At 43.0% G+C, this 288,358-nt stretch overlaps 5 protein-coding genes across 16 annotated transcripts in view; 3 read left to right on the forward strand and 2 right to left on the reverse strand.

Moving 5' to 3' along the window:
* The window catches only part of rpa2 (replication protein A2), a 13,782-nt gene extending 4,320 nt beyond the window's left edge, over positions 1-9,462 (forward strand). Inside the window, exons 3-9 of the mRNA XM_072246537.1 lie at positions 776-877; positions 2,472-2,585; positions 5,802-5,876; positions 7,023-7,133; positions 7,710-7,832; positions 8,448-8,542; positions 8,629-9,462. Coding sequence (XP_072102638.1) covers positions 776-877; positions 2,472-2,585; positions 5,802-5,876; positions 7,023-7,133; positions 7,710-7,832; positions 8,448-8,542; positions 8,629-8,713 — 705 coding nt within the window. The 3' untranslated portion in view covers positions 8,714-9,462. The remainder of the gene's footprint in view (positions 1-775; positions 878-2,471; positions 2,586-5,801; positions 5,877-7,022; positions 7,134-7,709; positions 7,833-8,447; positions 8,543-8,628) is intronic.
* Positions 9,463-14,554: 5,092 nt separating this feature from the next.
* On the reverse strand, positions 14,555-166,037 carry themis2 (thymocyte selection associated family member 2). 2 transcript variants are annotated; one of them, XM_072246901.1, is made up of 7 exons: positions 165,965-166,037; positions 83,639-83,779; positions 53,765-54,202; positions 37,246-38,354; positions 30,169-30,322; positions 20,656-20,877; positions 14,555-15,091 (listed from the first exon to the last, which is right to left on the reverse strand). In XM_072246901.1, exons 2-6 carry the CDS (start codon positions 83,679-83,681, stop codon positions 20,681-20,683), a joined length of 1,941 nt encoding a protein of 646 aa, XP_072103002.1. In that variant the 5' UTR covers positions 83,682-83,779; positions 165,965-166,037; the 3' UTR covers positions 14,555-15,091; positions 20,656-20,680. The 2 variants fall into 2 exon arrangements, with proteins under 2 accessions (XP_072103002.1, XP_072103001.1); XM_072246900.1 differs by lacking the exon at positions 165,965-166,037 and adding an exon at positions 93,481-93,690.
* A 37-nt stretch (positions 166,038-166,074) lies between these two features.
* Positions 166,075-229,123, forward strand: mecr (mitochondrial trans-2-enoyl-CoA reductase). Of its 2 annotated transcripts, none has more exons than XM_072246902.1 (10): positions 166,075-166,270; positions 178,405-178,502; positions 186,921-187,052; positions 190,173-190,316; positions 190,830-190,932; positions 201,416-201,518; positions 208,352-208,425; positions 211,847-211,907; positions 221,656-221,728; positions 228,072-229,123. In XM_072246902.1, exons 1-10 carry the CDS (start codon positions 166,113-166,115, stop codon positions 228,227-228,229), a joined length of 1,104 nt encoding a protein of 367 aa, XP_072103003.1. In that variant the 5' UTR covers positions 166,075-166,112; the 3' UTR covers positions 228,230-229,123. The 2 variants fall into 2 exon arrangements, with proteins under 2 accessions (XP_072103003.1, XP_072103004.1); XM_072246903.1 differs by having other exon boundaries at positions 166,243-166,293.
* Positions 229,124-234,104: 4,981 nt separating this feature from the next.
* LOC140190239 (putative transmembrane protein 244) lies at positions 234,105-264,860 on the reverse strand. Of its 7 annotated transcripts, none has more exons than XR_011883567.1 (12): positions 264,284-264,860; positions 263,222-263,436; positions 256,220-256,474; positions 255,590-255,746; positions 254,894-254,957; positions 251,869-252,117; positions 248,643-248,728; positions 242,226-242,299; positions 238,422-238,547; positions 236,976-237,020; positions 235,031-235,231; positions 234,767-234,853 (listed from the first exon to the last, which is right to left on the reverse strand). XR_011883567.1 is itself a non-coding variant. In XM_072246805.1 (11 exons), the coding sequence occupies exons 6-11, from the start codon at positions 251,899-251,901 to the stop codon at positions 234,762-234,764; spliced, it is 456 nt and encodes a 151-aa protein (XP_072102906.1). In that variant the 5' UTR covers positions 251,902-252,117; positions 254,894-254,957; positions 255,590-255,746; positions 257,437-257,786; positions 263,222-263,436; positions 264,284-264,860; the 3' UTR covers positions 234,105-234,761. The 7 variants fall into 7 exon arrangements, 1 of the variants encoding a protein (XP_072102906.1); XR_011883564.1 differs by lacking the exon at positions 256,220-256,474 and adding an exon at positions 257,562-257,786; XR_011883565.1 differs by lacking the exon at positions 256,220-256,474 and adding an exon at positions 257,562-257,786 and having other exon boundaries at positions 255,590-255,760.
* Positions 264,398-279,921, forward strand: LOC140190238 (uncharacterized). 4 transcript variants are annotated; one of them, XM_072246800.1, is made up of 6 exons: positions 264,398-264,607; positions 271,698-271,840; positions 272,765-272,877; positions 275,463-275,677; positions 276,908-276,994; positions 278,611-279,921. In XM_072246800.1, exons 1-6 carry the CDS (start codon positions 264,501-264,503, stop codon positions 279,425-279,427), a joined length of 1,482 nt encoding a protein of 493 aa, XP_072102901.1. In that variant the 5' UTR covers positions 264,398-264,500; the 3' UTR covers positions 279,428-279,921. The 4 variants fall into 4 exon arrangements, with proteins under 4 accessions (XP_072102901.1, XP_072102902.1, XP_072102903.1 ...); XM_072246801.1 differs by having other exon boundaries at positions 276,923-276,994; XM_072246802.1 differs by having other exon boundaries at positions 264,399-264,607; positions 276,926-276,994.
* The last annotated feature ends 8,437 nt before the right edge of the window (positions 279,922-288,358 follow it).

Raw genomic sequence — 288,358 nt, forward strand, 5'->3', positions numbered from 1 at the left:
GCTTGCAAATGACAACGGGCTGAAAAGTATGTTTGACATAACATCTCTGCTGGCATTCTGGATCAAAGTCAAGGCTAAGTATTTGACTGCTACTCTTGCCCGTTGGCAACCCTTCCCCCACCCCCCAGGTCTGCCAGTCTGCAAGAATATTGTCAATAATAAATCGGTCCTCATTGCAAAAAAGGTTGGGGACCCCTGGTATAGATGACATGCAAAACAGTTTTTCCACTATGTGACAATAAATTCAATTATTAGTGTCGCCTTTGAACATTTTTAATTAATACATTGTAACTTTGCCTTTAAGTTATTAAAAAAACATCTTGGAAAGAATAGCATTGTTACTTATTGATAATTTTAAGAGTTGCATATTTTTTAACTGCATCAAAATGGTTCACTTAAAACCAATTGTGGTTTGTATCATTTGACTGCAAGTGTGTCCTACGTAACAAAGGAATGTATCTTTGTAGTCTGACGATGCTGTCATTTTCCTGACTGAGCAAGAGGCAAATAAAATGCATGTTAGTAAAGCTATTTATGGCACACATTTATTAAGAGTATTTTTAAAATAGAAAAAAATGTTTTAAGGATAGGACATGATGACTAATCAAAAATATGATTTCAGTACTTAAAATCCATCAGACTAATTGTCTTCTTGGAGAACAATATAGGAATAGTCATGTCCTTTAACACTGTTACACTTTTTTCTTTCTCTAAACATGTTATAAAGGATCTGGTAAGCCATAGTTTCAAAGGGTTAACTTTGTTTTCACTCTAGAGATCCCGGACCCAGCAAATCGTTCCTTGTACAGTGTCACAGCTGATGTCTGCGTCACAAACAGAGGATATTTTCAGAATTGGAGAGGTGGAGTTGTCTCAGGTGAATGAGAACTTTAGGTCTTAAGTATGCGTGAATACACTACCTGTAGAGCAGGGGTTTCCAATCTGGGGTCTATGGACTCCTTGCTTAATGGTAAGGCTGCATGTCATAAGAAATGTTGGGAACCCCTGCTGTAGATTAATTTCAAACTAACATCAATTTATGGGTGAATATCTTTGTAGTTATAGTTTTTATTTTCTGCCCTAAAATTATTTATTTATTACATTTTCCAGCAGTATACAAGTACACAATAAATCTCTAAGATGACCAATATCCTGAAGTTTTGAAAGAGGTGGTAAATACTAGTTATCTTCCAAAATAGTATGGATTCTTGAATTGTTTCTGTGGACTGGATGGTACTAAGTGTCAATCTATTCACTGAACATCATTAGGGAAACTCTGGAATCTATTAATGGAACACATGGAAATGAATAACAGAATTAAGCAAAGTTGGCATGGATATGAAAGCAAAATAATTTTTGACTTATCTGTGAGGATGTGACTAGCAGAATGGATGATGAAGAGCCAGTGGATTTTGTATACTTGGACTTTTGGGTGGCTTTTAATAATGTTCAACAAAAGCTATTGGTAAGAAGGTTAGACCTTGGAAATGAAGGCAATATACTGACAGATTGAAAACTGGTTATTGAACAGAAAGCAAAAGATGGGAATAAAAGGTTCTTTCTTGGTTTCACGGGATTTGTCTATTGGGTAATACGGGGATTGATGTTTGCAGCCATAAAAAAAAGGTAATGTTAATCTGGTTTAGAAGTCATTTGATTGTTTAATGATTTGTAGATTTGAAATAAAAATGATGCTAGATATACAAATGTAATGCTCCATCTGTAGAATAAGAAAGAAAAAAAAGCATGGCAAGACAGCCACCTGGAAGTTGTCCTCTAAGCCACACACTGTCTTGTCTAGGAAATGTATTGCTGTTGTAAGGTCAAAAATCTTGCACCTGACAGAATTGTGTGTATCCCCAAATTTCAAGGCTTCCAGTAGTTTGAGAAAGGAGCTCATGGCCACTTTTTCAAGTAAATATTGACTTTGCCTGCAAAGCACATATCACTTGCACTAAGAAGTAACTTGTCATAATAATGCTAGTTACAAAAAGAGTTCAAACCTAGTGTGGAATTGAGAATTGGTGGCACGGAACCAAAAGCTCGCTGTCACTCCTGCAAACTGAATGCAGTCACCAAATCTATATCTGGTTTCTCTGATATTGAGGAGATTACAGGTGTTGCAGATAATTGCAAGTGTTGAGTAACCAGTGAGTATGTTTGTGTTGCACGGTTAGAGGAAATGCCCTACTAAAAGTTGGGTGGTAACAGAAACCTTAAAAGCAGTTGAGGGAATGGTAAAATTTATTTAAAAAATAATGTAAGGAAAGGATTTAACTTGTGACAACTTTATTGACAAAATTTTAGTTGAATGTTGCTAATTTTTATCTGGTGGAATGAGTAGCTCGTAATACAATTTAAAGGAAAAGAGAATGGCAGATGCTGGAAATCTGAAACACTGCGAGTTTTTCCTCTGCATCTGCTTTCTGAACTAAGTATTTGCAACTTTTTCTGTTTTTATGATTTTGCAGGTTACTGTGGTTGGCATAATCAAAGATTCAGAAAAAGCCCCAACAAATATCCTATACAAGTTGGATGACATGACGGGACCCCCCATGGATGTGAGACAATGGGTAGATACAGATGTAAGTTAACAAGCCACATAATGTACTCAATGTTGCATTTTTTAACTACCCTTTTAAATATAAAATCAAATAACTGGTGACCTTTGTTTCTTAAGATGTGTGTCAGTGTGCATACTATTAAAAGATGCCATGTCCAAATGTGCTGAATAATCTATTAAAAAGTTGAATCTGATAACCTCATGATGTAGGTAATTTAGCAGTTGTAAAATTCTGTTTATGATAAAATATAATAGTGCTTCTACTTTCATCTGTAACTTAGCTATTTCTCCTTTACAGTAATTAATCCTTTAGTGTTTGTGACAGAAAATTCTATATTGTACACACAGTGTTATTTTCTAACCTGCCCCTTGTCCATAAGCCATAGGAGCAGAATTAGGCCATTCGGCCCATCAAGTTTGCTCTGCCATTCTATCATGCTTATTTAATATGAAATTTCCCTTGCAATAAATAATGCTATTATTTTCTCAACTATCTACATGCCAGCTTTTTGAGAACAATACACTGATGCACCCAGTTCCTTCTGCATTTGGAATCTCAACGTTTGGATAATGGCCTGTAAATAGCACATAACCCCTTCATTTTAGAGACCCAGAATGGTAACCAAGGCACAGAACAATTACGGATTGATAATCGGCAACACCACATTCCATAAATAAAACATAAACTTAAAAGATGTCGTCTTAATATCGTTTAAATTTTGGCATACATATAACATTCTGGTACTTCTTTGTTATACTCTGTCTAGAGCCAAAATATCCAATCCCAGAAGTACTGATGGCTGGACTGTACTTATTGCACCATGTCTTTGCATAGCTGTGGCTTTACACATACCCCCTTTATTCCAGTCCAAGAGTTAAACAGCATGGAAACAGGCTCTTTGTCCCAACTGGTCCATACCAGCAAATATGGTCCATCCAGACTAGTCTCATTTGTCAACATTTGGCCCATAACCTAAATATTCAACTATTTCAGTAACTGCTTTAACTTTTCTTCTTTTATCGGCTCCCTGAACAACAAATACACATACTAAAGTGCCTCAATTTCACAGATAGCTCATAATTTGTAATTTCTTTTAGATTCATTCCATAATGTGATCTTGCTAGAACTTGTACAGGTTCACATTATTATGCCTATGTTCACAATTTAAATTTTGCGAATTCAATACCTTTGAATATCACCGCCCGTACTGACTGTTCAGATTGAATTGGCAATTCAACTTATTTTTAAGTACAGTTGATGAGTTGAATTAACAAGATTGAATCATATAATTGAGGTTTAACAGTTGAAAGAGTTAAGAATTTGAGCACTTGAGCACATGGGACAAGGTGGTAGGATGGGTATAAAATAGTAATTAGAAATAAGCAATGGAAGGAAGAACTTAAGAAATAAGCTTCTAGATTTCAAGCAATGCGAAATGAAAAATTTTCAGGCTGAACCTTTTTCAAGTCAGGAAATCTTTAAATGATGAGTAAACTGTAAAAAGCAGTTTCAACATTTACATTTGTAGCATCTGAAATGAACTTAAAGCTTCAAAAAGCTATGAAACAAAAATGTTACGCTGAGTGATTAAAATGCTTTGACAAAAGAATGGTTTAAAGTGTATCTTGAAATAAATAGCTGTTCCAAAATTATAAACTGAAGGAGGTTACAGACGGGGTGGCATTGGGAAGATTTTACAATCTTTTATTTTTTTTAAATTTGGGGGTGTGCTGTACCAGAAGCCAAGCAGGTTGTGATGTGAAGTTTGAATAAATTTCAGATTAGTGGCATATGCAATTTGGGAAGTGTTCTAGAGAGCCTTGTATAGTCCAGAGATAGCAGGGGAATGATTGAGGATTTCAGGAGCAGGTGAGCTGAGATGCATTGGAGAAGGAAGTGTGTACTGCTGATGAAAGAGCTGAAACAGGGTCCAGACAAGATAAAATATCCAAAATGCAAGCAGTCTGGATTAGCACTAATAATGGCTAGGGAGGGGATTAGAGCTGAAAATAAAAACCTCCAAATGCTGGAAGTGTGAAATTAAAAGAAAACTGGGAGGGTAGAGGAGTGTTTAAAATAACAGCAAGGCTGAGCAGTATCTGAGGAAAGAGTTAAGATTCAGAACTGGGAAAGAGTTTTTAAAAAATTCCATCAGAAATGGTGGGAGAGATTGAAAGCACAAAGGGAATATTTGTGATTGCAACCCTGCCCTCAATTTACAGCGATGAGTTGTAGGGGTTGTCTAGTCAGATGTGTTAATTGAGGCAGCTGGGTGGTAAGGGTGGAAGGACCAACATAGTTGCTTCAGTCTTCCCAGTATGGCCATTGATGTTAGACAATTGGTGCACAGGAAAGGTTAAGTGGTGGTGATGTAGCTGTGGTGATCTGTAGGCATAACTTTGAATGATTTTGCCAACAAGAGAGGAAAAGTCTAAGAATAGATCATTGCGGTCTTTAAAGATAATGATGTATGAGCAGAGGACAAATGTAAGGGGGTTGTGTGGAACTTTTGTAGTATACTGGATAGGCCATAACTGGAATATTGTTGCAATTCTGGTCAACACTCCAGAGGGGTTACGAATGACCTAGAGTATGTACAGGGAATATTCACTAGAATGGTTCCACAGATGAAGAATTTTGCCTATAAAGATGGACAAACACTACTTTTCTCATTGGAGGCAAAAAAGTAATTGAGAAACTTAATGTGTTTAAAATCAATATAATAGAGAAAAATAGAAGTTAACTCCTTGGATGCTTCAAAGATTTGAGATATGTTTGAAGAGATGGGAAGAAACTATGGGCTATGGAAAACCTTTTTTAAACATGTTTATAATCTCCAGGTGATGGAAAGAAAAACTTACAAAAGGACTTTCATTGATATTTAAGGGAAAAGTCATTTGTGGGGTCCCAAGGGGATGAAGTAATTTCACCCAATAGATCTGTGTGGAACCTGATGAAGGCAGTTCCACCCAACACAGACAATCGTGAAGTCATTTTCTAGAATTTAGTCAGTAACACATTTTAGTTAGCTGCTTTTTGCCAAATGCATAATATCTTTATTTGCTATTTGCTTTACGTGCATTTTGCTGTTGATCTAATGTGATGCCAATTTTCTTTCCCTTCAACTGCGTACGTTGCCATTTTAATTTTGTGTGCTGCTATTTTGTTTATATTTGCTCTCAGCTATGTTTGAAATTCTACTTCTGATTGTCTTCCCACTGATTTTGTTTAATGCAGGAAGCTGGCAGTGAGAATATCGTAGTTCCTCCAGGCACCTATGTAAAAGTAGCCGGGCATCTTCGATCGTTTCAGGTAATGCATAAAGGTGTAATCATTAATTGTAGAGCATCAGTAGATCTTTGTCCAATTTATATTTATTAAATTTGGTTAGTTTTGTATCCTGGGATATGTGGGTTTGAAAATTGTTGCTTTTGTTCTATGTTATTCTCATTATTCCTTCTGACTGCTGAATACTTAAGTAAGGAACTTGTATATTTTAACTGCAGTTATTGTAACAATGCTTAGCGTTTTTTCTTAAAATGGAAAATTTTATTTGTAGAATTATAGTTAGTCTGAATGTGCTTCTGAATAAATGAAACATTTGATAGTTTTTGTTTGTGGAAGAGAACTAAATTCTCTGAGAAAGAGAAACAGTATTTAAACAATGCTAATTCTGATGATCAGTTAGTCTTCGATTGTGGAGTTTGGACAAAAGCGATCCATTATTTACGCTAGAAGGATGAGGACAGGTCAGTAGAATTTCCTTTGCAAAGGAGGTATTGGGTGCCTCAGTGGGGTTAAAAGTGGAAAAAATCCTAAAGCTTAACGAGGTGTATCCCAGGTTGTTCTTGAAGGCAAGGGAGATTACCAAAGATCTGACAAAAAAATTTCAAATCCTCTTGGCATAAGTGCTAGATAACTAGAGGACAGCAGATATGGTACCTTTATTCTGGAAGAGAAGCCACAGGTCCTAACGTAACAGGAAAATTATTGGTGGAGAAAATACTTTATTTGGAGAGGCAGGAAATGTGTTTAGTCAGCATAGCTTTAAGAGGAGACACTTTCTAACTAATCATATTGGATACTTAAAGAGCAGTATTGGTTGTGAGGTTGATATAGCTAACATGGACCAGTTAACCTTTGATATGGTCATTCTTGGGAGACTGGTCCGCCAAAGTCAGAGGCAGCTTTTGTCATAACATTCAAGTATTTAGATGTGTGCTTAAAGCACAAGAGCGTAGAAGGCTGAATTCTGGAAAACAGTATTTATATAGTCAAGTTCTTGATAATTTGTATTGACTTGAAGTGCCTGTTTCTGTACTCAAAATTCCATTAGCCTTCTACTTGTAAAAAGTCTGTAATTGCTTTATAGTACATATTTTTTGATTTTGAGAACTGTTTGAGATCCTATGTAACTGTTCAACAGTGTTTTGATCCAGTGGCATTTATTCTTGGTAGAACAAGAAGAGCTTGGTAGCTTTTAAGATAATGCCTTTGGAAGACATGAATGAACTAACATCACATATGTTGGAGGTGGTGCAGGCCCATCTATTGCTGAACAAACCACAGGTGTGTACAAAATATTTATGAAACCTTGAGCTTTCTGTCATTATGTTCCTAATATTTAACTTTGTAATAGAGTGAGAAATTGTACTGCCCTTCATAATTGTTGACTTTTGAACTGTGGTTTCTATCTTGGGTAACCTGAACTGGAAAAATGTTTCATTAGGTGAATGGTCACGAGCCAAGAGATTAACCATCTGATGGGGATGAGAGGGAAAATAAATCAGCCATAATCGAATGACAGAGTCATTGCGAGATCATAAGTCATACTGTGCCATTTGATAGGCTGAATGGCCTAATTCTGTTCCTGTGTCTTACTTATTCCTAGTTGACTAATTCACTGTGGGGTGGAGGGCAATGTGGGTAAGACCTCTATTAGTTGAGTGAACATTAATTGATTTGATATGGATAAGGATAGGGGATTGGGTACTGAGGGAAAAAAATGGTCATTTATTTGCATGGATTCAAGTATTTGGGAGAGGGGGAATACTCAGGACAGTTGAAATTTATTCAGTTTTGAGTTTCAATACAATTTAAACCAAATAGTCACATGGTTGTAATCCTGCATATCTTTTTCTTTAGTCTGTCCCCGGAGGATCTTCTCTAGCTTTGCACAGTTCAGTGCGAAATGAAGCAGGTCCAGTTGGAATATATGCTGGTGCTAATGATGCACTGATGAATGGTCTAACAAGTCAACAAAGTCAGGTAAAACAAACTTGGCATGAACCTTGTCTAATAATAATCCATTTTGTCTCTTTAAATGTCTGTTCTTTAGACATCATCTATTCTTTTGCATCCACTTTAATTGACTTTTGTGTAAAGTTGCATTAAAATGGATCTCATCCAAATCTTAGTTTCCACCTCCTCCCCCCGTCCCCCCCCCCCCCACACTTCCTGGAATTATATTGCTTTACCATGATTTCCAGGTGAATTAAAGCCCATCTGGAAATTGTTCCAGTTCAATCATCCTCCTTTGCCTTGGTGTGTCTAATCTTTTGCTTGGTGTCATTTGTACACCCAGTGAGATCACAAGTCATCCTTTGCACATTTCCTCTCTTGCATGAATTAGATATTTTGGTTTCTACATCACCTTTGTGAAATACTTCAGTTCTGTTTACTGCAGCATACCCAACCCTGCCAATGTGCATTGTTATAGTGTGTGATACTAACAAACTCCAATGACGCTTTTAGTTGCTACACTGTCCTAATTATACTGTTGTTATACCAGACATTTTTTGAATTATCTTAAAGTTGGAAGTAAAATTTATTATTGAAAACTGATATGTATGTTTTTGTGCTGCCAAAATAATATTTCTTCAGGTACTGAATTTAATTCGAAATTGTCGGGAACAAGAGGGCATGAGCATTGACTATATGAAGAGAACACTGAAGAATATGAACATTGTTGCTATCAAGTTAGTGTCATTTTTGTTTTAGCAAAAATACTTACAATAAATTTATGTTAAACAAAGACTGATGGTTACAGTTTTATTTTAAACAGGCAAGCTGTGGAATTTCTGAGCAATGAAGGACACATTTACTCGACAGTGGATGAGGATCACTTCAGATCAACGGATGCTGAATAAATGTGAATCAAGCATGCTTTTAGTATTTGAGCTGTTCCAAAACCTGCAGAGGCTGTGTCTTGGATACTACACAGTGTGGGTAAACTTAAGTAGAATTTGAAAGAGGGAACAGTGATACCTCTAGGCATTTTGCTTGTTTTTTGTTGTGTAATTTCAATGCAACAGCTTGACCTTTCCAAACATCTCTTCTGTAATCCTGTAGCACAGTATCTGATACGTCGTTCCTCTTGAGGCCATAATAGAGGAAATTGTACTACTGCTACTGCTTGGATTTAAAATGGAGAATTTAAATGGTCTTAATGCCCAGTCTTATAAGCATTTATTTTTGTATAAATATGATCAGAAGAAACAAAATGTATTGATATAATTTAACTAGTTAGCTTAGGAACTTTTAATTTTTGCAAATGCCAAAAATTATGAATATCTGTTAAAATTGCCAGTTTTATGGGCTGTTTCACTTGCCCTTGTGCATCCAATTGGATAAAGTGTCCTAAGTATTAATTGCTAATAATTTATGTAGAGTATAAGTTGTCTCAAACATTGTTAAAAAAACAGGTTTGTAGCTTCATAACTTTTTTTGAATATGGACCTGAATTATATTTGTTTTTGCAGTCACAACATCAAAATCAAAACCCATGGATTAGAATTTAGTTTTTGTTCATCCATTATTTTCCTAGAATTTTTCTTTTCTTAACTGTATAAAGTCATTTAGAATTATAGAATAGATTTAAAAATATTGTCAGTTTAAGTGGTACATATGTATAATTTTTGTTAGAATAATAAAACAATAATTTTGCATTACATTATTACCTCTGCCTTTTATACCTTTTGGAATGGTGTTTAATTGAATAAAATTGAACAAAATGAAAGTTTTAAGGTATAGACAAGTGAAGGGATGGCTGCATTAATAGATATACTGGGGTTGCACAGTTGGAGTAACTTGAGTTTGTAGCTCAAGAAGTGGGAGAACAGGTACAAATGAAGGCTTTAGTATCAAGTGAGGTAAGATTGGAAACATAGGCAGTAATTTGCCGGTGAAGTAGGATGACGGTGATACGAGAATGTGACATTGACATTCAAAACTTTGTTTCAAGTAAGGTAGAGGCATTGTAAACATTTCTATTTCGGTCTGGGATGGTTAGTTTCCTTGGCAAATGTTCAAATTTTCTTTCTTTGGACCTAGTGGATCAGAAATGAGACCAGTGGCATGGAAAGTAGTCATAGTTATATAGTGAGGAAACTGGCTCCATTGGACTAAATAGTCTATGCCAACCATATTGCTGTCTGAGTTCATCCCTTTTGGTCTGCTTTTGCCACGTATTTCTTTAAACCTTTCCTAGCCTTATCATCTATTCAAATGTCTTTTAAGTGTTCTAATTATACATGCCTCTACCACTTCTTCTGGCAGCTTGTTCTATGTACCTACCACCCGTTGTGGAAAAAAACTTGTATTCTTTTAAATCTTTTCCCTCTTAGCTTCCATGCCCTTTAACTTTAGACTTCCCTATTATTTTGGGCATGGGGGAGTGTGGGGGAATGGTCTAAAATTCCTCCTCACCATTGTGCAAGTCTGATCAACCACTGCAGGAAACGTTTGGTGGAGGTTTTTGCTGCTGTGGACAGAGAGTAGGTACTCGGCGAAGCAGTCTCCCAATCCAGGTTGGGACTCTCTGATATTCAGGAGGCCACACCAGGAGCACTGGATACAGTAAGTGACCCCAACAGACACACAGGTAAAGTGTTGTCTCACCTAGAAGGACTGTTGGGGCCCTGAATGGTAGTGGGGGAGGAGGTGTAGGGGCAGGTGTTGCAGTTGTTCTGCTTGCAAGAATAAGTGCCAGCAGGGAGTTCAGTAGGGAAGGATGAATGGCCAAATGAGTGGCATAGGGAGAGATCCCTGTAGAAAGCGGGAAGTTTGGGGGGCACGGGGGTAGGGAAAGATAACTTGGTGGTGGGATTCTGTTGGAGATGGCGGAAGTTACAGAGAAGTATGTGCAGGAGGCGGAGGCTGGTGGGGTGGTACATGAGGACAAGAGGAACCTCATCCCTGATGGGGTGAGGACAGACTTGCGTGAAAGAGATGCGGTTGAGGGCACATTTGATGGAGGACCATATAACAACCCATGTGTTTCTTGCAATAGTCTGCGATATCTACAAATTTGTTCCTCTAAATCCTGTGGACTTGTTGGGTGGTCTATAATAAGCCCCATTAATGTGGTTATACCTTTCTTATTCTGTTGTTCCACCCATGAGAGCTCAGTAGACGAGTTCTCCAGTTTGCCCTGACTGAGCACTGCCATGGCATTTTCCCTGACTAGTAACGCCACCCTTCCCCCTTTAATCCCTTCCACTCTGTCATGTCTAAAACAACAGAACTCTGGAATATGGAGCTGCCCCTTTAACCAAGTCTCACTAATGGCTACAATATCATAATTCCATGTTTTGATCCATACCCTGAGCTCATCTGCCTTTCCTACAATATTTCTTGCTTTGAACTATACACAGTTCAGAATATTAGTCACACCATATGCTAACTTTTGATTCCTGACTTTCTTTGAGGTCTTAACATCTATCTCCACAACCACTCTACTATCTGTTCTGGCACTCTGGTTCTCATTCCTGCAACTCTAAACCTCTCCCTGTGCAGAATTAATAAATCTTCCTGCTAGGATATTAGATCCCTCCAGTTCAGGTGCAATCTGTCTCTGGCAGAGAGCCCAATGATCCAAAAATCTGATGCTCTCCCTCTTACACCAACTCCTCGACCACTTGTTAAATTGTATGACCTTTTTTCTGGCTTCACTAGCACATGGCATGGGTAGCAAACCTGAGATCACAACCCTATAGTTAGTTAGCACCTAACTCCCTGAACTCACTTTGCAAAACCTGATCCCTCTTCCTACCTATGTCATTGGCATCTATATGAACCACAACCTCTGTCTGCTCACCTTCCCACCTTAGAATGCTGAGGACTTCCAAGATGTCCTGGATCCTAGCACCCAGGAGGCAACACACCATCTGGGAATTTTAATCTTATCCACAGAACCAGCTTTCTATCCCCCTAACAAATCCCCTATCACCACAGCTCACTTCTCCCCACATCCCTTCGGAGACACAGTCAGGCTCAGTGTCAGAGACCTGAATGCTGTGACTTTCCTCTGCTAGGTCATTCACTCCCAATAGTATCCAAAGTGGTATACCTGTTGCTGAGGTGTATGGCCACAGGGGTACTCTGCACTGGCTGTTAACCTTTCTGCCCTTCCTGACTGTCCCCAGTCTCCTGTGTCCTACACCTTAGATGTAACTACCTCTTTCTATGTCCTATCACCCCCTCAGCCTCCCGAATGATCTGGAGTTCATCCAGTTCCAGCTTCAATTCTTTAATGTGAAGAGCTAGAAGCTGCAGCTGGATGCACTTCCTGCAGGTGAAACTGTCAGGGATGCTGGAGGTCTCCATCCCACAAGAGGAGCATTCCACTATCCAGCTTGACATCCCTGCTGTTCTAACTGTGCAAATATAAAGAAGGAAACAATAATTAAATGGAAAAATATATACCTGCAGCTTTTTTGCCTTCCCTCACTCAAGCCTTTCCTCGCTGAAGCCTCGAAGAGCTAAAGCCTCAATAACCACTCTAACACTGTCCACTCCAGCAAAGGCTGCTCCACTTGCCCACCTTATTTTGATTTGTTCTTGCCAGCGAATCCCAATTGCTGATTCGCCACTGCTCAAACACTAAACTGCTGTGAATTGATGCTTTATGTACTCAATATGCGAACCTGAGCGAGCCATGTCTTCTTAGGCTTCCGATTGCTGATTGGCTGCTGCTCATATATTCTTCATATTTTAAGGAATACAAAGCAACTGTTTGTTATTGCCAATTGTATGGTATACAACTTCATTAAAACTTGTAATTGTGGTCAGAGTACAACATAAAACTTTTCTTAAGTTATGGATTGCTGACTATTTAATACCAGCCATGCATATTTGTACTAAAATCTGAAGGATATCATCTTCACACGAAAAATAATCGCGCACAGCATAAAAATTATAAAGTATATTTACAAATTTCAGCTTTATCAAACCGTTAATAGGAAAGAGAAAGAAAAAGTACAAGGTTCCATTACAGTTAAACCAGTCCAATGTGCACAATGACCATTGGAGCTTGTACTGCAGTCATCGTTTATTCACCCGCTGGACCTACAGTCTGTGTGAAAACACATACCACATTCCGAATTTTGCTCGAAATCCATCTCGAACAAATGAGCCCTCTCTCCTCTTTCCTCTCTCTCACACGGGAGTATTGGTCCTTCCTCCTTGAAGCCATTCATCTGCACAAAGCACTTTGCCACGGGGACTCTTCTTGGGGACCTGAGGTGGAACGTGTTGCATTGGGCAGTACTGTACAACAGATTCTTGAGCAGGTTCACTGACTCCCCGTCCAGCTGTCCATTCTGTGGACAGGAGGAGTCAGTGTACCATGCGTACACGGAATGTGAGAGGTTGCAGCCACTCTTTGAGTTTATCAGGGAGCTGCTGCTGAAGTTCTGGCTGCACTAGTCTCACGCTCCTCATATACGGGCATCCAGTTTGGGAGGGGACAGGGTGTGAGGAGCATCTCCTGGTGGGCTTGGTCCTGGGTCTGGCCTAGGTGGCCATCACGGGTCTAGGCGATGGAAATTAAAGGGCATTTCCCGGGCCGACTGCATGCCCCTTTTCCGAGGATACGGTTGTGCCTTTGGAAAGGGAGCATGCGGTCACGGCGGGCACATTTGGGGACTTCCGTGAGTGGTGCCCCCACCCCAGGTATTGACTGTTCTATAGCTGGTGGTAACCATATTTTAATTTGAGTATACTTACTGTATTGTAAATATTGATTGTCTGGTACCTTGTGTATGAGTTGTAAATAAACTTTTATAGTTTTGTAAAAAAAAAAGTGGGGAATTCTTCCAACGGCATTCCTCCCCTCCGTCCTCTACAGCTCCTACCAGGAGATCTGCAAACCAGACCACTGTCTGTCACCAAACTCTCTCCGGCCCACTTTCTCACGCTTCCACCATCCGGATAGGAATGTTGTGTCATCCATAGTTGAACAACAAGGCATCTTATCTCTAGCCGAAACCAAAACATTCTACCAACAGGAGACACTGCTTTTGCAGAAAGCTGCTGAAATGAAATACCTACAGTATATCAGTAGAAATCTTAACCAGGGCATTACACATACATGTAAATACTTCCTGCTGGATTTCAGCAAAAACAAAATAAAATGTAAGAGAATGGTGATGGAAACTATTTCAAAACAGTTATCATGGACAAACGGGCAAAACTGAGCAGATGCATTACAAAATGCTCTGCCTTTGTCTTTTGAATGGATGGTGCAAGTCATCCCAGGGCAAGTACCATTCATGTTTCTTTTAACTATCTTTTAAGGATAATGATGTATTACAAAGTATTCCTCTGACTCATGCATTTTTCCATTGAGAAGAAAAATGACACAATTGCTTTCCTGTGTAAGTGTGCTGTTAGCAAGACAGAGCAGAAGTAAATTCTTATCTTCAACCAAGGACACCTTTCATCATACCCTGTGGGATAGAACAGACATAGTAGTTCATAACTAGGCATCCATGTAGTGCTATGGACTATCAAGAGCAGGAGATATTGATAGTACTGTGCAAAAGTCTTAGGCACCCTAGGGTTGTGGGACAGGTGGCAGAAGAGTGCCAGAGTGGTGGCACAGGTGCAGACACACCCAGATCTGAGATACTAGGCAAGGTTATTTGGTTCCAAACAACTGGTTTATTGATCATTATAGAATGTCTTTCCGGTGTTTCCCACTCCCTCCCTTCTCCCTAACCTTGATTCCCCTCTCCCTGCCCCCTTTCCCTCTCTCAATCCACAATGGAGACCCCTATCAGAAACAGGAATATCATCATTCACACGTCATGAAATTTGTTTTTTTTTTGTGGCAGCAGTACAGTGCAATACATAAAATCACTATAGTACTGTGCAAAAGTCTTAAGCTCTATAATATATATGCCTATGACTTTTATACAATATTGTGATAAACAATTTTAGTACTAACAATCAAGCTGGGGGATCAACCGCGAAGGGCATGACTGAAAACTTGATGGTAAAGATGCAAACCAGGATGAGATAAGCGTCCTTGTTTCATTGCCATCCATATTGTAACACAGAAATGTTGAAATGGATAAATTTTTACATTGTCAAAATATACATTTCTATAGCTCTGGAAGTGAAAGTTGTTTTCTTTACTTCATCTTCAAAAAAATGTCTTTCCAAATTATTATTTATCATACTTTGGGTTCAGTCATTTCAGTGCAGTTTCTTCAGAAGCTGTTCATCCTCCAGTCCTCAGGCATCTGCAAAGGAATAAAAGTAATTTTCCAGTTTTAAAGTGAACTATTTAAACGTTGACCCAGATTGCAAAATGTCATAAACACGATTTATAATTCTATTTGTCATTCTGATGTCAGCTGAAAGCTGTTGTGACATTGATTACATTTTGATTTATCTTTTGTCAACTTTAATTCTGATAAGAACTTTGGTAAGTCAGAGTGGATTTGGTGTTTTTGTATTTAGCCAGTAACATCATGAAGGTTCCTACCCACACTCCTCATGGACTGTTTGTTCCAATTCCATCTGGGAGGAGGCTACATAGCATTCATGCCAGAACTACCAGGCTCAAGAACAGTTACTTTTCCCAAGCAGTAAGGCTTATTAACACCTCCCTCCACAACCCCCCACCACCACTACTTTATCATTTCCTCTCAGTCACCTTAGGCACAGTGTCACTTCATGGACACACAATCAATATACATATATAAGCTATCTTATGTAATTATACAGTATTAATTGTGTTTTTACATTGCGTTTTTTTGTGCTCCAAAAGATCAGGAGTAAGAATTACTAAGTTCTCCTTTACACTTGTATACTGGAAATGACATTAAACGATCTTGAATCTTCACAAGATTTTGGTTCTTTGCGGGAATGGGACCTGGTCTCAGGGCCTCATGACTGGCCACTTTTTGATATCCCTAGGACACAGGGGCTGGAAGACTAGCGTGCCTTCAGGGTGCCAGATTTTCGTGGCTCTGGAGACAGGCCGATTCTAGGACGGTGCCCCCGACTGAAGCATTGTGGGAGAACACGGAATATTGGGAGCAGCAGGTTTGCTGCCGTGGGATGTGTGTCCAGAAATCTGAGCCTTTCTGGGGATGACTCTCTGAGTGCAGAGCTCAGAAAAAGCAACACAACAGACTTTTAACATTGTAAATCAGCAAGTTGCTTATTATGACGTCCCTCTCGTGAAATGGGGAGACTTCTTTTTCCCTTTGCTTAGACTGTGTATAGATAATGAAGTATCAGTGGGACATGTTGCATGTTAAGAGGAAAATGAGTAAATAGCTTCTAGTAGGAATTTATCAACAAAATTCATAGAAAGACATTATTACTTCTGAACATTTTATATTTGATAAAGAGGTGGGGAGAAAGAGTGGGGCTGTCAGTTTTAATTAAAAACCCATACCATGGCTGTTGATAATTTGGTTCTTCAGTTAAGGACATCTCCAATCCATGGCTAGTCTGACCTAGCTGTGACTTCTAGTTACCCTCTAAAGTGGAACAACTGGTCACTCATTTCAGGAAACCATTTCTGATCAACACCAAATCGTTGCCTTGCCAATGAAATTCATGTAGAATGAAAAATAAAAAATGATTAAATTACAAGGATGCTTTGGAAGTTGCTTAACTCAGGTAAATACTTAGGGAATTGCTGTTGTTCCTCTCCGCTCCTTGTACTGCATCAGATGGCAACCTGCCATTTCTTTAGCATTTGTCTGTCGTTTTTTTTAAAAATATGAGGCCCAGTTGCTAGCTCAACGCTCAACCCAGCATGGATGAAAAGCGTGCAAGGAGCTGGTCGGATTTGAACCCAGGACCACTCGCCTCGAAGTCTGGTGTGGATGCCACTACACCACCAGCCAGCTAATTATGGAATAAAAATAGTCCATTTTGGTGTGCTTTATAGGTCATAGTTTGGGAAATTTCTGTAGTCACAGAGATGCAGGTAATAGGTGATAATATCGATGACCTTGTACTATTCATGGAAAAGAAGGGAACACCTTTAAAATGCATGTTAAAATGCTTCCTGAATGAGGCAGCCACCAGCTTAATCAGCAAAGGTTCTAGATTTGCTTCGGAGAAGTATATTGATTGTAACAACAACAACAATGGTAATTTTGGATAGGCAGGATCACACAAACCTAAATGGATTTCTTATGGGTGGAACGGGAAGAGGTAAAATGAAGATAGCTTGGGAGCATATGGAGAATGATCATTAACCTATCGGATAAGGTGGAGATGAAACATGGAATGGTGCACTTATCCCATAAAATGACAAGCATGACTTGGATTTATGAGGGTTCTCCTTGGTTTGGAGAGTGGATAAAATTAATTTAAAAGTTGCTTAATATGAGAAAAGGTCAAACAGACACAAGGTGGTGATGCCGCAGGGAGCTGATTTGACCTGTCCAAGGAAGAAAACATTTTAGGATGTTCTCATGAGAGGGATGGGGGAGAAAGTAAAATTTAGCTTTTAGACGGACACAGTAATGAATATGGAGCAACAAACAATCTGCAGGATAAATTCAGTGGGTACAGTAGGGGGAGGGAATTGTCAATGTTTGAAACTCTATCAAGGCTCTTCTGATGCAGTTTTGACTCAACGTGTCAACAATTCCTTTCCTCAATACAAATGCCAGCTGACATCATATCTGCAATAATAAATATGTTAACTTCTGCTTCATATCATATAATGAAAGGCATCCAAATGGTTGTTGTGATGCGTCTAGCATGGTAGTGTTGTGGGTAGTGCTTGTCACTCACTTTCAGCTTCCACCGCTGGCTAGCTGTCTCACGAGGAGAGATGAGTGTGCAAGTCTCTCCCTGCCAGTACATAACCTCTCCAATAGCAAGCCTCATGTGGTGCCTCCTTGCTGGTGACAAACAGAAGCCGAGCTCCTTTCGGACTTGGGCTGAACTACAGGGGATGGGGAGGAAGTCTGGCCCCTGCACACGTGGCACACAGGCCCACCAGTGTGTGGATGCCCCTTGGTGAACCAGATTTCCCAGCTGTGGGTAAATAGCCCCACTGCCTCGTGGGCAGCCTCGGGAGAGACCAAGGCTACGGGTGTAAACCCAGACAGCAAATCCAGAGTGGAGACCCTAAGACGGCTGGACGTCATTGAACATCCTTCCGGCAGCTCCTGCAGCCAAACGTATTGCTTCATAAGTTATCCTTTGGACTACACTGGTGAGGCCGAGAGGGTGATCTTGACGACTGGCCGTCTCAGGATCTCCATACCTTCCTCCCAGGCTTGTGATGATCATCATCACCCATTGTCCTTCAAGACAGACGGATACCAACCACCACATCACTCTAACAAGAAAATTGCCAGCGAGATGGACCTTGGCGAAGGTGAGGTCAGCGTAGAACAGGTTGATATGCTGGGACATGTCAACGTTAAGGAAAGGGATGTGCTGGAGCTTTTGAAAAACAACATTGGGTTCAGATTTATTTATCACATGTACATTGAAATATACAGTGAAATACACCATCTGCATTGTCAATCAATGCACTGGAGGATGTGCTGGGGCAGCTTGCACGTATAGCCACACATTCTGTGCCAACATAGCATGTCCACAATGCTCCTGTGCTGTGTTGTACAGTTCTAAGTTCTAAATGCTTTAATATCCAGGTTTTCTATCAATGGGGGATCTTTCAATCTGCAATTATAACAGAATTCCAGTGTGACAAAAGGCAAATAAAATTTCTACTGTATAATTTTTAAAAAGCTGATTCAAAGATCGTATAATTTATACAACCTTGAGTTTTGTCTGCTTACAGGCAGCCACAAAGCAAGAAACCCAAAAGAACCCAATTTAAAAAATGAAAATAAAGACCATAACCAAATGCGCAGAGAAAAAGAAAAAAAATGTTGAGGGCATTTTGAATGAATTTTAATTTTAAAAATAGTGTAAACGAGAATTTTTCTCTTAATGTTATGAATCTGATAACATTGAATTTTGAAACTGAATAATTTCTATAATTACAGGAATATATCATAGCTTTGTAGTATTTCTCTAGAACTTCATTAAGCAATATGTGCAATAATGGTTTTATCAGCCAACAAAATAGCAACTTTCTAATTTCGATCATCGTTAATCAGTATTTCTTTGGACTAATTGATATTGGCTAATCTGTATGCATGCATTAACAATTTATTTTGCATCTAATGGGACTAAAATTGCATGCTAAAATTTTGCTGCTGCTAATCCCATAATATATTTGAATTTGATTTGAATTTCTTATTATGTACTTGGCACGAGTAAGAGGATGGTTAATATTCTATAGCTAATTTCATCTGATCTTTGTGACCATTTGGCGAATGGATTTTTAGTGAATTATGTGTGAGAGTTAAGATTTCTCTGTTTTTTTAAACTTCCTAATCCTAAACGGTGAAATTGAACCAGGTTGTTGGTGCTCTAATAGCATTATGCTAACCCCTGTGTTAACCACACTATGTCAAGGATAGAATTTAAGTTTTCATTCTATGCTTTCCCCATTCTCTGCCTATTCCTAACCCTACAAGTTTGAAATGTAGTACCTTATTACATCAAAGCTCTTTTGTTACCCTATTTTCAATGATACTCCTAATTTTCACCTGCAGGTACTAATACTTGTCAAAATTGAATTGACTCATGTGAAGTATTACCTTATTTTGACCGCACAAGTCAATGATGACTTTCAGTCAAACAATCAACACTTCTTTCCTTCTTCCAGCAAGTGGCTACCTTCTGCACATGGACTTCTGTAATTTTGCTAGGCTGCATTCACATGATCTCCCAACCTCCAAGAAGAGGGGATTTGAGTGCATTGGATCACTACTACCTGCAGGTTGCTAAGCCGATCCTCCTGACTTGGATACATATTACTATTTCTTCATTATCACTGGAACCCTGGAACGTTTTTTTTTCTCCCCTAGTCATATTTTTCAGCATTCCTAAGGGGTGGATCGCCACTACCTTCTCAAAATGGTCGATAAAAAGCCGGTCTTGCCAGCAGTGCCCTGATTCTGAAAAAGTGAATAGCATTAAAAAATAACAATGGCATGTACTTGTATGTATTTTTCTCTAGCCTCTGTAGCGTACAACCAAATTGCATGAAAATAGACCGTGCATTTTTGATTCAATATAGGTCTGCACCCCAGACATTGTGCATCCATGCTAAAGGTAGAAAGTGGTAACAACAATCAGATTATCGAACATTACTGGAGACAGAAAGATTTTGGCTCAACAACTATTTTTTGTCACAAATTATAGTAATATTGAAACAGCGAGCTACTGGTCTCCCTCTCTCATTGGTGCAGTAGCGATCTCTCTCTCCCTTGCTGGTGAGAGAGCCTGTCTGAGATACCAAAGTGTTGGGTTATGGACTGTAGTTCTTGAAGGACTCTAGATCAAAGCCCCTTTGAGGGGTTTTGGCTGTTCGCTGTTGCTTGCATGGTGGGAGGTGGTGGATGGTGCCTTTGCTGGTGTAAGTGCAGAGCGGAGGTGGAGGGAAAGGGGAAGGGTCAATACTTTTGCTGTTTATACGTGGGAGGGGAACTTCGGGGTTCTGATGTTTCTGTTATTCATTCTTTGGGGCTCTTTTCTGTTTCACAGAGGTCTTCGAAGAGCAAGAATTCCAGGTTATATACATTCTCTGATATTAAATTGAACCATTTGAAGTTACACAACCAAGCCTCTTTTGGCTTCCTCTACCAAATCAGATTGAATATTAGTTTGTTTCTTTCCCAATTACTGATAGCTCTATACATTCAAGTATTTATATATTGTATATTCAAATTATTCTTTATGCACTCACCCCTAGGTTGCTCATTTTTCAAAAGCTATGGTGTCCATATTCTCATTGCCTGTAGAGCTGCTACGCTGATTTCTTCTACCTGTTCATAGTCATGGTCATCATCAACGTCCAACTCTTCTGTCATTTCATTGGAAGGAATCTGTCTTGCTTTATATAAAGCCCTTGGAGCAACTTCGTCCAAACTTTCATAATCATGGCTAGATTTGCGACTTAATTTCTCTGCTGTTTCATTGGAAGGAACCGGATAACAAAGAGTTAGAGATTAGAACTTTAGACAATTGTACATAACACTGGACAAAGATTTTGCTTCCTGAATACTTTTGGGTGCACCTTATGGATTTTGGGAAGCTGATCATGAAAATCATCATGTAAGTTCCTCATCATGCACCATTTTTTGAAATCGCCTATATTTATAATTTAAATTCATCATTCAGGTCAGAATAACTGTTGCCAAGATAAGGAAGGCATTTTTGTTGGTCCACACATTGAACAGGTTATTAATGTTCGAAGAACTTATAGCGGGACTGGAGAAAATTGCAAGGAAGGCATTCAAGGCACTTCTTGAAAATTTTCTTGGCAGCTGCAGAGCACTAAACCATATGAAGCTGGTTGACAACATGCTTCAAGCATACAAAACCATGAAATGCAACATGTCACTAAAGATTCATTTTCTGCATTCCTGTTTAGATTTCTTTCTTGTGAATCTTGGCGTTGTCAGTGACGAGTGTGGTGAAAGGTTTCACCAGGACATTGCGGTCATGAAGAAACGGTATCAGGGCAACTGGAATCCATCAATGCTAGCTGATTATTGTTGGAGAATTAAGCAAGGCGCCTCAATCATAGAGTACAAATGAAAATCATCAACAAAACATGCTTAGCTTAGTTGAACTATTGTAAAACGTCAGCACTGTTATGCAATTAAACACATTACATTTGATAGAAGTTAATTTCTTGTTTCTCCAAATTCTTACATGATGCAGGTAGTCAGAAATTACATTTGTGTTCAGCTTCAAGGGGTCTATCATAAACAAAAAAAATTCTGAGGAAGCAAATTCAAAAAAAATTGCTGTCCAGTGTAATCAGAGTATCCTGAAAGACCATAAATTTTCTGCTAATTCCCGGTGTTAAATTACTTCCCTTATGCTTCCAAGCATAAAAGAGCAAGCTGCTGTACATGTTGTTCACATTTCTATGTGAAGATCATCTTGGCTGCAGTCGCAAATTTGCCTTCTGTTGGTTGGGACCTATGCTCTTTTAGTGTTTGAACAGCACGTCATGTCTATACTGTTTGCCATCTTAAAGAGTTCTGTGGGGGTAATTTCTTTCCAGTTCTGAAGGCTTAGGTTTCTCCATATTCTTCTGGCTTCTTCATTCCTGTATCTGATCACATAGTTATTATGTGCACTGTCTCCAATTACCTGTTATCTCCATGCAAGGCTCTAGCACTGCCATGAAGAGACATTGTGACTAGAATGTCAAGAATCGTTCCCTTTGATGCATATTCGGTATTAATAATAAGTACTTTACTGATCCCAAGTGGGAAATTTTATTACAATGTTTAAAAACACACTTAGCAGTGTGCTAATACTATAGTACACACTTAGCAGTGTACTAATACTATAGTACAGAATAATAATATACACGATAATCATTTACAAATGTGCAATAATGTACAAAATAATAAAACAGCAACTATTGTACTATGATGCATGTTCTCTTTCTGCAGGGAGATGAACTGTTGTATAAGCTTATTGCATTTGGTAGGAAAGATTTTCTGTAACAATCCTTGTGACAGCGGAGCTGAATAAGTTCAATTAAACCATATAATTGAACAGACCATTTGTTCTGATGGTTGGTTGTTACTCCACAGTGGTTTATGTTGACTCTACTAGGACCTCTTTTTGACTTCAAACAAAAACATTCTTCAAGTACATATCTCACTCATTTTTATTTCTTTCCAACTTGTTTACCTGGTTCAATTGGTCATATCATTTGCAGACTGAGCTTCCTCTGCATTCATAGCCCTCATTTATTGCTTCTTTTCTGGCCCAAGTATTTGGATTACATTCCTAACGTTTACCTTAAAAGCAAAAAGCTGCGAGAGATAATTGTAAGGGAATTGGCCCAATCAGGAATCAAACTCAGGTCACTGGTACTGCTGAGGATTGTGAGTAAACCCAATTGCAGAAACCACGATACAGGCACGAGTTGATGTGCAAATTCAAAAGCAAGCTTTACTTTCTTTTAGCCAAGGTGGGCAAAAGAGGCAACTAGTCCAACTCAAAAGTGCAGTGATCCAAACTCAAGTTCAATAATCCCAACAATAATTCTTTTGTTACTTTCAATTAAGGCCTTACTTAAAAGGTAAGCTGGGTCAAACAATGTTTTTGCCAAAACCTAATGAAATTGAAATTTTAATTCAAAAAGGGAAAATTAAAAAATTTATTTCTTGTATGTATAATTTGATTCAAGAACAGACAATTAAACAAGGAACCCATAAGTCAAAGCAAAAATGGGAAACAGATCTGAATATTAATATTGATGAAACAAATTGGTCAAGACTCTGTCTTGACAGTATGACAAATACAATAAATGTTCAACTTAGATTAGTACAACATAATTTTTTTTACACCAATTATATATTACACCACAAAAAATAAATAGATTAAATTCAAATCTATCCGATAAATGTTTTCGGTGTAATCAAGAAATTGGTACTTTTTTACATTCTACTTGGTCTTGTTTTAAAATTCAACCCTTTTGGATAAATTTAAGAGTCTTGTTGGAACAAATTACTGGAACTCAACTTCCACATAACCCTGTATTATTTCTATTAGGTGATATTGAAGGGATAAAGCCGAAACTTAAATTGAATAAATATCAGAAAGAATTTATAAAAATTGCATTGGCAGTAGCTAAGAAGACTATAGCAGTTACTTGGAAATCTGATTCGTATTTAAGTATGGATCGTTGGAATAATGAAATGGCTAGTTCTATTCCACTCGAAAAAATTACTTATAATTTAAGAGATAAATATGTAACATTTTTGAATATTTGGCGCCCTTATTTACAAAAGATAGGATGGCATATTTAAGTGCTCCGATAAAGACCTTGGTCCCTTGGGGAAAGTAACGAATAATTATACCAAATTTATTTTGAATCCCGTGGAGCATGTGGAAACCTTCCAACACCCAGGCAGTTCTTTTTTTTTTTCTCTTTTCTTTCTTTTTAGGTAGGACTATATATGGGGGGGGGAGGGTTAAGGGGAGGGGGGGAGGGTAGATTTTATCTTTTCATGTATTCTTTTTGAAAACTCAATAAAAATTATATTACAAAAAAAAGTTCAATAATCCAAGATCTTGATGCACAAATCGGATCCAGAAATGGCAGGCAGTAAGCAGAGATGAAAAAAAACACACAGTGTAAAGACTCTCCCCCCCCAAAAAAAAAACCTGGAGGCTCTTTCTACTTACAAAATCACACTTTAAGACAAAGCGAAGTATGGGAATAGGAGGCAGGGTTTAAATACACAGACATTAATTGGGAACATGGACAGTCAATGATCAATAACAAGAAAGTCCAATAACTTTTGAAAAAAAATCTGAGGGATCTAGGTCTGCCCCTGCTGGCCAACCCTGGAATAGATTGGAGTCCTAACAGACAATTATGTATTCATTAACTGCTAGAGCTTTGAGTCATAGAGTTATCCAGCATGGAAACAAACCCTTCGGCCCAACTCATCTGACTATGCCTGCCTGAGATAGTCCCATTTACTTGCTCATATCCCTCGTCTCAATCTTTCCTGCAACACACGTAAAAGTTGCTGGTGAACACAGCAGGCCAGGCAGCATCTCTAGGAAGAGGTACAGTCGATGTTTCGGGCTGAGAGAAGAGCTAGTAAGAGATTTGAAAGTGGGGAGGGGGAGGGGGAGATCCGAAATGATAGGAGAAGACAGGAGGGGGAGGGATGGAGCCAAGAGCTGGACAGGTGATTGGCAAAAGGGATATGAGAGGATCATGGGACAGGAGGCCCAGGGGGAAGGAAAAGGGGGAGGGGAAAACCCAGAGGATGGGCAAGGGGTATAGTGAGAGGGACAGAGGGAGAAAAAGGAGAGAGAGAGAAAAAGGAGAGAGAGAAAAAGAAAGTGTGTATATAAATAAATAAATAAATAAATAAATAACGGAAGGGGTACGAGGGGGAGGTGGGGCATTAGCGGAAGTTAGAGAAGTCAATGCTCATGCCATCAGGTTGGAGGCTACCCAGACGGAATATAAGGTGTTGTTCCTCCAACCTGAGTGTGGCTTCATCTTTACAGTAGAGAAGGCCGTGGATAGACGTATCAGAATGGGAATGGGACGTGGAATTAAAATGTGTGGCCACTGGGAGATCCTGCTTTCCAATCTTTCCTATCTGTTTACATGTCCAAATATCTTTTAAGCATTGTAATTGTACCTTCCTCTACTACTTCCTCTGGCAGCTCATTCTCCCTACTTAGGGTAAAAGACTGTAACCATTCACTTTTAACTACGTTATTCATGATTATCCCTTGTGGAAATATATCTGCAACCCTGAAGTCCTCAGGGATCTGTAATTTTTACAAAATCTAATGTGACAAAATGGAACCTGTGAGATCCTAGGGTGCTTTGCATGTCTGTGTGTGCTTTATGACAGGAGATGTGTGTGCTTTATGGTGGTTTGGGGGGGGTGTTCTGACAACAGAGTAAAACAGGACACAACTGCTAAAGAAACTTCAAAGCGCATATGTCAGGAACTAGAAAAGGATGCCGATGATGATGCAGATAATGGAGGAATGTTATGGAATGAAACAACCTAATTATTGTTCTCTGTTAAATGTATAGAAGTGCTCTGTTTAAGGCTGAAGCTATTCTCCAACAACACTGTATGGAGAGGCTTCCCTTGTAAGTAATATAATGTGCTTTAATTTGATCTATTCTGAATCTGTTGTAGTTTGTTACTGTATATTGGTAGACCTAGCTGAATATCAGGGGATAAAAATCCTAGTTTATCAAATCTCTTCTGTTAACTTCCCCCAACCCAGTCCCAGTAACATCCTAGTGAATCTTCTCTGCACCCTTTCCAGCTTAATGGCATCCTTCCCATAGCTAGAAGAACAAGATCGGCATGCAGTACTTCAAGTGTGGTCCCACCAATGTTGTGTCCCAACTCTTGTAGTCAGTGTTCTCTCTCATAAAGGCAAGCATGCCTAACACTGCCTTTCCTCGCCTTGTTTCTCTGTGTAGCACTTCTGAAGAATTATGTACTTGTACTCCTAGGTCACTCTGTTTTACAAGACATACTAAATAAGAATACAAAGGAGAGTAGGCAAGATAGAAAGTCAGGGTGAAAGATGATATATTTAAGGGGAATCTTAGGGGAAACTTCTTCACTTAGAGGGTGGTGCAAGTGTAGAACCAGCTACCAGTGGAAGTGGTAGATGCAGGTTCAATTATAAAATATAAGAGAAATTTGGACAGAGAGGCACAGAGGGCCATGGTGCAGGTAGATAGGACTAGGCAGATGATCAGCTGGTATAGGTTAGATCAGCTGGAAGGGCTTGTTTGATTTTTCAGATTTGTTTCGGATGACTCTAACTTAATCTTGAATTTTGGGCAAAGAAAATAACATTTATCATTTGTTATCAGGAATAGAAGTCAAAACTCCATCAGGGCAAGAGCCATTGAGAAGAACATCTTACCTGCAGATGGGGGAGTACGCAAGATGGAGGTTTAGGATGAAAGGTGATATATTTAAGGGAATATGAGGGAAAACTTCTTCACTTAGAGGGTAGTGCAAGTGTAGAATGAACTGCCAGCGAAGGTGATAGGTGCGGTTCAATTATAACATTTAAGAGAAATTTGGATAGAGGGGTACAGAGGGTCATGGTCCAGGCGCAGGTAGGTGGGATTAGGCAGAAGGCCAGCAGCCAGGAAATAAATCGGCCAGAAGGGCCTGTTACTATGCTGTTGTGCTCTATGTCTCTATGATAACTAATCTTGAAAACTGTCAGATTTGTCCTCAATTTGAATATTCAGATTACACTAAATTAAATTTAAGCATGAGTTTCAGGAAAGGAAATGCAAGTATTCACGGAAATGATAACATTTATCATTCGTTATTAGGAATAGAAGTCAAACTGCCATCAGGGCAAGAGCCATTGAAAAGAATATAAGATCATAACATATAGGAGCAGAATTAGGCAATTTGGCCCATTGAGTCTGCTCCACCATTTCATCTCATGAAGAACATGAAGAATTTTCCTCTCATGAAGAACATCTTACCTGCAGTTATATAGGAACTTCTGAGGATACTTAGCCAAGATGCTAGCACATAAGAGAATGTTTGGAGTTGCATTTACACAGTGCTTTTATTGAAGTTTGATCTTCCATAAAACACTGCAAACAATGAATGTTTTTAAAAGTATAGCGACTGTTACAGTGTAGGAACTGTAGCATCCAACTGAGATTGTGAAGTAGATTAACAGGCTATTTGCTTTTGGTTTTGTCTGAAGTCTAAACACTGCCCAGGGCTTTGGCATCGTTTCACTGAACTTTAAATTATACTTTTGATTTCTATTATTCATTTGAGAGTATAAGGGGAGTCTCAATATAACCTCTTGTCTGAAGATATCTTCAAAAGAGGAGCACTCTCAGTACCATCTTAGATTACATGATGGTATGAACCCATGATTTTGATCAAGATACAACTGTATTACTACAGAGGTAAATGTGATATTGTGTTCTCCGATATTGAATGAGATACATGTAAACCCTTCAGTGACTTGGAGATCTTGAGTGCTAATCTAACTGATAGGATTGAAAGTGAAAGAGCCTAATGTGTCACTCAATTTGATCAGCTAAGTGACAACGTGTTTTGAAAGTAGGAGGACATTTTGATCGGTCATTTATCCTGCCCTCCAAGAGGACCACAACCTCGTCGTAGGGTTTGGAGGCTTGTGTACCTCAGTGACCCGGAGAGCTATGTTGGCTGGAGTCAGGGCTCTATGCTTTGGCTCTTGGTAGGGTCACCCATGCCATACAGGTCAAAGGGTAGAAGCCAAGAGTGGTTCACCGGTCCTCCAGGTTCGGGGGTTCAGCTCAGGGTCAAGAACCCTGACTGGTCAAAAAAAACAAAGAGCAATGAAGAACCCTTCTATACAGATAGAGGATCTTCCCTGCTGCCCTAAATGCTAGTGGCGTAGCGAGCAGTAAGTTTATCCTGTGGTACTAACACAGGGACATGTATAACAGGTGGAAGTTCATATTTAGTCTGTGTAGAAATAGAATAGTGCGGTAGAATAGAATATGGTGGAAATTCTAAAATAACTGCTTGGAATTCTGGTTAGATTCCAGCATGGAGCTCTAAATTTAGCTGGACACATTCCTGCAGGAATGATGTTTTTAGCCTTCAAAGATATCAAAGGCCAAATATGTCAGCTGGAGCCAAAAAGAGAGTAAATTATGAGAATAATTTTCGGCAGTTTGGCCACCCCTTGAATAGAGACGATTAAGGACTGATTATGAAGTTTAGATCAGTGATAAGGTGTAATAGAAACCCAACAAGTAGGCAGTTCTTCCAAGAGAACATAATCTTTAAACTGGACTTAAGCCGTGCAGGGTAATCAGGAAGCATTTCTTTACAGGTCAGGCCAAGACCCTTCGGCAGGACTGGAGAGAAAATGATGAGGAGTAGATTTAAAAGGTGGGGGAGGGGAGAGAGAAACACGAGGTGGTACCGGGAGGGGTAGAGATGAAATAACAGCTGGGAGGTTGATTGGTGAGAGAGAGTCAGGGCTGGAGAAGGGGAGTCCGCTAGAAGGGAACAGAAGGCCATGGAAGAAAGAAAAGGGGGGAGGAGCACCAGAGGGAGGCAATGGGTGGACAAGGAGATAAAGTGAGAGAGGGCAAAGGGGATAGGAAATGGTGAAGGGAGGGGCCATTACTGGAAGCTTGAGAAATCGATGTTCATACTATCAGGTTGGAAGCTACCCAGACGGAATATAAGGTGTTGTTCATCCAACCCAAGTGTGGCCTCATCGCCACAGTAGAGGAGGATGTGGAATGAAGCAGACCCAGATGAAAAACAGAGCAGATACGTTCTCATTAAATGGCAGAGTAGTCTTATGGTTCTAAATGATTTAGTCGTCTTGCAATATTTATTGTTCTGGAAAATAATTGGTGACTGATGATTCTGAGCTTTGAGCACAGAGGGGCTCTGTTCATAAAAAATTAAAGAAACTGCTTGGCTGTACGTAGGTCATTCTAAGAACTGTTGAATAGGAAACAGGTCATGCTTATGTAGACTTCTTTTAATGATCAGTGGAAACAATTGGCACAGACAGAGTAGACAGTGAGAAACTTCTTTCCCAGGCAAGACCAGAGAGCATAGGGTGAGGAGTGCAAGATCTCTGCTTATTTCTGATCCTTAAGGTTCTTCCGGGAGCCAGGAATGTCGAGCAGCCTTAATTCCAAGATTACAGTTTACTTTAGAGTATAAACATACAAGTACGAAGCAAAATAAGAGAGCTGAGAAATGATGCTAAGAGGTGTATCGATGCAGACAAAGGAATAAAGAAGCTAAGATGGTGCCACTGGAAAATTCTATCATTGTTATAGAGAAGGCAAGTCATTCCTTAGATAGGAATAAACTAGTTAATAGGCTACATAATTAAAACAATTGCATCATGTGTGTAATGTGCTAATACTTAGCCAATGAAAAATGAGGAAGGTGTTAAACAAGAGAAAATGTGCTGATGCTGGAACACAAAGACAAAGACACATGCACATGCATACAAAATGATCAGGATGAAGAACCTCAGCTTGCAACTTCAACTGTTTACTCTTTTCAATAGGTGCTGTGTCTGGCCTACTGAGTACCTCCAGCATTCTGTCTGTGTGTTGTTAAGGTGACAAATCGTTAGTTTAGCTGCTATACCACTTTCTGCCAGTGAGTGCGAAAAATACATGAGTTTGTTAAAAAGTACAAACCATATAAAAAGCATTATCAGAAAACAAAAGTGGTTTCTAACAAGAGTAAGATGTTTAGAGGGTATCCGAGGAAGAATTTTTTTTCCATCCCCAGACTGGTTGGCATCTGGGATGCTTGGTGCGAGTGACGGAGGCAGAGACTCTCACATCACTGAAGCAACATCTGAATGCGTACTTGAATTGCCGAGACATAGTAGGCTGCAGATCAAATGCTGGTCAGTGAAATTGGTATAGGTAACTGGTGGACAGCATAGATATAGTGGGCTGAAAGGCTTGTTTCTGTGAAGTATGACTGACAAGTATGATACATTTGACAAAGTCATGATAAGCAGTGACTGGCACAAGTGACAATTAATCATTGCCATCACAAGCTAACAGAGAAATTTATCAACAAACTATTTATGCAGCCAGCAAACTGAATGAATCAGTTTGATATTAATTTGCTCTGCATAAAATCAGCCATCTTTTCCCAATTCAAACCAATAAAAGTATCACTTTTCAGCTTACCTTCAGGAAGTTCAGGAGTTTTCTTTTTTTCCCTTTTTTGGGCTTTTGTGTATTCATTAGGAGTAGCTTCTGCATGTTGCTTGGAAAGGAGTTTTCCTGATGGCAATGTCTTGCTCTTGGTGGCAGTGTTAGATTTTGGAGAGACATGTGTTCTCTTTAACAAAATAAAAGAGTCATTTTTTAGACATATTCATTGTTCTACACACTTTTCATCCCACATTGCACTGCATACCTCAAATTCCAAATCCTGGCTCACGTATACACCTACTGCTCCTCAAGTATCTGAACCCAAACCTGGTTTTTGGCTATGTATATATCTACACGCGGATAACTCAACCATGCTCCACACCTGTATATTTCAATGTCAACCACTTGTGAGTAAAGAGGGCAAGAGGTCCTGATTCATTTTTACCTACACATTCTTTCTTTGATTTGGATTATTCTATGGTGTTCAGAATCAGAATCAGGTTTAATATCACCGACGTATGTTGTGAAATTTGTTGTCTTTGCAGCAGCAGTACAATGCAATACATAATATTCGATAAAGACATGAATTACAATAAGTGTACATTTATATGTGTGTGGGCACGTGGCCAAGTGGTTAAGGCATTGGACTAGCGACCTGAAGGTCGTGAGTTCGAGCCCCAGCCGAGGCAAAGTGCTGTGTCCTTGAGCAAGGCACTTAATCACACATTGCTCTGCGGCGACACTGGTGCCAAGCTGTATGGGTCCTAATGCCCTTCCCTTGGGCAACATTGGTGTCGTGGAGAGGGGAGACTTGCAGCATGGGCAACTGCTGGTCTTCCATACAACCTTGCCCAAGCCTGCGCCCTGGAGAGTGAAGACTTTGCAGGCGCGGATCCATGGTCTCGCAAGACATTTATATGTGAAACATCCTGGTTTCCTTGGCTGTAAGGTCTAGGGAAGACACACTCTCCGATCTCACCAAACTCGTGAGATTAAGACGGCTCTCCCACCCCAAACGCCGGTTTCTGTGGATGCTGTGTAATTTGCTACCCTGTTACAAATTAGTGCCGTGAAATAACAGTCAACACACTGCATACGATTAAAGGAATTATATTTATGAATCTTATCTTAACTAAAGGGTTAGTAAAGAATAACAAAAAGGAAAGGGCCCATTCTAATCAAACAGTCAAATGTGCACAAGTTGGAGCTCATCTTGAACTTCTCCATCACTCACGCGCTGTATTCCGTCTTGGTAGCCTCCAACCTGATGGCATGAATATCCATTTCTCCTTCTGGTAAAAAAAATACTGTCCTCCACCCTTTTTCTATTCCCCACTCTGGCCTTTTATTTCTTCTCACCTGCCTATCACTTCCCCATTGCTCCCTTCGTACTCCCCTTTCTCCTAGGGAACACTGGGGGGGGGGGCTTCTTCACACAGAGAGTGGTGGGAGTATGGAATGAGCTGCCAGACGAGGTGGTAAATGCGGGTTCTTTTTTAACATTTAAGAATAAATTGGACAGATACATGGATGGGAGGTGTATGGAGGGATATGGTCCGTGTGCAGGTCAGTGGGACTAGGCAGAAAATGGTTCGGCACAGCCAAGAGGGGCCAAAAGGCCTGTTTCTGTGCTGTAGTTTTTCTATGGTTTCTATCTTCTGTTGGGGTATGAGGCAGCATTCCAGACTCAATTTGGAATTCTAGAACTTTAGATAACATGTTCATAAAGGACCCATTTCTATCAGCCATCTATTTCCCCCTGGTGTTCTGGGCATATCTCAGTATGCCTAAGCCACATAAACAACACATTACACAGCCATTGTCATTGCCATCTGTCACATGACTGAACTTTATCTGTCATGAACCCTTCCAACCAGCAAGGGGCGCCAGGTAGCAGCAGATCTTGACACACGTGAACGTCAATTACTTGACTTTATTAGAGTTGCTTAATGATGTTTCCACAACCAATGATCTCAATTTAAGGACTCTTTATCTCATGTTCTCGTTATTTACTGCTATATATTTGTATTTGCATAGTTTGTTGTCCTCTGCACTCTGGTTGATCTTTCATTATCCTGTTATAGTTACTATTCTGTGGATTTGCTGAGTATGCCCACAGATAAATGAATCTTCGTGTTGTATATGGTGACATATAGTTTTTGATAATAAAATTTACTTTGAACTTTAATGGCTACTTTTATCATTAAGCTAACACTGTGTTTTTTGTGTTGCTCACTCTCGTTCTTAAGTGATTACTTTTCAATTTCGACCCACACGGGTTTCCTGGGTTTTATGTTCTGCTTAAGGTTATTCTGGGCCAGTACTGATCGCTGACTCCTGGATTTGAGTTCTGTGTGCTCGAGTCCCAAGTAAGTGAGCTCCTAGTTTGATTCTTCCCTGTATTATTCTCCAAATAAATCTTCATTGTTAAGTTCTACTATCGGGTCCTGAGTTTATTCTGCACCTGGGTCTGCTCGTCCGCAGATCTTTGTTCCGCTCACACTTTCCTGCTAATTAGACTAAATTACTTCTCTCTTTCTCAGTTCTGATGAAGAGTCCCTCATCTGAAACACGAAATGCCGCCTAACCTGCTAAACTTTCCAATACTTCACACTTTCTGTTTTTGTATCAAGTTGGCTCAGGTTTTTTTAAAAATATCCTACCTCTATAAGCTAGCCTGCTGGGCAAATCCCATCACCCTACTGTTGACAAGATCTAACACTGATCAAAGCAACACACACAAAATGCTGGAGGAACTCAGCAGGACAGGCAGCATCTATGGATGTGAATAAACAGTCGACGTTTCGGGCCAAAACCCTTCATCGTGACTGATCAAGATGACCAAGGAGCTTAATGTATTTTGACACATCCAATTACAGGCATTCTTCCCCCTCCCCCATACACACTTTTTCCCCATCTTCTTATCTACTGAAAACTAACTTTCTCTCTCTCCCCCTCTCCCTCTCCAGAGCAGTTACAGCCTGGAGCGGATCAGACACCCTCAAACTGAATGGTACAGGAGTATTGAAAGGCTACTCCTACTTCTGTTTCACAAACAGGAGAAAATGTGCAGATGCTGGAAATCCGAGCGATGCACACAAAATGCTGGAGGAACTCAGCAGGCCAGGCAGTATCTATGGAAAAAACATTTCAGACAGAGACCCCTTGCCAGCACTGGAGGCAAAAAACGCTGAGGAGTAGATCTATTGTAGTTGTAAAATAGTTAAATTAAATAAGTAGTGTAACACTCACAACACGCTGGAGGAACTCAGCAGGTCGGGCAGCATCCGTGGAAACGATCAGTCAACGTTTTGGGCCGGAACCCTTCGTCAGGGTTCCGGCCTGAAACGTTGACTGATCGTTTCCACGGATGCTGTCTGACCTGCTGAGTTCCTCCAGCGTGTTGTGAGTGTTGCTTTGACCCCAGCATCTGCAGAGTATTTTGTGTTTTAAATAAGTAGCGTAAACATTAGAAATAAAAAAAGTAGTGAGTTAGTGTTCACGGGTTCAATGTCCACTCAGAAATCGGATGGCCGAGGCGAAGAAGCTGTCCCTGGATCATTTGAGTGTGTGCCTTATGGATTCTGTATCTCCTTCTTGATGTTAACAATGAGAAGAGGGCTTGTCTTGGGTGATGGGGATCCTTAATGATGGACGCCGCCTTTTTGAGGCACTGCTCCTTGAAGATGTCCTGGATACTACGGAGGTTATGATGGAGCTGACTAGGTTTACAATTCTCCGCAGCTTACTTTGACCCTGCGCAGTAGCACACCCCCTGTCCCCTGCATACCAGATTGTGATGCAGCCAGTTAGAACGCTCCCCGCGGTACATCTGTAGAAACAAGGCTGCAGAATGAAGGAGGATAAGATCTGCATAAAGAAGAAAGAGGGAGAGTAAATAAAGGACAATTGAAGAAGTGAGAGACAGAGGCATAACCTTGAAAGAGAGAAATGGGAATGCAGGAAGAAAGGCTAGATATTATTTTGCATGCCACTGATGAAACTGTTGCTGTCTAATCAAATACAAAAAAACTTGAGCCTCTGACGGCTATGCTGACGGAGGAGTGGTTAATAGTCACTTTGAGTAGCACAAACATTCACCAAAATAGTTTGTGGTCAGTCCTTTGTCCCGTAAGTTTCACAAGATGGAGAGACCTCTCTACCAAAGGAGGTGTAAGACACTCCTTCCCTCTGCTAGCCTGCAGGTCTCCCTCAGGTAAGGTGTAGCACCTGCTCAGCCCCCCGATCAGGGTCGCGTGACCATGGGAGCAAGTGGTGGATGGTCGTATGAGCAGCCGATGCACATCACAAGTCCTGGTTATGCGACCACTGACACCGGGCAGACAATCTCTGAAGAGTATTGATAATGGCTGGAGCGGGAGGGAGGGTGGTGTCACTCGACTTGTAAAGACACTGCCCAGAGAACGACAATGGCAAACCACTTCTGTAGAAAAATTTGCCAAGAACAATCACAGTCATGGAAAGGCCATGATCACCCACGTCATACGACACGGCGCATAATGATGATGTCATATGACATGGCACATAATGACGATGCTTCCATAGCTTTTTTAAAAGTAATCACCCTTTTTTGTAGTTTGAGTAGGATTTACCAACATAATTTACCTGCCTTTAAGAACAAAGGAAAATCTTTATACAGAATCTGAACCTTTCTCTTTGCCCTGTTCATCCTTTCAACTAAATCATCCTAGGCGCACACAATGTTTCTAGGTACCTCCAGTGAAATAAAGAAACCAAAAAAAACCACTCACAGACGTTAATAGGAATCAGTGAAACCTTAGTACAAAAGTGAAATTCAAAGGACACTGGAAACTAATTATCCTATTATAAGAAATTTACTGCGGGTATTAAGACCGTACATCAAGAAAGCAGCATCCAGCGCTAAAGATCCTCACCATCCGAGGCTTCCCCTCTTCTCATTATGACCAAAGAGGAGGTACAAGAGCCTGAAGACCCACATTCAACGATTCAGGAACAGCTTCTACCCCCACCCCTCATGAGGCTTCTGAGCAGTCCATGGATACTGCTGTGCTCTTCATTTTTAAGGCTTTACGTAATTTATCTTTGTGCACTGCTGCTCCAAAGCAACAGATTTCATGTCGTGCAAGGCAGTGGTGATAAATCTGATCCAGGTCCTAACCAGCAGCATCTTGAGATAAATTGAACCACAAAGACATTACAGACATTGTTAGACAGGCTCCGGTAACCAAGAATAAAAGTTGCACTACCATGGAGTTAGCAGCAGAGGGCGTAACTGTCTTAAGAAATCCATTACGTTTTGGCAAGTGAAATTGGTAATAAAGTGACCCTCTTGAACTTTGAGCCAAGCAAATATAAAGGGAAAAAATGGGCGTGGTTTCATACATCTTTGGTATGTTTAGCTGGAATCACATTCAATCCTAACCTCTCCTAAGGCACAATTTCACCAGAATTATTAAGCTTGAGCAATTTACATTAAAAATATTACTAGAGTTGTTTACAATCAAGAGAAAATCTGCAGACGCTGGAAATCCAAGTAACACGCACACACACACAATGCTGGAGGAACTCAGCAGGCCAGGCAGTGTCTATGGAAAAGAGTATAGTTGACGTTTTGGGCCCATCTGCACCAGAGAAAAGAAAAGCTTCAGTCCTGATGATGGGTCTTGGCCCGAAACGTCGACTATACTCTTTTCCATATATGCTGCCTGGCCTGCTGAGTTCCTCCAGTAGTTTGTGTGTATTGGGTGCTTTACATCCTGTTTCTTGTGTTAACTAACTTGTGATGTGTGGGAATACAGTCGAAGTTTCAGGCTGAGACCCTTCTTCAGGACTGGAGGAAGAGGGGAGAAGTCAGAATAAGAAGGCAGGAGGAGGGGAGGAAGAAGTACAAGGTAGCAGGTGATGGGTGAAACCGGGAGAGGGGGAGGTAGTGAAGTAAAGAGCTGGGAAATTGTTTGGCGAAAGAGATAAAGGGCTGGAGAAGGGGGGATCTGATAGGAAAAGACAGAAGACCATGGAAGAAAGGGAAGGGGGAGGAGCACCAGAGGGAGGTGATGAGCAGGTAAGGAGATAAGGAGCGAGAGGGAAAACGGGAATGGGGAATGGTGAAGGAGAGGGTGGGGACAATTACCAGAAGTTTGAGAAATCGATGTTCATGCCATCAGGTTGGAGGCTACCCAGATGGAATACAAGGTGTTGCTTCTCCAACCTGAATGTGGCCTTATCGCGGCAGTAGAGGAGGCCGTGGACTGACATGTCAGAATGGGACTGGGAACTAGAATTGAAATGGATGGTCAGCAGGAAATATTGCTTCTTGTGACGGATGGAGCGAAGCTGCACGACGAAGAGGTCTCCCAATTCATATTGTGTTGGCTAAACTGGAAGTACCGTTTGGGGCCCTGAATGGTAAAGAGAGAGAGAGGGGTACCTTTTCATAGACAATCATGGTAGGCAGCATTAGAGAGCATTGAAGTGTTGGAAGCAGAAGTGGGAGTAAGGAGAAAACTGTCTTTAATTAACATGCGCTCTTCCATTTTAAAGCCTTGTCTAATGGGCATCAAGATACTTTGAGATACAAGACCACCAACGGACTAGTGATAGCAAGATCTTGCACTGAATTTATCTCACAGAACTGCTGCCATCTTCGCCAATGACGCCTGTGGGCAAAAGTGCAGGATATGAAACCATCACTGCACTGATGATCAGAACTTTGGATGTCCCGTCGGAGACACTTGTGTGTTACAGGGAGGTGGCACAAGGGGGCCCTGGTGTGTGAAGGGCAACTGGAGTTCAGCGTGAAGTGTACCGCACCTCACACAGAAGGCTTCTCCCACTGAACAGTTGAAGTTGTTCTACGTACCATTACCAAAGGAAATAGTTTCTCTCCATTATTCATCAAAAACATCTCAGTTAGGTAACATTAGAATGATTGAAATCATGGCAGAGGAGGAAGCCATGTTTTGTATTCATGGAAATAAAAGCCAATCTTATTTCATAATTCCAGTGTCACCCTAGTGAACATATGCGGCCCCAAAGCTAATCTCTGCACTCTGATACACTGTATGGTGTGCTGAACACTGTTCTTGCTCTAAAATGCAAGGTTCTTACCTGAGGAAGCGAGGGTGGTTTGAGCTGATTGTTGTCCGGAAGAGGAGATTTAGGAGGATTTTTAACCGAGGTAGATGCTACTGAGGGAGTTCCTTTGCTAAGTCGTTTAGGAGGCCGAGGTGGAGGACGCTGAGTCGGAGTAAACCTTTTCAACAGGTCATAGTACATGAAGTTGGTTAGCTCTTCTACTGTGGCCACGCATTCGTAGCAGCAGTCTTCTCCGCCATAGCCTTCCAAGACTTGGACGGTCATAGTCACCCATTCTACTGGGATTGAGAAGCACTCAGAAGGATTGTCCAGAGAGCTGGCAATTAAAGTAGGCATCTCAATGATCTCCTCCAGTCTGATTGTTGGGAAGGATGTCAAGGTGTCATTCCGTAAGAAAGGATCTTTAGATGTGACCTTGACTTGTAAAGGGAGTTTGAATTTTTCAAATATTTCTGAGATTTTGTATTTCTTTGTGTCATGAATTTCTTCTACAAATCGACCCTCCAGGTAAAGGGGAAGCATTAGAAGCTGACCTGCATCCCCCTCCTCCTTCTCCTCCTCCTCATCCTCAGGGACCTTGCTGCACACAACCACATCCAATTTCTGAAGGACTCCATCAACGGCCATTTGCGAAGTACTCTTAAACATGATAACCAAGCGGTCCCCAACACAGAGAGAAGATAATTCATCTTCATTCCATGTGCAGTCCTTTGTAACCACGATGTGTAATGGGTCTTCTTGGGTTATGGCGTTGCTGAGATCAAATACAGTTGGAAACTCCCTTGGACGTCTTCTGAAAGTTCCCTTATAATGTTCAGAGATTAGAAAATGATGAGAAATCTTCTTGTGCACTGACGTCGCAAGAATTTGCTTCAACACCACTTTCTTGTAAATTATTATATTTTTGCCCTTTCTAAGTAGACTGAACCATTCAGCTTTGAAAGGAACCTGTTGGTCTGGGGCATCCAAAATCTCAGCGGTTATTGGAAACATGTCTTGAGGTTGGTTTGAAATATCAGTCAATGACAATGGTTTGATGAATGTAAGATCTTTCTGTTCCTCCGTGACGTCCCTCACGTCAACTTCCAAAGTTGAGGGTATTTTCACGGTCTCTTTTCTGACTGTAGAAAGATATTTATATAAATGAGTATCTTTTCAGATGGTATATGTAAACTTCAAACATCCTATGCATTAATCCATCAAAGATTCAAAGTACATTTATTATCAAAGAATGTATAAATTATACAACCTTGAGATTTGTTTGCTTATAATTTAGAACTCAGGTCCTCCAAACCCGGCAACATACTTCTAAATTTTCTCCTTATTCTTTCAACCTTATTTACAACTTCCTGTAGGTAGGTGACCAAAACTGCACACAATAGTCCAAATTAGATCTCACCAATGTCTTATACAACTTCAGCATAACATCCCATCTCCCATACTCAATACTTTGATTTATGGTCAATGTGCCAAAAGCTTTTTTAACGACCCCATCTATCTTTGATGCTACTTTCAACAAATATGGACCTATATTCTTAGATCCCCTTGTTCTACCACACTTGTCAGTGCCCTGCCTTTCACCGTATAAGACCTACCTCGGTTGGTCTTCCCAAGGTGCACGATAGCATTTCTTGCTGTCCACTACACCCCCCAATCTTGGTGTCATCTGCAAATCTGCTGATTCACAGAGCAAGGAATCTGAAGAACCCAATTTTTTTCAAAAAGAAGAAAGACCAAAAAGAGAAAAAGAAGAAGAAATTGGATGGCAGTGGGGAAGAGTCACATTGTAAAAAACATTCTAGGATGCAGGTTGGTGTATGCAAATAGAAATATATTATACTTCAGGAGAGACAAACTGGCCAATTCCTACAATGCCATAGCTCTGCAAAACCCAAGAGAAAAGAGGGGATTAACAGGTGAGCCCTTTCTTTATTTTTCACTACAAATTAAGAAAACAAACTTTCAAATGTGACATCAAATCAAAACGCTGTTGGCTTAGAGTCATAGAAAAGTACAAAACAGAAACAGGCCCTTTGGCCCATCTAGTCTGTGCAGAAACCATTTCATATTGACTTGCACCAGGACCATAGCCCTCCACACACCCATAGCCCTCCATACCTCTACTATCCATGTACCTATCCAAACTTCCCTTAACCATTGAAACTGAGCTCACATTCACCACTTGTGCTGGCAGCTTGTTCTACACTCTCATCACCATCTTTGTGAAGCAGTTCCTCCTCATGTTCCCCTTAAATTTTATACCTTCACCTTTAAACCATGACCTCTAGTAGTAGTTCCACCCAACCTCGGCGGAAAAAGCCCTCATAATTGTATATACCTCTATCAAATCTCAAATAAAGTACTTTATTTAAATGTTTCCTTACAACTAAAGTCCTCCAGACCTGGCAACATCCTTCTAAATGTCCTTACTCTTTCAACCTTACTTACATCTTTCCTGTTGGTAGGTGACCAAAACTGCATACGATACTCCAAATTAGGCCTCAACAATGTCTTATATAACTTCAACATAACACCCACAAACAAAATACATTGTGTGTGTGTTGCTTGGACTTCCAGCATCTGCAGATTTTTTCTTGTTTGTGATTCAATGTAACATCGCATCTTCTAGCCTTCATACTTTGATTTATGAAGGCCAATGTGCCAAAATATTTCTTAATGACCCTATCTACCTGTGATGCCACTTACAAAAAATTATGGACCTGTATTCCCAGGTCCCTTTGTTCTACCGCACTTGTCAGTGCCCTACAGTACAAGACCTATTCTGGTTGGTCCTACCAAAGCGCAGACATTACAGTTGTCTGCATTAAATTCCACCTGCCATTTTTCAGCCCATTTTCCCAGCTGGTCCAGATCCTGCTGCAAGCCAATGATAGCCTTCCTCGTCGTCCACCACACCCACAATCTTGGAGTCATCTGCAAATTTGCTGATCCAGTTCTAGTTTCCTCAAGAAAATATAAAAGATTCCACACCATTAGTTTGGAATAGAGAAGGAAGTTATCCCCATTGCCCTGGAAACTAAAAATTACTCGGAAAGATCATCTAGTCAGTAAGATGTTAGAGTTTGCTGTACACACTTTGCCTGCATTACAGTAGCTAATACACTCTAAGTGTTACATCTTGTGCTGCAAAGCAGTTTGGGATACCAGGAGACTAAAAAAATGGAACAGAAAGGTAGAACTCTCTCTGTTTAGCAACATTGGTTGGGAATAGATCAGTAGAGGTTAGTCCAATCACTTTACACTGCCAGCAATCGTCAATCAGGTTCAAACCCTGCCACTGTCTAGAAGGAGTCTGCTCCTTCCCTTCGTGAGCGCAAGGGTTTCCTCCCTCACTCCAGAGATGTCCAGGTAGTGTAAGTGGTAGTAAGTTTTGGGCCTGCTAGGTTGGCATGGAAACGTGACACACGCTTGCGGGCGGCCCCAGCACAAACCTCGCTGATTGGACTTGGTGCAAAACAGCGCATTTGACTGTATGTTTCAATATTTTGATGCACGTGAGACAAATAAAGCCAGTGTTTACTATTTTAGTGGTATTTACTTTCATTGTTAATATCTACCAAATGAAGGAAAAACTTTCAAATAATTTAGAAGAGTAGATTCATATACCATAGAAACATCTCCTTTGGCGCATTGATTCCACACCAACCACTGAGCTCACATTCACACCTTGATCTCATCCACTTGCGTGGCACCTACTCACACAACCTAGACGTCATTCTCCTCTGCCAGCTGAGCACTGTGGCTTCCAGTGTGTGAGAACACAAAGTCGTACTCTCACATAGGCTGCTCTTAAAGCACCTCACAAACCAGTAACTTCCACCATCAAGTAGGCATGGGCAGCAGGCACAGGAAGGACCTCACATCAGTCTCAGGTTATTCTCCAACTTTACCTACTTTGTCGACATGCAGCTGTTTGTCCAGTGTCTAAATCCTGGAATTCCATTCCCTTTATCACCCAGGGTCACCCTCACCAGATGAATTCAGTGAATCAAAGGAGTGAGATTGCCACTGCCTTCTCAAAGAAATTGGATATGGACAATTGCTAGCCTTGCCAGCAACATCCTCACCTTAGTAATTTATTTTCTTGAAAGAGCATAATTACTACAGTAGGATTAGCAGCTGATTGCCATTGGCTAACCTCACACAAGTGTCAGCATGGTGAAAATTTGCAGAACATATTTAATAAGGAAATTACAGTGAAATAAAGCCTTTTCTTAAATGCAAAAAAAAAGGTGCTTTTCCGTAGATTTAAGAAGTCTCAAAGCTCTCATGGGCGGCGGAGTGGAGTTACATCTCTACCAAAGGAGGTGTGAGGTGCTCCTTCCTTCCTCTAGCTGGCAGATCACCACGGGCAAGGTGTAGCACCTGCTTAGCCCCCTCCCCGCCCCCAATCAGGGTCACGCGAAGCCGTGGGAGCAGGTGGTGGATGGTCGTATGAGCAGCTGGTGTATATCACAAGTCCTGGTGATGCGACCACTGACGCCAGGCAGACAATCTCTGAAGAGTATTGATAATGACTGGGGTCACCCATCTTGTAAAGACACTGCCTAGAAGACGGCAATGGCAAACCACTTCTGTGGGAAAAATTTGCTAAGTACTGTCATGGTTATGGAGAGACCATGATCGCCTACGTCATATGAAACAGCGCACAATGAATGAACAAACAACACTCTCAATTCTTTTACATATAGAAAGCCAGTTGACCTCTTATTCTTTGAAAAGACAGTCATATTTGATCCAGCTTTCCCCTCTTCCATTGGTCATCCTGTTACCCATTATGAGACTATATTTTCAATTTAGTATTTGTACTTATTTTTGTCTTGCTCAACTTAGCAATTTATAGCTGAAAGGGTGAAATGGAGATTTTCGTCTTCATGGATGGTCAGATTATGTATTAAAATAAATCACAAACAAGAGAAAATATGAAATGCTGGAAACCCAAGCAACACACATAGAATGCTGGAGGAACTCAGCAGGCCAGGCAGCAACTATGGAAAAGAGTATAGTCGACGTTTTGGGCCAAAACCTTTCACCAGGATGAAGATATTAATTTATTCTGTATTGACAGACAATATCACTGCACACCACATTTCCAGGAATATTTATCCACATTTCCAGTCACCTGATTTTCAGTGGCCTTGTATATCACTTATCTGTGCTTTTTTGTAATTACAGGACTTTTCTCCTGGAGATACCGGGATTCCACTCTCTACCGAATACCATTTCATTGTTGCAGGTATAACTCTGCATATGCTTATATATTCACAAGTCATATGGTTGCATATCCTATAAAATCTATAATGTAGTGGAGCTGCTGCATTTCTCTATCAACATTTCAGGAAGCTGGGATTTTCCCACATGAGCGCAGGAGGGATTGAATGAGGTACAAGACCATAAGACATAGGAACAGAATTAGGCCATTCAGCCCATCAAATCCACTCTGCCATTTCATTATGGGTGATCCTGGATCCCACTCAACTCCATACACTTGCCCTCTCGCCATATTTCTTGATGCCCCGACCAATCAGGAATCTATCAACTTCTGCTTTAAATATACCCCCAAGACTTGGCCTTCACCACGGTCTGCAGCAGAGCATTCCACAGATTCATCACTCTTTGGCTAAAAAAAAATCCTCTTTACTTCTGTTCTAAAGGGTCACCCCTCAATTTTGAGGCTGTACCCTCTGGTTCTGGATACCCTCACCCGAGGAAACATCCTCTCCACATCCACCTTATCTAGTCCTTTCAACATTCAGTGGGTTTCAATGAGATCCCCACACATTCTTCTAAATTCCAGTGCGTACAGGCCCAAAGCTGCTAAACACTCCTCATATGTTAACTCCTTCATTCCCAGAATCATCCTCATGAACCTCCTCTGGACTCTCTCCAATGACAACACATCCTTTCTGAGATAAGAGACCCAAAACTGTTGACAATATCTCAGCATATCTAGAAGATTTGTGTGCAGCCTGCAAAACGTAGCCATGTGTCACCTGCGCCATCTCGAGATTGAGCGCCTGTCGTGATACTTCATAAATAGACAATAGGTGCAGGAGTAGGCCATTTGGCCCTTCGAGCCAGCACCGCCATTCACTGTGATCATGGCTGATCATCCACAATCAGTACCCTGTTTCTGCCTTCTCCTCATATCCCTTGATTCTGCTATCTTTAAGAGCTCTATCTAACTCTTTCTTGAAAGAATCCAGAGAATTGGCCTCCACTGCCTTCTGAGGCAGAGCATTCCACAGATCCACAACTCTCTGGGTGAAAAAGTTTTTCCTCAACTCCGTTCTAAATGGTCTACCCCTTATTCTTAAACTGTGGCCTCTGGTTCTGGACTCCCCCCAACATCGGGAACATGTTTCCTGCCTCTAGCGTGTTCAATCCCTTAATAATCTTATGTTTCACGGGAGTCTCTGCTTCTGAATTACTCTCTGGGTGAAAATATTCTTCCTTTTCTCGGGAGGATTCTTGACATGCTATGTAGACACGTCGACTAAAGAAGAGGCCATATCAGATCTCGTAGTGAGCAATGAAAGTGGTCAGACGACAGATCTCCAGGTGGGTGAGCATATCAGAGACAGCGACCACAATTCCCTGACCTTTACCATAGCCTTAGGCAATGGTATTAGCAGACAGTATGGGAAGGTATTTAATTGGGGGAGGGCAAATAATGGTGGCACCTCCTCCAAGACATGTTCCAGTAACTGTCAAAGAGAAAGTGAACTAAAGGAAGATTGACAGAGGCAGACGTCAATGCGCCCGTCCATTCTCCTATCCTTAGGTATCAAGATTCACGTGTGTTTGTAAGGAAGCCAAGCTATCTGACGACATGTTCGGAACCAATCAACTCAAATCAAATCAGCGCAGCTCTCCGGTGAAATGATATCGTATTTGTTAAATAGGGTACCGTGCACAATTCTGATTTGATAGAGACAGCTGTAAGAAGCACGGAGGAACATCTGGAGAAACTTCTGAAATCCTCGGTTTGCTGCCGCTGCTACTGTGTGATCGAGAATCTCTGGAGGGAAGGCCCCAAAATTCTCGGCTTTGCCTGCTGCCGGCATCCGGGGCTGGGGTGGAAGTGCTCGGCAGAGATGGTGCTTGGTGTCGGAGGCTCGAAGTTTTCAGACGACTCAGAGTCGGACTGTGGTTGGGCATGGCAGGGAGAGTTTTCTTCCTTCTCCTGTCTGCGTGAGATGTGGGACTTTTGAGAGACTTTGATATTTTTTTACCGTACCCATGGCCTGTTCTTCATCAAGTTATGGTATTGTTGCACTGTTGTAACTATATGTTATAATTATGTACTTATGGTCAGTTTTTCAGTCTTGGTCTGTCCTGTGTTTCTGTGATATCACACCGGAGGAATATTGTATCATTTCTTAATGCATGCATTACTAAATGACAATAAAAGAGGACTGTGTGTCCTCATAATCTTAAAAAAAATCCAGGTTTAATTGTCATTCAACCATCTATGAATACAGCCAAATGAAACAGCGTTTCTCTGGGGTCAAGGTGGAAAACATACACAGCACATTCAAAACAGCAAGTTAAAAAAAACACACACATGCAAAAAAAAACACATTTAGCCCAAGTTCCTGAGCAACATGCCCCGCAAATTGATGGTACAGTTCCCTGGCAGTGTGCAACGAATATACACATGCAATTCATCCTGTTGTTCCACCAATCGAACATGGGATGGCAGCAACAACGGGAAAGGCCAGCCTCCAACCGAGCATGGATACCACGCTCCATCTGGACCGCAGCAGCAGACACGCTCGCGGCTTGAGGCCAAGTCCTCACGGCAACTGTGGTCACACAGCTCCCTGGCTGTCTGTTGTTCCACCAAACAAGGGAAAGAAGCCTGTGGCTTCTTGCGTCATCAACATCCAACAGGGCCTCATGATCACAAGAGAAAGGATACTGACGGACTTTTACTGCTGCACCATTGAGAGCATACTCACCAACTGCATCTCAGCGTGGTATGGCAATTGTCCCGTATCGGACCACAAAGCACTCCAGTGTGTGGTGAAAACTGCCCAGTGGATTATTGGCACCCATTGAGAACATCTACCATAAACGCTGCCTGGGCAGGGCGAAAAGCATTATCAGGGATGCATCTCACCCTAACCATGGACTTTTTACTCTCCTCCCATCCGCTCCCGCACCAGCAGGCACAGGAAAAGCTTCTTCACTTAGGCTGTGACTGTACTGAACCTCTCATCACAGCACTAAGCAGTATTGCATCCATATTGTACTGTCTCAGTACTTTTATATTTGTGTGCTGTAGCACTTTTTTATTGCAGTTATTTTGTAAATAATACTATTCTTTGCATTTCTGGTCAGATGCTAACTGCATTTCATTGGCTTTGTATCTGCACTCAGCTCAATGACAATAAAGTTGAATCTAATCTAATCTAAAATGTCCAAGACAATTGCCCATGGTTACACTGCACGCCGCCTTTGCACACCAACGCCGATGCCTTCAAATAGCAGGCAGCAACATGTCCTGCAGCCGGGCTAGCTCTTCTAGACCCAGTCCAGCTCCACTATCACGCCGGCCAGCTCCTCCAGCACCCAGTCCAGCTACTCTGATCAACGAGTAGCTCACTGATGGAATAGATCTGCAGTGCTCAAACTTCTTGGAGTCCAGTGTTGTCTTGCTTTCCTAATAAAGATGTTCAAAAAGGGGAAAAAAACACACATTTGTTGCCCCCCCCCCCCCAGAGGCCGCTGCATCTGAACGGGCCGCTATGTGACCTGAGCAATGCAACAATGAGGAATCATTATCCAATGAAGACAAAAGAAGATAGGAAGTAAGAAGAGCTGCAGTAGAGACCACAATGGATCAATTCAATGTGATCACTGAGGTTCTGCAGTATGTTGGGGTGGGGGGGGGGTGGGTTGGACAAAAAAACTACTGCACAAACAATTGCTGGAAAAGCTATACTCCATGACGTGGCAGCATCTCTGACATTTAGAAACTATTCAATCAAATGATGAGAAAAGCATAGGAAGTTATTAAATAAATTAATGAAGTATTTGAAATTGCTGGAAACACTTAAAGAAATTAATAACATTCTGGTAAACATAATTAATTAAAAAAAAAAAGAACCTTACTGAAACTTGCCTTTCTTGCTCCCAATATACTGAAAGGGACCATGAGCATCACTACCACAGAGACTGGTAATGGGATCCATTACCATGGAGGGTTATTTCTAGGATGCTTACTACCAGATGGATCAGTACTGGGAATCTGACTAGCACATAAACGTACTCCTCCCCAGGGGAGGGGGAGGGATCTAACCAGAGTTTTATAGAGCTGCAACATTACCTCGTGGCTCTTGAATGCATTCTCCTGACTAATGAAGGATAACACTCCATATCCTCCTTAATCACCCTATCAACTTGCGCTGCGACTTATGGAATCAACAGATGAGAACCTTAAGATCGCTCCCTCTGTTCCTCCATGCTGCCAAGAATCCTACCATTAAGGATGGTATCCTTTCTTCAAGTTTGACATTCCAACAAAGCATATCACTTCACCTTTCTCAGGACTGAATTCTATCTGCCTCTTCTCAGACCAGCTCTGCATCCAATCAATGTCCCCTTTGTAACCTACAACAGCCTTTCACACCACCCACAACACCAACCTTCGTGTCACCTGCAAACTCACTAACCTACCCTTCCACTTCCTCATCCAAATCACAAAGAGCAGGCGTCCCTGAGGAACACACTGGTCACTGAACTCCAGGCAGGATACACTCCATCTATTGGCTTTCTGCGAACAAGCCAGTTCTGAACCACACGGCCAAGTTTCCCTGGATCCCGTGCCTCCTGGCCTTCTGAACGAGCCTGCCATGGGGAACCCTAGTCAAACGCCGTGTACACCACATCTACTGCTCTACCTTCAGTTTTGTCACATCCGTAAAGAATTCAGTTAGTGTTGTGACGTGTGACATGCTTCTCACAAAGCCATACAGACTACCCTTAATCAGACCATGCTTCTCCGGACGCTCATACTGTAAATCTTAACTCTATGAGTCCTCTCCGATAGTTTTCCCACCACAGGTGTAAGGATCACTGATCTATAACTCCTAGGGTTATTCCTACTACCTTTCTTGAACAAAGGTTTAAGAAGCCACCCTCCAATCTTATGGTGCTAGTCTTGTGGAAGTAAGGACACAAAGAATATTGCTGAAGACAGAGCCATCTCTTCCCATAGAAACTCGGGGTATATTTTGTCCAGCCATGGAGACTTATCTATAATTTTCTGAATGCAGAGCTAACACGTGCTACAGCCTTCATGCTTATCCATGTCTAAGGTAAGGACATGGTCAGCACAGCTTTATGGGCCGAGGGGCCTGCATTGAGCTGTAGGTTTTCTATGTCTCTTTAAGTGTAAGTGATTTCACTTGCTGGACTGCACTCTACCAAGGATTGGCACACCGTACTCTTCAAGCACAATTACTGGCCCTTTGTACTTCAGATTTCTAATTTCAATTTACATTTTGTCTCTAAACTTCCTTGCCAACTTCTTGGCAGTGATGTTACATGTCCAGCAGGAGCTCACTTCCATCTACAGTAACGAAGATCCATGTTGGGTACTTGGGCTCCTCTGCTCTGTTAACTTATTCCATATCCCTCTCTGCTTGGATTGTATGTATGACTTTATGACTCATTACATTTCCTCTAAGACATCTCCCTGAAACTGTGGTCAGCTTGTGCAACAGTGCAAGCGGACCTTTTTTTTTTGTTTAAGAAGAGTACTCTTCTGCTTGCTAATGGTCTTCCTCCTCCTGCAGGGATGCAAAATGAATCATCTCTTTTGTGCTTCTGGCAATTACTCCATTAAGCTAGGCATTCTATTTCAATTACTCTTGTTGCTTACCACAATATTTGCATCTGTTGTTGCTCTTTCTTTCTGTGCTTCGGTTGACTACAAGGACAGAATTGTGATATCAGCTCTCTGCTCTCTAGCTCATCAAGTCAGATTGTAGACCGTTGAGAGGTCTTACAGAATTTGACTAAGTCTGGTTCTCTTAATAGATGGCCCTTCAGTCCTGCATCTCAAATTCTACTAAAAAAAAACTTCCTTTATTTATCAGGGATCTCTGAAGCCTAAATTTTCATGTCAGTCAAGTACGGGCCAAATATTTTTCCTTTTGCCTAACTTCTCCTGGAAAACTTGAATCTATCCACCATTGCGGAGAGGGTTGCAATAATTCTTAAAGGTTTTGATAAGCTCTCTCAGCATTTCTTTGCCAGGTCTTGTTGTTCAGTAAGACCCCCCTCCCCATGTACCAACCAGGTAGCAACTGTATCACAAACTCGAGAAAACCTGGAAGTCCAAAGCAACACATACAAAATGCTGGAGGAACTCAGCAGGTCAGGCAGCATCTATGGAGATGAATAAACAGTCAACGTTTCGGACCGAGACCCTTCATCAGGACTGGAAAGGCGTCAGACTAGAAAGGTAAGGGAGAGGAGGAGGAAGTACAAGGTGGCAGGTTATAGGTGGAGCCGGGAGAGGTTTGCCAGCTTGATCAGCCCACGTCCTCCTCTACTGCCACTCAGGTTAGATTAGATTATGAGAACACTCAGTCCTCTTTTATCGTCATTTAGAAATGCATACATGCATTAAGAAATGATACAATGTTTCTCCAGAGTGATATCACAGAAAAACAGGACAAACCGAAGACTAACACTGACAGAACCACATAATTATAACATATAGTTACAGCAGTGCAAAGCAATACCATAATTTGATAAAGAACCAACCATGGGCACGGTAAAAAAAAGTCTCAAAGTCCCCCAGTCGATCGACTCCCAAGCCCCTGATAGCAGGCGGCAAAAGGGAGAAACTCCCTGCCATAAACCTCCAGGCACCGTCAACTTGCCGACGCCTTGGAAGCAGCCGACCACAGCCGACACAGTCCATTCGTCCGAAAACTTCGAGCTTCTGACCAGCCCCTCCGATACAGCCTCCCGAGCGTCATCCTCTGCCAAGCGCCTTCGATCTCGCCCCGGCTGCTGAAACAAGCAAAGCCAAGGATTTCGGGGCCTTCAGCTCCAGAGATTCCAGTTACCACACAGTAGCAGCGGCAGCGAAGCGGGTATTTCAGAAGTTTCTTCAGATGTTCCTCCGTACTCTCAGGTCTGTCTCCCATCAAATCAGAATTGTGCACGGTCCCCTACTTGACAGATTACAGATATTCATCACCAGAAAGGCCGCGTGCACTGCCGTTGCGCTGCCATCTTCTCCTCCTCGTTGGAGGAACAACACCTTATATTCCATCTGGGTAGCCTCCAACCAGATGGCATGAATATCACTTTCTCAAACTTTCAGTAATTGCCTCCCCCGCCCCTTCACCATTCTCGTTTCCCTCTCTCACCTCATCTCCTCACCATCACCTCTTTCTGGTTCTCCTCCCCCTTCCCTTTCTTCCATGGTCTTCTGTCCTATCCTGTCAGGTCTTTCCTTCACACCCTCCTCCCCTTCTCCCGTTTTCACCCATCATCTGCCACCTTGTACTTCTTCCTCCCCTCCCCCCACCTTCTTAGTCTGACTCTTTCCCCACTTCCTTTCCCGTCTTGGCCCAAAATATTTACTCTTCTCCATAGATGCTGACTGACCTGCTGAGTTCCTCCAGCATTTTGTGTGTGTAGCAACTGCATCAGTTTTGTTGCCTTCTCTTTGTTAGCCAATGCCCTCTCAGTATAGATAGAAAATTCCTGCCTCTTTTTTTCCATGAATCTGGCAAGTTGCATGCCCCAGAGTCCAGTTGCTGAGGACATTTTATCTGCTCCACCTACCAATATTCAAGCAGGTAATGTATCATCAACTGGGTAGAATCCAAGACTGTTGTTTCCAGTTCCAAGGCTTTGCCATGACCATATGCTACCTCAGTGGAGCTAGATTTGTTTAGTTCCATCATGCAACTGTCGCTCCCTACTTCTGCAAATTAAATGCAAGGTCTATCTTGTTGTGTACCGTTCAGCTTGCTCTCCTAATGTACAAAAACAAGCTACAACATATTCAGAGTGGATCACATTATTAATGTATTTATTAGCTCACTTGAAAGGGAAGGTATACTTCCAGCCAAGTTTCGTCTGGAAATATAGCTTCGATCTTATGTTTCAACCAAAGCACTTTTATACTTTAAAAAAAAACACCAAGAAAACAGTACTGCAGCATAAAAGCCAGGACCAACATGATCCAGGACAGCTTCTTCCACCAGGCCATCAGACTGATTCATTCACGCTGACTCAATTGTATTTCTAAGCTATATTGACTGTTCTGTTGTATATCTTACTGTACATACTATTTATTACAAATTACTACAATTTGCACATTGCACATCCAGACAGAGGCGTAACAAAGATTTTTACTCATTTATATGAGGGATGCAAGAAATAAAGTCAATTCAATAATTAGGTTGCTCCACTCTATAACATTACTTTCCTTTGTTATCTTTATCCTTATCTAGTTCTCACATTTGTTCTTTAGAAGCTCCATCCTATTGTCAAAACATCCACCTTGCCGTAAAACACCCATCTCCTGTCATAAGACACACATCTTAATGAAACATACACAGACCAAACCAGCAAAGCACCTTGGGATTTCTTAGGTTCCCTCTTGTTCACATTACATTTTACAAAAGTTACAAATTCATAAAGATTTCAGCGTTATAGATATATTTCCACAATCTCTTCCACTCCATATTTTATCACTCCAGTAGGTCTACATCGGATACATTCTCACTGTCTCTCCGCTCAGCTTTGGGTCACTTAGACAATAGCCATACCTACGTCAGGTTGCTGGTTATTGACTGACTATAGCTCAGTGTTCAACACAATCATATCCTCAGTTCTAATCAACAAACTCCAAATTCTAGGCCTTTGTACTATTGCGTATTTAATATTTCAATAATATTAGAGTAGTATTGTAAATATCTTGTTTCATAAGCACTTTTTGTTGTTTAAATAATTCATTATGGTTTATATACAAAAGTACATGCATGGTATATATTATACCTCGTCATACGTGCGTGCCTTACTAACGGTAAAGATCAAAGTTAGACTCGTGTTCCCAGCTTCCTTGTTTCCCTTTCAATTAGTTTTAATGCTTCAGGGTTACAAAACATAACAGTGACGATGTATTTTTAAAATTAACCCGAGACAATCAATAACCGACCTGTTGAAGTGCAGCGAGATGATTGGGTTTAAAAAAGCATGAGAAAAACAGTTGTGTGAAAAAAAAAACAGCACCGCAAATGATTTTTCAGGAACAGACAGGGACTGTCGAGTTAAGGTAAAAGACAGAAAATGAAAGAATTCATGGGTGACAATAATAATAATAAATGAAAAAGCAGAAATGGCTGGTTATAATCAGAAAGATTGAAGCATTTGATTACACAACAGATCACTGGATATTATATATGGAATAATGGAGTAGTATTTTAAAGCAAATGGAATAGCCAATGAGAAACAACAACTAATTTTGCTGCATGCATTGCATTTAAAAGCCTACAGTTTGCTTAGATGTTTGAATGCTCCAACCAAATCAGCTGAAATGAGCTTTACTGATATGGTAAAAGCAACGCAGGAGCATCTAGAACCGAAACCATTGTTGATTGCAGAACACTAAGGTTCATAAGCGGAATTAAAAGAAAGGGGAGTCCATTTAAGTGTGCATGGCTGAATTGAAGAGATTGTCTGAGCATTGTCAGTTCAGTGATGGGCTTAATGACGCACTGAGATACCATTTAGTTTGTGGAATCTTCCAAGAAAGCATTCAAAAATGGCTCCTAAGTGAAGCACAACTTACATTTATAAAAGCAGTTGAAATTGCTGTATTAATGGAAACAGCAGAGACGCAATTGAGTTGCAGTCAGGAATGAAAGTGAACGCGAACAAAATTGCAGCATCTAAACAAAAACCAGCCAAGCCGAACAAATTGTGTTACCGTTATAGCAGGGGCTCACATACACCAGACTAATGCAGATGTAAAGGTGAAACATACAGAAAAAACCTCCATAAGGACCACAACCTTGTCATTGGGTTTAGAGGCTTGCGTGCCTCAATGACCTGGAGAGCTATGTTGACTGGAGTCAGGGCTTTATGCTTTGGCTCTTGGTCGTTTCACCCATGCCTTTTTTTTTAAAGGAGGAGCAGGAGAAGATGGTGGCGTGACACAGCGTGCGCGGCCTCTCCGGTGAACGATATCTGTAATCTGTCAAGTAGGGGACCGTGCACAATTCTGATTTGATGGAGACAGACGTGAGAGCACGGAGGAACATCTGGAGAAACTTCTGAAATGCCCGCTTCGCTGCCGCTGCTACTGTGTGGTAACCGGAATCTCTGGAGCAGAAGGCCCCGAATCCTCGGCTTTGCTTGTTTCGGCGGCTGGGGTTAGGTTGAAGGCACCCGGCAGAGGATGGCGCTCGGGAGGCTGTATCGGAGGGGCTGGTTGGAGGCTCGAAGTTTTCGGAAGGATGGACTCGGTGTCGGCTGTGGTCGGCTGCTTTCAAGGCATCAGCAGTTGATGGTGTCTGGAGGTTTATGGCAGGGAGTTTCTCCCTTTTGCCGCCTGCTATCGGGGCCTCGGGAGTTGATCGGGACTTGAGACTTTTTTTTACCGTGCCCATGGTCTGTTCTTTATCAAATTATGGTATTGCTTTGCACTGTTGTAACTATATATTATAATTATATGGCTTTTGTCAGTTTTTTTAGTCTTGGTTTGTCTTGTGTTTCTGTGATATCATTCTGGAGGAACATTGTATCATTTCTTAATGCATGCATTACTAAATGACAATAAAAGAGGACAGTGTGTCCTCATAATCTACGTTTGTAATCTAAACTAATTTCTACTACAATCAATTGAAACACCTTGACAGCACACAGGTGATCTCCATTTAACTAATTATGTGACTTCTAAAACCAATTGGCTGCACCAGCAATGATTTAGTGAGTCATATTAAAGGGGGTGAATTCTTATACAATCAATTGTTTTGTATTTGTAATTAACTTAGATCACTTTGTAGCGATCTCTTTTCACTTTGACATGGAAGAGTCTTTTTCTGTTGATCAGTGTCAAAAAAAGTGAAATTAAATCCATTGTGATTCAATGTTGTAAAACAATAAGACACGAAAACCTCCAGGGTGGGGGAAAAGAGGTGCGAATAATCTTTGTAGGCACTGTATATACTTACTGTAATTCATTTTTTTCTATATTTATTATGTATTGCATTGTACTGATGCTGCAAAGTTAATAAATTTCACGACATATACTGGTGATATTAAACCTGAATCTGATTCCAGTTTTGACTGCAAATTTCTATCCAAGGGTTATAAATACATAAAGTAGATTATTTAATGAAAATTATATTTCCATTTTGTCTCATTTACAATACACCGGTGTTTATGCAATTATTGTATTGCAAAATTCATTTTATGATCTTGAAACTGTGTTAGAAGGAAATGAAAACTTGTGAGGTTGGTAACTTACGATTCATAATTGCTTGAATTTCATATACTGGTGAAATGATCAGTTCCCCATTAAGATGACTGGGTATGCAGGCTCCTCCAGTTTCAACTAATTTTACTCTCCTTGTTATTAGAGTCTTTGATTCAACGATTTCCTTGACTGTGTACAATTTGTCAATTTCACATTCAATAAACTGCCCTTTTAGCCTAAGTGGAAGCCAAACACAGTATTGCTCAGAACTGCTGTTGACGGTGCAATCCGCGTACATCTGTTCCTCATAGAGTGTTGTTGAAATGATTGTTACAGGATCTCCCTTCTGAACAACATAATGCTCAGTGACAATATCAGTCATGGACTGAAAAGTGATTACTTCTGAGCCACCTTGCTTAATTTCTCTTGACTTAATTATTTCTTCAATTGAGCTGAAAGGAAATTCTTCAGGAATAAGCTTGAAGCTCCCTGTGAAGAGAAAAAAGCTCAAAGTAAGTTTCATTATCAGAGTACATGCACGTCACCACATACAACCCAGAGTTTAATTTTTCTGCAGGCATACTCAGCAAATCTATAGAATAGTAACTATAACAAGATCAGTGAAAGATCAATTAGAAGACAACAAACTATGGCAATGCAAATATAAATAATGAGAACCTGAAATAACAAGATAAAGAGTCCTTAAAGTGAGATCATTGGTTGTGGGAACATCTCAATGGATGGGCCAGTGAGCGCAGTTATCCGCTTCTTCACCCCCCCCCCCCCCCAAAAGCCTGATGGTTGAGGGGTAGTTACTGTTCTTGAACCTGGTGGTGCGAGACCTGAGGCTCTTGTACCTTCTACCTGATGGCAACAGCGAGGAAAGAGCATAGCCTGGGTGGTGTGGATCTCTGGTGATGGATGTTGCTTACCTACGACAGCAATGATGTGTATGTACACTTCTGTGAGATTTTTGTTGTTCTACGATACAGTGTAGATTTGGATGCATCTTTAGAAGAGAGGTCACATTAGCACTGTGCAGACTTAGTCTTGACGAATCTCAACCAGCACTGGTTGTCTAACTGCAATGAATTCTGTTTTTGGCATTGGTCTGTTTCTAAATCTATCTTTGGAAAATAACTGACAGGAAGAAATGCAGTATGGATTGGAAGTGAAATATGAACTACCAGCGAAATTGATATTGAATTTGTTGAAATTAAAGAAGTTAAGGCACCATTTCCTTAAAACCATCACAGTGCAGTGAAGTTCGTATGAGGAACCAACTAAGCTAAAGATGCAAGCACTGTTTCCTGGTAAGCAGTACACAATCATTTTTCTAGTGAAATCCTATTTTTTTTGAGATACCTTTGTCAATACACTGAAAGTCAAAGTCCTAAATATCGAGAGGTCTCTACGACCAATAGTAATGTGCAGCTTATGAGTCTTCCATCTCCAAGGTCACCAGCTCAATGCTCTCAAGGGGGAGGTGGGGCATTAGCGGAAGTTAGAGAAGTCGATGTTCATGCCATCAGGTTGGAGGCTACCCAGACGGAATATAAGGTGTTGTTCCTCCAACCTGAGTGTGGCTTCACCTTTACAGTAGAGGAGGCCGTGGATAGACATGTCAGAATGGGAATGGGATGTGGAATTGAAATGTGTGGCCACTGGGAGATCCTGCTTTCTCTGGCGGACAGAGCGTAGGTGTTCAGCAAAGCGGTCTCCCAGTCTGCGTCGGGTCTCACCAATATATAAAAGGCCACATCGGGAGCACCGGACGCAGTATATCAGTGAGTCGGCTGGCATGAACATGGACTTCTCTAACTTCCACTAATGCCCCACCTCCCCCTCGTACCCCATCCGTTATTTATTTTTATACACACATTCTTTCTCTCACTCTCCTTTTTCTCCCTCTGTCCCTCTGACTATACCCCTTGCCCATCCTCTGGTTCTCCCCCCCACCCCCGTCTTTCTCCCCGGACCTCCTGTCCCATGATCCTCTCATATCCCCTTTGCCAATCACCTGTCCAGCTCTTGGCTCCATCCCTCCCCCTCCTGTCTTCTCCTATCATTTTGGATCTCCCCCTCCCACTTTCAAATCTTTTACTAACTCTTCCTTCAGTTAGTCCTGACGAAGGGTCTTGGCCTGAAATGTCGACTGTACCTCTTCCTAGAGATGCTGCCTGGCCTGCTGCGTTCACCAGCAACTTTGATGTGTGTTGCTTGTATTTTTTTTTTCCCTCTTGTACCTCACCAAAAATCACTCTAAGTGTACATACAAATAAATTTATTCGGGAGAGAGCACCTGTGACAGGTCGAGTTGTTGGGTGAACGATTAGTTGTTGTACTGCAGATCATGGTCTTTCTTGGGGGCTTTGCTATTGCGTGCTTGGTGGGTGGAGGGTGCAGAATCTTTTTATTGGGCTGAAGTAAGTGGGGGAGGGGTAGGTCCTTGCTCTTCTGCTGCTTGAGAGTGGAAGGGGGAAGTGTGGGGGAGTTTAGAGTTCTTAAGTTTTTGACTGTCACTCATTCTTAGGGGAAATTCTGTTTCGAGGATGTCTGTGAAGAACAAGAATTTCAGGTTGTATATTGTATACATTCTCTGATATTAAATGGAACTATTGAACTACTATATATTGCTGGGGTGGGGGAAGAAAACAATGCACATTCTAAAAACTTTAGAGCAACAAGTCATGATAAATAAAGAGGCAAAAAGCAGAACGAGGGAACAAACTGAAATAAAAGTACAGAGATTAACTTCAGGGCAGCTGAAAATTGAGAAAGAGTACATATTCAAGAGGAATGAACTTGAACGTGTCTTTTAATAAATGGTGGCTGACCCGTAGTTAACTCCTTAGATTTTATAGGAAGCTAGAGATGACATAATTGTACTGTAAATCTTTAATTTTATTCGATCTTCTTCACACTGAGCTGCATTCCTCGTCTCATTAAAACAGATGACATACTCACAGGCAACTCTATTCTGATAGGTATCTGGCTGAAGTCAAATGAAGTGTATTGCAACTCCTGGTGAGATAACATCTATAAGATTATAAGATACAGAAGCGGAATTAGGCCATTTGGCCCATCAAGTTTGCTCTGCCATTTCATCAAGGCTGATCCACTTCCTTCTCAGCCCTGATCTCTTGCCTTCTCCTCATATCCCTCGTGCCCAGATTAATCAAGAATCTATCAATCTCTGCCCTAAATATACTCAATGACCTGGCCTCCACAGCAGCCCGTGGCAATGAAATCCGCAGATTTCTCACTCACTGGCTAAAGAAATTCCTCATCTCCATTCTAAACAGAAGCCCCTCTATTCTGAGGCTGTGCCCTCTGGTCCTAGTCTTCCCCACCATAGGAAACATCCTCTCCACATCCACTCTACTGAGGCTCTTCTGTAGTTTTCAATAAGGTCACCCCTCATTCTTTTTGAATTCCAGTGAGTGCAGGCCCAGGGCCATCAAAAGCTCTTCATATGACAAGCCTTTCAATCCCAAGATCATTTTCCTGAACCTCTTTTGAACCCTCTCCAACGTCAGCACATCCTTTCTACGACAAGGGGCCCAAACCTGCTAACAATGCTCCAAGTGAGGCCTCACCAGTGCTTTATAAAGTCTCAACATTACATTCTTGAACTCATCCTCACAGCTTTCACTCCATCATCTTTTGGCCCACCTAGTCCATGCAGAAGCCATTTAAACTGTCTACTCCCATCAGCCTGCACCAGGACCTATCCAAACTTCTGTTAAACATTAAAATCAAGCATGCATGCATCTCATTCCACACTCTCACCAGCCTCAGAGTGAAGAAGTTTCCCCTCATGTTCCCCTTAAACTTTTCACCTTTCACCCTTAGCCCATGACCTCTCATTGTAGTCCCACCCAACCTCAGTGGAAAAAAGTGCTGGAAATCCAAACAAGACACACAAAATGCTGGAGAAACTCAGCAGGCCAGGCAGCAGGTATGGAAATTAATAAACAGTTGACAATTTGGGCTGAGGCCCTTTCATCAGGACTGGGGAAAAAGAAGATAAGAAGTTAAGAGAAAGAAACACAAGGTGAAACCAGGAGAGGGGGAGGGGTGAAGAGCTGGGAAGCTGGTAGGTGAAAGCGATGAAGGGTTGGAGAAGTGGGAATCTGATAGGAGAGGTCAGAAAGATGTGGAAGAAAGGGAAGGGGAGGAACGCCAGAGGGAGGTGATGGCCAGACAAGAGGAGGTGTGAGAGGAATAGGAATGGTGAGGGGAGGGCAATTAACAGATGTGTGAGAAATCAGTGTTCATGCCAAAATTTCTTGAATGTCCAGTAAATGCCCCCCTTCACCATTCCTGTTTCCCCCTCTCACCTCATCTCCTCACCTGCCCATCATCTCCTTCTGGTGCCCCACTCCCTGACCTGAGGAAGAAAATCCAGTCTCTGAAATTTGAGTATTTTTGAAGAGGTGACCAAGAAAATAGAAGAGGAAAGTTCAGACGAGGTGGTCTTCATGGAGGCCTTTAAAAAGGTCCCCAATGGTAGGATAGTCTGAAAAGTTAGATCACAGGCAAACTTTCGGATTTAAAAAATTGATTTGATGATACTAGACTGATAGTTATTGTGGAGGACTGATTTTCAGACTGGAGACCTGTGACCATTGGCACACTGCGGGGATCTGTGATCACTGTTGTTCGTAATTTATATTAATGACTTGGATGAGAATGTCACTGACATAGTTAGCAAATCTGCAGCTGACGTAGGTAGGAAAAGCGAGGGGGTCCTGAAGAGAGATATTAGGGACCTAGGTAGAAAGCTGAAAAACAGATTTCCAGGGTAGTATTCTCTAGATTGCTGCCTGTGCCAAGTGCCAGTGAAGGAAAGATTAGGATGATTTGGCATATAAATGTGTGGTGAGGAACTGGTGCAGGGAGCAAGGGTTCAAAGTTATGGATCATTGAGATCCCTTCTGGGGAACATACGAATTGTACAAAAGGGATGGGTTGAACCTGATCCAGAGGGGGACTAATATCCTTGTGTGCAGGTTTATTAGAGCTATTCAGGAGGGTTTAAACTAATTTGGCAGGGGTATGGGAACTGGAGTGATAGTGCTGAGGATGAGGTTTGCAGAGGTAGTGTGTAGTGAGACTGCTAGCAAGGAGAGACGATGATAGGGCAACTGGGTGAGTTGCAAGGTGAAAGTCAGACATCACAAAGCGTGACTACAGGACTGAAGGTGTTATATTTGAATGCATGTAATATACAGAATAAGTAAGATGAACTTGTACCACAGTTACAGATTGACAAGTATGATGTTGTGGGCGTCACTGAGAGAAGATTGTACCTGGGAGCTTAATGCTCAAGGATACACATTGTATCAGAAGGACAGGCAGGTTGGCAGAGAGGATGGTATGGGTCTGTTGGTTTAAAAACTAAAATCAAATTATTAGAAAAACGTTGTAATATTGATGTGACTTGGACACTGCTGTAGATTGAACCACATTTATTCAACAGACTTCCATTTTTTACTTCTTCAGGCACTCTGACGCTACAAATACTCGCACAATACATTACATCCCCCTTCAAGATTGTTTTTTCTTTTTACAATACTGTGAATTACCAGAACAATGCCTCTAGGTACGCCCCTCTTACAGTGCAACAACCATGACATAAACTAAAAAAAACTTACCTTCTTGTACTGTATTCTGCATTGTATCTTACAATACAAACAGCAGTGTATTTTCTTTTACTAACAGACTAATAAACCGCTTACTTCACACCTTGAAACTTATAACATGTGTGACTTTGCCTCAAACTGTGTGTGACTGTATGTCTCTGTACTTAGCTGGAAGTTTGACTTGTCTCCCAGACCGTGTGTGATACAACTGTGACTGTGCTTGTCCTTCATCCGTGTCAGTCTCTCGAGTGGCCTCTGTGTCTTTGCGGTCTGCATCACTCTTGGTGTCGTTTGTTTCCATGTCTGTATCTGTGGAAATGTCCTGTGCATCTGTACGTGGAAACTCCGTCTCGCCTATCTTCAGCAGATGCTTCCTGTTCCTCCTGTAGACTCCTACATCTGGCGTGCGAACTATGAAGGATCTTGGTTGCTGATGTCTGTTCACAACCACAGCTGGTTGCCAAGTGTCTCCTCTCCGATTTCTGACATTGTCACCTGTATGCAGATCTGGCAACTGTATTGTACGTCTGTCATAGTAGCTGTTTTGCTTTATTTGTTTGTACTTTTGCTTGTCATGTACTTGAGCATTACCTAGGAGTCAGTAGAGCTGTGGATGTCGGCAGTTTGGACTTCAGACAACGTCCCATCAACAGCTGCGCAGGAGAGAACCCCACATCCTCAATCGGTGTGTTGCGGTATTCAAGCAGAGCAATGTATGGGTCACCGTTGCTGCTTTGTGCCTTCTTGAGCATGTTCTTGACAGTTTATACAGTTCTCTCTGCTTGTCCATTAGACTGAACGTGCCCTGGACTGGAAGTAGCTTATTCCCAGCTTTCTGAGAACCCTCTGAATTCACCACTGGCATATTATGGACCATTGTCACTAATGACAATATCTGGAATACCATGTCTTGTGAATGTCGACTTCATTGCGGTAATGACGCCTCGACTGGACTTGTCACTTGGTGATCACTGGATATTTTGAATAGTAGTCCACACAAAGCAGATACTCTGCACCATTGTAGTGAAAGAGATCTGCTTTGGTTGTTCGTGGTTGTTCAATCTACAGCGGTACATCAATATTACATGGTGTCAGAAGTGGGATACCTCTGATGCAGAAGAAATCCCAAAGGGTAGACGCAGGAAACGATATCTCCCTATGGGCGTGTTGAAAGTGTATAATTTAGAACTTTCCGCATCCAGCTTGATCTGCCAGAAACCTTGATTTGCGCCTAATACTGAAAAGTATTTTGCATTAGGCATGCGGGAGACAACCTCTTTAACCGTGAGCAGTGGATAGTGCTCTCTTCTGATGGCTTGGTTGAGATCTTGTGGATCCATGCAAATCCTCATCTTTTTTCTGTGACCACTGTCACCACACTATTCACCTAGTTGGTCGGTTCTGTTTGTCCTGTTATGACTCCCATCTGTTCCATTCTGTGTAGCTCCTCCACTACTTGATCCCTGAGAGCTACTGGAATCTTTCTCGGGGCATGCATGACTGGTGCAGTAGCTGGATCAATCTGGATATGGTGTTTCCCTGGTAAACATCCTAATCCAGAAAACAAGTCATCAAAGTCTTTGAGAATGTCATTTTCTTTTTCAACACCATAGATTCACTTCACCAGGCCTAGCTTTGTGCATGTTGCTTTGCCCAGTATTTCTGGAACATGTTGCTGTACTATTTCAAACTCCATCTTGTGTTTTTGTCCTTTGTACACACAGGTGAGTGCTTTTTTTGCTCAATGGTGCCGTCTTGTGGCCGAAATATGCGACAACCTTGCAGGTGGATTTTCTCAGTCTTCCTCTGATGTCCAGTGAGTTGAATGTTTCTGCTGACATTACATGCAGTTTGCCCCAGTGTCAAGCTTAAATGTCACATTCCTCCTGTTTATTATCAGATCTCGAGTCCAATCATCTTCATCCTCCATCTCTGCATGGTCAATATTCTTGATGCATGCCTCCTGTTCCACTTCAACTGTGCCAATGAACATGTCACTGTTGCCCTCACTCTGTTCCACAGCATGCATTTTCCTTGCGTGCTCCTTCGATTTGCACATCTTTGCAAAGTGATTTCTTTTCTGGCATAACTTGCATGTCTGATCAAAGGCTGGACATCTTCTGTATCCATGTTTATAACCACATCTGTTGCAGTTAACTTCCTTTTGATCATCCTGTGGAGCTGGCTTTGTCCTACTCTTGTCAGTTTTCAGTTTTTATTTTGTGCACTTCAATCTCTTCATTGAGCACTTTAACCTGACTTGACGTGATCTCGCTAGCACGGCAAACATCAATCGCCTTTTCTAATGTAAGATCCGCCTCTCTCAATAGCCTGCCTTTCACTTGATCATCTCGTACGCCGCATACAATCCTGTCACGTATTAAAGAGTCATGCAGTTGTCTGAACTCAACAGTCTTTTACCTTGTTCTTCAAATCTGTTACATAGGCATCTATGGTCTCTATTGGTCCTTGAGCCCTTGTGAAAAACATGTGTCGGATGTACGGTGGGTTTTTTCTTGGTTCGCAGTAGTCTTGAAACTTTTTCTTCAACACTTCAATTTTATCTTGCTCATCATCTTGGAAGACAAACTTGTTGCAGACTTTTATTGCCTCTTCCCCGTCACATGCAGAAACGTAGCACATTGCACTTTCTCTGTCTTTTCAGCTACACCGCTAGCGGTGCAAAACAGCTCAGACTTCTGGATCCATATTTTCCAGTTCTCAGCAAGGTTACCTTGTAGGCTTAAACTTGACTGTGGCTGTAACTGTGAGATCTTTTACGTGTCTTCTCTTCCTTTTTTTTCCACGATTTCTTCTGACACCATGTAATATTGATGTGACACAGACACCGCTGTAGATTGAACAACGTTTATTCAATAGAGTTCCATTTTTACTTCTCTACATCCTGACGTCATATGCACTCTGATGCTACGAATACTCACACAATACATTACAGACGTGACATAGGGTCAGAAGGTGTTGAATCTTTGTGGAGAGAGCTAAGGAACTGCAAGGGTAAAAAGAGTCATGGGTTTACATATAGACCCCCAAAACAATAGTAAAGGTGTGGTCTACTAATTATAACAGGAGATAGAAAATGCATGCCAAATAGGCAATGCTACAACAGTTATGAGGGATTTTAATATGCAGGTAGGTTGGGAAAATCAGGCTGGTGCTGGATCCTAAGAGGGGAAATTTCTAGAATGCCTACGAGATGGCTTTGTAGAGCAGCTGGTAGTCAAGCCCACTAGGGGGATCAGCTATTCTGGATTGGCTGTTGTGCTAGCAATGGACCGGAATCACTTAGGGAGCGCAAGGTAATAGAACACTTAGGGGCCAGTGATCATGATATAATCATATTCACCCTGCAACTTGAGAAGGGGAAGCCAGGTCAGATGTATCAGTATTACAGTGGAGTAAAGGGAACCACAGAGGCATGAGAGAGCCGTTGGCTAGAATTGGTTGGAAAAGAATACTGGCAGGGTTGATGGCAGAGCAGCAATGGATGGAATTCAGAAGGTGAAGGATAAATATACATCCCCAACGAGGAAAAAATATTCTAAGGCGGGATGACACAACTGTGGCCAACAAGAGAAGTCAAAGCCAACATAAAAGCCAAAGAGAGGGTATATAATAAGGCAAAGATTAGTGAGAAGTTGGATAAGGAAACTTTTAAAAACCAACAGAAGGCAACTTAAAAAGTAAAGAAGGAAAAGGTGAAATACGAAGGTAAACTAGCCAATAATATTAAAGACGATGCCAAAAATTTCTTCAGATACATGAAGTGTAAAAGAGAGAGAGATGAAAGTGGATTTTAGACCCGGAAAACAAAGCTAGAGAGGTAGTAATGGGGGACAAAGAAATGGTGGATGAACTGAATAAGTATTTTCCTTCAGTCTTCACTGTGGAAGACACTAACAGTATGCCAGAAGTTCTAGAGTATCAGGGGCAGAAGAGTATGAAATTGCCATTACTAGAGAGAAGATTCTTGGGAAACTGAAAGGTCTGAAGGGAGATAAGTCACTTGGACCAGATGAATGACACCTCTGAACGATGTGGCTGAAGAGATTGCGGAGGCGTTAATAATGATCTTTCAAAAATCAATTGATTCTGACATAGTTCCAGAGGAATGGAAAATTGCAAATGTCACTCCACTCTTCAAAAAGGGAGGAAGGCAGAAGAAAGAAAATTTTGGGCCATTTACTCTGACGTCAGTGGTTGGGAAAATGTTGGAGTTGAGTGTTAAGAATGTGGCTTTGGGGTATTTGGAAGCACATGATAAAATAATCTGTAGTCAGCATGGTTTTCAAGGGAAAATCTTGCCTGGCATATCTGTTGGAACTCTTTGAAGAAATAGCAAGCAGGACAGACAAGGAGAATCAATGTGCTTGGATTTTCAGAAGACCTTTGACAAGGTGCCCCACATGAGGCTGCTTAACAAGTTAAGAGCCCATGGTATTACAGGAAAGATACTAGCATGAATAAAGCAGTGGCTGATTGGCAGGAGGCAAAGAGTGGGAATAAGGGGAGACTCTTCTGGTTGGCTGCCAGTGACTAGTAATGTTCCACAGGGGTCTATGTTGGGACTGCTTCTTTTACATTATATGTCAATTATTTGGATGACAGAAGTCATGGCTTTGTGGCCAGGTTTGCAGACAATATGAAGATAGGTGGAGAGGCAGGTAGTTTTGAGGAGGTAGAGGGGGTACAGAAGAACTTAGACATATTAAAGAAAATGGGCAAAGAAGTGGCAGGTGGAATACAGTGTTGGGAAGAGTGTGGTCATGCACTTTAGTAGAGGAAATAAAAGGGTTAATTATTTTCTAAACAGAAAAAAAATCAAAAATCAGAGGTGCAATGGGACTTGAGAGTCCTTATACAGGATTCCCGAAAAATTAATTTGCAGGTTGAATCAGTGGTGAGGAAGCTACATCCTAAATGTTAGCATTCATTGAGAGGACTAGAATACAAAAACAAGGATGTAATGTTGAGGCTTTATAAAGCACTGGTGAGGCCTCACTTGGAGTTTTGTAAGCAGTTTTGGACCCTTTCTTAAGGAAAGGATGAGCTGACATTAGAGGGTTCAAAGGAGGTTCACAAAAATAATTCCAGGATTGAATGGCTTGTCAAATGAGGAGCTTTTGATGGCTCTGGGCCCCTAGTATCTGGAATTCAGAAGAATGATGGGTGACTTCATTGAAACCTACTGAATGTTGAAAGGCCTTGATAGAGGAGACGTGGAGAGGATATTTCCTATGATGGAACAGTCTGAGAATAAAGCACACAGCCTCAGAATAGAAGGGCGTCCTTTGAGAAGGGAGATATGGAGGAATTTCTTTAGCCAGAGTGTGGTGATTCTGTGGAATTCATTGTCACAAACGGCTGTGGAGGCTAAGTCTTTGAGCATATTTAAGACAGAGGTTGATAGATTCTTGATTAGTCGGGGCATGAAGGGATATGGGGAGAAGGCAGGAGATTGGGGCCGAGAGGGAAAATGGATCAGCCATGATGAAATAGTACAGCAGACTTAATGAGCCAAATAGCCTAATTCTGCTCTTATATCTTATGGTCTATGACATTAAAATTGTTGGAAAAATGGACAGTGAAGATTATCTTAAATTACAGTGGGATCTTGATAAACTGGGTGAATGAACTGCTGAATGGCAAATTAAGTTTAGTTTGGATTTTTTTTGTTTCAAGGTCTTTCTGCATTTTTGTAAGACAAACTAAAGCAGGACTTGCATAGTAAATTTTACAACATTATTATGGAATAGAGAGACCTGAGGTTGCACGAACTTAGTTCCTTAAAAGTTGCAATGCAGGCTTTGCACGCTTGCCTCATCAGTCAGAATACAGAATACTATAGGGGTTTTTGCAGCCAAATAGGATGTTGGTGAGGCTATATTTGGAGTATTGCATACAGTGCTGGTCACCCTGCTACAGGAAGAATTTCATTAAGATGGAGAGGGTACAAAATAATTTCCAAGTATTTTACTGGGACCGGAAGGCTAGAGGTATAAGGATTGACTGGATGGGCTAGGACTGGAACATAGGAGACTAAGAGGTAACTTTATGGAGGTTTGTAAAAGTTAGAAGCTAAAGTCTTTTTCCACTGGGTAAGGTGGGTCCAAAATCAGATGGCACGAGTTTAACATGAGAGGAGAAAGATGTAAAAAAGACACGAGAACCAACTGGTCAATAAAAGGAAAGACCTGCAGAAAAAGTGATAGGGGTGGTACAATTGTAACTTTTAAAAGACATTTGGACAGATAGTATAACTGGGAAAAGTTTAGTGGGAAATGAGGCAAATGCAGGTAAATTGGACTAGCTCCTTTACGCAACTTGATCACCATGGAAACGTTGGGTTGAAGGGCTTGTATCTGAACTGTGTGTAGCTCCATGACTACGAACCTCCTCTAGACACTTTCCTAAGCCTCCACACCCTCCCTGTAATGAGGTAACCAGAACAGAACACCAAACTCCAAATAAGGCCTGATCCAAGTTTTATACAGGAGACTCAATGTGCCTTGCTGACTCATATATTCAATGCCGTGACTGATGAAGGGAAGCATGTCACGTGGCTTCTTTGCCACCCTATCTACTTGTGATACCACCTTCCGGGAACTATGGATTTGGACCCAAAACTCCTCTCTACATTTATGTTCCATTTACTGCCATTTACTATGCACATTCTCCTTTACATTTGCCCCCTCAAAGTGCAATATGTCACACTTGCCTGGATTATACATTATCTGCTATTTCTGTGTCCAGTTCTGGTCACCTCACTATAGGAAGGATGTGGAAGCATTGGAAAGGGTACAGAGGAGATTTACCACGATGCTGCCTGGTTTAGAGAGTATGCATTATGATCAGAGATTAAGGGAGCTAGGGTTTACTCTTTGGAGAGAAGGAGGATGAGAGGAGACATGATAGAGCTGTACAAGATAATAAGAGGAATAGATAGAGTGGATAGCCAGCGCCTCTTCCCCAGGGCACCACTGCTCAATACAAGTGGACACGGCTTTAAGGTAAGGGGTGGGAAGTTCAAGGGGGATATTAGAGGAAGGTTTTTTACTCAGAGAGTGGTTGGTGCATGGAATGCACTGCCTGAGTCAGTGGTGGAGGCAGATACACTAGTGAAGTTTAAGAGACTACTAGACAGGTATATGAAGGAATTTAAGGTGGGGGTTATATGGGAGGCAGGGTTTGATGGTCGGCACAACATTGTGGGCTGAAGGGCCTGTACTGTGCTGTACTATTCTATGTTCTATGTTCTATAACTACGCAAGATATCCTTTTGTACTCAGTGACAACCTTCTTCACTGTCCACATCTACACCAATTTATGTTGTATGCAAATTTATGCTAATCAATCATCTACATTTTTGTCCAAGTCACAGATGTCACTGGACAGCAAAGATTTTGCTTCCTGAATACTTTTGGCAGCACCTTATGGATTTTGGACTGCTGATCATGAAAAAAAGATCACCATGAAATTTCCTTATCATGCTCTATTTTTTTTTAAATCGCCTATATTTGTTATTTCAATTCGTAATTCAAGTCAGAATAACTGATGCCAAGACCAAGGAAGGCATTTTGGTTGGTCCACAAATCAAACAGGTCATCAATGGCAGGCAGTTTGAAGGACTTCTATGGGACTGGAGGGGTGGTGGAAGGGTGGGGTGGGGGGGGGGGAAAGAAAAAGAAAGAGGAAAAAAATTGCAAGGAAAGCATTCAAGATTGTTGCTGAAAATGTTCTTGGCAACTACAGAGCACCGAACTACGTGCAGCTGGTTGGCAACATGCTTCAAACTACAAAACCATGAAGTGCAACATGTCACTAAAGATTCATTTTACATTCCCCTTTAGACTTCTTCCCTGTAAGCCTTGGCGCTGTCAGTGACAAGCACGGTGAAAGGTTTCACCGGGACATTGCGGTCATGGAGAAACGGGATCAGGGGAACTGGAATCCATGAGTGTTGGCTGATTATTGTTGGGCACTTAAGCAAGAAGCCTCACGCACTGAGTAAAAACAAAAATCATCAACAAAACATTTTTAGCTCCCAGCACCTGATCCCTGTGGAATAGATTTCCAGTCAGAAGAGTATCCACTCCAAATTCTAATTCTACCTCATCTACCTGGCTCCATTTGCCTCACACCCCCCTCCTCACCCGATTTCACCTACTGCATGCCAGCCCCTACCTCACACATCCTAAACAAAAAGAATCGGGTTTAGTATCAGTGACATGTGTCATGAAATTTGTTGTAATGCAGCTACATTGCATTATATTATGTAATAATAAAAACATTAAATTACAGTAAGTAATTCACTTTTGCAGCCAATCTCTAGGCCTGAATGTGGATTGTAGATTAAATTTAAAATGCAGCCTTGTACAATAGTTCCTAGAGCTGTGGACTTCAGTTAACTGATAAACCAGACAATGCTGATTAACATTCATTTTGGGTGTCTGGAGGGAGGGAGGGAGGGAGGGAGGGAGTGAGTATATAAAGAAGGAGGTGTGAAAATTATATGTAATGCAAAGGAAGCATTGTAGATGCATTGTAACTATGAATTGTCCTTTGATCTTCAGCATACAAAATATCATTTAAGATTGGGTTGAACAGGCCTCTTCCTTCAGAGTGTCTCATTTTGTCGAATAAAAGACACAAGAACATAAGCAAGCCATCTGGCCCATCGAGCTAGCTCTGCTATTCAATAAGATCGTGGCTGATCTGGCCATGGACTCATCTCCACCTACCTGCTTTCCCAACCCCCCAGCCACCCCAAACCTTTAATTCCCCTTCTATGCAAAAATCTATCCAACCTTAGTCTTAAATATATTTACTGAGGTAGCCTCCACTGTTTCATTGGGCAGAGGATTCCACACATTCACCGCCCCCATTAAATTAAATAAGCAGTGCAAAGAGAGAGAGAGAGAAAAGTAGTGAGGTAGTGTTCAGGGGTTCAATCTCCATCCAGAAATCTGATGGCAGAGGGGAAGAAGTTGTCCCTGAACCATTGAGTGTATGCCTTCAGGCCTCTGTACCTCCTTCCTGATGGTAGCCATCAGAAGGGAGATTCTGGCCATCTCTTGCCTACATTCTCAATCACAATGCAGGGTCTTAACCTGGAACATTGGCTATTCCTCTGCTTCCACAGAGGCTGCCTGACCCACCAGGTTCTTCCAGCAGTTTGGTTTTGTCCAGATTGCAACATCTACAGTCTCTCAAATCTGCACCTTGCAGCTGTTTTCCTCTCTCTAAGAAGATGTAAACAATTCTATAAAGAGAAGGGACAGCAGCTGCAAGAGGCAGATTTGCCTATACATGGTAATGTATCTGCGCTTCTCTGAAAGGCTCTAAGCACTTTACAGCAGGAAAAAAAGAGAACATTTTGATCTGTGGTCACTGTTTTAAATAGGAAAAAATAGCAGCTAATCAGTCCCATCTAGACCCCATCACCCTGTTACCTGGTTCCGTTTATCATTTTTCATTCTTATCAGATTAAAGCACCTGCAGCCTCTTGTCACCTTCCAACATCTGTCATTATCTCCACCCCCCTCCTTGCCCAGAGAGGAAGCTCCTTCAAACAGTAATGTGATTATAATCTACAGTGTCAATAAAAAGTTTTCACCCTCTCCCCCTAGGAAGTTTTCATGTTTTATTGTTTTACAACATTGATTCACAGTGGATTTAATTTGGGTTTTTTTTGGACACTGGTCAACAGAAAAAGACTCTTGAGTCAAAGTGAAAACAGATCTCTACAAAATGATCTAAATAAATTATAAACATAAAACACAAAATAATTGATTGCACAAATATTCACCATATCTACAGTCAGTATTTAGTAGATGCACCCTTAGCAGCGATTACAGCTTTCAGTCTGTGTGGACAAGTCTCTTAAATCTGCACCTTGCAGCTGTCGTCCTCTCTCTAAGAAGATGCAAACAATTCTATGAAGAGAAGGGAGAGCAGTTGCAAGCAGCAGATTTGTCCCTTTGGTGCTTGCACATCTGGACACTGCAACTTTTCCCTGTTCTTCTTCACAAAACTGCTCAAGCTCAGTCAGATTGCAAGGGGATCGTGAGTGAACAGCCCTTTTCAAGTCCAGCCACAAATTCTGAATTGGATTGAGGTCTGGACTGACTTGGCCACTCCAGGATACTTACTTTGTTGTTTTTAAAAACCATTCTTGTGTAGCTTTGGCTTTATGCTTGGGGCTGGAAAACAAATCACCTCCGAAGTCACAGTTTTCTTGCAGACTGCTCCAGCCACATTTTCCTCCAGGATTTCCCTGTATTTTGCTGCATTCATTTTACCTTCTACCTTCACAAGCTTTCCAGGGCCTACTGCAGTGAATCATCCCCACAGCATGATGCAGCCACCACCATGCTTCACGGTAGGGATGGTGTGTTTTTGATGATGTGCGGTTTAAACATGCCGTTTAAATCTGATGGCCAAAAAGATCAAGTTTGGTTTCATCAGACCACAGAACCCTCTACCTGCTGACTTCAGAGTTTCCCACATGCCTTCTGGCAAATCCTAGTGGAGATTTTGTGTGAGTTTTTTTTTCCCAACTATGATTTTCTCTTTGCCACTCTCCCATAAAGCTGCAACAGTTGTTGTATACGTAGTCTCTCCCATCTTGGCCACTGAAGCTTGTAACTCCTCCAGAGTTGTCATATGTCTTCAGGTAGCCTCCCTCACTAGTCCCCTTCTTGCATGGTCACTCAGTTTTTGAGGATGGCCTGCTCTAGGCAGATTTACAGCTGCGCCATACTTTTTTTTCCATTTTTTGACCATTGACTCAACTGTACTCCAAGGGCTCCAGTCTAGTGAGCTGGAAATTTTCTTGGATCCATCTTCTGATCTTTTTGCAGAATTTCTTGGAGTGTTTTTTGTCTTCATGGTGTAGGTTTTGCTAGGATACTGGCTCACTAGCAGCTGGACCTTCTTCTGACTTTTAATGGCCGTTGGCAGTCCAACGTAAAGGTGCATTACTGCCACCAAATGCGCTGGAGTGTTGTGTAGAGAGCTGGGAATTAAAACCCCTATTAGTTCTTTATCAAACAAAAAATAAATTACCCCAAAGAGCCCTAAATATGTAAATAAAAGACAATATTGTGAATCGAATTAAAATCACTTCCATAACTTAAAGTTTTTAAATGAAAACTGTCAATGCCCAAAGCCAGTACTGCAGCCTGTATTTGCTTTCTTTCAACCTTGTATGCTTCACATTGTAAAAGAATATGTTCAACTGTTTCGTGACAACAAAACCCACACACCCCAGAATGATGTTTTCCAACAAGATACAAGGAATAATTAAGTATAGTATGCCCAATTCTAAGTTGAGTCAATATAATTCCTTCCCTTCTTGTTTTACCCCTTTCTCCTATCACTACAATAGTTTTATGTAATCTGTAAAGGTGTCTTCCCTTTTGCCCAATATTCCACAAGTCTTGCCATAATCCCCTAATTCTTAGCCCCACCGACCCCTTAAAAAAAAAGGAAATTGCCTTTTAAACTCACAAGAGAGCATAGGCCATCAACTTTTTACTGTTGATGTTTCTGTAGCAGGCAATTTCTTTTTTCTTGTTTTTTTTTTTTTACGAGGCCGAGTTGTTAGCTCGATGCTCAACCCAGCACGGATGGAAAGCGTGCACGGGAGCCGGCTGGATTCGAACTCCAGAGCCTTCGCTCCGAAGTCCGGCGCTGATGTCACTACGCCCCTTAGCTTCTGATTTACTAAGTGGAAGGTCAAACAATCAACCCGCTCATTCCCCTCCACACCTCTATGTGCAGGGACCCATAAGAAGCAGACATGAAGACCAATACTTTGAGTAGGAAATAAAGTTTGAAGAGCTTCCAGCAGTAAATCTGACCTACTACTAGAATGATCTATTTTTAAGACTAGTCAAAACTGAAAGAGAATCTGAACAAATTATAACTTTGCAAGGACAGATTTCCTCCACCCACTGTAAGCCCAAAATGATTGCAACCAGCTCTGTAGTATACACTGAAATAGTTAGTAAGAAGTTTCTTTATTGTTACCTGTAATTCAGGCACTAAAACAGCCACACCAACATTCCCTGTTAAATTATCTTTTCATCCATCAATAAAAATGGTTACATATCACAATAATTTTCCTTAACATATTGTTGAACCAACATACTCATGCATATCAGGATCCTTGTACTTCCTTAAATCATGCAATCTAAAATCAACTAAAGTCATTGTGGGAAAAAACCACACTGGGGTTACTGAAAAAGCTATAGTGGGACATATTGCGTAATCCAGCAAATCCATATTCCCAGCATGATAAGAACCCAGCCACCCAAAACTAAAAATACACATCTTGTGATGTTTCTAACAGTTTTACAATGCACTTTCAACAGGGTGATCATTCCTCTGGCCCCTCAAGTTAATCCAGTATGTTAACAGCAACTTCAACCTCTGCAACTGTAAGGGTAATTGTCCCATTTCAACCAGTAAAGCTGAAACAGAGACAACCTTACCACACCACAACACAGTCTTAAAGCCTGTGCTTGTATCACATCCAAACATTTTAAATTTGAAGATGAAGCTGATCGAGAAAACACACAACTATAATCAAGTACTGATCCAATTAAACAAATATAAATGATCAACAGAGATTTTCGCGTAGCACCCCAAGAATACCCACATAGACACCCAAGGATATTTGATGCCCCCGTGCATTTGTCACTAATCTTACTGATATGGAGCTTCCATGTCAGCTTATTATTCAGCCACGTGTCGAAAAATCTTACCATGGACACTTCTTCAACAGTTTGACTATATAATTTCAAATTTAGTGCAGGTCTATTGATTCTCTTTGTAAAACACACAACTTGTGTTTTAACTACTGAAAACTTAAAACCCACTCTAGTTGCCCAATGTTCAACGTTATTAAATGCTAATTGCATTCTATATATAGTTAAATTGAAATTTCTACCTCTGATCCACAAGGCTCTATCATCTGCAAAGTGATTTACCCACCCCAATACCCATCTCAGGGAAAATATCATTAATCATTATAGGTCAGGTCACTCGTCTGAGTGCTGCTGGTACCATGTAACCCAATACTACCTGTCGCATGGTTGGGTGGTCGGCGACTAAACTGGCTCCCCCACCAGGCTTGCCTGGTGAGGAGGGTGGCTAGACACCCTGCAGGATGAAAAACAAGACCTGTCAAAGGGCGGATGAACCCTCTCGTAGGGTCAACGGCCATCTAGCAAACACGTGCTGTGAAGTACGGAAAGGGCATCCCTTGCATCGAAGCTTGGTCTGGTCATTCACTGCAACAGAACTTCCCCCAGCCGTCTTGGACCCCACCACGCTGCTGAATCCGGGAGGGGATGTCGAGAGGGTGGGTCTGAACCTGGGCAACCCCCGACTCACCTAAAATCCACTCACGCACAAGCTGTTCCTTTCTGAGGAGTGGGGTACCACCCTACTAACTGACTGAAAGGAACCATCATGATCCTATGGGATGGATAGCCAGGGCTAATAAAGGGCTATAAATACTGCTTTGTGGGGTTCCATTCTCTATCTCGTAGAAGCCCGCAGAGAGAGTCTAAATAAAGGGCAAAGAAAAAGATATAGCCTTCTGCTCGCTTGTAATTTCTACCATTTAATCAGAAGACCCTCCCTCCATAACATATCTTATGCTTTTTCTATATCAAAAATACTGCTATTACAACTTCTTTATTTACCTGTACTTTCCCAATATCATCTTCCAAACACAAAACTGAATAGGCACGACTACTGCCATTTTCCATGAGAAGGGAGGATGGGCTAAACTCCAAATATGATTCAAAAACGTTAATATTATCTCAAGAGAGTTGTTGGCCCTTATGTTTAAGCATACAATAACATATAGCATCCTTTCCTGGAGCCTTCTGACCTGTTAATAGCTTTCTTAAATTCATATAAAGAAATCTCTACATCACTAATACTATCATTGCTACAGCTGACTTCCAACACTGTTTTCACTTAGAACCCTAACCCTACATTGTTTAACCTCTTCATTTACATTATCTTGATTATGAATTGCAGCAAATGACCAAGCCAGTAACTCAACCTCCTCTATTAATACACACAAAATGCTGGAGGAACTCAACAGGCCAGGCAGCATCTATGGAAAAAAGTACAGTTGGTAATATGGCCCAAATACATGTAACATCAGGTGGATTTGATAAATCAGAAACAAACTTCTTAAAGCCTTGACCATTAGAAATCAGGCTTCTGGCAGTCCACTGCCCATTATGTACTTCACAAGGAGGCTGAAATACAGATACCCCACCCATGAGAGCTTCAATTACATTTTCACACATAACACCAGATATACCCAGATACCTTTCAGCAGCTTTCATGATAATTTTCATTTTTTCAGTACAACTAGATGTTTGAGAAGTACAATTCACCTCATCCACTATAAACATCATAAACTTCATTTTATCAATTAGTAAGGTATCTTTAGTAAGAGAAGTATGATGCTGATATGTAGCCTCTGACTTCACGTTCTGTTCTCTGACTGGTAATACTTCATCAACCTTTGGTTTAACTTTTTACAAGGCCTCTGCATAAGATACACATAATTGTACTTTAACCTGTTGAACTTCAGCTGCCTTTTTAAGCACTTCACATCCTCTATAAGCTGCACTGTTTCCTCTGAAGTTACAATATTCAAACTTTACACCTTCACAATCCTCACACTTATATTCTCCACCACACTTACTACATCTTAGCTCCCCATGACATACTGCCACAACATGCCCAATCTCTGACATTTGTAACATCTAAGCAGAGGTGGAATATAAGCTCATACATTATAACTGACGTACCCCAAGCTAACCTTATCAGAGAGCTTCACTTAATCAAAACGTATCAATACAGATGAACTATCCATCTCTTCCCCATTTCTGACTACTTGCAATCTCTTTACCTCCTTAGCCTTTTCTATCGAAATTTCCACAGGAACACCCATTTTAACACCCCTACTACATCTGTTTTCATTAGGCAACATAGACACCACCTTTTTGCCAAGCAAAGTCTTCAACCATAATGCCTTCTCAAACTGTTTCTTATCCTTACAAAAATTAACACATCACCTCCTCTTAAGGCACGAGCGCAATCTATATTCCCTATGGCTGATTTTAACTCTGTAATTAATTTAATGTGATTGATAGGAAAAGGCTGTTCCAGGTCAAATTTAATTAAAACTTTGGAGTCTTCTTTCCTTTGTTCTTTTTCTCCAAGATATCCCTTCCTCTCCATCACTTGAAATCATTCCAATATTATGTTTCTTTCTGTTTTCCAGACCAACTTCCTTTCACCAACCCACACACACCCACTTGCAGTTCCCTTTCCAGATATTCCCACTTACGTGAACCTACACCATTTCCCAACATCCCCAAACCATTCACAGCCATCACCACCAACCACCACTCTGACTTCCCACCCGAGTTAGCAGTTGGACCTCCCCAATACAGTTGCATTTCTTACTACAATCAATTGAAACACCTTGCCTACACACAGGTGATCTCCATTTAACTAATTATGGGACTTCTAAAACCAATTGGCTGCACCAGTGATGATTTGGTGTGTCATATTAAAAGTGGGGGGGGGGCAAAGTAAGTACTTAATACAATAAATTATTTTGTGTTTTATATTTGTAATTAATTCAGCTCACTTTGTTGAGATCTGCTTTCACTTTGACACGAAAGAGAATTTTCCTGTTGATCAGTGTCAAAAAAGCCAAATTAAATCCACTGTGATTCAATGTTGTCGAACAAAAAAACATGAAAAATTCCAAGGGGTGGTGAATATTTTGTATAGGCACTGTAGATTTACAATTTTGATTTGGAGTGGGAGCAGGCCACTAAGAATCACTTCAAAATATTTGTATGCATGTATTTTTAAAATTTGTTAGTTTATCTATTATCTATCCATTAATCTATTTATTAATTTATCTATCCATCTATCTATCTATCTATTGTTCTATCCATTTATTTATTTATTGAGATATAACACTTTGAGTCGGTCCTTCTGGCCCTTCGAGTCACACCACTCAGCAGTCTACCGATTTATTCCTAGCCTAATCTCAGCTCCAACTTGAAACTCCTGCATGCTCTCCCTCTTCTGGTATGCATGCGGATTATGGACTTTGACAGCAGAACTGCAAAAGGAGACCCAGACAGTAGCAATGAGATGCTTCAGAAGGCTCCCCGGCATCTCCGAGGCAGACCATGTCTCAAACGACAAAGCACGAAGAACCATCACCCAACACGTGAGTCACCACGACCACAGTGAAGGAGAGGAAACTGAGATGGTACGGCCACATAACAAAATCAAGTGGACTCTCAAAGACTATTCTTCAGGGAACGATGCAGGGGAAAATAAAAAAAGGGCAGACAGAGGAAGAAATAGACAGACATCATTGAAGAGCAGACTGAAGAGAGCTTTGCCACAACCTAGGCACTCGCCCACAACCGTGGCAGATTGAGGCAAACTGGTGCAGTGTTCATCCCTTCAGCACCCCTACAACCCAGGCAGGTGTGGGATCCATAACGGTAACTGTAAATCAAAAGCACTTTACAATGACCAACTAACCTACCAACCGGTACGTCTTTGGGCTGTGGGAGGAAACCAGAGCACCCGGAGGAAACCCACACGATTATGGGGAGAACGTAGACTCCTTACTTGAAGTGGTGGGAACCGATCCGGGGTCGCCTGTACTGAAAGCATTGTGCTAACTACTACGCTACAGAGCCCCCCCTAAATACTGCTGCAGAAATTTCTACGCTCACCCAAGAGGGACAGTAGCTAGCATTGCTGTTGCAGAACTCCAGTGATTCTGGCTCAGTCTTGATGTTGAATGCTGTCTGAATGGAGGTTGAGTTTTCTCCCTCCTCACGTGGGCTTCCTTCGTGTGCTCTGTTTTCCTTCCACATCCCAAAGTTCTGTCAGCAGGTTAACTAACTATTATGAATTAGACCATAAGGCCATAAGATACAGGAGCAAAATTAGGCCATTTGGAGTCTGCTTCACCATTTCATCATGGCTGATCCATTTTCCCTCTCAGCCCCAGCCTGCTGCCTTCTCCCTGTATCCTTTCATGCTGTGACTAATCAAGAATCTATCAACCTCTGTCTTAAATGTACTCAATGACTTGGCCTCCACAGCCGCCTGTGGCAATGAATTCCACAGATTCACCGCTCCCTGACTAAAGAAATTACTCCTCATCTCCATTCTAAAAGGACAACCCTCAATTCTGAAGCTGGTCCCGGAGGATAAGTTAATGGCAAAAGAATCAAAAGGAAGTTGGTAGACATTTGAGAGAAAATATATCATAAGGCTACAGGGGGAATAGGACTGATGGAATTTCTCTGATTGGAGATGGCATGGACTTGATGGACTAAATAGTCTTCTTTGTCTTGTAATAAATAAGTAGATATTATGTCACATCCAGAGATTAGGTGGCTCCTAAACATGACCTGACAGCAGGCATAACATCCCTATAGCTAGTAATACAATGATATTGTAGGGTCCAAATTCCTGTTTCACCTCATTTCTAGAGGGCATATGCTATCATGAGAGGCTGGATAAAACTTGGGTTGTTTTCTCTGGAGTAGCCGAGACTGAGGGGAGATCTGGTAGAGGTTTGTAAGATTATGAGAGGCATAGGTAGGGTGGATAGAGAAGGTCTGTTTCCCAGGGTTGAAATGTCTAATGCCAGAGGGTATGCATTGATGATGAGAGGGGATAGGTTCAAAGGGGATATGAGGGACAAGATTCTTACTTAGAGAGTGGTGGATGTCTGGAATGCGCTGCCTAGCATGGTGGTAGATTATAATACATTAGAGTTTTTAATACATTAGAGTTTTTAAGAGATGTTTGGTGTTGGCACGTGGCCAAGTGGTTAAGGCGTTGGTCTAGTGGTCTGAAGGTTGCTAGTTCGAGCCTCAGCTGAGGCAGCATGTTGTGTCCTTGAGCAAGGCACTTAACCACACATTGCTCTGCGACGACACCGGTGCCAAGCTGTATGGGTCCTACTGCCCTTCCCTTGGACAACATCAGCAGCGTGGAGAGGGGAGACTTGCAGCATGGGCAACTGCCGGTCTTCCATACAACCTTGCCCAGGCCTGCGCCCTGGAAAACCTTCCAAGGCGCAAATCCATGGTCTCACGAGACTAACGGATGCCTTTAAAAGGATAGGCACATGGATGTAAGGAAGGTGGACAGATATGGACATTATGCAGGTAAGACGGATTAAGAATTTGGGTGTTTTTGATTTGCTTCTTAGCCGGTTCGGCACAATATTGCGGGCCAAAGGGCCTGTTCCTGTGCTATACTTTTCTATCTTCTATTTCTATTTCTAATTGAAATTGGCAGTAGAATAATAGCAACAAACTCCACTTGCTTGCTACTGGACTGAGGCCTACAACATGGTCCCAGCAAAGAATGAAGGATGGTATGGTCAGTTGTAACATAATGTAAGGCTCATGACCCGAGACACACAAATTGGTATACGTTCATTTGCCAAGATGCAAGTAATTTCTAAACACTGTCCATGGATTAATGCCAAAATCACAGCATGAGCGAAGTTAAAGAAAGAAAATTTAAGTATGGAAGAAAAAAATCCTGTAAGTCGTCATCCCGTATTTCAAACCTCAAATTTGACATTAAGTTTTTGGATGTCTTAAGTGGGTCACGTCTATTGTGTTATTTTGGGACATGGTGTTGTTGAGGATTTCCACAGGCTATGTGGAAGAAATGTTGGTGAGCAAGAGAGTTCTTCTATTGACCCTATGGTGTCAACGTTATACTTCTTGTTTCATTTTTGCACATCCTCTGACTGCCAAAAAAAACTCTGTTCTTTAAGCCTGCTGAAAAGTTTGGGCTTTCAGAACTTTCACTTGCCTGATATGTCGTACATACATGTCTGCTCTTTCACTAGATATCTCTGCTCCATCAGTAAAGTTAGAGAAAGTTATGAAGATGTGCCATCTTGTCCTTTGTTGTCCCTTTCCGCGCCTTGTGGCGCATTGAGTGGCAACCTTGCTGTTTCTTTAGCATTTTTTATTTGTTGTCGGGCATTTTACGGAAATAAACTAGAAACTCAAACATCTGATCTCAGCAGTTTTTTCCCTAAATTTACAGGGTATGCCATCCGATGGTGTAGTGCCATCAGCATGGACTTTGAGGCAAGTGGCCAAGGCTTCGAATCCGGCCAGCTCCCTGCACACTTTCCATCCATGTTGGCATGAGCAAGTCAGCCTCGTAAAAGCAGATAAAATGCTCAAGAAATGGCGACGTTGCCACCTGATGTGTCACAAGGCGCGGAAAGGAATAATGTAACATAGTTTAATGAAATAAACATATGTTGGGACATTAATACAAGTAACATCCGGATAATATACTTGTGTGTCAATATCAATGTCGTTTTACTGTAAATACCAACAGCAGCCTGTACAGACTTATTCTCATACCAGAACATTTATAAACTCAGTGGGTTATGTTCAGTAAATATAAACTGTTGGAAAAAACTCAGAAAATGTGTACCTCGAGGTAGTTGCTGGTTGGGTTGATGGAACGTTTGCAAATGGGTTGACAAGATTGGGGAGAAACTCAACCCAACCATATAAACTGGGTGGAGATGCGTATATCAAAATAACCAGCACGACTTTCTGTGGACAGAGAGTTGAAAGGCTACTAAAACCGGTAATATTCAAGAGTAATAGTTGTTCAGTGAACACACATAAACGTTGCTGGTGAACACAGCAGGCCGGGCAGCATCTCTAGGAAGAGGTACAGTCGACGTTTCGGGCCGAGACCCTTCGTCAGGACTAACTGAAAAAAGAGATAGTAAGAGATTTGAAAGTGGGAGGGGGACAGGGAGATCCGAAATGATGGGAGAAGACAGGAGGGGGAGGGATGGAGCCAAGAGCCGGACAGGTGATTGGCAAAAGGGATATGAGAGGGTCATGGGACAGGAGGCCCAGGGAGAAGGAAAAGGGGGAGGGGGAAGCCCAGAGGATGGGCAAGGAGTTATAGTGAGAGGGACAGAGGGAGAAAAAGGAGAGATATATATAATAATAAATAAATGTGGGCACGTGGCCAAATGGTTAAGGCATTCGACTAACGATCTGAAGGTTGTGAGTTCAAGCCCCAGCCGAGGCAGCGTGTTGTGTCTTTGAGCAAGGCACTTAATGGCACAGTGCTCTGCAACGACACTGGTGCCAAGCTGTATGGGTCCTAATGCCCTTCCCTTCTCCATCAGTGTCATGGAGAGGGGAGATTTGCAGCATGGGCAACTGCCGGTCTTCCATACAATCTTGCCCAGGCCTGTGCCCTGGAGAGTGAAGACTTTCCAGGCGCAGATCCATGGTCTCGCAAGACTAATGGATGCCTTTACTTTAATAAATAAATAACGGATGGGGTACGAGGGGGAGGTGGGGCATTAACGGAAGTTAGAGAAGTCAATGTTCATGCCATCAGGTTGGAGGCTACCCAGACGGAATATAAGGTGTTGTTCCTCCAACCTGAGTGTGGCTTCATCTTGACAGTAGAGGAGGCCGTGGATAGACATGTCAGAATGGGAATGGGACGTGGAATTAAAATGTGTGGCCACTGGGAGATCCTACTTTCTCTGGAGGACAGAGCATAGGTGTTCAGCAAAACGGACAGCTCTTAGCTCCATCTCTCCCCCTCCTGTCTTCTCCTATCATTTTGGATCTCCCCCTCCCCCTCCCACTTTCAAATCTCTTACTAGCTCTTCTTTCAGTTAGTCCTGATGAAGGGTCTCAGCCTGAAACGTCGACTGTACCTCTTCCTAGAGATGCTGCCTGACCTGCTGCATTCACCAGCGACTTTTATGTGTGTTGCTTGAATTTCCAGCATCTGCAGATTTCCTCATGGTTGTTCAGTGAGGTGGTTTAAAATTTGCAATTGTTTTAAAGAAAAAGGACTTAACTTGATTTGTAAATTAGTAAAATCAATGATGGGATATTGTTTTGTTCTTGAGATGCAGTCATCATTGTAAGAAAAGCAGTTATTAACTCACAATAAGATATGGACAGAGTGCTAAATACACGTGTGTGTGTGTGTGTGTGTGTGTGTGTGTGTTTGTTGAGTAATATTGACCAGGGTGGCAGGGATAATCGCCCCCTCTGTGTTGAGATGGAGTTTTAATATATACCTGACAGAGCAGAAGTTGTTTAACTCTTCATTTAAGTGATCCTATTGGTGTGACCATCCCTCAGTACAGGATTTTGATTCCTGGAGTGGGATTTGAATCCAGAAATTTTTGATTTGGAGGCACCTCATCAACCATCACTTAAAATACAGTTACTGAAAAGGCGTAATATCAATCAGGAACAGCAATATAGTAAAATTCTATACTTCAGCATGCTTCAGACAGATTAGCAAATCTTCTGGAGATGTTATTGTTAAAATACAACATTTTTAATTCACTTGTTAAAATGTTACACAGATTTATAACGAATTTCCCAGTGAGCTCATGAAAGTGTCTTGTATTCCTATTGGAAGTAATTCATCATCTTAAATTAAAGAGGACAAACTTTTGAGACATGCTTAACTGGTTAATCAAACCATCACAATGATCGTAGCATTGAAGATGACCAATAGATTTGTTCTGGGCTTTCTTTCTGTATCCATTCTTCCTTTCCCAATATTAAGTCAGAATACTTTTAAGTGATGCTCTAGTCTCTGCCTCATAGTCACCGTTAGTAAGATATTCTACATTACAGTATCCTTCTATGTGAAAAAGTAAATTCTAATTGTTGTAATTCTAATTGACTACCCCTGGCTACCGTGCTTCGTGTCTGCGAACTTTGTGACGATTTTCCCCTGCTAATATGGTCATGCACTTTGGTGGAAGAAATAAATGTGCAGACTATTATTTAGATGGGGAGAGAATTCAAAATGCAGGGATGCAAAGGGATTTGGGAGACCTTGTGCAGGATAACCTAAAGGTTAACCTCCAGGTTGAGTCGGTGTTGAAGAAGGCGAATATAATGTTGGCATTCATTTCTAGAGGTATAGAATATCAGAGCAGGGATGTGATGTTGAGGCTCTATAAGGCACTCGTGAGACCACACTTGGAGTATTGTGTGCAGTTTTGGGCTCCTTATTTTAGAACGGATATACAGTACTGACATTTGAGAGGGTTCAGAGAAGATTCACAAGAATGATTCCAGGAATGATAGGGTTACCATATGAGGAAGCTCTTCAGCTATATCCCCTGGAGTTCAGGAGAATGAGGGGGATCTCATAGAAACAGATTAAATATAGCAAAGTTATTTCCCATGGTAGGGGATTCTATGACAAGAGGGCACGACTTCAGGATTAAAGGACATTGTTTTAGAACTGAGATGCGGAGAAATTACTTTAGTCAGAGGATGGTGAATCTGTGGAATTTGTTGCCATGAGCGGCTGTGGAGGCCAAGTCATTGGGTGTACTTAAGGCCGAGATAGATAGGTTCTTGATTAGCCAGGGCATCAAAGGGTATGGGGAGAAAGCAGGGGAGTGGGAATGACTGGAAGAATTGGATCAGCCCATGATTGAATGGTGTAGCAGACCCGATGGGCCAAATAGCCTACTTCTGTTCCCATACCTTATGATCTTATAATATGATTAACAAAATACTGAGGCTATGGACCTACCCTGGGGATTTGGATGTCAGCACTCAGTTTGGTTTGGAATGCTGTTGTTGTTGCTCACTTCAATTGTCTGCATGATTTGTCTTTTTCCCCTCTTTCTCTGTGTATTGGGGGGGTGGGGGGGTTGGTCTTTATTTTTTTAAAATTGGGTTCTTCCGGGCTTCTTGCTTTGTGGCTGCCCGTAAGCAGACAAATCTCAAGGCTGTATAATTTATACATTCTTTGATAATTAAATGTACTTTGAATCTTATAATTGTTTGATGGATAGCTGTTTCACCTAGTCCTGGCAAATCAGCAAAACAACACAAGAGGGATTAATTATTCAAAACATTCTGAAATATTCAAACCAAAATTAGTGAGAGAGAGAGTGCCTATGGCATGTTGAACCATTGGGGTGAATGTGTTTCTTGATGGACTCCAGATCAAGCTCTCTTTGGGGGCTTTTCTATTGTTTGCTTGGTGGGTGGTGGCGGGGGAGGCTGATGCTTTCTGCTGGAATGAGTGGGGGAGGGATGGTTGATTCTTTGCTGCTGCCTTTGCGTGGGAGGGAGCTTTGGGGTTTGAACGTTTTTCTGCCATTCATTCTTTGGGGTTTTTCTTCTGTTTTGTGGATGTCTGTGAAGAGTAAGAATTTCAGGTTGTATACTGTATACATTCTCTGATATTAAATGGACCCACTGAACCATTAATGCTGTCCTGTTTGAGACATGTAAAATATAGTTATTGAAAAGGCTAAATATCAATCATGCATATTGAATCATAATACAGTAAAACTCTGATAATCCTGCATGCTTGGGACAGATAAACACATATTTGGAGATGTTATTAATATTAATACCACCTGTTTAATTCACTTTTTAAGATTTTACACACTATTCTAATAAATTTCCTAGGGTACCAGTCAAGTTCAAAGGGAACGGGAAATGGGACCTTTATCATTTGAAAGAGAATGTGGGAAACAGGGGCCCCAGCATATCAGACAGAAGCTTAGCAAACATGATTAGAGCAATGTACACAAAATGCTGGAGGAACTCAGCAGGTCAGGCAGCATCAATGGAAGGGAGTAAATAGCCGACATCTCCGGCCAAGATCCTGCTTTAGGACTGAGAAGGGGGTGGGCGGTGGGGGGAGGGGAAGGAGGATAGGTGAAGCCAGGGGTTGGGAAAGGTCAAGGGCTGGATATGAAAGAAACTGATAGGAGAGGAGAGTGGACCATAGGAGAAGGGGCAGGAGGAGGGGACACAGGGTGAAGTAATAGGCAGGTGAGAAGAAGTAAAAGATCAGAGTGAGGAATAGAGGAATGGTGGGGAGGGGAGGCTTTGTTCATTGGAAGGAGAAATCGATATTCATACCGTCAGGTTGAAGGCTACCCAGACAGAATATAAGGTGGTGTTCCTCCACCCTGAGGGTGGCTTCATCTCGGCATGAGAGGAGGCCAAGGACCAACATGTCGGGACGAAAACATTACCAGATGCCAAACGACCGGGATTTATGAATATTTGGATAGCGGATTATTAGAGTTTTACTCATAAAATGAAATAATCGTGCTGTCTTCTCATAAAGATAAAAGCACCTGAGTAGTTTAGTGGGAGGTTGAATTTGGATTTATCGCCCATTCTTTCACAGACAACTTTCTGCAGCTCGACGTGAATTATTTTAATAAACTCTCCTGTTGACAAACAGCATTCATTTCCTGATATTTCGTAGACTGATCCTGTGAAAGACAAACAACACTTTAAAAAACTTGTTGCATCTGAGTGAAACGAGTAACATTCCAGATTTCATGAGATGTACAAGCTGTTTTCCTCCCAAATTCGAAAAGCTCAAAGTCCAAAGTAAATTTTATTATCGAAGTACATATATGTCACTCTATATAACACTGAGATTCATTTTCCTGCGGGCATACTCAGTAAATCTATAGAATAGTATCTATAGCAGGATCAATGAAAGATCAACCAGAGTGTAGAAGACGACAAACTGAGCAAGTGCAAATATAAATAAATAATGAGAACGTGAGATAATGAGATAAAGAGTCCTTGAAAGTGAGATCATTGGTTGTGGGAACATATCGATGGATAGGCAAGTGATGGTAGTTATTCCCTTTGTTCAAGCCTAATTGTTGAGGGGTAGTAACTGTTCTTGAACTTGGTACTGTGAGCCCTGAGGCTCTTGTACCTGATGGCAGCATCAAGAAGAGAGCCTGGCCTGGGTGGTGGGGATTGCTGATGATGGATGCTGTTTTCCTATGACAGCGTTTCATGTAGATGTGCTCAGTGGTTGCAAGGGAGTGGTTGGGTGCTATACGGCAACTCCTTTGCTTTCATCTTCGGAAACAGCTCTATTTCCATCTTTAATATCTTTATTTTTCCCCTTGGGATTCTATTGAAGACCCTGACCTGGAGTTACGTGCTGACTTCGGTTCTTCGCGAGAATGGGACCCGTTCTCGGGGTTTCAGGATTTTTGGCCGTCGCTTGGCACGCCAAGGGTTCGGCCTGAGAGTCTGGCTCGTATTTGGAAGTCTAAGATCTCGGGGCTCTGGAGACGGGTGGATCGAGGGTCGGTGTCACGGCAGGAGACCCGTGTGTCGTCGGGGGAGCCGGAAAATCTACTGCTGTTGTGTGCTCGAAGGCCCGGGACCTTTGCGATCTTCAGGCACAGAGTTCGAAAAAAGACTTTTAAACATTGTAAGCGAGCGAGTTGTATGTTATGTTATGTCTCACCACTCACAGGGAAAATGGAGACACCTCCTTCTCCTTTCTTAAGGAGAGAAAGAATCTGTGGTATGTTGAACCCCAGATGAAACGTGAGGTCTTTGGGGTAACTGCAAGTCTGTGTCTTTGCTGTTGCCTTGCTCACGCTGTGTGCTTGTTGGCGGTGCTGATGCTTGCTTTTTTTTGCTGGTGGGGGGAGGGGGGATCGTTGCTCGCTGCCGCTTACGTGCAGGAGTAAGGGGTTGGGGGGGTACCTTGGGGTTCTCACATTTAACTGTCGTTCATTCTTTGGGGCACTTCTCTGTTTTTGTGGACGTTTGCGAAGAAAAAGCATTTCAGGATGTATATTGTGTACATTCCTCTGACATTAAATTGGATCTTTGAGCCTTTGATGTAGTTGGTCCTGGACAGAGACCCTCTATAGTAACATACAGAAATTTAAGTTACAAACTCTCTCCGTCTCTGATCCTCCAAAGAGGACTGGGTTACGGACCTCTGGTTTCCCTCTCCTGAAGTCTATAAACAGTACCTTGGTCTTGCTGACATTGAGTAAGAGGTTGTTGTTATGACACCATTCAGCCAGATTTTCATTCTCCCTCCTACATGCCGATTCATCACCACCTATGATTCGGCCCATGACAGTGGTGTCATTAGCAAACCTGGATATAGCATTGGAGCTGTGCTTAGCCACACAGTCATAAGTGTAAAGCGAGCAGAGCAGGGGGCTAAGGACACAGCCCTATAGTGCAGCTGTGCTGATGGAGACCATGGAGGAGTATGGTATGACTTCAGGGATGACAGAGTGTTGTGACTTCAGTTCCAAGCCAAAGTAGTGCCTCCACTCACATTGCACTATAAGTGGTTAAATCTGATTTTGAATGATATTGGACCAGCAATCCTTGCATAATCTTCAAATTCCACCTTGACCGATTTAAATCAAAGTAATGAAATGAAATAGTAACAGCAACCACTAAGGCATTGTTATTAATGTCATCTGATTACCACCCAAACTGGACCCCTACAGTTCACCTACCAACACAACCCATCGACAGATGACGCAATAGCCACTGCTCTACATTCTGTCCTTACACATCTGGAGAAGAGGGATTCTTATGTCAGAATGCCGCTCTTGGACTGCAGTTCAGCATTCAACACTATAGTTCCATCCAGGCTTGACAAGAAGCTCAGAGACCTCGGCCTTGACCCTGCCTTGTGCAGGTAGATCCTGGACTTCCTGTCGGATCGCCAGCAGGTTGTAAGACTGGGCTCCCTCACCTCCAACCCTCTGACTCTCAATACAGGAGCCCCTCAGGGCTGCGTACTGAGTCCCCTCCTTTACTCCCCGTATAACCATGACTGTATCACCACCCACAGCTCCAATCTGCTAATTAAATTTACCAATGACACTACACTGATTGGCCTTATCTCAAACAATAATGAGGTGGCCTACAGGGAAGAAGTCATCTCTCTAACATAGCGGTGTCAAGAAAACAACCTCTCCCTCAATGTCCCAAAAACAAAGGAGCTGGTTGTGGATTACAGGAGGAATGGAGATGGGCTAACCCCTATTGACATCAATGGATCTGGGGTTGAGAGGGTAAGCAGCTTCAAGTTCCTTGGCATTCACATTACCGAAGACCTCACGTGGTCTGTACATACCAGCTGTGTGGTGAAAAAGGCACAGCAGTGCCTCTTTCACCTCAGATGGTTAAAGAAGTTTGGTATGAGCCCCCAAATCCTAAGAACTTTCCACAGGGGCACAATTGCGAGCATCCTGACTGGCTGCATCACTGCCTGGTATGGAAACTGTACCTCCCTTAATCACAGGACTCTGCAGAGAGTGGTGTGGACAGTTAGCACATCTGTAGATGTGAACTTCCCATGATTTGGGACATTTACACAGACAGGTGTGTAAAAAAGGCCCGTAGGATCATTGGGGACCCAGGCCATCCTAGCCACAGTCTATTCCAGCTGCTACCATCTGGGAAGTGGTATTGCAGCATAAAAGCCAGGACCAACAGGCTCCAGGACAGTTTCTTCCACCAGGCCATCAGACTGATGAACTCGCGCTGATTTGAATGTACTCTGTATATATTGACTGTTCTATTTATTATAAATTATTATAAATTACTATGATTGCACAATGCACGTTTAGATGGAGACATGACATAAAGATTCTTACTCCTCATGTATGTGAAGGATGTAAGAAGTAAAGTCAATTCAATTCATTAGTATACTAATGATTTTCAAGGAAGGAAATCTATCATAAATTTGAGAAATTCTGCAGATGCTGGAAATCCAAAGCAACATGCACAAAATGTTGGAGGAACTCAGCAGGTCAGGCAGCATCCACGGAAATGAATAAACAGTTGGCATTTCTGGACAGTTTTAAGACAGATTTTTCCTTCTTCAGAAAGACTGTCATGCTCTACCCAACTTGATCTGTGACTCCTGAACCACCACTAGTTGAACTTTATTTGCCTTCCCAACTTGGAACAAGTGGAGGTGGACAAAATTATCGGCATTATCAGTGATGTCCACGTCTATGAGTTAAAATACTCTCCTGACTTTTTCATGAACTTAAATATATCATCTGAAGTAATAACCACTTCTTGATGTCACAAGCAAAAAGATCAACACTTCTAGAGGACAAAGAATTCTTTCAATTCAAAGAATTGAAAGCGTTGTGGTCTATCTGGGGTTTTGACAGTTTTTTTTCCCCTCTTAATGGTTTCATTTGGCTGGAGGGACTTTTACTGTGAAGCTGCTGCTTGGAATTTCATGCAAATTTGTGAAATTTGCATAAAATAATATGTACAATATTCCAATTACTGTGATTTTAAGTAGCTGAGGGAAGACGGGCATGGTGAGGGGTTTTATCACCAATGACGCACTCTACAGAAGCGGTTTGCCATAGCCTTCTTCTGGGTGGTGTCTTTACAAGATGGATGACTCCCAGCCACTCTCGATACTCTTCAGAGATTGTCTGCCTGGTGTCAGTGGTCGCATAACCAGGACTTGTGTCATCTGCACCAGCTGCTCATACAATCATCCACCACCTGCTCCCATGGTTTCAAGTGACCCTGATCTGGGGGCTAAGCAGGTGCCACATCTTTCCCAAGAGCAACCTGTAGGATAGTAGAGGGAAGGGGCGCCTTACACCTCCTTTGGTAGAGACGTATATCCACTCCGCCACCCTAACATTATACTGCTGCCGCAGAACAGCAGATTTCTCACCATAGAACCATAGAAACTACAGCACAGAAACAGGCCTTTTGGCCCTTCTTGGCTGTGCCGAACCATTTTCTGACTAGTCCCACTGACCTGCACACAGACCATATCCCTCCATACACCTCCCATCCGTGTATCTGTCCAATTTATTCTTAAATGTTAAAAAAGAACCCACATTTACCACCTCGTCTGGCAGCTCATTCCATACTCCCACCACTCTCTGTGTGAAGAAGCCCCCCCTAATGTTCCCTTTAAACATTTCCCCCCTCACCCTTAACCCATGTCCTCTGGTTTTTTTCTCCCCTTGCCTCAGTGGAAAAAGCCTGCTTGCATTCACTCTATCTATACCCATCATAATTTTATATACCTCTATCAAATCTCCCCTCATTCTTCTACGCTCCAGGGAATAAAGTCCTAACCTACTCAACCTTTCTCTGTAACTGAGTTTCTCAAGTCCCGGCAACATCCTTGTAAACCTTCTCTGCACTCTTTCAGCCTTATTTATATCCTTCCTGTAATTTGGTGACCAAAACTGAACACAATACTCCAGATTCGGCCTCACCAATGCCTTATACAACCTCATCATAACATTCCAGCTCTTATACTCAATACTTTGATTAATAAAGGCCAATGTACCAAAAGCTCTCTTTACGACCCTATCTACCTGTGACGCCACTTTTAGGGAATTTTGTATCTGTATTCCCAGATCCTTCTGTTCCACTGCACTCCTCAGTGCCTTACCATTAACCCTGTATGTTCTACGTTGGTTTGTCCTTCCAACATGCAATACCTCACACTTGTCTGTATTAAACTCCATCTGCCATTTTTCAGCCCATTTTTCCAGCTGGTCCAAGTCCCTCTGCAGGCTCTGAAAACCTTCCTCACTGTCTACTACACCTCCAATCTTTGTATCATCAGCAAACTTGCTGATCCAATTTACCACATTATCATCCAGATCATTGATATAGATGACAAATAACAATGGACCCAGCACTGATCCCTGTGCAACACCACTAGTCACAGGCCTCCACTCGGAGAAGCAATGCTCTACTACCACTCTTTGGCTTCTTCCATGGAGCCAATGTCTAATCCAATTTACCACCTCTCCATGTATACCTAGCAACTGAATTTTCCTAACTAACCTCCCATGCGGGACCTTGTCAAGGGCCTTACTGAAGTCCATGTAGACAATATCCACTGCCTTCCCTTCATCCACTTTCCTGGTAACCTCCTCGAAAAACTCCAATAGATTGGTCAAACATGACCTACCACGCACAAAGCCATGTTGACTCTCCCTAATAAGTCCCTGTTTATCCAAATGCTTGTAGATTCTGTCTCTTAGTACTCCCTCCAATAATTTACCTACTATCGATGTTAAACTTACTGGCTTATAATTTCCCGGATTACTTTTCGATCCTTTTTTAAACAACGGAACAACATGAGCCACTCTCCAATCCTCCAGCACCTCACCTGTAGACAGCGACATTTTAAATATTTCTGCCAGGGCCCCCGCGATTTCAACACTAGTCTCCTTCAAGGTCCAAGGGAACACCCTGTCAGGTCCCGGGGATTTATCCATTTTAATTTTCCTCGAGACAGCAAGGACCTCCTCCTTTTCGATCTGTACAGTTTCCATGATCTCACTACTTGTTTCCCTTAATTCCATAGACTTCATGCAAGTTTCCTTAGTAAATACAGACGCAAAAAACCTATTTAAGATCTCCCCCATTTCCTTTGGTTCCGCACATAGCCGACCAATCTGATCTTCAAGAGGACCAATTTTATCCCTTATAATTCTTTTGCTCTTAATATAACTGTAAAAGCTCTTTGGACCATATGGACTTGAAATGAAATCCCTCAAATTTTGAGGTGCAGGAGTGATCACATGAGCCATAGTTTTGATGTTGGGATGACAAGCCATTATGCCACTTAACAAACTAAAGCATTCAAAGGAACCAGGCTAATGAAACATTTAAATTCTATGGCTATTTTGACTTTGTGGTGTAATTGCGATCGGAACTAACTTCTGCTTTGTAATTACGTTTCTACTGGAACTAATAATTCATTTTCTCTACTCTTCACAAAAGAGGAACTAGGACTTGATTTTTTTTTGCTTACTAAACATAATTCCTACTTCCACCCAACTTGGAGATAAGGTGGATTAGTGAACGAGCTTATCATGGCTCCTCATGGTGTCGTTTGTTGCCCTTCTGCCTGAACTGTATTCCAGATCGTTTAAAGTCATTTCCAGCATGCAATTGAAAAGGAGAATGAAGCAATTGTCACTCCAGATCTCAAACATGAGAAAGGCTGCAGATGCTGGAAATCCAGAGCAACACACACACAAAACGCTAGAGGAACTCAGCAGATCAGGCAGCTGAATTTCTAAGGAAAAAAGTAAAACAATGAATGTTCTGGGCGGAAATCTTTCTTCAGGTCTGAGAGGGCTTGCTGAGTTCCTTCAGCATTTTGTGTGTGTTACTGTGGATTAGATGACTCACCATAAAAAAAACACAATAAGATAAAGAACACAATAATAATAATAAAAAAACACAATCAATATAAATACATAAGATAGCTTAGATGTCCATAATGTCGCACTAGGTCCAAGACTGTTTGTACTTTAGGTGACTGACAGGGAATGATAAAGTAGTGGTGGTTGGAGGTGTGGAGGGGTGGGTTAGTGGGTGGAGGAGTTGATCAGCCTTACTGCTTGTGGAAAGTAACTGTTTTTGAGTCTGGTGGTCCTGGCGTGGCGTCCTCCCTGACGGGAGTGGGACAAACAGGATGAGTGGGATCGCACGAAATGTTATGGTCATAAGGGGAAAGAAAAGCAGGTAATGAAAAGAGAATCAAAAGAAAACAAAAATGCGGGAAACAATCAGCAGGTCCAGCGATTGGTGGAAAAGAAACAATTAACATTTTATGTCCAAGTCCTTTCATCAGAACTGGAGAGAAACAAAGTTAGCTTTCGGTTTCAGAAAAAGTGAGGCCAGATAGGTAGAAGAAAGAGAATATCTCTGATAACTTGATCCCAAATTTATTAATCTATCTATTTCTCTATCTATGTATTTATTTATCAATCAACCTATTTATTTATTGATTGATTGGTTGATTATTGAGATCCAATGTGCCCTTCCAACCCTTCGAGCTGTGCTGCCCAGCAATCCCCCAGTTTAATTCAAGCCTAATGCCGGGACAATTTACAATGGCTAATTAACCTACCAACCGGATCGCCTTTGGACTGTGGGAGGAAACCAGAGCACCCAGAGGAGACCCATGCAGTCACGGGGAGAACGTACAAATTCCTTACAGGCAGCAGTGGGAATTGTACCCTGGTCTCATGCAGCGTGAAGCGTTGCAGTAACCACAACGTTACTGTGCCATACCCAAGTGAGTTAATGTAGCAAGTATAATGTTAATGTATAATGTTAGTAGCAAGGCCGTGCACAGCAAGCCGAACTTAGGTAAGGGCTCCTGTACTGAGAGTCCTCCAAGTGCTCAGAAATCTAAAGCATCTGTTTTCTACAGCCACCAATATTGTTTCTTTATATACTTGCTATAATTCTTCCATTTGACTGAATAATCACACAAACACCACTCATAGCTAAACTCGAGGAAATCTGCAGATGCTGGAATTTCAAGCAACACACATAAAAGTTGCTGTTGAACGCAGCAGGCCAGGCAGCATCTATTGGAAGAGGTACACTCGACGAAGGGCTAGTCCTGACGAAGGGTCTTGGCCCGAAACGTCGACTGTACCTCTTCCAATAGACGCTGCCTGGCCTGCTGCGTTCCACCAGCAACTTTTATGTGTGTTGCTCATAACTAAACTATTGGAATACATACTGTATCCAGTCGATAATAATGGGGTGGGTTAGCACATCGCTTTACAGGTCCAGTGGCCCGGTTCTATTATTGCTGCTAGATCAAAGTACTGGAGCTGCTTGCTGGCATTTGAAGGAACATTAGGACCCAGCACCTGAAGACTGAGGTGAAAGTAAGCCACCATGGTCTGGTAAGAAAGTGGCAGGGTAGCGTAGTGGTCAGCTCAATGGTTTACAGTACAGGCACACCCGGGTTCAATTCCTGCCACTGCCGGTAAAGAGTCCATAATTTCTCCCTGTGACCACCGGGCATCATAGAGTCATAGAGAAGTACAGGCCATTCGGCCCATCCAGTGCAGTGCTTCGGTTTCCTCCCATGGTCCAAAGACGTACCGGTTGGTTGGTTAATTGGTCATTGTAAATAGTCCTGCGATTAGGCTAGGGTTAAACTGGGGGATTGCTGGGCAGTGTGGATCAAACAGCTGGAAGGGCCTATTCCGGTCTGTATCCCAATAAATAAATCAATGGCAACTCAGAAATATTAGTGTGTGAGTGCACCAGGTAAAAAATTGAATTTATTTTTACCCCTCACCTTCAAGGTAAAAGCCAGTCACTAGCAGTGAAAGCCTTTTCCCGGCATCCAGGAGTGGATTGTGAAGTGTACCTTGTTGATGATGCTTACACAGCGAAGGGTATTGAAGAGACACAAGAAGTGATAAGGTGTGCGGTGGCTTTCACCTTGATGTGCTGGGTCCTTACGTCATCAGCATTCTCTCCGTAACACCAGGGAAGGAATTCTAGTACTCTGACTTAGTCGTAATACTAAAGTAACACCACGCGCCCACAGCAACACTTAACGATGCTGCAGCCTGCACAGACACCGGGACTTGCTGCAGATTCCACGTTTGAGAGGATAGAGAGTCATGTAAACACCTAATTCAAAAATGGCACAACAGTTTGACGTTCTCTCAGTACCTCAGCAGACGTTCCAGCCTATATGGTCTTGCTCAAACGTCTGGAATGGGTTTAGAGCCTTTAGCCTTCTGAAACCATGTGGCTAACACTGTAGCTTTGCACTTGATGGGGATAATATTTTATTTTTTTATTTACTGCCCGTTACACCGCTGGCATTTAGGACAGCAATGAAGGGTCCTCCATCTCCGGCGGTGTTCAGGGTTTCCTTCATCTTGTCAGTAGCTTCCTCTCGGTTTTCGCTACTGTCAGTCACACAAGTCCCAGGAATACCGACACACTCAGATGTAGAAGGATTCTTCATTGCTGTTTCCATAACAGTTTTGTTTGACCAGTCAGGGTTGTTAGCCCTGAGCTGAACCACCAAACTTTGAGGACCAGTGGACCACACTCTTAGTCTGACCTCTACCCTTCAATCTGTTTGGCATGAGTGACCCTACCAAGAGCCAAAGCATGACGCCCTGACTCCAGACAACATAGCCCTCCAGTTTATTGAGGCACGCAAGCCTCCAAGCCCAACAACAAGGCTGAGGTCCTCTTGAAGGATGTGGATAACAGGAGGAACAAAAATGTAGGAAAATCTAACAATACAATTAGGCTCAGACAGAGAGCTAGAAATCAGACTGAATACAAAACTGTGATTTCAAAAACTGAAAATGTGAACACAACATACCTTGAAAATAAACTCCAGAGTGGATCTCCAGAATTCTTGGAAGAGTGGAAAAGTCCAAAGAAGAAATATAGTCTTCTAAAGAGATGATTTCAGAATCTAAACGGTGAAATTCTGCCATTGTGCACTGATGGGTCGTTTGAACTACTGGGCTTCTGCAGTCATAACTACAAAGCTCAGCTCGCAATGAAATGAGTACAGAGGGCTCAGCTATTGCAGTTATAGTTTCAGAGAGAGAGAAAAAAGGGCACTTCTGGTTTGAATTCTGATGACTGCACGCCACAGAAATGACAGTATATCTGGCAAAGTTCCAACCCCACCCCCTAAAGAAAAGCTCAAACAGGAAGTAGCATTTGGTTGGAGTGACTCTAATGCACAGAGGGCTTTATAAATATTGGAACTGCAGAGGGGACTCGTCGTCTCTTCACACGATTTTATTTCCTCTCTTGAAGGCTGGGGTGCAGAACAAAAGTTGGAGATTGTCACAATGATGCCGAATGTATTTCGTGGAGATATGAATCAGAATCAGGTTTAATATCAGGCATATGTCAAGAAATTTGTTAACTTTACAGCAGCAGTACAATGAAATATATGATAAATAAATATAGAGAAAAAACTGAGTTATGTTAAGTATATCCACCTTGCTGACAATCAACACTGGTTTGCTGCTCTACTCTCTATATCCACATGACTGTGTGGCTAAGCATTGCTCAAATACCATCTATAAATTTGCTGACAATACAAACATTGTTGGTAGAATCTCAGGTGGTGACTAGAGGGCATACAGGAGTGGGACATGCCAACTAGTAGAGTGGTGATGCAGCAACAACCTGGCACTCAACATCAGTAAGACCAAAGAGCTGATTGTGGACTTCAGGAAGGGTAAGATGAAGGAGCACATACCAATCCTCATAGAGAGATCAGAAGTGGAGAGAGTAAGCAGTTTCAAGTTCCGGGGTGTCAAGATCTCTGAGGATCTAACCTGGCCCCAACATATCAATGTAGTTATGAAGAAGCCAAGGCAGTGGCTATTCTTCATTAGGAGTTTGAAGAGATTTGGCATGTCAACAAATACACTCAAAAACTTCTATAGATGTACCGTGGAGAGCATTCTGACAGGCTGCATCACTGTCTGGTATGGGGGGGCTACCGCACAGGACCAAAAGAAGCTGCAGAGGGATGTAAGTTTAGTCAGCTCCAACTTGGGTACCAGCCTACAACGTACCCAGGACATCTTCAAGGAGCGGTGTCTCAGAAAGGCAGCGTCCATTATTAAGCATCTCTAGGAAGAGGTGTAGTCGACGTTTTGGGCCGAGACCCATCGTCAGGACTAACTGAAGGAAGAGCTAGTAAGAGGACTTACTAGCTCTTCCTTCAGTTAGTCCTAACGAAGGGCCTCAGCCCAAAACGTCAACTGTACCTCTTCCTAGAGATGCTGCTTGGCCTGCTGCGTTCACCAGCAACTTTGATGTGTGTTGCTTGAATTTCCAGCATCTGCAGAATTCCTCGTGTGTCCATTATTAAGGACCTCCAGCACCCAGGGCATGCCCTTTTTTCACTGTTACCATCAGATAGGAGGTACAGAAGCCTGAAGGCACACACTCAGCGATTCAGGAACAGCTTCTTCCCCTCTGCCATCTGATTCCTAAATGGACATTGAACCCTTGGACACTACCTCACTTTCTTTAATACACAGTTTTTCTGTTTTTTGCACGCTTTTTAAAATCTATTCAATATATGTATACTGTAATTGATTTACTTATTTATTTATTACTATTATTTATTTTATTTTATTTTTTTTCTCTTCATTATGTATTGCATTGAAGTGCTGCTGCTAAGTTAACAAATTTCACATCACATGCTGGTGATAATAAACCTGATTCTGATTCTGATACATATGTCTATTAAATAATTGTTAAAATGAGCAGTACAAAAAAAAAAGAATTTCTAAAAAGTAGTGAGATAGTGTTTGTGGGTTCAATGCCCATTTGGAAATCAGATGGCAGAGGGGAAGAAGCTGTTGCTGAATAGTTGTGTGTGTGCCTTCAGGCTTCGGTACCTCCTTCCTGGTGGTAACAACAAGACGAGGGCACGTCCTGGGGATCCTTAGTGATGGATGCTGCCTTCCTAAGGCACCTCTCCTTGAAGATGTCTTGGATACTACAGAGGCTCGTACCCATGACGGAGCTGACTAATTTTACAAGTTTCTGCCACTTACTTTGATCCTGTGCCCCACGCCCCCATACCAGACGGTGATGCAGCCACAAATGAGAGAGAATCTGCAGATGCTGGAAATCCAAGCATCAGATAATGCTGGAGGAACACAGCAGGCCAGGCAGTATCTATGGAAAAAAGTAGACAACGTTATAGGCCGAGGCCCCTCGGCAGGACTGGGAAGACTTAAACTTCTTCAGGGCAGGCATCCCTGGAAGTGACTTTGCAGTGTAGTAGTCAAATCACAAACAAGAGAAAATCTGCAAATGCTGGAGGTCAGAGCAGCACACTGTGGTAAACCATGTATATAGGTTGTAACTGGGTTACCTGTCTGGACACGGCCCTCTGCTGACTGCTCCTGTGGCTCCTCCCACAGCCCCCTGAATAAAGGCAATTGTGCCACTGCTCCTCCCTCAGTCCAGGACAGACGCAGCATGGACGAGGACCCATTTTATTGTTAATAAAAGCCTTTCAGTATTTACTCTACTTCCAGTCTTTTGGAGTAATTGATAGTGCATCACACACACAAAATGCTAGAGGAACTCAGCAGGCCAGGCAGGCTATGGGAAAAAAGTACAGTCAACATTTAGGGTCGCAGTGATGCAGCCAGTCAGAGTGATCTCCATGGTACATTTGTAGAAGCTTTCAAGTGTCTTAGTTAACAAACCAAATCCACTCAAACTCTTCATGAAATTTCACCGCTGTCTTGCCTTCTTTATAGCTACATCGATATGTTGAAACCAGATTAGGTCCTCAAAGATATTGACACCAAGGAACTTGAAAATTGCTCCCTCTCCCCACTTCCGATCCCTCTATGAGGATTGGTTTGTGTTCCCTTGTTTTACCCTTTCTTAAGTCCACAATCAGCTCTTTGGTCTTACTGGCATCACTATTTCTATTAGCGTGAGTCAAGCATATGCACTTTAATCCATGCATTTTCTCAATTCTGATGGAGGAAACTGCAGATGCTGGTGCTCATTTCAACTTGCTGGTAATCTCTTTCTTGGTAGCCACAGTTATAGGTTTGAAAGGGTTGTTGGAATAACCCAAGCAGGTTATGTCGCTGGCTGGTGGTGTAGTGGCATCCATATCGGACTTCGAGGCCAGTTCCTGGGTTCGAATCCAGCCAGCTCCCTACACGCTTTCCATCCATGCTGGGTTGCGCATTGAGCCAGCAACTGGGCCTCATAAAAAAAAACAGAGGAACTCAAAAAGCAAGTAATAGCGGTTTACAAGTCAAAGATTACAAGATTTCCAAGATTTACAAGCTCACACTGATAGAATGGTAGTGCAAGAATTAGCATAATATTATATCGTAATGGCTGCACATTCACATCATCCAGATAAGAAATGATGGTAGTATTGTACAGGGTGTCTGCGATAGTAGGGTGTGGTAAACAGAGCTTAAACAGGGTTCTGGTAAACAGCTGTTAATAATATCCTAACAGGAAGTGGTCATCACTTCCCCCAGCCATAGGTTGACTCATTCTCGACCCTAACGCCGAGGTTAAGAATGACTTCATACAGTGTTCATTTGGAGCAGCACGTTGTCTTAGTCTATTACTAAAAGTGCTCCTCTGTTCAGCCAAGGTGACATGCAGAAGGTGAGAAACATTGTCCAGAATTGTCAGGATTTTCCACAGGGTCCATTGTTCTACCACAGCCGCCAGTGTGTCCAGTTTGACTCCAACAACAGAGACAGTCTTTCTAATCAGTTTATTGAACTTGTAAGCATCACCCATGTTGATGGCAATGCCCCAGCACACCACTGCATAGAAGATTGTACTGGTGACAACAGACTGGTGGAACATGTGAAGGAGAGGCCTGCATATTCCAAAGAGTCTCAGTTTTGTTAGGGAGTAGAGGTGACTCTGGCCTTTCTTGTACACAGCCTCTGTGTTGGTGCTTTGCTCAAGTCTGTCATCCAGGTGCACCCCCAGGTACTTGTAGGTCCTCACCACATCCGTGTCCTCACCATCAATAGTAACAGGGAGCAATGCAAGCTTAGTCTTCCTAAAGTCCATCACCATCTCCTTTGTCTTACTAATGTTGAACTGCAGATGATTCAGGTTGCACCATTTGACAAAGTCCTCCACCAGGGCCCTGTATTCATCCCTGTCCTCCCTTTATACACCCAATTATTGGTGAGTCATCTGAAAATTTCTGCAGTTGACATGACTCAGTGTTGTATCTAAAGTCTGAGGTACACAAGGTGAACAGGAAGGGGACTGAAACAGTCCCCTGGAGCCCCAGTGCTGTTTATAACCATGTCTGACACACAGCTCTGAAGCTGCACAAATTGTGGCCTGCCAGTCAGGTAGTCCGTTATCTAGGATACAATCGAAGTGCCATCCTGCATTGAATGGAGCTTTTCTCCCAGCAATGAGGGCTGTATGATATTGAAGGCACTTGAGAAATCAAAAACCATGATCCTCACAGACAAGAGAAAATCTGCAGATGATGGAAATCCGAGCAACACACACAAAATGCTGGAGGAACTCAGCAGGCCTGCAGCATCTATGGAAAAAAGTACAGTCGACTCTTCCACTTCCTTCAAACAAATGTCAAACTTGGCTTCTTCCCCTTCCTTCAAACAAAAGGGGTAGCCATGAGCACTCGCATGGGTCCCAGCTATGCCTGCCTGTTTTTCAGTTGCGTGGGACAGTCTGTGTTCTAAGCCTAAAATGGTGACCATCCCACACTTCTCCTGTGCTACATCAATGACTGCATCGGTGCTGCTTCCTGCACCCACACTGAACTCGTTGACTTCATCCACTCTGCCTCCAACTTCCACCCTGCCCTCAAATTCATGTGGTCCATTTCTGACACCTCCCTTCCCATTCTTTGATCTCATTATCTCTATCTCTGGAGACAGCTTACCCACTGATATCTATTATAAATCTACAGACTCTCACAGTTACCTAGACCAGGGGTCCCCAACCTTGGTTGCACTGTGGACCGGTTTCATATTGACAATATTCTTGCGGACCGGCCGACCAGGGTGGGGGGGGGAGGGGTGGTTGCCAACGGACAAGAGTAGCAGTCAAATACGTTGCGTTTACCCCAAAAAGACTACAATGACCATGAAGCCTTGCGCGGGCACCAGTGCGCATGCGTGACTTGCAGGTGCCGATTTTTTTTACAATTCGTTTTTGGCGATTCTGTTTGCGCCGGGGGAGGGTGTTAATCACGACCGGAATATAGGTGATAAGTGGCTAATACACTCAATTTTGTTTCTAAAAGGGTTTATCTAACGAATTTAATATTAAACACACAGCGCATATTTTCCTCGTGTGAATATAGTGATAAGTCAGTTATCAGGGGAGGGCAGGGGAGCTTGAAGTAAGTGTTGAACGAACTTCCAATAGAAGTGGCAGAAGCAGGTTCGATATTATCATTTAAAGTTAAATTGGATAGCTATATGGACAGGAAAGGAATGGAGGGTTATGGGCTGAGTGCAGGTCGGTGGGACGAGGTGAGAGTAGCGTTCGGCATGGACTAGAAGGGCAGAGATGGCCTGTTTCCGTGCTGTAATTGTTATATGGTTATATAAGTAAGTCAATAGCATCATAACATTTTAAGTAACGTTTGGATATTAAACACACAGCACATATTTTCCCCGTATGAACATATAAAATCATTGCAACACACCAATATCGCTGAATCAGTGGGAGCCCTGGGCTTGTTTTCCTGCAACAAGATGGTGCCATCAAGGGGTGATGGGAGGCAGCGATACTCAAATAGGTTCCTTATGTCCAGTCTATTCCGCAATTTAGTTTTTGTTACATTCATCGCAGAGATATGTTGGAAATGGAAGCAACGTTTTCAGTGCTTTTGTGGCTATCTCAGGATATTCACCCTTGACTTTGATCCAGAATGCCGGCAGAGATGTTATGTCAAACATACTTTTCAGCCCGCCGTCACTTCCAAGCTCGAGGAGTTGCTCTTCTTCCCGCGCTGACACGGATGATGCGTGCATAATGACTTCCCATGCGTTCAAGTTCCAACAGTGGGCGTGACGGGGAATGAGGAAAGTTGCAGCTGACTCATATCATTTCCTCGCAGCCCAGTAGCGTTTGCCTTGCGGCCCGGTGGTTGAGGACCGCTGACCTAGACTATACTTCTTCCCACCCTGTTACTTGTAAAAATTCCATCCCCTTCTCTCAATTCCTCTGTCTCTGCCGCATCTGCTCCCAGGATGAGGCTTTTTATTGTAGAACAAAGGAGCTGTCCTCCTTTTTTCAAAGAAAGGGGCTTCCCTTCCTCCATCATCAATGCTGCCCTCAACTGCATCTCTTCTCTTTCACACAAGTCTGCTCTTATCCCATACTCCCGCCACCCTACCAGGGATAGGGTTCCTCTTGTCCTCACCTACCACCCCACCAGCTTCCCCGTCCAGCACATAGTTCTCCGAAACTTCCACCACCTCCAACAGGATCCCACCACCAAGCACATCCTTCCCTTCCCCCCCACTTTCTGCTTTCTGCAGGGATCGCTCCCTACGTGACTCCCTTGTACATTCGTCCCTCCCCACTGATCTCTCTCCTGGCACTTATCCTTGCAAGCGGAACAAGCACTATACCTGCCCCTATAACTTCTCCCTCACTACCATTCAAAGCCCTAAACAGTCTTTCCAGCTGAGGTGACACTTCACCTGTGAGTCTGTTGGGGTCATATACTACGTTTGGTGCTCCAGGTGTGACCTCCTGTATAAAGGTGAGACTTGTCGTAGATTGGGAGAACTCTTCGCCGAGCACCTATGCTCTGTCCACCAGAAGTGCAGGATCTCCCAGTGGGCACCCACTTTAATTCCACTTCCCATTCCCATTCCAATATGTCCATCCATGGCTTCATCTACTGTCGTAATGAGGCCACACTTAGGTTGGAGGAACAATACCTTATATTCCATTTGGACAGCCTCCAACGTGATGGCATGAACATCGATTTCTCAAACTTCTAATAATGCCCCACTCCCCATCCCTTCTCCATTACCCATCTCTTTTACTTCTCTCACTTTATCTCCTTGATCGGCTGGTGGTGTAGTGGCATCAGCGCCGGACTTCGGGGCAAGAAGTTCGAGTTCGAATCTGGCCGGCTCCCTTGCATGCTGTCCATCCGTGCTTGGGTTGAGTGTCGAGCTAACAACTCGACCTCGTTAAAAAAAAAACCTGGAGAGGGATGGGCTATGACGATGAGCATACCAAAAAAGCTTGTCATGACGGTGCCCTGACGACACCACCAGGAGATAAGGGCGTGCGCGCACACACACACACACACACATTTACTTTATCTCCTTACCCAATTGCCTCCCCCTGGTGCTCCTCCCCCCTTTTCTTTCGTCCATGGCCTTCTGTCTCGTTCACAATCAACTTCCCAGCTCTTCCTTCCCCCACTAGGTTTCACCTGTCACCTGGTGTTTCTCTCTCCCCTCCCTCCACCTTTTAAATCTACTCCTCAGCCTTTTCTCTCCAGTCCTGCCGAAGGGTCTTGGCCTGAAACGTTGACTGTACTCTTTTCCTAGATGCTCTGTGGCCTGCTGAGTTCCTCCAGTATATTGTGTGTGTTACCAAGGTCCTCACAGTACTGCACCGCTTATCCAAATGGGAGTAGGCTCTGTTGAGCAGGTAGATGACAGCATCATGGACTCCAATGTGCTCCTGGTAGGCAAATTGCAGGGGACTGAGGGCTGATCTGACCAGGGATCAGAAGTGAGCCAGAACCAGGGTCTTCATGATGTGCGAGGTCTGGGCCACCGGATGGTAGTCATTCAATACTTTTGGCGACCCTTCTTGGGTACTGGAACAGCACGTGATGTCTTCCACGCCGTTGAGACTGTTCTTCGTGTCTCTCCACAACTCCCGTGTGCTACTCTGCCCAAGCTTGTTCTCCAGCTCTCTCCTGTGTTCCTTTCCAGGCTGAGACTCAGATTGAAAATGCGTCGGAGAAGTCCACACAGCTGCTCAGCACACTCCTTCGGGACCTTGCGGATCACACCATCAGGTCCCGGTCTGACTTTCCCCAGAGACCTTCGGGCTCGCTCAGTAGGGAAGGTGAGTCCATGATGACTGGGGGAGTTGGTGGAATGTGGGGGCTGGGTGAGGTGAAGATCGGGACAGTAGCAGTTGGTATGTGGAGTCGTGGATGGGAGGTGCAGGGGAATGAGGGTGTGTAGACAAAGGCAGCCGGTGCTGTTCATCCATGCGTTGAACTGGAGTGGGGCGGGGCTGGGGAGAGGGGGGAAAGGAAGGAAGGTGCTGGTGCTGAGGGAGCATTGGGTGCCTCGGCACCGGGCTGGTGTGCTGAGGGGGATGTCAATAGGAAGGCAATTGTCAAACCTATTGAAGAATTGGTTTAACTCATGCACAGCTGCATTCCAAGACTCTACAGCTAGGCTGATTGAAGCCAGTGATGTTCTTCATGCCTCTCCACACATCCCATGTGCTACTCTGCCCAAGCTTGCTCTCCTGCTCTCTTTAGCCACCCTGATCTTCTCCTTTATCTCCCTCTGCACATTTCAATTCCTCCCTGTCTCCTGATCTAAAAGCTCTCTGTTAGTGGTCGAAAAGAACCTTCAGATCACTGGTGACCCATGGTTTGTTGTTAGGGAACCAGTGAACAGTTCTTGATGGTGTTACAGTGCCCACACTGAACTTGATGTCGCCAGTGATGCAATCAGTAAGTCCGTTAATGTCCTCCCCATATGGTTCACAAAGCACATTCCAGTCGGCAACCTCAAAGCAGCCCTTCAAGGCCTCGAAGGCCTCTGGAGACCATTTCTTTAGTATCTTGGTGGTAACTAGCTGTTGCTGTACTTTGGGCTTATACAAGAGCATAAGGTGAACCAGGTTGTGATCTGATCTTCCAGTGGGGGGGAGAGCTGTGGAGGTGTATGCATCTTTAACATTTGTACAGAAGAGGTCCAGTGTTTTATTTTTTCTTGTATGACACTTGACAAACTGAAGGTGGGTAGGGTTGTCGAGAGCGAAACATGGTTGAAGACTCCCGATACTGCAATGAATGCATTGGGGTGTTGAGTCTGGAGTCTTGCGATGGCAGTGTGAATGATGTCAGCAACGGGACAGTGTCTGGGAGGGCGGACTGTAAACAAAGAGTAATGTGGCGTGGCTGAACTCGCGCGGTAGGTAATACGGACGCAAACTCACAGCGAGCAGCTCGAAGTCAGGACCGCAGATTTGTTCTTTCACAGAAGTGTGACCGAGATTACACCATCTGTTGTTCACAAGCACAGAATTCCAGCATCCATCTTATAGTCTTCCTTTGCCCGGCAATTCAAATACTCAATTATTCTACCCCGCCGTCCCTCTGATAATGACATAGTACAGAAAGAGCTGGAAAAGACTCCAGGTTTGATTGAGAATTGATTAATACCATTCACACCATGTAGATGTACTTATTGATTTATTGAGATATAGTGTGGAACAGGCCCTTCCAGCTCTCAATTTACGGTGACCACTTAACCTACCAACCAGTACGTCTTTGGACTGTGGGAGGAAACCAGAGCACCCGGAGGAAACCCACGCAGTCACAGGGAGAGTGTACAAACTCCTTAGACGCAGCGGTGGTCGCTGGTACTGTAAAGCGCTGTGCTCACCACTAAGCTACTGTGCCGCCCCAATGCCAGGCAATGCCTGTCTAATCCTCATTCATTTGTATTCAACAGCATTAGTCCCTCTGAATTCCTCACCTCTTACTGATGTCCAGAAGCTTAACCAGACCACTCAACTTAACCAGTTGATTGGTACCCCATCTGCCTTCAAAGTCAACCTCTTACCTCACTGCATAATGATCGCTGTTTTTGTACATCTTATTTTTAAGTTAACTTATTTTTTATTATTTCTTACTTCTCTTCTAATATTTGTGTATCTGTGCACTTGTAATGCTGCTGTGACATTGTAGTTTCCTTTGGGATCAATAAACTATCTGTCTAGCTATCTACCTAGATGAGAGCCCACTTGTCACTGGGGATGAAGTGGATTGAATGTCCTTTCAAATGCAGCATGACAATAACTCTATGGATCAGCGCACTGCACAACTATCAGCAAAATCTTCATTTTACGCCTTATGCTGAGCTAGCTGGAGATGACTTGGCCTTGAGACTGCCCTGTTGGAAACCACTTTTTTTTTTAAACCATACTTCTTATAAGACATGTACTTTTTAACAAACTTATCTATTTTTCACATTCACTGGCAGAAAGCGGTATAGCTAACGGTTTCTCACCTTTCTCATTTTTCATTGGATGAGTATTAGCTCATTACCCATGTGATGTAATTTTTAAAATTATGTACCCTACTAACTAATTTATCTTTACCCAAGAAACTTCTCTTATCTTATCTATAAAAGTGATAGAATTTTCAGAAGCACCATCTTTTATTCCATTATCTTACACCCGTTAATGTTAATTCCCCTCTTAGTATTGCTAAAAATACTCCATGAAGTCTGCATTCCAGTTCACAGTCCGGTCCATCGATCCGTATTCCAGGTTTTCCGGGTTTCCCTTGTCCTGTTGTGTGCCTTAATTCTGATTTTTGGCTGGCTACATAAATAGCTCCTGGGTTCAGCTTCATTTGCTGGACTGTTCCCTCCCCTACCTCTTCCTTCTGAAGCCCTGTCTGCAACCTCCGTCTGAAGCCTTACCTGCAACCTCGGCCTGCCTCCTCGCCTGTATCACTGTCAAGTTCTACACTGGAGCAAGACTAGAGCCTTGCTGTGTCTAGATAAGGAACTGTCTTTCGCAGTTCTCTGTGTCCACGCCTTCGCTAGATAGGTCTGGCTGTTTGCTGCTACCTTGAGTTGGAAACTATCCCTGTGTCCACACCTTCACTAGGTAGGTCTGACTGCTTGCCGCTACCTTGTGTTGGGAACCATCTCTTTGTTCCCTCGCCTCTGCTGGGTAGGTCTGGCCATTCACTGCTACCTTGAGTGGAGATCTGTCTCTCAGTGTTTTGTTTATGAGTCCCAGCCCTACGTCCTACTTCCTAGGAGGGGTCCTGACTCTGTGTAGAGCCCCGGCCCCAAGTCCTGTTCCCAAGGAGGGGTCCCGACTCTGTGTTCTATATTCCTGTTCTCTCACAACCAAGGCTCTGTGTTCCTGTTCTCTCATGACCAAGGCTCTGCATTCCTGTCCTCCTTGACCAAGTCAAGGCTTCGTGTTCTCGTCCTGTCCATGTGCCTCGCCCAGCCCAGGAGTACCTTGCCCAGCCTGGAGCTGGGGTTCCCTCGTCCTGTGCTGGGGTTCCCTTGTCCCGTCCAGGAGTCTCACGTCCAGTCCTGTTGCCACTCCTTGTCCTGTAGCCATGCCTTGTCCTAACCTAGATCTGGGGTCCGAGCCCGAGTCAAGACCCAGGTTCCGGGTCCCTGTCCAGTCTCTGGCTCAGAGTCCTTGTCCAGGTCCCACTTTCCTGGTCTAGTCCTAGCCCAGGCCCTGTATCCTAGCCTTGTTCAGAGCCTGTGTCTTGTCCAGCATCGTTTCTTCCCCACTTCCCTTGCTTGGTTGACACACCTAGTCCTGTTCCTAGTACTTCAGTGTCTGTGTCTTGCATTTGGGTCCACTCCCAGCACCCCCTGTTATGACAATTTCAGGTTTCTTGCTTTGTGGCTACCTGTAAGCAGACAAATCTCAAGATTGTATAATTTATACATTCTTTGATAATAAGTGTACTTTGAATCCATGAATCCTTATTACTTGTTTCCAGGCTATATATAAAATTGTAACAACATGCACCTCGCAACTAATCACCACTCACTTAGATAACTACAATATAGAAATATAGAAAACCTATAGCACAATACAGGCCCTTCGGCCTACAATGCTGTGCCGAACATGTACTTATTTAGAAATTACCTAGGGTTACCCATAGCCCTCTATTTTTCTAAGCTCTATGTACCTATCCAGGAGCCCCTTAAAATATCCTATTGTATCTGCCTCCACCACCATCGCCAGAAGCCCATTTCATGCATTCACCACTCTCTGTGTAAAAAAAACTCACCCCTGACATTTCCTCTGTACCTTCTTCCAAGCACCTTAAAACTGTGCCCTCTCGTGTTAGCCATTTCAGCGCTGGGAAAAAGCCTCTGACTATCCACACGATCAATGCCTCTCATCATCTTGTAAACCTCTATCAAGTCACCTCTCGTCCTCCATCGCTGCAAGGAAAAAAGGCCAAATTCACTCTACCTTTTCTCATAAGGCATGCTCCCTAATCCAGGCAACATCCTTGTAAATCTCCTCTGCACCCTTTCTATAGTTTCCACATCCTTCCTGTAGTGAGGTGACCAGAACTGAGCACAGTACTCCAAGTGGGGTCTGACCAGGGTCCTATATTGCTGTAACATTACCTCTCAGCTCTTGAACTCAATCTCACAGTTGATGAAGGCCAATACACCACATGCCTTCTTAACCACAGAGTCAACCTGCGCAGCAGCTTTGAGTGTCCTATGGACTCGGACCCCAAGATCCCTCTGATCCTCCACACTGCCAACAGTCTTACCATTAATACTATATTCTGCCTTCATATTTGACCTACCAAAATGAACCATCTCACACTTATCTGGGTTGAACTCTATCTGTCACTTCTCAGCCCAGTTTTACATCCTATTGATGTCCCGCTGCTACCTCTGACAGCCCTTCACACTATACACAACACCCCCAACCTTTGTGTTATCAGCAAATTTACTAGCCCATCCCTCCACTTCCTTATCCAGGTCACTTATAAAAACCATAAAGAGAAGGGGTCCCAGAACAGACCCCTGAGGCACACCACTGGTCACCGACTTCCATGCAGAATATGACCCCTCAGCAACCACTCTTTGCCTTCTGTGGGCAAGCCAATTCTGGATCCACAGAGCAAGGTCCTCTTGGTACCCATGCCTCTTTACTTTCTCAATAAGCCTGGCAAGGGGAACCTTATCAAATGCCTTGCTGAAATCCATATACACTACATCTACTGCTCTACCTTCGTCTATGTGTTTAGTCATAGCCTCAAAATATTCAATCAGGCTCATAAGGCACAACCTGCCTTTCACAAAGCCATGCTGACTATTCCTAATCATATTGTGCCTCTCCAAATGTTCATAAATCCTGCCTCTCAGGATCTTCTCCATCAGCTTAGCAACCAACTACTGAAATAAGAATATACTTACAGAAAGAATGCCATAAGGGTATGAAAGGATGTAAAGAACAACTGATAATCGATTCTGTAAATCTAAATGAAGCCCAGCAGAAAAGCAGCAATCTTCATGTTGTTACATTAACGCCCAAAAAGCATTCGGTTTTGTCCCACATACATGGTTAATAGAAACTCTTAATATATATATAAACTACACCCAATATTTGAGAAATTCCCACATCATCTGATGAAACATTGGCGTTCTGTAATTACCCTATCTATTAACACCCAAAAAGGAACAACCACCATTATCAAAATAAACTGATGCATTTTCCAGGGTGACAATTGAAGTCCACTATGGTTTTCTCTATCTTTAAAATGGCTCTCTAATTTACTGAATCGTCCATTATTAAAGACCTCCAGCACCCAGGGCATGCCCTTTTCCCACTGTTACCATCAGGTAGGAGATACAGAAGCCTGAAGGCACACACTCAGCGATTCAGGAACAGCTTCTTCCCCTCTGCCATCTGATTCTAAATGGACATTGAACCCTTGGACACTACCTCACTTTTAAATATATAGTATTTCTGTTTTTTGCACCATTTAAAATCTATTCAATATACGTATACTTTAATTAATTAATTAATTTTGTTTTTTTTCCCTTCTACATTATGTATTGCATTGAACTGCTGCTGCTAAGTTAACAAATTTCACGACATATGCCAGTGATAATAAAGCTGATTCTGATTCTGAAATAGGGTATCAACTAAACAAGTGATACTTTGACACCCCGTCTATACAGGGACGATTTAAAATTATACAATAAAATTACATTTGAAATTAAAAGATAAAGCAATTAATTCAAATAGTAGGGCTAGGAGCTGGTGGTAGACCTGAGGAGAGCTAAGGTACTGGTGACCCCTGTTTCCATCCAGGGGGTCAGTGTGGACATGGTGGAAGATTACAAATACCTGGGGATATGAATTGACAATAAACTGGACTGGACAAAGAACACTGAGGCTGTCTACAAGAAGGGTCAGAGCCGTCTCTATTTCCTGAGGAGACTGAGGTCCTTTAACATCTGCCGGACCATGCTGAGGATATTCTACGAGTCTGTGGTGGCCAGTGCTAAAATGTTTGCTGTTGTGTGCTGGGGCAGTAGGCTGAGGGTAGCAGACACCAACAGAATCAACAAATTCATTCGTAAGGCCAGTGATGTTGTGGGGATGGAACTGGACTCTCTGACGGTGGTGTCTGAAAAGGGGATGCTGTCCAAGTTGCATGCCATCTTGGACAATGTCTCCCATCCACTACATAATGTACTGGTTGGGCACAGGAGTACATTCAGCCAGAGACTCATTCCACCGAGATGCAACACAGAGCGTCATAGGAAGTCATTCCTGCCTGTAGCCATCAAACTTTACAACTCCTCCCTTGGAGGGTCAGATACCCTGAGCCAATAGGCTGGTCCTGGACTTATTTCCTGGCATAATTTACATATTACTATTTAACTATCTATGATTTTATTACTATTAATTATTTATGGTGCAACTGTAATGAAAACCAATTTCCCCCGGGATCAATAAAGTATGACTATGACTAATTTCAAATGATATAATCAAGAACTTTGGACTAGGTAATTGCAGAACATTGAACATAAAGAAAGGTGCCCGAGACAATAACTGTTTATTCCCATCCACAGGTGCTGGATGACCTGCTGAGCTCCTCCAGCACATAGTGTGCATTGCTCTAGATTCCAGCATCTGCAGCACCTCCTGTGTCTACGGTCAGGGTGTACATTGTCACAATTGTAATATCTTCAACTGGTATCATCCCAAAGCCACTACACAATAGCACTAAACAACTAGGCCTACAAAGCAATTCCCACGTAAATCTCCAGAAAGCCACAATACTAACACCACCGGAATTGTCCGTAAGTTCCTAGCACTTGAGAAATGAGTGTGCTTGGCTAAAACTTGTACCTCAGGTTTTAGCAGCTTGAGCTGAGAAACATTTTTTTAAAAATCATAATACTCAATACATCTATAGAATAATAACCACAACAGAATCAATGAGAGACCATCCAACTCACGTGTTCAAAGAGAGTGCAGAAGTAAAAAAAAATGTGCAAATGCAAAAAGAAGAAATAATATATAAATAAATAAACAATAAATATCGAGCACATGAGATGAAGTGTCCTTGAAAGTGAGCCCAGGGGTTGTGGGAAAAGTTCAGTGAGGGTGCGAGTGAAGTTATCCACTCTGGTTCAAGAGCCTGATAGTTGAGGGGTAGTACCTGTACATGAACCTAGTGGTGTGGATCCTTAGGCTCCTGTACCTTCCTCCTGATCGCAGAGGTGGAAGAATTCATGGCCTGGGTAGTGGGGGTACCTGATGATATATGCTGCTTTCATGTGACAGCACTCCACGTAGATGTACTCAGTTGTAGGGAGGGCTTTACCTCTGATGGGTTGAGCCACATCCATTACCTTTTGTAGGCTTTTTCATTCAAGGGCATTGGTGTTTTCATACCTGACCATGATGCAACCAGCCAATATACTTTCCACCACACATACTCCTAGCTTTTACATGGACAGATCTTTTGCAGTCTCACATGTTTCCATCTCTTCTTCTGCTGGACCCCAAACAGATCTGCAGGAAGTGGGGGAGTACAACTAAAGGAATTTCTGTCTGGCACTGTCATTGATGTTAACCGGACTCTTCACTTGGAGGCAATACATATTCAGAATATCCTCATTTCGAAAAAGACATCTTGTTTGCTTCAGGCTCAGACCCTGTATAACATAGACACAAGAAATTCTGCAGATGCTGGAAATCCACAGCAACTCACACAAAATGCTGGAGGAACTCAGCAGGTCAGGCAGTATCTATGGAAATAAATAAACAGTTGACATGTCGGGCTGAGACCCTTCTTCAGGACAGGAAAGGAAGGGGGAAGATGACAGACTCAAAAGGTGGAAGGAGGGGAAGGAGGATAGATGGAGGTGAGAGGTGAAGCCAGGTGGGTGGGAAAGGTCAAGGGTTGGAGAGGAAGGAATCTGATAGGAGAGTAGAGTGGACCATAGGAGAAAGGGAAGGTGAAAGGGACCCGGGGGAAGCAATAGGCAGCCATGAAGAGGTAAAAGATAAGAGTGGGGAATAGAAGAAGAGGGGAGGGAAGGATTTTTTTTAGTCTGTTACTAGCAATGTATCTGGGATCTGTAAGTGTACTGAATGCTAAACCGGACACTTTCACAAAAAGGACATGCCAACAACTGATTTCCAGGCCTAAGCTTTGAAGTTGGCTCCTTTCCATTGCTAACCTTTAATCATTGGAACACGTTCCAAAAGTGTTGTGAAGAGCGAAACTGATTAATGACCACATCCCACTTTCATGCTAATAATGTGTCTTTAATGTGGCAGGCATGAAGCCGTTTAAAAAAATGCACTTTTACATTTGAGCATCTCAAGTATTTATTTTCATTGACCGAAGCATGAGCATATACAGTGGTGCTCGAAAGTTTGTGAACCCTGTAGAACTTTCTCTATTTCTACATAAATATGACCTAAAATGTGATCAAATCTTCACATGTCCTAAAGCTAGATAAAGAGTACATAATTAAATAAATAACACAAAAACATTATACTTGTTCATTTATTTATTGAGAAAAATGATCCAATAATCCATGTATTTGTTGGAAAAAGTACGTGAGACTGCTTTCAGTACTGGCGTGGCTCCCTTGTACAGCAATAACTAAACGTTTCCAGTAACTGTTGATTAGTCCTGCACATCGACTTGGAGGAATTTTAGGCCATTCCTCCTTACACAACTGCTTCAACTCTGGGATGCTGGTGGGCTTCCTTGCACGAACTGCTTGTTTCAGGTCCTTCCACAACATTTCTATAGGATGAAGGTCAGGACTTTGACCTCGGCCATTCCAAAACATGAATTTTCTTCTTTTTAAACCATTCTGTTGTTGATTTACTCTTTTGTCTTTTGGATCATTGCCTTGTTGCATTATCCAACTTCTATTAAGTTTCAGGTGATGGACTGCTACCCTGACATACAATTTTGAATTCATTGATCCCTCAACGATTGCAAGCTGTCCAGGTACTGAGGTAGCAAGGCAGCCCTGAACCATGATGCTCCTTCCACCATGCTTCACAGCTGAGATGAGGTTTTGGTGTCGGTGTGCCGTGCCCTTTTTCCTCCAGACATAGTCATAGTTATAGTCATACTTTATTGATCCCGGGGGAAATTGGTTTTCGTTACAGTTGCACCATAAATAATAAATAGTAATAAAATCATAAATAGTTAAATAGTAATATGTAAATTATGCCAGGAAATAAGTCCAGGACCAGCCTACTGGCTCGGGGTGTCTGACCCTCCAAGGGAGGAGTTGTAAAGTTTGATGGCCACAGGCAGGAATGACTTCCTATGACGCTCTGTGTTGCATCTCGGTGGAATGAGTCTCTGGCTGAATGTACTCCTGTGCCCAACCAGTCCATTATCTATCCCAGCATGTGAAGACAGACTCCGGCGGATTGAGCGGACGAGACCAGCGGAAGGTCCAACGGTCAAGAAGGTGGTCTCTGCAAGCGTCGTGGAACGTGTAGAGCAGGACAAGACACAGAAGACGTCCTGGTCATCCACTGCGCCTAGTCCCATCTCCAGCCGTCTAGACTCTGTCTTGCCTCTGGATCCAGATGGGAATTGGGAAGAGAGAGTGAGGCTGACGCTGCGCAACTCTCCCTCACTTAAACCCAAATCACGCGCTAGTCTTGACACCATCATTATGGTGTCGAGGTCCTCTTCGACGTCAACGATGGACGAACAACAACAACAACAACATTATGTAGTGGATGGGAGACATTGTCCAAGATGGCATGTAACTTGGACAGCATCCTCTTTTCAGACACCACCGTCAGAGAGTCCATTTCCATCCCCACAACATCACTGGCCTTATGAATGAGTTTGTTGATTCTGTTGGTGTCTGCTACCCTCAGCCTGCTGCCCCAGTACACAACAGCAAACATGATCGCACTGGCCACCTCCGCATCGTCCGGCAGATGTTAAAGGACATCAGTCTCCTCAGGAAATAGAACGGCTCTGACCCTTCTTGTAGACAGCCTCAGTGTTCTTTGACCAGTCATCAATGTGCATTTCTGCCAAAAAGTTCAGCTTTTGTCTCATCTGTCCACAGAACATCGTCCCAGAAGCATCACAGATCATCCAGGTGGTCTTTTGCAGACTTGAGACATGCAGCAATGCTTCTTTTGGAGAGCAGTGGCTTCCTCCATGAACACCATTCTTGTTCAGTGTTTTTCTTATAGTGGACACATGAACTGAGATGTTAGCAAGTTCTAGAGCTTTTTGCAGGACTTTTGCTGTTACCCCTGGGTTCCTTTTCACCTCCTTCAGCATTGCACATTGCGCTCTTGGTGTGATCTTTACAGGATGCCCACTTCTGGGGAGAGTAGCAACAGTACTGAATTTCCTCCATTTGTAGACAGTTTCTCTAACTGTGGTCTAATGAACACTCATGTCTTTAGAAATACATTTGTAGCCTTTTCCAGCTTCATGCATCTCTGCAATTCTTCTTCTAAGGTCCTCTGAAAGTTGTTTTGATTGAGGCATGGTGCCCATAAACAGATCTTTCTTGAGAAGAGCAGGCTCTGTCAGTAACCTGACTTTTTGTGTCTTTTTTATAGGGCAGGGCCCCTCTACAACCCACACCTCCAATCTCATCTCATCGACTGGAACACCTGACTCCAAATAGCTTTTATAGAAGGCATAACCCCAGAGGTTCATGTACTTTTTCCAACAAATACATGTAATATTGGATCATTTTTCTCAATAAATAAATGAATAAATATAATGTTTTTTTGTTATTTATTTAATTGGGTTCTCTTTATCTAGTTTTAGGACTTATGTAAAGATCTGATCACATTTTAGGTTATACTTATGCAGAAATAGAGACATTCCTACAGGGTTCACAAACTTTCTATCACTACTGTATATAGAATTCCTCTCTGCATCTTGTGGCACATCAGGCAGCAACCTTGCCATTTCTCTGGCATTTTGTCTGTTTTTTTATGAGGCTGAGTTGCTAACTCAGCACGGATGGAAAGCATGCAAGGAACTGGCTGGATTTGAACCCCGGACCACTCACCTCGAAGTCCGGTGAGGATGCCACTACAAGATTTTGCACCATGTGTAATTGTGGCGGTTTCATAAAATATGCCGAGTTTGTAATGTATTTTTTTTTGATAAAATAGAAGCACAGATAGAATGGACAGCTAGTGCCTTTTTCCCAGGGCTAATACTAGTGGATATAACTTTAAAGTGTTTGGAGCCACGTACGGGGGGATACGTCAGAGGTATGTTTTTCACACGGAGAGTGCGAGGTGCATGGGGCGTGCTGTCAGGGTAATGTTAGAGGCAATTACATTAAGCATATTTAAGAGACTTAGATATGCACATGGTTGAAAGAAAAATGGAGGACTATGTGGGATAGAAGGGCTAGATTGATCTTGGAAAAGGTTAAAGCGTTGACAAAACATCATGGACCTGTACTGTGCTGTACTGTTCTATGTTCTATGAAACAGCAGTAACACAAACCATCATCAGATAACTCACGTCAGACACTAATTTAGCAAATAACTATACAGAAATACTAGTGCATTTCATAAGAGCCCTTTGACGTCATCTTCAGTGGGACATTGCAAGTAAGTATCTTTACTGACGCTTCCTGAAACAGAGGAAGCAAACCAAGCCTAGACAGCATGCCAACAGCTATTGTAATGGATGAGGCACCATCCGTATTTCAACCCCTTCTTCCAGGGAAGGCTTTTGAACTTTTGATATGAAATTCTCCACTCACGATCAGATCAAGCTACAGGAGAAACTGAAATGTAAAGTATCATCCTGTTGCAATAGCAGCTGTGGAATTAGTATCACTGAGCCAGCAGGGTAGTAAATTGAGGGACTGCTTCGTTGAGCACCTCCCCTCCATTCGCCACAAGCAGAACTTCCATGTGGCCAAGCGTTTGAATTCTGATTCGCATTCCTGTTCCAACATGGTCTCCTTTTGTGCAAAACGGTGACCCCGTTGCAAATTGGGGGACCGCTTCATTGAGCACTTCCACTCCATCCACCTGGAGCAGAAATTCCCAGTAGCCAAACGTTTTAATTCCAATCCCCTTTTCCATTCCCACATGTTGGTCCACAGCCTTCTCTTGTGTCGTGATGAGGCCACCCTTAAGGTGGAGCAGCAAACCTTGTATTCTATCTGGATAGCCTCCAACCTGATGGCATGAATATTGATTTCTCCTTCTGGTAAATGAATTTCCCCCGCCCCTTCCTCTATTCCCACTCTGACCTTTCACTTCTTCTCACCTACCTATTATTTCCCCCTGGGTTCCCTCCACGTTCCCTCACTCTCTTCTCCTATCAGATTCCTCCTTCACCAGTCCTTGGCCTTTCCCACCCATCTGGCTTCACCTATCACCTTCTAGTTACCCTCCTCCCCCTCCCCCCACCTTTTAATTTTGGCATCTTCCCCCTTCCTTCTCAGTCTTGGCCTGAAACGTCGACTGTATACTCTGTTTCCATGGATGCTGCCTGACCTGCTAAGTTCCTCCAGCATTTTGTGTGTGTTACTACAGTACTTCAGTTACTGGGCAAGTATTCAGAAACCTGGACTACTTTGCCCTGAAACATGTGTTCAACTTCCACCAAATTCAAATCGTCACACAAATGTGGAATGAAAATCGAATGCCGGTTCAAAGCTCAAAGTTCAAAGTAAGGTTCATTATCAGAGTACATCCATGCCACCATATACAACCCCGAGATTCTTTTTCTGTGGGCATACTTAGCAAACCTATCGCAGAAGAACAGAAAACTGTAAACAAGCTGTGCAAATACAGATATAAGTAAATAACAATAAATAACAAGCATGAAATAACAATATAACAGAGTCCTTAAATGAGTGTAGTTATCTCCTTTTGTTCAAGAGCCGGATGGTTGAGGGGTAGTAACTGTTCTTGAACCTGGTGGTGCCAGTCCTGAGGCATTTGTACCTTCTACCTGATGGCAGCAGTGAGAAAATAGCATTGCCTGGTATTACCTAGTGTCCATTATGCCACTAGTGTTGAGGGCAGCAATGAAGGTTCACCATTTCTGGCAGTGTTCAGGGCTTCCTTCATCATGTCAGTAGCTTCCTCCTGGTTTTCACTACTGTCAATCATGCAAGCTCTGAGTGGAGACTCAGGAATACCATCGCGCTCATTTGTAGATTCTTCATTGTTGCTTCCATAGCAATTTTGTTTTATCAATCAGGGTTGTTAGCCCTGAGCTGAACCCTTGTACCCTGAAGACTGGTGGACCACTCTTAATCTGGCATCTACACTTTGACCTTTTTGGCATGGGTGACACTACCAAAGCCGTAACATCATAAGATCATAAGACAAAGGAGTAGAAGTCGGCCATTCGGCCCATCGAGTCTGCTCCGCCATTTTATCATGAGCTGATCCATTCTCCCATTCTGTCCCACTCCCCCGCCTTCTCACCATAACCTTTGATGCCCTGGCTACTCAGATACCTATCAATCTCTGCCTTAAATACACCCAATGACTTGGCCTCCACTGCGGCCCGTGGCAACAAATTCCATAGATTCACCACCCTCTGGCTAAAAAAATTTCTTTGCATCTCTGTTCTGAATGGGTGCCCTTCAATCCTTAATTCATGCCCTCTTGTACTAGACTCCCCCACCATGGGAAACAATTTTGCCACATCCACTCTGTCCATGCCTTTCAATATTCAAAATGTTTCTATGAGGTCCCCCCTCATTCTTCTAAACTCCAAGGAATACAGTCCAAGAGCGGACAAACGATCCTCATATGTTAACCCTCTCGTTCCCAGAATCATTCTAGTGAATCTTCTCTGAACCCTCTCCAACATCAGCACATCCTTTCTTAAATAAGGAGCCCAAAACTGCCCACAGTACTCCAAGTGAGGTCTCATCAGCGCCTTATAGAGTCTCAACATCACATCCCTGCTCCTATACTCTATTCCTCTAGAAATGAATGCCAACATTGCATTCGCCTTCTTCACCACCGACTCAACCTGGAGGTTAACCTTAAAGGTATCCTGCACAAGGACTTCCAAGTCCCGTTGCATCTCAGAACTTTGAATTATCTCCCCAGTTAAATAATAGTCTGCCCATTTATTTCTTCTGCCAAAGTGCATAACCATACAATTTCCAACATTGTATTTCATTTGCCACTTCTTTGCCCATTCTCCCAATCTATCCAAGTCTCTCTGCCTACTCTGTTTCCTCAGCACTACCGGCCCCTCCACCTATCTTTGTATCATCAGCAAACTTAGCCACAAAGCCATCTATTCCATAATCCAAATCATTAATGGACAACGTAAAAAGAAGCGGCCCCAACACGGACCCCTGTGGAACACCACTGGTAACCGGCAGCCAACCAGAATAGGATCCCTTTATTTCCACTCTCTGTTTCCTGCCAATCAGCCAACGCTCTATCCACGTATGTAACTTGCCCGTAATTCCATGGGTTCTTAACTTGTTAAGCAGCCTCATGTGTGGCACCTTGTCAAAGGCCTTCTGAAAATCCAAATATACAACATCCACTGCATCTCCCTTGTCTAGCCTTCTTGTAATTTCCTCAAAAAATTGCAATAGGTTTGTCAGGCAGAATTTTCCTTTAAGGAAACCATGCTAAGTTCTACCTATCTTGTCATATGCCTCCAGGTACTCTGTAACCTCATCCTTGACAATCAACTCCAGCAACTTCCCAACCACCAATGTCAAGCTAACAGGTCTATAATTTCTTTTTTGCTTCCTTTCTCCCTTCTTAAATAGCGGAGTGACATTTGCAATCTTCCAGTCCTCCGGAACCATGCCAGAATCTATTGACTTCTGAAAGATCATTGCTAATGCCTCCGCAATCTCCACAGCTATTTCCTTCAGCCAAAGCATAAAGCCCTAACTCCAGCCAACATCGCTCTCCGGGTCATTGAGGCACAGAAGCCTCCAAATCACGACAGGATTGTGGCCCTTTTGAAGGAAAGCTGGTAATGTTAGCCATCAAGTTTGCATGTTGTTTAAATTACATTTGAATCTATTCCAGATACACATCCTGTACAGCTCTCTGATCTCACCAAAAACCATTGAGTTTAAAAAGCTGGATGAATAATAAATGGTAGTCTGGTTGGAAATCTTCAAACTCCAAGAAAGAATAAAAAAGAAGTTCTAAACCAGAGTATGGATAGTTTCCTGGCGTGATGCCTCTGGAATTTTACAGTAGAGACTGAGATCTTTATTTATTGAGAATAGGCCCTTCTAGCACTTTGAGCCTCACCGCCTAGCAATCCCCCCGATTTAACCCTAGCCTAATCACAGGACAACTTATAATGACCAATTAACCTAGCGATTGGCACATCTTTGGAGTGGGGTAGGAAACCGGAGCACCCAGAGGAAACCCACGTGGTCACAGGAAGAACAGACAAACTCCTTATAGACAGCTGTGGGAACTGAACCTGTGGCACTGGTACTGTAAAGTGTTGTGCTCGCCACTATGCTACTGTACCTCCCACAGTGTTCCTCCAAAAAAGAACTTTGAAAACATCCTTTGATATGTCTCACCATTTCGCATGAGACATGGAGGTCACAAACCGTGCTAAATTACAGTTGGTAGGGAAACATTGGACTGGTAGGAAATGCAATCGTCTTTATAGTTTTGCAAAATTGTAACAAAAGTAATGAACAGGAATTGTTGTGAAGAGTAAAACTGATTAATGACCGCACCCTATTTTATTTGAGATTTTCATGCCAACGCAGTCTTTTACTTGGTCTTGGAGGAAACTCCATGGCTAAAATGTGCAGAGCAAGATCCTGGGGTCTATAAAGAGCAAGAGTGCTACTATAACAGTCATGGCTTGTAAGGGAAAAAATAACAGACATTTGTTCCCGTGAGAGTGTGAATGACAGCTTCTCACTTCACCCATTTTCTGAAAAGCTTGCTTTGAATTCCTGTGCTAGATTTGTGGCGGTATGTGCCAACAGCCTGAAGGAATGACTCGTCCCAGGCATTGTCAGAGAGGAGAAATGGGCACTAAAGAGAGCAGCATTGATAAACAGAAGCATGACATGACAAAAGCAGTGACAAAGGACATGGGGCTGGCAAGTGACAATCAGCACTGATGCACCTCTGGGATGTGTGCTTAGCCCACTGCTCTACTCTCTCTACACCCATGACTGTGTGGCTAGGCACAGCTCAAATGCCATCCATAAATTTGCTGATGATACAACCATTGCTGGCATGATCTCGGATGGTGACGAGAGGGCAAACAGGAGCAGGATATACCAGCTAGTTGAGTGGTGTCACAGCAACAACCTTGCACTCATTGCCATTAAGACCAAAGAACTGATTGTGGACCAGAAAGGGTACGATGAGGCAACACACACCAGTCCTCATCGAGAGATCAGAGGTGGAGAGAGTGAGAAATTTCAAGTTCCTGGGTGTTAATATCTCTGAAGATCTAACCTGGTCCCAACATATCAATGCAGCTATAAAGAAGGCAAGACGGTGGCTATATTCATTAGGAGTTTGAGAGATTTCCTACGTCATCAATGACGTAGATTTCTATAGATGCACTGTGGCGAGTATTTTGACTGCTGCATCACTGTCTGGTCCTGCGGGGGGGCGGCAAGGGAGGTGGGTGGCTACTGCACAGGATTGAAGTAAGCTGCAGAGAGTTGTAAAATGAGTCATATCCATCATGGGTACTAGCCTACGTCGTATCCAAGACACCTTCAAGGAGCAGTGCTTCAAAAAGATGGCATAAATCATTAAGGGCCCCCATCACCAAGGACATGCCCTCTTCTCTGTTCTAACTTGAACTGGTAGCCTTAAAAGAACAATTCCAGAAATTAGGTCTGACCCATTTAACAGGGCAGGAACATTTGTTCTTAAATATTTTACCAACTGTGTCAGCATTTTGTGTGCCATAAAAATGGGGCAGCACGGTATCACAGAGATTAGCACAACACTTTACAGTACAGGTGGCTGGGTTCAATTCCTGCTGCTGCCAGTAAGGAGTTTGTACGTTCTCCCCGTGACTGCGTGGGTTTCCTCTGGATGCTCTGGTTTCCTCCCACAGTCTAAAGACGTACCAGTTGGTAGGTTAATTGGTCATTGTAAATTGTCCCATGATTGGGCTAGGGTTACAACCTGGGTATTGCTGGGCGGTGCGGCTCGAAGCCACCGAAGGGCCTACTCTGCACTGCATCTAAATAAATGAATAAAATTTATCCCTGCACCTCTCAAACTATATCCATTTTGGTTTTGAATGAAATCTCAGCTCTCTGGGGTAGAGAATTCTGAAGATTCAGCAGCCCCTGCATGAAGAAATTGCTGTTCATTTCTGTCCTATCCCTTACTTTGAGACTGTGATTCCTTGCTCTAAAATCCTCATCTACCCAGTTAAATAAAATAAACATTTTGTATTTTCAATAAACTTACTTTTCCTTCTTTTAATCTCTAAAGACATAGAGGCCAAGTCTACTCAACGTTTTCATCTATGTCAAATGTACATCTTCAGAACCGGCTTATTGAATCTTTACCCTACTGTCTCTACAGCAAGTACGTCCTTTCTGTGCAGGAAGATGAAAAGCCACGGTGGTGCACAATGCTTTTACTGCTTGGGGACTGGAGTTTGGAGTTCAGTTTTGCTGTCGCCTGTAAGGGGTCTGTACTGGAATGCATGGGTTTCCTCCGGGTGCTCCGGTTTCCTCCCACAGTCCAAAGACATAGCGGTTAGTAGGTTAATTGGTCATTGTAAATTGTCCCGTGATTAGGCTGGGGTTAAGTTGGTGGGTTGATGGTGGTGCAGCTCAAAGGACCAGAAGGGCCTATTCTACACTGTAGCTCTAAATTAAAAAAGATTAAATCGTACACATTAATCAATGGGTGGTCTGAGGAGAATCCTTAATAAATGTAGCAAAAACATTTTCTTTTGTAACTTCAAAACATTAAGCTAATTCAAAGGAAGACAAGGGAATCCAAAATGTGAGTCTAACTTCATGTGCTCGAGACCCATCTTTTCATAATTTAAGTCAATGATTTAGCCGGCGTGACAAAATGACACATGTCTAAGTTTGCTGACGGGTGTAAGATTAGTGAAGGCAGCGCAAAAAAGTCAGACAAGCTGAGTAGTCTACGGCCTACCAAATGGAGTACATTCTGGCAAGCTACCTGCTTTGGTTGAAAAAACAGAAATAGTGCTGTTTAGATGACAAAAGATTGAGAGGTGTTGATGTTTAAAAGGGACTTGAGGTGTCCTTGTTCATCAGAAGTCCCTTTGAATATCAACATCACTGAAGGAAAACATGTGAGTGAGGCTGGCCAACAATTAGGAAGGCAAGTGTACTGTATCTTTGCCTTTAATCCAAGTGGATTTGAGTTCAGGAGTAAAAAAATGTTCTCTAACTGATCACTGAGCCATGGCTGAAAGGTTATAGTTGGGAGTTTAATATCAAAGGATATACTTTGTATTGAAAGGACAGGCAGGAAGGCATAGGTGGTGGTGTAGCTCTGTTGGTAAGAGATGGAAGTACATCTTTAGAAAGAGGTGACATAGGGTCAGAGAATTTCAGATATTTGTGGGTGGAGTTAAGAAACTGCAAGGGTAAAAAAAAAATATGGGAATCATGTATAGCCCTCTAAATAGTAGCCAAGATGTGAGGCTGAGATTGCAAAGGGAGCTGGAAAGGGCATGTAATAAGGGCAATGTCATAATTGTAATGGGGACTTCAATATGCAAGGGGATTAGGGAAATCAGGTTGGTATCAGGTTGGTGTCAGATTGCAAGACAGGGAACTTGTTGAATATCTATGAGATAGATTTTTAGAGCAGCTTGTGCTCAAGCCTACTAGAGGAAAGTAAATTGGGTGTTGTGCAATAACCCAGATCTTATTAGTCAGCTTAACATAAAGGAATCCTTATGAGGCAGTGATCATAAAATAATTGAATCCGTACTGCAATTTGAGAGGAAGAAGCATAAGTCACATGTATCAGTGTCACAATGGAATAAAGGGAATTACAGAGGCATGAGAGAGGAGCTTGCCCGGGTGGACTGGAAGGGGTTACTGGTAGGGATGACGGCAGAACAGAGGTGGCTGAAGTTTCTGGGAATAGTTCACAAGGCACAGGACAGGTATCTCTCACAGAAGAATAAGTTCTCAAATGGCAGGGCTAGGCAACTGTGGCTGATAAGGCAAATTAAGGACTGCATAAAAGCCAAGTAAAGGGCATATAAGGTAGCAAAAGTGAATGGGAAGTTGGATGATTAGGAAGCCTTTAAAATCCAATGAAAGGAAACTAAAAAAGGTTATAAGAAGGAAAAGGATGAAATATGAAGGCAGACTAGCCAATAATATAAATCAGGATACTAAAAGTTTGATCAGTTATATAAAGAATAAAAGGGAAGAGTTGATAGTGGACCACTGGAAAATGATGCTGGTGAGGTAGTAATAGGGAATAAAGAAATGGCTGATGAACTTAATGGCCACTTTGCATTAACCTTCACTGTGGAAGACACTGGCAGTGTGGCAGAGGCCTGTGAGGTCAGGGAGCAGGAATGAATGCCATTGCCATTACAAAGGAAAAAGTACGAGGCAAACTCAAAGGTCTTAAGGTAGGTAAGTCACCTGGACCAGATGGTCTACATCCCAGAGTCCGGAAAGGGGTTACTGAAGAGATAATGGATGCATTGGTCATGACCTTTCAAGAATCATTTGATTCTGGCACAGTCCCTGAGGACTGGCCGATTGTAAATGCCACTCCATGCTTTAAGAAGGGAGGAAGACAAAAGAAAGGAAATTATAAGTCATTTAGCCGAACCTCAGTGGTTGGGAAAGTGTTGGAGTCCATTATTAAGGACAAGATTTCAGGGTATTTAGAGACCAATGATAAAATAAGTCAAAGCCAGCATGGTTTCTGTAAAGGGAAATCTTGCCTGACAAATCAGTTGGAATTCTTCAAAGAAGTAGCAAGCAGGGTGGACAAAGGAGAGGGAATGGATGTCATTTACTTAGATTTTCAGAAGGCATTTGATAAGGTGCCTTACTTGAGGCTGCTTAGTAAGATAAAGTCCTATAGCGCTACAGGAAAGATACTGGCATAGATAGCGGAATGGCTGACAGCAGGCAACAGCAAGTGGGAATAAAGGGAGCCTTTTCTCGTTGGCTGCCAGTGACTAGTTTTGTTCCTCAGAAGTCAGTATTGGGACTGCTACTTTTCACATTGTCAATGATTTAGATAGTGGAATTGGTGGCTTTGTGGCAAAATTTGCAGATGATACAAAGATAGGTGGAGGGGTAGGAAGAGCTGAGGAAACAACATGATTGCAACAGACTTAGACAAATTGGAAGAATGGACAAAAAAGTGGCAGATGGAATACAGTATTAGGAAATGTATACTAATGTATTTTGGTAAAAGAAACAATAGTGCAGACTATTATCTTAATGGGGAGAAAATTCAAACATCGGAGGTGCAAAGGGACTTAGGAGTCCTTGTGCAAGACTCCCAGAACGTTAATTCACAGGTTAAGTCTGTGCTAAAAAAGGCAAATGCAAAGATAGCATTTATTTCAAGGGGATTAGAATATAAAAGCAAGGAGATGATGCTGAGGCTTTATAAAACACTAGTCAGGTTGCACTTGGAGTATTGTCAACAGTTTTGGGCCCCTTATCTCAGAAAGGATGTATTGTCATTAGAGAGAGTCCAGCGGAGTTTCACAAGGATGATTCCAGGAATGAAGGAATTAACATATGAGGAGCGTTTGGCAGCTTTGAGCCTGTACTTACTGGAATTTAGAAGAATGTGTGGGGATCTCATTGAAATCTACCGAATGTTGAAAGGACTAGATAAGGTGGAGGTGGAGAGGATGTTTCCTCCGGTGGGGGTATCCAGAACTGGGATAGGGGAAGGGAGGGGGAGGGAATTACCCGAAGTTGGAGAATTCAATGTTCATATCCAGGGGCTGGAGACTACCCAGATGGTATATGAGGTGTTGCTCCTCCAACTTGAGTTTAGCCTCATTATGGCAGTAGAGGAGGCCATGTATGGACATATCTGAATGGGAACGTGAAGCAGAGTTGAAGTGGGTGGCAACCGGGAAATCCTGTCTGTTTTGGCGGACGGAGCGGAGGTGCTTGACGAAGCGGTCCTCCAATCTGCGTCGGGTTTCACTGATGTAGGGGAGGCCGCACCGGGAGCACCAGATGCAATAGATGACCCTAAAAGGCTCACAAGTGAAGTGTTGCCTCACCTGGAAGGCCTGTTTGGGGCCCTGAATGGTGGCAAGAGAGGAGGTGTAGGGACAGGTGTAGCACTTACGCTTACAGGGATAAGTGCCGGGTGGGAGATCCGTGGGGAGGGACGTGTGGATCAGGGAGTCGCGGAAGGACCGATCCCTGCGGAAAGTGGAGGGGTGGAGAGGGAAAGATGTGCTTAGTGGTGGGGTCCCGTTGAGCGTGGCGGAAGTTGTGGAGGCTAACATGCTGGATCCGGAGGCCGGTGGGGTGGTAGGTGAGGACAAGGGGAACTCTGTCTCTGTTGTGCTGGCAGGAGGATGGGGTGAGGGCCAAAGTGCGGGAAATGGAGGAGATGTGGGTGAGGGCATCATCATCTGCAGAGTATTTTGTGTTAGAGGAGAGAAGGAGCGCCTACACCTCCTTTGGTGAACTTTGATTTCAAGCATCTGTAGTGGAGGTCAATCGTGTACAGATATACTTTCAGTATCACGGGATAATGATGACAATTGCTGGTAACTTCATCATCATTATAACCACAAACTATGCAGTCCAGGAGATGAAGTGTAGGAAAACAACTGGGAAATATTGGCCTTCATAAATCAAAGTACTCAGTACAGGAGATGGGATGTTATGTTGAAATTGTATAAGACATTGGTGAGGCCTAATCTGGAGTATTGTGTGCAGTTTTGGTCACCTACCTACAGGAAAGAAGTCAATAATTTTGAAAGGATACAGGGAAAAATTACAAGGCTGTTGCCAGGTCTGGAGGACCTGAGTTATACGGAAAGATTGAATAGGTTAGGATTTTATTCTTTCAAACATAAAAGATTGAGGGAAGATTTGACAGAGGTAGACAACATTAGGAGGAGTATAGATAGGGCAATTGCAAGCAGACTTTTTCCACTGAGGTTGGGTGGGACTACAACTAGCAGTCATGGGTTAAAGGTGAAACGTGAAAAGCTTAAGGGGAATATGAGGGAAACTTCCTCACAGAGGGTCGTTAATGTAACCCTCAGGCTCGCCTGCTCGTGTTCGTCTAGGGGAATCAGCTTTCGGCCCCGCCAAACCGGGTATTCACGTTTGTGTGGATGCTGTATAATGCACCCCCAATTACAAACCCACAACGCAAAATATCAGACAGTACACCATATGCAATTAAATGATAGACTTTATGAATCTTAATCTGAATATAGGGTTAGTATGAAAATAAACAAAACGAAAACAAGGGCCCAAATTAAAGTCACAGTATCAGTTGGAGCTCACTCAGTAGGCATTCCTCCACCATCGATCTCCGCCGAACGTTGCCGACTCTCGGACCCTCGGATCCCAGTATATGCCGTCCGGTGGCCTACCAGCGCTCTCCGCACGCGTCTTTCCTCTTCCCTCTTCCTCTCTCCTTGACGAAAGCCCGCGAAAGCCTCAGCTCCCAGACACACAAGAAAGAATAACATTTCCCCCATTGGATAGTCACTGAATTCCAAAGTCCTGTTATCTCTAGTCATAACCCAAACATTTCTGCTGCAGAGAAACCATTACCTCAGCAGTTAACATTACAGAGGAGCCTTTACATTAGAGTGTGGAACAAACTGCCAGCACAAGTTGTGCAACTGAGCTTAATTTTGACGTTTAAGAGAAGTTTGAACCAGACATCCCACCTCTCCCGGAAGTTCCGGGAGTCTCCGGCATATTAATAGTGGCTCCCTGATGCCTGCAAATTATATACAATATCATGAAAATCAATTTTTTTGAGAGCGAGAGCGAGAGCGTGCAAGCGAGAGAGCAGGCAAGTGAGAGCGCGTGAGCGACCACGAGAGAGAGAGAGAGAGAGAGCGAGAGAGAGTGCACCATGGGAGAGTGTTCGAAAAAAAGAAAATATAAAAAGTACGTCACCCCAGACTACCCTAAAGTGTACCCCTGCCTAATAGGGGGTCAAAAATAATGACAGTGTTGCTCGCTGCACTGTTTGCAACAGTGACTTTTCTATTGCCCATAGTGAGTTAAGGCTGTAAATGACATGTTGAGGTGAGTTTAACAGGTGTCATTCGTTCATTAGTATAGTTAATGTTATTTAAACTAGCTGGCTAGCTGATAAGGAGCTACTCTATTGCAGACATCCCACCTCTCCCGGAAGTTCCGGGAGTCTCCCGCAAATTGATGGTGCTACCTCCCTGAAATGAGTTTTTGCAGAGTGGGATGTCTGAGATACATGGAAGGTTGCAGTATGGAGGGCTATGGTCCCAGTGCGGGTCGATGGGAGTAGGCAGTTTAAATGATTCTGCAGGGCCTGGATGGGCCGAAGGGCCTGTTTCTGAGCTGTATAACTCAATGACTCTGCAATAAGAAATTTCTATACACTTCATTTTAAATGACAAACCCCTCAATCTTTTAACTACAATCCTTCATTTGCAGCTCTCACTAGTGAAAACATCTCAACATCTACTCTGTCACGTCCCCTGATGAAACTACACAAGAGTATGGACACAGCCTTGTGGTGCATCGGGCAGCAACCATATAACTATATAACAATTACAGCACGGAAACAGGCCATCTCAGCCCTTCTAGTCCGTGCCGAACGCTTACTCTCACCTAGTCCCATCGACCTGCACTCAGCCCATAACCCTCCATTCCTTTCCTGTCCATATATCTGTCCAATTTAACTTTAAGTGACAATATCAAACCTGCCTCAACCACTTCTGCTAGAAGCTCGTTCCACACAGCTACCACTCCCTGAGTAAAGAAGTTCACCCGTGCCGTTTCTTTAGAAATTGTGTCTGTTTCTTATGAGGCCAAGTTGCTAGCTCAGCACTTAACTCAGCACGGATGGAAAGCATGCAAGGAGCCGGTCAGATTCGAACCCAGGACCACTCGCCTCGAAGTCTGGTGCAGATGCCACTACACCACCGGACTTCGAAGACACAGCCTCTCTTAACAGAATCTGAAATGAAAGCATTGGAAAGGCTGAAGATGGTGAACTCAGTGCATGTTCTGAAACTGCTGCTGGAGGGAAGATATTCCTGGAATTTACCTGGGCCTTCATTGAAAAATTGGAAACGTGTTAGAAGTCAAGTCCTGTGAAGACTGAGTAAGAGTGAAATGCAGAACTAAAGCAGCAGGCAAGTAGAAACTCAGTTGTTTGCAAAAGTTATTTGATCTGCATTCAGACTCTGTACTATAAGGACACAGCAGCATAGTGGTTAGTTATAACAATATTATAGCACCAACAACGGTGGTTTAATACTGCCACTGTCTGTAAGGAGTTTGTACATTCTCCCCATGACCAAAATCAGAATCAGGTTTAATATCACCTGCATGTATTGTTAAATGTGTTAACTTTGCAGCAGCAGTACAATGCAATACATAATAGTAGAGAAAAAAATCTGAGTTACAGTAAATATATATACTGTATATATAAGCACTGTGAACACCATGAACACTACCTCACTACATTTTTATTTCTATTTTTGCACTATTTAATTTAATTATATATATATTATAAAATAGTAAAATTAAATAAGTAGTGCAAAGATAGAAATAAAAAAGTAGTGAGGTAGTGTTCATGGGTTCAATGTCCATTCAGAAATCTGATGGCAGAGGGGAAGAAGCTGTTCCTGAATCGTTGAGTGTGTGCCTTCAGGGTCCTATACCTCCTCCCTGATGGTTACAATGAGAAGAGGGTTTTGTCTTGGGTGATGGGGATCCTTAATGATGGATGCCGCCTTTTTGAGGTATCGCTCCTTGAAGAGGTCCTGGACCCTATGGAGGCTAGTGTCCATGATGGAGATGAATAAGTTCAAAGTTCTGTGTTTCCTCCAGGTGCCCTAGTTTCCTCCAACTTTCCAAAATGTACAGGTTACTAGCTTTATTGGTCACCAAAACGTACAGGTTACTAGGTTTATTGGTCAATGGGTGTAATTGGGTGGTACAGGTTTATTGGGCCAGAAGAGCCTATTACAGTGCTGTATTTCAAAAACAGAAACTCCATAGTACACACAATTGAAAGGTATATTTATGAATCAGTTCATCTAGAACAGGGGTTCCCAACCTTTATTATGCCATAGACCATTAAGCAAGGGGTCCGTCAACTCCAGGTTGGGAACGCCTGACCTGGAATATGTGTTTGGCACCTTGGAAGGTAAGAAAGGAGGGAAGAAAATTGGGGTTTGGGGTTGATATTTGAATCTCATGCAATTGCATGGGGAGAGGTCAGGAATGGGTATTTGTGAAAGTGGATTTTCAGAAAACCTCTTTGGAATGCTGAGTGCAGAAGAGAGGAAGACATGCCTGATGATGGTATCACAATGGAAGTGTCTGGATTTACGAATTAAGCTCCACTGAATGTCGAGGTTGGTTAGAATTGGTAGGTGAGGACAAGGGCAAATCTATCTTGGTTCTGGGAGGAAGTCGAAGGGATGGATACACAAATGCAGGATTTGGAAAAGGACATGAGCTCCATTTTAACTTCAGTGGAAACAATCTACTGTTCAAGGTAAAGGGAAGCTCCAGTGTAGGAGATCAGTGTCACTATGGGAAGCCTGTGTCACTTGTAGCCTTTATCCAAAAAAGGAGATAGGAAAGCAGAGGGAGGGAGGTTAAGCAAAGTAAGAGATGAATCAGATGGAAAGGAGAGCAAGAGAGGAAACAATGCAAATATGGTGACATTTTCCAGTTCAGGGAAAGAGCAGGAGGCAGTACTGAAATCAATGTAGCTGAGCCAGAAGTGAGGTAGGAGATTTGAGTAAGACTGAAGCAGGCAATGCACATAACCCAGAGAGAGCCACAGCCAATCCTTTATTTGGAGTAAGTACATGGAGGTAAAGGAGAAGTTGCACAATAAGAGAACAAACTAAACTTTACATTGGAAGATAGTGGTGAACAGAGAACTGGTCAGGGCCCTATCCGAAATAGAAGCTTGCAGGTGCAGATGGAGATGTAGAGGGAACTGCTGTCCGTGGTGAAAATGTGACAAAAGATGCCAGAGAATTTTTAAATGAAAGCTCGATACCAGATTTCAAGTGACGAACAACTAATTTTAGCATAATATCATGGTGAGTCCACAAGTGTGGAACTTTGCAGAACAAGGAAGAAGCTTGTCTTTAACCAGCACCCTTCTTAGATGTCAAACACTTGACAGTCCATAGAATCTTTTCATGATTTGTGATACATCTCTGTGTTCATCTTGTTTAAGCAGCTGTGTTATCGCCTTTATTGCCTAGCACTGTAATCTTAGTCACGTAGATTTGCGACTTAATTAAAAAGGAAATACAGAATGTTCACAAGACCATTTTAGCAACACACAGATCTTTTAACCCTATATTCGGAATTTCCTTCCACAAAGAAACTGAAAATTAAAAATGGTAGCGGGCATCAGTGGTGTTGATGGGAAGAAGCTGGCAGCAAGAGAAAAAGAGGCAAGGTAAGAAGATTGGACCTCAGTGGGAGAAGGACTGGCTAAATGAATGGGTCACTTGTGGATGCTGGGGAAGAGATAGAAGCAAGTTAGAAAATGCTGCATCTGGAGCTTCTGGATCATGGATGCAGCCTGGACAGGCCCACTTGCTACTCAGGCCCCAACCAATCAGAATAAGGCTTATTATCCCTGACATATACCGTAATGTGAAATTTGTTGGTTTGTGGCAGCAGTATAGTGCAAAGAAACAAAAATCTATAAATTACAAATAAATAATGTAAAAATGGAATAAAGTGGGTTCATGGATTGTTCAGAAATCTGATGGCAGAGGGGAAGAAGACAAGCAAAAGGTTAATTTTTTTTTCAAAAAACAGTATTATGCTTGTTGGCAGATTTAATTTCAATGTTGTCTTTGGTTCCCGGAGTTAATTATGTTCTGTAAGTTCAGAATAGATATGAGTGACTGAATAGAGATTCAAAAATTCAAAGTACTTAAGCAATATACAACCCTGCGATTTGTCTTCCCACGGACATCCACGAAACAAAGAAAACCATGAAACCTATTCAAAGAAAAACATCAAACCCTCAACGCGCAAAGAACAAATTGTGCAAATAGCACCAGAACAAGGAGCAAAAAACACAGAATCCACAAGTCATCAAACAGTCCGGGAATATTCAGTTCAGTTCAATCCTGCACTGTGTAGTTCGCTGACTGCAGGTCGTAGCATCAGCCCACCCTGATCAAAATCGCACAAAACGGCAACTAAAAAAGAAGCAACCAGAAACAAGAAACACACCATAACGTGAACCACGGGATCCAATCCACACACCGTGTCGATTAAACCTTGCTCAAGACCCAGAACTCTGGCACCATCCTCCAACATCATTGAGCGAGAGTGAGAGAGAGAGAGAGGGGGAGAGAGAGAGACCACTCAGGCACCTTCCTCAGGCAGCAGTGAGCTAGAGCAAGAGAGATACTGGTCACTCACAGGATGTCAGTGCTGAACACACACACGCTCCCCCCCCCCACCCTTGATTTCAATCTTCCTCAATGCTTTAATAGGCGGGAGCGGTGAGAAATGAAGTTGATTGTGTGCTCATGCCATCTCCAGACTTCTTGGCCCCCAGGCCACAAACTTTACTCGAAACCTTACTGAACTCCCCCAGAGACAGCACAGCGCCAGATCGCTCAATCGGCCCGAAAACATGCCATCAAAATGTAGATCACAGGGTCCAATAGTAGCTGAATCACACTTGAAAGGAGAAGTGAAAGAAGCAGTTTCATGAACCGTCTGAAGGATGCCACTGTGGTTGTTTTGTTCGTTGGCGCCATCCCCTTCAGATCTTGGAACAAATATACCCAGATCTGAAGAAAGGGATAGAGCAAAGAAACTAAAAAACTTGATGTCACGTTGACAGTTGAAATGAAAATATAATAGACACTGAGAGGTTGGATGAAGGCAACCAAGTGGAGAAGGAATGTTAAAAAGAAGAAAAACCCTCAACAGTGTGGGTGAGGACTTATGCCTGAAGAAATAGTTACTAAGATGAGAATGGTCCAGTCAGAGCATTGAGTTTCAAAGTTGGGAGGTCATAGTGCAGATGTACAGAATGCTGTTGAGGGTGCACTTGGAGAACTGTGTTCAGTTTTGGTTGCCCTGCTATAGGAAAGTTATTAGCAATGTTCACTCTAACTTGTAATCACCGGTGTGTGCAAAAATCTTGTGCTGTGCAATTTTTTTGCCCAGTGATAACAACATGTGCGCACCGAATAATTTCTTCAATAAAAACAGTATAAATAAGCTAGTTCTACAATCTGCAGACAAATCATCACAAACTCCACGTTGTCAATACCACCCATGTCAGAAACTGGAAGAGGAAATGTGACTGTGTACAATCGTGAAATATACTTAACATGCCAATGAGGTAGAAGGTGACAACTTTTAATGCACATTTTAAATTTCTTTGTGCACTAGCAGCACACATGCACACCTTAGAGGGAACTTTGGTTATTAGTGAACTGGAAAGAGTGCAGAAAAGATTTACAAGGACATTGCCAGGACTTCAAAGTTCAAATTACTATCAGAGTACAGACATGTCACCATATGCTACCCTGAGATTCTTATTCTGCGGGCATACTTAGCAAATCCATAGATCAGTAATGGTGAACTATGAACTTCCTCTAGTGTCAAGGTGAGGCCACCCTCAGGATGGAGGAGCAACATGTTATATTCTTTCTGGGTGGCCTCCAGTCTGATGGCATGAATATCGATTTCTCCTTCTGGTAAACAAACTCCACCCCCACCCTCCATTCCCATTCTGGCCTTTTACCTCTTCTCACCTACCTATCACTTCCCCCTGGGTTCTCTCCTCCCCTTTCTCCCATGGTCCACTCTCTTCTCCAGCCCTTGACCTTTCCCATCCACCTGGCTTCACCTATCATTCATCATCCAGCTAGCCGCTTTCCCCTCCCCTCCCCCACACCACCACCTTTTTATTCTGGCATCTCCTCCCTTCCTTCTGGGTCCTGAAGAAGAGTCTTGGCCTGAACCGTTGACTGTTTATTCCTTTCCCTAGATGCTGCCTGACCTACTGAGTTCCTCCAGCATTTTGTGTGTGTTGTTGTAGTAAAGTTACTGGGCAAGTATTCAGAAACCTGGACTACTTTGCCCTAAAGCATGTGTTCAACTTCCACCAAATTCAAATAATCAAACAAATGCGGAATGAAAATTTAATGCAAATTTAATTCAAAGTAAAATTTATTATCAGGGTACATATAGGTCACCACATACAAACCTGAGATTCTTTTTCTGCAGTCATACTTAGCAAAGCTAGAAGAAAGTAACTGTCAACTGTAAACATCAGGAAACATAGAAACATAGAAAATAGGTGCAGGAGTAGGCTATTCAGCCCTTCAAGCCTGCACCGCCATTCAGTATGATCATGGCTGATCATCCAACTCAGAACCCCGCACCAGCCTTCCCCCCATACCGCCTGATCCCTTTAGCCACAAGGGCCTTATCTAACTGCCTCTTAAATATAGCCAATGAACTGACCTCAACTGTTTCCTGTGGCAAAGAATTCCACAGATTCACCACTCTCTGTGTGAAGAAGTTTTTCCTAATCTCGGTTCTAAAAGGCTTCCCCTTTATCCTCAAACTGTGACCCCTCGTTCTGGACTTCCCCAACATCGGGAACAATCTTCCTGCATCTAGCCTGTCCAATCCCTTTAGGATTTTATATGTTTCAATAAGATCCCCCCTCAATCTTCTAAATTCCAATGAGTATAAGCCTAGTCGATCCAGTCTTTCATCATATGAAAGTCCTGCCATCCCAGGAATCAATCTGGTGAACCTTCTTTGTACTCCCTCTATGGCAAGGATGTCTTTCCTCAGATTAGGGGACCAAAACTGCACACAGTACTCCAGGTGTGGTCTCACCAAGGCCTTGTACAACTGCAGTAGTACCTCCCTGCTCCTGTACTCGAATCCTCTTGCTATGAATGCTAGCATACCATTCGCCTTTTTCACCGCCTACTGTACCTACCTGCCCACTTTCAATGACTGGTGTATAATGACACCCAGGTTTCATTGCACCTCCCCTTTTCCTAATCGGCCACCATTCAGATAATAATCGGTTTTCCTGTTTTTGCCACCAAAGTGGATAACCTCACATTTATCCACATTAAATTGCATCTGCCATGAATTTGCCCACTCACCTAACCTATCCAAGTCACCCTGCATCCTCTTAGCATCCTCCTCACAGCTAACACTGCCGCCCAGCTTCGTGTCATCCGCAAACTTGGAGATGCTGCATTTAATTCCCTCGTCTAAGTCATTAATATATATTGTAAACAACTGGGGTCCCAGCACTGAGCCTTGCGGTACCCAACTAGTCTGCCATTTTGAAAAGGTCCCATTTATTCCCACTCTTTGCTTCCTGTCTGCCAACCAATTCTCTATCCACATCAATACCTTACCCCCAATACCATGTGCTTTAAGTTTGCACACTAATCTCCTGTGTGGGGCCTTGTCAAAAGCCTTTTGAAAATCCAAATATACCACATCCACTGGTTCTCCCCTATCCACTCTACTCGTTACATCCTCAAAAAATTCTATGAGATTCGTCAGACGTGATTTTCCTTGCACAAATCCATGCTGACTTTGTCCAAACTGTAAACAGTAAACAAACTGCGCAAATGCAAATGTGAATAAATAGCGATAAATAATAAATATGAAATAACAATATAAAAGAGTCCTTAAAAGAGTGTAGCTATCCCCTTTTGTTCAAGAGCCTGATGGTTGAAGGGTAGTAACTGTTCTTGAACCTGGTGGTCTGAGTCCTGAGACACCAGTACCTTCTACCTGATGGCAGCATTTGAGGGACTGGAGAGATTAGACCGGGTAGGATTTTATTCCTTGAAGTACGGGAAAACAAGGGATGATCTTGTAGAGTTGTATAAAATCATGAGGGGGCATAAATAGAGCATAAATAAAATAAACTCGGTCTTTATCCAAGGGTTCCTATCTTTAGGGAAATTATGAACTGGAGGGAATATGTTTAAGGCTAGAGGGGAAAGATTTAAGAGGAATTTGAGGAGCAACTTTTTTACACAAAGGGTGCTATCTATGTGCAATAAACTCCTCCGAGGAAGGGGATAAGGCAGGTGTACTAACTTCTAAAGGAGAGGTGGGTAGTTATATGAATTGGAAAGGTTTAGATGGTTATAGGTCAAACGCTGGCAAATGGAACTGGTTTGGATGGGACATCTTGGTTGGAGTGAAGCAGATGGGCCGAAAGGCCTGCTTCTGTGCTATTTGACTCTGTACACTGAGAAATAATTTGTTTTAAGTGTTGAAACAAAGACTGTAGCAAATGAAAATAAGCCTTCATTGAGGTTTCTGAAAATTCAGAGAAGTATCACCTCTCTATCACACCATATAGTTTTCTTCCTCTTTCTGGTTCACGACTAAGAGTGCAAATAGTTTCATGCTCAATGGAAACTTCCTCTAAATGAAAACTTAGATGCAGTTCAGCTAAACAAACAGACATCACCTTCTCCTTATGCACATCACCTCCTAAAATAGGACCCACCAGCATATACAGTAGTTCTGTACATTTTGGTACGGAGATTGAACCTACAGCTGAAATTTCATTTCTAGGAGGATGTAGGCTTGGGTTAAAAATTAACTTCAGAAAACTGGTTTCAGTCCACTGACTTCTGCATTCCACTGTTAAAAGTGCAGGCAGACAATTCCCTTGGGTCTTCTTTCTGATGACAAGGCCAAAATTGGAGTGTGTTTCTTGAAGATAAACCTTTATCTTGCAATTGGTGGTTGCCACCCATCTGTCTCGAAGGACAATGGGTGGTGATGATCACCAAAAGAAGCCATGGTGGAACGTATGGAGATCCTGAGATACCCAGTCATTAAGATCCCCCTCTCGGCCTCACCAATGTAGTCCAAAGGAAAGCTTATGAAGCAATACGTTTGGCACCAGCTTGGTGTTTCAATGGATGTTCAATGATGTCCAGCCGCCTTACGGGCTCCACTCTGGATTTGCTCTCTGGGTTAGCCTTCATCTCTCCAGAGGCTTCCTGCAAGGCAGTGGGGCTATTTCCCCCTATATGGGGATCTACAAGGCCTGGAGTTTTATACAGCCCAACGAGGCTTGCCTGAAGAAAAATATTCGATGGAATTTCATAATGACCACAGGAGTTTCTTAGACATCATTACTAATATAGGTTTTAAAATTCCAGATATAATTTCTTTTTTATACTCAAGGGATTTAGGTATCACAGACTGAACTAGCAAGTATGTGACTGGCCACCATGAACTACCCCTGAGAAGATGGTAGTGATGAGCTGTCTTCTTGCATAATTACAGTGCATCAGGTGTGGGTATACTTAGGAAGCAAGTTACATGATTTTGGGGTGAGGGAACAGCAATCAGTGGTGCTTCCCAGGGTTTTTGTTGCCCTTCCTCTTCTAACTGGTGGAGGTCTTAGTTTGGAAGGTGCTCACTAAGAGTTTCTGTTTTGCATCCTGAGGACAGCACAAACTGCTGGTCATAGCTAAAATTAACTCCAGCCTCAGCAAGGACCTGGACCCACTGCAGTGTGTGACAAGAATACACATAGATAAGATGTTAGCTGTCCTGTATGATCAGCAGTTGGTCTGCCACCTCTCTTCAGGAGAGGGAGAGATAAGGAGCACAATGAAGCAGCATTTGGAGATGTTAATGAAGGAGACATCAGTCTGGGTATTGTCAAGATCGGCTCCCCCTTTGAACCCTGAACTGTTTGAAGTGATGGACAGGCGATACCCCAGCAGGGGGATAAAAAGGGACAGGTTCGCTAAGGCGACACACACGACACCCGAGGTAACGAGACCCTGGAAGCGGTGCGCCTCTCACAAGTTGGTGGGAAGCTTTTGGACGGCTGATCGCGGGATCAAGCCATAAACGCACAGGGTGGAAGGGCACGATTGGCGGGAACCTGGTGTGTGTCCACCCTTGCCTGGGTGTCAGGTTCAGCGCAGGGAAATGATCGTATCTGGAGATGGAGGGGTCACGGTCGGTGACCTCAGATGACATCACAAAGAACTCGCCCGACAGTTGACTGCGAAGGTCTGTGTGTGGAAGCTGTGTTGAATATTCATTCGTTTTGCTCTCTCTCCTCCCCCTGCCACTGTCCATCGCCATGGCAACGATTACTGCGAACTGAACTAAATTGAACTGGACTTTGTGTCACTTTGAAACTGGTCATTTACGCCTAGACAACGATAGAGCTTGATTAATCTTGTTATTTTAATTCTGTGTACATGTGTGTGTATCATTGCTGAACTGTTGCATTTATTATCCTTTTTTGATTAGAGTACTGTGTTGCTTGTTTCTTTAATAAAACTTCCTTGGTTCTAGTAATCCAGACTCCAACTGAGTGATCCATTTCTTCTGGTTTGGCAACCCAGTTACGGGGTACATAACAAGTGTGTCTTTCTCCCCAATAGGTCTACAGCGAGCTCAGTCTCACTGGCTGTCTACGCAGATCACCTGGACAATACAAACATGCTGGTGAATGCAGCAGGCCAGGCAGCATCTCTAGGAAGAGGTACAGTCGACGTTTCAGGCCGAGACCCTTCGTCAGGACTAACTGAAGGAAGAGTTAGTAAGAAATTTGAAAGTGGGAGGGGGAGGGGGATATCCAAAATGATAGGAGAAGACAGGAGGGGGAGGGATGGAGCCAAGAGCTGGACAGGTGATTGGCAAAGGGGATATGAGAGGATCATGGGACAGGAGGTCTGAGGAGAAAGACAAGATGGGGGGGGGAACCCAAAGGATGGGCAAGGAGTGGAGTGTGCAGCCTGAAGCTCGGGAAGCCTGGAGCCCATGACTGACTCCATTGCTTCGCCCTGACTGAGGCATTGGGTGCACAAGCCCATGATCAAATCCATTGCTTCTCTTGAATTGAGGCATAAAACAAGGTTGAAGTTGTTGAGGACAGGAGTGGAGAACGGGTGAGTTTTCAGCATCGTCTGCCTGCGGTTGACCGGTCTTTCTCTGTGCCTCACTGTAGGAGGAAAGTGCAAGAGTCTTGGGTTCCATGCTTGACGCGGCTGTGGACACATTTTTGGGGGACTTCGAGGTCCATGGTGCATGCGTTTCTGGATTCTGGTTACTCTTTGCTGTTTTTGAGCGGTTTGATCAGGGCGATCGATACAGATTGGAGTGCTTCAGCAAAGAATGTCCCTCTGACCTGCAGTGGGCTAGTGGCATGGCGCTGAACTGAACCAAGCTGAATACTCCTGGACTCCTGGTTTGATCTTTGACATTCTACGTGTTGTTTACTCGTGTAACGTGCTGTTAAGGATTCACTGCTAATGTAATGGCTTCTCTGTAATGTTTCACTGCTAAGGATAATGTAATGGCTTCTCCATAATGTTCACTGCTGAGTTAACGGTTTCTCTGTAGCAGCAATGTTTGGGTTGGACATTGCTGGCTGGAGATAACAGGACTTTGGTATGCATGTTAGCCAATCAGGAGATTGTTGCTCTGTCTTGTGGATCTGGAAGAAGACTTTTTGCAGTCTTTGCTCCAGGAGAGATGAAGAGGAAAGACGCGTGTGGAGAGAGCTGGTAGATCACTAGACGGAGTGGACTGGGATCTGAGGACTCGAAGATCGGTGATGCTCGGAGATCGATGGTGGAAGAATGGCGAATGAGTGAGCTCCAACGTGCACTTTCGACTGTTCCTTGAAATGGGCCCTTTTTTATTTTCATTACTAACCCTATATTCAGATAAAGTTCAATCACTTACTGTCTGATATTTTGCATCGTGGGTTTGTAACTGGGTGGTACATTACACAGCATCCACACAAACATGATTTCTCAGTTTGGCAGGGCCGGAGGCTGTTTTCTCCTAGACGAACACAAGCTGGCTGAGCCTGAGGGTCACACTCACTTCTTGTCGTTTGCGCAATTTGGTCTTCTCTTTTGCGTGTTGGGTGTTTCATGTTTTCTTAAATAGGCTCCATGGCGTTTCGTTGTTTCATGGCTGCCTGCTGGAGGATGAATCTCAGATTTGTATTCTGTATACATATTTTGATAATAAATATACTTTGAATCTTGAATCTTTGAGTTCAGTTCTTATCTATGTTTGGAGTAAGGTCCTAAGGGACCGCGTCAGCTCCTAAGGGACCGCGTTACGGAACTGGAGCTGCAGCTCGATGACCTTCGTCTGGTCAGGGAGAGTGAGGAGGTGATAGAGAGGAGTTGCAGGCAGGTGGTCACGCCGGGGCCACGGGAGGCAGACAAGTGGGTCACAGTTAGGAGGGGGAAGGGGAAGAGTCAGGTAATAGGGAGTACCCCGGTGACTGTGCCCCTTAACAACAGGTACTCCTGTTTGAGTACTGTTGGGGGGGACAGCTTACCTGGGGGAAGCGACAGTGGCCGTGCCTCCGGCACAGGGTCTGGCCCTGTAGCTCAGAAGGGTAGGGCAAGGAAGAGGAGGGCAGTTGTGATAGGGGACTCGATAGTAAGGGGGTCAGATAGGCGATTCTGTGGATGCAGTCCAGAGACCCGGATGGTAGTTTGCCTCCCTGGTGCCAGGGTCCGGGATATTTCTGATCGTGTCCAAGATATCCTGAAGTGGGAGGGTGAGGAGCCAGAGGTCGTGGTACATATAGGTACCAATGACATAGGTAGGAAAAGGGATGAGGTCCTGAAAGGAGAATATAGGGAGCTAGGAAGGGAGTTGAGAAAAAGGACCGCAAAGGTAGTAATCTCGGGATTACTGCCTGTGCCACGCGACAGGGAGAGTAGGAATGCGATGAGGTGGAGGATAAATGCATGGCTGAGGGATTGGAGCAGGGGGCAGGGATTCAAGTTTTTGGATCATTGGGACCTCTTTTGGCGCAGGCGTGACCTGTACAAAAAGGACGGGTTACACTTGAATCCTAGGAGGACCAATATCCTGGCAGGGAGATTAGCGGGGGCTACTGAGGTGACTTTAAACTAGAATGGTTGGGGGGTGGGAATCAAAATAAAGAGGCTAGGCGAGAGGAGGTTAGTTCACAACAGGGGGATGGGAACGAGTGCAGAGAGACAGAGGGGTGTAAAGTGAGGGTAGAAGCAAAAAGTACTAAGGAGAAAAGTAAAAGTGGCAGGCCGACAAATCCAGGGCAAGCATTAAAAAGGGCCACTTTTCAGCATAATTGTATAAGGGCTAAGAGAGTTGTAAAAGAGCACCTGAAGGCTTTGTGTGTCAATGCAAGGAGCATTCGTAATAAGGTAGATGAATTGCAAGTGCAGATTGTTATTAATGATTATGATATAGTTGGGATCACATGAGACATGGCTCCAGGGTGACCAGGGATGGGAGCTCAATGTTCAGGGATATTCAATATTCAGGAGGGATAGACATGAAGGAAGGGGAGGTGGGGTGGCGTTGCTGGTTAAAGAAGAGATTAACACAATAGAAAGGAAGGACATAAGCCGGGAAGATGTGGAATCGATATAGGTAGAGCTGCGTAACACTAAGGGGCAGAAGACGCTGGTGGGAGTTGTGTACAGGCCACCTAACAGTAGTAGTGAGGTCGGAGATGGTATTAAACAGGAAATTAGAAATGTGTGCAATAAAGGAACAGCAGTTATAATGGGTGACTTCAATCTACATGTAGATTGGGTGAACCAAATTGGTAAAGGTGCTGAGGAAGAGGATTTCTTGGAATGTATGCGGGATGGTTTTTTGAACCAACATGTCGAGGAACCAACTGGAGAGCAGGCTATTCTGGACTGGGTTTTGAGCAATGAGGAAGGGTTAATTAGCAATCTTGTTGTGAGAGGCCCCTTAGGTAAGAGTGACCATAATATGGTGGAATTCTTCATTAAGATGGAGAGTGACATAGTTAATTCAGAAACAAAGGTTCTGAACTTAAAGAGGGGTAACTTTGAAGGTATGAGACGTGAATTAGCTAAGATAGACTGGCAAATGACACTTAAAGGATTGACGGTGAATATGCAATGGCAAGCATTTAAAGGTTGCATGGATGAACTACAACAATTGTTCATCCCAGTTTGGCAAAAGAATAAATCAAGGAAGGTAGTGCACCCGTGGCTGACAAGAGAAATTAGGGATAGTATCAATTCCAAAGAAGAAGCATACAAATTAGCCAGAGAAAGTGGCTCACCTGAGGACTGGGAGAAATTCAAGTTCAGCAGAGGAGGACAAAGGGCTTAATTAGGAAGGGGAAAAAAGATTATGAGAAAAAACTGGCAGGGAACATAAAAACGGACTGTAAAAGCTTTTATAGATATGTAAAAAGGAAAAGACTGGTAAAGACAAATGTAGGTCCCCTGCAGACAGAAACAGGTGAATTGATTATGGGGAGCAAGGACATGGCAGACCAATTGAATAATTACTTTGGTTCTGTCTTCACTAAGGAGGACATAAATAATCTTCCAGAAATAGTAGGGGACAGAGGGTCCAGTGAGATGGAGGAACTGAGCGAAATACATGTTAGTAGGGAAGTGGTGTTAGGTAAATTGAAGGGATTGAAGGCAGATAAATCCCCAGGGCCAGATGGTCTGCATCCTAGAGTGCCTAAGGAAGTAGCCCAAGAAATAGTGGATGCATTAGTGATAATTTTTCAAAACTCGTTAGATTCTGGACTAGTTCCTGAGGATTGGAGGGTGGCTAATGTAACCCCACTTTTTAAAAAAGGAGGGAGAGAGAAACCGGGGAATTATAGACCGGTTAGCCTAACGTCGGTGGTGGGGAAACTGCTGGAGTCAGTTATCAAGGATGTGATAACAGCACATTTGGACGGCGGTGAAATGATCGGACAAAGTCAGCATGGATTTGTGAAAGGAAAATCATGTCTGACGAATCTCATAGAATTTTTTGAGGATGTAACTAGTAGAGTGGATAGGGGAGAACCAGTGGATGTGGTATATTTGGATTTTCAAAAGGCTTTTGACAAGGTCCCACACAGGAGATTAGTGTGCAAACTTAAAGCACACGGTATTGGGGGTAAGGTATTGGTGTGGGTGGAGAATTGGTTAGCAGACAGGAAGCAAAGAGTGGGAATAAACGGGACCTTTTCAGAATGGCAGGTGGTGACTAGTGGGGTACCGCAAGGCTCAGTGCTGGGACCCCAGTTGTTTACAATATATATTAATGACTTGGATGAGAGAATTAAATGCAGCATCTCCAAGTTTGCGGATGACACGAAGCTGGGTGGCGGTGTTGGCTGTGAGGAGGATGCTAAGAGGATGCAGGGTGACTTGGATAGGTTGGGTGAGTGGGCAAATTCATGGCAGATGCAATTTAATGTGGATAAATGTGAAGTTATCCACTTTGGTGGCAAAAATAGGAAAACAGATTATTATCTGAATCGTGGCCGATTAGGAAAAGGGGAGGTGAAACGAGACCTGGGTGTCATTATACACCAGTCATTGAAAGTGGGCATGCAGGTACAGCAGGCGGTGAAAAAGGCAAATGGTATGCTGGCATTTATAGCGAGAGGATTCGAGTACAGGAGCAGGGAGGTACTACTGCAGTTGTACAAGGCCTTGGTGAGACCACACCTGGAGTATTGTGTGCAGTTTTGGTCCCCTAATCTGAGGAAAGACATCCTTGCCATAGAGGGAGTACAAAGAAGGTTCACCAGATTGATTCCTGGGATGGCAGGACTTTCATATGAAGAAAGACTGGATGAACTGGGCTTGTACTCGTTGGAATTTAGAAGATTGAGGGGGGATCTGATTGAAACGTATAAAATCCTAAAGGGATTGGACAGGCTAGATGCAGGAAGATTGTTCCCGATGTTGGGGAAGTCCAGAACAAGGGGCCATAGTTTGAGGATAGAGGGGAAGCCTTTTAGGATCGAGATTAGGAAAAACTTCTTCACACAGAGAGTGGTGAATCTGTGGAATTCTCTGCCACAGGAAACAGTTGAGGCCAGTTCATTGGCTATATTTAAGAGGGAGTTAGATATGGCCCTTGTGGCTACGGGGGTCAGGGGGTATGGAGAGAAGGCTGGGGCGGGGTTCTGAGTTGGATGATCAGCCATGATCATAATAAATGGTGGTGCAGGCTCGAAGGGCCGAATGGCCTACTCCTGCACCTATTTTCTATGTTTCTATGTAATGAGATCAGGAGCTGAATGACTTTGGCAGAACTCAAGCTAAGCCTCCGGAGCAGGTTGTTGCTAAGCAGGTTACCAATACTAATTACACTGGACAACAAATTGTTTGCTTCTTGAATACTTTTGGGTGTATTTTTATGGATTTTGGCCTGCTGATCATGAAAATCACCATGAAATTTCCTTACCATGCACCATTTTTTTGAAATCGCCTATATTTGTTATTTCATAATTACTGTCCAGGTAACTGCCAGCTGCTGGAGATCGATAGAGGAACATTGCACCTCCCAATGTCTGACTTCAGCATCGACACCATCCTCTCCAAGAGGGCGGACAGATATGTTTCCAATCCCTTGGCTTGCCCCTGTCAGCCTTTCCTGCTCCATTCTGCGGACCTTTTTGTGCCCAGCCACTGTAGTGTCAGTTACATTGGACTCCACCTGGACCCTGTTTCTGTGCCGGCTGCAGGTGCCGTGACTGGCGAGGGTTTCCACTTTGGCCACAGAGTGGGTTCATGTTGTCCCCATCGGGCCCACCAGCCCCAGCACCACTACTGCCCAGGACAAACAGGTAGGTCAAATATGATGGCAGAACATAGCATTAATGGTAAGACTCTTGTCAGAAGCTTTTCCCCAGGGCTGAAATGGCTAGCACAAGAGGGCATAGTTTTAAGGTGCTTGGAAGTAAGTACAGATGAGATATCTGGGGAAGTTTTTACACAGAGAGTGGTGAGTGTGTGGAATGGGCTGCCGGCGGTGGTGGTGGAGGCGGAAACGATAGGGTCTTTTAAGAGACTTCTGGATGAGTACACGGAGCTTAGAAAAATAGAGGGCTATGGGTAGGGCCTAGGTAGTTCTAAGGTAGGGATGTGTTCGGCACAGTTTTGTGGGCCGAAGGGCCTGTATTGTGCTGTATGTTTTCTATGTTTCTAAGTCAGAGTAACTGATGTCAAGTTAAGGAAAGCATTTTCATTGGTCCGCAAATCAAACAGGTCATCAATAACAGGCAATCGGAAGAGCTTGTACGACCGGAGAAAATTGCATGAAAGGCATTTAGGATGTTGTTGGAAATTTTCTTGGCAACTACAAAGCACCAAACTACGTGCAGCTGGTTGGCAATGTGCTCAAAGCATAGAAAACCATGAAGTGCAGCATGTCACTAAAGTTTCATTTTCTGCATTCCCATTTAGACTTTTTCCCTGTAAATCCCGCTGCTGTCGGTGACGAATGCAGTACAACTGGAATCCATAAATGCTGATTGATAACTGTTGGGCACTTAAGCAAGAAGACTCAGACACTGAGTACAAATGAAATCATCAACAAACCATTTTTAGCTTCGTTGAATTATTGCAAAGCATTAGCACCGTTATGCAATTAAACACATTATATTCAATAAAAGTTAACTTGTTTCTCCAAATCCCAACATAATGCAAGTAGTCTGAAATTATATTTGTGTTCAGCTTCAAGCAGTCTATTATAAACAAAGAACACTTCTGAGCAAGCAACACTTTTGAAAAAAAATTGTTCTCCAGTGTTATTCCTTCCATAATTCCCTAACATAAATGAGTACAAGCGTTCTATTCTTCAGGATTTGAACTCCTAATCCTAGTGCACGAGCCCAGAAAGAGAAACACTGCACTACCACAGTAGCTGCTGACATTTCCTCGGTTAGCCAAAACTCACAAAACACATGAAGAAACTATTCTTAAAAAATCCTCCATGGTAACAGTTTTTCTCTCTCAGAATTTGCAAGAGGACTCATGGTGCATTGTTGAGAAATTACTTTGCACTCTTTGGAGGTGTCATATACTTAGAGATACAATCTACATCTTAATTTTGGTAATGGATAGTCAGAACAAATGAGGTTGCTTAGCGAGCCCACTTGAAAACTTCACTGTTTATTTATGTAGAGAAGCAATGCAGAATAGACCAATCTGGCCCTTTGAGCCACATCACCCAGCAACCCGTGATTTAACTGGAGCCTAATCATGGGACAATTTACAATGACCAATTAACCTACCAGCCGGTACAACTTTGGACTGTGGGAGGAAACCAGAGCACCCAGAGAAAACTCACGCATTCCACGGGGAGGGTGTACAGACTCCTCACAGTTGACGTTGGAATTGAACTTTGGACTCTGAGCTCTAATAGTGTCGCACTAACCACCATGTTACCGTGGCTGTGTATCACTTGCTGTAGGCCAAATGAATTCTGGCGGGCTTTTCAGAAACTGCAACATGACAGGGTGTTAAAAAAAAACATGAAGTCAAGAGAAAGGAGTAACTAAGATACAGAACTGGCTTAGATGTTGGAAGCAAATTGCAATCATTAGATGGTGTGTTTTGCGTTTGAAATGCCATTACCAGTGCATTCTACTGGGTTCAGTAATCAAAGCCTGCTTTTTGTAGTATATATTGATTTGAACCTAAATGTGGTGGTATCATTTTTTAATACAGCAGGTCAGACAAAAAGTAGTTGAATGATTTGTATTGAGAAGTAAGACTATAGACTGCAGGATGTTGGAGGTGGGCATTTAATTGGACAGGAAAGAAGCAAATGGAATTAAGTCCAAAAAAGTGTTTGATTAAGCACTTGGGGAGATGCAACAAGTCTACCCAAATTCCACAAACATGTCACTGTGGCTACCAAGGAACAAACAGACTGGACCATGTTCATACAAACTTGAGAGGGGGGAAGTTCACTCAGGTTCGCTGACCAAGTATAAAAGGCAGAACTCGTGGTAGTTTTTTTTTGGGAGCTTTCTAAACGGCGACCAACCAGGAATTCAGAAGCTTCGGAGGAGGGGATCTCACTCAGGTTCGCTGACTGGGTATAAAAGACAGCAACTCACAGCAGTTTTTCGGAGCTTCGACCAGCAACCAATCAGTGTTTGGGACTGATTAGCACGAACAAGTTAAAAGAAGGTAGGGGCAAGCGGAGCGACCATTATCGGAGTGGACGGAGCCAGAGTGGAGATTTTGAGGGCTTACCTCCTCAAGGCTTCAGCGAGGTGAGGTTTCAGTCACAGAAAGCAAAAAAGGAAGGCTCTATATAGAGTTTCCCCCTTCCCTCTTTACATTTGAGCAGTTGGAACAGTAGGGATGCCAGACAGGATAGTGGAATGCTTCTCTTGCGGGATACGGGAAGACAGGGAGACCTGCAGTGTCCCTGGTGACTACACCTGCGAGAAGTGTATCCAGCTGCAGCTTCTAACAATCCGTGCTAAGGAGTTAGAGCTAGAACAGGATGAACTCCAGATCATTCGGGAGGATGAAGGGGTGATAGGACATATAGAGAGGTAGTTACACCCAAGGAGCAGGCCACAGGAAACTGGGTGACAGTGAGGAAGGGAAAAGGGGTTAAGGAGCCAGTGTAGAGTAGCCCATGGCTATCTCCCTCAACATCAGGTATATCACTTTGGATACTGTTGGGGATGATGACCTAACAGAGGAAAATCACAGCGGCTGGTTCTCTGGCACTGAGTCTGGCTCTGTAATTCAGAAGGAAATTGGGGGGAAAGAGGCAAGCTGTGGTGATAGGGGATTTGTGAGGTAGGGGGATGGACAGGAGGTTCTGTGGGTGAGGACAAGATTCTCCAATGGCATGTTGTTTCCCGGGTGCCAGGGTCCAAGACATCTCGGATCGAGTCCTCAGTATTCCTAAGTGGGAAGGTGAACAGCCAGAAGTCGTGATCCATGTAGGTACTAATGACATGGGTAGGATGAGTGAAGAGGTTCTGCAAAGGGAGTTTAGGGAGTTAGGTGCTAAGTTAAGAGGCAGGACCTCTAGGGTTATGATCTCAGATTTACTGCCCATGCTACATGTTAGTGAGACCAGAAATAGGAAGATCATATAACTTAACATGTGGCTAAGGAGCTGGAGTAGGAGGGAGGGCATAAGATTTTTGGATTATTGGGCTCTCTTCCCAGGAAGGTGCAACCTATATAAAGAGACGATTTGCACCTGAACTGGACGGGGACTAATATCCTGGTGGGAAGGTTTGCTAATGCTGCACACTGGGATTTAAACTAGAGTTGCAGGGGAGGGGGAACCAGAGTGCCAGAACAGTTAGTGGAGAGATTGTGGAGACAGATGTTGATAAGACCGCAGATAAAATCAGGAATCAAAAGGTTGAGCATGGTGCGACTAGTGTCCTGAGCTGCGTATATTTCAATGCAAGAAGTAACATAGGAAAGGCAAATGAGCTCAGGGCATGGGTCAACACCTGGAATAATGACGCAAACACGAGGAAATCTGCAGATGCTGGAAATTCAAGCAACACACACAAAAAATGCTGGTGAATGCACCAGGCCAGGCAGCATCTATGGGAAGAGGTACAGTCGACGTTTCGGGCCAAGACCCTTCGTCCTGATGAAGGGTCTCGGCCCGAAATGTCGACTGTACCTCTTCCTATAGATGCTGTCTGGCCTGCTGTGTTCACCAGCATTTTTTGTGTGTGTTACCTGGAATAATGACATTGTTGCCATTAGTGAGACTTGGTTGCAGGAGGAGCAGGACTGGCAGCTCAATTTTCCGGGGTTCTGTTACTTTAGACGCGACAGGGCGGGAGGGATAAAAGGAGGGGTGGCATTACTAGTCAGGGAAAGTGTTATGGCAGTGCTCCGTAAGGTAGACTGTAGAACTTGTCTCGTCAGACATTATGGTTGGAACTGAGAAATAAGAAAGGTATGACCACATTAATGCAGCTATATTATGGACCATCCAACAGTCCTAGGGATTTAGTGGAATAAGTTTGTAGAGAGATCACAGACTGTTACAAGAAACATAAGGTTGTTATAGTAGGTGATTTTGACTTTCCACATAGTGACTGGGAATCCCATACTGTAAAAGGACTAGGTCCAACAGAATTTGTCAAATGCGTGCAAGAAAGTTTCTTTCATTAGAAGTCCCAATGAGAGAGCACGCAACACTGGATCTGTTATTAGGGAATGAGAAAGAGCAGGGGAAAACTTTTCAACTAGTGACCAAAATACGATTAGTTTCAAAGTAAGTATGGAAAAAGATCAAATTCCATCTGGGTAACCTTCAACTTGATAGCATGAACGTCAATTTCTTGAACTTCTGGTAATTCCTCTCACCCTTCACCATTCCCCATTCCCATTTCCCTCTCTCCCCTTATCCCCTTACCTGCCCATTATCTCCCTGTGGTACTCCCCCCACCTTTTCTTTCTTCCATGGCCTCCTATTATGTTCCCCCTTCTCCAGCCCTGTATCTCTTTCATCAATCAACCTCCCAGCTCTTTATTTCACCCCACCCCTGACCTGGTTTCATCTCGTGTTTCTTCCTCCCCTCCCCCACCTTCTTACTCTGACTCCTCATCTTTTTTCCCCCAGACCTGATGAAGGGCCTCAGCCCGAAACATCGACTGTACTCTTTCCATAAATGCTGCCTGGCCTGCTAAGTTCCTCCAGCATTCTGTGTGTGTTGCATGGAAAAAGATAGGTCTGGTGCGCAGGTTGAGATTTTAAACTGGAGAAAGGCCAATATTGATGGTATCAGAAATGATTTGGCAAATGTGGATTGGGACAGGCTGTTCAGATATTGAGTCCCTGGTTAAGAGAAAAATAAGAGTTGCATTGCAGGTAAAGGCAGGAAGGAACAAATAAGGGGTATAAGAAATACAAGAGAACACTTAAGAAAGAAATCGAGGGTGGGGGGGCTAAAAGAAGACATAAATTTTCTCGAGCAGACAAGATGAAAGAGAATCCTAAGGGATTCTATGGATATGTTAAAAGCAAAAGGATTGGAAGAGACACAAGTGGACCTCTAGAAGATTGGAATGGTATTCGATGTTTGGAGCCAAAACAGATAGAGATCTTAAATAATTTTTTTGCATCTGTATTTACTAAGGAGACAAACACAGAATCTACAGAAGTGAGGCAAAGCGACATCAACTTCACAGATGTCTACGGATTATAAAGGAGGAGATGTTTGCTACCCAGAGGCAAAATAGGTGGATAAATCCTGAGGGCCTGACAAGGTGTTCCCTCGCACCCTGAAGGAGGCAAGTGGAGAAATTGCTGGGGCCCTAGCGATATTTAAATCAACCTTAGCAACAGGTGTTACTTAGCAACAGGAGAGGTACCAGAGAACTGGAGTTTAACCAATGTTGTTCCACTGTTTAAAAAAGACTCTAAACATGAACCAGGAAATTATAGGCAGGTGAGTCTCTCATCAGTTGTATTCTAAGGGGCTGGATATACAAGTATTTGGATCGACATGGAGTGATTAAGGATAGCCAGCATTATTCTTCTCCAGTTAGACGTGAACCAAGAAAAAAAAAGAAAGGCAGCATGATCATCAACCCCCTGCCCCCAGAAAAACGAACATAAATGGAACAGGCATATACATGCAGAAAAATGCCAGAAAAGGCCCAGTAACACCATGAAGGATCCCACACGCACCCTGCTCTTGGACTATTTATTGCATTCCCATAAGGGAGGAGGCTACGTAGTATTCCTGGATATCGATGGACAAGATCTTCACACAGAGGTTAACTTCTGGAACGAGCTGCCAGAGGGAGTGGTGGGTCAGATACAATTACACACTTCAAAAGGCATTGGGAAGGGCTTTTTGAATGGGAAAGGTGCAAGAGGATGCGGACTTAATGCACGCATGATCGATATGGACAAGGAGGGCCCAAAGGGCCTGTTTCTGTACTGTAGGATTCTATGAAAGAAAGCTAAACAATCCCACTGACTTCAATAAATATATAACCCCAAGATCAGTAACACTCCTGCACAATCAGCAAAACAGGCTAACACTTATTTCGTGTGTTCATTGGCAAAAATTCAATACTGATTTAGTTACTTTGAAAACAATATGACTCATCCTATCTGTGAAGGAAATGTATTAGTTTGTTCACACTACAAAAATTCTTAAGTTACAAACAAACTTATAGAAATAAGAAAAGCATTAATATTTAATTGTAAATATTTACATGAGAATGAAAAAGATCAACAATTCATGGTGGGATCAGTTGTTATGTGCTTCAGAGAGATTGCAATATAATTCAGCTATATTACAAAAAGCAAAACCTTCTGGAATAAGTTCCTTCCCCCACCCCCACCCCTGATTTTCCTTGTCAATTTCCCACCAATAAGTAATGCAAAGCATTAGCATTCAATAGCTTAAGAAATGACTTCTATATGAATGAATGGATAGTAATTGATTTTTGCAGAATAGTTTTACTTGCTATGATGTGACACCCAACTTTAAAAATGTTGTATCACAAACACGAGAAGATCTGAAGATGCCGGAAATCTGACACAACATGGACAAAATGCTGGAGGAACTTAGCAGGTCAGGCAGCATCTCTGGCAGAGAGTAAGCAGTTGACATTTCGGGTCGAGATCCTTTCATCAGAACTGGAAAGGAAGAGGAGAAGCTGGGAGTAGGGGAGTAAGAAGTATAAGGTGGCAGGTGATAGGTGAAACCAGGAGAGGGAGAGGGGTGAAGTAAAGAGCTGGGAAGTTGATTGGTGAAAGAGATAAAGGGCTGGGGGTGGGGTGGGATCTGATAGCAGAGGATAGAAGACCATGAAAGAAAGAGGAGGAAGAGTACCAGAAGGAGGTGTTGGGCAGGTGAGGAGATCAGGTGAGAGAGGGAAACAGAAGTGGGGAATGTTGAAGGGTGGAGCAATTACTGGAAGTTAGAAAAATCGATGTTCATGCCATCAGAGAGTTGTGGATGCCTGGAAATGTGCTGCCTGGTATGATGGTAGAGACAAACACATTAGAGGTTTAAGGGATGTCTGGATAGGCATTTGGATGTAAGGAAGATGGAGGGATATGGACATGGTGCAGGTAGGAGGGATTAGTGTTTGGGTGCTTTTGATTTGCTTTTTGGCTGGTTCAGCACAACATTGTGGGCCATCTGGCCTATTCCTGTGCTGTACTCTTCTAAGTTTAGATAGCAGGCACCAATGGGAAGTTTCATTTTGATGAGATGTGGCATTTAAGCTCAAAAAAACCCTAAGTAAAATAATCTAGAAATACATTTATTTAGTCATTTCTACAGCCGTAGATAGCAATGAAAGTACCTTTTTTTTTAGAAATGCAATCACCGTCACTTTATAGGAGGCATGGTCGCTAATCTGAGCATAACTAAAAATATGATAGTAACTCATGAGTTAAAAATTACCAACAGCAGTCAGGAATGTGAAGTTAAGACAGTGACCAGATCAACACAATCTTCTTGAATGAGGGAGTCTCATTTTGGCCTTTATTTCTCTACAGCCAGGAGGGCATCGTTGCTTAAGTGGAAGGATGTCACTCCACCTACTCATACTCATTAGTTACATGAAGTTATAAGACCATAAGACAAAGGAGCAGAAGTCGGCCATTCAGCCCATCGAGTCTGCTCCGCCATTTTATTATGAGCTGATCCATTCTCCCATTTAGTCCCACTCCCCTGCCTTCTCACCATAACCTTTGATGCCCTGGCTACTCAGATACCTATCAATCTCTGCCTTAAATACACCCAATGACTTGGCCTTCCCTGCCACCCGTGGCAACAAATTCCATAGATTCACCACCCTCTGGCTAAAAAAAATTTCTTCGCATCTCTGTTCTGAATGGGCGCCCTTCAATCCTTAAGTCATGCCTTCTTGTACTAGACTCCCCCATTCTGGGAAGCAACTTTGCCACATCCATTCTGTCCATGCCTTTCAACATTCGAAATGTTTCCTTGAGGTCCCCCTTCATTCTTCTAAACTCCAAGGAATACAGTCCAAGAGCGGACAAATGTTCCTCATGTGTTAACCCTCTCATTCCCGGAATCATTCTAGTGAATCTTCTCTGTACCCTCTCCAACGTCAGCACATCTTTTCTTAAATAAGGAGCCCAAAACTGCCCACAGTACTCCAAGTGAGGTCTTACCAGCGCCTTATAAAGCCTCAACATCACATCCCTGCTCCTATACTCTATTCCTCTAGAAATGAATGCCAACATTGCATTCGCCTTCTTCACCACCAACTCAACCTGGAGGTTAACCTTAAGGGTATCCTGTACAAGGACTCCCAAGTCCCGTTGCATCTCAGAACTTTGAATTATCTCCCCAGTTAAATAATAGTCTGCCCGTTTATTTCTTCTGCCAAAGTGCATAACCATACACTTTCCAACATTGTATTTCATTTGCCACTTCTTTGCCCATTCTTCTAATCTACCCTAGTCTCTCTGCAGACTCTCTATTTCCTCAGCACTACCGGCCCCTCCACCTATCTTTGTATCATCAGCCAACCTAGCCACAAAGCCATCTATTCCATAATCCAAATCGTTGATGTACAACGTAAAAAGAAGCGGCCCCAACACGGATCCCTGTGGAACACCACTGGTAACCGGCAGCCAACCAGAATAGAATCCCTTTATTCCCACTCTCTGTTTCCTGCCAATCAGCCAACGCCCTATCCATGTATGTAACTTTCCCGTAATTCCATGGGCTCTTATCTTGTTAAGCAGCCTTATGTGTGGCAACTTGTCAAAGGCCTTCTGAAAATCCAAATATACAACATCTACTGCATCTCCCTCGTCTAGCCTACTTGTAATTTCCTCAAAAAATTGTAATAGGTTTGTCAGGCAGAATTTTCCTTTAAGGAAACCATGCTGAGTTCTGCCTATCCTGTCATATGCCTCCAGGTACTCTGTAACCTCATCCTTGACAATCGACTCCAACAACTTCCCAACCACCGATGTCAAGCTAACAGGTCTATAATTTCCTTTTTGCTTCCTTGCCCCCTTCTTAAATAGCGGAGTGACATTTGCAATCTTCCAGTCCTCCGGAACCATGCCAGAATCTATCGACTTTTGAAAGATCATCGCTAATGCCTCCGCAATCTCCACAGCTACTTCCTTCAGAACACGAGGGTGCATTCCATCTGGTCCAGGAGATTTATCAACCTTTAGCCTATTCAGCTTCCTGAGTACTTTTTCTATCGTAATTGTGACTGCGTACACTTCTCTTCCCTGCCACCCTTGAGTGTCCGGTCTACTGCTGATGTCTTCCTCAGTGAAGACTGATGCAAAATACTCATTCAGTTTCTCTGCCATCTCCTTATCTCCCATCACAATTTCTCCAGCATCATTTTCTATCGGTCCTATATCTACTCTCATCTGTCTTTTACTCTTTATATACTTGAAAAAGCTTTTAGTATCCTCTTTGATATTATTTGCTAGCTTCCTTTCATAGTTCATCTTTTCCCTCTTAATGACCTTCTTAGTTTCCCTTTGTAAGCTTTTAAAAATTTCCCAATCCTCTGTCTTCCCACTAATTTTTGCTTCCTTGTATGCCCTCTCCTTTGCTTTAACTTTGGCTTTGACTACTCTTGTCAGCCACGGTTGCATTCTTTTTCCATTCGAAAATTTCTTCTTTTTTGGAATATATCTATCTTGCACCTTCCTCACTTCTAGCATAAACTCCAGCCACTGCTGCTCTGCCGTCCTTCTCGCTAGTGTCCCTTTCCAGTCAACTTTGGACAGTTCCTCTCTCACGCCACTGTAATTTCCTTTACTCCACTGAAATACCGACACATCGGATTTCGGCTTCTCTTTTTCAAATTTCACAGTGAACTCAATCATGTTATGATCACTATCTCCTAAGGGTTCCTTCACCTCAATCTCTCTAATCACCTCCGGCTCATTACACAATACCCAATCCAGTACAGCCGATCCCCTAGTGGGCTCAACAACAAGCTGTTCTAAAAAGCCATCTCGCAGACATTCTACAAATTCTCTCTCTTGAGATCCAGTGCCGACCTGATTTTCCCAATCCACTCGCATGTTAAAGTCCCCCAGAATTATCATAACACTGCCCTTCTGACAAGCCTTTTCTATTTCCTGCTGTAATTTGTAGTCCACATCACCGCAGCTGTTTGGAACCCTGTATTTAACTGCCATCAGGGTCCTTTTACCCCTGCGATTTCTTAGCTCAACCCATAAAGATTCTGCACCTTCCAATCCTATGTCACCTCTTTCTAATGATTTGATATCATTCCTTACCAATAACGCCACGCCACCCCCTCTGCCTACCTGCCTATCCTTCCAATACACTGTGTATCCTTGGACATTCAGCTCCCACAGACATGCATCCTTTAGCCACGTCTCAGTGATGGCCACAATATCATAGCTGCCAATCTGTAGCTGTACGACAAGATCATCCACCTTATTCCTTATGCTGCATGCATTTAAGTATAACACCTTAAGACCAGTATTTAGTACTTTTTGCTTTGATTGCACTGCAACTTTATTGCACTGCAACTCATCCTAATGGCTGCAAATTTGCCCCATCACCTGCCTGTCTTTCCTGATATCTTTACTGCTCACTATCTTAGATTTATTCCTGATTTCCCCCTCCTCCGCTCTATCATTCTGGTTCTCATCCCCCTGCCAAATTAGTTTAAACCCTCCCTAACAGCACTATTAAACTTTCCCGCCAGGATATTGGTCCCCTTCGGGTTCAGGTGTAACCCGTCCATTTTGAACAGGTCATACTTCCCCCAGGAGAGATCCCAATGATCCAAGAATCTGAAGCCCTGTCCCCTGCACCAGTCTCTCAGCCACACATTCATCTGCCTGATCCTACTATTCTTGCCCTCGCTAGCACATGGCACAGGTAGCAATCCCGAGATTACGACCCTGGAGGTCCTGCTTCTCAGCTTCCTTCCTAACTCCCGGAAATCTCTCTTCAGGACCTCCTCCCTTCTCCTATCTATGTCATTGGTACCAACATGTACCAAGACAACTAGCTGCTCGCCCTCTCCCTGCAGAATATTCTGGTCCCGTTCTGAGACATCCTGTACCCTGGCACCTGGGAGGCAACACACCATGCGGGTATCTCTGTCAGACTCACAGAATCTCCTGTTTGTTCCCCTGACTATGGAATCCCCTATGACTACCGTATTCCCCTTCTCCCTCCTTCTCTTCTGCACAACAGCGCCAGGCTCAGTGCCAGAGACCTGGTCACCGTGGGCGTCCCCTGTCAGGTCGTCCCCCTCAACAGCATCCAGGACAAGATATTTGTTGCTGAGGGGGACAGCCACAGGGGGGCTCTCCACTATCTGGGCATTTTCCTTCCCTCTCCTGACAGTCACCTAGTTTTCTGACCCCTGTAGCTTAGGGATGACTACCTCCCTGTAACTCCTGTCTATCACCTCTTCACTTTCCCTAATAAGCAGTGGGTTATCAAGCTGCAGCTCCAGATCCCTAACACGGTCTCTGAGGAGCTGCATCTCGGTGCACCTGCCGCAGATGTGGCCATCAGGGAGGCTGGAGGTCTCCCAGGATTCCCACATCTGACACCCTGAACAAAGCACTAACCCTGCAGGCATGCTATCTAATTCTACAGGAATGAAACAGGAAAAATAAGTCTACTCACCCACTTACCTTGCCAAACAGATGGACTTTTTAAACCATTAGCTCGTACTGTTAGCTGTGTGAGCCCTGCTGTTCCTGTCTGTCTGCGTCAAGTCGCCAAGGGGAAAAAAAGAATTGGTGCCTCGCTCTTGCCTCTTCCCGTTACCGCTGAAGCCCGTTGAAGCCAAAGCCCTACACTCTGCTACCACTCACTCCGCTGCCCACTGTATAGGGTGGTCTCCTTTTTCTTGCTTAAATTTAGAGAAGATTCACTGTTGAATTTCTGAACCTAGACAAGATTTTTATTAGCATTGTGGGGACTTTTTGAATTATTTTCAAAATCTTTGATTTGCTATTAAGCACAGATGTTGGCTAATAATATGTTTTACTATATGTTAAGGAGTTTTTCCTTTTTTTTTAACCTAACAGCTGCTTTTTTTCTGGTAGTGGGTTTAGACTTTTTTTGTATAATAAAATTATCTCTTTTCAATATTATGTTTAAATTTAATTTTATATGGATATGGGGTAATTACACTTTATCTGTGATTTCAATAGATTGTAATTGATATATATTATATATCCTACTGTACTCTGTATTCTTTTATGTAAGAAATTAATAAAAATGTTGAAAAAGAAAAGAAATGCAATCACCGTCACTTTATAGGAGGCATGGTTGCTAATCTGAGCATAACTAAAAATATGATAATAACTCATGAGTTAAAAATTACCAACAGCAGTCAGGAATGTGAAGTTAAGATAGTGACCAGATCATCACAATCTTCTTGAATGAGGGAGTCTCTCAAGGCATTGAGTAGTTTATTCATACAGACAGAGTCATAGAGAAATACAGCACGGATACAGGCCCTTCAGCCCAATCAGTTCATACTAACCACTGTGCCACCCAACTACTCCCAAATTTATGCATTCAGTCTATATTCCTTCAAACCCCACGCCTCAATGTACCTATCCAAGTGCTTCTTAAGAGATATTATTGCACCTACCTCAACTTCTTGCTCCATAGATCTATCATCTCTTAATAAAAATGTTGCCCCCTCAGGTCCCTTCTAAATCTTTCTGCACTCACCCAAAATCAATGGCCTCTAGTTTTGAACTTCTGTAACCTGGGGAGAAGGCTGCTACCATTCACCTTATCTATGCCATTCATATTTTTTAAACACTTTCATAAGATCGCCCCTCATTCTCCTTCATTCCAAGAAATAATAACCTTAGCCTCTCCAACCTCTCCCTATAACTCAGGCCCTATAGTCCTAGCAACAGCCTCATAAGTCTTCTCCACATTCTTTCCAATCTAACCACATCTCTCCTGTAAGAAGGTGACTAAAATTGTACACAGTACTCCAAGTGCTTCCTCACCAATGAGTTATAAAACTGCAACATTATGTCTTGACTCCAATACCCATGCTCCTAACTGTAGTTAGCAGTTTTCAGTCACAGTGAAGTTCAGGGATAAATACTGGATAGGACACCAGTTGGATCCTTCTTGTTCATCTACAAATTAGTTATCTTTTATGTTCCGTTTCAAGACCTCAAAAACATGTTGAAGCCTCACCCTATATGCTACCTCCTGTACCTAGTAAAGTGGCCATGGACTGCACTCCTGTTGCTATAACCCACCCACTTCAAAGTTCAGCAAGTTGTGCTTTCACACTACTGTTGTAATGTGTGTTATTTTTAGTTACTGGTTCCTGCAGCTTGAACCGGTCTGGTTATTCTCCTCTGACCTTTCTCATTAACAAGGCATTTTCACCCACAGGACTGCTGCTCACTGGATATTCTTTGCTTTCTGCGCCATTCTCTGTAAACTCTAGAGACTGTTGTGCATGAAAATCCCAAGAGATAATAAGTTTATTAGATACTCAAACCACCCCAGCTAGCACCAACAATCAAAGCCACTTAAGTCATGTTTCTTCCCCATTCTGATGTTTAGTCTGAACCACAACTGAACCTCTTGACCATGTCTGCATGCTCTTATGCATTGAGTTGCTGCCACATGACTGGCTGATTAGATGTTTACACAGATGAGCAGATGTACAGGTTTACCTAATAAGGTGACCACTGAATGTGTATTAATGATATAGAGGATAAACATGGAAAACTGGATCAGCAAATTTGTGGATGACACCAAGGTTATGGTATAGTGGACAGCAGGGAAGGCTATCATGGCTTGCAGTATGATCCTGATCAGCTGGGAAAATGGCCGATGGAATTTAATGCAGACATGTGACCGCCCTGTTCTTATTTCTCAGTTCCACTCATGTTACCTCTGCAGATGAGCCTTCCAATATGACCTCTCAAAGCACTGCCAGAATCCGGTTGGAGTTCAACACAGATAAGTGTGAAGTGGTTCATTTCGGTATGTCAAATTTCAAGACAGAATATAATATTAATGATAAGACTCTTTTCAGTGTGGAGGATCAGCAAGATCTTGGGGACCGTGTCCATAGGACACTCAAAACTGCTGCGCAGGTTGACAGTGTTAAGTAGGCATATGGTGCGATGGCCTTCATCAACCGTGGGATTGAGTTCAAGAGCCATGAGGTAACGTTACAGCTATATAAGACCTTAGTTAGACCCCACTTGGAGTACTGTGTTCATTTCTGGCCACTTCATTACAGGAAGGTTGGGGATACTATAGAGAGAGTGCAAAGGAGATTTACACCCTAAGGGGTGGTGAATTTGTGGAATTTGTTGCCACATGCAGCTGTGGAGGCCAGGTCGTTGGGTGTATTTAAGGTACAGATTGATAGGGGGTGTAGTTTTAAGGTGCTTGGAAGTAGGTACAAAGGGGTTTTCAGAGGTATGTCTTTCACAGAAGGTGGTGGGTGCGTGGAATACACAGCCAGCGAAGGTGGTAGAGGCGGATAGAATAAGGTCTCTTAAAAGACTCTTAGATACGTACGTAGAGCTTAGAAAAATGGAGGACTATGTGGTATGGTAATTCTAGGCAGTTTCGAGAGGAGGTTACAAGGTTGGCACAACATTGTGGGCCAAAGGGCCTGTAATGTGCTGCAGATGCCTATGTGCCTAATCCCCTGGGATGAATAAGATCTATCCCAGAATGCTATAGGAAGTTAGGGTGTAGATGGCTAAAGCCCTGAAGATTTTTGTATTTCCGTTGCTCTTGTGACAGTGAAAGAAGTCACTGGAGAGACATGGAGCATGATAGATATAGTAGTCTTTAGTCAGCAAAACAAGCAGGAATCGTACTGAAGACACTCTTGGAAGAAGAGGCTCACAAACTCAAAGTAAGTCACATTTTTATACCCTTAAGTATCAGTGGTAACTCAACACAGTTTCAATGGTTACACTGACATCATTTACTTCAATACTTTAGGTTGACAATGCTTCATTTAAGGTACATATAATTTCAAACACCCAAATCTTCACACCAACACACCAGACATCCTGGACTGAGGCTACGTCCACACTAGACCGGATAAATCCATCACCGAAGATTTTTTTCTTCATTTTGACCATCCGTCCACACTGAAACGGCATTTTCCTCCCCCGAAAACGGCGCTTTTCTGAAACACTCTTTAAATCCGAAAACGCCGGTTGGCCGTTGTAGTGTGTACGGGGTAACCGGCTAATTTTAAAAACGCTGTCATGACGTGCCGGAACAATTGGTGGCGGCAGCGTGGCATTTGTTTTTTTGAACGCAACCTCCAATACCACAACAACAATATCTGACAATAAACACACACAAAAAATGCTGGTGAACGCAGCAGGCCAGGCAGCATCTATAGGAAGAAGTACAGTCGACGTTTCGGGCCGGGACCCTTCGTCAGGACTGAAGTTCACCAGCACTTTTTGTGTTTGTTGCTTGAACTTCCAGCATCTGCAGATCTCCTCATGTCTACGTTTTTAAATATCTGACAATAGGTGTGTAACAGCCTAATGTAACATTGTATGGAAATACAAGATAACACTGATGCAGACATGTTTTATACATTTAACAAGGTGCTTTATTAATGTATTGCTTGTGCAAACATTCAATAGATGCAATTGTCACTTTTGCCCAGTAACTCATTTTATTGCACGTTAAATACAGCAAAATAATACACAAAGACATTGCAAAAGTAAAGGCAAACAAATGAGGCAACAGCAGATTTCACTTTTGCCCAGTAACAAGCCTTATTGCATTTGGTTGTAGTTGTCGTCCCTTTCATCAGTGAAGAGACTATGGCTGTAGGAAAAGTTTCTGGACAAAGACTTCTGCACCAAGTCTTTCGTTTGGCAATTTCCTTATAAGTTTTTCTAGTCTGTAATTGGACAAACGCGCACCAAATATACTGTTTCCTCTTCGCTTGTTTTCTGTGTGTCCTGCACATGCCCAGTAGGAGGAGATTCGTCCAAATATCCATTTTACTGTGGACGGAGGTATTTTCAAAAATGCCTGGTGTGGACGCCTATCGTTTTTACACGAAACCAGCGTTTTCAAAATTGTCCGGTCAAGTGTGGATGTAGCCTGAATGTTAATCACCATTGTCTCTCCAGCTGCATTCATGCATATACAGACATCTCAAGTGAAAGGGTATTTCCTGGTTTGCAATCAATCCCAGTCTGCAGCTCCAGGAAGACCATTGTTCAGAGCTGCATTTTAAATTCAATCTACAATCCACATTCCGTTCTGAAGACTGGTTGCTGTTGAGATTAATTTTGCTACATACCCTAACTCTAGACCTTCCCCTGACATTCGTTACCTACAGGTGAAGTGCCAGAGCACTAGAGTTCAGCTAATAATGTTCATTTCTTTAAGAAGAGCAGCAGAAACAAGACAGGTGAGTGTTACGTCCATGGTAGGGAAATGACTGAAGTACATTGTAAAGGACAAGAATTTGATTGTAAATATAGTATTAATGGTAAGACTCTTGGCAGTGTGGAGGATCAGGGGGATCTTGGGGTCCGAGTCCATAGGACGCTCAAAGCAGCTATGCAGGTTGACTCTGTGGTTAAGAAGGCATACGGTGTATTGGCCTTCATTAATCGTGGAATTGAATTTAGGAGCCGAGAGGTAATGTTGCAGCTATATAGGACCCTAGTCAGACCCCACCTGGAGTACTGTGCTCAGTTCTGGTCGCCTCACTACAAGAAGGATGTGGAAGCCATAGAAAGGGTGCAGAGGAGATTTACAAGGATGCTGCTTGGATTGGGGGGCATGCCTTATGAAAACAGGTTGAGTGAACTCGGCCTTTTCTCCTTGGAGTGACGGAGGATGAGAGGTGACCTGACAGAGGTGTATAAGATGATGAGAGGCATTGATCATGTGGATAGTCAGAGGCTTTTTCCCAGGGCTGAAATGGTTGCCACAAGAGGACACAAGTTTAAGGTGCTGGACAGTAGGTACAGAGGAGATGTCAGGGGTAGGTTTTTTTACGCAGAGAGTGGTGAGTGTGTGGAATGGGCTGCCAGCAACGGTGGTGGAGGCGGATACGATAGGGTCTTTTAAGAGACTTTTGGATAGGTATATGGAGCTTAGAAAAATAGAGGATTATGGGTAAGCCTAGTAACTGCTGAGGTAGGGACAAGTTCGGCACAACTCTGTGGGCCGAAGGGCCAGTATCATGCTGCAGGTTTTCTATGTTTCTATGTTTTTTAAACAAGGTGGGACAGTGGAACCTTATTGGTTGAAGATTTATAAGGAAAGACTGTATTCTTTAGAACGTAGAAGATTAAGAGGAGATTTGGTAGACGTATCCAGAATTATTAGGGGTATAGATAGGGTAATGCAAGCAGGCTGTTTCCACTATTGTTGGATGGGACTACAACCAGAGGTCATGGCTTAAGGGTGAAAGGTGAGGTTTTAAAGGGGAACATGAGGGGAAACTTCATCATCAAGCTATTAATCTAAACAAACTGCGGGCATATTCTTCAGCGTTAGCAACAGAATTAGTTCACTAACACACATAGGGTGGCACTTAAGTTTTTTTAACCCATTATTTACAAGAGTCCAAGAATCATGTCTTACTTCCCCAACATCCTTGAACTTTATCAAAGGGAAACTTCATCATTCAGAGGGTTGTGTGAGTGTGAAATGAGCTGCCAACACAAGTGGTGCATGTGAGCTTGATTTCAATGTTTAAGAGAAGTTTAGAAAGGTCCATGCATGATAGGGGTATGGAGGGATATGGTCCCAGTGCAAGTCGATGGGAGTAGGCAGTTTAAATAGTCTTGGCATGGGCTAGATGGGCCAAAGAGCTTGTTTCTGTGCTATGACTACTCCAGGCCAAACTATTATTGTGCCTGGTCCCATTGATCTGCACCTGGACCACAGCCCTCTGTACCTCGCCCATCCATATACCTATCCAAACTTCTCTTAACTGTTGAAATCAAACCCACATCCACCACTTCTGCTGGCAGCTCGTTCCACACTATCATCACTCTCTGAGTGAAGAAGTTCTCCTTGAACATGTCACGTTTCACCTTTACCCTCAATCAACCAATCTTACCTACTTCCTCATCATCAGGAGTGGGGTTGTTGGTGGAGGAAGAAAAGAGGAGAGGAAACGGGGGATTGAATAAAGGTGGCTGAAGAAGGGTTTTCACAGAGAAAGAATAAGTGTTGGCAGAAGAGGGGAGGTGCATTAGAATATGACAACTGAAAGAGCAAGTCCTAGGAAGATTTGAGCAGATAGAGAGAGAAACAGTGCGCATGTAGTTCAAGTGTGAATAGGTACCTGTGTGCGTGAGGCTGTCCATGCATCTGTGTAGTTGCACTTCCTAACTATAGATACGCAGGGCACATATCTCCGTGACTACAAGCAGGAAGGAGAAGAGCATGCACGTTCAAAACCATTTTTTTTAAATGAGTATGACTGCTTTCTGGAACAAGGATCCTAGCATCTCCTCCTCCATGATGCAATGTGGTCTCCAGTCCTTCTCCTCTGAGCCAAAGTTTCTCGGACTGAAGTCAGATGTGGTCCGAATGAATCAGAACAACTTCCATCATAACCCACATGCCACAGCTGTAACACAGAACTTGCTCCTCCATGACTGTCTACATTAAATTAACTCATACTTACATCATTGAATTTAGTTCCACTCTGCCCCTTGTGGCGCATCAGGCAGCAACCCTGCTGTTTCTTGAGCAGTTCTCTGTTTTTTTCATGAAGTCGAGTTGCGAGCTCGACGCTCAACCCAGCATGGATGGACAGCGTTCAAGCAGCTGGCCGGATTCCAACCCTGGGCTACTCACCTCGAAGCTCAGTGTGGATGCCACTACACCACCAGTTAACTTCATAGATTTAAGTACATTAGTTACTGGATACTCTTATTGCAACTGGATCCTCGATTTCCTCACTTGCAGACCCCAGGCAGTTTGGATTGGCAACAACATCCCCTCCACAATCTCCATCAGCACAGGTGCATGGCAAGGCGGTGTACTTAGACACCAGCTCTACCCATTTTACACTTACGACTGTGTGTCTAAGCACAGCTCCGACGTCATATTTAAGCTTGCTGACAACATGATGGTCGTAGGCTGAATCAAAGGTGGTGACGAATCAGCATATTGGAGGGAGATTAAAAATCTGGCTGAGTCGTGCCACAACAACAACTTCTTACTCAACGTCATCAAGATCATGGAGCTAATTATTGACTCCAGGAGGAAACCAGAAGTCCATGAGACAGTCCTCATTTGGGTATCAGAAATGGAGTAGGTCGGCAACTTTAAATTCCTTGGTCATTTCATAGGACCTGTCCTGGGCCCACCACGTAAGTACAATTACGCAGAAAGCACAGTTGCACCTATACTTCCTCAGAAGTTTGCAAAGAATCAGCATGACATCTAAAACTTTGACAAACTTAAATTAATGTGCAATGGAGAGTATATTGACTGGCTGTATCACAGCCTGGTATGGAAATGAAAGGTATCCAGGAGTGAAAGGGTTACTGTATGTGGAACGTCTGGCAGCTCTTGGGCTGTATTCCCTGGAGTTCAGGAGAATGAGGGGGGTTCTCATAGAAACATTCCAAATGTTAAAAGGCCTGAACAGATTAGATATGACAAAAGTTATTTCCCATGGTAGGGGAGTCTAGAACAGGAAGGCATGACTTCAGGATTGAAGGACATCCTTTTAGAACTGAGATGTGGAGAAATTACTTTAATCAGAAGTATTGAGTACAGCAGATGGGTTTTTTAACTGAGCCCTTTTAAGGGCCCAAATAATTGAAACCGAACTACGAGGAGGAACCCGTTGCTACCGCCTGTCTTCCTGATATTTCCATGGTTTCTGGAAGGATCGCCGGGATCCTAAAGAAATACCAGATTAATACCACCCACAAACCCATAAGGAAGCTCAAGTCACAGCTTACGCAGGTCAAAAATGACCTAGGGCTCAGGTCGGCTGGCGTTACTTTCCCTGTGAATGTGGAGCAGTGTATAATCGGCCAGACGGGACACACGGTGGAAACCTGCATGAAGGTGCACAGGGAGGTGTATTTGTTTGGGCTACCTGAAGAAATCAGGGGTAGCAGAACTACATTCACAATGGTCATAGGATAGGATAGGACAGGACAACTGTGCCGTGCCAATGGCTTTTAGGACCGCCTGGTAAAGGAAGCCATTGAAATAAAACTGGAGGAGAAGAATTTTAACAAAGATGAAGGTCTTGCTCTAAGTTAGAACTGGAATGTGATTGTAAACAAGGTGGGAGCGTGGAAACCTGATTGGACGAGGACTAACCAATCAGGAGGGATGGAATACAGGATTATTAATACCACTGGACTAGACATGCCCAGGCATCATCTCTGAAGACAATAGACAATAGGTGCAGGAGTAGGCCATTCAGCCCTTCGAGCCAGCACTGCCATTCACTGTGATCATGGCTGATCATCCACAATCAGTACCCTGTTCCTGCCTTCTCCCCATATTCCTTGACTCCGCTATCTTTAAGAGCTCGATCTCACTCTTCCTTGAAAGAATCCAGAGAATTGACCTCCACTGCCTTTTGAGGCAGAGCATTCCACAGATCCACAACCCTCTGTGTGAAAAAGTTTTTCCGCAACTCTGTTCTAAATGGTCTACCCCTTATTCTTAAACTGTGGCCTCTGGTTCTGGACTCCCCCAACATTGGGAACATGTTTCCTGCCTCCAGCGTGTCCAATCCCTTAATAATCTTATATGTTTCAATCAGATCACCTCCCATCCTTCTAAATTCCAGTGTATACAAGCCCAGTCGCTCCAATCTTTCAACATATGACATTACCACCATCCCTGGAATTAACCCAGTGAACCTACGCTGCACTCCCTCAATAGCAAGAATGTCCTTCCTCAAATTTGGAGACCAAAACTGCACACAATACTCCAAGTGGGGTCTCACCAGGGCCTTGTACAACTGCAGAAGGACCTCTTTGCTCCTATACTCAACTCCCCTTGTTATGAAGGCCAACATGCCATTAGCTTTCTTCACTGCTTGCTGTACCTGTATGCTTACTTTCAGTGACTGATGAACAAGGACACCCAGATCTTGTTGTACTTCCCCTTTTCCTAACTTGACACCATTCAGATAGTAATCTGCCTTCCCGTTCTTGCCACCAAAGTGGGTAACCTCACATTTATCCACATTAAACTGCATCTGCCATGCATCTGCCCACTCACCCAACCTGACCAAGTCACCTTGCATTCTCATAACATCCTCCTCACACTTCACACTGTCACCCAGCTTTGTGTCTTCTGCAAATTTGCTAATGTTACTTTTAACCCCTTCACCTAAATCATTAATGTATATTGTAAATAGCTGCAGTCCCAGCACCGAGACTTGCAGTACCCCACTAGCAGACATCCCACCCTGCAAAAACTCATTTCAGGGAGGTAGCACCATCAATTTGCGGGAGACTCCCGGAACTTCCGGGAGAAGTGGGATGTCTGCAATAGAGTAACTCCTTAGCAGCCAGCCAGCTAGTTTAAATAACGTTAGCTACGCTAATGAACGATGACACCTGTTAAACTCACCTCAACATGTCTTTTACAGTCTTAACCTACCATGAGCAATAGAAAAGTCACTGTTGCAAACAGTGCAGTGAGCAACACTGTAATTATTTTGACCCCTATTACGCAGGGGTACACTTTAGGGCAGTCTGTGGTGACGTACGGTTTATATTTTCTTTTTTTTGGAACACTCTGCCATTGCACGCTCTCGCTCGTGTGCTCTCTCGCTCTCTCTCTTGTGGTCACTCTCGCTTGCTTTCGCTCTCACACTCCCTCTTGCTTTCTTTCGCTCGTTCTCAAAAAAATTGATTTCCATGATATTGTATATAATTTGTAGGCATCAGGGAGCCACTATTAATATGCGGGAGACTCCTGGAACTTCAGGGAGAGGTAGGATGTCTGCACTAGTCACTGCCTGCCATTCTAAAAAAGGCCCCGTTAATCCCTACTCTTTGTTTCCTGTCTGCCAACCAATTTTCTATCCATGTCAGTACCCTACCTGCAATACCATGTGCTCTAATTTTGCCTTCTAACCTCCTATGTGGGACCTTATCAAAGGCTTTCTGAAAGTCCAGTTACACTACATCCACTGGCTTTCCCATGTCCATTTTCATAGTTACGTCCTCAAAAAATTCCAGAAGATTAGTCAAGCATGATTTCCCCTTCGTAAATCCATGCTGACTCGGACCTATCATGCTACTGCTATCCAAATATGCCGCTATTTCATCTTTTAAAATTGACTCCAGCATCTTCCCCACCACTGACAGCACAGTTAGAATCGAAACATCAGTTATAATTGATACCTGTAACCAGCCCTCCTTTTATAATGATGAACTTCCTTATTCTACAGTATTCGAGATAGACTTCGTTCATTTTTTCTTGTTCCAATTGTGTTCTTTCTTGTACAATTTATGTTGTTAATTTACTAGCCTCTGTAGTATCCAGGACTCCTTCAAGGATCGTTGCCTCAAAAAGGCAGCATCCATCATTAGAGGCCCCATCACCCAGGACATGCCTTGTTCCCATTGCTACCATCAGGAGGGAGGTACAGGAGCCTGAAGGCACACACTCAGTGATTCAGGAACAGCTTCTTCCCTCTGCCATCCGCCATCCAGTTTCTGAATGGACATTGAACCCATAAACACTACTTCACTACTTTTTTATTTCCTATTTTTACACTATTTATTTAACTAACATATATATATTTACTGCAATTCACGTTTTTTCTATTATTATGTATTGCATAAGAATGTAAGAAATAGGAGCAGGAGTTGGCTATCTGACCTGTTGAGGTGACTCCACCACTCAATAAGGTCATGGTTGACTCACCCCCATCTACCTGCCTTTTCCCCTCAACCCTTAATCCCCCTACTACGCAAAAATCTATCCTTCCTTGTCTTAAATATATTTACTGAGGTAACCTCCACTGCTTCATTGGGCAGAGAGTTCCCCAGATTCACCACCCTCTGGGAAAAGCAGTCCCTCCTCATCTCCATCCTAAATCTACTCCCCGGATCTTGAGGTTATGACCCCTAGTTCTAGTGTCACCCTGCAGTGGAAACAACTCTCCTGCCTTCATCTTACCCACCCCTTTCATGTTTCTAGAAGACCTCCTCCCATTCTTCTGAATTCCAGCGTGTACAGTCCAAGCGACCCTTCTCATAGTCTAACCACCCTCATCTCTGGAATCAACCTGGTAAACATGCTCTGCACTGGCTCCAAGGCCAGTATATCATTCCTCAAGTAAAGAGAGCAGATTCTCCAGGTGCGGCCTCACCAGTACCGTGCACCAGTATTGCATTGTACTGCTGCGGCAAAGTTAACAAATTTCACAACATATGCCAGTGATATTAAACCTGATTCTGATCAACACACACACAACGCTGGAGGAACTCATCAGGCAAGGCAGCGCCTATGGGAATAAGAAAAAAAAAAGAACAGTCAACTTTCCTTCTTGCTCTGACTTCTCATCTTTTTTTTCTTCCAGTCCTGATGAAGGGTCTCGGTCGAAACGTCGACTGTTTATCCACTGCCACAGATGCTGCCCGACCTGCTGAGTTCTTCCAGTATTGTGTGTGTGTTTAAACGCAAACAACAGGAATTCTGCAGATGCTGGAAATTCAAGCAACACACATCAAAGTTGCTGGTGAACGCAGCAGGCCAGGCAGCATCTGTAGGAAGAGGTGCAGTCGACGTTTCAGGCCGAGACGTGTGTGTGTGTGTGTGTGTGTGTGTGTGTGTGTGTGTGTGTGTGTGTGTGTGTGTGTGTGTGTGTGTGTGTGTGTGTGTGTGTGTGTGTGTGTGTGTGTGTGTGTGTGTGTGTGTGTGCGTGCGTGCGTGCGCCTGGATTTTCCAGCATCTGCAGATTTTCTCGCGTTTCTGATTCTGTGTGTCTTTGTAGCTGCTGCGAGTAAGGCAATAAACGACGTTTGACTAACCTGAGGTCGATTCTGAGGCGTCAGGGCGCTAAACAAACTTTTGTGGTACAGTATAGTTCGCAGAGAAGTGTGGAGAGCGGAGGCGCAGGTTTCTTAGCAACGCCTCGGAGTCGTCATCAGAAAGCGACGACGTCGCCCAACTAGGACCATGGCGCTGAGGAGACTTTCAGTCGGGGCGCTGACACTCCGGAGGTTACAGTCTGAAAGTTTCCGGCCTGCTCAGGCTTTGGCGACCTCAGCAGCGGCTCGGCGGCAGTGTGAAGCCCTGGTGTACCGCAGGCACGGTGATCCGGTCGACGTTATCCAGTAAGAACCCGTCTACTTTAATGGTAATTCGGCAGCAAGCCGTTGGCTGGAAGCCCTCCTCTGTCCAGGCACACAGCCTGCAACCCAGTAAACTGCTTTTTATTTATACTCTGCAGCGTAGTAAATTGAGCTTATATAGAGTTGAGAGTTCATATTGGACGACTGGAAAATGATGCTGGTGAGTTAGTAATGGGGGACAAAAAAATGGCAGATGAACTTGTGGGTACTTTGCATCAGTGGAAGACACTAGTAGTATGCTAGAGATCCATGAGTGTCAGGGAGCAAGAGCGAGTGTCATTGCTATTACAAAGGAAAACGTGCTAGGCAAACTCAAAGGTCTTAAGGTGGATAAGTTACCTGGACCAGATAGACTACATCCCAGAGTCCTGAGAGAGGTTGCTGAGGAGATGATGGATACATAGGTCATGATTTTTCCAGAATCATTTGATTCTGGCATGGTCCCGGAGACTGGAAGATTGCGAATGTCGCTCCACTCTTTAACAAGGGAGGAAGGCAAAAGAAAAGGAAATTATAGGAAATTGTACGCTGCAGACTACAAATAAAAACCTCAGTGGTTGGAAAAGTGTTGGAGTCTATTAAGGATGAAGTTTCGGGGTACTTGGAGACTAATGATAAAATAAGTCAAAGTCTTCATGATTTCTGTAAAGGGAAATCTTGCCTGACAAATCTGTTAGAGTTTTCTGAGGAAGCAACAAGCAGGGTGGACAAAGGAGAGGCAGTGGATGTCATTTACTTGGATTTTCAGAAGGCATTTGATAAGGTGTCTCACGTGAGGCTGCTTAACAAGATAAAATCCTATGGTGTAGCAGAAAGCTACTGGCATGGATAGAGGAATGGCTGACAGGCAGGAGGCAGCAAGTGGGAATAAAGGGGGCCTTTTCTGGCTGGCTTTTCACATTATTTGTCAATGGAATTAATGGCTTTCTGGCAAAGTTTGTGTATGATATGAAGATAAGGTGGAGGGGTAGGTAGTGCTGAGGAAGCAATGTAATTGCAACAGGACAAATTGGAAGAATGGACAGAAAACTGGCAGATAGAATACAGTGTTGGGAAATATATGATAATGCTCTTGGGTAAAGGGAACAATAGTGCAGACCATTATCTAAATGGGGAGAAGGTTCAAACATCAGAGGTGCAAAGGAACTTGGGAATCCTCTTGCAAGACTCCCAGAAGGTTAATTTATAGGTTGAGTCTGTGGTAAAGAAGTCAAATGCAATGTTGGTATTTATTTAGTCATAGTCGTAGTTATAGTCATAGTCATACTTTATTGATCCCAGGGGAAATTGGTTTTTGTTACAGTTGCACCATAAATAATAAATAGTAATAAAACCATAAATAGTCAAATAGTAATATGTAAATTATGCCAGGAAATAAGTCCAGGACCAGCCTATTGGCTCAGGGTGTCTGACCCTTCTTGTAGACAGCCTCAGTGTTCTTTGACCAGTCCAGTTTATTGTCAATTCGTATTCCCAGGTATTTGTAATCCTCCACCATGTCCACACTGACCCCCTGGATGGAAACAGGGGTCACCAGTACCTTAGCTCTCCTCAGGTCTACCACCAGCTCCTTAGTCTTTTTCACATTAAGCTGCAGATAATTCTGCTCACACCATGTGACAAAGTTTCCTACCATAGCCCTGTACTCAGCCTCATCTCCCTTGCTGATGCATCCAACTATGGCAGAGTCATCCAAAAACTTCTGAAGATGATAAGACTCTGTGCAGTAGTTGAAGTCCGAGGTGTAAATGGTGAAGAGAAAGGGAGACAAGACAGTCCCCTGTGGAGCCCCAGTGCTGCTGATCACTCTGTCAGACACACAGTGTTGCAAGCACACGTACTGTGGTCTGCCAGTCAGGTAATCAAGAATCCATGACACCAGGGAAGCATCCACCTGCATTGCTGTCAGCTTCTCCCCCAGCAGAGCAGGGCGGATGGTGTTGAATGCGCTGGAGAAGTCAAAAAACATGACCCTCACAGTGCTCGCTGGCTCGTCCAGGTGGGCGTAGACACGGTTCAGCAGGTAGACAATGGCATCCTCAACTCCTAGTTGGGGCTAGTAGGCGAACTGGGGGGGGGGGATCTAAGTGTGGGCCGGAGCAGCTCCAGAACAAGACTCTCCAGGGTCTTCATGATGTGGGAGGTCAATGCCACCGGTCTGTAGTCATTGAGGCTGCTGGGGCGCGGCGTCTTCAGCACAGGGACGAGGCAGGACGTCTTCCACAGTACAGGAACCCTCCGGAGCCTCAGGCTCAGATTGAATACATGGTGAAGTACTCCACATAGCTGAGAGGCACAGGCTATTTCAAAGGGAATAGAACATAAAAGCAAGGATATAATGCTGAGGCTGTTTAAGACACTAGTCAGGCTGCACTTGGAGTATTGTCAACAGTTTTGGGCTGCATATCTTAGAAAGAATGTGTTGTCATTGGAGAGAGACCAGAGGAGGTTCACAAGGATGATTCCAGGAATGGAGGGGTTTACGTATGAGGAGTGTTTGGCAGCTTTGGGCCTGTACTCGCTGGAATTTAGAAGAATATGGGATGGGGGGGGGATATCATTGAAACTTACTGAATGTTGAAAGGACTAGAGAGGGATGTGGAGAGGATGTTTCCTATGGTGGGAGTATCCAGAACTAGAGGGCACAGCCTGAAGATTGAGGGGCGACCTTTTAGAACAGAGATAAGGAGGAATTTTTTTTTAGACAGAGAGTAGTGAATATGTGGATGCTCCGCCACAGACTGCGGGGGAGGCCAAGTCAGTGGGTGTATTTAAGGCGCAAGTTGATAGATTCCGTATCAGTCAGGGTATCAAAGGATATGGCGAGAAGGCAGGTGTATGGGGTTAAATGGGATCTGGGATCAGCCATGATGGAATGACGGAGCAGGTTTGACAGGCTGAATGGCCTAATTTTGCTTCTGTGTCTTATTGTCTAAACTTATTTGTAAACACTGGCTGGTGTGCTTCCATCAAATGTACGAAGGCACCAACTAGGTCTCCACACTTCCACCTGCACCCTTGCACATTTGCTAGTTACTTGATTTTGATCAAAAGCATGCATAATAAGGAAAATAGCACCTGGGGGTGGGATGGGGGGGGGGAAATACTTGAAGTTAAAGTTGAAGACTTCTTCAATACTGGGAAACAGGCCTAAAGAGGTTTCAGGTTATAGAGGGAGGGAGACAAAGAGGATATCTCTCACAGGGAGAGGCTAAGTTGACAGAGCAGTACGGTTAATGAATCAGAATCAGGTTTAATATCACCGGCATATGTCGTGAAATTTGCTAACTTTGTGGCAGCAGTAGAATACAGAAGAAAAGCTGAATTACAGTAAGTATATATGTGTATATTAAATAGTTAAATAAGTCGTGCAAAAACAGAAATAAAAAAAGTAGTGAGGTAGTGTTCATGGGTTCAATGTCCATTTAGAAATCTGATGGGAGAGGGGAAGAAGCTGCTCCTGAATCATTGAGTGTGTGTCTTCAGGCTCCTGTACCTCCTCCCTGATGGTAACAATGAGAAGAGGGTATGACATGAGTGGTGGGGGTACTTAATAATGGACACCGCCTTTTTGAGGTATACTCCTTGAAGGTGTCCTGGATACTACAGAGGCTCCTGTCCATGATGGAGCTGACTAATTTTACAACTTTCTGTAGCTACATAGTACTGTGGAGAGCATTCTGACTGGCTGCTTCACTGTCTGGAATGTGGGGGGGTGGGGGGAGGCCTACTGCATAAGATTGAAATAAGCTGCAGAAACTTGTAAAATTAGTCAGCTCCTTCATGGGTGCTAGCCTCCGTAATATCCGAGACATCTTCAAGGAGGGGTGCCCCAGGAAGGTGGCATCTATCATTAAGAATCCCCACCACCCAGGGCATGCCCTCTTTTCATTATTACTGTTGAGAAGGAAGTACAGATGCTTGAAGGCATGCACTCAGTGATTCAAGAACAGCTTCTTCCCCTCTGCCATCCAATTTCTAAATAGACATTGAACCCATGAACACTACCTCACCACTTTTTATCAGAATCAGACTTAACATCACCAGCATATGTTGTGAAATTTGTTAACTTTACAGCAGCAGTACAATGAAATACATGATAAATATAGAGAAAAAAGTTACATTAAGTGTATATATATGTCTATTAAATAGTTAAGGTAAAATGAGCAGAGCGAAAAAAAACAGAAATAAAAAAGTAATGAGGTTGTGCTCATGGATTCAATGTTCATTTAGAAATTGGATAGCGGAGGGGAAGAAACTGTTCCTGAATCACTGAGTTTTATTTCTGCTTTTTCTGTCTTTTTTGCACTATTCATTTTAACTTTACTTGGTAGACATATATATATTTAATGTAACTCAGTTTTTTTCTCAATATTTAGTTATCATGTATTTCATTGCAGTGCTGCCATAAAGTTAACAGATTTCATGACTTATGCCAGTGATATTAGATCTAATTCTGAGCTTATTTCGATCCTGTGCAGTCGCCCTCTTCCCCCTCCCCCCCCATACCAGACGGTGATGCAGCCAGTTAGAGTGCTCGCCACGTTACATCTGTAGAAATTTTTGAGTGATAAGCCAAATCTCCTCAAAGTCCTAATGAAATATCGAGGGTCATTAAAGAGGGAAAAAAGAACATACCAAGGTGTATAAATGATTTATTTTTTTGCTTCTCTCTGCAGATGTGGGTCTGGGGTTGTCCTTCCTGTGAAAATAGAAGAAAAAGTGCAGAGTCTGAGAATCTAAAATGAAAATATTTAGAAAGTTGTACAAAGGAAGAATGTTTCGTGTTGGTTTCAGAATCAGGATTATTACATTGATACGCACTCAGTGGCCCCACTACTAGCTACCTCCTGTACCTGATAAGGTGGCCACAGAGTGTATGTCGATGGCTTTCTGTTGCTGTAGCCCATTACTTCAACGTTTGACATGTTGCACATTCAGAGGTGCTCTTCTGTCATATCATGTGATTATTTACTGCTCTTACAAATTTTTTGGGGGGTGTGGAGTGGGCACGAGAGTTGACTCAATGAATGTTACCTTTAATTTTAAGTTATTTTCCACACCAAATAAGTGTTAACCCCAGTTTCTACACAGGGATATCAAACGTATTTTTAGCATCTTAGGTAATTATCTATTTTATGATGTCTTCTTTAATCATTTCTAGCTCTTCCAGTGATTGTTATTCAGATTTTATAAGTTATTCATGTATTTATTAAGATACAACGTGGACTGTACCCTTCCAGCCCCTTCGAACCATGCAGCCCAGAAACCCCCGATTTAACCCAGCCTAATCACAGGACAATTTTACGATGACCAATTGGTCTTTGGACTGTGGGAGGAAACTGGAGTACTGCTGTCTGTCTTTGTACATTCCCCCTGTGACTGAGTGGGTTTCCTCCCACAAAGATGTAGGTTAATTGGTCATTGTAAATTGCCCTGCGATTAGACTAGGATCCCAAAATGCTGACTGTACTTTTTTCCATCGATGCTGCCTGGCCTGCTGAGTTGGTCCAGCATTTTGTGTGTGTTGCTCAGATTTCCAGCATCTGCACATTTTCTCTTGTTTGAGGTGAGGATTAAGTTGGGGGATTGCTGGGTAGTGCAGCTTGAAGAGCCAGAAGGCCCTACTGCATGCTGTATCACAATAAATAAAATACCCTCAGGAAACCCACACAGTCATGGGGGAGAACATACAAACTTCTTACAGCCAGCAGCAGGAATTGAACCTGGGTGGCCTATGCTGTAAAACGTTGTGCTGAACACTACACTACCATGCTGCCCTAGTAACTAACTTGGTTCAATGTAGAGAACGTTTTTAAAGAGTCTCTCTCACTCTCTCTCACTCTCTCTCACTCTCTCTCACTCTCTCTCACTCTCTCTCACTCTCTCTCACTCTCTCTCACTCTCTCTCACTCTCTCTCACTCTCTCTCACTCTCACTCTCTCTCTCACTCTCTCTCTCTCACTCCCTCACACTCTCTCACACACACAACCAGACAACATCTATGGAAAAGAGTACATTCGATGTTTCAAGCCGAGACCCTTCATGAGGACTGAATTAAGATCTTTTAGAAGTTTAAATTATTTGTACTTGGGCAATTCAAGTGTTATTTGAAATGATTCCACAAAAATACATAGTGGAAAATGAAACTTTAATAGAAGACAAAATATGGATTTTTGATGTCACAACTTCACTCTAGTATCTAAAAGAGCATGAGTGATTTAAGCAATTGGCATTGATTACACCAACAAACACAACATTTCTGCTCCTGATGCTTCATGAGTGTTTGCAAAATACTGATTTTAATCTTGGATTTGAAAAAAAATGTTAAACACATCTAAGCTAGTCTTCATAATCTAACAATGTTTAACAAATTTGCAAAATTATGAAAACTAGCTGAGATTTAAATTTGCACAAAGAGCACAGAAATCATTGCAAGAATCAGACTAACGCCTTCATTAGTATTCTGTGATCAGAAAGTCATCATTTAAATGTAATTTGGTGTAGGTGCCATGTATCTATTTTCCTATCTGTGTATTTTGTGTGGTGTGTTTATTATGGGTAGTTTTGTCACTTTGGGGCGTGGTGTAGAGTGTAGTTATGTATTCACACTGCCTTAGTCTAGGTAGAACCAGAGAGGCTGGGGGAATGATTAATTTCTCTATTGTGCTTTACTCTAATTGGAATGCTTAAGTACACTTAAATACTCTTAAATATGCTTAGACCGCTTATTTTAGTTTCATGAGTTTTATTGTTGCAAGATTGTTCATCTTTGCTAGTTTCTTAAAAAAACGATCGAATGTACTTTCATCAACTTAGAACTTTGAACTTCGTTATTTGTGCAGCGCATCATACAGTGTCAACCCTCGTGCTTTGTCTCTGACTGGTTTTGCTTGTTTTTAAGTAGTCTCTGTCGCCCCCTGCTGTCTGGTGGATGGTGCCAGAACAAAGTTTATTGGACACAGATTGTAGATTTGGACCGTATTTCAGGTTTATGATGTGTTCTAGTTCTGGTCACTCTTTTTTGTTACTATTTTGGCAATTTTTAAAAAAAATTTGACAGCCTGCAGATAATGAACACTGAGCTGAACTGTACTAAAAAGCTTTTGATTTTGTGTTTTATATTCTGTGTTTTCACTCAACTTTTTTGGTTCCCTTTTGTGTGTTCTTTTTTGTTGCACGTGAGAGGGTTTGATGTTTTTCTTTGAACGGGTTGGTTCCATGGTTCTTCTTCGTTTTGTGACTGCCTGGGGAAGGCGAATCTCAGGGATGTATACTGCATACATACTTCGATAATAAATGTACTTAGAACCGCTACAGCTGGTGTTACTATGAATTGAAAAAGCAGATGTTCATAACTGCTTCAAGTTGGATGCCCAACCATTTGCCATCTTTGATAATGCACCCCACTGAAGCTTTCAAGGATAAGCTTTCGTACAATATCTGTGACCTTGGGATCTAATATTTGTACTTGCAAATCACTAAATTTGCAGGCACTCCTTGCAGTGTTAATGGTTTTGATGTTACATGCATTCACAGATCTGCCTTTCTAAATGTCTCTCAGCTCAGAATATAAAAATGGCAAAGCAATTTCTCTGCTCACAGCTCCTGGTCAGCCTAAAGAACTATATCAGAAATGTTTATAATAGTGGAGGTAGTTTGGGAAGTATTGAAATTAATAAATGAAGAACAAGTATTAAATTTCCCATATTAAGTATCTAGTACATTTTCTCTTTTTGATTTGTTCCCAACCTGGGGTCCACGGACCCCGCGATTAATGGTAGTGGAAAAGTTGAGAACCACTGTTCTATGTATGTTCTTGTTTTCACTGTTGGGAACTTCGTGACGGAACATAATTGTGCACCTGTGGAACAGATGTGAGAAAAATCATAATGTATAGAATTAATGATGTTTTCTGCTTTGTTTTGCAGGAACATTGCATTGCTTATAAAATCTTCCTTCACAATAGGTTTAGGGTAATAGGCTTAGGGTAAGGGGGGAAGGTTTGAAAGGAACCTGAGGGAGAACTTTTCACGCAGAGCGTCATGAGCTGCCAATGGAAGTGGGTGTGCTGGATGTTAAGAGGATATGAGAAGGATCTGGCAGGCAAAAACCTGCAAAATCTTAAGCATTTCTCTAGTGTATTCAGAGCAAAAGAGCGGTTGGGGAGAGAATGTCCCCTTAAAGATCAGCATGGCCATATATGCGTAGAACCAAAAGAAATGAGTGAGATGTTTAATGAATATTTTTCTTCAGTTTTTACTGATAGAATGATAGAAATGAAGGAAATGGGGAAAGTGAGTGGTGTTACCTTGGATACGGAGTAGCACGCAGGTGTTATTGGAGGACAAATCCCTGGGGTCTGACCTAGTGCATTCTCAAACTTTATGAGAAGTTAGAGAAGAAATTTGGAGAAATTTTTGCTTCATCTCTGGCCACAGGTGAGATTTTGTAAGGCTGGGTGTGTCTAATTTGGTACCATTGCTCAAAAGAAAAAGGCAAGCCAAGAAAATGCAGGCCCATGAATCTGACATGGTTGGTGGGTATATTGCTGGAAGGGATGCTGAGGGACAGGATCTGCCAACATTTGGAGAGACGGGGTCTGATTTGAGATCGTCAGCATGGCTTTGTGCATGGGAAATTGTGTCTGAGGGTAGATCAGATTAGGGCAGTGGATGTTGTCTCTTTGGACTTTAGCAAGGCCTTTGACAAGGTCCCTCATGTCAGGATAGTCTGGAAGGCTAGATCACACAGGATCCAGGGAGAGATAAAAGTAAAGGCATCCGTTAGTCTTGCGAGACCATGGATCTACGCCTGGAAAGTCTTCACCCTCCAGGGTGCAGGCCTGGGCAAGGTTGTATGGAAGACCAGCAGTTGCCCATGCTGCAAGTCTCCCCTCTCCACAGAAACCAATGTTGTCCAAGGGAAGGGCATTAGGACCTGTACAGCTTGGCACCAGAGCAATGTGTGATTAAGTACCTTGCTCAAGGACACAACACGTTCCCTTGGCTGGGGCTCGAACTCACGACCTTCAGGTCGCTAGTCCAATGCCTTAACCACCTGGCCACGTGCCCAGGGAGAGATAGCAGATAGGATTCATAATTGGCTCAGAGGTAGAAAGCAGAGGTTGATGGTTGAGGATTGTTTCTCAAACTGGAGACCTGTGTCTAGTGGTGTGCCACAGGGAACAAGGGTAAGACCTTTGTTTGTAAATTATGTAAACAATTTGGATGTGATTGCACAAGGAATAGTGACTAAGTTTGTGGATGATACTAAAATAGTTAGTTTCAAATTACATTTATTATCAAAGGATGTATAAATTATACAAACTTGAGATTTGTTTGCTTATAGGCAGCCATGAAGCAAGAAACTCAAAAAAAGAACAAAGACCAACACCCAATATGCAAAGAACGTGGTGGTCGGGGGAACACAAATCATTTAAACAATAGGATCGAGCAAGGACGTTCCAAACAGGAATAAGTCCTTGGATCCACAGCCTGGAGTAGGCCCACAGCCTCGGTATTGGTTCATCATATTAGTGGGTATGGATCACAGCAGCCAGAGACAGTTTTCGTAGTGTCAGTGACACTGAGAGAGGAATGAACGTCGCAGGAGAGCAAGTGAAATCGGCTCTCGCCTCTGATCCCAACATCCTGTTGTAGATGGTGTAGAACATTACGGGGGGGGGGGGCCTTTGATCAGCTATGTATGTGGGCTAAGGATTGGCAAATGGCTTTCAATCAAGATAAATATGAGGAATTGCTTTTTGAGAGATCAAGGTAGAGTAGGACATGTCTAATGAAGAGTAGCACTCTGGAAAGTGTGTTATGCAACAGAGGGCCCTAGGAGTGCAAGTGAAGGTAATGTCACAGGTAGATAGAGTGGTAAAAAAAGGCATTTGGCACATTGGCTTTCATCATCCAGCCCAATGAGTAAACAAGTTGGAAAGTTATGTTGCAGTTAATTAAGACGTTAGGTAGGCCACACTTGGAGTATGTGTGCAGCTTTGTCACCCTGTTATACAAATGATGTTATTAAACTAGGATGAGTGCAGGAAAATTACTACCAGGGTGTTGTCTGGACTTGGGGGCCTGAGATACAAGAAGAAATTGAGTGGACTGGGACTTAATTTCCTCCAATGCAGGTGATTGAGGTGTGACCTGATAGAGGTACACTATCATGAGGAGCATAGACAGGGTTAAGGCACTTTGTCTTATTGCCTAGGGAAGGTATGCTAAAACCGGAGGGCAAAGGTTTGAGGTCAGAGGTGAGACATTTTGAAGGGACATGAAGGGTAGCTTCTTCATTAAAATGGCAGTGCATATTAGGAGTGAGCTGCCAGAAATGGTGGTTGAGGCAGGAAATTGGCAATATTTAAAAGCCATCTAGTTAACTACATGAACAGGAGAGGTTTAAGAATCTACAGGGCCACACAACAGGCAGATGAGACTGACATTGGGCAACACAGTTGGCATGGGTGAGTTCAAAACTTCAAAGTTTAAAGTGCATTTATTGTCAAAGTATGTACATGTTACACAACCTTCAGATTCGTCTCCACAAAGCCACAAAGCAAAGAAACCCGTAAGGACCCATTTTTAAAAAAAGCCGTCAAACACCCACTGTGTAGAGAGAAAAAAACAAATCATGCTTTCAATAAATGCAAGCAAATAGCATTCAGAACTGAAGTCCACCAAAGAGTGTCTGCCCACAGACCCTCAGTTCAGCAAAGAGCCGGCTAAACGTCGTGGATCAGCGAGCTGAACAGGCCCACCTCTCCCCTAGTGTCCTGACATCCTGAACCTTTTCAATCTGGCCCGGTGCTTAAATCATCGTCTAAGCATTGGGTTCAGTCGCTTCAATGTGCCCTGGGACCTGGACCCAGGCACATTGATTCAGCCTGTATCCAACCTTTCCAGTTCGGCACGGTGCTTAAGTCATCGTCCAAACATCTGGTTCAATATGGCTCTATAGTTGCATTAAATGGCCTGTCTCCATGTCGGATGTCTCTATTGACTGTATGATTCATGTATATAATGTGGTAATCTTTAAAATTTGGTCAGGAAAATTCTTGTTTATTTCAACTAAAATGATAGATTGTGTATGTTTCACAGATATAAAGAGCACATAACCATTATTAATTGTACACTATACTGTTTTGCTGATTAGTCTTCGTGTTCCATTTAATTGGCTAAAGATGGTGCCAAGTTGCGATGTCCATTGAGGTCAGTGTTAGTTTTTTGGGTTCATAGGGACAATTTTGGGGACACAGGAGAGTTAGGACTTGTGTTTTGGGTTTTAGGAACATAGATGTGGGGGATGTTAGAGGACTAAGTCTTAAGTCTTAAGTCTTCAGTCTCTGCTCTGTGTTCGAACGTCAGCGACGCAGACATGGGACACTTACAAACTGGGCCAGGATGTCCAGCCGACAGACTAGTTGTCAAGGAGTTATTGGCAAGTTCTGGAGTCTTGAGTTCCAAGTGGGCCAGAGATGTGACGTCCGATAGCCTCCTGGGTTTGTAAATCAGTGTGATTGGAGTTTGAGGGCCGGTATGTAGCGATTGGCGGGGTTCCTGGGTCAATGCTAAGGATCAAGGCCCTAGAGTTGAATCGGAAGTCTGGAAGTCAAGGCCTACTGGCCGAATTCCCAGGTCTGCGAACCTCTGTGAAGGCCCAGTGTCTGCATGTCCATGTCTATGTTCAAGTCTGAATCCTGGTCCGCTGGAGGCTGAAAAATATGGATTAGAGGACTGTGTATGAGTGTAGGTGTGAGGGAGGAACACGGCTTGTTTTGCTGTTGTTTTGTTCCTTGTTGTGTTCTGTGTTCGGACGCCGAGCACTGTGACCTTGCTATATTGGCGCTGAATGTGTGGCGACACTGTGCCCACCCCTGACCCCCAGCATGCACTTTGATGTGTTGGTTGACAGTGCAAATAATGCATTTCACTGCATGTTTTGATGTACACATGATAAATCATCTTGCGTCTTAATATCCCAAGAAACTAGATTTTACAAATGTGTATTTTCTTTTTGCCTGACATGTTAATATTTCCTCAGATAAATTAGGGCTTCAGTGGTTCAATATTTTTCCAATTAAGTGTTTTGTTCTTGCATTGCAGGCTCGAGAGAATCAACCTTTCTCAGCTTGGTGATAATGACATACGAATCCAAATGTTAGCGGCACCCATTAATCCATCAGACATTAACATGATGCAAGGTAATAAACTGTAATTTGTTAGGGTCATAGAGTTATACAGTACAGAAATTGCCCTTTGAGCTCACAATCATCCATGCTAGCAATATCTATCTGAGCTAATTCTATTGGCCTGCCTTTGGCCTATATCCCTTTAAACCTTTTATAGACATGAAACCTGTCTAATTGTCTTCAAAACATTATAATTACACTGGCCTCTGTCCCTTTATCTGACAACATTTGGAAGGTGGATTCCTAATCAGTCCCCGTTATTGACATGATCATCCCCTTCTCTCCGTAAATAAACAGACACTATCTGAGTAATACACACACTGTACTGGAGGAACTCAGCAGGTCAGGCAGCATGTATGGATGGGAATAAACCGTCAACGTTTGGGGCCAAGACCCTTCATCAGGACTGGGAAGAAGGCAGAGTAAGAAGGTGGAAGGAGAAGAGGAGGAAGTAGGTTTAAAAAGGGAAAATTTCAACGGTTCTTGTTTCAGTCGAAGCAAGTAGCTGAAGAAGTGAGCGGAAGAATTTGGGTGGAAAAAGTCATTTTTTTTTTCTTAAAAACTGCTCGGGGAGAAGGGTCTGCACTGCGCAGGCATGTGACGTAGCACGCCAAGGTTTAAAAAGGGAAAATTTCAACGGTTCTTGTTTCAGTCGAAGCAAGTAGCTGAAGTGAGCGGAAGAATTCGGGTCGAAAAAGTCTGTTTGTTTTCTTAAAAACTGCTCGGGGAGAAGGGTCTGCACTGCGCAGGAGCGTGACGTAGCGCGCCAAGGTTTAAAAAGGGAAAATTTCAACGGTTCTTGTTTCAGTCAAAGCAAGTAGCTGAAGAAGTGAGCGGAAGAATTCGGGTCGAAAAAGTCGTTTTTTATTCTTAAAAACTGCTCGGGGAAAAGGGTCTGCACTGCGCAGGCACGTGATGTAGCGCGCCAAGGTTTAAAAAGCAGACCACCATATACAGCGGCCATCGTCGTAGCGGCCATCGTCGGAGTGGACTGAGTCAGAGTGGGCGGCTTTGGCTCAAACAGGCTTCGGCGAGAACAGGCAGAGGCCAGGGTAGGTTCTGGTAAGTTTTTTGTTCAGATTGTCTAGCGTAGAGAGAATGCCAGGCAGGATGTTGGAATGCTCCTCTTGCAGGATGTGGGAAGTCAGGGAGCCCTCCGGTGTCCCTGACAACGACACCTGCGGGAAGTGCATCCAGCTGCAGCTCCTAACAAACCGCGTTAGGGAACTGGAGCAGGAGCTGGATGACCTGCAGATCATTCGGGAGAATGAGGAGATTATAGATCGTAGCTACAGGGAGGTAGTTACGCCAAAGGAGCAGAGGACAGGAAATTGTGTCACTGTCAGGCGAGGGAAGGGGAAAGGGCAGGCAGAGCAGGGTTCCCCTGTGGCCATTCCCCTCAACAACAAGTATACCGCATTGGATACTGTTGGGGGGGATGACTTACCTGGGACTAGCTGCAGTAGCCGGATCACTGGCACTGAGTCTGGCTCTGCAGTGCAGAAGGGAGGGGGGAAAGAGGAGAGCGGTGGTGATAGGGGACTCGATAGTTAGCGGTACAGATAGGAGGTTCTGTGGTCGTGACAGAGAATCCAGGATGGTTTGTTGCCTCCCAGGTGCCAGGGTCAAGGATGTCTCTGATCGATTGCATGACATTCTGAAGTGGGAGGGTGATCAGCCAGATGTCGGGGTGCACATTGGTACCAATGACATAGCAAGGAAGAGTGAGGAGGTCCTGGAGAGTGAGTATAGAGAGCTTGGTAGGAAGTTGAAAAGCAGGACCTCAAGGGTGGTAATCTCAGGATTGCTACCTGAGCTACATGCCAGTGAGGATAGGAATAGGATGCTCTGGAGGATGAACAAGTGGCTGAGGAACTGGTGTAGGGAGCAGGGTTTCAGATTTCAGGATAATTGGGACCTCTTCTGGGGCAGGTGGGACCTGTACAAGAGAGACGGGTTACACTTGAACTACAGGGGGACCAATATCCTTTCAGGGAGGTTTGTTAATGCCTTTGGGGGGGGGGCTTTAAACTAGATTTGCAGGGGGATGGGATCCAAAGTGCCAGAGCTGACAGTGTGGCTGGGGTGAAAATAAATGATGTTAAAAGTTCAAGCAAATCCGCTAATAGAAAGGTTGTGAGTGGTGGTAAAAATCTTCTGAGGTGTATATATTTCAATGCTAGGAGTATTGCGGGGAAGGCGGAAGAGTTGAGGGCGTGGATTGACACATGGAATTATGACGTTGTAGCAATTAGTGAAACTTGGCTACAGGAGGGGCAGGACTGGCAGCTTAATATTCCAGGGTTCCGATGTTTCAGATGTGACCGAGGCAGAGGAATGAAAGGTGGGGGAGTGGCATTGCTTGTTAGGGAAAATATTACAGCAGTGCTCAGGCAGGACAGATTAGAGGGCTTGTCTACTGAGTCCTTGTGGGTGGAGCTGAGAAATAGGAAAGGTATGGCCACATTAGTGGGATTGTATTACAGACCACCCAATAGTCAAAGAGAATTGGAAGTGCAAATCTGCAGAGAGGTAGCAGGCAACTGCAGGAAACAAAGTTGTGGTGGTAGGGGATTTTAATTTTCCATATATTGATTGGGTCTCCCATACTGTTAGGGGTCTAGATGGTTTAGAGTTTGTAAAATGTGTTCAGGAAAGTTTTCTAAATCAATATATAGAGGGACCAACTTGAGGGGATGCAATATTGGATCTCCTGTTAGGAAACGAGTTAGGACAAGTGACAGAGGTCTGTGTAGGGGAGCACTTTGGTTCCAGTGATCATAACACCATTAGTTTCAACTTGATCATGGACAAGGATAGATCTGATCCTAGGGTTGAGGTTCTTAACTGGAAGAAGACCAAATGTGAAGAAATGAGAAAGGATCTAAAAAGCTTGGATTGGGACAGGTTGTTCTCTGGCATGGATGTGATCGGTAGGTGGGAAGCCTTCAAAGCAGAAATTTTGAGAGTACAGAATTTGTATGTTCCTGTCAGGATTAAAGGTAAGGTGAATAGGAATAAGGAACCTTGGTTCTCAAGGGATATTGCAACTCTGATAAAGAAGAAGAGGGAGTTGTATGACGTGTATAGGAAGCAGGGAGTAAATAAGGTGCTTGAGGAGTACAAGAAGTGCAAGAAAATACTGAAGAAAGAAATCAGGAGGGCTAAAAGAAGACATGAGGTTGCCTTGGCAGTCAAAGTGAAGGATAATCCAAAGAGATTTTACAGGTATATTAAGAGCAAAAGGATTGTAAGGGATAAAATTGGTCCTCTTGAAGATCAGAGTGGTCGGCTATGTGCGGAACCAAAGGAAATGGGGGAGATCTTAAATAGGTTTTTTGCATTTGTATTTAGTAAGGAAACTGGCGTGAAGTCTATGGAATTAAGGGAAACAAGTAGTGAGATCATGGAAACTGTACAGGTCGAAAAGGAGGAGGTCCTTGCTGTCTTGAGGAAAATTAAAGTGGATAAATCCCCGGGACCTGACAGGGTGTTCCCTCGGACCTTGAAGGAGACTAGTGTTGAAATTGCAGGGGCCCTGGCTGAAATATTTAAAATGTCGCTGTCTACAGGTGAGGTGCCGGAGGATTGGAGAGTGGCTCATGTTGTTCCGTTGTTTAAAAAAGGATCAAAAAGTAATCCGGGAAATTATAGGCCAGTAAGTTTAACGTCGGTAGTAGGTAAGTTATTGGAGGGAGTACTAAGAGACAGATCTACAAGCATTTGGATAGACAGGGACTTATTAGGGAGAGTCAACATGGCTTTGTACGTGGTAGGTCATGTTTGACCAATCTATTGGAGTTTTTCGAGGAGGTTACCAGGAAAGTGGATGAAGGGAAGGCAGTGGATATTGTCTACATGGACTTCAGTAAGGCCTTTGACAAGGTCCCGCATGGGAGGTTAGTTAGGAAAATTCAGTCGCTAGGTATACATGGAGAGGTGGTAAATTGGATTAGACATTGGCTCGATGGAAGAAGCCAGAGAGTGGTGGTAGAGAATTGCTTCTCTGAGTGGAGGCCTGTGACTAGTGGTGTTGCACAGGGATCAGTGTTGGGTCCATTGTTATTTGTCATCTATATCAATGATCTGGATGATAATGTGGTAAATTGGATCAGCAAGTTTGCTGATGATACAAAGATTGGAGGTGTAGTAGACAGTGAGGAAGGTTTTCAGAGCCTGCAGAGGGACTTGGACCAGCTGGAAAAATGGGCTGAAAAATGGCAGATGGATTTTAATACAGACAAGTGTGAGGTATTGCACGTTGGAAGGACAAACCAAGGTAGAACATACAGGGTTAATGGTAAGGCACTGAGGAGTGCAGTGGAACAGAGGGATACAAAATTCCCTAAAAGTGGCGTCACAGGTAGATAGGGTCGTAAAGAGAGCTTTTGGTACATTGGCCTTTATTAATCAAAGTATTGAGTATAAGAGCTGGAATGTTATGATGAGGTTGTATAAGGCATTGGTGAGGCCGAATCTGGAGTATTGTGTTCAGTTTTGGTCACCAAATTACAGGAAGGATATAAATAAGGTTGAAAGAGTGCAGAGAAGGTTTACAAGGATGTTGCCAGGACTTGAGAAACTCAGTTACAGAGAAAGGTTGAGTAGGTTAGGACTTTATTCCCTGGAGCGTAGAAGAATGAGGGGAGATTTGATAGAGGTATATAAAATTATGATGGGTATAGATAGAGTGAATGCAAGCAGGCTTTTTCCACTGAGGCTAGGGGAGAAAAAAACCAGAGGACATGGGTTAAGGGTGAGGGGGGAAAAGTTTAAAGGGAACATGGGGGGGGGCTTCTTCACACAGAGAGTGGTGGGAGTATGGAATGAGCTGCCAGACGAGGTGGTAAATGCGGGTTCTTTTTTAACATTTAAGAATAAATTGGACAGGTACATGGATGGGAGGTGTATGGAGGGATATGGTCCGTGTGCAGGTCAGTGGGACTAGTCAGAAAATGGTTCAGCACAGCCAAGAAGGGCCAAAAGGCCTGTTTCTGTGCTGTAGTTTCTATGGTTTCTAGAAGGTGGAAGGTGATAGGTGAAACTGGGAGAGGGAGAGTGGAGGGGGTGAAGAGCTGGGAAGTTGATTGATGGAAGAGATAAAGGGTTGGAGAAGGGGGAATCTGATAGGAGTAGGACAAAAGACCATGGAAGAAAGAGAAGAAGGAGGAGCACCAGAGGGAGGTGATGGGCAGGTAAGAAGAGAAGGTGTGGGAAGGAAACAAGAATGGGGAATTGTGAAGGAGAGGAGGGGTGTCAAATACTAGATGTTTGAGAAATCGATGTTCATGCCATCAGGTTGGAGACTACTCAGATGGAATATAAGGTGTCATTCTTCCAACCTGAGTGTGGCCTTTATCTTGGCAGTAGCATAGGCCATGTTCAGACATGTCAGAATGTGAAAGGGAAGTAGAACTGAAAATGGGTGGCCACTGGGAAATCCCGCTTTTTGTGGTGGATGGAGTGAAGGTACTCGACGAAGAACTCTCCCAATCTACATCAGGTCTCACCGATATACAAGAGGCCACACCAGGAACACCGGATACAGTAGATAACCCCCCCCCCAGAGTTTCACAGGTGATAGACCCCCAGTAGATAGACCCCCCCCCCCAGAGTCTCACAGGTGAAGTGACACTATCACATATCAGACTCAAACCCAGATCTTGAGTGTTGTGTGACAATAGCTGTGTCATTCTAAAGTGCAGAAAATTTTAGAACTTCCCCACCACCAATGGTATGATTTATGATTCTGTTGAGAGCAAATTCTTTTTTATACCATGGACCAGTACCACTAAGCAAGGGGTCCATGGACCCCAGGTTGGGAACAGGCTAGAGACTGTGTTGACACAAAATAATCTGCAGATGCTGGGGTCAAAGCAATACTCACAACACGCTGGAGGAACTCAGCAGGTCGGGCAGCATCCGTGGAAAAGATCGGTCGACGTTTTGGGCCGGAACCCTTCGTCAGGACTGTAGGGGGAAGGGGCAGAGGCCCTATAAAGAAGGTGAGGGGAGGGTGGGAAGGAGAAGGCTGGTAGGTTCCAGGTGAAAAACCTGTAAGGGGAAAGATAAAGGGGTGGGGGAAAGGAAACAGGGAGGTGATAGGCAGGAAAGGTGAAGAAAGAATAGGGGAAAACACAATGGGTAGTAGAAGGAGGCAGAACCAAGAGGGAGGTGGTAGGCAGCTGGGGGAGGGGGCAGAGTGACATAGGGATAGGGGAAGGGAGGGGGAGGGAATTACCGGAAGTTGGAGAATTCTATGTTCATACCAAGGGGCTGGAGACTACCTAGATGGTATATGAGGTGTTGCTCCTCCAACCTGAGATTAGCCTCATCATGGCAGTAGAGACATATCTGAATGGGAATGGGAAGCAGAGTTGAAGTGGGTGGCTACTGGGAGATCCTGTCTGTTTTGGCGGACGGAGCGGAGGTGCTTGACGAAGCGGTCCCCCAATCTACGTCGGGTTTCACCGATGTAGAGGAGGCCGCACCGGGAGCACCGGATGCAATAGATGACCCCAACAGACTCACAATTGAAATGTTGCCTCACTTGGAAGTACTGTTTGGGGCCCTGAATGGTGGCAAGAGAGGAGGTGTAGGGACAGGTGTAGCACTTACACTTACAGGGATAAGTGCCAGGTAGGAGATCCGTGGGGAGGGACGTGTGGACCAGGGAGTTGCGGAGGGACCGATCCCTGTGGAAGGCGGAGAGGGGTGGAGAGGGAAAGATGTGCTTAGTGGTGGGGTCCTGTTGAAGGTGGCGGAAGTTGCGGAGGGTAATGTGTTGGATCCGGAGGTTAGTGGGGTGGTAGGTGAGGACAAGGGGAACTCTGTCCCTGTTGTGGTGGCGGGAGGATGGGGTGAGAGCCGAAGTGCGGGAAATGGAGGAGATGCGGGTGAGGGCATCATTGATGACAGCAGAAGGGATACCCAGACTGTGTTGAATCTTTTTTGCACCATATCAGATGGAATATTTCATTTAAAAGCAGAGACTGAATAAGGTGACCACAAGAAAATCTGCAGATGCTGAAAATTCAAGCAACACACACAAAATGCTGGTAGAACACAGCAGGCCAGGCAGCATCTATAGGAAGAGGTACAGTCGACGTTTTGGGCCGAGACCCTTCGTCAGGACTAACTGAAAGCAGAAATAGTAAGTTTTAATGTGGAGTGGCACAGACTGATTAGTTAACTAATGGAGGTATACAAAATCATTAGGAGCAGAAATAAGTAGGTTGTTGGATTAGTCATCCATTTTGGCACTGTTTTGAGCTATTTTGTTATACAGAATTGTAATTAGACTGATTAATTTACTAACACAAGAAAGTCTGCAGATGCAATACACACAAAATGCTGGAGGAACTCAGCGTGTCAGGTGGCATCTATGGAAAAGAGTAAACAGTCGACGTTTCAGACCGAGACCCTTCTTCAGGACTGAAAAGGAGAGAGGGAGACATGAGAATAAATAGGTGGGGGGAGGGGAAGGAAGATAGCTAGAAGGTGAAAGTTGAAGCTGGGGGAGGTTGGAAAGATAAAGGGCTAGAGAATCTGATAGTGTGGGAGTGTGGACCATAGGAGAAAGGAAAGGAGGGGGGGACCCAGGGGAGCTGATAGGCAGGTGAGAAGTGGTAAGAGGCCAGAATGGGGAATAGAAGAAGAGGGGATTTGTTTGTTCACTAGAAAAAGAAATCAATATTCATGCTATCAGGTTAGAGGCTATCCAGACAGAATATAAGGTGTTGCTCCCCCATCCTGAGGGTGGCCTTATCTTGGCACAAGAGGAGGCCGTGGGTTGACATATCGGAATGGGAATTGGAATGAAGTTGTTAATTTGCTTAAGGGTAGGTGGGTTTGATCATCATAGTGATGGTGTAGAGTCCATGTTTGAAAATTCAGATTGCAATATTTTAAATCTCTCTGTGTTCATTGGAAACAATAAAAAGTAAATATCCATTCAATTCAAGTGTAATTGTCATTCAACCATGCATGAATACTCATGAATACATCCAAACGAGGCCGTATTACTCTGGGGCCAAGGTACAAAGCACAATACCAACAGTCACACACAGCACAAAGCACACAGCATACATAGCATTGACAAGATAGCAAGCACATATTGGCATCACAGCCACACAATAATAAGAGTCCAAACTCGAGCCATCAATCTACAGTCGACCACAGTAGAGCTTGTCTTCTGCTGAACAAACACTGGGGGCCAGCACCAACTCCAGCCTGGATGCACTGGCTCCGACGCCTCTCTCCTGGTGCTGTAAACAGGCGACACCATGGCTTGAGGCCTAGTCTTTGCATATACAAGATAGAAGCACATATAGGATATCATTAACTACAACCATGCAAAATGTAGATATACATCCATATATTATTTGAAAAATATTCTACATAGTTTCCTCACACTTCATATTTTTATAGGTACCTACGCTATTCTTCCTGATCTTCCAGCTGTCGGAGGCAATGAGGGTGTAGGACAAGTTCTAGAGACAGGCAGTAAAGTGACTAGCCTGAAGCCAGGAGACTGGGTGATACCATCGGACGCACAGCTAGGTAAGTTTGTATATTTCATCTGCTTTGATTCAAAGGTGAAATGAGCACTGGATTCTAATTGTATTTTGCCCTACAAAGGACTGTGAGAGCTGCTGAAGGTATCATAGGGGTCTCCCTACTACCTGTTGGGGACATTTATCAAGAGTGCTGTGTACGCAGGGCCCTTAGTATTATTAAGGATCCCACCCATCCATCCAGCGTCCTCTATGACCTTCTACCATCAGGCAGGAGACTATGATGCATTGAAAACAAGAATGGTCAGGATGGGGAACAGTTTCTTCCCTCAGGCCGTTAGACTTCTGAACTCCCTGCTGCATTGCATTCACACTATCACCAATCTCAACATTACATCCTTGCTTTTATGTTCTAGTCCTCTAAAATAAATGCTGACACCGCATTTTCTTTCCTTACCACAGACTCAACCTGATAAGAGGCATAGATACAGTGAACAGCCAGCATCTTTGTCTCACTATGGAAGACACTAGCAGTGTGCCAGGAGTTGCAAGTGTCATAGGGAAGTGTGTAATGTTGTCATTACTAGAGAGAAGATTCTTGGGAAACAGAAAGTCCTGAAGGTAGATAAATCATGTGGACAAGGTGGTGTACACCCTAGGGATCTGCAAAAGGTGGCTGAAGAGATTGTGGAGGCATTAGTAATGTTCTTTCAGGATCTTTAATGTTTAATTAATTAGTAATGATTAATGTTTAATTAGTTAGGTAATGATCTTTCAAGAATCACTGGATTCTGAATGCTTCTGGAAGACTGGAAAATTGCAAATGTCACTCTACTCCAAGAAGAGAGAGAGGCAGAAGAAAGGAAACTATAGGCCAGTTATTCTGACCTCAGTGGTTGGGAAGATGTTAGAGTTGAGTACCAAGGATGAGGCCTTGAGGTATTTGGAGGTAAATGATAAAATAGGCCATAGTCAGCATGGTTTTCTCAAGAGGAATTCTTGCCTGACAAATCTGTTAGAATTCTTTGAAGAAATAACCAGCAGGATAGACAAACGAGAATTGATTGATGTTGTGTACTTGAATTTTCAGAAGGCCTTTGACAAGGTGATGCACATGAGGCTGTTTAACAAGCATGAGCCCATGGTATTTCAGGAAAGATTCTAGCATGGATAAAGCAGTGGTTGATTGGCAGGAGGCAAAGCGTGGGAATAAAGGGAGATGTTTCTGGTTGGATGCCAGTGACTAGTGGTGTTTCACAGCGGTATGAGTTGGGACCAATTCTTTTTACGTTATACATCAATGATTAGGGTGATGGAATTGATGGCTTTGTTGCAAAGTTTGCAGATGATATGAAGATAGGTGGAGGGGCAGGTAGTTTTGAGGAAGTAGAGAGGCTACAGAAGGACTTAGACAGATTAGGAGAATGGACAAGAAATGGCAGATGGAATACAGTGTCGGGAAGTGTATGGTTATGCACTTCGGTAGTAGAAATGTAAGGGTAAACTATTTTCTAAATGGAGATAAAATACAAATAAACTGAGGTGCAAAGGGACTTGGGAGTCCTTGTGCAGGATTCCCTAAAGGTTAATTTGCGGGTTGAATCTGGTGAGGAAGGAAAATACAATGTTAGCATTAATTTCAAGAGGACTGGAATATAAAAGCAAGGATGCAATGTTGAGACTTTATAAAGTACAGATGAGGCCTCACTTGGAGTATTGAGAGGCGAGGAAGTTAATATAGGCAGAGAAAATTGATTATGTGAAAAAAAATTGGGAAGGAAAACAAACACAAGGGCTTCAATGGATATGTAAAAATGAAGATGGTAGCTCGAGTATATGTGGGACCACTGGCGAGAGAGAGTTGGGAAATAATAATGGAAAACAAGGGATTGGCAGATAAATTATTACTCTGTATCGCTTCTCATGACCTGGGGTCCCTGGGTTGTTTCAACATCAGATATCTTCGCCCAGGTGACCCAGCCAGGATTGATCAGGCCCTGGCTTGTGTCCCAGCAGCATTAGTCTACAGGTCACACCTCTTGATCCATAGCCATTTGGAAGTTCGCTCAGCAGCCTCTGTGACGGTCTTGATATCTCTTCTTCGCAGCCCCGGTAATTCGGCGAGCAGCCAGCAAAACCTCTACACCCCACCTCCAGAGGCTCACATTGTGCCTGTCTCTAGCACTGCTCTACCAGCTGCTGGCATTTGGCTTTCCGACGCTCAAATGCCTCCTCAGTCTGGTCATTCCAAGGCACTGTCAGTTCTACTATGACCACCTACTTTGAGATTTCTGACAGAATGACCCTGTCAGGCCTCGGGGATGAAATAGTTTCCAACAGTATGGTAGAACTTGTAACAATCACTATTGCAAGGGGCCTGGTATTCAGAAATTGATGGCGGTAAGGGCAGACTGGTCGCTTGGTCCCATTGGCTGCTCCAGCATCTTTGAAGTAAGCTGCTACAGAGATAGTGGAGCTATTGGTTAAAGTCTTTTTCCAATCAAATATCTCTTTTTTTTTTTTGAAGAAAACAGTGTAGTTATAGTCTTCCAATCCTTTACTGCCATGCTTGTAACCAGCAGATTAGGAACTCCTACAAGTTCATACATAAACAATGAAGATACAAGAGACTGCACATGCCGAAATCGAGCTATGGACAAATTTCATTTTGTACACATAAGCTATATGTCATCCAAGAATGCTAGTTAGAAACTCTAGCTTAAAATATCCAAATATATTTGTAGATTATTTTCAATGAGCACAAATTGTAACCAAAGAATAAATCTTCACTAGAAATGCAGGGTCACCCATGTCAAACAGGTCAAAGGGTAGAGGTCAGACTAAGAGTAGTTCACCAGTCCTCCAGCTTTGGGGGTTCAGCTCAGGGCTAGCAACCCTGACTGGTAAAACAAAATTGTTACGGAAATAGCAATGAAGAAACCTTCAATATCTGTGTGACTGTGTGGACAGAGATGCAGGACCTTCACTGCTGCCCTAAAAGCCTGCGGTATAACAGGCAATAAGTCAATAGAGATGGATTATATGGATAGAATGAATGTTCGTGGGAAATTATATTTGGTAATCAATTGTAGCTAATATATTCTGTGTTAAATTGTTAGTTTTATTGACCAACATTGTCTTAGAGACTTTGATGTTATTTTAACAGGAACATGGAGGATGGAAGCAGTGGGCAATATGAATGCTTTTATTAAAGTTCCAAATATCATACCTCTTCCATGCGCAGCAACTTTGAGTGTCAATCCATGTACTGCGTACAGAATGCTGTGCGACTTTGAATCGTTGAAGCCCGGTGCGTATCCCTGTTCAATTTTAAATCTTTAGTGAATCTACTGATGACTGATTGCCAAAACTATTTACTTTAAAATATGAGAAGATCTGCAGGTGCTGGAAATCCAGAGTAATGCACACAAAATGCTGGAGGTACTCAGCATGTCAGGCAGCATCTATGGAAAAGAGTAAGCCATCCTGAGGAAAGAGTCTTGGCCTGAAACATCGACTGTTCACTCTTTTCTGTAGATGCTGCTTGGCCTGCTGAGTTCCTCCAGTATGTTGTTTTAAAAGTAACGTAAGAAGTAATGGGGGTAATGGATATTTTAATGGAAAGAATTCTGAAAGCCCTAAATTATGGTGCTGCCAAATCTTTGGTCTCTTCATATTGGGCTTTTTCTTGAGTAGTAGTAATGGACAAAATGGTGGTTATATTTGACCTGATTCTGACAAAAAGAACATACATTTACATGTTAAGAATTAAAATCTAAAATTATTGCTTGGAAAAGATCTGAATCATTCTGTTGTTTAACAGGTGACTCTGTGATACAGAATGCAGCCAACAGCGGCGTGGGCCAAGCTGTAATTCAGATAGCCAAAGCTATGGGATTAAAGACCATTAACATTATTAGAGATAGGTAAGTATTTGGTAAATTTGATGCTTATGAAAGAACCGAATTAATTGAACCAAATAACAATGTAATCAGCAAGAACAGTCAATGTACTGCCATCTCACCAAGCTAGCCCCAAGCATTTCTATAACATTGAGTCCTGATTTTTGTATTGGCCATTCCTAGTTCAGTCAATTTGCAAGAATCCTTCAATTGGAGACAGTTTCTGTTACCCCCACCCCACCACCTCCAAAGAACATTCATGTATCTGTGCCTCTGCACATGGAGAACATTTAATTTTATTCCTGCAATATCTACTGGTTTTTAAAATGGCAATGCTGAAGGCAAGTGACAACTTACTGGTGGTCCCCAAAGCAAGAAATACAACTAAGTACTTCTGTAAATAATCACTGCGAATAATGAAGAGGTGTGCAAAGGCAAGGGTGAAAGCGTGCGGGTGAGAGATGGAGCCGAGGCATGTTCGAGTAGGAGTTGTCGAAGCAAGGTGGAGGCATATTTGAGATGGAGTTGGAGCAGAGGTGTGGCAGATTCGAGGGCCCATCCACCTAAACCAGGAGCGAGGTTTGATCAATCTAAGCAACGGGCCAACTTGGAAAGGTTGGGTACAGGTTGGGACGCGGCAGAGCGGGGTCCAGGCTCAGAGCGTATGGCAGGGCTATTGGGTCCTAGGCGAGGAATGACCCGATTTTTGGATGATTTAAGTGCTGGGCCAGATGGGTTGAAAAGGTCAGATATTGGAACCAGAGGCAAAGATTGGGTATGTTCTGCTTGCTGCTCTGAATGTTTGTTCTGCTGCTCGCCGTACCGAGGCTGCTCCAGGCTCCATGTCTGCGGGCTCCGTAACTTCATTCCACCATGTGCTGTGCTGAGCTGAGGCTGTGGTCCTGCTCCTGCTGTTCTGGGCTTTGTGTCTGAGGAGTCACTTTCATTCTAAATGCTATTTGCTTACTTTTATTGTTTGCCCAGTTTTTGTTTTCTGTTCTATGTCTCTGGCTGCCTGTGAAGAGACGAACCTCAAGGTTGTATAATGCATACGTACTTTGATAAGTATTCAGAATAAGGTAAATGAAGTTTTAGCACTGCTACAGATTGACATGTATGATGTTGTAGGCATCACTGAATCATGGCTGAAAGAAGATTATAGCTGATGTTCAAGGATGCACATTGTATAGAAAGGACAGGCAGGAAGGCAGAGGGGGTAGTGTTACTCTGTTGGTAAAAAGTGAAATCAAATCATTGGGAAAAAGGTGACATGGGGTCAGAAAGTGTTGAATCTTTGTGGATAGAGCTAAGAAACTGCAAGGGTAAAAAGACTCTGGCAGGAGTTGTATACAGACCCCCAGACAGTAGTGACGATGTGTTCTACAAATTACAGTGGGAAATAGAAAATGCAATATTACAACAGTCAATATGCAAGTAGTTTGGTAAAATCAGGTTGGTGTTGGAATCTAGGAGGGGAAGTTTCTTGAGTGCCTACTAGATGGCTTTTTAGAGCAGCTCGTGGTTGATTCCAGTAGGGTATCAACTATTCTGGATTGGGTATTGTGCAATGAACCAGAATTGATTTGAGATCTTAAAGTAAAAGAACCCTTGGGGCAAGTGATCATAATATGATCGAATTCACCCTGAAATTTGAGAAGGAGAAACTAAAGTCAGATGCATCAGTATTACAGTGGAGTAAAGGAAATTACAGAGCTATGAGAAAGTGATAGTAGTGTAATGCCAGTAATATTTGGTAAAGAACACTGGCAGGGTTGACATGGCAGAGAAATGGCTGGGAATTTCTGGAGGCCATTCAGAAGGCACAGGATATATAAATTATATATTCTAAAGGTGGACCCGGCTGGTGGTGTAGTGGCATCAGCGTCGGACTTCGGGACAAAAGGTCCCGAGTTGGAATCCAGCCGGCTCCCCTGCACGCTTTCCATCCGTGCTGGGTTACGAGCTGGTGATCCCTTTGGAGACTCACCCGGCAGAAGGCAACGGCAAACCACTGCTGTAACTTGCCTCGTACGCGGACTGGAATAACTTTCATCGTGGTATTCCTACTTAGCACTTGGCTATCAGCCCTCCAGATTACTTTCCAACTTGAATTTATCTTTGTTCCTTTAATTATTGTGGCCTTTATGGATTCATCAAAGTCACCTTATTTCAAGGGTTTTCAGCCTGGGGTCCACGGACCACCGTTTAATGGTAAGGCTCAATGGCATTAAAAAATGTTTGGAAATCCCTGCCTGATTTCAAGGTTGAAATGTCTCCGGTTTCTGCAATTCTTTCTTACATATTCATGATTACTTTTGTGGTTTCTTTCTGTATCACTGCTGGGTTTTGAATCTACCAGATGCATTTTATAGACAGGAAACAGACAAGTTGTTTGTAATCCGCTAGTCTTGTGAGACCATGGATCTACACCTGGAAAGTCTTCACTCTCCAGGGCGCAGGCCTGGGCAAGGTTGTATGGAAGACCAGCAGTTGCCCATACTGCAAGTCTCCCCTCTCCACGACACCATTGTTGTCCAAGGGAAGGGCAAGGGCTGATACAGCTTGGCACCAGTGTCGTCGCAGAGCACTGTGTGATTAAGTGCCTTGCTCAAGGACACAACACGCTGCCTCGGCTGGGGTTTGAACTCACAACCTTCAAGTCCAATGCCTTAACCACTTGGCCACTTGCCCACTGTTTGTAATATGGCTGATTTTATTCTGCATACCTTTCAAAGGTTGTATTTTCTTTGGTGATTGGAAAGTGTTCCAAGGGATCAGTAATGTTGAATGCTTCCACCTTAATGAAAATGTCTGCATAGTTTAAATTTCATGAAAATTTCTGATTATTGCTTTTGGATTATTTTTGAAACTGCAGAAGTTCTGATCTGGTTAACTATATATCCACAATGAATGAGATTTAGGAACAATATCTTCCCCTCCACCATCAGCTTTCTGAATGGTCCATGAATCTCACGATTCCTTTAGTTTTAACCTCACCATTTTTTTTGTAATTTATAGATTTTTATGTCTTTGTGTTGTTCTACAGACTGTCTCAAAGCAAGAAATTTCACGTCATATCAGAATCAGTGAGAAATCTGATTCTGAGTCACTTACAAACACTTCGATAATAAATGTACTTTGAAGCAACACACACAAAATGCTGGTGGAATGCAGCAGGCCAGGCAGCATCTATAGGAAGAGGTACAGTCAACGTTTCGGGCCGAGACCCTTTGTCAGGACTAACTGAAAGAAGAGATTTGAAAGTTGGGGGGGAGGGGGAGATCTGAAATGATAGGAGAAGACAGGAGGGGAAGGGATGGAGCCAAGAGCTGGACAGATGATTGGCAAAAGGGATACGAGAGGATCATGGGACAGGAGGCCCAGGGAGAAGGCAGAGTGGGAGGGGGGGGAACCCCAGAGGATGGGCAAGGGGTATAGTCAGAGGGACAGAGGGAGAAAAAGGAGAGAGAAAAAGAATGTGTGTATATAAATAAATAACGGATGGGGTACGAGGAGGAGGTGGGGCATTAGCGGAAGTTTGAGAAGTCAGTGTTCATGCCATCAGGTTGGAGGCTATCCAGACAGAATATAAGGTGTTGTTCCTCCAATCTGAGTGTAGCTTCATCTTGACAGTAGAGGAGGCCATGGATAGACATATCGGAATGGGAATGGGACATGGAATTAAAATGTGCGGCCACTGGGAGATCCTGCTTTCTCTGGCGGCCATGATCCATGAGGACTGGCTCATGGACTCTGGCTTCTTCCTCATGTAGTCGATGATCAGCTCTTTTAGTTTTGTTGACATTAAATGAGAAGTTGTTGTTGTGGCACCGTTCAACCAAGTTTCCAGTCTCCCTTTTATATGCCAATTCTTCACCACCTTTGATTCAGCCCACAACAGTGGAGTCATTAGCAAACTTGCCCTTTCCTTAGCTACCCTCTTGCTCCAAATTCTCTTTAATCTTATTTGTCATGGACACTTCATGACTGCTTGCAGCCTTTCTGATTTCTTGTTGAAGTTCTTTCCTACTTTTATATTCCTCAAAGGCCTTGTCTAATTTCAGCTTCCTAAACCTTCATATGCTTTTGCTATTTGACTAAGCATAAAAGTATCCCTTGTCTTACGATGTTCCTAAACTTTCCCATTCTTTCCTTTCATCCTCAAGAGAACATGCTGGTCCTGATTTCCAATATGCTTTTCTTTTAAAGACTCCCACTGTCAGATTTTGGGGGTTGATGATGGTGCTGCCTTTCTCTTCTTTCTTGGTTTCATGGCTAGCCGGAGAAGAAGAATTTTAAGTTGTATACTTTGACAATAAATGAGCCTTTTAATTAGGTGGTTACCCCAATTAGCCATAATTTCATGGAAATAATTTAAAAAAGTATAAAAGGGACAAGCTGAGTGACAAACTATGTATTTAAATTACATACAGAACAAATTAGAACGCTACTAATACTACCACAGTGCTATAAAACTGTGTTTTAGTTCCTCATAATTATCAATGGAGGAATTCAGCCCACTGCCGTGTTTTTTTCATTGTAAATGAACAAAATCAATGCAGACACCTTGTACAGATAATGGACTGCTTTCGCACAATGCTATCAATGATTGCATCCTCCCAGTCATCATTTCCATTGTAGCATTCAAGATGATTATCAATCCCTTAAGTTTTTTCATAGTTCCTAATTTGTTGAAGTAGTGCAATTGTTTCATTTTCACTCCTGGCCGTTTCTGGCATCTCCAAGTCTGAATGCCTGAAACCACAGTGAGCAAAACAGTTCTGAATTGTCTTACTGCTTATTTCTTGTCAACTATCAGTGACAAAAGTCACTGCTTTTTGAACATAAACATGCACAACTGATGCTGTTTAAAAACTATTGGCTATAAGCACAGTATAGCAGCTAACAACCACACAAATGCATGCGACACTTGCTAGTTAGAACCTGTTCGGCGAGTCTCCTGCCTCAATTAAGGGGCATAGTGTCCCAGATAAACAAAGGGAACCCCGGCAATTTTCTGGATTTGAGTTTCCCCAAAGAGCGGCTGCCTTGATTAACCAATGGCCCAATTAACCAGAATCCACTGTATATGTACAGATTAAACATACCTTCAGTCTACGTTGAGGCATATTGTAAATCCAAAATTGTGTTTTGTTGTATATGCCTCAAACTGTAAGAAGTGTAACTAATGTAGTGATTCACATTCTTATTAGATATCTGCAATTACTATTTCATTGTATTTGTGACTAATGAAACAGATTTCCTCATGCAAACTGGAAATTAGCGCAGAAGGCTAACTACTGTATTGAAACAAAACCTGTGCTTAATGAATTCAGTGTGTTTATTGGGAGCCCCAATGGTCACACTGCTCCACGTTTGATGTATTACATGTGAGGTCCATTAAATTATTGAAACAATATCAGAATGACGGCCTTAATTATCTGGACTGATGGGTGAAGCATGGGGAAATAAGCAAAGTACCAGATGACCTCAGGAAAGGCGAGTGAAAAAATGCCAGCAATAGACAATAAACAATAGACAATAGGTGCAGGAATAGGCCATTCAGCCCTTCGAGTCAGCACCACCATTCATTGTGATCATGGCTGATCATCCACAATCAGTACCCTTTTCCTGCCTTCTCCCCATATCCCTTCACTCCGCTATCTTTAAGAGCTCTATCTAACTCTTTTTTGAAAGAATCCAGGGAATTAGCCTCCACTGCCTTCTGAGGCAGAGCATTCCACAGAACCACAACCCTCTGTGTGAAAAAGTTTTTCCTCAACTCCATTCTAAATGGCCTACCCCTTATTCTTAAACTGTGGCCTCTGGTTCCGGACTCCCCCAACATCGGGAACATGATTCCTGCCTCCAGCGTGTCCAATCCCTTAATAATCTTATATGTTTCAATCAGATCCACTCACATCCTTCTAAATTCCAGAGTATACAAGCCCAGTCGCTCCAATCTTTCAACATATGACAGTCCCGCCATCCGGGGAATTAAGCTCGTTAACCTACACTGCACTCCCTCAATAGCTAGAATGTCCTTCCTCAAATTTGGAGACCAAAACTGTATACAATACTCCAGGTGTGGTCTCACCAGGGCCCTGTACAACTGCAGAAGGACCTCTTTGCTCCTATACTCAATTCCCCTTGTTATGAGGCCAGTATGCCATTAGCTTTCTTCACTGCCTGCTGTACCTGCATGCTTACTATCAGTGACTTGTAGGTGACTAGCAGGGCTTGTAGCAAAAGTTACTGGTTTGTCACAATGTATTTGGTAGATTCTGGGCCATGATTGTGCACTTCAATGTTAGCCAAGTATTACAGCTTACTGTACTCTGCCTGATACACCGATTTGGGAGATCAAATTTAAAAGGACTGTACACTGTTAATGGTAGGGCCCTTAATAGCATTGATGGTATTTAGAGGCCCAAGTTCATAGCTCCCTGAAAATTGCAGCAGAAGTTCATACAGTAATAAAGGTGGCAGATGGCATGTTTGCCTTTGGTACTCACAGCACTGAATTCAAGAGTCGGGGGCAATGTTCCCTCTGATTTATAATGACGAAAAAATACTGTGCTGTACAATTTTTTTGCCCAGTGACACCAGCATGTGCGCACTGAATAATTCCTTCAATAACAGCAGTATAAATAAACCAGTTCTAAAATCTACAGACATATCATTGCAGACTTTGCATTGCCAACACCGTCCACATCAGAAGCTGGGAGAGGAACTGTGATTACGTACGATCGTGAAATATACTAAACGCGCCAACGAGGTAGAGGGTGACAACCTTTTGTGCGCAGTTTAATTTCCTTTGTGGACTAGTAACAATAGATCTGTGCCTGCGCAGAAGGAACGTTGGTCTGGAGTATTGCATTTGGTTCTAGTCGCCTTGTTATTGAAAGGAGTGGAGTCGCTGGAGAGGGTGCAGAAAAGGTTTTCCAGATCGCTACCTGCATTGAGGAGCATTTGCCATGAGAAGCTGGACAAACAATGGTTGTTCTCTCTGGAGTGGTGGATGCTGAGGGGAGGCTTGATAGGAAGTTCATAAGATTATGAGAGGCATTGATTGAGTAGACAGATGGTATCATTTTCCCAGGGTTGAAATGTCTAATTAATCAATTAATTAATTCAGAGGGGTTAAATTCAAAGGAGATGTGTGGGGCAAGTTTTTTTTTCTTACAAAGTGGTGGATGCCTGGAGTGCGCTGTCAGGGGTGGTAGTGAAGATAAATATGATAGAGGTGTTTAAGAAACTCATACATGGGCACGTGGAAGGATATGGGCATGGTATAAGTGGAAGCAATTAGTTAGGTGTATAATTACTAGTTTAAGCAACACACACACAAAATGCTGGTGAATGCAACAGGCCAGGCAGCATCTATAGGAGGAGGTACAGTCGACGTCTCGGCCCGAAATGTTGACTGTGCCTCTTCTTATAGATGCTGCCTGGCCTGCTGCATTCACCAGCATTTTTTGTGTGTGTGTTGCTTGAAATTCCAGCATCTGCAGATTTCCTCGTGTTTGCGTTTTTAAAATTACTAGTTTATTTAGTTTGGCACATCATGAGCTGAAGGGTCTATTCCTGTGCAGTACTGTTCAATGTTCAAAGGTTCAGTCGTCCATATTATAGTCAAAGCATGCATGTACAATACAACTCTGATATTCGTCTTCTCCAGATAGCCATTAAATACAGAAAGACCATGGGTGTTGATGAAAGAAAAGGCATCAACTTCCCCCCCCCGCATGAAAAAGAAAAGAAACGTAACTCACAGACCCCAAAATTCCCTCCTTCCCTCCCTGCAGAAAAAACCCCAGAGACAATAGCATCAAATCCCCCACCCCTCCCCTGCAGAAAAATCAGTGACAATAACAATCCCCAACCCCCTCACTCGCAGAAAAAGAACAGCGACAGTAATCAGAATCAGAATCAGGTTTATTATCACTGGCATGTGACATGAAATTTGTTAACTTAGCAGCAGCAGTACAATGCAATACATAATATAGAAAAAAACAAAAATAAATAAATTACAGTATACGTATATTGAATAGATTAAAAATTGTGCAAGAAACAGAAAGTCGGTCCTCCTTACCCTGGAGGGATTGGTTCTGGGACCCCTCACGGATACCAAAAAACGCGGATGCTCAGGTCCCTTATTCAACCTATCTCAATGTGGTGGACCTTAGGACCCAGCAGAACCCCGGACCTTATTTAACCTGTCTCAGTGCGGTGGACATTAGGACCTGGTGGCTGTGCTCTGAATCCGCAGTGTTTCTGTTCACGAAAATAATCACAATTAAAAATAAAGTGGAAATAATAAAGTGATCAGAAAGAGGTGAAACGCCATCGGTCATTGGAAAAGTGTTAGGCTACAGTCGGTCAACAATCGGAACAATTTTAAAGGATAAAGTGAGAAAATTCCTGCCCTGATGAAAGCTACAATTATTACTAAGCAACGCAGTGGTTTAATTATTGGGTTTTGGGGTTTTGGGTTTTTGATCCTCCACACCAACCCGGCACAGATGGAGAGTGCGTTCGGGAGCAGGCTGTCACTGGATCGAACTCGGAAATTTCTGTTCCCGAGCCTGGCACTGAAACCGTGTTTTATATGCAAAGAAAGGTAAAGTATATACTATATACTAAGGCAAACATTTGACTAACTGACGCTAAATAATACCGGATGTACTTGTTCCAACTTACTTAGTAAGAGAACTTCCATTTTTTTTTTCTGATCCCGATCCACGACATCCTCCCGTATACTTTAAATCATTTCTAGATTACTTATAATACCCAATACAATATAAATGCTATGTAAAATAGTTGTAATACTGCATTGTTTGGGGAATAATGACAAGAAAAAAAAGTCTGTACATGTTCGAACAACAAGTGCTGGAAGAGCACTTCCGGGTTTTCTCGATTCGCAGTTGGTTGAATTCGCGCATGGGGAACTCGCGGATAAGGAGGACCGACTGTATGTTTTCAAAAAAAGTGAAGTAGTGTCCAAGGGTTCAATGTCCATTTAGGAATTGGATGACAGAGGGGAAGAAGCTGTTCCTGAAGTGCTGCATGTGTGCCTTTAGGCTTCTGTACCTCCTACCCAACGGCAACAGCGAGAAAAGGGCAAGCCCTGGGTGCTGGAGGTCCTTCATAATGGACACTGCCTTTCTGAGACATTGCTCCTTGAAGATGTCCTGGGCACTTTGTAGGCTTGTATCAAAGATGGAGCTGACTAAACTTATAATCCTCTGCAGCTTGTTTCGGTCCTGTGCAGTAGCTCCCCCCTATACCAGACGGTGCTGCAGCCTGTCAGAATGCTCTCCACGGTACATCTATAGAAGGTTTTGAGTGTATTTGTTGACATACCAAATCTCTTCGAACTCCTAATGAAGTAACGCCGCTGACTTGTCTTCATTTATAACTACATCGATACGTTGGGACCAGGTTAGATCCTCAGAGATCTTTTCACTCAGGAACTTGAAACTGCTCACTCTCTCCACTTCTGATCCCTCTATAAGAACTGGTCTGTGTTCCTTCGTCTTACTCTTCCTGCAGTCCACAATCAGCTCTTTTGTCTTACTGACGTCGAGTGCCAGGTTGTTGCTGCGACACCACTCCACTAGTTGGCATATCTCACTCCTGTACGCCCTCTCTCCGCCACCTGAGATTCTACCGACAATGGTTGTATCGTCAGCAAATTTATAGATGGTATTTGAGCCATGCCTAGCCACACAGTCAGGAGTACAGAGAGTAGAGCAGTGGGCTGAGCACACACCCATGAGGTTCACCAGTGTTATTGTCAGCGAGGAGGTGTTATTACCAATCCACACAGATTGTGGTCTTCCGGCTAGGAAGTTGAGCACCCAATTGCAGAGGATCCAATAACAATCTCCGGCCCCCTCACTCGCAGAAAAAAAGTGACTGTATATAGACCGTATGAAGGATATGTGAAAACATTTTTCAATGCACATGTAAACTGTTTTGAAAGATTAAAAAAAATTGTTACCTCTATGTTTGGCAAATGTGTATCATCCAGACTGAACAGTTGGGACGGCACAATAGCGTAGTGGTTAGCACATTGTACCAGCGACCCGAGTTCAATTCCGGTCACTGCCTGTAAGGAGTATACACATTCTCCCCATGACTGCACGGGTTTCCTCTGGGTGCTCTAGTCTCCTACGACAGTCCAAAGACCTACTGGTTGGTGGGTTACTTGGTCATTGTAAATTGCCTCATGATTAATCTAGGGTTAAATCGGGGGACTGCTGTGCATTGTGGCTTGAAGAGGCAGACCAGCCTGTTCTACACTGTATCTCAATAAATAATAAATAAGTATTTTCTGAGAATGATGTACGGTGCTGTGTAGGATTGAGAAAAGAGATCAGTAGAAATAAATAGACGTGGAATATATTTGGAAGTCTGTGACAACTATAGCAACTCACTTTGAGCCTTGATACACAAACTTGCACATGACTTTCTATTATAAACATCTTTAAATGTTTTTCAGACCAAACGTGCAGCAGTTGTCAAACAGTTTGAAGGCAATGGGAGCGGATTATGTGGTCACAGAGGAGGCACTCAGAAAACCACAAATGAAAGAATTATTTAAGGTAACCATTGCTTCCCCCTGACGTGAGCAAGAGCTTAAAAAAAGAGAATGTTTTGTTTTTACTTCAGCTAGGGCTTCTAATGGTTTGGGTGCTGATTGTGTTAACTTGAAAGCTGTTCTGCTGCACTAAATTACAAGGAATAGGCAGCCATATGTTTTATTTCCAAAGTTCAAGTGCATTTTATATCAAGGTATGTACACATTATACCAGTGGTCCCCAACCACTGGGCTGCAAAGCATGTGCTATCGGGCCGTGAGGAAACGATATAATTGGTGATAAGGAACGATATGAGTCAGCTGCACCTTTCCTCATTCCCTGTCACACACTGTTGAACTGGAACATAGGGTTGCCAACTGTCCCGTATTAGCCGGGACATCCCGTATATTGGGCTAAGTTGGTTTGTCCCATATTTCCCCTGCTAAGGTAGAGCGTTTTCTATGAAACCATTCGTAAGCTGAAATGGCGTAAAGTGAAGAAGCACTTACCATTAAATTATATGGGAAAAAGTTTTGAGCTTTCTCAGACACAAAAAAAAAACCTACCAAATTACACATAAAACCTAAAATAACACTAACATATAGTAAAAGCAGGAATGATATGATAAATACACAGCCTATATAAAGTAGCACTAATGTATGTACAGTGTAATTTCACTTAACAGAATTGTGAAGATTAAGCCAAAACCGATTTGTAGGAAAAAATCGGCACGTAGACGCATGCGCGTGTCATGTATGTGCACATCACGCATGCACACACAGATGGTTGCACAATGCTTTATGGTCACGGTAGTCTTTCTCAGGGTAAACACAAGTTTCCCATATTTGACTGCTACTTTTGTCTCTTATTTGGGAGTAAGAAAGTCGGTAACCCTACTTGAACAACCTCCCCCCACCCCCCCACCACCGTCGGTCGGTCCGCAAGAATATTGCCAATATTAAACCAGTCCGTGGTGCAAAAAAGGTTGGGACCCCTGCTTTATACAACCTTGAGCTTCGTCTCCTAACAGCCAAGCACAGAACAAAGAAACCCAAAAGAACCCATTAAATAAGACCATCAAACACCCAATGTGCAGAGAAAAAAAAACAGATCATATAAGCAATAAACACAAGCAAGTAACATTCTGAACTGAAGTCCAGAAAGGGAGACTCTTCGTTCAGTGCAGAGCTGTGTATTTGTCATGGAGCAGCAAGCTGAACTAGCCTGTATGGATACACTCTGGTGTCTGAACCCGCCACCTCGATTTGGCCTGTAACCAAACTTTCTGATTCGGCCCAGCGCTTAGGTCGATCAAACCTCAGGCCTTCCTGGCTCTCAGAGACAGGCCCACTACCTTGCTTCACTCTGATTCTGCCATGTCACATTTCCTCCAAGTCCAAAGGAAAGTTACAGGCTATTTGGGGTAATCACTCACCAGGAAAAGAATTATTAACAAACTATTTAGTTGTTTTCCTTGTCTCTTTGACTGCCAGCCAGAAGTCGCTGAGATTCGCCAACTTAAAGCGGAAGCCATGTATATTAGTTATTGAAACAATTTGTTAACTTGCATGTGAAGAAGATTGCTCAGTAGGTAGTTAAACAAATGCAGAAGAAACTGGCCTGAAAAATAATGGTAATTCTGGGAATTTGAAATGAGGACATAGTCAACCAATCTGTGGAAATCCATTGTAGCTCTATTATTCAATAAGAAATCAATTGATTGTGGATTGTGAACCTAGGATCAATTTCCTAGGTTTGCTTAATTTAGGTAGGGTTGTAAATTCAGGTTTGCTGCAGATATCCGCTCCTGCATTATTGCAAATCAATGTTTTTATTTCAGTGTTTAGTATAGTATACTATAGAACGTGGTCAAAACAGACCAGTAAATTCAGGTAACTTGTGGCTTATCTGAGTATACGTCTTCAGTTTCTTCCAAGGTGAATCACCAAACAGCGACTGGAAACTTGTCTTGATCGGGGATATTCTAATCGGAATTTTGGAATTCCAATGTGAGCACAAGAATCAGGATCAGGTTTAACATCACCGGCATATGCTGTGAAATTTGTTGTTATACGGCAGCAATACATTGTAATATGTAATAATAAAAACTGTGAATTATAGTATGAAGTGCATATATATTTTTTTAAAAAGTAGTGCAAAAAGAGGGGAAAAAAGTCGTGAGGTAGTGTTCATGAGCTCAATACCCATTCAGAGATCATATAGCAGAGGGGAAGAAGCTGTTTCTGAATCATTGAGTGTGTGTCTTCAACCTCCTCCCTGACGGTAAGAATGAGAAGAAGGCATGCCCTGGGGGTGATGGAGTCCTTAATGATGGATGCAGCCTTTTTGAGGCACCACTCCTTGAAGGTATCCTGGACGCCGGGGAGGCCAGTGCCCATGATGGAGCTGAGTTTACAAATTTCTGCAGCTTGCTTCAATTCTGTACAGTGCTCCCCCGCCCCCATACCAAACGGTGATGCAGCCAGTTAGAAAACTCTCTACAGTACATCAGTAGAAATTTATGAGTGTCAAGAGAGAATTGGAGATGGGCTCTGCCTTAAAATAAACATTGGGGATGGGAAGTTTGTGGGTCACTGTTTGGCTTTACTTAGTTGTATCAAAGCACTTTATCTTGGGATAATAATAGGAATAAGCACTGTGCACCTTGAACATACTACCAATCGTAAACAGCAGTGTACTAACCTCTCTTCCAACAGTTTTGGTTTCTGAGCCTTTCTGAAGTTTTCATCATGAAAGCCAGCAATGTGAAATGGTAAATCTGTTTCTCCCTCTGCTTAACTTGCAGAGGAACAGCAATTTCTAACAATCCTGATTTTATTTCATATTTTTGACATCTGCAATTCTTTTGCTTTTTGACTGACGTTGTATCCTTCTATTAGAAGTCCAACTTTCAAAGGCCTTATTTCAAATATGCTTCCATCTTTATCCCTCTTCTCCGACTGAGCTGTCTGTTGTGTTCTGAATACCATAAAATTGATCTTCTGATGACTAGCATGCTCTGGAACTTGTTTGTTTGAGTCCAATCCTTTGAGGGGAAGGGCCTCTCAAATCAATTTTTGTTGATTTGAACAGTGCAGATCCCTTCTGACTATGTGTCTGCCCTGCACCTGAATGGCATTGATAATTGGTTTTGGCCCCAAGAACATTTTGCATGTTTTGGAAGTGTAAATTGGTCTAGATTTCTATTGCGGGCCTACTGCTGGAGAGAATTCCAAATTTCTATCATCACTTGAAAAATTTCTAATTGTGCAAGTTGTTAGTGCTGCTATTGAGAGGTGACCTCACTGAAAACTATCGAGTGTCAAAAGGCCTTGACAGAGTGGATGTGAAGAGGATGTTTCCTATGGTGGGGGAGTCTAAGACCAGATGTCACAGCCGTAGACAGAGGGCATACTTTTAGAACAGGTGAAGAGGAACTTCTTCAGCCAGAGACTGGCGAATCCGTGGGATTTTTTGCCACAGGCGGCTGTGGAGTCATTGGGTATACTTACGGTAGAGGTTGATTGATTCTTGATTTGTCAGGGCATGAAAGGTTACGAGGAGAAAGCAGGAGATTGGGGCTGAGAGGGAAAATGGATCAGTCATGATGAAATGGTGAAGCAGACTCCATGACCTAATTCTGCTCCTATACCTTACGGTCTCATTTTCAGGATACCTTCAAAGTGGGAAAAAAAATTTCATTATTTCAATGCAAAGGCCACCACAATCCTTCTAAAAGAGCACACACAAAAAGCTGGAGGAACTCAGCAGGTCAGGCAGCATCCATCCTGATGAAGGGTCTCGGCCCGAAACGTTGACTCTTTATTTTTTTCCATTGATGCTGCCTGGCCTGCTGAGTTCCTCCAGTATTTCCTGTGCGTTGCTTTGGATTTCCAGCGTTGGCAGACTTTCTTGTGCTTGTGATTTACACAGTCCTTCTAGTCGAGCTGCTTGGGGAGAGAGTTCCACAGGGATGATGAAGAATGGAGAAGAATCTGCAGGAGGATGGTTTTCCTATGCGCCATGTTCCTACGTCCTTGTCCCTTTTGGTAGCAGAAGTGCAGTTTATAGATGGTACCCTACTGCAATCAGTGTGCTGGTTGTGGAACAAATGAGCTTAAAATGGTTAATGGAATGCATTCTTAACAGTTATTCCATCCACAAACTTCTTGAGTTGGCACCGCACTCGAGGCATTGTGCTTCTGACTTGTGTCTTGTAGATGGTAGAAAGGCCTAGGGACGGCAGGAGCGAATTGCTTGCAGCAGGATTCCCAGACCCTAACTTGTCCTTGTATTCACAGTTTGGGTCCAGGCTGATCATTTGAGTTCCTGATCAGTTTTGACCCCCAGATTATTGATGTTAGTGGAGCTCAGTGTCTAGGGTAGGTGGTTAGGCTCACATTGAAGTGATCATTACTGCCACGGCCAGGTATTTTTGAGGGGGTTGAACCCCTGTCCTCCATCCCTCCTGATTGGTTAGTCCTCATCCAATCAGGTTTCACTGTCCCACCTCGTTTACAGTCAAATTCCAGCTCTTACTTAGAGTGAGACCTTTGTCTTTGTTAAAATTCTTTTTCTCTAGTTTTATTTCAATGGCTTCCTTCACCATGCGGACCAAAAAGCCATTGGCATGGCACAGTAGTTTTGTGCCGTGGAAGACAGCCCTATGGCCATTGAGAATGTAATGTTCTGCTACTGCCAGTTTCTCTGGTTAACCCAAACAGATACACCTCCTGTGCCCCTTGGTGCAGATTTCTACTGTGTGCCCCATCTAGCTGACATATGCTGCTCCGCATTCGCAAGGAGTCCTGTAAACACCAGCCGTCCTGAGTCCTAGGTCACCTTTAACCCATATGAATAAATATTACTAAGAACATGAGTTGTTGTAGAGTCCTTGAAAATTAGTCCATCGGTTGTGGAATCAGTTCAGAGTGAAATTATCCACACTGGTTCAGGAGCCTGATGTTGAAGGGTATTTACAGTTTCTGAACCTGTTGGTGTGGGACCTGAGGCTCCTATAGCTGCTTCCTGATGTCAGCAGTGAGAGGAGACCATGGCCTGGATGGTAAAGGACTTTAATAATGGATGCTGCATTCTTGTGGCAGCACTGCCTGTAGATGTAGGGAGGGTTTTGCCTGTGGTGACTGGGCTGCATCCAACACTTCTTGTGGGTTTTTCTGATCTTGGGCATTGGTGCTTCCACACCAGGCTATGATGCAACCAGTCAGGATACTCACCACTGTGTATCTTTAGAAGTTATCAAAGTTTTAGATGACATGCCAAGTCTGTGCAAACTTCTAAGAAGGTAGAGGTGTTGTCGTGTGTATAGTAAAATAATCTCTTTAATGAATGTGATAGATGTGTCATGGAGAGTGTTCGGACTGGCTGCATCACCATCTGGTATGGGGGGGGGGGGTTGCTATTGCACAAGATCGATGTAAGCGGCAGAGAGTTGTAAACTCAGATTCAGACAGCTCCATCACGGGCACTAGCTTCCATCGTATCCAAGACACCTTCAAGGAGCGGTGTCTCAAAAAGGTAGCGTCCATCATTAAGGAACCCCATCACCCAGGGCATGCCTCGTTCTCAGGAGGTACAGGAGCCTAAAGGCTCACACTCAACGATTCAGGAACAGCTTCTTCCCCGCTGCTCTCCCCTCTAAATGGACGTTGAACCCATGAACACTACCTTTCTACTTTTTTAAAAAAATTCTGTTTCTCCCCTACGTATCTTAATTTAACTATGTAATATAGGTATACTTACTGTAATACACAATTTTTCTATATTATCATGTATTGCATTGTACTGCTGCTGCAAAGTTAACAAATTTCACGACATATGCCAGTGATATTAATCCTGATTCTGATACCAATACATGAAACCCGATTCTGTCTTATTCTATCTTTTCCTTCCTCTCCAGCCTTTTATCTTTCCTACGCACCTGGCTTCACCTATCATCTTCCAGCTATCTGCGTTCCCCTCCTCCACCATTTTATTCTGTCGTCTTCCCCCTCCCTGTCCAGTCCTGAAGAAGGGTCTTGGCCTGAAACGTCAACTGTACTCTTTTCCATAGATGCTGCCTGACCAGCTGAGTTCCTTGTGTTGCTGTGTCTTGTATAACTGTGTCTCTGCTTGTATATTTTTTAGAGTCATGTGCACTGTTCAAGATACTTAAGTTCATGTGTTAACATTTGTGGTTTAATGAGACAACCACCTCGAGCAGAGGTTCCCAACCTTTTCATGCTGTAGGGCCTTGCCATTTGTTGTTTCATGAACAAAGTCACCGGAGAGAAGAAGCTGATAGAAAATAAGCAGTCTCTTTACTTGACAAAATGAGACACAGCAGACATCATGTTGAGACCTTTTCGGAGGAAGAGGCCTGCTTGACCCAACATTACATGATATTTTATATGCTAAAGTTCAAAGGACAATTCTATATTTACAATACATCCACAATGCTTACCTTTGAAATACATATAACTTTTACATCTCCTTCTTCACATCCGCACTACAGACGCAAAATTGAATTTTAAATGAATGTTGTCTCATCTTCAAATTTATTGTGGTTCACAACTTTTAGGAATCCATTGTCCAGAGCTGCATTTTAAATTTCATCTGCAGTCCATATTCATATCTGAAGATTGGTGGCTGAAGTTAGTTGCTTTATGTCCTAACCCCAAAAACACCCGAACAGCATTAACCGAGGGGTTCATGGACCTCAGGTTTGGAACCCCTAACCTAGAGTCTAGACTTTGTTTATTCACTCTATAAACTAACCTGGACTTTTTTGCAGGTTTTGTATTTCCTCATTTCTCCAAATTAAAATGTAATCTTTTTGATGCTGTTCCTACAAACAGGAAGTTCCAAGACCTCGTCTAGCTCTGAATGGTGTCAGTGGTAAAACTGCTACAAACATGCTAAAACATTTGGAGTAAGTATCATGGTTGCAACAAAATGAATTGCCAGTATCGGATATATTTGGTACAGTGAAGGGGGACCACCTGAATTTCACGTGTCTTTATTAGGGCTTCAAAGCAATCCTCAAAGGAGGTTGAATATTTCTTTGTAAATGTGACCCTAGTCACAAGATAATTCTTTGCATTAAAAAGTTTACCTCCAGGCACATGCTGATGTACGTTAAAACTCTCATGTAACTTGTAGTGGTGTTGTCTTAACACACATTCCATCAGCATTTGCAGTAAAAGTTTGGTCCAGGTCAGATCCTGTCAATGGGTCAATGATTCAATTTAATATCAGAGAATGTGTACGATATGCAATCTGAAATTCTTAATCTTCACAGATATCCACGAAACAGAAGAAAAACCCCAAAGAATGACTGACAGAAAAATGTTGGGACCACAAAGCCCACCCCTCCCCATTCCCATGCACAAGCAGCAGCAAAATCATCAGCCCCCCCCCACACCACCCACCACCCACCATACAAACAATAGCAAAGCCCCAGACACCATGATCTGAAGGCATCCGTTAGTCTTGCGAGACCATGGACCTGCGCCTGGAAAAGTCTTCACTCTCCAGGGCGCAGGCCTGGGCAAGGTTGTATGAAAGACCAGCAGTTGCCCATGCTGCAAGCCTCCCTCTCCATGACACCAATGTTGTCCAAGGGAAGGGCATTAGGACCCATACAGCTTGGCACCAGTGTCGTCGCAGAGCAATGTGTGATTAAGTGCCTTGCTCAAGGACACAACACGCTGCCTCGGCTGGGGCTCGAACTCACGGGCTTCAGGTCGCTAGTCCAATGCCTTAACCATTTGACCGCGTGCCCACGCCACCATGATCTAGAGTCCATCAAAAAAACTACTGTCCATTCCAACACTTTGACATCTCAGACAGGTACTCTGTCTCACTGTAGAGGGAGAGAAGTATCGCTCCTGCCACAGTGACAGAGAGAGAGAGAAGGACCAACAGCTCGCTGTTTCAACGTTAAATCTGCAGCGTCGCTTATTTCGACAGCTGCGTACACAGCGTACTCGACGTTTCAATCTTACTGGATGTTTCCGTCAGCAACACCAGCGAGGAATTGGGCCGTCCTCAGGGCCGCACCCCGGTGGTGCACGTCTTCCAGGTCTCACCTGGAGATCCCCAAACGCAGGCCACTTGGTGAGCTCCAAGGGTGAGAACCCACTGCCGTGAAGAACCGCAGCTTGAGTAAAGCTGTAGATCACAGACTCTGACAGGACCCCAGGTGAGTCAGACGATTTAAGGTGCAGTAGAGCTGGGGGGGGGGGGGGGGGGGGGGAAGCAAAAGTAGAAAAACAAATAAATATTGCACGTGGACTTGATACTTAGTCCATTTACAGAATGGCAGGTCAGATGCACCAGTAATTGACCTCTCTATGTTTGTGACTGGAGAATTGCAGTGTGCAGATGTAGAAGTCATGACTGAGGAGATGCATGCAATGCTGTTAACTGTGTGGCTCGTCCTGTGCCAGGAAAGTTTCCCTAAGGAACTTCAAAGCAAAGAGTCCAGAGTCTATTGGTTGAAATTCACTTTAATCTGGGGCAAGGTGTGCATGTAGATTTGCTGCGCTGAATTTGCTCTGAGTGTTTCTACTACTGAATGATAGGATTGCTGATGATGACGTCGACTCAGGCCTGAGAGGCCAGTGTCGGGTATTTTCATGCCTTACAAGGTGCGGAACGAGAGACTGTGTGGCGCGCCACTCCTCACACAGACATTTCGCAGTACAGTACGTTTCTTTATTTTACAAGGTCAAGTTGCGAGCTCAACACTCAACCCGGCACCAGATAGAAAGCGTACTAGGGAACAGCCCGACTGGATTCGAACCCGGGAACTTCCAGTTTAAATTCCACCACTCCCGTTTAAATTCCATGCGGAATATTTTGGAGGATCAAGAACCAACAACCTCCGTTCCAGAGTCTGGCGCTGATGTCACTGTGCCACTAGCCGACCAATCCGATAGGGTTGTTAGTTTTGAAAATTACATCATAATAAATTGGAAGTGGGCATGTGGCCAAGTGGTTAAGGCATTGGACTAGCGACCTAAACGTCATGAGTTCGAGGCAACGTGTTCTGTCCTTGAGCAAGGCACTTAATCACACATTGCTCTGCGACGACACTGGTGCCAAACTGTATGGGTCCTAATGCCCTTCCCTTGGACAACATTGGTGTCGTGGAGAGGGGAGACTTGCAGCATGGGCAACTGCTGGTCTTCCATACAACCTTGCCCAGGCCTGCGCCCTGGAGAGTGAAGACTTTGCAGGCGCAGATCCATGGTCTCACAAGACTAACGGATGCCTTAAGTAAACTGGAACATAGAACAGAAACAGGCTCTTCAGCCCATGATGTTGTGCTGAACTAATTAAGCTAGTAATGAAATGTCTAAATAAATAATCCTTTAGACAACAAGGAAAAAGATGCCGGCTGTCAATGCTATCTATGCCTTTCATAACCATATAAACTTCTATCAGGTCTCCCCACAGCCTCCGCCGCTCTAGAGAAAACAACTCAAGTTAGCCTAACCTCTTGTCATAGCACATATTCTCTAATCCAGACAGGATCCAGTCTGCATCTTCTCCAAAGCTTCCACAGCCTTTCTATAATGGGGTGTCTAGAAATGAAATCTGATCTATGGTGCTATCATACAAGATTGGAGTCGCGTATGAACAGCCTCAGAAAACTGTGGCTTTAAGTTTCCCTTTAGAGATCTCATTCTTTAATACTTCTCCGAAATGGAGTTATGATTTTTTTTCATCAACATTACATGTCGTGCCATCACAGATAATAGTGGTTGAAATATTAATGAAATGAGCACAATTGAAACAGACTGCGGTGCCTAAAATTGCTTATCGTTGTGCAAGTCTCAATGGTCTTTCTGCAATATCATGAATGAAGGGTTGAAGAATGTTCAAGGGTTAAAATAACAGAGAACAGTGCTCAGTTGAGAGAATGCAATTAATACCAGTGGTATTCATAAACAACCAGTAATTTATACTGGTGATTTGGCAAATGGTCACAAACGTTGTAAATCAAATGAATCAGAATCAGGTTTAAAATCACAGCACACTGTGAATAACAGTAAATGTATATATTAAACAGTCAAATTTATAAAAGTAGTGAGGTAGTGTTCATGGGTTCAATGTCCATTCACAAATTGGACAGCAGAGGGGAAGAAGCTGTTCCTGAATCACTAAGCGTGTGCCGTCAGACTACTGTACCTCCTTCCTGATGGTAGCAATCAGACGCGGGCACCAATGAGAAAATCCTAATATTATGCTCTGCACATAAAAAAGTTCCAAGGTTGCTTTTGATTCTTTTCGATGTGACTTTTGTTACCACAGGCCATGTCTTATTTTGGATCTTTCTCATACAGGAAAGGAGCAACTATTGTGACATATGGTGGAATGGCAAAACAACCTGTCACAATTCCAGTGGTAAGGAAATTGATTTCTGTATAATTTAGCACTTTACTATTTTAGATGGTTTCGTCTGATCTTCATGGTAAACAATTGGAGTCGAATTCCTTAAGAATGAAATTCTGAATTTTTGGGATTATATTGTTTGATAGTACTGGCCAAATGCTTATAATGGCACAATATGGAGTGACATAGTTAATTCAGAAACAAAGGTTCTGAACTTAAAGAGGGGTAACGTTGAAGGTATGAGACGTGAATTAGCTAAGATAGACTGGCAAATGACACTTAAAGGATTGACGGTGGATATGCAATGGCAAGCATTTAAAGGTTGCATGGATGAACTACAACAATTGTTCATCCCAGTTTGGCAAAAGAATAAATCAAGGAAGGTAGTGCACCTGTGGCTGACAAGAGAAATTAGGGATAGTATCAATTCCAAAGAAGAAGCATACAAATTAGCCAGAGAAAGTGGCTCACCTGAGGACTGGGAGAAATTCAGAGTTCAGCAGAGGAGGACAAAGGGCTTAATTAGGAAGGGGGAAAAAAGATTATGAGAGAAAACTGGCAGGGAACATGAAAACGGACTGTAAAAGCTTTTATAGATATGTAAAAAGGAAAAGACTGGTAAAGACAAATGTAGGTCCCCTGCAGACAGAAACAGGTGAATTGATTATGGGGAGCAAGGACATGGCAGACCAATTGAATAATTACTTTGGTTCTGTCTTCACTAAGGAGGACATAAATAATCTTCCAGAAATAGTAGGGGACAGAGGGTCCAGTGAGATGGAGGAACTGAGCGAAATACATGTTAGTAGGGAAGTGGTGTTAGGTAAATTGAAGGGATTGAAGGCAGATAAATCCCCAGGGCCAGATGGTCTGCATCCTAGAGTGCTTAAGGAAGTAGCCCAAGAAATAGTGGATGCATTAGTGATAATTTTTCAAAACTCGTTAGATTCTGGACTAGTTCCTGAGGATTGGAGGGTGGCTAACGTAATTCCACTTTTTAAAAAAGGAGGGAGCGAGAAACCGGGGAATTATAGACCGGTTAGCCTAACGTCGGTGGTGGGGAAACTGCTGGAGTCAGTTATCAAGGATGTGATAACAGCACATTTGGAAAGCGGTGAAATGATCGGACAAAGTCAGCATGGATTTGTGAAAGGAAAATCATGTCTGACGAATCTCATAGAATTTTTTGAGGATGTAACTAGTAGAGTGGATAGGGGAGAACCAGTGGATGTGGTATATTTGGATTTTCAAAAGGCTTTTGACAAGGTCCCACACAGGAGATTAGTGTGCAAACTTAAAGCACACAGTATTGGGGGTAAGGTATTGGTGTGGGTGGAGAATTGGTTAGCAGACAGGAAGCAAAGAGTGGGAATAAATGGGACCTTTTCAGAATGGCAGGTGGTGACTAGTGGGGTACCGCAAGGCTCAGTGCTGGGACCCCAGTTGTTTACAATATATATTAATGACTTGGATGAGGGAATTAAATGCAGCATCTCCAAGTTTGCGGATGACACGAAGCTGGGTGGCAGTGTTAGCTGTGAGGAGGATGCTAAGAGGATGCAGGGTGACTTGGATAGGTTGGGTGAGTGGGCAAATTCATGGCAGATGCAATTTAATGTGGATAAATGTGAAGTTGTCCACTTTGGTGGCAAAAATAGGAAAACAGATTATTATCTGAATGGTGGCCGATTAGGAAAAGGGGAGGTGCAACGAGACCTGGGTGTCATTATACACCAGTCATTGAAAGTGGGCATGCAGGTACAGCAGGCGGTGAAAAAGGCAAATGGTATGCTGGCATTTATAGCGAGAGGATTCGAGTACAGGAGCAGGGAGGTGCTACTGCAGTTGTACAAGGCCTTGGTGAGACCACACCTGGAGTATTGTGTGCAGTTTTGGTCCCCTAATCTGAGGAAAGACATCCTTGCCATAGAGGGAGTACAAAGAAGGTTCACCAGATTGATTCCTGGGATGGCAGGACTTTCATATGAAGAAAACTGGATGAACTGGGCTTGTACTCGTTGGAATTTAGAAGATTGAGGGGGGATCTGATTTAAATGTATAAGATCCTAAAGGGATTGGACAGGCTAGATGCAGGAAGATTGTTCCCGATGTTGGGGAAGTCCAGAACGAGGGGCCACAGTTTGAGGATAGAGGGGAAGCCTTTTAGGACTGAGATTAGGAAAAACTTCTTCACACAGAGAGTGGTGAATCTGTGGAATTCTCTGCCACAGGAAACAGCTGAGGCCAGTTCATTGGCTATATTTAAGAGGGGGTTAGATATGGCCCTTGTGGCTACAGGGGCCAGGGGGTATGGAGGGAAGGCTGGGGCGGGGTTCTGAGTTGGATGATCAGCCATGATCATAATAAATGGCGGTGCAGGCTCGAAGGGCCGAATGGCCTACTCCTGCACCTATTTTCTATTTTTCTATGTTTCTATGTAATATTAAACTACAGGAACTCATAGTTCTTGTTCTGTATAGTATAAAGAGCAGCTGTGATGGAATAATCATGTGATCTTTACCTACTATGCTAGTGACGTGGCAAGGTAACCATTAAAAGCATAAAATCAAATTGAGGTGGACTCTGTTTGGCGAACTACCACAGTAACACTGATTAAACCTGAGATTCAGTGGAAGCGTTGAGCGAGTGCTGGGAAGGATATCAGTTCAGTATACTTAACCAGCTTATGATAGTGGTTGGCCTCATCAACAACAATGACGAGACAGAGTACAGAGTGGAAGCGGAGTGGTTGACGGATTGGTTCGAGAAGAAAACCTAAGTCTGAACGTGGAGAAGACCGGGGAAATTATTGCGGGCTTCAGGAAGGTGCTGATGAATGTATGGCTCCTCCGTAGATAGAGTTAAGTGCGCCAAGTTCCTGGGAGTTTACATTACGGATGACATCACCTGGTCCCTGAATATCACTTCCCTGAACAATAAGGCACAGCAGCGCCTCCACTTCCTAAGGAGATTGGGGCAAGCAAGGCTCTCCACCCACAACCCCTCCTCACCTCCATCTTAGCCGCATTTTACAGGAGCACCCTTGAGAGCATCCTGACAAGCTGCATCTCCATCTGGCATAGGAGCAGCCCAACATTGGATAGGAGGTCTCTCATGGACCTTTATCAGGAGCGCTGCGTACTCAGGGCCCTTAGTATAATCACGGATCCCACCCATCCATCCAGCATCCTCTGACTTTCTACCATCAGGCAGGAGACTATGATGCATAAAGACAAGAACGGTCAAGATGGGAAACGGTTTCTTCCCTCAGGCTACTAGGCTTCTGAGTTCCCTGCCATTTTGCACTTGAGGTGTCACTGTTAATCTGTTCTGTACCTTACAGTATTTAAATGATGCACTGTATTTATGTTTAATTCATCTGTAGATTTTATCCTTACCTTCATATGGTTCTGTCAAGTCAAGTCAAATTTATTTATAAAGCACATTTAAAAACAACCCATGTTGACCAAAGTGCTATACAAACCATAACAGGGAGCTAAAATCACAAATACAAGAAACATGGATATAAACAACAAGGCACACAGCTTATAGGCACAAAATAGACAACACATGAGCCTAGGCACAAGCCAAAAATCAGCCGCATCAGGAAGATTCAAACGCTAGTGAATAAAGGTAAGTTTTGAGCTTGGACTTGAGAGTCAAGGGAGGGGGCAGATCTGATAGGGAGGGGAATGCTGTTCCACAGTCTAGGGGCTACAACAGCAAAGGCACGGTCACCCCGAACTTAAGTTTAGATCGCGGGACAGCCAGGAGCCCCAAGTCAGCCGACCTGAGGGAGCTGGAAGTAGAATAAGGGGTTAGAAGGTCTGCGATATAGGAGGGGGCCAGCCCATTTAGGGCTTTATAAACAAACAGGAGAACCTTGAAATCAATTCTAAACTGTACTGGTAGCCAGTGGAGAGAGGCCAGGATGAGAGTAATATGGACCCTCTTCCGGGCACCTGTCAGGAGCCTGGCTGCGGCGTTCTGGACCAGTTGCAGGTGGGACAGGGACAACTGACTAATCCCAGTATACAGGGAGTTGGAGTAATCCAAGCGGGAGGATATGAGGGTGTGGATGACTTTCTTGAGATCTTTGAAAGAGAGAAACGACTTGATTTTGGCAATAGTATGAAGCTGGAGAAAACTGGCTTTTACTACTGCATTAACTTGCTTGTCAAACTTAAAGGCGGAAACAAATATCACACCAAGGTTTTTGACATGGGGTTTGACAAGGGTGGACAGATTACCAAGACTGTTGGTAATCACTTTGATGGAGTCAAATAGGACAACTTCAGTCTTGCCTTCATTCAACTGTAGGAAGTTTTGTGCCATCCAACACTTCATGTCCTCCAGGCAGTCCATGAGGCTGACTAGTTTTGACTGGTCGTTTCATTTCAAGGGGAGATAAAGTTGTGTGTCGTCAGCATAATAATGGAAGGAAATGTCCTGTTTTTGAATGATTTGACCGAGGGGAAGCTTGTGTGTTATATGTACTACTGTGCATATAACCCTGGTTCGAAGAAATGTCTCGTTTGACGGTATTACTTAGTTACTTACTGCTGGCATTTAGGGCAGCAATGAAGGTCCTCTATCTCTGGTTGTGCTCAGAGTTTCCTTCATTGTGTCAGTAGCTTCCACTCAGTTTTCACTACTGTCAGTCATGCAAGTCCCTTGTGGGGATTCGAGAATACTGTCATACTCAGATGTAGAAGGATTCTTCATTGCTGTTTCTGCAACAAGTTTGTTTGACCAGTCAGAGTTGTTAGCCCTGAGCTGAACCCCAGAACCCGGAGGACCAGTGGAGCACTCTTAGTCTGACCTCTACCCTTTGACCTGTTTGGCATGAGTGACCCTACCAAGAGCCAAAGCATAAAGCCCTGTCTCCATCCAACATAGCTCTCCGTGTCATTGAAGCATGCAAACCTCCAAACCATGACAAAGCTGTGGTCCTCTTGGAGGGACGGTATACATGTATATAGTTAAATGACAATAAAATTGACTTAACATTTCTTGAACCTCATTAACATAGAGAAATATCAGAGCTCAGGGGATTGATTCAGCCGTCACCTGGAATAGCCACTTCTAGGCCCTGACAATGGCCCCCGTCCCCCGTGCCAGCCGGGATGCAGTGTTCAATCCTACATCTTGGTGCAAGGGGTCACGTCAACACCTCATCATTTGTGGGCAGCCTCTGCAAAGGGTCTTGATGGTTCACTCTGCATCAAATCATGCAACACTGGTGTAACCCAGGTTAATTAAACTCAAAAGATGTAATGTTAGAAAGCTCCAGCTGCGGAGGGATGAAAACGAGGGTTACCGATTTTTTTTTAAAGTGGAGAACTTGAAAAAAACGCTATGCGATGGAGGAGCGGGCTGGACTCAGCCACAGACAAGAAGAGAAACGAAGCGACAATTAGAAGCTGAAGACATAAGCTGTTGTGAGGGGATACAGGAGTGCCCCTATTAACTGTTTGAAGAGAGAGGGAGAGAGTTATTTATCACCGATGGTTTGTTTTGAAAAGAGAGAGAGAGAGAGACGAAGATTGACGGTTGGACTGTCACATTAGGGCACGGGAGATAACTTTGGATTTCTGCTCTGGAGATAACACCGAGCAGCTGGAAGGTTGCTATGGTGACCGACAGCACATTATTGATGTTACTTTCAAGGACAGATCTGCTTGCTTGCATTTCTTCACAGGCATAGGAAGGAGGGACTCTTTGAATGACAGGTGATGCTCAGCACGGTGAGATAAATAGAAGGTCAGATGGTACAGACCTCAGACACATGATCTGGAAACTGAATGAGCATTGTTATGCCCGCAGAGAAAGTGGGTTTTGGAGGATCGATCAGGCGGATCAATCCAATTGCTCTACCAGTGAAGGAGAAGGGGTTGACTGGTGGGGAGTTGTCTATGTGTCCACCCTTGCCGGGGTGATAGCTCCACCACAGGAAAACCGGTCCCCCTTGTTAAAGTCACAGTCGGTGACTTGTGAAGGATTTTGGAGGACGAGGAGAAGATCAACGGCATCAGCTCACCTGAAGACTCAACTCACTTTCTCTCTCTCTCTATCTCTCCATCACTACTCAACTAAATACCATGAACTGAATTTTACTCAACATCGTAAGACTGTATCTTTTTACCACTAGACTTAAAGAAGCTTGGTTTTTCATACATATATATATTCCACACTTACTTATATATATAAAATCATTGCTAACCTGTTTGATTTATTTACATTTATATTACTGTATTGCGTAGTTACTAAGAAATATTATTAGTTTATAGCAATACGAGACTCCAAAGTGTTTTCCATCTCTGCTGGTTCTTTATTCCCGTCACGGGGTTTGTGACACTGTTAAGAATGGAATGAGTAGTGAGTACCTTCACCCTACTAACTTGAAAACCTCAGGGTGAAGAAGAGACAATAGCGATAAAAGATGTATTGAAGCAACTGCTATAACACACGGCAGTATAATGAGATAATATCAACAGAGACCATTCATCAAAATCCCTGCCGTGTAGTCGGAAATTAGTTCTGTAGAATCATAACAAGGTCAAGTTTTGGTACAAGTTTGTGAGCTGACGTTCCGTGGACAATCAACTATTTCATCCAATGAACCAAGGAACAAGATGGTGAGCCACCCAAGAGTCGAAGAACCAGCGCGGGAGCGAAATATGTCATGACGCAGAGGACTTCATATGGTTGGATGTGCAGGTATAAGGTATTTTCATTCGAAGAAAATCAAATTCAGATTCTGCAAGAACTGATTATATTTGCAAAGATTTTGATAAGTTACTGAATGAGATTTACTTTGTTTAAAAGTTGCGATGTTGGAGAATTGTGAAAGGAGTTAAGCTGTGTTTATATATAATTTTTGAATTTGAATTTAAACTTGCAGATATACTGCCTGGAACTGAAACTGAAGTTAACTATAATACTTAAGAATAGTAATTATAATTGGTTTTCTAACTAACTTGGGATAAGTAAAAAGGAAAGTTCAGTGTGTAAACTTTTAAATAGAGAATAACACTAGATCTAATTAGCTAGAGAGATTAGAGTAATAAAGGAATCTCACTGATTCTAATTAAAAAGGAATTTGTTATGGTTTGATATCTAAGATTTGGAACCTAAATAGAATGTTGAAATTTTGAATTGTTCTTGCTCTCGTAAATATTTTGTACATTTTTTTTCTTATTAAAAAAATCCTTACTTCCAGAAGTGTGTGGTTTCTATTCACCGCCTCCTTCTGATACCTAGAATTTTCTGATGACCTACTAGCACCTAGTGTAGTTTGATTTTCTCAAAGAGTGCGGCAACTAGTCACACGCGATAAGACCAGTGCTACACAGGTGTTACACTGAGATTAGCATTTCATTGCTGCAGGCAATGGTTTGCATTAGATTCCCAGCGCAGGTGGTTAGAGTATGTACCTCTGAGTGTTCAGACTCTAGAACCAAGTGTGTATAAGGGACCTGGTCTCTGTGCAGTAACAGGAGATGGAATGCCATTGTGACTTGCTTTTACTGTTTGGTTTTGATTGTTTTTTTTCCCCCCTGTTGTACCTATATTACACTGGATTTCCAGTGTTAATGGTGAAGCTGAAAACGTCCTTATCATTCACTTGCCAAAGATGACTGATCCAAGGATGAAAATTCAAGCAGAAAATAGTGCAAAAATATATCCCCATCTGGATCTTGCTGTTTCTTGCAGGTTGAAAGTACATTTATTGTCAAAAAACATAAAATATATTGTGCAAACGGTAAAAGTAAGCAAATTGCATTCAGAACTGAAGTTTTACGAAAGACCCGAAGCCAGGCGTCACTGCAGCAGGAGCAGGCCATAGCCCCTCAGTTCATCGTAGAGCCTAGTAAACATCGCAGGACCACAGACACAGAGCCTGGCATCATTGCAGCCGGAGCTGGCCATGACCTCAGTTCATCGTGGAGCTGAGTAAACGTTGCTGGACCACAGACGTGAAGCCAAGCTTCACTGTAGCCTTAGTTCAGCACAGAGCAAAGTAAATGTTGCAGAGAGGCGAGCAGAGCTGGCCCGTCCCTCATTTCCGGTCCCGACACCCTGACTTTTCTGATCTGGATCAGTGTTTAAATTGTCCAGACATCAGATTGTTCCTCGATCTCGGACTGCTCTGGTGTCTAGACCCCACTGCCATGATTTGGCCCGCACCCGACCTTTGCAATTGACCTGGCAGTTAAATCAATCAGGCATCAGGACTTTCCTCGCTCTTGCCTTCGCCCCTGCCTCTGCTCGCCTCTCCATTGTTAGCGGTGATCATTATTAATAAAGTGTTTAGTAGTTTTCTTTGTTTTGTATTTTGTCACCGATAGGTAGCCACTGGGCATCACCAGCGGCATCTTAAACCAGAAGTTCCTGACAGGTTTTAGTGTTGTGCCTTTTGAGCAGTGAATTATGCTGGCATTGTATTCTGTTTTAGGGCACCATGATTAATAGCAAAGTTACCAGGAAAATTGGTGAAGGAAAGACAGTGAATGTTGTCTACATGAACTTTAGCAACATATTTATCAAGTCCCACATGGGAGGCTGGTCAAGAAGATGAAGTTGCTTGGCATTCAGGATGAAGTAGTAAATTGGATTAGACATTGGCTTCGCGGGAGAGCGGTTGTAGATGGTTGCCTGTCTGACCGGAGGACGGTGAAGCCGATGTGCCGCAGGGATCGGTGCCGGGTCCGTTGTGGTTTGTCATCTATATCAGTGATCTGGGTGATGATGTGGTAAACTGGATCAGCGAACTTGTGGATGACACTAAGGTCGGGGGGTGTAGTGGACAACGAGAAAGACTATCAAAGCTTGCAGCGGGATCTGGACCAGCTGGGAAAAGGGGCTGAAAAATGGCAGATGGAATTTAATGCAGAGAAGTGTGAGGTGCCTCCCTTTGGGAGGACAAACCAGGGTAAGATTTAAACGATGAGACACCAAGGATAACGGTAAAAGAGAGGGATCTGAGAATACAAATCCATAGATTCTTGAAAGTAGCACCACAGGTAGATGAGATTGTAAAGAGAGCTTTTGACACATTGGTCCCTAAATCGAAGTATTGAGTACAGGAGTAGGGATATTAAATTGAAGTTGTATAAGGCATTGGTGAGGCCTAATCTGATCACAGAACTACAGGAAACATATCAATAAGATTGAAAGAGTGCAGAGAAAATTTATAAGGATATTGCTGGGATCGGTGGACCTCAGTTATAAGGAATGATTGAATAGGTGAGAACTTTATTCCCTGGAGTGCAGAAGATTGAGAGGAGATTTGACAGAAGTATACAAAATTATGAGGGTATCGGTGGGGTAAATGCAAGCAGGCTTTTTCCACTGAAGTTAGGTGAGACTAGAACTACAGGTCATGGGTTAAGTGCAAAAGGAGAAATGTTTACGGGGGGGGGGAATCTTCTTCACTCAAGCTGGTGAGAGTATGGAACGAGCTGCCAACAAAACTGGTGCATGCGTGCTTGATTTCAACATTTAAGACAAATTTGGATAGGTACATGGATGCGAGTGGTATGGAGGGCAATGGTCTGGGTGCAGGTTGTTGGAACTAGACAGCATAATAGGTTTGGTACAGACTAGATGGGCCAAAGGGCCTGTTTCTGTGCTGTGGTGTTCATTCTATGGCTCTATAACAAGGAATGTTTGTGTGTGTGCTATTGCAGAAAAATGTGCTTTGTCTGATCTGGATGCTAACGTCGGGATTTTAGCATTTTATTCTTTTCCTTCCCAGAGTACACTAATTTTTAAAGATTTTAAGATCCGTGGCTTCTGGATGACACAGTGGAAACGAGATCATGGGCATGGTGAGTCGACTTTGAAGCTGAAATTTGCCTTGTGGGTTTTGATTACTTTAATTCTGATGAGGCTTTGTTATTTTTCAGAACAAGGAAGAATACAGAAAGTCTTTTGTAATTATTCTCGGTCAATTCTTTGGTTTGATATTGATTTTTGGATCATCTGACTTCCTTGTTCCTTTATAAAACTTAGCTTGAATGATGCAATTTGGTAATTGAAATTAAAACATTCAAGCCAGCATGCTATGTTCCTTTTTCTTCTGTTGGCAGATCATTCAACTTTCATCATGAAAGTTTTTTGAACCAACATGTCGAGGAACCAACTAGAGAGCAGGCTATTCTGGACTGGGTTTTGAGCAATGAGGAAGGGTTAATTAGCAATCTTGTCGTGAGAGGCCCCTTGGGTAAGAGTGACCATAATATGGTGGAATTCTTCATTAAGATGGAGAGTGACATAGTTAATTCAGAAACAAAGGTTCTGAACTTAAAGAGGGGTAACTTTGAAGGTATGAGACGTGAATTAGCTAAGATAGACTGGCAAATGACACTTAAAGGATTGACGGTGGATATGCAATGGCAAGCATTTAAAGGTTGCATGGATGAACTGCAACAAATGTTCATCCCAGTTTGGCAAAAGAATAAATCAAGGAAGGTAGTGCACCCGTGGCTGACAAGAGAAATTAGGGATAGTATCAATTCCAAAGAAGAAGCATACAAATTAGCCAGAGAAAGTGGCTCACCTGAGGACTGGGAGAAATTCAGAGTTCAGCAGAGGAGGACAAAGGGCTTAATTGGGAAGGGGAAAAAAGATTATGAGAGAAAACTGGCAGGAAACATAAAAACGGACTGTAAAAGCTTTTATAGATATGTAAAAAGGAAAAGACTGGTAACAACAAATGTAGGTCCCCTGCAGACAGAAACAGGTGAATTGATTATGGGGAGCAAGGACATGGCAGACCAATTGAATAATTACTTTGATTCTGTCTTCACTAAGGAGGACATAAATAATCTTCCAGAAATAGTAGGGGACAGAGGGTCCAGTGAGATGGAGGAACTGAGCGAAATACATGTTAGTAGGGAAGTGGTGTTAGGTAAATTGAAGGGATTGAAGGCAGATAAATCCCCAGGGCCAGATGGTCTGCATCCCAGGATGCTTAAGGAAGTAGCCCAAGAAATAGTGGATGCATTAGTGATAATTTTTCAAAACTCGTTAGATTCTGGACTAGTTCCTGAGGATTGGAGGGTGGCTAATGTAACTCCACTTTTTAAAAAAGGAGGGAGAGAGAAACCGGGGAATTATAGACCGGTTAGCCTAACGTCGGTGGTGGGGAAACTGCTGGAGTCAGTTATCAAGGATGTGATAACAGCACATTTGGAAAGTGGTGAAATCATCGGACAAAGTCAGCATGGATTTGTGAAAGGAAAATCATGTCTGACGAATCTCATAGAATTTTTTGAGGATTTAACTAGTAGAGTGGATAGGGGAGAACCAGTGGATGTGGTATATTTGGATTTTCAGAAGGCTTTTGACAAGATCCCACACAGGAGATTAGTGTGCAAACTTAAAGCACACGGTATTGGGGGTAAGGTATTGGTGTGGGTGGAGGGTTGGTTAGCAGACAGGAAGCAAAGAGTGGGAATAAACGGTACCTTTTCAGAATGGCAGGCGGTGACTAGTGGGGTACCGCAAGGCTCAGTGCTGGGACCCCAGTTGTTTACAATATATATTAATGACTTGGATGAGGGAATTAAATGCAGCATCTCCAAGTTTGCGGATGACACGAAGCTGGGTGGCAGTGTTAGCTGTGAGGAGGATGCTAAGAGGATGCAGGGTGACTTGGATAGGTTGGGTGAGTGGGCAAATTCATGGCAGATGCAATTTAATGTGGATAAATGTGAAGTTATCCACTTTGGTGGCAAAAATAGGAAAACCGATTATTATCTGAATGGTGGCCGATTAGGAAAAGGGGAGGTGAAACGAGACCTGGGTGTCATTATACACCAGTCATTGAAAGTGGACATGCAGGTACAGCAGGCGGTGAAAAAGGCGAATGGTATGCTGGCATTTATAGCGAGAGGATTCGAGTACAGGAGCAGGGAGGTACTACTGCAGTTGTACAAGGCCTTGGTGAGACCACACCTGGAGTATTGTGTGCAGTTTTGGTCCCCTAATCTGAGGAAAGACATCCTTGCCATAGAGGGAGTACAAAGAAGGTTCACCAGATTGATTCCTGGGATGGCAGGACTTTCATATGAAGAAAGACTGGATGAACTGGGCTTGTACTCGTTGGAATTTAGAAGATTGAGGGGGGATCTGATTGAAACGTATAAGATCCTAAAGGGATTGGACAGGCTAGATGCAGGAAGATTGTTCCCGATGTTGGGGAAGTCCAGAACGAAGGGTCACAGTTTGAGGATAGAGGGGAAGCCTTTTAGGACCGAGATTAGGAAAAACTTCTTCACACAGAGAGTGGTGAATCTGTGGAATTCTCTGCCACAGGAAACAGTTGAGGCCAATTCATTGGCTATATTTAAGAGGGAGTTAGATATGGCCCTTGTGGCTACAGGGGTCAGGGGGTATGGAGGGAAGGCTGGGGCGGTGTTCTGAGTTGGATGATCAGCCATGATCATAATAAATGGCGGTGCAGGCTCGAAGGGCCGAATGGCCTACTCCTGCACCTATTTTAAATTTAAAAATAAATAAATAATATTTATATTTACCACTCGTCTAACTTTACAATTAATAATAAAAATCTGAATAAGGAGCAAATTCAGAAATCAGAGGTGCAAAGAGACTTGGGAGGTGATGTTGAAATTCCCTGATTCAATTTATTTTAAAGTTAGAAAGGCAAATGCAGTGTTAGCATCCATTTCAAGAGGACTAGAATATAAAAGAAAGCATGTAATGCCGAGACTTCATAAGCCAATAGTCAGGCTGCACTTGGACTATTATGAGCAGTTTTAAACCCGTTATCTGAGGAAGGATGTGCTAGCATTGGAGAGGGTCCAGAGGAGGTTCACGGGAATGTGAGGGTTAATGTATGAGGCCTATTTCATAGCTCTGGGCCTCTATTCACTGAAGTTTAGAAGAATGGTGGGGGTGGTTGGGGGGGAATCTCATTCAACTTTATTCAATATTGAAAGGCCTAGATAGGGTGGATGTGGAGAGGATGCCTCCTATAGTAGAGGAGTCTGGGACAAGAAGGCTCAGCCTTAGAATACAAGGATGTCCATTTAGAACAGAGATGAAGAGGAATTTCCTTAGACATAGGGTGGTAAATCTGTGGAATTCATTGGCACAGAGAGCTGGGGAGGCCACATCTTTGGGTATATTTATATAGATGTAGAAAAGTACAGCATAGAAACAGGCTCTTTGGCCCACCTAGTCCATGCTGGAGTATTTAAACAGCCTAGTCCCATTGACCTGCACCCAGACCATTGCCATCAACACCACTACGATCCATATACCTACCCAAACTTCTCTTAAAACGATGAAATCAAGTTTGCATGCATACCTGTGCTGGCAGCTTGTTCCACACTCTCGCAACCCTCTAGTTGAAGAAGTTTCCCCTCATGTTCCGCTTAAAAATTTCACCTTAACCTATGACCTCTAGTCATAGTCCCACCTAACCTCTGCTTTCATACCTCTATCAAATATCCCCTCAATCTTCTACATTCCAATGAATAAGGTCCTAACCTATTCAAAGTTCAAAGTAAACTTATCAAAGTATACAAATGTCACCACACACAATCCTGAGATTCATTTTCTTGTGAGCATACTCAGTAAATCTATAGAATAATAACCATAATAGAATCAGTGAAAGACTGCACCAACTTGGGCATTCAACCAGGGTGCAAAAAGCAACAAATTGTGCAAATACAAAAAAAAAGAAATAATGAATAAATAAGTAAACAATAAATATTGAAAATGTGAGATAAGAATCCCTGAAAGTGAGTCCATAGGTTGTGGGAACATCTCAATGATAGGGCAAGTGGAGTTGAGTGCAGTTATCCACTTTGGTTCAAGAGCCTGACGGTTGAGGGGTAATAATTATCCCTGAACCTGGTGGTGTGAGTTCTGAGGCTTCTGTATCTTCTTCCTGATGGCAGTAGTGAGAAGAGAGCATGGGTGGTGAGGATCCCTGACGATGGATGCTGCTTTCCTGTGACAGCGTTTCATGTAGATGTGTTCAGTGGTCGGGTGGGCTTTATCCATAATGTGTTGGTCGGAATCCACTAACTTTTGTAGGATTTTCTGTTTGAAGGCACTGGTGCTTCCAAACCAGGCTGTGATGCAGCCAGTCAATTTGCTCTCCACCACACACCTACAGAAGTTTGTCAAAGTTTTAGATTTCATGCTGAATCTCCGTAAACTCCTAAGGAAGTAGAGGCACAGCCTCATGGACCTCCAGTTTCCTTCTCCCGAAGTCAATAATCAGCTCCTTGGTCTTGCTGAGAATTGAGTAAGAGGTTGTTGTTATGGCACCACTCAGTCAGATTTTCAGTCTCCCTCCTATACGCTGATTCATCACCACCTTTGATTCAGCCTACGTTAGTGGTGTTGTCGGCTTGTCTCCAAGTCCAGTAGTGGAGTTCCAGTGCTGTGCTCAGCCTTCTTAACAACCCATTGGAGAGCTTTGTGATCTGTCTTGCTGCAGCTAGGGTACCCCGCTGTCATTCTGAATGTCAGTATGCTCTGCCGCACGTCGATAAAAGTTGGCCAGCAATTTTTGGGGCAGCTTATCTTTCCTTAAGCACCTCGGGTAGTATAGTTGCCTTCCCTACTATCAAGGTTGTGTTAACGGACCAAGAGAGCTCCTTGGCTCCTAAAACTTGAAACTGGGGACTCCTTCCACTCCCTCACCATCTAGGAATAATGGGGCTTGTTTGGGACCTCTTGCCTTCCTGAAGTCAGTTATCAATTCTCTTGACTTCTTGATGTTGAGTGATAGGTTGTGGTTCCTGCACCAGCCAGACAGTTTCAGCACCTCCGCTTTATATGCAGATTTGTTATTGTCTGAATGTAGGACACTTGCAGGAATCTGCTTTAGGGTATTCAGTAACGTCCTTTCTGTGTCGTCCGTCGCTGTATTGGCATTGGCTTGCAGCCATCCACTTCCAATCCTATTTTGTACAATTGACAAGGTTTTAGAGCAAGTCTCATTTGAAGTATAGGGAGACCAGAGACCGAGCAGGACCTCATTCCACTAACATCATTGGACCATTATGATTAACACAGAAAAACCTAGAAATACACATGTCTGGCATATCCCTCATAAGCATGAAGAAATTAATCAGTATTTTAATCCTTTTCCCCTTTAAATCTGAGCCCTTAAGTGTACTGTGGAGAGCATTCTGACTGGCTGCATCACTGTCTGGTATGGGGTGGGGGGGGGTGCTACTGCACAAGATCGAAGTAAGTTGCAGAAACTTGTAAAGTTAGTCAGCTCCATCATGGGTACCAGCCTCCGTAGTATCCAGAACATCTTCAAGGAGCGATGCCTCAGGAAAGCGACATCCATCATTAAGGACCCCCATCACCCAGGACGTGCCCCCTTCTCATTGTTACCGTCAGGAAGGAGGTACAGAAACCTGAAGGCACACACTCAATGATTCAGGAACAGCTTCTTCCCCTTTGTCATCTGATTTCTGAATGGACATTGAACCCATGAACACTACCTCACAACATTTTTTATTTCTGTTTTTGCACTACTTATTTAATTTAACTATTTAAAAAAATGTGTGTGTATATATATGTATGTGTATGTGTGTGTATGTATATATATATATGTGTGTGTATATATATATAAAGGCATCCGTTAGTCTTGCGAGACCATGGATCTGCGCCTGGAAAGTCTTCACTCTCCAGGGTGCAGGCCTGGGCAATGTTGTATGGAAGACCAGCAGTTGCCCATGCTGCAAGTCTCCCCTCTCCACGACACCGATGTTGTCCAAGGGAAGGGCATCAGGACCCATACAGCTTGGCACCAGTGTCATCGCAGAGCAATGTGTGATTAAGTGCCTTGCTCAAGGACACAACGTGTTGCCTCGGCTGGGGCTCGAACTCACGACCTTTAGGTTGCTAGTCCAATGCCTTGGCCATGTGCCCACACCTTATATATGTATATATGTTAATGTAACTCAGTTTTTCTCTATATTTATCATGTATTTCATTGTACTGCTGCTATAAAATTAATAAATTTCATGACCGATGCCGGTGATATTAATTCAGATTCTAATTGATTATTGCTTCCCTCAATTTCTTGTTATTTAATATCCCAGGCGTGTGTTTTTCATGTAACACGATGGAAATCTATATATATTTTTAGAAGCTGTGTTTCTGTTTTGCCAGGTTTGCTGCAGGAAATGATCTCCCATTTGTGCGGCTTCATTCAAGCAGGGAAGCTGAAGGCGCCAGTCTGCACTGAGGTTCGATTTCAGGACTATCAAGTGGCCCTCAAAGCTGCTACCACACCATTTATATCAAGCAAACAGATTCTAATCATGTGATGTCATTTTGTTAATTTGTAAATAATCTAGATAGATTTAGAAATCAGATAGTTCCAGAAAGAACACAAAGGGTAGTTTATTTTCAGCTTTATTCCATCCAGTCTGAAATATAAACCTTTCACCATATCTGTAAGAATGGGAAATTAACTGGATCTGTACAATGAAAGCCTTACTTTGTGTTATGTAAGTTGTGTCACTTTCTTTCTCCCTGTTTGCTTTATCTTGTCAGCAGAGTGAGATACGAATCAAATCAAGTTTAATTATCATTTAGCCATAATAGATACGGCAAATGAGGCACCGTTCTTCGGGGGCCACGGTGCAGAGCGAACAAAATAGTGCATTCAAAAAAGCGCGTAAAGAAGCCGATTCACGTGGGAAAAGAACATATATGTATTCCAAGGCCCTCAGTGACATGTCCTGGTACAATCTCCTGGCAGTGCGCAGACATATGCAGTCCAGACTGTTGTTCCACCGCTCGAACAGGGGAGGGCAGCACCAACGGGAGAGGCCAGCCTCCTGCTGAGCACGGATGCCACGTTGCACCACCTCCAGCGTTCCCTCACCTGGCTTGCAGCTGTAGGCAAGCCCGTGGCTCGAGGCCTCGTCCCCGCTACAATCGAGGCTACATGGCTTCTACAGTCGCACCACCAGACAAGTGTAACAAGCCTGCGGCAACTTACACTATCACTGTGCAAAAGAGTCTTGCGATCGCGAGTGAAATAACAATGACAATCTACCACGGTTATACAGCACGCCGCCTTCACGCACCAACTCCAATACCTCTGCGTGGCGGGAAGCAACACAGTCTCAACTCAAGCTCTGTATAAATTTTGGGTTTATTATGTACATAAATAAAAGCAAGAGTTAGGCCATTCAGCTCTGTGGGCCTTCTCTGTAATTCAGAATTTGTTGATATCTTTATAATCTATTCACAAATCTTGCATCCCTTGATTCCTTTCAAAGTTCGAAGTAAATTTGATTATCACACTACATACATATCACCATATACAACCCTGAGATTCACTTTCCATTGGGCATACTCAGCAAATCTATAGAATAGTAACTATAACAGGATCAATGAAAGATCAACCAGAGTGCAGAAGACAACAAACTGTGCAAATGCAAATATAAATAAATAGCAATAAATAACAAGAGCATGAGATAAAGAGTCCTTAAGGTGAGATTGTTGGTTGTGGGAACATTTCAATGATGGGGCAAGTGAGTGTAGTTATCCTCTTTTATTCAACAGCCTGATGTTGAGCTTTCATTGTAATAATAATAAGTACTTTATTGATCCCTAGCAGGAAATTCTTTCATTACAGCAGCAACATTTAAAGACACACTTAGCAGTGTGTAGACTCAACTAATAATAAAGTACAGAATAATAATATGCACAATAATACGATGGCGGATTGAAGATACACCAAACGAGGATGAAGTGTTTGGTGGGAGCAGGAGCAGCACAATGCGCAGGTATCCAACCTGGTGAGATGAAGGAGGGGCCAGGCCCGGAGTCACCCCATAGTGCCCGGAACCTCCAAGTGTTGCAAACTAATCCCTCGAACATGAAGTCTAACAGGAGGCGGATCAAATGGCCTGCAGCTAACATGACTTCACTGTGGAAGCAGTTTGATGACGATGTTAACCAAATTCTGGAGGCAACGGCGAAGGGAGGGGTTGATAGGAAGCTGCAAGCTTTAGTTAGAGCCTTCAGCATTTTGGGCATCGAGGGAGAGAGGAAGAGGAGAGCCATCCGCAGTACCACCAATGTGGCAGAGAGGGCCTCAAGATGGCTGTGGCTCAAAAGAGGGGAGCCATGGAGTCATAAGTAGCTAGCCATCTGGACACAAGCTGGGGTCTGATCAGCCCCGGCTGGGTCACCTGGAGGAGGTTGTATGATGTTGAAAGACCCGAAACACCCGGTGATTCCAGGAACATCACTGAAGATGTGTCCAGAAGCATCAGTAGATGTATGTACACAGTTTACTGATGTGCAATAATTGACTAACTGAAGGAAGAGCTAGTAAGAGATTTGAAAGTGGGAGGGGAGGGGGAGATCCAAAATGATAGGAGAAGACAGGAGGGGGAGAGATGGAGCCAAGAGCTGGACAGGTGATTGGCAAAAGGGATATGAGAGGATCATGGGACAGGAGGCCAAGGGAGAAAGACGGGGGGGGGGGAAACCCAGAGGATGGGCAAGGGGTATAGTCAGAGAGACAGAGGGAGAAAAAGGAGAGTGAAAGAATGTGTGTATATAAATAAATAACTGATGGGGTACGAGGAAGAGGTGGGGCATTAGCGGAAGTTAGAGAAGTCAATGTTCATGCCATCAGGTTGGAGGCTACCCAGACAGAACATAAGGTGTTGTTCCTCCAACCTGAGTGTGGCTTCATCTTTACAGTAGAGGCGGCCGTGGATAGACATATCAGAATGGGAATGGGACGTGGAATTAAAATGTGCGGCCACTGGGAGATCCTGCTTTCTCTGGCGGACAGAGCGTAGGTGTTCAGCAAAACGATCTCCCAGTCTGTGTCGGGTCTCGCCAATATATAGAAGGCCACATCGGGAGCACCGGACGCAGTATATCACCCCAGCCGACTCACAGGTGAAGTGTCGCCTCACCTGGAAGGACTGTCTGGGGCCTTGAATGGTAGTAAGGGAGGAAGTGTAAGGCTTGTGTAGCACTTGTTCCGCTTACAAGGATAAGTGCCAGGAGGGAGATCAGTGGGGAGGGATGGGGGGGGACACAAATGCACAAGGGAGTTGCGTAGGGAGCGATCCCTGCGGAAAGCGGGGGGGGGGGAGGGAAAGATGTGCTTAGTGGTGGGATCCCATTGGAGGTGGCGGAAGTTATGGAGAATAATATGTTGGACCCGGAGGCTGGTGGGGTGGTAGATGAGGACCAGGGGAGCCCTATTCCTAGTGGGGTGGCGGGAGGATGGAGTGAGAGCAGATGTGCGAGAAATGGGGAAGATGTATTTGAGAGCAGAGTTGATGGTGGAGGAAGAGAAGCCCCTTTCTTTAAATAAGGAGGACATCTCCCTCCTCCTGGAATGAAAAGCCTCATCCTGAGAGCAGATGCGGCGGAGATGGAGGAATTGCGAGAAGGGGATGGCATTTTTGCAAGAAACAGGTGAGAAGAGGAATAGTCCAGATAGCTGTGAGAGTCAGTAGGCTTATAGTAGACATCAGTAGATAAGCTGTCTCCAGAGAAAGAGACAGAAAGATCTAGAAAGGGGAGGGACATGTCGGAAATGGACCAGGTAAACTTGAGGGCAGGGTGAAAGTTGGAGGCAAAGTTAATGAAGTCAACGAGCTCAGCATGCGTGCAGGAAGCAGCGCCAATGCAGTCGTCGATGTAGCGAAGGAAAAGTGGGGGACAGATACCAGAATAGGTTCGGAACATAAATTGTTCCACAAAGCCAACAAAAAGACAGGCATAGCTAGGACCCATACGGGTGCCCATAGCTACACCTTTAGTTTGGAGGAAGTGGGAGGAGCCAAAGGAGAAATTATTAAGAGTAAGGAATAATCCCGCTAGATGGAACGGAGTGGTGGTAGAGGGGAACTGATTAGGTCTGGAATCCAAAAAGAAGCGGAGAGCTTTGAGACCTTCCTGATGGGGGATGGAAATATATAGGGACTGGACATCCATGGTGAAAATAAAGCGGTGGGGGCCAGGGAACTTAAAATCATCGAAAAGTTTAAGAGCGTGAGAAGTGTCACGAACATAGGTAGGAAGAGATTGAACAAGGGGGGATAAAACCGTGTCGAGGTATGCAGAAACGAGTTCAGTGGGGCAGGAGCAAGCTGAGACAATAGGTCTGCCAGGACAGGCAGGTTTGTGGATCTTGGGTAGGAGGTAGAAACGGGAAGTGCGAAGTGTGGGAACTATAAGGTTGGTAGCAGTGGATGGGAGATCCCCTGAGCGGATAAAGTTGGTGATGGTGTGGGAGACAGTGGCCTGGTGCTCCTTAGTGGGGTCATGATCTAGGGGTAAATGAGAGGAGGTATCAGCGAGTTGTCGCTGTGCCTCAGCAAGGTAGAGGTCAGTACGCCAGACTACAACAGCACCCCCCCTTATCGGCGGGTTTTATAGTAAGGTTAGGATTAGTGCGGAGGGAGTGAGGTTGGAATGGGAACAAGGTGTGGTGAAGTCGAGACAGTTGATGTCCCATCGGCAGTTAGCAATAAGGAGATCCAGAGCAGGCAGAAGACCAGAGCGGGGTGTCCATGAAGAGGAGGAGGGTTGAAGACGGGAGAAGGGGTCATTGGTGGGAGTGGAAGAGTCCTTGCCGAAGAAGTAGGCTCGGAGACGGAGAAAGAAGAGTTACGCATCATGGCGAACGCGGAGCTCGATGAGGTGTGGGCGAAGGGGGACAAAGGTGAGGCCCTTACTGAGGACGGAGCGTTCTGCCTCTGACAGTTGAAGGTCGGAGGGGATGGTAAAGACCCGGCACGGATGACAGCTGGGATCAGAGGGGGGAGGGGGTAGGCTGGGTGTGTCAATGGAGAGGGGAGGGTTGGGGTGAGAGGAAGATAGAGCCTCTGAGGGCCCAGGAGCTGACGATGGGATCTGAGGGTGAGGGGTTGCAGAGTGGTGGCGGGGGAAGGGGAGACAGGAGTCACAGTAGCAGCACATACAGACCCGGCCTGGAGTTCAAGGCTGGAGTCGCAGTTGGTGCACTTTGGACCTTAGCTCCAGCTGTAATCTACCCATGTTCCTGACCGTTGGCATTCTTGACCTGGACCACAGCTCCGCCGAATACTTAGCCTACTCCCCGGTTCCGTCTGTACACCCTGCTTATATTTGAGAAGATATCTCAAACTCAGGACAAATGAGTAAGCCAGATGCTGTAAATGGGAATTTTGCAGACCCATGAGAGGCAAGCATTTCATCCATGCCTATTTCAATAAAATCTTTAAATTGGAGGGGGTCTTAGCGTCACGGAAAAGGCCCTTTGGCCCATCTAATCCATGCCAAACTGTTTGAACTACCTACTCCCATCAACCTGCACTGGGACCATAGCCCTCCATACCCCTACCTTGCATGTACCTATCCAAACTTCTCTTAAATGTTGAAATCACATGCACCACTTGCACTGGCAGCTCATTCCACACACTCACAGCCCTCTGAGTGAAGACGTTTCCCCTTATGTTCCCCTTAAACTTTTCAGCTTTCACCCTTAAACCATGACCTCCGGTTGTAGTCCCATCCAACCTCAGTGGAAAAAGCCTGCTTACATTTACTCTATCTATACCCCTCATAATTTTGTATACCTCTATCAAATCTCCTCTCAGTCTTCTACATTCTAAGGAATAAAGACCTAACCTATTCAATCTTTCCTTTAACTCAGGTCTTTCAGTTCTGGCAACATCCTTGTAAATTTTTTTCTGTACTCTTTCAATCTCGTTTGCGAACTTTGTAGATTAAATTTCACCATATGGAAACCGACAATGGGTAATATTGTATTTATTTTAAAATTTGAAGTTAGAGGGGTTGAAGGGCAGGCACCATGGTGGTGTAGCAGTTAGCACAATGCTATCACATTTCAGGGTGTTCCAGAGTTGGGAGTTCAATTCCAGTGCCTTCTGCAAGGAGTTTGTACATTCTCTCCAGGACCATGTGGGTTTCCTCCAGGTGCTCCGGTTTCCTCCCACATCCCAAAGATGTACCGGTCCATCGGTTAATTGGTCATTGTAAAGTGTCCTGTGATTAGGCTACTGTTAAATAGGTTTGTTGCTGGGTGGTGCAACTTGTTGGGCCGGAAGGGCCCATTTCGCACTATACAGTATCGCTAAATAAAATAATACAAAATAGAAATAATTATATACATGTAATATGTTTATTATAATTATTAAAATACATGTTTATAAACTGCATCAAAATAGAAATAAATTTTAATATTTTACACGAATACTGTAAACATTACTGGGGAGTATTTTAAATTCTACTTTACAACTATGAATACACTACACCTAAAAAGAAAATCTGAATAAACTAATTCTTTTTGTGCTCACTTTTTAAAAGTTTCACAAGTTTGTTTTCACGTCAACATGGCACAGTCAAACTGAACAAAAGCAGGCCTGACTGGAGCACATTTTAAAAGGTCTCAACCTATACCGGAGATTATTGTGTTCTAGCAATCCTTATCAAGAGCATGTTCAAAGCAAACTTTTTCAAGCTGTTCCAACTGCACATAAGTTTGGGCAAAATTAAAATTATCTCCAAACTCATCACTTTTCAAGAGAACCTTGGAAAGCGGGAACAATGTAACATCGGAACAACGCAGGGGTATGAAATTGTAAAATTAATCTCTTGTTTCAGTTCCCTGATTTTCATAATTTTCTTGCTACAAATAACCCGTCTCACTGATAAAATGAAGGGTCTGCATTTCAAACATATGATATTGCTGAAGAAGCGTGACTTTTTTTAAACACTGAAGTGAATACAGATACGGTATCAGTCCACACAGTCATAGAGCCCTCTTTAGTTCCTTGATGTCTGCAGCCATGTTTCCTCCATTCTCTCTCAAACATCGACTGAAGAGTAACTGGGGTTATTCCGGCAAATAAAATGTGCAACCAACTGTCCATTACCAATCATCAGCAGCAAACCGACACCTAAAAGAAGAATCATAGTTGTTAAAACTCATAACTATCACCATGGTCTATGAACTGTACAGATAGTCTTACAATACTTTGTATCACATACACTCAGGGGCCACTTTATTAGGTATCTCCTCTCCCTAACAAAGTAGCCACTGATTGTACGTTGTGCTCTTCTACTGCTGTACCCACCCACTTAAGGATTCGATGCATTGTGCATGCAGAAATGCTCTTCTCCACGCTGTTGCAATGAGTGGTTATTTGAGTTACTGTCGCCTTCCTTTCAGCTTGAACCAGTCTGATCAATTTCTGAAAAACTGGAAAATCTGCAGATGCTGGAAATCTGAGCAACCCACACAAAATGCTGGAGGAACTCAGCAGGCCAGGTAGCATCTATGGAAAAGAGTAAACAGTTGACTTTTCAGGCCGAGACCCTTCATTAGGTCTGTAAAGGGAGAAATTTCTGGTCATTTTCTGACCTTCCTCATTGACACAGAACTGCCGCTCACCGGATGCTTTTTAAAAATGTTTCACACCATTCTCTGTAAACTCTAGAGACTGATGACCACGAAAATCCCAGATTAGCAGTTTCTGAGATACACACGCCACCCCATCTGGCACCAACAATTATTCTACTTATATAATGTCACTTATATCACATTTCTTCCCCATTCTGAAGTAGGTCTGAACAACAACTGAACCTCTCGACCATGTCTGCATGCTTTTATCCATTGAGTAGTTGTCACGATTAGCTGATTAGATAGCTATATTAATGAGGTGAACTGAATAAAGTGGCCACCGAGTGCAGAGTTTAATATCTTTCTTTGATCACTTCTCATCAGACTAACAATTTCAGTTTGAAGAAGGGGTTTGGCAGGCTGGCCTTCATCAGTCAGGGCACTGAGTATAGAAGTTGGGTTGTAAGACATTGGTGAGATCGCATTTGGAACATCATGTACAGCTCTGGTCACCTTGTTTTAGGAAAGATGTTATTAAACTAGAAAAAGAGCATAACAATTTACCAGGATGTTGCCTGGAACTGGGAGCCTGTATTACAAGGAGATGTTGGATAGACGGGAACCTTAACGCCTGGAATGTAGAAGATTGAGGGGTGACCTGATGGAAATGTATCAGATCATGGGGGCAGAGACAGAGTGAAGGAAATAAAAACTTTCTCCCAGGGAGGGTGTGCGAGAAGCAAGATGGAATAGGTTGAAGATCAGGCATCAGAAATTTAAAAGGGACATCAGGGGCAGCTTCTCAGTGCAAAGGGCAGTCTGTATGTATTTGGGATGAGCTGCCAGATACAGTACAGTGCAAAAGTCTCAGGCACACAGACACAGCTGAGGCTTTTGCACGGTGCTGTACTTGTCAATGTGGAGCAGAGAGCGAGTTTGTAACTCCGTCAGGAGCAAAGGATGTTGGGAATAGTGAGCGTGGAACGCCGTGGGAGGGTGTGGGACAGGTGGAAGCAGAGGAGTGCCAGGGGTGGGGTTTTGCTGTAGGTGCAGATACACCCAGCCCTGAGACAACAGGCAAGGTCATTTGATACCAAATAATTGGTTTATTAATCATTCCAGAATGTCTCTCTGGTGCTTCCCTCTCCCTTCCCCTTTTCCCAACCATGATTCTCCTCTCCCTGCCCCCTTCCCACTCTCAGTCCACAATAGAGACCCATAGGTTTATCACCACTCACATATGCCATGAAATTTGGTTTTTTTTGGAGCAGTATAGTGCAATACATAAAATTACTAGAGTACTGTTTCGTGAAAGTCTGTGAAGAGTAAGAATTTCAAGTTGTATACTGTATACATTCTCTGATATTAAACTGAACCACTGAACATTTAAAAACCATCAAGTGCATGGATTGGAGAGGTTTAAAGAGCTATGATCCAAACATGAGCAGATGAGAGTAGATTGCTGTATAACATGGTCAGCGTAGATAATTTAGGCCAAAGGGCCTGACTCTATGGCTAACTATGATAACATCATTTCAGCATTGTATCTCTGTTAAGCTGCAAAAAGAAATTTAGTGCTCATTGTCCAGTAGAGTCTGATTTAACTATACAGAGGTGATTTGAATAAAGAATCTACAGCATGTTTATAACATTTTTTAAGAAAATCTACTCAGACTCACCCAATGCCAACCACCATTGCCATACCAAAGGAAATTCGCCCATCACTGTAAATGAAATGAAACCCAAATTTAATGACTTCGCAGTGTTTCACACCTTGACATAAGATTCTTAAAACAAGCAAAATGAGGAGGAATTTCTTTACCCAGAGGATGGTGAATCTTTGGAATTCACTGCCCCAGATGGCCGTGGAGGCCAAGTCACTGGGTCTGTTTAAAACCGTTAAGTTCTTGATTAGTAAGGGCGTTAAAGGTTACGGGGAGAAGGTAGGAGAATGGGGCGGCACGGTAGCATAGTGGCTGGAAAAGTTTTACAGTAACATCAACCTGGGTTTAATTCCCGGTGCTGCCTGTATGGAGTTTGCACGTTCTCCCCCGTGACCGCGTGGGTTTCCTCCAGGTGCTCTGGTTTTCTCCCACAGTCCAAAGTTGTACCGATTAGTAGATTAACTGGTCATTGTAAATTGACCTGTGATTAGGCTGGGATTAAATTGGGAGATTGCTGGGTGGCGCGGTTTGAAGGGCAGGAAAGGCCTACTCCACGCTGTACATCAATGAAGAAACAAACAAACACATATGAATAAATAAATAAATGGGATTGAGAGGGATAATATATCAGCCATGATGGTTTGGCGCAGCAGACTTCTACTTCCAAGGTTGGAGCTTTGCTGTAAATAACAAAGATGAAATATTACGTTTTTCATTGGGTTCCCTTTTTTCTGATTTAAGGCCTATGAAGAACAGTAATGTGTGGCATTACTGAATACAGAAATAGGTAAATAAACGTTGATCTTATAGTTCTCATCTTTTCACTCAAATCACAGAGCAGAGGAAGACCATTTCCCCACCACCAGCACCCAGAAGAGCAGCCCGTCGTCCTTTCCCAAACTCCAGTCCATTATTTCCCTTTGTGCCTATCTAGTTCCTTTCTGAAAATGGTTTCTTACCACCCTTACAGCTGATGAGTTCAAAATTGTAAGTATTCAGCATGAAATGTTTTTCCGTCTATCTCCTTCTACCCGTGACCTTGAAACCCCCTTCACACATCCCCCACCTGCTTAACCTGACTAGTGACAGACCCGTACATCTCTATCAAATCAACTCTCAACCTTCATTGCTTTAAGGAGAGTAACCCCAGCTTCTCCAGCTTCTCATGTTTTCTGACTTATTACTTGAGACCGTTGATGCAGAGGTATAGCCATTACACCAAGCCACATGTTGCCACCTCTGTCTGGTTCCACATAAACCCTGGCAGATATACTTCATAGGCACGTATAAAGGGACTGAGAGAGAATTTCTTGGTCACCACCTCAGTGGCCCAGGATACACTAACCAGTGAAACAAAGAGCAATTTGAATAATTGACACTGAGGAAAACAATAGTATTTAAAGCTGATATAAAATAACTCTCATATTCCAATTCATGATAGGATTAAATCTGAGTTCTTACCTCCTAAAGTCAGCAGGATATGGCTGAGTGCAACTGTGAAAGAGTAGTCCCAAACCCTTTCCTTAACCACAGCTGCAAACAGCAGACCGCTGATGAAATATGTCAATTCCATTGACAGCAGGTTCACTAGGAGAGTGAAGAAAGAAACTTATTGACAAGATTCATTACAAGTACCACTGTAAAGCGATTTTATTGTAAGCTATTAGCAAAAAGTAACAAGCATAAGCAGTAAATGAACAAAACCACTGGAAATACTACTTTATTTTAAGGGAAGTAGACCAAAACAGTGTACAGTATTCCAGGTTTAGTCTCAACAATAGGTTGTACGACTATGATGAAACCTAAACTCGTAACTGGTAGGGAGACCCTATGATATTCTCTTATTAAACTCTCTATTTTTAAACTCCAGTTCCTTTTCAATAAATGTGAAAATGCCACTTGCCTTCTTAACTACACATTGGATCCGCATACCAACTTTTTCTGATTCAAGCCAAGCTTATTGTCATTTAGCTATATACATGTTTACCATCAAACGAGCCAACATTTCTCTGGACCAGGGTGTAAAGCACCCAAGTACCCATAACACACATAATATGTAATAACTTATGAAAGTAAGGATAAAAATCTGCAGATGAATTACACATAATTAAACAAAGTGCACAAGTTAAATATTGTAAGGTACAGAACAGTTTAACCGGTGACATTTTGAATGTGACATGGCAGCAACTTCAGAAGCCTAATGGCCTGAGGGAAGAAACTGTTTCCCATCCTGGAGGTTTTGTCTTTATGCATCGGAGTCTCCTGCCTGATGGTAGGAAGTTAAGGAGGAAGCTGGATGGATGGGTGGGATCCTTAATAATACTAAGGGCCCTGTGAACACAATGCTCCTGATATATGTCCCTGATGAATGGTAGGGAGACCCTATGATCCTCTCAGCCATTCTCACAAATCCTTTGAGGGGCGACCAGTCCGATGTTCTGCTGCTCCCAGACCAGATGGAGATGCAACTTGTTGGGATGCTCGAAGTGGCACTTCACCTCTTGGATTCCTCTGAATTTCACTCACACAGAGTCTCTCTCCATTTCGATAATAACTTGCCTTTTGCTTCCAAAGGTGCATTACCCCAAATATTCCCTAAGCCAATCATTCTATCTATGTCAGAATGCAGAATCACTGTGTCCTTCTCGTAACACAATCTTCCGCCCACGTATGTATCATCTGAAAACTTGGAAACCTGACATTTCATTCCTTCCTCTAATTCTTTAATGTCAATAGTATATAACCGCGAGCCAATCTCTCCACTCTAGTTACATCCAAACCCAGCCTGGTAAGGACCCACGTATTTCAATGTTCTGTCTCCTATGTCACAGCCAGTGTTCAATCCATGCAGCACCACCACCTGGAATAGGAACACCAATGCCCTTACATGAAAAATCCTGCAAAGAGTAGTGGATTCGGCCCTGTACCTCATAGGTAAAGTCCTCCCAACCACTGATCATATCTACATGAAACGCTGCTGTAGGAAAGCACAGATCCTCACCACCCAGGCCATGCTCTCTTCCAGCTGCTGCCATCAGGCAGAAGGTATGGGACCCTCAGGACTTGCACCACCAGGTTCAAGAACAGTAACTACCCCTCAACCATCAGGCTCTTGAACAAAAGGGGATCACTACATTCACCTGCCCATATAATGAAATGTTTTCATAACTAATAATCTCGCTTTAAAGACTCCTCATCTCATCTTCTCATTATTTATTGTTATTTAATTATATTTGCATTTGCACAGTTTGTTGTCTTCTGCACTCTGGTTGATCTTTCATTGATCCTGATGTAAGTCTCTGCTATTGTTCTAATAAATTCCAGACTATGTTTCAAGCCTGGTAATTCCACATACTAGCAATTAAAAAGACGTGCTGGAGAAACTCAGGTGGGCCACGTAGCAACTATTGGAGGGAAATGGACAGTCAGTATTGATTTGCTCCAACAGCCTGTTTTCACTCCAGGCTCCAGCATCTTTCAGTTTCTGGTGTCTGCAATTCCACATGATAACCATCCTTTCCCACGAGCTACGTTTAAACAAATTTTCACATCGTTACCAAGATTTATTAAAAATCCCACTTAAGAACCATTTTGTTGTAAAATGTTAGGGAAAAAGTAACAAGCACGAGCAGTAAATAAACAGCACACTGGAAATGCAATGTGCCACCACACTGTTTGGCGGGCCTGTACTGTATATAACTTCAACCAGGGTCTTTTCACCCTTGCAGTTCCTGAACTCTACCCACAAGGATTCTACTTCTTCCGATCCTATGTCACCTCTTTGAGGATTTGATTTCAATCTTTTTTTTTTTACCAACAAAGCCACTGCACGTCTGCTGCCTACCTGCTTGTCCTTTCAATACAAGGTCCATCTTTGAAGATTAAGCTCTTCTTTCAGCCACGTCTCAGTGATGCCCACAACATCATACCTGCCAATCTCTAACAGTGCTATATGATCATCTACCTTATTCTATATACTGCGTGCTTTCGAATGTAACACCTTCAGTCCTGTATTCATCACCCTTTTTGCTTTTGTCCCCATGTTCACCTCATCTCACTGACTGCAATTTTGCCCTATCACCTGCCAGTCCTTCCTCACTGTCTCACTATACACTGCATCGATTCATATACCAACTGCCCTATGACATATTGTATACTATCCTTAGCCCTAGTATTCTGGTTCCCATTGCCCTGCCGACTTAGTTTAATTCCTACCCTATAGCTCGAGCAAACCTGCCCGCAAGGATAAACCCTGCAAAGGTTTATGAGAGAATTTTTGTTTCTCTTCCCAGAAAAATACAGTTTTCTTTTCGTTTTGTAAGTTTCCTCCAAGAGGATCACAACCTAGTCATGGTTTGGAGGCCCGTGTGCCTCCATGACCCAGAGAGCTGTGTCTGCTGGAGTCAAGGCTTTATGCTTTGGCTCTTGGTAGAGTCACCCATGCCAAACAGGTCAAAGGGTAGAGGCCAAACTGAGAGTGGTCCACCGGTCCTCCAGATTTGGGGGTTCAGCTCAAGGTTAACAACTCTGACTAGTAAATCAAAATTATTACAGAAATGGCAATAAGAATCCTTCCACTTCTGAGTGCGACAGTATTCCTAAGTCTCCACCCAGGACTTGCATGACTGACGGTGTGGAAACCGAGAGGAAGCTACTGACCAAATGAAAGAAGCCCTGAACACCGCCAGAGATGGAGGATCTCTATCGCTGCCCTAAATAGCGGTGTAACAAATAGTTAAGTTTGTAAGTTTATTTGTTCAATATAATTAGTCAAATCAAATACAGTTTAATTATTATTCAACCACAGATGGATACAGCTGAATGAAATCGCATTCCTCTGGGACCCAAGGTGCAAAACATATACAGCGCTTTCAAAATAACGGGGGAAAAAGTCACGCCAAAAAAAAACACACATATAGTGCAAGACCTTGAGTGACATGTTCTACAAATTGACGGTAATATAATGACATTACCCTTTTGAATGAATGCCTATTTGCTAATCAGCATAAAATACAGTTTGAGACCATCTCTGAAAGACAGTTATAGTTAAACTACAAAATGAATCCTGCTGCAAGAAGAGGTATTAAGCTGAAGGAAAAAGCTTAGATTTCCTAGAATAGGCCAGAGCATTAAAATGTCATTAAAACTTGCAGGGATTCAGGTTGCTCATCTAGCGGGCCCAAAATAAATAATAATTCTACTCCACAGCACTTTGATCAGATTATAATTTTGAAACTCTTCAATCAATCGCGTAATTTTTCTTACCTAGGTACTTTGAGCTGGATGTTGAAGCTGGAGTTTTAAAGTCAAATGGAATCAATCCACCGAATGAATCATGACTGCAATGCACAAAGAGTTTCAGGAACATATGAATATAGGATGTGGAAGCAAACGTAGGCCATTCAGCCCATCATCCCTCTTCAATCATTCAATAATGTCATGGCTGGTCTTTTTCCTCAGCACCATCGTTCTGAACAAACCCAATTCCCATAATAAATAAAAACAGATCAAGTCTTGAACATGTTCAGCGACTGGGTTTCTGCAATGATTAAATAACTTTGGGGAAAAGAAATTGCCGGACCCGGGAGTGGAGGTTCTTGGGTTCGAACCCAGCCGGGTCCGCTCCCGAGTACACTTTCCATCCGTGCCGGGTTGAGTGTCGAGATTGCAACTCGACCTCGTAAAATAAAGGGAGAAATACTGCGGAAATGTCTGTGTGAGGACTGGTGCACCACAGTCTCTCTCTCTCACTCCGCACCTTGTAAAAGCCATGAAAAAGACATCACGGACGCATGCAGACGCAGAGATGCGCATGCACGTACACACTCAGGCACACGCCAGAAAAAAAGATTGTTGGTCCATTCAGTCCTTCGGACACCATTTTTAATACACTAAGAACATTATCATTTCTAATCCCCACACTAAGAACATTATCATTTCTAATCCCCAGCCATTAATGGTGAAGTTACTAAATTTACTAGCCGTTCTTTCTAGTATCTCTTTCAGGAATTTTTATGTACTAAAAAGCCATTTGCACAATTACTAAATCATTATGTTCATGACTATTTTGGCATGCTAATTAACTGAATAAGCAGTTTTCAATGCCTCAGATAATGAAAGCCAATATTCAATATGGTTTTTGTCTCGCTATGCTGCCATCTTGCAAGGCTCTTTGGTCTGGCAGACCAAGATCCATCCCTTCCTCGATACTTCCAATGATCGGACTGTCCATGGTGTATGTCCCAGCCTCCTTAATACTCCCAAAACACATCCCATTATGTTTATCAGCGCTAATATTATCAGCCATTTCTCAAACATGCACACAAAATGCTGGAGGAACTCAGCAGGTCAGGCAGCATCTATGGAAATGAAAGAAGAACATAGAACACAGAAATTTGCAGCACATTACAGGCCCTTCGGCCCACAATGTTGTGCCAATCGTGTAACCTACTCTACAGACTGCCTAGAATTTTCCTACCACGTAGCCCTCTATTTGTCTAGGCTCTATGTACCTATCTAAGAGTATCTTAAAGACACTATTATATCCGCTTCCAGCACCACTACCAGCAGTGCAGTCCACGCACTCACCACTCTGTGTGGAAAAACTTACCCCTGATGTCCCCTTGGTACCCATTTCCAAGCACCTTAAAACTATGCCCTCTTGTGTTAGCCATTACATCCCTGGGAAAAAGCCTCTGGCTGTCCACACAATCCATGCCCCTCATCATCTTACAGACCTCTATCAGGTCACCACTCATCCTCCATCACTCCAAGCAGAAAAGGCCAAGTACACTCAACCTATTCTTATAAGGTACGCTCTCCAATGCAGGTAACATCCTTGTAAATCTTTTCTGCACTCTCTCTATAGTATCCACGTCCTTCCTGTAGTGAGGTGACCAGAACTGAACACAGTACTCCAAGTGGGGTCTGACTAAAGTCTTCTATAGCTGTAACATTACCTCACGGCTCTTGAATTCAATCCCATGGTTGATGAATGCCAACACATCATACGCCTTCTTAACAACACTGTCAACCTGTGCAGCAGCTTTGAGTGTCCTATCAACACAGACCCCAAGATCTCTCAGATCCTCCACACTGCCAAGAGTCTTGCCATTTATATTACATTCTGTCTTCAAATTGGACCTAACAAACTGAACTACTTCACACTTACCTACGTTGAACTCCATCTGCCACCTCTCAGCCCAGTTCTGCATCCCATCGATGTCCCGCTGTAACCTCTGACAACCCTCCAGACTACCTACAGCACCCCCAACCTTTGTGTCATCAGCAAACTTACTAACTCACACTACTTCCACTACTCTAGCTTCAAAGTGTTTTATTACATCCTCAAAGAATTCATTCAGGCTCATAAGGCACGACCTTCTCTTGACAAAGCCATGCAGGCTATCCCTCAGCAGGTTATGTCTCTCCAAATGCTCGTAAATCGTACCTTTCAAGACCTTCTCCAACAACTTGCGCACCACTGAAGTCAGACTCACTTGTCTACAATTTCCTGAGTTATCTCTACTCCTTTTCTTGAACAAAGGAACAACATTTGCAACCCTCCAGTACTTCTCCCGTCCTTATTGATGACGCAAAGATCGCCACAAGAGGCTCAACGATCTCCTCCCTCACTTCTCACAGTAGCCTAGTGTATACCTCATCTGGTCCCGGTGACTTATCTAACTTAATACTTTTCAAAAGCTCCAGCACATCCTCTTTCTTAATGTCTATATATTCTCAAGTGTTTCAGTCCGCTGTAAGTCATTCCTGCAACTGCCAAGGTCTTTTTCCCTAGTGAATACCGAAGCAAAGTATTAAGAACCTCCGCTACCTCCTCCGACTCCATGCACGTCTCCACTATCACACCTGATTTGGTCTTATTCTCACACGCCTCATCCTCTTGCTCTTCACATACTTGTAGAATGCCTTGGGGTTTTCTTTCATCCCACTCACCAAGGCCTTCTCATGGCCCCTTCTGGTTCTCCTAATTCCATACTTAAGCTCCTTCCTCGCAACCTTGTCATTTTCTAGAGTTCTAACAATACCTAGTTACTGTAATATTGTCAATTCAACTGGAATCCAATTGATGTTACCTACAGAATATCCATCTGAGATCTAACCGTGGCCCAACCAGCTCAGCAAACATCAAGGCAAGGTCCTAACTGGATACTTTATATCAAGATTTACAAGGAGAAGGACATCATATTTGGTGAATATAGGGAGGGTGGTTGCAACCTAGAGGGATGGTGGAGGTAGAGTCTTTCACCGCATTTAAGTAACTAGATGAGCAATTATAATGGCTCACGGTTGAAGCTACCATAGCATCAGAGAGTCGACATTTCAGGCCAAGACGCTTGTTCAGGACTGGGAAGATGACAGAGTGAAAAGGCAGGGGTAAGGGAAGGAGGATAAGCTAGGTAAAGCCAGGTGGGTTGGAAAGGTAAAGGGCTGGAGAGGAAGGAATCTGATAGGAAAGTGGACCACAGGACAAAGGGAAGGCAGAGGGGACCCAAGGGGAAGCAGTAAGCAGGTGAACAGAGGTAAGGGGCTGGAGTGGAGAATAGAAGAGGTGAGAGGGAGGGAATTTTTTTACTGGAAGGAGAAGTTAATATTCACGCCATCAGTTTGGAGGGTATCCAGATGGAATGCAATATGTTGCTCCTCCACCCTGAGGGTGGCCTCATCATGGCACAAGAGGAGGCCATGGGCCGACAATTCGGAATGAGAATGGGAATAGGAATAGGAATTAAAATGTTTGGCCACTGAGAAGTTCCGCTTTTGGCAGAAGGAGCTGAGGTGTTTGACAAAGTGGTCCCCCAACTTACGATGGGTCTCACCAATGTAGATGAGCCCGCATCAGGAGCGCCGGATACAACAGGCGACCCCAGTGAAGTGCTGCCTCACCTGGAAGGACTGTTTGGGGCCCTGAATGGAGGTGAGGGAGGAGGTGTAGCCCTCTGGCCACTTGCAGGGATAAGTGCCAGGACAGAGATTGCTGGAGGGGGATGAATGGACAAGGCAATTGAACAGCAAAAGCCCATTCACCCACACATTGATGTTACCCTGTAGCCTAAGGCTCTGCTGCACTGAACAGAATTCCACCAACCTTTGTGTCAACTGCAAACTTATTGAACATGTGTCTCATTTTTATATAAGGCAGCACGGGTCCCAGCACTGATCTCTGTGGAATAAAACCAATCAGAGGCATTGTTTCACAATCTCTCCATTGCCAAGTTTATTTTGGATCCAATTTGCCAAATTTCCTGAGATGCCATGGACTGTAACTTTTTGGACCTGTCCTCCATGTAGGACCTTGTCAGAGGCCTTACTGAAACCATACCCCATTCCCATTCTGATCGAGAAAGTTATGTTTGGATTCTCTCTCACACACACACACACACACACACACCCTAACCTACACTTTATCTTCCTATCTTTGGCCATCCTGGTACCCTATTCCTGCTTATCCATCATATCCTATAAAAAACCCCTGTACCCCTTAAGAAAGCTAAAAATACCCTGACCTGTGCTCTCTCACCCATGCCCAGCAACCCTCTTAATGTGAATTCCTGCACCCCCAATTCCCTTAGATTAATTCTCATCATCTCTCTCTGTATCCCATACTTCCTGCAACTCAGAACTACATGTTCTACTGACTCCTCTTCCTGACATTCCTCACACAATCCTGTCTGGTGTTTCCCCATCATTTTCAATGTTTTGTTTAATGCACAGTGCCCCAGCCTTAACCTAGTCCACACAGTCTCCTCTCTTCTGTATCCACCACCTACCCCAGTACCTGCAACACTTTTCTGTATTTGATATAAATGCCTCCCTTTCCCCTCCCTTTCCCATCTTTCTTGCCACATTTGGTTGATTTTTTTTCCCAGATTACACACTTAACCTCTGCTTTACTGATACAAATGTGCATTTCTATATTTTCTTTCTTTCCAACGGCCTCTTTGCCAACTCATCCACCCTCTCATTCCCCTTCACCCCTACATGTACTGGAACCCATAGAAATTTTACCTGACCTCCTTGATTTGCAATTCTTGTGACTGACTGAAGAACTTCATAAAGTACATCTTGCTGACTGTTTGACTGAAAAGACCTTAAACTTGCTAGAACTGAGGATGAATCTGAGCATATCAACACTTTGACTTGTCTAGCTTTCTCCACCCATCGCAACACAACCAACACTACCAGCATCTCCACTTTTACAGTTTCAAGATAACAAAAAAGGAAAAGGGCCTGAAGCAAAAGTTTGGGCACCCTGCACGGTCAGTACTTAGTAACACTCCCTTTGGCAAGTATCACAGTTTGTAAACACTTTCTGTAGCCAGCTGAGAGACCTTCAATTCTTGTTTGGGGGATTTTTACCCATTATTCCTTGCAAAAGGCTTCTGGTTCTGTGAGATTCTCGGGCTGTCTTGAATGCACTGCTCTTTTGAGGTCTATCCACAGATGTTCGATAATGTTTAGGTCGGAGGACTGTGAGGGCCATGGGAAAACCTTCAGCTTGCGCCTCTTGTGGTAGTCCATTGTGGATTTTGAGGTGTGTTTAGGATCATTATCCTGTTGTAGAAGCCAACCTCTTTTCATCTTCAGCTTTCTTACAGATGGTGTGATGTTTGCTCCAGAATTTGCTGGTATTTAATTAAATCTCTACCAGTGAAATGTTCCCCATGCCACTGGCTGCAACGCAAGCCCAAAGCATGATCGATCCACCCCTGTGCTTAACAGTTGGAGAGGTGTTCTTTTCATGAAATTCTGCACCTTTTCTCCAAACATACCTTTTCTCATTGCGGCCAATAAGTTCTATTTTAACTTCGTCAGGGCTTGTTTCCAAAATGCATCAGGCTTGTTTAGATATTCCTTTGCAAACTTCTGACCCTGAATTTTGTGGTGAGGACGCAGGGAAGATTTTCTTCTGATGACTCTTCCATGAAGGTCATATTTGTGCAGGTGTCGCTGCACAGTAGAACAGTGAACCACCACTCCAGAGTCTGCTAAATCTTTCTGAAGGTCTTTTGCAGTCAAACAGGGGTTTTGATTTGCCTTTCTAGCAATCCTACGAGCAGTTCTCTCAGAAAGTTTTCTTGGTCTTCCAGTCCTCAACTTGACCTCCAGCGTTCCTGTTAACTACCATTTCTTAATTACGTTACAAACTGAGGAAATGGCTACCTGAAAACGCTTTGCTATCTTCTTATAGCCTTCTGCTGCTTTGTGGGCATCATTTATTTTAATTTTCAGATTGCTAGGCAGCTGCTTAGAGGAGCCCATGGCTGCTGATTGTTGGGACAAGGTTTGAGGAGTCAGGGTATTTATAAAGCTTTGAAATTTTCATCACCTGGACTTTCCTAACTATGACTTGTTAGCCATAACCCTAACAAGCTAATTAAGGTCTAAGACCGTGGTAAAAGTTATCGGAGAGCTCAAATCTCTTGAGGTGCCCAAACTTTTGCATGGTGCTCCTTTCCTTTTTTTAATTCTAAAATTGTACAAAACAAAAATAATACACTAATCTTGCTTAAAATGTTGAAAAGAATGTTTCATCTTTAATTTTATGAGTTTTGGAGATCAGTTCATCTTCTACTCACTTAACTATTCACAGTAACAGAAATTTTGACCAGGGGTGCCCAAACTTTTGCATGCCACTGTAACGGTGACAATATGTCTTACCCAAATGCTCCAAAGCAGACACTTGCAAACAAGTAATAGACTGTGTAGAATACCAGCATGCAGTTCAGCAAATTCAGCAGGATAGTCTAGGAAAATGCAAACCAACATGGATTAGTTTTTTGCTAAGTTGTTTTTTTATTTACTACTTATCAAGATACAGTGTGGATAGGTCCTTCTGGCCCTTTGAACCATGCCGCCCAGCAATATTCAGATTTATTCCTAGCCTATTCATGGGACAATTTACAATAAGCAATTAACCTACCAATAGATACGTCTTTGGACCGTGGGAGGAAACCAGAGCACCTGGAAGAAACCCACGCAGTCATGGGCAGTATGTACAAACTCCTGACAGACAGCAGCGGGAATTCATTAGAAGCTTCGAGGAGATTTTGGTATATCACCAAAGACTCCCGCAAATTTCTACCGCCGGGCAGCGGAGAACATTCTGACTGGCTGCATCACCACCTGGTATTGTGGGGCTCCAGCGTGCAGGATCGAAGGAGGCTGCAGAGCATTGTGGACAACCCTCGCTTCCATCAAAATTAAGTGCACAGCTAATGGCAGGACCCTTAAGAGAAATGGTTTACGGAGTGTCCTTGGGGTCCAAGGAACTGAAAAATTGCCGGACACTTTGATAGGGTAGTAAAGAAGGCTTACCGGTCGAGGCACAACACCCAAAATGCTGCAGAAACTCAGCAGGCCAGGCAGCATCTATGGAAACGAATAAACTGTCGAAGTTTTGGGCCGAGACCCTTCTTCAGGACTAAAGGCAGATTTATACTTGTGCGTCAAATCGACGCCGTAGGTACAGCATAGCCGCGAACCCTACGCAGTGCCTACGCGGATCCTTACGCCGTAGCCTGACGTGCACCTCTGCCAAAATGTACCTACGTGTCGCGGCAACGCAGACCGCAAATCGCAACAACTGTGATTGGTCCGCTTGGTAGCATCACATTTCCTCCTACACTGCAGTAGCTTCCCATTGGGCGACTGAAGGGCAGGGAAGGAACTCTGGCTGCAATGCTTTCCATAAAGCTTTACAGACCTCCGAAATTATGGAGGACACATTTCGCTTTTACGAAAGAAGACGCTCACTTTAAACTTGTTTACCCCAAGAAAGACTACCATGACCATGAAGCCTTGCACGGGCAGGTGTGTGCGCATGCCTGACGTGTGAATACGTGTCGTGCACATACGTGTATGTGCCCGAAATGCAGAGCAACGCAGACACACCAACGTACAAGTATAAATGCTCACAACGGCATAGCCCACTTGTGTAGGCTACGGCGTAAGCTGGTATGCACAACTATAAATCAGCCTTAAGAAGGAAAGGGGATTATGCTAGAATGAATGGGTGGGGGGCTAGCTACATTAATCCTATTTACCAGTGCACAGTGTATTTGCCTTCATTGCCTTAATGATTCAAGTGCTTGTCAAACAATTTCTCAGTGTTGTGAGAGGCCCTGCCGCCATCATCCTTCAGGCAGTGTTTCAGTTTCTAATCACCCTCTTGGTTAACCAACACATCAAGCAAATATTCTTTAAATGAAAATAAATGTTCCATTTAGCTGTAACAATCTTATTTATTGATGCAGTGCAGAGTAGTCTGAACTGATTCCACAACCTACAGACTCACTTTCAAGGACCCTACAACTCATGTTCTCAGTATTATTATTTATTTTTATGTCTTTTATTTGCAAAATTTGTCTTCGTTTGCAAATTGACTAGTTGTCAGTCCTCGTTTCTGTAGTTTTTATAAATTCTAATGTATTTCTTCACTTTCTTCTAAATGCCTGCAAGAAAACCAATCTCAGGGTTGTATATGGTGACATATACTGTACATACTTTGATACGTGTGTGTGTATTTCTCCCTCTCTCTCGTGTGCGTGTGCGCGCGCGCGTGTATGGATTTGTCTCCGCGGTCACCCTAGATGGACAATTGTATGAAATACTTTGTGACACACTTGCCATTTCTCTCCAGAAAACATGCAATTCCCATAATTATGGAGTAACACCAACAGGCCTATGAAGGCCCCAGTTTTGAACACATTTCATTGGTCTCCTGCTAGGATTTCTCATGTATTTATTACTGGAACAAGATACTGAAAATTTTTTGCTTTTGTGATTTCTAGGGAAAGCTAACACTCTTACATTCTCCCAAAATACCAAAAACATATAGCCGAGATTTGTTGTTCTAAGGATTAAAACATATCAACATCTCGTTTCCAAAAATTTATCAATTTTGTATAATTATTCAATACTCACAAATAAGGCAAGAATAGTGACACAGTAGCATAGTGCTCAGCACAATGGTTTACAGTACAGGCGACCCGGGTTCAATTCCCGCCGCTGCCTGTAAGGAGTTTGTATGTTCTCCCCGTGACCGTGTGGGTTTTCTCCGGGTGCTCTGGTCTCCTCCCACAATCCAAAGACATACTGGTTGACAGGTTAATTGCTCATTGTAAACTGTCCTGTGATTAGGATGGGATTAAGTCAGGGGTTGTTGGCCAGTGCAGCTCTAAAGGCTGGATGGGCCTATTCCACGCTATTTTATTAAATAATTAATTAGATCAGTTGGTGTGCCAAGGTATAACCACGGGCAATTGTCTTGGACATTTCAGATCAGATTAGATTCAACTTTATTGTCATTGTGCCGAGTACAGATACAAAGCCAATGAAATGCATTTAGCACCTGACCAGAAATGCAAAGAATAGTGTTATTTACAAAATAACTGCAAATAAAACAAGTGCTACAGCACACAAATATAAAAGCACTGAGACAGTACAATACAGATGCAATACTGCTTAGCGCTGTGATGGAATAACATTTTAACCAGTGTTTTATTTCAAATGTGCCTGTTGAAAACGTAAGGAGAAGCGCATTCTGTTTTCCACATTCATGGAACGCATTTCTCACGATACGTCCAGTTTAGGAGTAAACGCTGAACTAAAAATACTGTGTAGTGAACCAGTGCCTTATGACTGCATGAACCCAATTCTTTCCCCCCCCCCCCATGTATTTGCACAGTATTCTGCCTTTTTCACTTTATTGTAATGCTCTTTAGAGATATGCACCCATTGGGGAGCAGAGGGTTGCTTTTGTTGTACGGACAAGGGAAGCGTGAATGCCTGCTTCTGCTCCCAGCAGATGATGTGAGAGTCTGGGCTCTAACAGCCACCTTGATCAAATGAGAAGCCAGCAATCTGCTCACTCCCAAAACCATACCTTTGTTCCACGGACTGTGTCTTCCAAGGCCATTTAAAGAGCTAAAGGATTCTGAATTGCGCCGAGACTGATTCTTTCTTGTTCTTTTGGCTTCACGGTCCTCGGCCAAAGGAGAGACACAGTGCTGACCACAGGACGAGTTGACAGCAGAGGAGTTAATCCTGGATATCACCAACCCCAACAACCGCAGATCCCAAACTGTGTACCTTGCCAGTAGAATTTAGCAAAGGACAAGATACCGCAGAAAACCTGAAGTAAAGAACAAAAATGCTGTGATCTTCAGAAAGTAATTGGTTTACAATTGTCATAAGAGACAGTGTTGGAGATTAAGAATGAAGGCCTTTGCTCATTTATTTTTAAAATAATAGCAATTGTGGAACTTGTTGCTACAGGCGGCTGTGGAGGCCAAGTCATTAGGTATGTTTAAGGTAGAGATTAGTAGATTCTTGATTAGACCATAAGATACAGGAGCAGAATTAGGCCATTTGGTCCATCAAGTCTGCTCCACTATTTTACCATGGCTGATCCAATTTTCCTCTCAGCCCCAATCTCCTGCCTTCCCCCCATATCCCTTCAGGCCCCAACCAGTCAAAGATCTACCAAGCTCTGCCATAAATATGCATAAAGACTTGGCTTCCACAACTGCCTGTGGAAAAGAATTCCACAGATTCACCACTCTCTGGCTAAAGAAATCCCTCCTCATCTCCATTCTAAAAGGACACCCCTCTATTCTGAGGCTGTGTCCCCTAGTCTTCGACTCTCTCACCATAGAAAACATCCTCTCCACATCCACCCTATCAAGGCCTTTCACCATTCAATAGGTTTTTAATGAGATCATCCCTTTCTTCTAAATTCCCATGAATACAGGCCAGAACCATCAACACTCTTCATAATACAAGCCATTCAATCTTGCAATCATTTTCCTGAACCCCTTTTGAACCCTCTCCAGTTTCAGCATATCCTTTCTAAGATACGGGGCTCAAACCTGCTCACAATACTCCAAGTGAGGCCTCACCAGTTCTAAATAAAGCCTCAACATTACATCCTTGCTTTTATATTCTAGACTTCTTAAAATGAATGCTAACATTGCATTTGCCTTCCTCACCACAGGCTCAACATGCAAATTAACCTTCAGAGAAACCTGCACAAGGACTCCCAAGTCCCTTTGCACCTCAGATTTTTTGTATTTTCTCTCCATTTAGAAAATAGCCAACCCTTTCATTTCTTGTACCAAAGTGCGTGACCATACACTTCATATGAATGGCAGGGTACTGAGGTGTGCAGTAAGAACAAAGAGGCCTGGGAATCATCAGCATGATCTGGTTCGGGCTGGTCAGCAGGACTTGGTGAGGGGTAGACGTGCTCTCTTCTCATTGCTGCCATCAGCAAGAAGATACAAGAATCTCAAGACTCGGACTGCCATCAGGGACTCCTCAACCATCAGGCTCTTGAACTAAAGGGGGCAGCTTACTCAACCTCACGTATCTATCACTGAAATGTTCCCACAACCAAAGGACTCACTTTCAAGGACTCCATCTCATGTTCTCCATACTTATTTTTTACTTATTTATATTATCGTTTCTTCTTTTTGCATTTGCACAGTTTGTTTTCTGCACTCTGGTTGATCTTTCATTGATCCTGTTATAATTACTAATCTATCCACTTGCTGGGTATGCCCGCAGGAAAAGTGAATCTCAGGGTTGTATGAGGAGGCAGGTATTTACTTTGAACTTTGCTGTGTGAGGACAGGTTAGCTTCCAGCATTAAGAAAAATGAGAGGAGTTCCATTTGAAATGTATAAACTTCTTATAGTGCTTGTCAGGGATATATGGAGAATGTACAATGTCAAAGCCAGTTACTCTCACTCCACCTCTTTGGATAAAAGCTGTGACGAGATCTGAAGCTGGGTCTTGTGACAAAACCCAAACTAAAAATCAGTGAGCAAATTGTGAAGATGACGTTTCACAACACTTTTACCGCTTTGCTGATGATGCAGAGTGGACTTTCTTTTCTCTTGCTTCTGTTAGATAGGTCATGACCAGGATAACGTTCAGTAAATGTCAGTGTAGTACCTACAGGGGAATGGGGTAGATGGCTCTTTCGAAATACAGATACGGTTTGAGTCTATCCCATTTAAAATGACAAACGGGGGAAAAAAGAGAGCAAGAACGGAGGTCATTTTTGCCCTTAGAGAACACTCTGCCGTCCAAAATGAACATTCTTTACCTCAGCACCAATTTTCCATTGATGCCTTTTGTGTCTAGAAATCTAGCTACCCTCTTAGCCTCTGCATCCTTCCATATTAAGATTCAATAGCCATACTTCTGCTAAAATGTCTTTTCCCACATTCTGAAACTGTTATTTATTGATTGATTGATTGATTGTTTCTGATACTGCATGGAATAGGCCATTACAGAGACGCTGAACTCGAACTGTACCATCGACTGTGAACGATGGAGACAGGAGATCAGCAATGGCCTATGTTCCACACCCCAGAAGAAGAAAACTATATTAATGGTAAATATGACGTCGTTTCAATACTGTAATGCCTTGTCAACATTGCTGCCCCTTCTCCCCATGAAAAGCTGCCGCCTGTTTTTGTCACAAACAAGAGAAAATCTGCAGATGCTAGAAATCCAAACAACACACACACACAAAATGCTGGAGGAACTCAGCAGGCCAGGCAGCATCTGTGAAAAAGAGAACAGTTGACATTTCAGTCTCAGACCCTTCGAGCTGAGAATCCGCCCAAAACATTGACTGTACTCTTTTCCTTAGATGCTGCCTGGCCTGCTGAATTCCTCCAGCATTTTGTATGTACTGCCTGTTTTTGTCTCTCCGTCATCTAATCAAGCACTGATCCTTCTTTTTTCAGATACTCTTTTTGAAGTAATTCAAAATTCAACAATCTAAGTTAATATATTAATTTTACATAATTCCATATTTATATGTTAGTATCTTAGCTTCTTGCTGACAAAACAAGTTTAATAGTACAAGCTTCTAAGGGAAATTTCTAATCACTCACCTCTCTCTGTTTTCACCATCAATGTCTGAATTCAAATAACAGTTGTTTAGTCATTATGATGTACCTGAGAGAGAGAATACAAGACCCGGAATTAGAATGCTCTATTATGATGTCACAATAGTATCCAATGGGCGGATAGAATGGTTTTGGAATAAGTATTTTTAAACATATTGTTATTTCATTTGTTACTATGCACTTCTATTTGCCTTATACATTGCTACTATTTTTTCCCCAACTCACCTGAACCTGAATTAACAGCACCTGCCTGTTACACGGTTGGCGTTTAGGACAGCAATGAAGGTCCTCCATCTCTGAATACAAAGAATTCTTCATTGCTGTTTTCTTAAACAATTGTTTTTTTTTGACCAGTCATGATTGTTAGCCCCCGAACCTGGAGGACCAGTGGACTGCTCTTAGTCTGGCTTCTACCCTTTGACCCGTTTGGCATGGGTGACCCTCCCAAAAGCCAAACCACAAGGGCCTTGCCTCCAGTCAGCATAACTCTCCAGGTCATTGAGGCACACAAGCCTCCAAACCCTACACCAAGGCTGTGGTCCTTTTGGAGGAGTATAAATTGATGCTTGAAGACTATTTAAATCTGAAGATCATCGTCAAGCTCCATTCTTTTCTGACCTCACACACGCACACACAAAATGGCTGCTTCTCTCCTCTCCAGCCACAAATCTACCGACATACCTTTACTGTTGGCCACGTTGATATCTTCTGCTGAGCACAAAATTGGAGGTCAAAACATGGACTTTCATATCTGACTGCTCAGAGACCTTGCCAACATGGCTCCAAAAACAGTGGACAGCACTCTCCTTCCTTAGATTTCCATTTGCAAAACAGATACCTGAGAACAAAAACCTAGACTTTTCAATTCAGTACACAAAGAGTGTGATACATTATCGTAGATCCTTTATTTCAAATGTGATGTTCAATCTCAGGCCCTACATCCCCCTGGGGTGGCACAGTAATGTAGTGGTTAGCACAACAGTTTACAGTACAGACGACCCAGGTTCAATTCCCACCACTGCCTGTAAGGAGTTTGTACGTTCTCCCCGTGACCGCGTGGGTTTTCTCCGGGAGCTCCAGTTTCTTCCCACATTCCAAAGACCTACTGGTTGGTGGGTTAATTAACTGATTATTGTAAATTGCCCTGTGATTAGGCTAGCACTAAATTGGGGATTGGCTCAAAGGACTAGAAGGATCTACTCAGCTCTGTATCTCAATAAATTAAAAAAAATTAAAAGTCAAAGTTGTCACAGCAGTATTTTGAATCAGTGTGGGCACGTGGCCAAGTGGTTAAGGCATTGGACTAGCAACCTGAAGGTCGTAAGTTCGAGCCCCAGCCGAGGGAACGTGTTGTGTCCTTGAGCAAGGCACTTAATCACACAGTGCTCTGCGATGACACCGGTGCCAAGCTGTACGGGTCTTAATGCCCTTCCCTTGGACAACATCGGTGTCGTGGAGAGGGGAGACTTGCAGCATGGGCAACTGCCGGTCTTTCATACAATCTTGCCCTGGCTCGTGCCCTGGAGAGTGAAGGCTTTCCAGGCGCAGATCCATGGTCTCACAAGCCTTTAAAAAAAAAAAAATAATTTTGAATCACCAAGGTGAAACATACCTGGTGTTGACACAATCAATGTGACAAAGCAAATTAACTGTTTTCCTATAGCATTGAAATTTGCAACAGACTGTTTCACACAAATTAATTACTATGTTCATATTAAGCATCAGGAAAGAAAGTGCATCAATGGCTGTAAAGTAATTTTCAAAACAAAGTATGAAGCAGAGCAAAAATGAACAAAGAGTTAGTTGGCAGCTCTGAAGTGTAGAATGAACAGAAATAAGCTCAATTAGTCTGCAGAAATTAAAGGTATCTTGCAGAATGCAATATGGTTACAAATAAAATATAGGGACTATAATCAGCAACTGTAAAATGAAATATTCTCTTCCAGCAAACACTTTGAGCTTTTGAGTAATATCAAATGACTGCACTTTATCCATAACTTCTTATCTAGACTAGAAAAGGACTTGACAACATTGCCCTACCTTCATCAAATATCTTTGCCACTTCCTCAAAAAACTCATTCAAATTTGTGAGATTGGACCTACCCTAACAAGACCATGCCGACTTTCTCGAAAAGAGCTAGCAAAGTTCAAAGTAAATTTTATTATCAAAGTACATATATGTCACCATGTACAACACGGAGCTCTATTTTCTTGTGGGCATACTCAATAAATCTATAGAATAATAACTATATCAGAATCAATGAAAAACTGCCAACTACGGTGTTCAACCAGAGTGCAGAAGACAACAAAATGTAATTACAAAAAGTAAGAAATAATAATAATGAATAAATGAGTAATAAATATCTAGAACATGAAGAGTCCTTGAAAATGAGTCCATTGGTTGTGGGAACATTTCTGTGATGGGGCAAGTGAAGTTAATTGAAGTTATCCCTTTGGTTCAAGAGCCTAATAGTTGAGAGGTAGTAACCGTTCCTGAACCTGGTGTGCGAGTTTTGAAGCTCCTGTACCTTCTTCCTGATGGCTGCAGTGAGAAGAGAGCTTGGCCTGGAGGGTGGGGGTTGCTGATGATGGATGCTTCTTTCCTGCAAAAGTGTTTCATGTCGACATGGCTCAATGGTTGGGAGGGCTTTACCTGTGATAGACTGGGCTGTATCCACCACTTTTTGTAGGATTTTCCATTCGAGGGCTTGGTGCTTCCATACCTGGCTGTGATGCAGCCAGTCAATATACTCCCCACTATAGAAGCTAGTCAAAGTTTTAGATGCCATGCCAAATCTCCACAAACTCCTAAGGAAGTTGAGGTGCTGCTGTGCTTTTTTCATAATTGCAGTTACGTGCTGGGCCCACGACGGGTCTTCTGAAATAATAATACAGAGGAATTTAAAGTTGCTAACCCTCTCCACTTCTGATCCTCCAATGAGGACTAGCTCATGGACCTATGGTTTTCTTCTCCTGAAGTCAATAATCAGCTCCTTGGTATTATTAACATTGAGTAAGAGGTTGCTGTTATGACACCACTCACTCAGATTTTCAATTTCCCTCCTATATGGCGATTCATCACCACCTTTTGTTCATCCAATGACAATGGTGTTATCAGCAAACTTAAGTACAGCATTGGAGCTGTGCTTAGCCACACAGTCATAGGTGAAAAGTGAGTAGAGGAGGGAACTAAGCACACAGCCTTGTGGTGCACCTGTGCGGCTGGAGCTTGTGGAGGGGATGTTATCGCCAATCCGAATTGACTGGGGTCTGCGAGTGAGAAAATCCAGGATTCTATTGTACAAGGAGGTATTGAGGCCAAGGTCTTGGAGCTTATTGATTAACTTTGTGGGGTTGATGTTATTGAATGCTGAGCTGTCGTCGATAAAGAGCATCCTGATTGATGTATGCATTTCCAAGCAAGGATAGTATGGGACTTGGAAGGGAAACCTGCAGATGTTTCCACGTGACCTTGCTCTTCTTGTTGACAGAGGTCACAGGTTTATAATGCACTGTCCCTCAGTGTCACAAAAACAAAGGAGCTGGTTGTGGACTACAGGAGGAATGAAGACAGGCTGACCCCTATAGACACCAATGGACCTGGGGTTGAGAGGGTGAACAGCTCGAGGGAGAGGTTGATCTGTACACACCAGCTGTGTGGTGAAAAAGGCACAACAGCGCCTCTTTAACCTCAGACGGTTGAAGAAGTTTGGTATGGGCCCCCAAATCCTAAGAACTTTCTACAGGGGCACAATTGAGAGCATCCTGACTGGCTGCATCACTGCCTGGGTATGGGAACTGTGCTTCCCTCAGTCGCAGGACCCTGCAGGTGCGGACAGCCCAGTGCATCTGTAGATGTGAACTTCCCACTATTCAGAACATTTACAAAGACAGGTGTGTTAAAAAGGCCCAAAGGATCATTGGGGACTCGAGTCACCCCAACTGCACACTGTTCCAGCTGCTACCATCCGGGAAACGGTATCGCAGCATAAAAACCAGGACCAACAGGCTTCGGGACAGCTTCTTCCACCAGGCCATCAGACTGATTAATTCATGCTGATACAACTGTATTTCTATGTTATATTGACTGTCCTGTTGTACATACTATTTATTATAAATTACTATAAATTTCACATTGCACATTTAGACGGAGACGTAACAAAGATTTTTACTCATGTAAATGAAGGATCTATGTAATAAAGTCAATTCAATTCAAAGCAACCTGGGTGGGGAAATAAAGTGCATTTTGTAGAAGGCACATATTGAGGTCATTTTACACCATTGTTGGAGGGAATAAATGTTTAGGAAAATGGATGGTTGCCAATCAAACAGGCTGCATTGTCCTTGGTGGTGAAGTTACTGAGAATTGTTGTAGTGGAAAGTACTCCACTACATTGGGCCTTGTAGCTTGTAGCTTGTGAATCGGACAATTTTCCACATTGTTGTATAGATGCCAGTGTTGTACAAGATGTGTGGAGGAGTAAGATAGATCAACTGGTAGAGTGGTGTCATAGCGAAAACCTTGTACTCAATGATAGCAAGACCATGAAATTGAGTCTGGACTTTGGGAAGGGAAAGTCCGGAGAACACACGCCAGTCCTCAGTGAGAGGTCCACGGTGGAAAGGGAGAGCAGCTTCACGTTCCATGGTTTCAGCTTCTCAGAGGACCTCCTTTTCCACCGTGGACCCCTCACTGGGGACTGACGTGTGCTCTCCTGACTTGTGACAGCGGAGTCTGTTTGAAAGGTTGCTCCGCTGTTTATTCAGTAGGTCATGGAGAGGATGTGCCTGATTGTCCATAATGGATAACAGTTTGTTTAGTGACCTCCTCTCCACCACTAACTCAAAAGAGACCGGGTTGTAGTCAAGGATGGATCCAGCCTTTTTGATGAGTTTATTTTGTCTTTTTGCATCACCAAAACCGATGCGGCTCCCCTAACATAAAGCCGCAAAGAGGACTGCACTCGCTAAAAACAGACTGGTAAAAGATCTCCAACATCCTGCTGCACACATTGAAGGATCTCAGCTTCCTTAGAAAATAGAGTTGGCTCATCCCCTTCTTTCTACCATCAGGGAAGATGAACAGGAGCGTGGAGACCCACACTCAATGTTTGAGGAAGGGCTTCTTCTCCTCCAATATAATTTTTTGAACGGTCCATGAACAGTACCTCACTATTCCTCTTTTGCACTAACTATTTTATTTATTCTAACTTTTATATCTTGTACCATACAGCTGCCACAAAACGACAAATTTCACGACATATGTCAATGGTAATAAACCTGATTAAAGAAAAGATAATGTTATATTGAGGAAAGGTAGCAGAGGAATGGATATCTGTGACTGAAGTACAAATGATTCTGCAGATCAACACACAGGCACCTGTGCCCACCATGCCTCTATCTCCAAGCCTACTTATTTGGCAAGAATTCCCCATCCCACACCGATGGACCCCCTCCTCCCACCTCCAACGCTCCTCCTCTTCCTGGACACCTCCTTGTGGTTCTCAGCCCGCTCTGGATCTTTTCATCTCTCATTGCTGACGAGACATCAACCGGCTCAACTTCAGCACTCCTCTCTCCTCATCCAGCCATACCCACCCCCTCCGAACGCATTGTCCGCCATTCTCTCTGCACCAATCCCAACCTTACCATCAAACCTACAGACAAAATGGGTGCTGTTGTAGTGTGGGAGGTAGTCTGACCCCTGCCTTGCTGAGGCCAGGTAGCAGTTCTCAAGCACCTCCACTTACTTACCCCTTGGAAAGGACTTCACTCCGAACCATCAGCAAATTGTCTCCCACAGCATCACCAACCTCATCAACTCTGGAAAACTCCTGTCCTCTACCATCAAACTCATAATTCTCTTACCCCACCTTGCTCACTCCTACCTCCTACCCGACATCCACAAACCCGGCTGTCTGGGTAGGCCCATTGTCTCTGCCTGCTGCTGCCCCACTGAACTCATGTCAGCATACCCTGACTCCTTTCTATCTCCCTTGGTTCAATCCCTTGCCACTTACAATTGTGACATTTCATATGCTCTCCATTTCCTCAACAACTTTCAATTCCTTGGCCCTGGCCGCCTCACTTTCACCAAGGATGTCCACTCCCTATACGCTTCTATCCCCCAATCAAGAATCTGTCTGCTTCTTCCACAACAAAAGACCTATTCAGTTCCCCTCCATCACCACCCTCCTCCATCTGACAGAACTGGTCCTCACCCTCACCGATTTCTCCTTCGGTTCCTCCCACTTTCTCCAAACTCAGGGGGTAGCCATGGGTACTCACAAGGGCCCCAGCTATGCCTGCCTTTTCGTTGGCTACGTAGAACAGTCCCTGTTCCAAGCATTGCCTGGTAATACCTCGCAACCCTTCCGGTGCTACATTGACAACTGCACTGATGCTGCTTCATGAACCCATGCTGAGCCCGTCAATTTCATAAACTTTGCCTTCAACTTCCACCCTACTCTTACATTCACTTGGTCCATTTCTGATACCTCTCTCCTCTTTCTTGACCTCTCTGTCTCCAATTCATGAGCAAAACTATCTACAGACATCTGTTGTAAGCCTACTGATTCTCACGGCTATCTTGATGATACATCTTCCCACCTTGTCTCCTGTAAAAATGCTATTCCCGTTTTCCAGTTCCCTCATCTCCACCACATCTGTTCCCAGGATAAGGCTTTCATTTTCAGGACATCAGAGATGTCCTCCTCCTTCAAAGAATGGGGTTGCCCTTCCTCCACCATTGATGCTGCCCTCACTCGCATCTCCTCCATTTCCCGAACATCCGCGCTCACCCTTTCTTCTCACCACCTTAACAGGGACAGAGCTCCTCCTGTTCTCACCTATCACCCGATGAGCCTCCACGTCCAACACATTATTCTCCGCAACTCCCACCATCTTCAATGGGGTCCTACCACCAAACGTAACTCTACCTGATTTCCAACTCTTTGCTTTCCGCAGGAATCACTCCCTCCATGATTCCCTCGTCCACTCGTCCTTACCTACTAATCTCCCTCCTGGCACATATCCCTCAAGCAACAGAGGTGCTACACCTACCCATTCACCTTCTCCCTTACTTCCATTCAGGATCCCCAATAGTCCTTTCAGCTGAGGCAACACTTCACCTGTTGGTGTCATCTACTGTAGCTGGTCCTCCCAATGTGACCCCCCTCTACACTGGTGAGACCAGACATAAATTGGAGGGACCGCATTTCCTATACCCATTCACGTTCCGATATAACAGTCCATGGCCTCCTTTTTGGCCACCAGGAGGCCACACTCAGGAGGGAGGAGCTACACCTCATTCTCATCTACGGTGTTTGATAGCATTAATATTGATTTCTCCTTCCAGTAATTTTCCCTCTTCTATTCCCCACCCTGCCCTCTTACCTCTTCTCCTCATCACGTACACCTTCCCCTGGTGCCCCTCCTCCTTCCCTTTCTCCCATAGTCCAATCTCTTCTCCTGTCAGTTTCCTTCTTCTCCAGCCTTTCCACACCCGCTTGGCTTCACCCATCACCTTCCAGCTATCTTCCCCCCTTCCCCTCACCTTTTTTCTCCTCTCACATCTTTCCCCTTCCTTTCCAGTCCTGAAGAAGGGTCGACTGCAACGCCGACTGTTCATCTCCATAGGCGCTGCCTGACTTGCTGAGTTCCTCCAGCATTTTGTGCGCGTTGCCCTGCATTTCCAGCATCCGCGGAATCTCCTACATGGAACGAAGGTGCTCAACAAAACACTCCCCTAATCTACGTTGGGTCTCACTGGCATAGAGGAGGCTGCACCAGGAGCATCAGATACAGTAGATGACTCCAACAGATTCGCCAGTGAAGTGTCGCCTCACCTGGAAGAACTGCTTGGGGCCCTGAATGATAGTGAGGAAGGAACTGTACGCCCGGTGTAGCCCTCGCCCTTCTTGCAAGGATAGCTGGCAGGAGGGACAGCATTGGGAGGGCAATGGGGGAAACAAGTGGACAAGGGAGCCAAATGGGGTGTTCGAAGGTAATATTCCACATGCTGCTAATACCAAGGCAGTAGGACGTGCCCAGCAGATCAGACTGTATTAATGGAGAGGGAAACTGAGCCTACTTCACAGATGGATGACTTAAAGAGGAGAAATGGCCAAGGATTATTCCCTCCTTCACAGCGGCTCCACCACCGCTGGATTTTGCAGGTAGGAGAAGATGTGTGTAGGGGCAGTGGCTGCAGTCTCGCACGTTAAGTTACAGTTCTGTTAATGCAGGTCTGTCAAACTCTCATGTGCCTAGTTTGAGGAACACCACTTCCAATTTGGCCACCTAGATACTTACAAGAGATCTGCAAACTCCAATAACTTTGGAACAATTACACCACTTCGGTGGATGTTGGATGTTGCAGGTCAGGCAGTATCCGAGAGGTAGTCGACGTCCTGGGATGAGATCATTTAACTGTTGTGCGCTAACATTACTTAACTGGTGGAGTTATATATGCTATATATATCCAGAGTTGTTTTTGAATCAAGTTCGTTTATTGCCATTCTTCAGTACTAGCGTAAAGGAGAATAAAACGATTGTTACTCTGGAGCAGATGCAGTATAAAGCACATGAACACAATGAAAACAATACAAGCAGTCTTATAAAACACAATAAGCATAAAGCAGCATAAAACACACGAACACAATGAAAACAACAGTCCTGTAAAACACAATAAGCGTAAAGCAGCATAAAACACACGAGCACAATGAAAACAATACACAGTCCTATGAAACACAATAAGCATAAAACACACAAACAGAATGAAAACAATATAAACACAGTCCTATAAAACACAATAAGCATAAACCACACAAACACAATGAAAACAATACAAATACAGTCCTGTAAAACACAATAAGCATAAAGCAGCATAAAACACACGAACACAACGAAAACCAATTTCCCCCTGGGATCAATAAAGTATGACTATGACTATGAACACAATGAAAACTATATAAACAGTCTTATAAAACACACACACTATGAAAATATAAACACAGTGCTACAAAACACATTAAGCATAAAGCAGCATAAAGCACACGAGCACAATGAAAACAATATAAACACAGTCCTATAAAACACAATAAGCACAAAGCAGCATAAAACACACAAGAAGCATAAAGGACACAACCAAAACAGTAAGTATAAACAGCAATCCTATAAGGCACAATGCATAGTAACTTATACAGATTGTCATGCACAGTGACTCGTTGATGTTTATGGAGTTGGTGGGCTTTGCAAGTGATTGCCGGTAACTTTGAAAGAGCAGGGAACTGGGGGCATTTGGAACCAATGATTACTGGACTCTGACAGACAGAGGGTATTAGGCTTTTGGGCGGACGAGGGCCGACTCCTTACCCGGGAGGGGGAGGGGGGCTTCTGCAGCTCCTCGGCTCTAGTCCTGCAGTACCAGCGGCACGTCGACGACGTCGTTACGCCCGGCGGCGGCCGCTGACGCACGGCGGACGTCGTTACGCACGGCGTACGGCGCAGAGGGGAGCAGCAACGACGGTGACTTTGAATCCGTGATAAAGCGAGGCAGCGTGCGTGCTAGTGAGTGGGGGGAGAGAGAGAAATGCCGCGCGTTTACATCGGCAGGCTGAGTTACCAGGCTCGGGAGCGCGACGTGGAGCGTTTCTTCAAGGGTTACGGGAAAATCCTGGAGGTGGATATAAAGAACGGGTGAGTCTCTCCAACGCCAGCGGGGGAAAGAAAATGGCGGGCGCCCCTCACTCCCGAGGCTTGGACCCTCCTTCGGAGCTGCGGGCCCAGCTCGTCCTCCCGGCCGCCGAGGGCCGGCCGGCTCTCCGCTACGCGGCCCCGGGTGATGGGCGCCCGGAGACGCGTGGAAGGCGGCCTCGCCGCGGTTTGGATTCCGCTCCTGGGCCCGGCGGGTCTTTGTTAGGCGGGTTTTGGTGCGTCATGCGCGCCAAGCCCGCCGAGCGCCACTGCGCACGCGCGGCCCCACGGTCCCGGGCCCGACGGGCAGAAAGGAAACGGTCTGGCTGTTAGCGGCCTGCAGTCAGGTGCCGTTGCTGGAAATATCCGTCGACGTGCAGGCTGGCCCGCTGGCCTTCTCCAGCATCGCTGCGTTTGCACGGGGAAAAAGTACTTGTGCGATTGCAGAGGTTTCCTTTCATTTTTTTTCCTCCGCATTTCCATGAGCTACTTTCACAGACCTAGAGAAGCACAGCACAGAAACAGACTATTCAGCCCGTCTAGTCCGTGCTGAGCCTACCCCCGTCGACCTGCACCATCACCATAGTCCTCCATCCATGGACCCATCCAAAACTTCTCTTAAACGTTGAAGTCGAGCTCCCTGCACCACTTGTGCTGACAGTTCATTCTACACACTCTCGATCCTCTGAAGAAAGACTCCCCCTCATGTTTCCCTTAAACTTTTCACCTTAACCTGCAACCTCTAGTTGTAGTTCCACCCAACCTCAGTGGAAGAAAGCCTGCTTGCATTTACCCTATCTGTACCCCTCATAATTTTGTATTTTTCCCTCAGTCTTCAATGTACCAGGGAGTGAAGTCCTAACCTTTTCAATCTTTCCTTATAACTCAGGTCCTCCAGACCCAGCAACATCCTTGTTAATTTTCTCTGTATTCTTTCAAACTTACTGACATCTTTCCTGTAGGAAGGTGACCAAAGCTGCGCACAGTACTTCACATTATCCCTCACCAATGTCTTGTACAACTTCAGCATAACATCCCATATCCTGTACTCAGTACTTTACGAAGGCCAGTGTGCCAAAAGCTTTCTTCATGACCCTATCTACCAGTGCCACCACGTTTAATCAATTACATTCATGTATTGCCAGATCCCTTTATTCTACTGCATTCCTCAGCACTGTACCATTCATCATGCAAGATTGGTTGATCCTACTGAAGTGCAGCACCTTGCACTTGTCCTGGTCTGGATCCCACTGCGAGCTCTGATAGTTTTCTTCGCTGTCCACTACACCCCCAATTTTAATGTCTCCGAGGTTATAGAGCTGTGGGAGAAAGTGGACAGTCCACATTTCAGGTCAAGGCCCTTGTAGAGTTACCTATCTTTTTTCTCTGCATGGATGCTGCCTGACCCTCTGATTTTCTCCAGCTCCAGATTTCTAGCACCTGCAGTTTTCTGTCTCACACTCCTACTTTCCAGTCTCTCATTTCTTGTGGTTTATTTGTTTTAACATTTTGTTTATGATTTGAGTTTACTGTGGTGGGGTTGTGGACTTATTGAGATCTACTTAAATTCAAAGTTCAGCTTAGTATTGACAAACTGCTGCTCTTTTGGATGAGATGTTTAATTGAAGTGCTAACTGTTCCCTTCAGGTAGGTTTAAACAATCCAAAGATATTGTTTCAAAGAAAGCACAACTTTAAAAGTTATAGGGTCATATTGCAGCAAAACAGGCCCTTCAGGCCACTACCAGTAAGTGCTCAGTTATCCTTCCCCACTGTTCACCAAAACTTGATACCTTTGTAAGCTTGGCAGTTGAAGAGTATACTCAAATGTGAGAGTACCTGCCTCTGTTACCCACTCAAGCAGTGCATGAGAGATTGCACACCACCTCTTTGTTCAGGCATCTTTTTCCCCTTCTCAGTTCTGAAGAAAGGTCTGGATTGGAACTTTCGACTGCTTATTCATTTCCGTAGCTGCTGCCCGACCTACTGAGTTCTTCCAGCATTTTGTGTGTGTTGCTTTGGATTTTCCAGCATCTGCAGACTTTCTTGTGTTTATGATTTGCAGCTACCATCTTGCCGAGTGAAAATGCCCTTTATCTGATCCCTTCTAAACTTCTTACCGAAAGACTTTGTCTTCTGTTATGGGGAAGGTTGCTGATTATCTGCCTCCTCATAATCTGTGCTCATAATTTTGTGTAGTTCAGTCTACCTATCTTCTGTTCTCATAACTGAGGAGTTCTAGATAAATCTCCTCTACTCTCCAGTGCAGTTATGTGTGGTAACCAGTATACTCAGACCCCGCATAGTGTTGATTTGTGACAACACAGTTATTCAATTCTTTATTGAAATTTTTTTTAAATGACAAAATTTCATTCTAAACTATGCCTAAAATTTCTCAAGAGTGGCGCCATTACTATAAGCATCTGATTAGTCAATTAGAGTGCTTTACATATGCTGTGAGCCACTCACACACAGCCAATCATATATTAGTTCATGCTCTGCCTCCCCATATGTAAACATTCTTACTCTCTGGACAATTTATTCCATTTTTTTCACCCCTAATGTCTGGAAAACGGCCTGCAACTTCCAGTGAGGGTAGTGCAACTAAGGTGTCTAGGAAAAGCATTAGCATGGATGTGAAACTCCTAGGATTTTAGACGGAAACAGTCATCCAGAACATTGTTCATGGACCAGTTCATCGATAATGACCCTGACTAGGAGCGGAGTAATAGGCGAAGAGGTGTTCTCAACGTGATTTCCTGCTACTGAGAACAGCTTCATGATGAGGAAACTTAAAAGGCCTACTTGAAGAAGAAGCCAAAATTAGCGGAGGACTACAGTCTGATCCCTCCTTCATGTAAGCACCACGAATTATTGTGTGTAAATAAAATAATATATCATTTATCTTGGGTCTGATTTTTTAAAAAATATATCAGGCACTCATGTCCATTTGCGTAATGTACCTCATATAGCACTGATTTACATAACGCTCCACCTGCGAGGAACTCGTCCTCACCATTAAGCAGGGTCTAAGTTTACTGCACACGGTACTCCATCATGCCTTAGTCAGAGTTTATAAAGCTGTATCATGACCATCCTTCTCTTATTCTGCAGCCTGACTGATAAAGGCTAGATTCCTGAATGGCCTTTTCGCCAATGCTGCCATTTTCAAGGTTCTTGGGTTTGTGCAGCAATCTTTTGAAATAAACTTCATTCATGAAAAATATAAATAGAAATTACAAATCAGTACATGGCTTTCTTTAGGATTATTGTATCATGTCAATACATCATAGTGTTGGCAAGTCTACATTCTATGTGTAAAGCATTTCCCTGGTTCAGTCTCTTCCCACCTACATCCGCAACACTTCACATGCTCTTGATCTCTTCAAAAACTTTCAATTCCCTGGCCCTATTCCCCTCACTTTCACCATGGATGTCAAGTCCTTAATACTTCTGTCCCCCATCAAGAAGGCCTTGAGGGTCTCCAATTCATTCTTACCAAAAGACCCAACCAGTTCCCCTCCATCAACAACCTGCTCCATCTGGCAGAACTGATCCTCTTACACAGCAACTTTGATGTGTGTTGCTTGAATTTCCAGCATCTGCAGAATTCCTCGTGTTTACGTTTTTAAATTCTCATACACAGCAAATTCTTTTTTGGCTCCTCCCACATTCTCCAAACCCAAGGAGTGGCCGTGAGCACCCCTGCTACACCTGCCTTTTTACTGGCTATGTGGATTGGCCCATGTTCCAAGCTGCCTCAGATAATGGTCCCTGACACTTTTTGTGCTACCTTGTCTGCTTCATGCACCCATGCTGAGCTTGTCAATTTCATCAAATTCGCTTCCAATTTCCCCCCTGCCCTTAAATTCACATGCTTCATTGCTGATACCTCTTCACTTTCTTGTTTTTTTTGGCAGTAGGACCTTCATCACAAACCTTTTATTTTGACTGCACCAAGCTTCATTGGGTTGTTTAGCTTGTATACCCACCCTTTCAGCCTGGGGTGTGCTACTCAGTAGCATTCCCTCTCTGGTATTGTGTTGCATCTAAGTACTAGTTTTGGGCAGACCTCTGCTCCTCAGTACTCCCTGGGTCCTGTTTTCCATATTTCTCTCTTTTTATTAATCGTCGCAATGTGCAGTACCAAACTCTTAGCAGCAATAAATTCCATTCACTAGTGCTTTGCCCAACTTTAGGAAATGATCTATTAACAACAATGTACTCTGAGAACAAAACCAGAAGAACACATGGCACTTGATTTTTTTTCAAAAAAAACCTTACACTCCATCCTTAGAACTGTCTATGTCATAACTCCCCTGATACTGGCTTTTACAGTTTCATTTCCGATTCTTGAATTATATGTAATTACTGACATGACAGCCTTCTCTCCAGTCTGATTATGTTGACCTTAAAAATTGCTACTTAATTGGAATAATGGCTGCCAAGTTTTTGTGCAGCAGTTGTAGCTATAATTTTCTATGAAATTACAGATTTATTACTACTTTTTCTCCAGTGTTGTTTTAAATAGAAGCATAGGTAATTACAGCACAGTACAGGCCCCACTGCTTATGATGTTGTGTCAACCTTTTAATCTACTCCAAGGTCAATCTAAACCCCTCCCCCTACATTATATTATCCATGTGCCTATCTAAGAGTCTCTTAAATACCCCTAATGTATCTGCCTCTGTCACCACCCAACAACTTGTTCCACGCACCTACTACCCTATATTAAATCCCTCTGACATCTTTCTGCCTTCCTCCAGTCACTTTAAAATTATGCCCCATGAAAAAAAATTTCTAGCCACTCAGTGTACACCTCTACTGAGTCGCCTCTTACCCTCCACTCCAAAGAGCAAAACTCTGGCTTGCTCAAGCTACCCTCATGAGACATACTCTAATCCAGCAGCAACCTGGTAAATCTCTGCAGTCTCTAAAGCTTCCACATCTGTCCTATAATGAAGTGACCAGAAATGAGGCCATATTCAGTTTTCTTGTTGAATATTTTCACAACACAGGCCATTTAACCCATTTTGTGCATGTCTGTGCCCGGACTAATTTAATCTATACAATTTCCCTTTAATCTCTACTTCTCTTTCGCGTGTGCTGTATCATGCTCCTCTGCTTTGATTGTTCTGTCACTGGGGGGTAGTTAACCATTAGCCTAGTATCTGGGAAGCAATTCGGATGGGGAGCATGCAAAGTCCACCCACAACACCAGAGTTCGGGATTGAACCTGGGAGGTAGCAACCTTAACTGCTTTATCAGTATGCTAGCTAATAATTTTGGTGGGTGCTTGTTTTGTTTGTATAATCAATGGCTCAATTTAATGCCAGGAAATGTGTACAGTATGCAACCTGAAATTCTTAAGCTTTGCAGACATCCATGTAAACGGGGAGAAAAAGAATGAATGACAGAAACTGTCATTCTTTCATTTTGTAAATATGTTTAAATATATTGAAATGCACTTTTGGGGATCAAGGGGAAATTATCTTTAGTGAGTAAAATGCTATTCTATTCTTGTAAAAGTCAAGGCATCTAGTACCTGAAGACAAAGTAAGTAAGGAAACTAGTGGGAAGACTGAAACTTTATTTCCAGACTCTATACGCTGTCCACTAACTAGATCCCTCTCATGATAAATTATTTGAGGTTGCCCAGACAATTTGCAACCTTTGTCTTTTTTGAACCTGAGCTGTGCTTTGAATTTTATATCTATTTCCATGCTTATACGATTTACACTTTGAGCTAGCAAAGACTTTTTTGTGCTATATTGCTTAGTTTGATTATCCTATTAATGCTCTTAACTGGCCTCCCTTACTGTATATTTCAAATAATTGAGGGCATCTCAAAACCATGTTTCTCTGATCTAATGCACATTTATTATTTCTATGCTTGGTGACGTGCATTGGCTGCTGGTTAAGCATTGCCTTAGATTTAATCCTTTTTAAATCTCTGCATGCTGTCCTTCCAAGTCTAATATGCAGCTTTAAAAGCCTTAGAGGTATCTGTTACTCTGGTTTTACTCTCATGAATATACCTGGTTTCTTAGAGCAGTGAAGCACAGTATGGGCCCTCTGGACTATGATATTATGCGATCTATATAAACCTACTCCACAATTTATCTGACCCTTTCTACACAGCCTATAACCTTCCGTTTTCCTGCATCCATGTTTCAAACGCACGGTCTGTTGATCGCCATATCTTCCAACTGCCAAGACCCTAAGGTCTGAAATAGCCTCCCTTTGTGTTACTATCTTTCCAGCTTCCAATATACTCTTAAAATGTAACTTGTACACTTTTTGATATTCCCTAGAGTGACTTTATCAAGAGTTCTTGTGACACAATGGTAGATTTTGACTTGTGAGGTCCTCGATATTTTCATTAGTCTTGGATTCAGTTGATAGCACATATGTTCTGCACATTTGAAAGCTAACCTCTTCACTGTGCTGCTTTAACATTTAGTATAACATTCTTTAGTGTGACTGGAGCAATGAGGAATGAACCCCAACAGTAAATTACATTCTGGCAATTTCAACTGACCCTCACGTGAGTGACAATGGCTTTATTCCATGGCAAGCTATTTGGTCCTGGCTTGTAATTAGCTAAGAGCCAGGTATTGGAAACAATAGTATCCCCGCTGAAGTAGTCAGTCTACAGAACACAGATAACATTACCTTTGCTTGCATTCAGAGCTCTGTCATTAGTTATTCATTTATGGATAGCTTCTGCATTTAATATGTTCGAAAGCTCACCCTGTCCTTGTGTACGACATAGTCTCTGACAATAAAGGTTCACAATAAGATCTTGTCCTGTATTCAGCATACATGCTGTATTTCCTTTGCCTCCAGAACTGGCTTTTCATTTGGTGTGATTCTCCTTTCAGTAAAAAGTTTTAACAGCTGGTAAAATAAACTGGAATTTCAGGAACACAAGCCATGTTCTGCTTTGTTTAATTTTTCTTCATTCACAGCAGATGTGTGTGCATATGCTTGTCTTTTCTGCTTGCTTAACTACATAATTTAAGATTTACTATATTTACTTGCTAATCTTCTTGGCTTCAATTGTATGTTTGCATTTTTTTCCCCTCTTGTAGATATGGCTTTGTTGAATTTGATGATCCTCGTGATGCAGATGATGCTGTTTATGAGCTGAACGGTAAAGAGCTTTGTGGGGAAAGAGTAATCGTTGAACATGCTAGAGGTCCACGAAGGGACGGCGGTTACAGCTCTCAACGTAGTAAGCATGTTACTTTATTAGTCAAAATGTGAACATATTTAATGTAAAACTTGTAAAATCATATAGAATATGAATTCATCACATAGAATAACTAGCAGCAATTTATATTTGTAATTAAAAAATTTTCACATTTAAAAAATATCTCTTGAATTTCTATTTAATAGTTGTATATATCTTAATGTTCTTTATTTGGCTAAATTTTATTTTGTTATTATAGTAATTCATTTAAATTATAATTGATTCAATGTTTTCATTGTGATTGTTGATACCATAGTCTTAACAAAGACCTCAATGTTTTAATTAAAAGAGTCCTTTGAGGCTAAGATGACTGCCTGTTCCATTTGCTGGCCTTGGGTTACCTTTCCATGAGTGGCTCTAAGACCTAAGACCATTGACCTTTGGCTGACCTTAAGGAAGCCATGTGACGACTGCTACTCTTGCCATTAGACCTGGGTGGTGAGGACCCCAAGGGTTAGAGGCAGATGTGATAAAACTGAAAATAGGTGCCTGAAATCTTTTTCATGTCAGATATTCTGAAAACCATATTTCACCGTAAGTATAGATGGTAATTGGTTTAGTGGTTTGGTTATTTTATCAAATCATTATCATTTTCATATAATTTATTATGCATGCTTTTGTAATTTTTTGATTTATTAAACTGTAGTATTAAATATCTAGAAGTAAAATTGATTTTGTAATTGTCCAAGCTTCTGATTAATGAACTAATTTTTGAAGATAAAATGTAGTGTTAATTTTAGTGTAATGGGGTGATACTTCAGTTTAAATTGCTGGGATGAGGCATTAATATTTCAGATGTCTTGTGTTTTTAATTTTATCTTTGTAACTTGTGTTTAACGGTGATTTAAAATAAAAGGTAAGTGTCTTAACTAAAATGTCATTGTTGTCTACCTGTCACCTTTAAAGGTGGTTATGGTTATAGAAGATCTGGAAGAGACAGATATGGACCTCCAACTCGTACAGAATATAGGCTAATTGTGGAAAATTTATCTAGTCGTTGCAGCTGGCAAGATTTGAAGGTTTGTGATGTATCTTGTGTGTCGGTGAAAGATTTGTCTCTTAATTACGTACTGTGAAGAATCCTTTTCGGGGAAGGGTGCTTTTAAAAATTCTGTGTGTAACACGGATTTAAACTTGTAATGCATAAGTTTTAAACATTCAAAGGAAAAATATTCTGCTAGAATTCAGTTATAGGTGATTAAATTTTTTTGTCTTACATGTCACTTGAATATGACATTTGAACTTAACTTTTATATCATCAAGTCTACGCAAAATTCTAAATCTCTCAATGTGGTTATGAAAGGGTAAAATATTGAAATGGCTGAATACACAGTAGTGTGTGTGAGTCCAAATCTGACTCCCAGTTTGAGTTACTGATTAAGCAAAAGCACCACGAATAGGTATTGCAATTAGTGTAAATATATTTGGGATAGGTAGGGAACAATTATTCAGATTGATCTTCCACGGTATAATGTGATCAGGAGAGCAAGTCTGAGGATCCATACAGTGAAATGGGACAGAGTTTTAAAAATGGGTATGTTAGGTATTTGAAAATGAACAGTGAAACACTAAACCAGCTGTCTAGCTAAACAAGTGTTTGTCTATGCTACCCAAAACCACTACACTGTGCATTCAGTTGTCCTTTAAATGAACGGATACTCTACTAAACCTCCCTAATCTATAAAACCCAAGAAGTAAGCATGCTGCAAATCGATACTTAAGTATTAACAAACGCCGGGGGGAGGGGGGTGCCTCTACGTCTGCAATGCTCTTTCTCAGTGGTCCTTCAGTGTTGGTCGCGGCCCTTAGTCTGAAGTAGAGCTCTTTGGATGGCAAGAAAGAAAGAGGGCGGACCGTCTGCACACGCTACCTTTTGTAGCCCCAGAGTACTTGGAACTGGAAACGGGCACTGTGGCAAGTAGGCTATCCAGTGGGAAACGAGCATTGCAGACTCATCAGCACAATGGAAGGGGCTTTCACCTAGAATAAGCCTCGCCCTCCATAGGACACACATCCCCTTAAAATGTACAGATGTGAAATGAAGCCTGAGCCAAATTCATCTGTGACACCCAACTCACTAATGAAGCTTTCCGTACGCTGAATGAACTCAGCAGGTCGGACAGCATCAGTCAGAAACAATGAGTCGACTCGTAGTTTCTGACTGATGCCGCCCAACTTGCTGAGTTCATCCAGCGTACTGAAAGTGTTGCTTTGATCTTTTACAGCATCTGCAGATTATTTTGTGTTCACTAGTGAAGCTCACATGAAGAATGGCCCATTGTGTGATACAAGAGAGTGACACTGGTGTCCAGAAAGTATTAATGCTTAGGAAGGACAATGCAATAAATAGATTTAAAAGCAAAATAATGTGAATATTAATTTATTAACTTCCGCAGTAAATCTCTATAATCAATCCCCCTATAAATTATTTATAATGTCATTAATGATTGGTGTAGTGGTATGTTCTAACATTTAAATACAGATTTTGATTCTAGTTTCTGGGGCTTGAGGGTAGAACTTAGGTTAAGAGTTATTATACAAAAGCTCAGTAATGTTTGAAAGGTTTATAAACATGAATAATATGGGCACTAACATGATAGTTTACACTAGTTCTAAGGAAGTTGAAGGTTGGCAAAAAATGGAAATTGTAGTACCCAAAAATATTTTTATTTGTTCTCGGGATGTTGGTGACGCTGGCAAGACCTCACTTATTGCCCATTCCTAGTTGCCTTGAGGTGGTGATGGTTGGCTGCCTTCTTGAACCACTGCAATCCTTGTGGTGATGGTGCCATAAAAGTAGACAGTGGAACATCAGGTGGATTTCATTTTCAAAGGTAAAGTGTCTGCATAAGAACCACTGGAATAGAATGTAAGGCTGAAGTTTAGCAGCAGGACTGTTGACGGTTGCAAATAAATTAACCACTTAAATTATTCAACATGGAAAATAAATTTGTTTTGGTGATTTTTTTTTTAATTATTTGGTGTATCGATCAACTATTCTACCTGGGTAATAGCTGTTGCAGGAGGAGGAAGGCAGTCAGCAAGAGCGTGTTCTGCCTGATGCAATACAAAGTGTTAGTGCTGATAAATCTGTCAGGGTATTATAAATTGGTCCATCTGCGATTTTAATACCCTGTTTCTAGTGAGCTAAAAAAAACGCAAGCACTAGAACTCTAGAGCAATAGCTGTAACCTGGCATTTTTAGTCAAACATGTATTCTGAAATTGGCGTAACAAGCATTCACATAGCAGTTTGCATTGGATTAAGCTTCTCGTCCAAACAATCCAAGACTAACCCACCAGTTCTTTACATCCAGTTTCTCAAAGATTTTTTTTGCTAATCCAAAAAGTAATTACTAAAATTTAATAATTAGCTAAGTAGACATGATGTGAATGGGCTTAGTGGACTAGTTAAGAATAATTTTGAGTTACCTATATAGCTGACTAGTAATTTTACAGTTGTAATCATTAGATTATGTTCAGTTGTTTAAAGATTTAAATCTGTCAACAGTTCAGTTTTATTTGACATTTCCTTATTTCACTGTTCAAAGACGGAAATAAAAGACAAAGGAAGAAAATTTGAAATTTATACTATACTTTTGTAGGATTATATGCGTCAAGCAGGTGAAGTAACATATGCAGATGCACATAAAGGAAGAAAGAATGAAGGCGTGATTGAATTTAAGTCTTACTCAGACATGAAGAGAGCTCTTGAAAAACTGGATGGTACAGAAGTTAATGGCAGGAAAATCAGATTGGTTGAAGATAGGCCTTCATCGCGGCGGCGACGTTCGTACTCTAGAAGCCGAAGCCGCTCAAGGTATTTTAAATTCGTTATTGCAGGATGGTGTGTGAGGTGTCAAAAAGAGTAAGTCTGTAGAAAGGATAGAAACTTCGGTTGTTTTAAATGGTAACTTCTTGAAAGATTCCTGAATTTCCATTTACTTTAAAAAGCATGTCTTCCTGCATGTACCAGTTACTGTCACGTTATTGCTCAACTTCTGGGCCAGAGTTAATTTTAGATTGTTTCTTTTACAGTACTGGGATTTTGTTTTTATTTATTTAGAGATGTTGTGCGGAATAGTCCCTTCCAGCCCTTCAAGCCACACCACACCGCAATTCCCAACAACTCCTGATTTAACCCTGACTAATCTTGTGACAATTTACAATGACCGGTGAATCTACCTAGTTTGTTTTTGGACTGTGAGAGGAACCCCATGCATTCCACGGGGAGGATGTGCAGACTTCTTACAGATGATGCTGGAATTGAACTCTGAACACACCAAGCTTTAATAGCATCGTGCTAACTGCTGTACTAACGCTATACCGTTTTCTGCCATCCCCCAAATCTATTTGCTACTTGAAACAACATTACAGCTACTTTAGTACATTCCTGCTCAATCTCCTATCTTAAACTCTCATAAACCTCAGCTCTTCCTCAACTTGGATGCCTTCATCCTAAATCATTCTGTTCAGCCCTGACTCCCCTGCCAGGGTTGTGCTGATGCCTCCATTTTAAAATCTATTCATGCTACAGCCCTGATTTTCTCCAGCCCTACAGTTATTGAAGGATTCAGCATTACTTTAATCTTAACTTTAAATGTCCTTGCACCCTACCAGCAGCAGCCATGCTTCAGCCACCTGTACTACTTCAAATCCCTTCCTAATCCTCTCCCTTGTCTGAAACCCCATCTCCTTTATATCAGCTATGAGCCATGCTTAATGTTAATTTCCAGATGATTAGTAACATATCTTAAATATTTTACTACGTTAAAGGGGTTGTATAAATATAACTCATGAACATTATTCTACAACACTTGCTCATTTGGTTCCAATCTTGAAACTCTCATATCAGGATCTCTTCAAAGCCTACATTACAAATCTTTTAAGCGCACCATTCTGTTTCGTCTTCGGGTAAGGTGTCAATTTTTGTCAGATGTCCCTGTAGAGTGTCTGGGGGAATTTTTTAAAGTACCATTTAATTTTCATTTTTTGGAAGTTCATGTTAGTAGTACCTGTTCTTTTTTGGTGGCCTTTTAAAACAATATAGGTCTCGTTCTCCAAGCAGAAATCGCTCGCACTCTCATAAGAGTCGAAGCCGCAGTGGAAGCACTAAGAGCAGCCGGTCCCGATCACGGTATGTATACAATATAAATTGACTTTTTTTTTTTAAATGAAGTTGAAAGTCTGGGCTTGAACATTAGTTTGTAGGAAAGGGAAGACTTGCTATTTTCTGCAGGTAGAGTGTGGCCTTGGGAGACTTAATCTGACAAGTAATTGTGGAACAGTTGTTTTCAAATGGCACCTGGTAGAAATGTAGAAAATCATGGGGTGGTTGTGAAGGTGTAATTTTTTTTCGGCTGCACAAACCAACGTGCATAATTGATTACTATTTGTACTATGTCATTGAATGGTCAGAATGCAGAAGGAGCCCGTTCAGCTCATATTCCCTTCGGCATTCTAGATAACCTCCCAGTCCCATCAACTTGCCCTTTTTCTGTTACTTTGCAAATTCCCTCATGAAGGCTACGATGGAACCTAACTCCATATCTTGTGTAAAATTTTTCATCTCAATTTTGTTCCCCTTTATTTTTACACCTGTATTACTTGGCCTTTGCTCCTTTCAAAAAAAAACACATCTTATTACTACCTACTTTATCCAGGCGGCTTGTCATTTAATATCAGATCTCCCTTCGGCCTTCTCCAAAGAAAACAGTCTCAGTTGCTCTAATTGATCCTTATATTGTAGTCTATCATCTGTTGGTCATGTTCCTCAGAAATCTTGTCTGGATAATCTCTAATACTACCATTCTTATTTTAATAAGATGAGAAGAATTCCTGCCAAACTATATTGTATGAATAATCATAACACCCGTTTTATGCTCTGTGCTTATTCACATAGACCAGAATTGTGTATATCCTATTGACTGCTTAACCTGTCCTTCCTCTTGCAATGATATGAACAGACCTAGTCCCTCTGCTTCTGACTTTTAGAATTTTTTCCTACTATTGTGCATTGCTTTCCACATTTTTCCTACCAAAATGCAACACCTCATTTGCATTTTTAAAAATTGAGATACAGTGCATAGTAGGCCATTTGAGCCACGCTGCCCAGCAATCTCCCAATTTAATTCCAGCCTACTCATGGGACAATTTACAATGACGAATTTACCTACCGACCGGTACGCCTTTGGGCTTTGGGAGGAAACTGGAGAACCTGGAGGAAACCCACATGGTTATGGGGAGAGCACATAAGCTCCTCACAAGTAGCAATGGGAATTGAACCTGGGTCATTGGTACTGTAAAGCATTATGCTGACCACTATGCTACCGTGCCCTTGATCTGTTATGAATCTGCCCATTCCACGAGCCTTATCAGTCATCCAAAAATTCCAGAATTGTGGACTCCTCCCCCCCCCCCCTGCCCCCCGGCAAATCAAGATAATTAATGTAGATGGGGAAAAGCAATTGTTCTAAAGTGAAGAATCAACTGTTCACCAGAAGCTGCTCGGGTTGGTCTGTGTTGGTTGAGTACATTGTTATTTTGTGAAGCAGAAATAAATTGCTAACTGTTCTCAGCGGTGTATTAGCATGGGTGAGAATTAGAGTGCGCTTTGGCAACTGGAATTTATATTTGAAATCATGCCACAAGGGTAGTAAGTTCTATTTAGAGTTTTTTATTTTCACATCACAGCTGTGTAATTTTGACTTTGAACAAGAATAAATGTTTAATCTTTTTAAATTTTTTTTCCAGCTCTGGTACACACTCTCGGAGCAAGAGTGCAAGCAGAAGCAAAAGTCGAAGTGTGAGCAAGAACAAAACCAAAAGCAGGAGCAGAAGTAAAGAGAAGAAAATCAGAGCAAGTAGTAGGAGTGGAAGTGAGGAGAAAAGTAGGAGCAGGAGTGTTGAACAGGTTAAAGACGACAACGCAGAAGAGAAAGCTGAGAGCAGAAATGAGAATGGGGAGAAAGAGAGGAGTGTTAGCAAAGAGAAGAGTAGAAGTCGGAGTAAGAGTAAAGATGGAGAGAAGACTGGTAGCAGAAGTAGAAGCAAAGAGAAGGGTAAAAGTAGGAGCAGAAGTAAAGAGAGGAGTAAGAGTAGGAGCCAGAGCAAGAGCAAGGAGAAAAGAAAGGGCAGGAAGAGAAGCAGAAGTGAGAGCAGAAGCAGGAGCAGAAGTCGGAGCAAAAATGAGAAGAGCAGAAGGCGTAGCAAACGTGACTGCAAGACTAAAAGTACCAGTAAGAGTGGGAAAAGAAAAGGTGACAAAGAACAATCTAGATCTAGGTCAAGATCAGAATCAAAGGAAAAGGAGGAAAAGACTAGAACTGTTGAAACAGAGGCTGCGGGTGACGGTGCAGAAGTGGATGGGGAATCAGATGTTAACGAACAGACTAAGTCCAGGCTTGCATCTCGTTCTAGGTCAAGGTCCAGGTCAAAGGCCAAATCTAAATCTCGTTCCAGGTCTAAATCAGTCTCCAAAACCAGGTCACGTTCAAAGTCATGTTCGCCTTCCCGCTCTGTGTCAAGATCAGTGTCTCGTTCTAGGTCCCGGTCGCGCTCAAAATCCTAAATTTCCCCCCTGTTCATTTTGTATGAAAACATTAACAGATTTTTTTTCTGGCAGGTCTGTCGTTAGCTGTACCACAGATAATACAAACAATAGACACTGAGAAGCTGTACATTTTTCAAATTAGATAACATGTATTTAGTGCTAAATTAAAATTTTATGATGGCCCTGTACTGTCAGGAGGATTCTTAGGTAGGTATGCTGTGTGCCGATTAATGGTGCCCATCATTACTGGTGTTGTTGAAATGTATAATGAAGTCTTAAGTTGCATTCATTTGTATAACACTTCTTTCTGATGTTGTGGACTTCCTAGCCAAAAATATAGCAAATTGTAAAGTTTTGCCAATACAGTGTAATCAAAATGTAGAGATTCCCTGTCCCCCCGTTGTAAGGAATAGCTCTCTTTGCCTGGGTTCCTGCTTCTTTTCAGCTGGATAACATGCATTGCATTTTCTTTGGTTTGATTCAATAAAATGCAAATAAGTGTCTGACCGGAAGCTTGTATTGTCTTGATTCATTTTGTTACTGAGTAGTATTAAGGTGGATTACAGTTTGAATAAGTTACTGAAGTACTTGAGGCTTATCCAGAAATCTACTGGAAGGTAGAGATACTAGATGCTGTCTTCATTCTTTCTATGATCTGCACAGGCAGTAGTTTTGGGTGGGAGATTTAGGTTCTGCCTGACTTCCACACCAGCCTTGGCTTGAGGCTAGAGCTGTCGCATAAGTTGATGTCTAGTGCAGCAGTCTCGCTAAGCTTCCTGATTGATGTCGCACAAAGCAAGTTCTTATAGCACTCTCATCCATTACAGAACAGACATTCTCATCCAAAATAAAGTGTATTTCTTTATGTCTATGGTCTTGTGCTGTATCCCATCCATGTCAAAGTTCAACGCGTGTGTTTAGAGATGCTCTTCTATACACCACTGTTACAATGTGATTGAGTTACTGTCACTTTCCTGTCAGCTTAAATCGGTCTGGTCAGTCTCCTTTGACCTCTTTCATTAGCGAGGTCTTTTTACCCAAAAATCTATCACACACTAGTTTTTTTTTTTAAATTCCATTCTCTGTAAACTCTAGATTCTATTGTGCATTTAAAATCCCAGGAGATCAGGATACTCAAACCCACCCTATCTTGGTGCCAACAGTCATACCTTGTAAACCATGTCTACTGCCTAGCCTAGAACAGTTGTCATGGCAAAATCTCAAAAACTTCAATTTGTGAAGCAGTTTCCCACACCCAAAACCATTTTTCCTGTACCTCACTTGGGATTAAAGATGTCACAAAAATCTTTTGTCAGAACCCTAGCAATCAAAAATCCTTGATTCGTTTAACACCCTCTGATAGGTTTCCTGCAGAGCTTAATATGTGTCAATGTCTACACATTCCAAGTATTCACACCTTCCCTAGCTCTCCAACTTCTGCCCTGCTAAATACTGACACAAAAGTAATCATTCAGAACGCCACCTGTCCCCTGGCTTCACACAAAGACTTCTCTCTGGTCCCTAGGAGGTCCTACTCTTTCTCCCAGCTACCCTGCTTCTCAAATATTCATAGAACATTTTGAAATACTAATTCTTATGGGTACAACCATTTCATGTTCCCTTTTTAAACTGCTAAGTATGTGTTTGTATCTATGGAACACAAAATGCTGGAGGGACTCAGCAAATGAGGCAGCATCTATGGAATAAACAGTCAATGTTTTGGGCTGAGGCCCTTCTTCAGGACTGACAAGGAAGATGCCAGAATAATAAGGTGGGTGGAGGGATAGAGGCTATGGTGGGTGAGAAAGATCATGAGCTGAAGAAGAAAGAATCTGATAGGAGAGGAGAGTGGATAACAGGAGGAGGGGCACCAGTGGGGACTGAAAGGCAGGCAAAAAGAAATGAAAGATCAGAGTGGGGAATAGAAGGAAGGGGAGGGGAAATTGATAATTCATACCATCAGGTTGGAGGCTACTCAGACAAGATGACTACACCTGTGATGCTGCTATAAGCAAGGTTTTCATTGTGCCTTCATACGTACCTCACCACAAAACTCGATTTTAACTAGAGTCAAGTTAACCTTTGAGTGCTTCTTTTCTCCACATGCCTACTAACACCCACCTGATTTTCTCATCAGCCAACTACAGTAAGAGTCATTTACAGCAGCTAAATAACCTAGTTTTTAAGGCGATAAGATAAAGGAGCAGAATTAGGCTATTTGGCCCATCAAGTCACGATTTCATCATGGCTGATCCATTTCCCTCAACCCCAATCTCCTGGCCTTCTCCCTGTATTCCTTCATGCCCTGCCTGATGATGAATCTATTAACCTCTACTTTAAATGTACCCAATAACCTGGCCTCCACAGCCACCTGTGGCAACAAATTCCACAGATACACCACTCTGGCTAAGGGAATTCCTTCTCATCTCCATTCTAAATGAATGCCCCTCTATTCTCAGGCTGTGTCCTCTGATCTTAGTTGATCTTTAGAATATGGGCTCCATTCCTGATGTATTCGAATTACTTGTGAAGAGCCTTGGTTGTGTGCAAAATAAATGCAGCAGAATTTGTTTATTCTTGTTTTTTATCATTAATTTTTTATTGTAACACCAACAAATTACATTCAATACAACTAGTTGTGGATTGCATTTTGACTGTTCAACCCAGCCACCCCCCAACCTTCATCACCATCCACCCCTCCACCCCCCCATCCCTCTCAAGATGTTTATTCTTGTTTGAAGATGAATGCCTATATTAAATTGCCAATCATTGCAGCTTATTTTAGATGAGATTTTGTGATTTTAAATAATTGATGAACAGGAATACCTATTTAACATTCCAGTCAACATTCATTCATTAATTCATGCTATAACATCAGTTTAATGGACTAATTGCTACTTAATATTTGTGCTACTGGAAAATTATATCTTATGCGTCCTTGTATACAAGCTGCAAGTCCACGTAACTGACTGTTACGGAGTTTCAGAGAGACTCAATAGGATGTGAATTATTTTCCACTCAAAAGTCACTTGACTGGAAGCTGCAGTGAGTCAGAACTCCACTTCTGGCACTAAATGCCTTTGGGTTCAAGTGTTCTTTCTGTGTTTGCATAGGGTTTGAAAGCTGTGCTGAGGTTTTGTAGTCAAGCTGATGCAAGCCATTTTTCGAATATGTTATCAGTTTAAACATCTAAATGTGTCACTTCATAAAGCTCCAAATTTGCAAAAAAAATTGTTTAATTTCGTAACCTTTTCTTAAAATCTGAAAAACATTGGGGCCTATTCTGTGCTGTAGCTCAATAAAAAATAATAGCAATTGCTGGAAGTGTTTATCAGGACAGGCTGTATCTGGAATAATGTTAATGCTTCAGCTTAATAATTTCTCATCAGAATTAGTAAAGGTTAGACACAAAGGGAGAAGGGGTAGGTAGATAAAATAAACAGATGTTAGAAGAGGTGTTTTTTTTTACTGAAAATGGTTGAAGCAAAAGCCAGCTTGAGTAAAACTCCTGTCTTCTGGGTACTTTGGTGATGCTGGAATGGCAGATTTTCTGGATAATTGGATGCTTCGTTTAATACCCAAATACACCTTTATTTCAGTTCCTTCTTCTCCTGCCCTTGACCTTTCCCACCCACGTAGCTTCAGCAGCTTCCCTCACCTTTTTGTTCTGGCGTCTTCCTCCTCCTTTCTCAGTCCTGAAGAAGGGTCTCAGCCCAAAACTTTGTCCATTTATTAATTTCCATAGATACTGTCCTGACCTGCTGAATTCCTCCAGCATTTTGTGTGTTGCTTTGTTTCACTTATTTTACATGTTATGTGATTGTATAGGTGTAATCATAGTCAGAGACTTGTATATCATGGGAACAAACCCTTCAGCTCAACTCATCCACGCCAACCAAATTGCCTACCTGAGCTAGTTCCATTTACCTGCATTTGGCCTATATGTCTAACCTTTGCTATCCATGTAGCTGTCTAAATGTCTTTTTAAACATTGTAGTTGAAATTGAACCATCCTACCACTTCTTCTGGCAGCTTATTCCATAAACCCACCACAATTTATGTCCTTCACTTTAAACCTACACCCTCTAATTATAGGCTGTCCACTCTTGAGAAAGACACTGCCCAGAAGAAGATAATGGCAAACCACTTCGGCAGAAAAAATTGTCAAGAACAATCATGGTCATTAGGCCATAGAACATAGAAATCTACAGTACATTACAGACCCTTCGGCCCACAGTGTTGTGCCGACCATGTAACCTACTCTAGAAACTGCCTAGAATTTCCCTACCGCATAGCCCTCTATTTTTCTAAGAAAATAGATCCAGATCTGGGCCGTACCCTCCAAATATCCAGACTTGCCTCTCGGCTTTTTTGCGCTATCTTACTTTCCCTTTTCTATTTTCTATTTATGATTTATAATTTAAATTTTTAATATTTACTATCAATTTGTACTCCAGGGAGAGTGAAGCGCAGAATCAAATATCGCTGTGATGATTGTACGCTCTAGTATCAATTGTTTGGCGACAATAAATGAATCTCAAGGTAGTAAGTATTCTTGCTGCAACACACATCAAAGTTGCTGGTGAACGCAGCAGGCCAGGCAGCATCTGTAAGAAGAGGTGCTGCCTGGCCTGCTGCGTTCACCAGCAACTTTGATGTGTGTTGCAGCAAGAATACTGACGAAGGGTCTCGGCCTGAAACGTCAACTGCACCTCTTCCTACAGGTGCTGCCTGGCCTGCTGCGTTCACCAGCAACTTTGATGTGTGTTGCAGCAAGAATACTGACGAAGGGTCTCGGCCTGAAACGTCGACTGCACCTCTTCCTACAGGTGCTGCCTGGCCTGCTGCGTTCACCAGCAACTTTGATGTGTGTTGCTTAAATTTCCAGCACCTGCAGAATTCCTGTTGTTTGCATTTAAAGTATTGTTGTTCTTCCTTTTTGCACCTTAAAGTTAAAGTCTGTCCCGAGCCTTATAGGCGTGGCATGAAGCAACTGAGAGTATGAGACTCCCCCCCCCCCCCCCCCAGATAGGACGCCAGTCTATCGTGAGGTTAAACCCCAGCATTTGCCGGTACCCATTTTCAGATGGGTGGACTGGAGCAGTGTGTGGTTAAGTGCCTTGCTCAAGGACACAACACATTGTCTCAACTGGGGCTCGAACTCACAACCTTCAGATCGCTAGTCCAACGCCTTAGCCACATGGCCACGCGCCACTTTTTGCACCTTGGGTGGCATTTTAGTTGTTTCTGTAGCAATTGCTGTTTTTTAACCAGGTCGAGTTGGTAGCTAGACACTCAACCTAGAGTGGAGCTGGCCAGATTCGAACTCAGGACCATTCACCTCAAAGTCCAGTGCACCACCAACCAGCTAATAACAACATGATCACCTACATCTTACAACACAGCACATAATGACTCTGAGAAAAAGATTGTGATTATTTGCCTTATCTATGCCCTCCTTTTTTTTGTAAATCTCTATAATATCACTCCTCAGGCTCCTATGCTCCGGGGTAAAAGCCCAGCCTATTCAGTTTTTTGTTATAACTCAAGTCTTCTAGATCCAGTGAGATGTAATAAAATGTCTATTAAATCCAGTGAACTTGAAGGGAGTGGGAAATACAAAACCAGTCCCTGGCTCCAACCACGAAAGTATACATATTCCAGACCCCCCTCCCAACCCTGCTTCTGACCCCCCCCCCCAACACACGCTGATCCAGTCAGTATCCTGGACTAATGAGTAAGACAAGTAGCGGTGAGGGAGAGAGACCCTGTCTGAGATGTTGAAGTGCTGGGATGGACAGTAGTTTCTGACGGACTCTGGATCATGGTCTCAGGGGGCTTTGCTATTGCTTGTATGATGAGTGGTGGGGACTGATGCTTTTGCTGGAGCAAGTGAGGAAAGAGATATATTTGCTTTTGCTTGTGCGTGGGAGGAGAGTCTTTGGCATTCTAACATTTCTGTCATTCATTTTTTTCTCTGTTTCATCGCTGTCTTGAACAGTAAGGATTTCAGGTTGTGTATTGTATACATTCTCTGATATTAAATTGAACCATGGATTCTCAAACAATCAGATGCCGGACTATTGGAGTATTGCAATGCAATTAACTGGTTTATTGAATACTGCCAAATCTACTTTGCATTTTTCCATTGTTCAGTTGGGTGATACACTAGTCTTCAGACATTCCCTGATTTGCATCTGAATCAAAGAAGCCATTCATGTAAAACTTTCATTCATATAAAACCACATCATTTCCTGGTGGGACTGTATTTATGTTGCGCTTTCCTTTTCAAGTCATAGCATACCAATCCTCATAGAGGGATCAGAAGTGGAGAGAGTGAACAGCTTCAAGTTCCTGGGTGTCAAGGTCTCTGAGGATCTAACCTGGTCCCATCATATCAACGTAGTCATAAAGAAGGCAAGACAGCGGCTATATTTTATTAGGAGTTTGAAGAGATTTGGCATGTCAACAAGTACACTCAAAAATTTATATAGTTGTACCGTGGAGAGCATTCTGACTGGCTGCATCACTGCCTGGTATGGAGGGGCTACTGCACAGGACCGAAAGAAGCTGCAGAAGGTTGTAAACCTAGTCAGCTCCATCTTGGGCACTAACCTACAAAGTACCCAGGACATCTTTAGGGAACGGTGTCTCAGAAAGGCAGCGTTCATTATTAAGGACCTCCGGCACCCAGGGCATGCCCTTTTCTCACTGTTACCATCAGGTAGGAGATACAGAAGACTGAAGGCACACACTCAGTGATTCAGGAACAGTTTCTTCCCCTCTGCCATCTGATTCCTAAATGGACATTGAAGTTTTGGACACTACCTCACATAGAAACATTGAAAACCTACAGCACAATACAGGCCCTTTGGCCCACAAAGTTGTGCTGGACATGTCCCTACCTTAGAAATTACTAGGTTTACCCACAGCCCTCTATTTTTCTAAGCTCCATGTACCTATCCAAAAGTCTCTTAAAAGACCCTATCATATCTGCCTCCACCACCGTCGCCAGCAGCCCATTCCACGCACTCACCACTCTCTGAGTAAAAAACTTACCCCTGACATCTCCTCTGTACCTGCTCCCCAGCACCTTAAACCTGTGTCCTCTTGTGGCAACCATTTCAGCCCTGGGAAAAAGCCTCACGATCAACGCCTCTCATCGTCTTATACACCTCTATCAGGTCACCTCTCATCCTCACTTTTTTTTTAATATACAGTATTTCTGTTTTTGCACATTTGAAAAAATCTATTCAATATATATGTAATTGATTTACTTGTTTGTTTATTATTATGTTTTATTTGATTTATTATTTTTGTCTCTCTCTCTCTGCTAGATTATGTATTGCATTGAACTGCTGCTGCTAAGTTAACAAATTTCACGTCACGTGCTGGTGATAATAAACCTGATTCTGATTCTGATTCTGACACCTTGACGATGAACATTGCACTTAGACGTTGCTGGACACTTTCATCTCCTGAGGACTTACCTTGCTGCGATAATGTACTTCACTTCAAGATTAAATATATATTTTCCCCTTTCTATAATTATACAGCACATGAAAAATATAATGTTTCAGTTACTGAGTTTGAAACATAATTTATCTTCTTGAAGTAATCTTAACAAAGAAGGTTAATACAAGAAAATGGATATAATAATACTAGATAAGTTCTAAAGCAGGCATTATCATAAGGCAACTTATAATCATAATTTTTGATTGATTGTGAAAATGAGGGCAGGAACAAAGGCTTTAACTGTGACAGATATAGACTCCTCGTAATAGAATTTCAGTAGAGTGCATTTTGTCATTGAATAGGCAAGAGAAAGATGTCTGTGGATTCCAGGCATTAGAATTCTTTAGGAGCCAGAGAAAATCAGAATCAGGTTTATTATCAAAGACACATGTCCTGAAATTTTATTTATTTATTTTTATTTAGAGAGTGTGGAGTAGGCCCTTACAGACCTTCGAGCCTCACCCACCCTAGAAACTGCTGATTCCACCCTAGCCTACTAATCATGGGACAATTTACAATGAACAATCAACCCACCAACCCGTACGTCTTTGGACTGTGGGACAAAGCCAGACAACCCAGAGGAAATGTATGCATTCCATTGGGAGGATGTATAGATCCTGTACAGATGATTTCGGCATTGAACTCCAAATTCCGACGCCCCAAGCTGTAATAGTGTCCACTACACTACCATGAATTATTTAAGGCAAAGTGAAAGCCATTTGTATTGTGGTTGGCATCCGTCTGTCTCGAAGGACAATGGGTGATGTTGATCATCGTCACAAGCCTGAGCGGAAGGTATGGAGATCCTGAGATGCCCAGTCCCCCTCTCGGCCTCACCAGTATAATCCAAAGGAAAGCTTATGAAGCAATACATTTGGCACCAGCTTGGCTGCAGGAGCTGCCAGGAGGATGTTCAATGACGTCCAACTGCCCTTAGAGGCTCCACTCCAGATTTGCTGTCTGTGTTTACTCCCGTGGCCTTCGTCTCTCCCAAGGCTGCACGCAAGGCAGTGGGGCTATTTACCCATAACGGGGGATCTGGTTCACGAGCACCAGGGCGTGTCCACACACCGGTGGGCCTGCGTGCCACGTGTGCTTTGGGATTCTAACGGTTTTCAGTCATTCATCCTTTGGTGTTTTTTCCCTGTTTCGTGGATGTCTGCAAAGAGTAAGGATTTCAGTTTGTTTACTATATACATTCTCCGACATTAAATTGAACCGCTGAACTTTTGAGATAGATAAATATTTAAAAGGTCGAGCAGCTGCGACTCATGAGGAGTTGGCACAGAGTAAGTGTCGAGTCCACCAGAGATTAGCCATTGTCATGATAGATGGACTGGTGTGAGGAGCTCAGTGTCTTACTCCTGCTCCATTTTTCTCGTGCTCTTGTGTTTCTAGCAATTTCTGAAAGGGAAGAGCATAGTGCTGATTCTC

Source organism: Mobula birostris, chromosome 29 (assembly GCF_030028105.1).
Source record: "Mobula birostris isolate sMobBir1 chromosome 29, sMobBir1.hap1, whole genome shotgun sequence".
NCBI lineage: Eukaryota > Metazoa > Chordata > Chondrichthyes > Myliobatiformes > Myliobatidae > Mobula > Mobula birostris.

Excerpts from the sequence above, each read along its gene's own strand:
- themis2 (XM_072246900.1), bottom strand. The coding sequence starts at position 93,598 with ATGGCAGAATTTCACCGTTTAGATTCTGAAATCATCTCTTTAGAAGAC. Across the intron at positions 38,355-53,764 it reads AATTCAAGCAATTATGAATC|TCAGAAAAGAGACCGTGAAA; the intron begins GTAAGTTACCAA and ends ATCTTTCTACAG. Across the intron at positions 30,323-37,245 it reads AACCACCCTCGCTTCCTCAG|AGAACACATGTCTCTCCAAA; the intron begins GTAAGAACCTTG and ends ATTTTGTTAAAG.
- mecr (XM_072246902.1), top strand. The coding sequence starts at position 166,113 with ATGGCGCTGAGGAGACTTTCAGTCGGGGCGCTGACACTCCGGAGGTTA. Across the intron at positions 178,503-186,920 it reads AGACATTAACATGATGCAAG|GTACCTACGCTATTCTTCCT; the intron begins GTAATAAACTGT and ends ATATTTTTATAG. Across the intron at positions 221,729-228,071 it reads GAAACGAGATCATGGGCATG|GTTTGCTGCAGGAAATGATC; the intron begins GTGAGTCGACTT and ends CTGTTTTGCCAG.
- LOC140190239 (XM_072246805.1), bottom strand. The coding sequence starts at position 251,901 with ATGGCCTTGGAAGACACAGTCCGTGGAACAAAG. Across the intron at positions 242,300-248,642 it reads GTCTGCTTTGGAGCATTTGG|TCATGATTCATTCGGTGGAT; the intron begins GTAAGACATATT and ends TGTGCATTGCAG. Across the intron at positions 238,548-242,225 it reads ATCCAGCTCAAAGTACCTAG|TGAACCTGCTGTCAATGGAA; the intron begins GTAAGAAAAATT and ends TCACTCTCCTAG.
- LOC140190238 (XM_072246800.1), top strand. The coding sequence starts at position 264,501 with ATGCCGCGCGTTTACATCGGCAGGCTGAGTTACCAGGCTCGGGAGCGC. Across the intron at positions 275,678-276,907 it reads AGAAGCCGAAGCCGCTCAAG|GTCTCGTTCTCCAAGCAGAA; the intron begins GTATTTTAAATT and ends AAAACAATATAG. Across the intron at positions 276,995-278,610 it reads AGCAGCCGGTCCCGATCACG|CTCTGGTACACACTCTCGGA; the intron begins GTATGTATACAA and ends TTTTTTTTCCAG.